Source organism: Hyperoodon ampullatus, assembly GCF_949752795.1.
Source record: "Hyperoodon ampullatus genome assembly, chromosome: 3".
NCBI classification, from domain to species: Eukaryota; Metazoa; Chordata; class Mammalia; order Artiodactyla; family Ziphiidae; genus Hyperoodon; species Hyperoodon ampullatus.
Window position 1 is genome coordinate 148,315,118 of NC_136916.1, and position 288,358 is coordinate 148,603,475.

At 40.9% G+C, this 288,358-nt stretch overlaps 5 protein-coding genes and 2 long non-coding RNA genes across 10 annotated transcripts; 1 reads left to right on the top strand and 6 right to left on the bottom strand.

Moving 5' to 3' along the window:
* Window positions 1-777: 777 nt before the first annotated feature.
* LOC307049371 (synaptojanin-2-binding protein) lies at window positions 778-36,079 on the bottom strand (the record flags this gene model as incomplete). Its single annotated transcript, XM_079698897.1, has 4 exons — window positions 778-918; window positions 3,548-3,643; window positions 12,426-12,562; window positions 36,016-36,079. The coding sequence occupies 4 exons, from the start codon at window positions 36,077-36,079 to the stop codon at window positions 778-780; spliced, it is 438 nt and encodes a 145-aa protein (XP_079555023.1).
* Window positions 36,080-71,534: 35,455 nt separating this feature from the next.
* On the bottom strand, window positions 71,535-79,610 carry LOC307050524. The gene is made up of 3 exons (XR_013810799.1): window positions 79,423-79,610; window positions 72,798-72,956; window positions 71,535-72,044 (listed from the first exon to the last, which is right to left on the bottom strand). It is a non-coding gene; the product is annotated as an uncharacterized lncRNA (long non-coding RNA).
* An 18,977-nt stretch (window positions 79,611-98,587) lies between these two features.
* LOC307049653 (disintegrin and metalloproteinase domain-containing protein 20-like) lies at window positions 98,588-100,981 on the bottom strand (the record flags this gene model as incomplete). The annotated part of the gene is made up of 1 exon (XM_079699181.1): window positions 98,588-100,981. The coding sequence occupies one exon, from the start codon at window positions 100,979-100,981 to the stop codon at window positions 98,588-98,590; it is 2,394 nt and encodes a 797-aa protein (XP_079555307.1).
* Window positions 100,982-116,461: 15,480 nt separating this feature from the next.
* On the bottom strand, window positions 116,462-151,523 carry LOC307050305. Of its 2 annotated transcripts, none has more exons than XR_013810787.1 (3): window positions 151,330-151,523; window positions 151,104-151,217; window positions 116,462-116,782 (listed from the first exon to the last, which is right to left on the bottom strand). It is a non-coding gene; the product is annotated as an uncharacterized lncRNA (long non-coding RNA). The 2 variants fall into 2 exon arrangements; XR_013810788.1 differs by lacking the exon at window positions 116,462-116,782 and adding an exon at window positions 147,206-147,482.
* On the bottom strand, window positions 120,207-122,620 carry LOC307050303 (disintegrin and metalloproteinase domain-containing protein 20-like; the record flags this gene model as incomplete). Its single annotated transcript, XM_079700254.1, has 1 exon — window positions 120,207-122,620. One exon carries the CDS (start codon window positions 122,618-122,620, stop codon window positions 120,413-120,415), a length of 2,208 nt encoding a protein of 735 aa, XP_079556380.1. The 3' UTR covers window positions 120,207-120,412.
* A 6,983-nt stretch (window positions 151,524-158,506) lies between the features above and the next one.
* Window positions 158,507-182,539, bottom strand: MED6 (mediator complex subunit 6; the record flags this gene model as incomplete). 3 transcript variants are annotated; one of them, XM_079699374.1, is made up of 9 exons in its annotated part: window positions 158,507-158,541; window positions 164,183-164,309; window positions 164,917-164,944; window positions 174,646-174,761; window positions 176,188-176,296; window positions 176,603-176,685; window positions 178,305-178,396; window positions 179,474-179,633; window positions 182,518-182,539. In XM_079699374.1, the coding sequence occupies 9 exons, from the start codon at window positions 182,537-182,539 to the stop codon at window positions 158,517-158,519; spliced, it is 762 nt and encodes a 253-aa protein (XP_079555500.1). In that variant the 3' UTR covers window positions 158,507-158,516. The 3 variants fall into 3 exon arrangements, with proteins under 3 accessions (XP_079555500.1, XP_079555501.1, XP_079555502.1); XM_079699375.1 differs by lacking the exon at window positions 158,507-158,541 and having other exon boundaries at window positions 163,971-164,309; window positions 176,188-176,317; XM_079699376.1 differs by lacking the exons at window positions 158,507-158,541; window positions 174,646-174,761 and having other exon boundaries at window positions 164,150-164,309.
* Window positions 182,540-227,112: 44,573 nt separating this feature from the next.
* TTC9 (tetratricopeptide repeat domain 9) lies at window positions 227,113-258,034 on the top strand (the record flags this gene model as incomplete). Its single annotated transcript, XM_079700402.1, has 3 exons — window positions 227,113-227,724; window positions 254,823-255,005; window positions 257,955-258,034. The coding sequence occupies exons 1-3, from the start codon at window positions 227,325-227,327 to the stop codon at window positions 258,032-258,034; spliced, it is 663 nt and encodes a 220-aa protein (XP_079556528.1). The 5' UTR covers window positions 227,113-227,324.
* Between the last annotated feature and the right edge of the window lie 30,324 nt (window positions 258,035-288,358).

Here is a 288,358-nt window from a genome sequence, read left to right on the forward strand (position 1 = left end):
GCATTTTACCTCAACTTCACCGCAGCTATTATGAGAAGAAATATTGTTCTAAGATTTTTAATTAGTTGCATCCTCTCTTAAGGCTCACTCTCTCACTCCCGCTACATATCAAATTCTTCAATTAAGATTATCCCTTAATTCTTACATCAGAAACCCAGAAACCAGAGTTGCTTTCTACCTCTTTAATTCTCCGTAAGGCATCACTATTATACTATCATATATGAATACGTACGTGTGTGTGTATATATATATATATATTTGCTTTTTAAAAAAAGTAGAAATTCTCTCCTCATTCACCTTTGTTTGATACAAAGTAGGTGCCCAAGTAGGTAGTTAGAAATTAAATAAAGGACACAAAAACTTCCCAACGAAGATCATTAAAGAGAAAAATCCTTTCTTCCTCTTATTACAGCTGATCTTTGACACATGCCAGGTAAGAAAAAAGGAATCACGCATGGTGATGGGAAGACTGGACCTCTCCCTCTCTGGGTTGCAGCTGAACTTCTATTGGTGGTTCTAGTAAAATATATAACTCTTCATTTGTTCTAAGCAAGTCCTTCTTTCAGCTTTCCTTCAAACAATGCCTTTACTCTCCCATTAGAGTATGAGGATTTAGAGATTTCGAGCAGCAAGGTTCTGGTTGGGTAGCAGTCTCTTTAAATCGTGTGTTGGCTATGTAGAGAGAGGGAAAGTTATGGGAGAACGGCAGGGGAGGAGGGTGAGAGAAAGAGAGAAATGTATCTTCTTCTCTGGGAGCACTGGAAGAAAGCAAGCTTTTCAAAGTCGTTGCCGGTATCTCACGAAGGCCCAGGCTGCTACCATGATGAGGGCAAACACTGGCACCAGCACCACAGTTATGGGAATACCACTTGGCTCCCCTTCACCATGATGTCCTATAGGCCCATTCTGCACCTGTAACTGGAAGAGGAAGAAAAATGTTAACTCTAGCGACCGATGTGTGTTTACCACAACTGAAATGTCCAAGCTGACACATTACCTGGGTCTACAGTCTCTATACCACCCAAAGCTGTAAACCCCAAGCACTATCGAACAGGAGTCCTCTCTGTCTGTCCTGAGTTGATACAACAATCTCACCAATCCTTTGGAAACAAAATAAATCTGATGGGGAGGCATTTAACCTTGCTGTGCTACTGACCTAAAGGGACCCCTGAGATAACCTCTTTCTATTTCTGTACTGTCTCCACCAAGCTATATGTGTATCATACCAGCAAAATGAAGATATGACGTGAAGCCTGTTGATCCTATAGGGAGCCTGGAAATTACTGGGCAGGGGCAGGGGGTGTCCATCTTTCTAGAAAGATTATCAGTCATCAGAGTGCAGTAAGAGCAGCTCTGAGCAATGTTAACACAGGTGCAATGCCATTATTTAGAAATACTTTCCAATTCCCAAAAGGTACCCCCTACTTCTGAAGGTGGGGTCCTGTCCTTCATCCCCTATTCTGTAATACTAGGCAAAGATAAAGGTGAAACCTACATGGAATGGAAGTAAAAGACTCAAAGGTAAATAAGTAAAAATAAATCATATCCTAACAGTTATATTTTTTCATTGCCTAAGCATTCCCTTTTGAGGCTGGTGGTCTTTCTTTATTTCAATCAATTTTGTAAAAGGTAGCCTTTCTTAACATTACCTTTTTTTTAAACCGTTTTTTAAAACTGAAGTATAGTTAATTTACAACGCTGTATTAGTTTCAGGTGTACAGCAAGACGATTCACTTATATACATATTCTTTTTCAGATTCTTTTCCATTACAGTTATTACACGATATTGAATATAGTTCCCTGTGCTATACAGTAGGTTCTTGTTTATCTATTTTATACATAGTAGTGTGCATCTGCTAATCCCAAAACTCCTAATTTATCTCTCCCCCACCTGCCCCCACTATCCCTTCTGGTAACCATAAGTTTGTTTTCTATGTCTATGAGTCTATTTCTGTTTCATAAATAAGTTCATTTGTATCACTTTTTAAGATTCCACATATAAGTGATATCATACAGTATTTGTCTTTGTCTGACTTACTTCACTTAATATGATAATCTCTAAGTCCATCCATGTTCCTGCAAATGGCAATATTTCATTCGTTTTTACGGCTGAGTAATATTCCATTACACACACACACACACACACCCCACATCTTCTTTATCCATTCATCTGGACACTTAGGTTGCTTCCATGTCCTGGCTATTGTAAACAGTGCTATGAACATTGGGGTACATGTATCTTTTCGAATTAGATTAACATTAACTTTTAATAGGTAAGTGGCAGCAACTGCGATGCCATTTTTAGTTACATTTAATCTCCTCATTACAATCCATGAAACTCTGACCCCCTCAATCTGAAAGACAAGACTGAACAAACTACCTTTTCTATCCTCTATCCCACCTCTACATCTTTCATTCATTTCCTGATGAGATGTCCTGAGAGAACACGCTCAATAGAAAGACATGGTTTTTAGGGCTAGGCCAATTCCTTGACCAGAAGAATCTGTTTTGTTTGGAGTCATTTATGGATGTTTCCTAAAAAATGAACCTTGTAAATCACTTCTCACATGCCTTCAAAAAGAACACTAATCATATCTAAAGCATATGCCTATATTTGCTTGCCTTTACCTATTGCATACATTCTCCCATGCTTTCGAAACAAAGAAGAGCCAAGGCAGAAGCAGCTGAATACCAATATGTCTCCTATAAACCTGTTTTCTAATCCACCACACTGAGATTCTGCTTGCAACCCCAGCTGTTTTCTCAGGTATCTTTTGTGCCTTGCCCTCTCCACTTTTTTTTTTTTACTATCTCCTGTTGAACTCTTCAGCCTTTGAAGCCTCACTCAGGAGTTAATGAAGCAAAGACAGCATCAGTTCAAGAGGGAGTAACTTTAAAGGTGCAATTAAACTGTGTTGTAAATGCATTCCAAAGTCCTTCATGCTATGAGAGGAATTATGTCCACTCAGGCTTCTCTTCTCATCATCCAAATTATAAAACACTAGGAACTAAGGAATGGATGTAGAATGGGTGCTAACTTGACTGAATTCTGAATCCCATTTCCTTTCTCCTGGAGCTCCCCTTTGAGCACTAGAACTTTGGTCAAGAGGATCCCCAAGTTGATAAGAAAAGGGTTCGTTGTGGTGATAGGGAAAAGCACATAGTGGGTATCAAAAAACCCACCATCGTTGCACTTAGAGTTTCATAAATAAGAATGTTCAAGGGCAGCATATGTTTCCTTCCCTAGTATGAAATAAAATTGATTCTAAAATTGATTCTGGTTGTATTTTTCCCCATTTATTTTAATTTGGTTGTCAAGCTTTATCTTTAGGGCACATTACCTTGAAGCTACGACCTGGGTTGCAAACATACTGTTATAAATTTCCTTTAATGATAAGCAAAAGTTTCAGAAGACCCCTGCCTGTGCCAGACAGGTTCTTCAAAAGAATGACAGTGAAAGGAAAAAAGCCAAACACACTACTGAAAATTACACCACATGATTTATTCACAACGTTACAAAAGCCTGGTGGCAGCAAATAACACCTACCCTGTGCTGCACTCTCAGGGACACAGCATAGCCTGCATTACGAAAGAGGTCTACAGCATCCTGGTGCAGCAGGTTCTTTAGGTCTTGGCCATTTACCTGCCAAAAACAGCAAGGAAAAGTAGTAAGAGATGTAGAATGTGAACTCTCATAAGTCAAAGATTTACTTTCCTGTGACCAAAGATTTAAAAAACAAACTCCTACAGAGCAAATTCCAAGGGCTAGAAGAAGGGGTAAAGTTACTTAGAACTCAGAGTAACTTTTTTCATTTTTGAAGCTATGTTTTCCTAGAGCTGAGGTTACATGGGCCATCTGAAGAGCACCTAAGTTTAAAACAACAACAACAACAACAAAAGGAATCTCTCCTTTCTCTGAGCTCCTACTGCCTGCCCTGTTTTGACACTTGGGATTCTGTTACTGTATTTGTATGTCTTCCACGAGCATCAACCTGCTTCCCTACAGCTAACATGGTCTCCCAGGTTACCACTCTATCCTTTATATGTCTAATCCCTGGCATGGCCAGCTTCAGCTCTAGAAACACAACTCGGAGAAGCTCTTCCACAATTTAGTTTGATGTGGTACAAATCTACTAGCTCCTTCTATTGTTCTTGTTTTCTTTTGAACAATTTCCCTTGATTCCATGGATATCCCTATTCTCCTCAAATTTACTAAAAACCGTATTTCTGTGATGATACAAACTTCTAAAATGTTTCGGTGAAGGTGAGTCCTACTACTTAAAGGTGAGAGATGTGAAGGGCTCTGGTATTAACACTTCTCAGTGTCAGGAGTGACACCGGCCACAAGTGGTATCTATTCTATGCTGCACTCAGTGACACAGCATAGCCTACTTTATGCAAAATCTACGTATCTTTTATACATGTCAATGTCAGCAACGGCAGCAAGAACATCTAATATATTTGGTAGGTTCTGTGCTATATGTTTTACATACATTATCTCACTGAGGAATCACAATAATCCTATGAGGTAGACACTATTTTTATCTTGTTTTCACAGAAGAAAAAACTGAAGCTTAGTAAGGCTACGTAATTTACCCAAAGTCATAGTAAGTGTAGAAGCTAGGGCTATAGGGGTTTTATATCCTGGAAGGAAGACTAAAGTGCCCTGGCCTTTCACTGCTCCTTCTGCACTATTTTCCTCCACCTTGACTCACCAGCTATTCTTTGCTCAGCTGAAGATCAAGTCACTGACTTATTCAACCTTCTCATCTTCCTTGTCACAGTTTTCCTTCTCCAAGAGGTTCAAAATTGTCCCTCCACTCTATTTCCTGCCAATATCCTTTTGAATTAATCTATCAATACTTTGGCCTTATAAACTGTCTACCTTTCCAAAGTGAAGAATTCCAGCTCTATTCCATTCTAATCGCCAACGGGCAGAAGCCTTCAACTTCAACATTAGGCATGCTACAGCTCCAATATCTCAAACTCTTAAAAAAAAACAATTTCTACTTTCTTCATACCTCCTATACCTCTGTGAATGCCCTCTTTATCCTCACCAAAGCATTTTACACATCTAGGAGTTCCTAGTATTTCAAAAAAGCACTTGGAAAACTATTAGAATCCCTCATCCCCATGATCTTCTGCCATCTTTCCAGTGCTGGGCAACACACTGCATTTACTTTCCTTGTCATCAGTCCGTTTAATATTCCTAGAGAAAGATACACAGTCACATTCTCTACCACAGACGCATACTAGCCGGCTCCCGCTGCGTCCTTACAGCCCTTCTCATCTGGTGAACTCCCTAATAAATATGCACTGGTAGCTGTTCCAAGGCCTTTCCTACCATCAAACTCCAACTCCAATCACCTCTATCTTCTCAGCAGATTCCTTTGCCTTATCTTTCTTGAGAATACTGAGAACTTCTGAAAACACTTCTCTCCATTTTCTTTCCTTTCCCCTCAGTTCCTTGATATCTCTTAGTGCTGCTTTGCCCTTATTTCTGAATTAGAGTTCCTTTATCTAGGCTAACCCATTTACTAGTGCTCTTGATCGTATTCCTCCTAGCCTCCTTACAGAACGTAAGCAGTCACTTACCCTCTTGATTCCTTAATTATTATTGTTCTCTGCTCCTTCTCAACTGAAGTTACCCTCATCTATTAAAACACACACACACAAGTATTTCTTGGAACCCACCATCACCCTCTTCCCTACTTTATGCAAAATCTATGTATCTTTTATACATGTCAATGTCAGCAACGGCAGCAAGAACTTCTTGCTTCATCACCCTCTTCCCATCTTCTTTCTCTCCTCTTTGCCAATCTTTTTGAAAGAACTGTTTCATGCGCTGTCTCCACTTCCTCACCATCCGCTCCCTCTATTTCCTTGTGTTCTCAATATATGAGGTGGGGGTGAGGTGGGGGTGGGGTGGGGGGGCAGGGAAGAACATGCTGCCCCTGCAGGTCAGCAGTAACTTCCAACCACCAAATCCTACAGCCCTTTTTCAGTGTTCAGACCACCTCCTCCCTTCTGCAGTTCTCTCTTGTCTTAGCTTATGAACACTTGGATCTCTTAGTTCTTGCACTATTCTGTATCCCTTCCTTCCTTCTTAAGGTAAGTAAATATTCCTCAGTATCAGTAGTCCTTTGTCCTCTTCTCTCCCATGGTGAATTTTCACAATTTCAACTATCATCTGCTAGACAACTCCCACATTTTCATCCCTACTTCTACTTCTGGATTTGCCGGTTTCCTGCTGGGTACCTATTCTGCCAGCTGGGGCATATTCTGTTAAGACCCCAACTCAACATATCCAAAGCCTCTTTTTTATTTCCCACAAAACCGAACTATCCTGACTTCTTTCTTATTGACACAACCATTCCCTCAGACTAAAATTTTGGTAATATTTAAAAACTCTCTCTACTCTGTCAATCTTTACATACAATATATTGGCAACTCCTGTAGTCTAACATAATAACATTACTCATACGTTATTTTCTTTCTATTGCCTCTCTCTTTAGGTTATGAATACTTTTAGTTGAACTACTGGGATCGCCTTCTCTCTAATTTACTTTCCTCTGGGTCCTCCCTCATTCTAACCTATTCAAACATTATGTCTCCAGATCAATCTTCCTAAAGTATAATTCTGTTCATGACACTTTATTGCTCAAAAACAAAAACAAAACTGGGAGCAGGGGAGGAAAGAGTGCATGCCTGATTTCTCATTCTGGTATGCAAAGTCCTCCAGGAAATGAAGGACCGGAAACCTACCTTTCCAGTTTAATCTTTCATTACCCTTTCATACATCCTATGCTTTAGCTAAATCACACAACTCACTGATCCTGGGACATAAAACATATATTCTTACCTTCATACCTGTGCTCAAGCTATACCCATCATCTGAACACCTTTCCCTTTGAAAAAATTCTATTTATCTCCCAAGACTGATCTTAAATACGATCAGTCATGCTACCTATAGTGTAGAAATGAATACAGGGTTTTCTAGTTGATAGACTGTGATTTCATGCTACCAAGCCACCTTCTGATTATGTCTTGGTTTTTTGGCAGGTAGATTTGTCAAAGGGAAAGAACTTCAGAATTTCTACAACCATCACAGTGAATTCTCAGACTCAGTTTTCTAGTTAATTCCTGGTAGAGACAGAATAGGTACGAGATTGCTGATGGTAGTGGGAATACTCACGTAACTAAACTTGCCCATAGGGTAACTGCATTTCTCATTGTAAAGGAATAGGTATTTTCTCTCAGAGGCAGACAAATAAGTTAGTGATGCAGTCTTGTCAACAAATGCCAAAGATGTTATAGCTCCATATCAGAGCCAAGTTTCATAATGATATGAATGCAAGTGGGAAAACTGAGTCACTACATGACATTCAATGACAGGAATTGAGCTCAAAATAATCTTTGCTGTAGCAGTCAGTTTTAATAGCCGGGAATCACTGTATATTTATTATCATGTCTGGAGCTGTCTATCCATTTTACATGTACTAACTTATTTAATCTTCACAATAGCCCTATTAAGTTAGGAACCCCATTTTATGAGTAATAAAACTAGAGAGGCTATGCAACCTGTCCATGGGCATACAGAATGGAGGTAGCAAAGCTAGGATTCAAACTCAAGCAGCCCAGCCCCCAAACCTTCACTAACAACACTAAACTTTAGAAATATACATTGTAAGCAAGAATTTTATTTCTGCAGCCTATCGCTATCCATCACATTAATGTTGGAAATTAAATTTTTATTGGTTTTGGAGTTTCTGTTTTATGTGTTATACTATACGTTTTAGAGTTGTATGAAAACAGCGTTTATATGTTAATATTTTTATCCATTTTTATATATTGAAGTGGCATTCACATTAAAAAAGCAATTTAGTTAAGTGCCACTTCATTGACAAGGCCTTTCTAGATAACTGCACTAGATGTGAATGATTTACTTCCTGAATCTCCATACTATGTAACTATCTTAAAGCTCAAACTGATCTTTGTCTTATAACACTTTATATTGGACTGTAAATAACTTAGGCTGGATCTCAACTCATCATTATAACCCTTATAGTACCTGAATACTACTCTGAACATTTGAGTATAATAAATGCCGCACGATTTCCTGAGGTTTGGCTGCAGAGTATACTCTGCAAAAGCCATAACTACACAAAGCCTGGGTGACATTTATTGATATTACACAAAGCTGAAAGGCCTAGACTCTAATAGCAGCTCTAGCTGCCAATGACTCAGTGTGTAATCTTGGTCCTCACGTGAGTTTCCTTTTGCTAGCAGGGAAGAAAGACATTGGGTGACATCAGGCAAAAGACCACAGGCCAATTATACCTTTCAACCCTCCTAGTTAATTCTAAAGGTATCCTAATATGTGAGGTCAGTTACTCTAATTGCTTAAAAAAAAAAAAAAAAAGAGGCCCTTTAGAAATGCAAAGGGAGTTTCTTTTTTAAAGAACCATTTCTCATCCTTTGCCCAAGTATGCTGGAGGTAAACCAGCTCCATAAAACAAATGATGATTCTTTCCCAATTGACAATATATCTCTCTACTCCAAAGCCAAATCTGCTTTCCAATATTTACCTCCTCTAACTGTTTTTACGGATTCCAGCTCATACTGACTAACCTCCAAGTTCTGTAGATTTTTATCCCTAAATATATGTGGAATCCACTTTCTCTTTATCACCATCCTTACTAATATAGACCAGAGGTTCTCAAAGTATGGTCCCAGGACCAGCAGCATTAACTTGGGAACTTGTTAAAAGTGCAAATTATTAGGTCCCATCCTAGCAATCTGGTGAAGTTTGAGTTAGCTTTAACCTAAACTGCCTGAATGTCTTCTCCACACCCAGCCTACTTACCCTACTTAATCCATAGCCTATGCATCCACAGATTCCATCAGTGATTTTCCATTTACTGAGTAGTGATTTTTCAAATATAAGTCTGTTGACCCATTCCAAAAGTGGGTCAAGACCAGTATTTAATTTTAAGTAAGTGAAATTAGAAGAAAACACAAAATATTAGAATGTATCATATATAGAAGAAATAGGTATTATTTTGTTAAACTTTGCTTCAGTTATGTGTGTGTGTGCATGTGAGTATTTCCTATTATGGGTCATAATTCAAAATGTCTGAAAGACACTTGCCTACAACAGTGCTTCTCAAACTTTATTCATGGGCTTACCCAAGGATCTGTTATAATGCAGATTTTTATCTGAGTGGGTCTGGGTCTGAGGAGCTTCCTGAGACTCTGCATTTGTAATCAGCTCCCAGGTGACGGCCAGATTCCTTGGACCTCACTTTTACTACCAAGAGCTATTCAACTGAGAAATTTTAGAATACTGCTCAACTTGCTACTTCAGTTTCCTTAACTCATGATATTGTAAGTTATATTAAACTTGAGATATGACAGATTTGCAACATGCTAGAAAATTTTGCTAACTGAATGTTCAGAGTGTTGGGATTGTGGTACTCTAGTTAACCAATGGGGAGTCATACAATTTTTTGCTTTAACTGTGGTTGTTATCAATCTATGAGTTTCCTATTTCTTGCCTTAGGAAAGGAGTAAACTGAGTTAAAATATGTTTTCTTGGATGATTAATAATTTTGGATTGCCTTAGGATAATCTAACATTATCTTAGGATAATGTAAGAGTTACTGGAGCACTAACTATAGGATAATACAAATACAGATGTATAAAATATAGAGAAAGAATGGGCTCAATTTAATAAGCACTGACCTCAGATTATACTCTGGATATTTTCATTTTCCCCCAAAATCTTGAAGTGAATTACAATTTTGGGGGAAGGGTTCTCTTTTTTCATTAAAGGTGAAGGAAGAAAAAAAATAGATTATCTAGCTCCAATTAATCAAGCCAAACCAAAAAAGTTATAATTCATTCACAGAGTAAATAATTTACTAGATGCTTACTCTGTGCCAGCTACAGGCCTACATGTTGCGGATAGAGATGAGAAGACAAAGACTCGTCCTTAAAGGTACTTTGTCTAAAGGATTCTGTATATTTCAACGTCTCTGTAGCTGACTGGATGAGGATTTCTGGTGGGTCTTCCCCATTGATCTAAGAGCACAGACTGGTCTTTCATTTTCTTTTAATTTTCCATGGCACCTGGCACAGTGCTCTGCAGGCCATCAAATACAATAGTTAATACATGTTGATGACACTCAACTCTTTTATTCACCAAAGTAAGAATTCTGTTTGAAGAGAATATGAAATGCAGCTGACTAATGGCCCAATCCATGCCATTCTGTTATATAATAGGTTTGGTCAAAATGGAACATTAATCTGTATTCTATAATCAGCTACATCACCCTGAAGTTATAAGTTTCATTAAACATGTAGAGTTCACTGAGAATTGACTATTCTTAACTATCTACCTCCCTTCATTTAGGTAGACACACAGGAGAAATGAGAAACCTAGATAGTTTATTTTTTTACAAAAATATAATTTCCCCAGGTTCTCTGAGAACCTATATAAATATTAAAGCATTCTCACCATCACACACACACATACAAATGAACTTTGGGTAAGGACTCTCCAACCCTCATCTCAACTTCAGATCTTTTCTTCTATTGGTAATATCTGTTTTTGTTTCATGGTTGTCAGATACAACAGGGTCTTAAAAATCATTTACATTCATCCACAGTGATTACAAAAAATTAAATTTCAATTTTGATGAGAAAGGAGAAACTGCATGATAAATCATGCAGTTATTTAATTTTAGAACTTGAAATTAAGATAAAACATGGGCATTATTTAGGAAGAAATGGAAAGATTAAATTAATAGTCAATAATAACTCACCTGAAATCTAGACCACTTAATGATACTTCTATTAGTTACCCAAAATGGATATGTACTAAGGAAAGGACACATTATTAGTCTGATTATCTGGCAACAGTTAAAGAGTTGGAGCAAATTTTACAACATGGAAAAATAACCATGTGAGAAAACTAGGGAATCCCATAAAGAATAAATGAGAATATGGGCTAATAAATAATTTAGCATCATTTTACAGAGACTCCAAAGCCAATTATAAATGAGTACTTAAGTACATCAAAGAGATAAAGTGAGCTCAAGAATAGATGGAACCATTTAATGGTTAATACCTAACAAGTTCACTTAAGGATACAGTGGGAATAGGATGGTGAGACGATATTTCTTAAGAAACAGGATCTAGAATTTGAATTTTGGAGCAAATTCTTGGCAGGGAAACTGGAGTCAGGGAATATAGCCCTAGATAAAATAGAGAATATGCTGGCCTTTTCCTCTTGCATAAGCTCCATCTTTTTCTCTTTCTCTGTCGTCTTTTTTTCTCTCCGTTATCTGTCTTACATTTTTGCCTTTTCTTTGCCTGGCATTTCTTCCTCTCTTCTTTCACATACTTTTTCCTTGATTGGCTAGCACATAACCTTGAATCAATGTCGTACATATATTTGTAGTATTTTATATCTTGTAGAGATCTTTGTAGTAATTCTTTTATTTTGATAAAGTCAAGTCCTCTTTGCTAAAAATTTTAAAGACAAATGAGCTCAGTTTTTTAGATATCTACTTTTCTTTTCATTGACATTTATCTCCTACCATACCTTTTTAAAAAACTTGAGTGGGCTTCAAATAATTTCTCTCTGAGGTGATGGCTCACATAAGAAAGGCTCCTTATCTTGGCTTGTGTCTAATAAATTCCCTCACATTGAGGTTTACGTCTTTTTGTTCCCTAATTCTACCCTTAATAGAAAAGACTAATTTCAGTTTTTATACAGAACCATACATAAACTCTATTATTAAATAACCATGCAACTTTCTGTTTAGGATAACGAACCCTAGCTCCTCACTCATCTTTTAGGAGGCAATACAGTATATGGGTTAAGAGTAGAGGTTCCAAATTCACAGACCAAGTCCTCTGCCATACACTAGTTGAATGACCTTGAGCAAGCTGTTTGACCTCACCAAGCCTCAGCTTCCTTAGCTGCAAAATAGGCATAATAATTGTACCACTTCATAGGGTTGCTACAATATTAAATAAGTTTAAAGTTCTCAGCATATTGCTTGGCATACAGTGTTCAAAACTTTCTAACCATTCTCATTTTTCAATAATTTACCTTTAACCAAAGCTTTTTGAGTAATATGGCTCTCTTCTTAACCCCTGTATTTTTCAAGTCCCTCTTCACCATGGAGCCTAGTTCCCAGTGTTCTGGAGAGAATGCAGTTATCTGTCAAAATATTAAAGTGCATAGTTTCTAACTACATACTATACTTTAATCTTAACAACCCATTCTCAAGTTTTCCTTACTGTATTTCCTGATCCAAAAGGGCAGGCAGGAATCTTCCCAAGGAAGGAGCTGGGGGTAGGAACTAGGGTCTAGGGAGCCGGGGACAGTGAAGGAGGCGGAAGCCAGTTCTCACCGAGAGGATCTTATCACCCTCCTGGAGCCGCCCATCCAGGGCTGCAGCCCCGTTCTCTTTGATGCTGCTGACGAAGATGCCACTGTCATTGGAGACATACTGCTGATCTGTGCCACCGACGATGTTGAAGCCCAGCCCTAAGAAAATCATGGAGGAGTTGTAAAGGAGATAGGGGTGAAGAAGAAGGAAAGGGATTAGAGAAGATGAGGAGAAGGAGAAAGGAAAGGCCTTGTGGCAAGGGTGGGAGTTGGGGAGTGGGGGGCGGGTAGGAGGTGGGGAAGTTAAGACTGTGATGTAGCTGGTGGCTAGTCATGGGCAAGGTCAATGATTAGTACGATTATTATCACCAACAGAGGTCAAGAGTGCCGAGAGTTGCCCACTCAGACCAGGCAGGACTAAAAATACAAACACAATGATCAACATGGTTAGGTGAATATAAAAAGAAAGACCTATACTGAGCTTAGTGAAAAAATAATGGTGATTCTTTTAAGATGTGCTTCTGCTCACATTTGATTTTGATTCTGTTGGTGGCATTCAGAGGCCCCAAATCTTGACTTTCCTGCTTAGAAGAAGCTATGCTTTAAACTAATCGGCAAATGAACTGTTCCTTATTTAGTGGGAGAGAGATTCTTAAACAAACCATCCCCTCAATACTTCTCCGAACTTCAGGAGAGTTTGTGGATGGTGGTGCTTTGGAAGAAATGACCTTGGGAGTTCTTTTTTTTTTTTTCTAGGTTGAATTGAGGGGGCAGTACTGTAGGTGTTGGCAGAAAACCTGGGAACTAAAAAGGTAACTTATGCTTCATGACAGGACTAAATCACCAAATTCACTCTTCTTTCCTTTTATACCTCAAGTACAAATAACCACATCCTTGGGTACAGTGATTGCCAAGTTTTATTCACTATAGATAACTGATAACCTATTGATTAGCAACTACCCATTTCCCCCTTTTCCTAGCCCCCGGCAATTACCGTTCTATTCTTCACTTCAATGTGTGATTATTTTAAACAAGGATAAAATTTCAGTTATGCAAGATGGAAGTTATGGAAATCTGATGTACAACGTTGTGCCTTACAGATAACAACAGCCTTATTAGACACGTAAGAATCTGTTGGGAGTAGATCTCATTTAAGTGTTCTTACCACAATAAAATAAAATTGAATTAAAAAAAGAATGAAAATTGACTACCAAGGTAATTTCTCCATGGACCAAACACTAAGTTGTGGGAAGGACTTTATTTTACAAAACCATTTATAAAGGGATTTTATCTATGCAATAAAAAGAAATGAAAGAAAAGGGAACTTCCCTAGGGCTTTCTTTATGTCAGGTACTGTAGAATTCAAAGCCACAGTGCAAAGAGAAAGGAGATAGTTAGGAAACAATTGAAAAACAAATATCTGGCGGCACAACTGGAAAAAATAGCCATAATCAGTAGCCTTCTACTGGTTTCAATAGAAAACAGATACTTAAGGTGAGAGGAAAGCTTATAAGTGAACCTCACAATATTAACATAAGCAGTAGCGAATCAACCTATGATTTAAGGAAACACATGGCCAAAGAAGGAAGCAGCAGGAAATGTCTAATTGAAATATACCTCGTATACAGTGTACCTATAGCTAGAGAATGAAAAGAATACATAATAGAAAGAACTTCCACTGGAAGATGACTATTTCAACTTCTTTAAATGGTAGGGTATGAAAATTTTATGTTACTAAATGGTTTCCCTCAGAAAACTCTTAATTTGAATCATAGTGGGTGGGAGGGATTGGAAAGGGGATGTTAATTTAGATCAGATGGAAAGGTAGGTGGACCTTGATTATAAAAGGCTTTGAAATAACTTTAAGACTGTGACAGGTTTGAGCAAGGTGGTTGAGGCCAACCAGCCTCTCTCACTACTGGAAAAAACTATCTGGAGAAAATCTTCAATGAAATTCAACATCCTCACCAAACACTAGAGCTGCCTCTGGGGATCCTGGGAACAGGAAGTATGTGTTAAGCAGCTGAATGCAACACAGTAATTAGGAAGAAAAGGGACTCTGCTACCGGTTATTTAAAGCTACAGAACAGTGATTAAAAAAGGAGAGTGGATGGTGACCTAAATTGGAAGGAGATCCAAAACAGAGGGGCTATGTGTATATGTATAGCTGATTCATTTTGCTGTACAGTAGAAACTAACATAACATTGTAAAGCAACTATACTCCAATAAAAATTAAAAAGAAAAAAAAGGAGAGTGGAAAAAAATCTTACCAAAATTTTCTATAAACAAACAAGTGTAGTCTACTCTCCCCATCACGTTATATATAGGCATGTTTATAACCATGCTTATTGCTACTTCAATTGTAAATGAACCACACCAATTAATATGAGAACTTCTGGACTGACACGAAGTCCCTTTCTACGGTTACAACATTTACAAACTGAACTTATCTATAATTTGAAGCATCGCTGCAATAAACGGGAGTTGCCGAAGAACTGAGTAGCAATACTACCAGTTTAAACCTGAGCCCCATGGATACCTACGTAATCCTCAGTCCACTTATTCATTAAAAATTATTGATCATTTACTGTGTGTCAGGCACTGCATTATATTCTGAGGAAAACATAAAGCTAAACTGGACAGTCCCTGCTTTAACAACAAATAGAAATTTATCCTTTTTCCTGTCCCTTTTAGATTCTGCAGAAGTCAAGTCAGAAGACCTGGCCACAAATTCAACTCCATAACTTACCTGGTATGCGGACTGAAACAAGTCAGTGTATCTCTGATCCTCAGCTTCTTCTTCTGTAACATAAGGATTATAAATTCTGTCCCCTCTACCTCAAAAGGTAGTTGTTAGCATCCAATAACATAAAATCTGAAAAAATCCTTTATAAACTATGTAGTGGTTGCTATATGGAGTAGCTGCACTAAGAGTAGTTGTCAATAAACTGGTAGTGCCTGTGACAACCCCAAACTAGATAGTCTGATGGAGAAAGGATGAATAAATGTAAAGTACAAATGTGAAAAGTCTTGAAATACAGGAAGACAGAGAGATTAAAAAGTCCACCCATCTATTAATAAGACAAGAATGGATTGGAACTCAAACTCATTGATATTAAGGATGTCTCTTACCTGTGACCCACACATCTCCCTCATGAGTAGTTTCTAGCAATGGTGGTATTTAAAATATGCAGTAACCAGGCCAGCACATGCACCAACCAGATGCCAGCTAGAAACAACCAGAAGGGGAAGGGCTATCCCAGTATATAACTGCTGATTATTGGCTACGTCCTAGGAAAATCTTCTATAAATAGGGTGGATCACATATCTTGGTTTGTCTGGGAGTCTTGATCTACACCTGTTGTCTCTGTAATTAAAATAGTCCCCTTCAAGGTCAAAAGCATCTCAGTTTGGACCAATGTGATCATCCTATCAAGGGTAATGCAAGAATATGTTAATTGCCGCATGTTTTGTGGTATTGAGGAAATGATGGTAATTTAGGTGTTCATCCTTTGGGGCAGGGGTCCCCAACCCCCAGGCCGCGGACTGGTGGTCCATGGTCTGTTAGGAAACGGGCCACACAGCAGGAGGTGAGCAGCGGGCAAGGGAGCAAAGCTTCATCTGCTGCTCCCCATCACTTGCGTTACCACCTGAACCATCCCCCCCACAACATCTGTGGAAAAATTGTCTTCCACGAAACCGGTCCCTGGTGCCAAAAAGGTGGGGGATCGCTGCTTTGGGGAACAGGCAACTGAGAGATAATTAAAATTCAAAAGCACTGAATAATCATACACAAAGTAACAGAGTTTTAAAATGTAATGTTGGTATTAATAGTATAAAATCTTAAAAACACATTCATGCAGAACAGTATTACCTATTTACAAAAATGCATGCATATTTAAGGACATGTAAAGACACATGATCTGTGAGGGAAGGATACAGGGTGAGGTTTAGGGATGAAAGGTAAAAATAAAACCAAAGAGGGACCTTGCACGTACTCATGAGGACAATGTATTATGGAGCTGAAGAGTATAATTAATTCAGTTCTTGGCATCTACTATCCAAAAGGGGTTGAAGGGAGAGGGAGAGAGAAAAAGACGAGGACTCAATAGACTTTTTAAAAAAGTGAGTGAATGAAAACGTACTCCATAGTGAACCCTGGTTATAATGTGCCAATAAATTTTTTAAATGTGGCAAGATTAAAATGGATTGCTTGGCCTCTAATTTGGAAGAGAAGTCTAAACACAAAAAAGTACAGATGGCATAAGAATGACACCATCATAGGACTGGGAGAGAAAGAAAATGTGCCTAGTATAACAGCCCTGTAAAATTAAACAAGACATGCCCTCTTGTGGACTCCTCCTGTCTCCAGGTCTGGATCTTGAGCTTGTTTACAAATAAGAGCAGCAACAGCAGCAGCAACAACTAATACTTATTAAGCGTTTTAATATGTACCAGGTACTATGCTAGGTACTCTATGTACATTATCTCATTTAGTCTTCTCAACAAACACATGAAGTGTTTATCACTCACATTTTACAGGTGAATTTAAAAAGTGAGGCAGGAAGAGATTAAGTAACTTTATAAAAGGTCACACAGTTAACTCTTTGCAAAGCCCAGACACTAAGTTAGGATGTTTGATTGCTAAGTGTAAGTTTTAAACCATTTTGCTATACTGTATCTTTGTAGAAAATATGAACAACTGCTTTAGAAAAAAGTCTGCAAAGTCAACTTGTTTGGGGGCTGGCTTGAATAAGCAATGCTGGGATAATGGTTGTAGAACAATCCTCAGGGATAATATATTCCAGAGGAAGAATTGGTCATTCTGGAGTTCTGTCACCATAGTCAGGGTCCCTATTGCTTACTATCATGATAGAGAAGGAAAAATCCTTCATTTCCTTCAGATTCTTCTCTTTAAAATCTAAAGGTTATAAAGTAAAAGAGCAGTGTTTCACAATCTGTTATTCTGGAAAAAATAATTCATTAAAATGAAACAAAACAGTCCATTAACCCCCAATGATGACAGCCACTGTTGACTTATGAACATTAGATTGACAAACACTCTACTTTCCCCCTATCTACCTTCAGGGTTTTTCTATCCCAAGATAATCTCACTAATTTTCCCTAGACACCAGTCAAGCTCTATTGGTCACACAACCCAATATTCATCTAATCATTTTGTGGTAAAATATATGTAACACAAAATCAAGCACCACTGGACAAACAACGTACTGTTTGTTTAGAGGTAAAATATATGCAACATAATATTTAACACTTTAGCCATTTTAAAGTGTATGATTCAGTGGCATTAAGTACATTCACAATGTTGTGCAACCATCACCACTATCCATATCCAGAACTTTTTCATCATACCAAATAGAAATTCTATATACATTAAACAATAACTCCTCACTCCTCCCTCCCCCAGCCCCTGGTAACCTCTATTATACTTTCTGTCGCTACGAGTTTGCCTATTCTATATACCTCATATAAATGGAATTATAAAATATTTGTTCTTTGTGTCTTATTTCACTTAGCATAATGTCTTCCAGGTTCATCCATGTTGTAACAGGTATCAGAATTTCATTCCTTTTAAAGGCTGAATAATATTCCATTGCATGTACATACTACATTTTGTTTAATAAACTGTCAATGGACATTTGGTTGTTTCAACATTTTTGCTATTGTGAATAATGCTGCTATGAACACTGGTGTACACGTGTCTGTTTGAGTTCCTGTTTTCAATTCTTTTTTGGTATATATCTGGAATTGAATTGCTGGATCACATGGTAATTCTACGTTTAACAATTTGAGGAACTGCCCAACTGTCTTCTACAGCAGCTGTACCACATTTTAAATTCCAAAAAGCATTGTCCAAGGTTCCAATTCCTCCACATCCTCATCAGTGTTTGTCATCTTCATTTTTGGGGGGTTTTGGGATAGTAGTCATTCTGATGAATGTGAAGCGGTATCCCACTGTGGTTTTGATTTGGATTTCCCAAAGGCTAGTGATGTTGAACATCTTTACATGAGCTTATTGCCCATTTATATATTTTTGAAGAAATGTTTCTTCAAGTTCTTTGCTTATTTTTGAATCCGGTTGTTTTGTTGTTGTTGTTGTTGAGTTGTAAGAGTTCTTTATATATTCTGGGTGTTAGTCCATTATCAGATATATGGTTTGCAAATATCTTCTCCCATTCTGTGGGTTATCTTTAACTCTCTTTACAGCATCTTTTGAGTCATAAATTAATTTTGGTAAAACCCAATTAATCTTTTTTCTTTTGTGCCTGTGCATTTGGTGTCATATCGAAAAAATCATCACTGAATCCAATGTCATGAAAAAATTTCCCTATGTTTTCTTCTAAGAGTTTTAATCTTAGCTCTCATATTCAGGTGTTTGATGCATTTTTAGTTAATTTTTGTATATGATGTAGGGCAAGGATCCAAATTCATTCTTTTCCACGTGGATATCCAGTTTTCCCAACATCATTTGTTGAAAAGACTGTCTTTCCCCTCACTGAATGGTCTTGGAACCCTTTCAAAAATCATTTGGCCATATATGAGAGGGCTTATTTCTGGGCTCTCTATTCTGTTCCACAGCTCTATATATCTGTCCTTATGTCAGTACCACACTGTTTTGAATACTGCAGTTTTGTACAAGTTTTGAAATCAGGATGTTGTGAGTCCCTCAACTTTGTTGTTTGTTTTCAAGATTACTCTGGCTATTAGGGAGTCCTTTGAGATTTCATATGAGTTTTAGGATGGGGTTTTCTATTTCTGCAAAAAGGCAGATGAGATTTTAATAAAGATTGCACTGAGTCTGCAGATCGCTTTGGATAGTACTGTCACCTTGACGATATTAACTCTTCTAATCCATGAACATGGAATGTATTTCCACTTATTCATGCCTTTAATTTCTTTCAGCCAAATTTTGTAGTTTTCAATGTACAAGTTTTTGTCTCCTTGGTTACATTTATTTATGAGTATTTTATTATTTTTGATGCTATTGTAAATGGAAATATTTACTTAACATCCTTTTCAGATTGCTCATGTATAGAAACTCAACTAATTTTATGTGTTGATTTTGTATCTTGCAACTTTGCTAAGTTTATTATTAATTCTAAGTTTTTTTGGTGGAACCTTTAGAGTTTTCTACATATAAGATTGTATCATTTGTGAACAGAGACCATTTACTTCTTCCTTTCCAATTTGTATGCCTTTGATTTCTTTTTCTTGCCTAACTGTTCTGGATAGAATTTCCAACACTATGTTGAATAGAAGTGGTGAAAGCAAGCATACTTGTCTTGTTCCTGATCTTAGAAGAAAAGCTTTCAATCTTACATCATTGACTATGACGTACCCATATATGGATTCTTCATATATGACCTTTATCATGTTGAGGAAGTTCCTTCTATTCCTAGTTTACTGAGTGTTTTTAACGTGGAAAGGTGTTGAATTTTCTCAAATCCTTTTTCTGTATATTGAGATGATCATGTGGGCTTTTTTGCCTTCATTCTATTAATATGTTGTATCACATAAACCAGTTTTCTTACATTGAACCATCTTTGCACTCTTGGAATAAACTGCACTTTGTCATGGTATATACTCCTCTTAATAGGCTGCTGAATTAAAGCCATGTAGCTCTATGATCACCATAACCTTCTGTGTGGAGACAAGTTTCTAAATCACCACCACAGGGAGTGAGACCCAAATAGAATCTAGCAGCTTCACTGGTTGGAGGAAATGGGGATCAGAGTTTGGGGAGGGTGAGGTTGCTGGAAGTTGCAGGGCAAAGTTCTGGAAAGGAGGAAGTTAGACAAAAAAAAAAAAAAAAAGAGCTCCAGGTATTTGCATAAGTCTTTCCAAGAGGCCATGTATACATTAAGTGGAACTCCACAAGGCTAGACAAATAAAAACTAGTAAGTTATAGGCTGAACAATTCTCAGAGTTCATGCAAGGCAGGGAGACTTTCAAATTTTGACCAACCAGAATCGAAATCCTCAGCGATTCACTAGGAAATTCAGTGGAGATCCACCTAGAACATTTGGAGGGCTCAACTATCGCTGAAGTGAATGCTACTTTCGACTCACCCTAGAAAAGCTTACAAACAGGTCTAAAGAGGTGAAACTGACCTGCAAGTTACTTAACTGCCTACCAAAACAAATTCAACAATGTAATATTAAAAATGTTAATGTAAGAAAACAAAATGCAGACACTGAACAATGTAACAATCACAACATCCAGAATCTAATTAAAATTTTTTAACATGCTAAGAAGCAAGAAAACATGACCTATAATCAAGAAAAAAATTGGTCAATAGAAACAACCAGAAATAATAGAGGATAAAACTAGCAGACAAGGATGTTTAAAAGGCTATTATAACTATGTGGAAATAATTAAAGGAAGTCAAACATAATGAGAAAATGGAAGTTTTTCCCCCAGTCTTGAAGCTGATTTTGACTTCATTTTGAGCTGATTTTTGTGCATGGTGTAAGACAGTAGGCCAGTTGCATTCTTTTGCATGTGGCTGTCCAGTTTTTCCAACATCATTTATTGAAGATACTATCCTTCCTCCATTGTATACGCTTAGCTCCTTTGTCATAAATTAATTGACCATATATGCATGGGTTTATTTCTGGGCTCTCTATCCTGTTCTACTGATGAAAATGGAAGATTTTTTTAGGAAAATGAAACTTATAGGTTTGAAAACTAGAATATCTGGAAGGAAAAATACACTAGATGTGAGTAACAACAGATTTGATACCACAGAATAAAAGGTAAGTGAGAAGACATAATAGGGAAACCACAGTAACACGTGGGATAACAGGACATGGTTTAATATATATGTAACTAGAGTTCCAGAAGGAGAGGAAAAAAGGGAGATAGAAAAAAATGTCTGAAGAAAACAAATGGCTCAAATTTGATGAAAATATAAATAAACAGATCTAAGAAGCTCAACAAACCCCAGTCAGGATAAATACAAAAGAAAAAAACAGTAAGACATATCATAATCACATTGCTCAAAACCATGTATAAAGAGAAAATCTTAAAAGTAGTTCACAGGGAAAAAGGACACCTTAAGTACAAAGGAGTAAAGATAAGAATGTCAATAGACTTCTACTCAGAAACTATGCAAGCCATAAGTCAATGAAGCATCATCTTTAAAATGCTAAAAGAAAAATACAAGTTAACTTATAATTCTATGTCCAGTGAATACAGCCTTCAAAAAGTAAGGCAAAACAAACACTTTGTCAGTAAAACAAAAGCTGACAGAATATGTCTTAAGTAGATTTACATTATGATAAATATTAAAGGAAATTCTTCAGGCAAAAACAAAATACTGAATGGAAACTTGGATCTCTATGAAGGAATGAATATCACCAGAAATCATAAATACATGGGTAAATGCAACTTAAAATAAAAAGAATGAACACAGATATACTAAGCAGCTGGACTGACCATATTAATAAAAAGTAAACTTTGGAAAAAGGAATATTACAAGGGATAAAAAGGGGCATTTCCTAATAAAAAAGGAGTCAATTCATAAGAAGATGAAACACTAGATATGAATGTACCCAATAACAGAATTTGAGTATCAATGAAACAAAAACTGAAATGAGAAAAAGACAAGTCAAAAAGGACTATTGTAGATTTCAACATTTCTCCCTCAGTAATTGATAGAACAAGTAAACAGAAAAGTCAGTAAAAATACGGAACACTTGAACAACACTAAGAATGAACTTGACCTAATTTACATTTACAGAACAACATACTCAGCAACTATAAAATAAACATTCTTTTGTAGTGCAAAGGGAATGTTCACAAGGATTGATGGTAGGTCAAGAAAGTAAGTCTCAATAAATTTCAAGACAGAAATGAACTAGAAATCAACAAAAATAATTGTATTAGTCTTCTTGGGCTGACGTAACAAAATACCACAGACTGAGTGACTTAACAGAAATTCTGTTCTGGAGGCTAAGGAAGTCCAAGATCAAAGTACCAGCAAGACAGATTTCATTCTAAGGTCTCTCCTCTTAACTTGTAGGTGGCCACCATCTTGCTCTCTGGTCCTATGACTGCTTTGTTACACACAAAGAGAGAGTGAGCTCTCTGGGTCTCTTTCTATAAGGACACTAATTCTATAGGATCGGGGCCCCATCATCATAACTTCATTTAACCTTAATTACTTCAGTAAAGGCCCTGTCTCCAAATACAGTCACATTAGAGATTAGGGCTTCAACATGTCAATTTTGGAGGGACACAAACATTGTCCTCAACAATAAGATATCTAAAAAATCCCTAAATGTTTGGAAAACAAATAACCTATGAGTTAAAGATGAAATTATAAGGGAAAATAGAAAACATTTTAGTTGAATGACAAATCAAAATATATTAAAAACTGTGGGAAACAATAAAAAACTAAATAAATGAAGATACACCATGTCCTGGACTAGACGTCTTAGTACTTTTAAGATACAATTCTCTCTAAATCAAAATGGATTTTTATTTTTTTATTGACGTATAGTTCATTTACAATGTTGTGTTACTTTCTGCTGTACAGTAAAGTGATTCAGTTATACATACATATATATACATATATATATATACATTCTTTCTCATATTCTTTTCCATTATGGTTTATCACAGGATATTGAATATAGTTCCCTGTGCTATACAGTGGGATCTTGTTGTTCATCCATTCTATGCATAACAGTTTGCATCTGCTAATCGCAAACTCACAATCTATCCCTCCCTTCCCCTGGGCAACCACAAGTCTGTTCGCTATGTCTATGAGTCTGTTTCTGTTTCGTAGATAAGTTCATTTGTGTCATATTTTAGTTTCCACATATAAGTGATAGCATATGGTATTTGTCTCTTTCTAACTCACTTCACTTAGTATGATAATCTCTAGATCCATCCATGGTGCTGCAAATGGCATTATTTCATAAAATGGATAATTTTAATGTAATCCCAGTCAAAATCCAACAGAGATGTATTTGTAGAAACTGACAAGCTGGTTCTAAAATTTACATGGAAATTAATATTCTGGGGTGGTTTTTTTGAAACTTATATTATTAAAGTTCTAGAATAGTCAAAACATTTTTGAAAAGAAACAAAATTGGAGGACTCACACTTTATTTCAAGGTTTACTATAAAGCTACATTTGTCAACATACTATGGTATTTGTATAGAGAAAGACAGGCTAATGGAATCAAACTGAGATCAATATTGGGCCCACATATAAATGGTCAACTGATTTTTGATACAGATAATAATGTATTTCAATGGTGAAAGGATAATGTTTTCAATAAGTGTTGGGACAACTGAGTATCTACATGAGATAAGAGATAAAAATGAATTTTAATGATTAACTCAAACACATGCAAAATAAATTAATTTGAAATGTATCTTGGAACTAAATGTAAAAGCTAATCTATAACATTTCTATTAGAAAACATAGAAGATGTTCTTTACCTTGGGGTACTTAAGATTTCTTAGACATTACACAAATAGCACAACCATAAAAGAAAAAAAAAAAACTTGACAAACTGTGCTTCATAAAACTTACTTCTACTCTTCAAAACACAAACCCTACTTCCCAAAAAGGAAAGGCAAGCCAAACCGAAAGAAAATATCTGCAACACATATACATGACAAAGGACTTGTGCCCAGAATATATAAAGAACTCTTACAATCCAATAATAAGAAAACAAACAATCCAATAAAAATGGGTAAATGACTTAAACAAATACTTCAGAATATATATGAATGGCCAATAAACATATAAAAATATGCTCATCATGATTAGTTATCTGGGAAATGCAAACAAAAAAACCACTCCACAAACCCTACGATGGCTAAAATAAAAAGGAATGATAATATCAAATGTTGGCAAATGTTGGATGTGAGATAACTGGAACTGTCATACATGGCTGATAGAATTGTAAAATGACACACATACTTTGAAAAAGTTGGGCAGTTTCTTTTAAAGCTAAACACACACTTACCCATAAAACCCACCAAACCCACTCCCAATTATTAGATATTTAATCAAGGCAAATTAAAACACGTATTTACAAAAAGAGTTGCATATGAATACTCACAGCAGATTTATTTTTAATAATCAAAACCCAGAAACCCAAAAGTCCATTAATAGGTAAATGGATAATCATAATGTGGTATATTGTGGTATATTTACACAATGAAATACTACTCAGTAATAACAAATAAATGCATAGATGAGTGAAAGAAGCCTAAATACACTCTATATGATACCATTTCTATGATGTTCTATATTAGGCAAAACTCATCTACAGTGATAGAAATCAGATCAGTGGTTGCCTAGAGGATGGGGTGAAAGGGCCCACTGCAGGAACACACAGAGAATTTTCTAAAGTGATGAGTCATGATTACACATATGTATATTATTCGCCAAACTTCTTAGAACTTTACACTTAAAATGAATGCACTTTATTACATGTCAATCATACTGCAATAAAATTGATTTAAAAATGAATCTGGTAATTCTTAAGTGCAAAAATGCAAGTATCCTAAGCAACTATCATTGACTTATTATTAATCAATAATAAAAGACAGTCTAAAGTTACTTGAAGCACCAATTATTTGGTGATAATTGGGCAAAAAATGTGATTACAGTACCTACTTCTCACACAGTATCTTTTCAGTGCAAATATGATAAAATGATTTTTTTTTAATTCTAAGCACAGTCTCAAGGTGTTAATGTGAATGAAAGTTGAAAGTTAAAAAGAACTGAAAAATGCTGATATAGAAGATGAAGTTTAAACTCAAAATCCTCATAACCTACCTTTCTAGCCAGCTTTGGACCCTCCCTGCTCTACGCTATACAGTAACAACAAAACTTAATAATTGCCCTCACCAAAGAAGATCTACAGATGTCAAATAAGCACATGAAAAGATGCTCCACATCGTACGTCATCAGGGAAATGCAAATGAAAACAACAATCGGATACCACTACTCACCTATCAGAATAGCCAAAATTCAGGACACTGATAACACCAAATGCTGGTGAGGATGTGGAGTTACAGGAACTTTCACTGACTGCTGATGGGAATGCAAAATGGTACAGCCACTTTTGAAGACAGTTTGGCAGTTTCTTACAAAACTAAACATACTCTTACCATGTGATCCAGCAATTGCGATCCTTGGTATTTACCCAATGGAGTCAAAAACTTATGTCCACACAAAAACCTATGCATGGATATTTACAGCAACTTTATTCATAATTACCCAAACTTAAAGGAACCAAAACTCCTTCAGTAGATGAATGGATAAAGTGTAGTACATCCAGAGAATGGAATATTATTTAGCACTAAAAAGAAATGGACTATCAAGCCATGAAAAGATGTGGGGATACTTAAATGCATATTACTCAGTGAAAAAAGCCAATCTGGAAAGGCTACATACTGTATGATTTCAACTATATGACACTCTGGAAAAGGCAAAGATCAGTGGTTACTAGGGTTAGGAGGGAAGAGAGGGATATATAGGTGAAGCACAGAGGATCTAAGGTAGTGAAAATACTCTGTATGATACCATAATGATGGACATACATTTGTACATTCCCATAGAATGTACAACACCAAGAGTGAACCCTAATATCCTATGGACTTTGGGTATTTACAATGTGTCAACCAATGTAGGTTCATCAATTGTAACAAACATACCACTCTGGTGGGGGATGTCAATAATGGGGGAGGCTATGCATATGTGGGGATGGGGGATATGGGAAATCTCTGTATCTTCTCAATTTTGCTGTGAAACAAAAACTGCTCTAAATAAATAAAGTCTTAATTAAAAAAAATAATAATTACCACCTCCCTGCTTTTCACCCTTCTACACACACAGCTGTTCCATGTCTCCAAGATTTTCGATGTCTTCTTCCTTTTGCCTAGAAACACATTTCACTGAAGTTACTTGTTTAATTAACTCTTTACACTATTGCAGTAATTATCAATAGTTCCAATGATGAATAAAGCTGCTATAAACATCCATGCACAGGGGATTGGCTTTTTTTCATTTTTGTATCTCCTGTGCCCACACAGTACCTAGGATACATGGAAACCTCAGTTGGTGGCAAGCGACTGTTAAAGCCATTGGAAGTAACACCTAAGCCAGGAATTCCTAACATTTCTAATTCTGGGGAAATGCAGCAAGGTTAATAACGTCTCTGTGAGCCTCTAGCAGGCTTTTTCATAACCTGAAAAAGAAGGCACAAAAGGAAAGGAGGGAAATATAGAAGGGGAAGCCCAATGTCCCTAAAATGCCTATGACATAGGTTACCCTGCCTTTCCTGGATGACTCAACTCTTGCTCCTCTGAAATCTATTTTCCACACAGCAGCAGTAATGACAGGCACCATTAAATTAATTAAATGAGTTATCTTTGGTAAACTGCTTAGAAGAGTGCCTGATACAGAATCAACACTATAAAAGTACCTGTAAAACAAAACAAAACAAAACTCCCATTTAATTCTCACAACAAGTTTGAATAGGTGCTATTAATACTCCCATTTTATAGCTAAGGAAATCAAAGTATATAGAAGTGAGGTAACTTGCCCAAGGCACATCACTAGTAACACAAGCATTCTCGCTCTTAATCACTATGCTTTACTGCTCACTGCAATTATATTAAAATTCAGTTCTCTTTGTATCCACAGTGCCTAGCACAGAAACTTGCCCTACAGTCATTGCTCAATAAATGTGTAGATTGAAAGAAAGAAAGAATGAATGATTGAAACAAGTGATTCAAGAGGTTAAATGACTAGGCATCTTTTCACCCAAAACTATTATATTCTCTGGAGACTCTCTGGTCCAAAGATGAAATATGTCAGTTGTTATGAGTAACATGACAAAGAGAGAAAGAGGGAAAATCTTAAACCTCAAAGAAACAGAAAGACAGTACAGCAACAAAAAATGTATTATGCCCATGGTCAGTCCCTGTCCATCCTGGTGCCCCACCTGATGGAGGCGACGAAGAATATGGCCTGTGTGAATGAAAAAAATATTGCCTGCAACACTGTAAACAAAGGTTGTTGCAGCCATCAAGCCATCACATTATAGCTGCCCGCGACAGTGAGCCCTGAGGAAACTCAGGATGGAAACAGCATGCCTGCCATCAAGCAGTCAGCCACCACAGCCACCTCCAGTGATGTACCTTGAGGAGACTCAGGGTGAGAAAGCACAGGATACTGGCCCCAGATAGCTGAGGTGCATATCAAAGGAATGATTTCAATGAGCCCAGACTTTTGCATCTTGCCATACACAGAAAAGCACTAAATTCCTTAACTTGAGATGTCTGGTTTTCTTTACTTAACAGTAACCTTTTGATGTTCTGACTACCTGGTCTTTGTTGCAAAAACTCCTATGTATCCTGGCTCCTCCCTTACCCCTTCAGAGCAGACTCTCAGAGCTATCTGAGAGGCTATGTCGTCCCAGGCTTAAGTCCAGTTTTGTCTACTAAATAAAACATAACTCTCGACTTTTAGGTTGTGCTTTTTTTTTTTTTTTTCAGTCAATACCGACCAAAGATGTTTCAGGCAGTACATGCCAGGATGTACATCAGGGCCTCTTTTTATTGCTCCTAAGCTTCTCTTTCAAATATCTAGGTAGGCATTTGATCTACCTATTCCTGATCCCTCCAGAATTTGGCTTCTCCAGCTGGCTCTCCTGTGGACTTGATGGTTTATTGCAACCAGATTACAACTAGTTATACTAATTATCATTTTAATTTGTTCTCTTCGTTTCCAAATTATTTGTGCTTTTTGTCTCTCTGCTGCACTATGACTTTGTTAATGTTACTAGAGCCATATTACTTATATCCTGTCTATTTTATAAGATTGTTGTCCCTGCATTACCCCAGGCCCCCAACAAAATTAGTGATGTCTTGAGAGTTAAACCTATATAACTCTATACAGAATAATTGTAATAGTGCAATTCTAGGTACGGGAAGAAGCAACAAGGGAAAACATTTCCTGGATCATAATAAACTAATAAGATGGGGGATCCAGAGAATTTTAAATTATCAACAGGGCCTAATCCAGAAATTGGCACCTTGAGTGGCATATCAACAGAATCTTTGCCTGATCTAGGAATGAGCCTTCCTAGCACTGTGGGACAAAAATCAGTCATGAAATGTCTCCCAAACGTTGGTCGAATTTATGACCAAGGGGAGGGACTGTGTTGACCAAGGGCAACACTGAAAAGTGTTGCCTGCCATTTTGGTAAACAAAGGATGTTGCAGCCATCAAGCCATCAAATTACAGCTGCCCCTGACAATGAGCCCTGAGGGAACTCAGGATGGAGACAAAGGGGCTGACCCACTGCCAAGCCCTGAGCCACTGCAGACACGCCCAATGGTGCATCCTGAGGGGACTCAGGATGGGAAAGAACAGGATACTGGCCCTAGATAGCTAAGGTGTGTATCAAAGGAACGATCTCAATGAGCCCAGACTTGCATCTTTCCATACATAGAAAAGCCCTAAATTCCCTAACCTGAGATATCTGGTTTTCTATCATTAACGGTAATCTTTTGATGTTCTGACTACCTGGCCTTTGTCTCAAAACCCCTATATATTCTGGCTCCTCCCTTACCTCTTGGGAGCAGTCCCTCAGAGGTATCTGAGAGGCTGTCTTCTGGGCTTGAAGTCCTCAGAAAGAATGCTGAATAAAACATTTAGCTTGTGCATTTTCTCAACATTTAGATTGTGCATTTTCTTCAGTCGACAGCATCCTTATTCTCTCACTCCAGGATAAGCCCTTTTGCAAGCAATGAATTTGTATGTCCGGTCTCTACTAGATCATGTCTCTACTTGTTCCCTTGCTTTCAAAATGTTTCGATCTCTTAATTTTTGCCTGATATTACAATTTATACCCTATCTGTTGCCCTCTTTTCAATTTTCTCTTATTCTGCTGCTTCTTGCCCAATATATGGTAAGCCGTACATAGCAACAGGCATGAAAACACCATAGTTTTGTACAAGGGGAGAATGACATTATCTAATTCATTTCTAAGACACTTCCTAAAGGCATTGAATATTTCCTTTGGTCTTTTGTCTGAAATGTTCCACTGAGTCTGACTCTACTGGGAACATATCTTATGAAGGTCCATAAGTCTTTGGATATTCTACCTCTTGAGGATAGTTAGCACATGCCTACCATAACTATCCTCCTACTGAACTGCAAAATTCTTAAAAATAGGGATCATTTCTTATCCTTTATCCTAGTATCAATGATTCCTAATCATAGTGTACATAGTAAACACCAAATGAATATTTTTAAAAACAGCTTCCCTTTATTTCTGAGCCTCCTGAAACCAAGTTTGTTCTGATTCAATCAATCAAGTATAGATAGTTTTCCTCAATAAATAATTTTGCATTTACTCAAATACAACCATTGGCTACTTTGTTGCCTAGTCACATGGCTTTACAAAATGTTTCTATAGTTGAGCATCTATCAGCTTGCCTTTCTACTTCTATCTTGAAAAAATTCTTAGTAAGATTGATCCTTGAAGCAGTCTTTAGAGACACATTCTTTGTGTCATATACTTTTCTCACTCTCTGTGTTTTTCCATTTATTCCATCTCCTTGTTTCTAGAATGTTAGTCAGTTTCCTACCATTATATCACATTATGACCAAACTGATTCTTCTCTCTTAAATTGTATTTAGTGGAGAACCTTGTTTATGACTTTTTGAAAGCTGAAACAGACCATGTTCCTGGTTATCTTTATATAACAACATCCTATTATACTTTTCTGATATTCATCAATTTGCCTAGTCATTTCATGAACATTTACTGACCACTTTGTGTCATGTACCAGGCAAGGCATTAGGAAAACAAGAGACGAAATATATATCCTTTTAATCAGAAGAGCTCAGACTGAAGTAGAGGGAAGAGGAGATACAAGTAAGGAAGCAAACATAGAAATAACACTATTTTTTTCTCTCTGTGTTTCCACAGGACTCTCTGATCTTTCTAGGATCTTTCAGAGCCTGGATTTTTTCTCTCTGTGTTCCCACAGGACTCTGTCATCTTTCTAGGATCTTTCAGAGCCTCGATTTTTAAGTCACATAGACCTGGATCCAATTCTTTTTTTTTTTTTTAACATCTTTATTGGCGTATAATTGCTTTACAATGGTGTGTTAGTTTCTGCTTTATAACAAAGTGAATCAGCTATACATATACATATATCCCCATATCCCCTCCCTCTTGCATCTCCCTCCCTCCCACCCTCCCTATCCCACCCCTCTAGGTGGTCACAAATCACGAAGCTGATCTCCCTGTGCTATGCGCCTGCTTCCCACTAGCTATCGGTTTTACGTTTGGTAGTGTATATATATCCATGCCACTCTCTCACTTTGTCCCAGCTTACCCTTCCCCCTCCCCATGTCCTCAAGTCCATTCTCTAGTAGGTCTGCACTGGATCCAATTCTTAACTCTGCCACTTAAAGAGCTGTGTGATGAGAGTCAAGGTTTTCTCCTTTGCAAAATGGGATAATAACCATTTATTCCTTGTTGGGAGTAGATAAGACAAAGTGCTTAGTTTGGCAATACATGACAGACAATAAATGGTGTCTGAGATTCATAATAAGGGGGCATCTAGCCTGGGTAAAGAAAGCCTCCTGGAGGAGGTGACTCTTGAATTGAATCCTAATCAATGAATGAATAGGAATCAATGAATAGGAAGGGGAAGGAATCAAGATGGAATCTTAGAGAAAGGTTAAGTTTCCACACCAGCATTGAGAACTTTTCAGAATCCAGTCTCTACCTATCTTAGCAACCTCTTCTCCCTTAACTTTCCTAAATGAACCCTTCCTTCTATCCAGGCTGGTTTATTCACTGTTCTCAGAATATGCTTACTTATTTTCTTTTCTCTATTTCTTCTTAGGCCATCCCTGGTTGTGGCACTAGCCTAAAGCTTGTCTATAAGAGCAACATAAGTTCCACCTTCTTGTAATTGATCATTCTGGCCCCCACCAATGCCTCCATTCTTTCACCTTTTCTAGCACAGGGTTAGATGAACATACCTCCCTACACACTTCCTTTGTCCTCCTGTTACATCCATGCTCATCATAGTCCTTAACCATCTGCACCTCTGCACTGAGATTTAACTTTTTACATGTGAATGTCGTATCTCCACTGGAACATAAATTCAATGAGGGCCAGACTTCACATAATCAAGAGAAAATAGGGCAAGGATACAGCACTTTATTCTCAGATCTATTTGGCATATGAAGGGTCAGAAAACTGTTAGCAACAGTCTCAGGGTTAAACACAAAGCACATGGCAGGTCTGTAGAGGCTTAAATGCTTGGACTTAATGAGGTTTCCTGTTTTTAGGTTCTCACCTTGATAGGCTGTCAGCTCTGTCAATAGCAAACTATAAAAACTTTCCACTGTGGATTGTGTTAGTCATAAGATGCCTCAAATCATTCTGGAAATAAGGCATGATATAACAAAATAAAGGTCAGGAGAAAGGCTGGGAGCCAACTCCTTAGACATAGCTACTATACTGGGAGGTAGTATATGGAACACTATAATCAACAGATCTGGGTTAAATTCATGGCTTTTGAAACTTACTGGCTTTAGAACTTGGGCAAATCCTTAACCTCTCTGAGAGACAATTTCCTCAATTAATAATGTGGATTAATCACCATTCACAGTGGTTGTGAAGAAAAAAAAATTATATATATATATATATATAAAGTAACTAGCACACTGCCAGAAAGAGAATACTTCCTTAATTATTCATTATTAAAACATTGTACCAACCCATTACCCTCTGCAACTCCTTTAAAGAAAGTAGAAAAATAGAGATTCTGTTCTCTCTTTAAAGGTGGTAATCGGGAGCAACTTGCTGAAACTCACTGATAACTCAGTCCTGAACAAGGAATCCTAATATCCAACATGAAGTAGGGTTGTCTTTATGGCCAATATGTACCTATTACAGTGAAAAAAAGCTAAATTAGATTTTTTTTTTTTTTTTTTTTTTTGCAGTACGCGGGCCTCTCACTGTTGTGGCCTCTCCCGTTGCGGCGCACAGGCTCCGGACGCGCAGGCTCAGCGGCCATGGCTCACGGGCCCAGCCGCTCCGCGGCATGTGGGATCTTCCCGGACCGGGGCACGAACCCGTGTTCCCTGCATCGGCAGGCAGATTCTCAACCACTGCGTCACCAGGGAAGCCCTAAATTAGATTCTTGTCATACTCCTTAGAGTAACTGAGTCTTTCCAACATTAAGAACTCTCAATTTGATAAAAGTGGGAGGCTTCGAGACTATAATCAAGCTGGATGCCCATAGAAAAAAGAGTGTTCCATAGGATAAAAAGTAAACTCTTCAAACCCTTGAGGGCATTTCATTTGAGACTGTGATTGATTCTTCAGACCACCTACTGTTGGTTCAAAATGGCAGGAACCATAAAACCACACATGGATTGGGCCAAAGAATCATGAACTCTTGGAAGTGGAAGAAACTTACAAAGTCGTCCAGCCTAAGCCTCTCCTTACATGGCTGAGGAAGTAGGCATAGGATAGATGCCAAGCTACGTACCAAGCTTCCTTTTGCCTCACCAGATACTCACTTCATTGTCATAATTTCCCCGAGATTTTATTTCCGTTGCAGTAAGCAAGATCAGACAGAATAGGTTCATTTGCCTTGCAAAATGGGCCCAAACACTGGAATTACCCAAGACTCTTGCCCCTGACAGAACACTGACACAAAAAGGCAAAAGTATATACATTTCTGCAGTTACCTGATTAAACTATCAGGTCCCTACAAAGGACGCTGTACTGAAACAAAGAGTGACAATGCTGCCTACAAACAGAAATGCATACTTGGAACTATAGGCTTTTCATATTTCTTCTATAAAAAGAAAGAACGCTATGGGACTACCAAAATTACTGGAAGCTTCTAGTGGTGATAACTGACTACTTCCCTATGTATCTTCATGATGGCACAGTGAGGAAAAGTGGAGTTAGACTGTGAGACTTCTTAGGAATACCACATAGCAGGTCACTAGCTTTGGGAGGTGATAAACAGAAACTTGGAACCGTGTTAAATGAACCCATTAAACTTCAATGACTGTTTTTATCCAAGTTTGTGGCTCTACTCATCTAAACTTTTAAGTTTATCAACTTATATGAGTAAAACATGAAAATGCTTAGAAAAAATTAAAAGTCACTAGGTGAATAAATTCATTCATCTTTGAATAAATGCACATACAAAACAGAAATTAAACAACTCTGAGGTGAGATAGATTAGCATAGACAATTATTCTTCATCAGTCCTTTGACGTTTGTCCTAACTCCAATAATGCAGAAAAATGGTAACACTAGCAACTTCAGGTCTGCAAGATCAATAGGATCGGAAATTTCAGTGAATAGTGAGCTGAACATTAATCAACGCTGTTATGTAAGTACCAAAAAAGGTGAAGTGATAGTACACTAAACTTTAAAACTATTTAGTGGCTGGAATATGCAAGAGAATATCAGAGGTCTGCTCTGCTCCAGTCAGGAGATCCTGACAATACTGTGGATACTGCAGCAAAAGGACCACGTCAAAATACGTTAAACTCGGGGCTTCCCTGGTGGCGCAGTGGTTGAGAGTCCGCCTGCCGATGCAGGGGACACGGGTTCGTGCCCCGGTCCGGGAAGATCCCACATGCCGTGGAGCGGCTGGGCCCGTGAGCCATGGCCGCTGAGCCTGCGCGTCCGGAGCCTGTGCTCCGCAACGGGAGAGGCCACAACAGTGAGAGGCCCGCGTACCGCAAAAAAAAAAAAAAAAAAAAAAAAATACGTTAAACTCTTCAGCATGAGACAAGAATCAAACTTCAAATCACATCACAAGAGAGCTAATGTAACAACTAGGGATATTTAGGCTGTAGAAGGAAGAGACAAAACAGGAGAACAACGAGATGCCTTTAAATACTTGCAAGGCAATCAGAAAATGAACTACCATGGTTTCAGTTGGCTCTAGGAGAAGAACAAGTACCAATGGATGAAAAGTACAGAAAAACAGATTTTGGTTTAACAATAATTTTCCATGTTAGCCTCAAAAGTCAATGACCATTAACAGGGAGAGAAGGAGAAATTTACATAAAATAAGTAAAATGTACCTAAGAGACTTGGGCACACTGAATGAGCCTTTGACAAAAGTTTAGGAGATCGTAGGAAGCATGACATTAAACCATGCAGATTAACGATAAATTACACTCTCATAAGTAAAGCTGATTTCCAATTTTTTTTATAACAAGAAAGAAGACAAAGCATGGATGATTCAGAAAGCCATATTTTATGAAAAATAATCTATGAGTGGTGGTCAAGCTACTGCAAAATTCCAGATGGGAAAAGATGGACTGGTCGAAGTAGTGACGATGGAAACAGAAAGGAGTGAAAGACTTAAAAAATTATTTCCGATAGAGTTCATGGTACTTGATGAGCTGTTGGAGACTCTTGAAATAACAGTATTTAGCAGGATTTACTGTGTTAACCTAACCATTTATCTACTAACAATAAAAACAACAATAGTAGTGAACACACAGTGCTTAGCACACAATGTTCTAAATATTTTACATAGATTAACTGATTTCATTCTCATAACCATAGGAAGCGTACTCTATTATCATGCACATTTTACATATGAGAAATTAAGTCTTACATCAGTAAAGTTAGTTAATAAATATCAAAGAACTAGTAAGAGGTTAGATGCCGTTTTTGGACCTACATAAGCCCAAAGCTAAAGCTCTTAACTGATACACTAGACAGCTGTAAAGGAAAGGCAACAAAAGCCAAAGTGGGCAGCACGTAGTACTATTAAGAGCCTAGTGGAGTGAAGTGCGTCAGGAGATAAGAGCACTGTAGGTGAAAGTGAGGATTTGGTAGTATCGGAATCACGTGATGGGCTTGTTGGAAGGAAGGAAGGGATGAAAAGGACCAAAGAAACACCTGCATTGAATCCAAATTCACAGAGGTGGGTCCTAGGAATTAACCTTTTAAATAAAAAAAGATAAACCAAAAAACCTTGGATAATTTTGAGGCGAAACCAGCTTTGGGAACATCTGTAGTAGATCTCTAAGGTCTCTTTCTGGTTTAACATTCCAGTTGACCGTCTAAATGAATTTCCCAGAAATGAAGGGAGGGAGGGAGGGATACTAGCACCAAGAAAACGGCTATGCATTTACAGTACACACCGTTTATGATCCCATTTTTATTAAACTGTCTCTCATAGAAACAGGGATAGAGCAGGCAAACGGAAGAAAGGGTGCGGTGTTCACTGGTGCTGGCTAAAAAGCAGGCTTTCCCCCAGGATTTTCTAGTACCATTAGCAGAAAGAAACTCTTCCTGACTATAAATACATGTGGTAACCCGACTGCAAAATGAGGTGGACTCCTCACATCCGTCTCAGGCTAACGCTGGATGCCAATATAGCCTTCTATGTGCTCACAAGCGTTGCAGGAAATATCTCGGTTGGGGCCTGCCTTCTCCGAGGCCAAAAGAATCTGGCTCTGCAGAAGAGGTGTCCGCTCTGCAATTACAGCCTCAAGTACCCTACTCCCAGCGATGATCATTTCTACACATACCTGAGGGTCCTCTAGTGAGATTGATCTCCTCCTCAGTAACCAAGTAATCCACTCTTCCGTTCATATTTTACTCTTGTCTGGCTTCCCAACCTGGGTCAGCGAGGGCTAGCGGAGGCGAAGGTGAAAATCACCCCGGCGACAGCCACAGCACTGCACTTTCGGTTTCAGTAGCCCCCGAACCGGAAGAGGAAGCCAGGAGAGCGGCGAGCGCCAGGAATGCTGGGAGTCGTGGTTCTGGCTGCCGCCCTGAAGCGTTCTCAGCTGGTGGTCAAAGCAAACTGTGAGGTGAGTAAGGAGCGCATTTCTATCCTGATTTACTATTCGGGGCTGAGTGGTGGTGGTGGTGGTGGGAGCAGGTAGGGACAGGGAGGGTAAGAGACATAAATGAATTGATATTGTCAAGGAAAAATAAAAACTAAGATCTCCTGCCATCTCAGAAAATCTCACCGAATGTAGAAAAAAATTATATTATTCAGTAAGCCCTGAACCAGACTGGGATGGGTGTCACAGGCGATTGCAAAGAAAGAAATCTCACCCTTTTTTATAGACAAGCCGATACAATCCATTACGTGCATGTTCTCATGTAAGAGTACTACGTAACCACACCGGTTGCTGTACCTTCTTTGGTAGGTCACGCTTGGGGTAGCCATTTGTGTTCGTTGATTGCCATTATCGAAGGGAAAAAGAAAACTTTTCTATTTCTGTGACAAGAAGGTACTTTTAGCTTGGAGCAACGAGCCTAGGCTAACTTCTATGGTGCGAGGATATGGGGCACTATCTTCCTGGATATTTAGATTTCAAAGGGTTGGCTCCCAGGACCTTAAGAAAAACTTTACTGAGTTGTACCTGGTAAGAGGCTTGTTTAGCTTTTAAAAAGACCTATATACATATAAAAGAGACATAGGAAGGATTTATAATTACAAATTTGTTCAAGAAAATTCTCTATGAAAGGGGAGAGGGGTAAAGGTCTCTTCCTTTTGGTAACAGAGAAAACAGGGAAAATTCAATCTTTTTTTCTTTTAAGTCCCTGCAGTAAGACTGGTAAACACAGTAGCTTCTGGTTTGATTATTTAATCTGAATTGGAATGCCTTAATTGGAATTGAACTTTTCACTCTTCCATCAATCCCTGTGGTCTGACTCCAGGTGATTTCTCAAACCAGAAGCTACTGTGTTTATCAAACAGAACAAGAAAGAGGCAGATTCAGCAGGAAGTCCTCTTATTTGCCAATCCTGAGAGAAGTTAATATGGAATAGTGGAAAGAACACAGGAGGTGATGTTAGAAGACCTGATCTCAAGTTTCAGCTCCATCTTCCAGTTGTCTGGCTTTGATCGGGTAACCTAATATCTCCCAACTGTGTTTCCCCATCTTAAAAAGGGCATGATAATAGATCTTTAAAATGTTTTTGAAATGAGTAAATGAGATGAAAATTTTAAAAATGACTTCTCAACTTCAAACTCAGATTCATGCCATCCTCAACTTCCAGCCCTCCTCAACACGTGTTAGTTGAATGAGTGAATAAAGTGATCATAATGAAAAACAAAGTATGATAAGTGAAAAAAAAAGTAAGTAGGTGATATTGGAATGCCAAGAGAGAAGACATCAGATAGAAATGGGAAAAGAAAATCAAGAAACTCATTAATGAAGAAATTTTGAAGAAAAATAAAAGTTTCTTGTAGACTATGTGGGGGTGGGGGAGTCACTAATCTGTACCTGGGAAGATTGCCCTTTTCACCTGAGCCCTCAGTTTCAAAAGAAACACAAAGAGCAGTAAAAGAAAAAAGGTCACCAAATAAGTTTAGGAAGTGCTGGTAATAAGTGGAGTGACAGATAAAGCATGTAAATTGTCTTTATATCTTAATGTAAGTATAGTTTTTAAGAATGAGGAAACTTTAATATGTAGGAAGGCAGATAACAGAGGAACAGAGTTTCCACTAAGAGAAAACAATTGAGAAAAGCTATGGAATCAGGGTAGTCACGGTGTTACTGAATACAAGTGCATGTGCCTGATGACGCACAGTGAGGCCAAACAATACCAAAACGTCGGAGTTTGGAACAGAGAATGGTTTATTGCAGGGCCATGAAAGGAGACGGGTGGATCATGCCTTAAAACCCCCAAACTCCTTGAAAGCTTTCAGCAAAGCCCCTTTATAGGAAAGGTGAGGGAGGGGCGTGGTTAGTTGTCGCAAACTTCTTGGTGTCAGATCCTTTGTTCTTGAGATCAGGTCATGGTCAGGTGATGGTGTTCCTGTAAATCTCTACCAAACGTTATTCTCTGTTCTGACAAGAAAGGGCAAGGTCCCAAGGCATAACTTTCACCTTTCACCCTCCGAGGTCCAGGTCCTGGCTAAGAGGAGGGGGTCCCTGCACGGGCCAGTTACCCTGCCCAGGAGCGTTCGTCCAGCACCCACTCTGGGTCCTCTCGCCAGTACCCAGGCCCACCTAAATAGGCAGATCTCAGCTGGCAGTGCCCTCAGGGCCAGGTCCCCAGTCCCTGCCCAGCCATCATCACTGAGGGAGCCAGGTGCCCAGGACCCAATTGGTCCTCAGGTGCCTCAGGCTGCCTAAATGGGGCGTAGGGAGCCAGGTCCAATGGACCGCAACCCATGCAGACTGCCACTGCCATTAGGACGCAGAGGTGGGGATGGGGGAGAGGTTCATCACCACCTCAAGGCCTGGGACCGGCCAGTGGGTAACCTGGTGAGGCCTATGGAGCCCTGCAGGACGCAGTCCCCTGCCTGTTCCCTGGGCCTCCCAGCTCACCTGCCAGCCTGAGGCCAGGTGAGCTGTAGGGCCCGGGGGAGAAGGCCAGGATCCGCCTCTTACCTCACTCTCTGCCTGGTGACCATCACTCACCCAAGGGTTGGCATAATGGGCCCCCTAACCACCGTGCTAGTGGTCTTGCAGTAATGGTTGCCTGGTGGTAAGTGCCGCCTGCCAATGGCTGCACGCCCCACTCTATTACAATTCCCCCCTTTTCTTTGATATTCCTCAATCTTGAGGAGAACATGTAGGTATGTTTTGGATAGAGTGGTTAATCATGAACTTGGCAGAGGAACTCGGTTTTAGGGGGACTTGGTTTCAACCTCCAATTCTGTTTCATCCTTCCCCAAGTCTTTCAGGGAATGGGGTGATGACCGCTCTAGCTACTTCCTGCTAAAATGGGACACAGTCCTACCTTGATTTGGGGCATGGATACCGAGTTGGAAATAATCCCAAGTTCCAAGTCCTGGATCCAAGTCTTGTATAAGAAAGATCTCATTCCCTGAGGAATTAAGGAGAATAAGCCTGAAAACCAGTATGGACTTGGCATGCTGGGGGAGACTTGTTGCCATGTAGCCAGACTCACAGAAGTATAATTTACCAAATTGCTTTAAGTCATGAGTAACTTGAGGGGAAGGGCTTCCCTATATCTGGAGAACACAGATCAAAATCAGTAATATTCCAGACAAAACGCATAACCATTATAACCATATACACCAGTTTACTCAGTAACCAATCCTTTTGTTATCTTTTTATGAAGCCATCAGGTCTTCCATTAGGATTTTAAATTTCTTACCCAGTTCAGAGGTATAATCTGAAATTTATTAGAGACCTGCACTTATCAAAAAAGTCCTCCCTATGAATCTTCTTGAAGATGAAGCACTTTTGCAAAGCATCAGCTTAACTGTCTATTAAAGACTTAAAAAGGCAAGGTTTGGGCTTCCCTGGTGGCGCAGTGGTTGAGAGTCCGCCTGCCGATGCAGGGGAAACGGGTTCGTGCCCTGGTCCGGGAAGATCCCACATGTTGCGGAGCGGCTGGGCCCGTGAGCCATGGCCGCTGAGCCTGCGCATACGGAGCCTGTGCTCTGCAACAGGAGGGGCCACAACAGTGAGAGGCCCGCGTACAGTAAAAAAAAAAAAAAAAAAAAGGCAAGGTTAAAGATCTGATCACAATGTGTTGACAAAACTTAATCAATTTGCTATGATATAACCAGAGTTATGGCTGATAGATTATACCAGGACATATCTACATTTCAGAAACTTTATATAATTTCTAGAATATCTATAGTAGTAACATTTATCTGTACAGTATAATAAAGGAAGGCTTATCACTCCTTTGACAATGCTTCCCATGTAATTCAATGTAACAAAAAATACTAGTTAAATATTCCTCCTTGAGATGCCTTAGGGGCCCCCTAACAAATCCCAAAGTTAGCTGGAGGTCAAAAGAACTTTAATTAAAATTTGATATTTGGGAAGTTTGCCAAAAAGTTTCAAAACACTTGGTCAAATAAGATCATCAGTCACTGTAAGACAATACTTGTTTCTTATCCAAAGTGAGAAGAGAACTTAAAAGCAAATACAGATCACTTAAAGGAAGTTCATATAACCTGTTATCAAAAGCAGCATTCTAGGTAAACTTGTTGTCTTAGCAGAGATGAACCAAATCTAGTCTTGTACCAGCTTACTTTTAATATTGATAACAAAATCCATTTACCTAAGTTTAATCTAATCTCAGTCTGACCATGCATAAAAGTCCTTTTTTACTCAAAACATATATCCTAATTTCCTACTGTAAACTGAAATGTTTTTAAAAATTATTTTAGTAGCTTTAATTACATATTTAGATTAGAATCCTCAACTCTTAAGTACCTTAATTTTTAGTGAAAACCAAGAGGAAAGTAATTGTGACCTGTTTGTCATACCAGCATTTTCTGATTGGAAACTTACGCTTTGGTTTTCCTCTCCTAAGAAGGCAAAGGTAGGTAAACTTAGATTTGCCCAGCAACCAGTGTTCCAATATTTTATCCTATTTGAAATGACCTAGATGGTCAATGAATTCTTGCCATTTAACTTAGTTCAGTTTCAAGTTACCAGTCTGGAGAGGCTATTTTAGATAGACTTAAGGTTTCATCATATCAAGTTATTTTTCTTGCTGAGAAATTTGCAACAGATATAAGGTCTTATTTGATCTCTAAATAACCTAGGTACAACAGAAGTATTATACTTAACAAACCAACAAGCTTAAGCTAGCTTCAGTGCCAGATATCAATTCAGTACTGAACATTTCCCAGATCATGAGGACCTGAAATTCATTTTGGCCAACTTTCTAAATATTAAGAAGTATTTCATTTGTAAGCACTTACTTTTGAGTCAATTAAATAGAGCTCACTTAGGGGGCTTCCCTGGTGGCGCAGTGGTTGAGAGTCCGCCTGCCGATGCAGGGGACACGGGTTCATGCCCCGGTCTGGGAGGATCCCACATGCCGCAGAGCGGCTAGGCCCGTGAGCCATGGCCGCTGAGCCTGCACGTCCGGAGCCTGTGCTCCGCAACGGGAGAGGCCACGACAGTGAGAGGCCCGTGTACCGCAAAAAAAGAAAAAAATAGAGCTCACTTACAAGTTAACTTGAAAGTGGTCCAGTTCTGGAGAATGCATCTCAAGGGGCTGCATTCAGGAAACAAATTTGAGTTTCCCATAGCCAGCACACTTACACACAAGACAAATGCAAACATACACACAAGGAACAAAATCTAATTCCTGCAGGACAAACACAAAAGGGTGAAGTTCAACAATTTCCTCAACTTTTTCAAGCAAAGTTCCCTCTTTTTAACAACAAACAACATGCAAATGGAAAGATAGGGAATCATTACCGCATGTGTCATGGCAACTGATCTGGCAAACGCAAAACCAAAAAAGAAAAAACCACCAAAAAACAGTTGGAATAAGTTAAATTTACTTAGTTAACTCCAAGCTTTCTCCTAGAAATATTTTTATTTTCTCAGGGTCAGAATTCTGAAAAAAAAAGTATTTCATCAAGCCAGCTTTCTCTAACTACATACGCAAAAAGAACCAATTTTGGAATTTCAAAAGGGTTTCACCTAAACCAAATTTTCTCCAGAGTCTAAAGAACATAGTGGCCACACAGTGGTAAAAAAATCTTCTTTCTTACACCCTAGGGGTATAAGCTCTATAAGATGGAATAGAGCTGATTATCATGGCAGGTGTTATTATATATCAAACAAACAAATGCAATGCAAAATGGTCTCTCAGGATCACAGTTCCCTAGCACCCAAAAGGAGATTCCCACCCATTGCAAAGGGCAAATCCCAACCAATGTTCCAACACAGGTGAAACCCAATACAATAGGGAAGGATACCTGGTGTGGTCACTTGTGAGCTACATTATTCACCAAAGATGTCTCAACTAGCCAATACAAGTACTGATTCACACACATACAACATAACAAATAACAAACATGGTCCCACAAACAAAAGCACAAACCAGAGTGGCTCACCCCAAAATGACACACACAAACAACAAATAAGCTACAGTCACACAGACAGAAAATCAGAGGAGGTGTAGTCTAAAATTCCACTTCCACTCACAGATTGAGGCCTACAAACAGAGTGGCCCAGCTCTCAAAAGTGAATGGACCTAAAGTGGCTCACTTCCTGCAAGGGAAGCAGCCCAAATGGAGTGGAGAGAATTCCCAGCCTGAACAAGGGGGTGCGACTTACCCCAAGTGACACCAAATGTGGATCATAACTCTGGACGTTTCTCTGCTCCAAACAGTCTTGTGCTGTGGGGGGGCTGGTGCCTGTCAGGAAGAGTCCCTCCCAGTTCCCCAGAGCAAAATGAGCTCCGGCAGCTGCTGGGAACTTGGGAAGGGGCTTCCCCTGGCCGGGGTCAACCTGCCATGGGAATAGACCTCCTGGCTGGCTCACGATAATGAGCATTTGGGGAAAAGAAAATAGAACATAATCTATGAGCAAAAAAGCAGAATGGGTTGGTAGGTGATGACACAAAAAATAGGCTAGAAACAGATCATGAAAAAAAAACCACCAGTACAGAGATATACACTTAATTCTATATGCAATAGGCTAAGGAAGTTTATTTCTCTCACGTTAAAGAACTCTGGAAATAGACTGCATAGGACTGATATTGAGGCTCCTCAGTCACCAGGCATCTTAAATTATCATGATGAAAATAGAATTCCTAATCCCCTATACCTCCTTTAGTCTTTCCTCTTCCTGGGTAACTGGATTTGCCCAATTCAAATAAAAATATTCAGAATAATTCTTTTATTTTCCCCAGCTTCTAGTATTTATTTTTAATTGAAGTATAATTGATTTACAATATTATATTTGTTTCAGGTGTACAACATAGTGATTTGATATTTTTATATGTTATAAAATGATCACCACAATTAGTTATCTGTCAACATACAAATTACAATATTATTGACTATATTCCCTATGCTGTACATCCTCATGACTTATTTATTTTATAACTATAAGTTTGTACCTCTTAATCTTCCTCATCTATTTTACTCACCCCAAGGCCTTCCTCTCTGCAATCACCAGTTTGTTCTCTGAGGCTGTTTATGTTATGTTTGTTCATTTGTTTTGTTCTTTTAGATTTCACATATAAATGAAATCATATAGTATCTGTTATCTTTCTGATTTATTTCACTTAGTATAATACCCTCTAGATTCATCCATATTGTTGAAAATGGCAGGATTTCATTCTTTTTTATGGTTACTATTCCATTAAACGCACACATACCCACATATATATCTCACACATCTTTTTATCCTTTCATATATTGATGGTCACTTACGTTGTTTTCATATCTTGGCTATTGTAAATACTGCTGCAATGAACATAGGGGTGCCTCTATCTTTTCAAATTAGTGTTTCTGTTTTCTTTGGAAAAATACCCAGAGGTGGAATTCCTGGATCGTATGGTATTAATTTTTTGAGGGACTTCTATACTGTTTCCCATAGTGGCTGCACCAATTTTGCACCACTGTTGTCCCACCAACAGTGCACAAACCTTCCCTTTTCTCCACGTCCTTGCCAATGCTTGTTATTCCTTGTTGTTTTGTTTGTTTTGTTTTCTACTTTTGTTTTTGTTTTTTGATGATAGCCATTCTGACAGGTGTGAGGTCATATCTCATTGTGGTTTTTGTTTTGTTTTGTTTTTTGCGGTATGCGGGCCTCTCACCACCGCGGCCCCTCCCGTTGCAGAGCACAGGCTCCGGACGCGCAGGCCCAGTGGCCATGGCCCATGGGCCCAGCCACTCCAAGGCATGTGGGATCCTCCCGGACCAGGGCACGAACCCGTGTCCCCTGCATTGGCAGGCGGACTCTCAACCACTGCACCACCAGGGAAGCCCTCATTGTGGTTTTGATTTATATTTTCCTAATGATTAGTGATGTTGCACATCTTTTCATGTGTCTGTTGTCCATGTATATGACTTCTTTGGGAAAATATCTATTCAGGTTCACTGCCATTTTTAATCAATTGTTTTATTTATTTATTTATTTATTTATTTATTTATTTATTTATTTATTTATTTATTTTTGGGGTACACGGGCCTCTCACTGCTGTGGCCTCTCCCACCGCGGAGCACAGGCTCCGGACGCGCAGGCTCAGTGGCCATGGCCCACAGGCCCAGCCGCTCCATGGCATGTGGGATCTTCCCAGACTGGGGCACAAACCCGTGTCCCCTGCATCAGCAGGCGGACTCCCAACCACTGTGCCACCAGGGAAGCCCTGTTTTATTTTTTGATGGTAAGTTGTATGAGTTCTTTGTATATTTTGGGTATTAACCCCTCATTGGATACATCATTTCCACATATCTTCTTCTAATAAGCAGGTGGCCTTTTGTTCTGTTGATAGTTTCCTTTTCTGTGCAAAAGCTTTTTAGTTTGATTAGGTCCTATGTGTTATTTTTTCTTTTGTTTCCCTTATCTGAGGAGACATATCAAAAAATGTTAAGACTGATATCAAAGAGCATGCTGCCTATGTTTTCTTCTACAAGTTTTATGGTTTCAGGTCTCACATAAGTCTTTAATTCATTTTGAGTTTATTTTTGTGTATGGGGTGAGATAGTCCACTTTGATTACATGTGCCTGTCCAGTTTTCCCAACACCATTTATTGAAGAAGCTGTCTTTTCCCCATTTATATTCTTGCCTCTTTTGTTGTAGATTAATTCCCCATTTAACTGTGGATTCATTTCTGAGCTGTCTATTCTGTTCCATTGATCTATGTGTCTGTTTTTGTGCAAGTACCATACTGTTCTGATTACTGTAGCTTTGTAGTATAGTCTGAAGTCAGGGAGTGTGATTCTTCCACCTCTGTTCTTATTTCTGAAGATTGTTTTGGCTATTTGGGGTCTTTTGTGTTTCCATATAAATTTTAGAATTATTTGTTTTAGTTGTGTGAAAAATGCCATTAGTATTTTGATAGGGATTGCATTGAATCTGTGGATTGCCTTGGGTAGCATGATCATGTTAACAATGTTAGTTCTTCCAATCCAAGAGTATGGTATATATTCTAATTTTTGTACGTCTTCAATTTCTTTCATCAGTGTCATATATAATTTTCCTGAGTACAGGTCTTTTAAATTTTTGTTAAATGTATTCCTAGGTATTTTATTTTTATGTGATTATAAATGGGATTGTTTTCTTAATTTCTCTTTCTGATAGTTTGTGTTAGTGTATAGAAATGCAACAGATTTCCGCATATCAATTTTGTATCATGCAACTTTACTGAATTCATTGATGAGTTCTAGTAGTAATTTTAGTAGTTTTAGTAGTAGTTCTAGTAGTAATTTTTTTTTTGGTGGTATCTCTAGGATTTTCTATATATAGTATCATGACATCTGCAAACAGTGAGTTTTGCTTCTTCCTTTTCAATCTGAATCCTTTTATTTCTTTTTCTTGTCTGGTTTCTGTGGTTAGGACTTCCAATACTATGTTAAATAAAAGTTGCAAGAATGGGCATCCTTGTCTTGTTCCTGATCTTAGAGGAAATGCTTTCAGCTTTTGACCATTGAGTATGACATTGACTGTAGGTTTGTCATAAATGGACTTTATATATTGAGATATGTTCCCTCCACACTCAACTTTGTTGAGATTTTTTATCATAAATTGTTGAATTTTGTCAGAAGCTTTTTCTGCATCTTTTGAGATGATCATATGATTTTTATTCTTCAATTTATTAATATGGTGTCTTACATGGAATGATTTGTGGATATTGAACCATCCTTGCATTCCTGGCACAAATCCCCCTGGATCATGGTGTATGATCCTTTTAATGTATTGTTGAATTCACTTTGCTGATATTTTGTTGAGGATTTTTACACCTATATACATCAGTGATATTGGCCTGTAATTTTCTTTTTTGCATGGTGTCTTTGTATGCTTTTGGTATCAGGGTTTTTCTGGCCTCATAGAATTAATTTGGAAGTGCTCCTACCTCTTCAGTTTTTGGAATAGTTTGAGAAGGATAGGTGTTAACTCTTCTTTAAGTATTTGGTAGAATTCCCCTGTGAAGCCAGCTGATCCTGGACTTTTGTTTCTTGGGAGGTTTTTTATTACTTATTCTATTTCATTACTGGTAATTGTTCTGCTCATATTTCATATTTCTTCCTGATTCAGTCTTGGGAGATTGCTTCTAGCAATGTATCCATTTCTTCTGGGTTGTCCATGTTATTGGCATATAATTGTTCATAGTAATCTCATGATCTTTTGTATTTCTGTGATGTCAGTTATAATTTATCACTTTTCATTTCTGACTTTATTTATTTGGATCCTCTATCTTTTTTCCTTGATGAATCTGGCTAAAGGTTTATCAATTTTCTTTATCTTCTCAAACAGTCAATTCTTACTTTTATTGATCTCTTCCATTGTATTTGTTTGTTTTTACATCTCTATGTCATTTATTTCTGTTCTGATTTTTAGAACTTCTACAAACCTTGGGTGTTTGTTCTTCTCTGTCTAGATCCTTTAGGTGTAAGGTTAGGTTGTCTATTTGAGATTTTTCTTGTGTTGCTACAAACTTCCCTCTTAGAACTACTTTTGCTGTGTTTCATAGATTTTGGATCATTGTGTTTCCATTTTGTCTCCAAGTATTTTCTGATTTCCTCTCTGATTTCTTCAGCACTCACTGGTTTGTTTACTAGCATATTGTTAGCCTCCATGCAGTTGTGTTTTTGCTTTTTTTTCTCTTGTAGTTGATTTCTAATCTCTTATAATTGTGGTCAGTAGAGATTATTTCAATCTTAATATACATCAAGACTTCTTTTGTGACCTAGCATGGGATCTATCCTGGGGACTGTTCCATATGCATTTGAAAAGAATGTATATTTAGCTGCTTTCAGATAGAATTTTCTCCCTGTATATATATCTTAGGTTCATCTGGTCTAATGTGTCATTTAAGGCCAGTTTTTAAATTGATTTACTTTCATGATGATCTGTTCATTGATGTAAGTGGGGTATTAAAGTCCCCTACTATTATTGTATTACTGTCAATTTCTCCCTTTATGCCTGTGAATATTTGCTTTTTTGTATTTAGGTGGTCATCTGTTAAGTGCATAAATATTTAAGATTGTTATATCTTCTTCTTGAATTGATTCCTTGATCGCAGGTAAGGTCCTTCTTTGCCTCTTGTAGCAGTTTTTATTTTAAAGTCTGTTTTCAGTGACATAAGTATTGCTACCCCAGCTTTCTTTGATTTCCATTTTCGTGGAATACCTTTTTCCATCCTGTCACTTTTCAGTCTGTATGTGTCTTTAGATCTGAAGTGAATCTCATGTGGGCAGCATATATACGGGTCTTGTTTTCATATCCATTCAACCACTCTATGTCTATTGATTGGAGCAACTAGTCAATTTGGATTTAAAGTAATTATTGATAGGTATGTAATTGTTGCCATATTGTTAATTGTTTTGGTGTTGTTTTTTTAGTTCTTTTTTGTTCCTTCCTTCTTCTTTTGCTCTCTTCCCTTGTGATTTGATTACTTCTTTTATGTTATGTTAGATTCCTTTCTCTTTTTTATATGTTTATCTATTATAGATTTTTCACTTGTGGTTACCATAAGGTTTATATATAATGACTTACATATAAACCTGATTATATTAAGTTGATGATCTCTTAAGTTTGAATGCATTCTAATAACCCTCCCTACATGGAAGGGAAATGCATGGGAAATTTTATTTCCCTACACCCATGTTTACTCTCTTTGACGTCATATTTTACATCTTTTTATTTTCTGTATTTCTTAACTACTTATTGTGGATATAGGGATTTTACTACTTTTATCATTTGTCTTCCTACTAGTGCTATGAACAGCTGTTCTACTACATTTACTGTATGTTTTCTTTACCAATGAGATTTTTCTTTCATAATTTTTTGAAAGTTTCTTTAATTTAATCTTTATTTTATATTCGAGTATAGTTGATTTACAATGTTGTGTTAGTTTCAGGTACAACAAAGTGATTCAGTTATACATATACATATATCCATTCTTTTTCAGATTCTTTTCCCATATAGGTTATTACAAAATACTGAGTAGAGCTCACTGTGCTATCCAGTAGGTCCTTGTTGATTATCCATTTTAAATATAGCAGTATGTATATGTTAATACCAAACTCCTAATTAATCCCTCCCCCCACTTTTCCCCTTTGGTAACCATAAGATTGTTTTCTATGTTTGTGAATCTGTTTCTGTTTTGTAAATAAGTTCATTTGTATCATTTTTTGGATTCCACATATAAGTGATATCATATGATATTTGTCTTTCTCTGTCTGGCTTACTTCACTTGGTATGATACTCTCTAGCTCCAACCATGTTGCTGCAATGGCATTATATTATTCTTTTATATATATATATATATATATATATATATATATATATATATATATATATATATACACATATACATATATATACACACACACATATATATACATACACACACACACACACACACACACACACATTTTTTTATCCATTCCTCTGTCTGTGGACATTTAGGTTACTTCCATGTTATGGCTATTGTAAATAGTGCTGCAACGAACACTGTGGGGGGTGGTGCATGTATCTTTTCGAATTATGATTTTGTCTGGATATATGCCCAGGAGTGGGATTGCTGGATCATATGGTATTTCTATTTTTAGTTTTCTAAGGAATCTCCATACTGTTCTCCATAATGGTTGTACCAATTTATCAATACATTGCCACCAACAGTGTAGGAGGGTTCCCGTTTCTCCACACCCTCTCCAGCATTTATTGTTTGTAGACTTTTTTTGACGATGGCCATTCTGACCAGTGTGAGGTGATACCTCATTGTAGTTTTGGTTTGCATTTCTCTAATAATTCATCATGTTGAGCATCTTTTCATGTGCTTTTTGTCCATCTGGATGTTTTCTTTGGAGAAATGTCTATTTAGGTCTTCTGCCCATTTTTTGATTGGTTGTTTGGGTTTTTTTTATATTAAGCCACATGAGCTGTTTGTATATTTTGGAGATTAATCCCTTGTTGGACTAATCATCTGCAAATATTTTCTCCCATTCTGTGGGTTGTCTTTTCATTTTGTTTACGGTTTCCTTTGCTGTGCAAAAGCTGTGAAGTTTAATTACATCCCATTTGTTTACTTTTGTTTTTATTTTCATTACTGTAGGAGGTGGAGCCAAAAAGATATTGCTAATTTATGTCAGAGTGTTCTGCCTATATTTTCCTCTAAGAGTTTTATAGTATCCAGTCTTGCATTAAGTCTTTAATCCATTTTGAGTTTATTTTTGTGCATGGTGTTAGAGAATGTTCTAGGTTCATTCTTTTACATATAGCTGTACAGTTTTCCCAGCACCATGTATTGAAGAGACTGTCTTTCCTCCATTGTATATTCTTGCCTCCTTTGTCATAGATTACTTAACCATCAGTGCGTGGATTGATTTCTGGGCTTTCTATATTGTTCCGTTGATCTGTTTCAGTTTTTGTGCCAGTACCATACTGTTTTGATTACTGTAGCTTTGTAGTATAGTCTGAAGTCAGGGAGCCTGTTTCCTCTAGATCCATTTTTCTTTTTCAGGATTGCTTTGGCTATTCAGGGTCTTTTCTGTTTCCACACAAATTTTAAAATTTTGTGTTCAAGTTCTGTGAAAAATGCCATTGGAAATTTAATAGGGATTTTATTGAATCTGTAGATTGCCTTGGGTCATATAGTCATTTTGACAATATTGATACTTCCAATCCAAGAATATGGTATATCTTTCCATCTGTTTGTGTCATCTTCAGTTTCTTTTATAATTGTCTTATAGTTTTCAGAGTACAGGTCTTTTGCTCCCTAGGTAGATGTATTCCTAGGTATGTTATTCTTTTTGATGTGATGGTAAATGGGATTGTTTCCTTAATTTCTCTTTCTGATCTTTCATTGTTAGTGTATAGAAATGCAAGAGATTTCTGTGTATTAATTTCATATCCTGCAACCTTACCACATTCATTGATGAGCACTAGTAGTTTTCTGGTAGCATCTTTAGGATTTTCTATGTAAACTATCATGTTATCTGCAAACAGTGACAGTTTTACTTCTTGCTTTCCAATCTGGATTCGTTTTCTTTTTCTTCTCTGACTGCCATGGCTAGGACTTCCAAAATTATGTTGAATAAAAGTGGTGAGACTGGATATCCTTGTCTTATTCCTGATCTTAGGGGAAATGCTTTCAGCTTTTCACTGTTGAGTGTGATGTTAGCTGTTGGTTTTCATATATGGCCTTTATTATGTTGAGGTATGTTCCCTCTATGCCCACCTTCCAGAGAGTTTTTAATCATAAATGGACACTGAATTTTATCAAAAGCTTTTTCTGCATCTATTGAGATGATCACATGGTTTTTATTCTTCAATTCGTTCATGTGGTGTATCACACTGATTGATTTGCAGATATTGAAAAATTCCTTGCATCCCTGGAATAAATCCTGCTTGACCATGGTGTATGATCCTTTTAATATATTGTTGGAGTCAGTTTCCTAATATTTTGTTGAGGATTTTTGCATCTATATTCACCTAATATCACTAATACAGTGATATTAGCCTGTAATTTTGCTTTTTTGTGGTATCTTTGGTTTTGGTATCAGGGTGATGTTGACCTCATGGAATAAGTATGGGAGTGTTCCTTCCTCTTCAATTTTTTGGAAGAGTTGCAGAATGACAGGTGTTAACCCTTCTCTAAATGTTTGATAGAATTCACCTGTGAAGCCATCTGGTCCTGAACTTTTTTTGTTGTTATAACTTTTTAAATCACACTTTCAGTTTCAGTACTTGTGATTGGTCTGTTCATATTTTCTATTTCTTCCTGGTTCAGTCTTGGAAGATTGTCCCTTTCTAAGAATTTGTCCATTTCTCCTAGGTTGTCCATTTTATTGGCTTATAGTTTCTTGTAGTAGTCTCTTATGATCCTTTTTATTTCTGTGGTGTCCATTGTAACTTCTCCTTTTTCATTTCTAATTTTATTGATTTGAGCCCTCTCACTTTTTTTTCTTGATTAGTTCTGGCTAAAGGTTTGTCAATTTTGTTTATCTTTTCAAAGAACCAGCTTTTAGTTTCATTGATCTTTGCTATTGTTTTCTTCATCTCTATTTCATTTATTTTTGCTCTGATCTTTATAATTTCTTTCCTCCTACTAACTTTGGTTTTGGTTTTTATTTTTTCTCTACTTGCTTTAGGTGTAAAGTTAGGATGTTTATTTGAGGATTTTCTTGTTTCCTGGGGTAAGACTGTATTGCTATAAACTTCCCTCTTAGAACTGCTTTTGCTGCATCTGATAAGTTTTGGATCATTGTGTTTTCATTTTTACTTGTCTCTAGGTATTTTTTAATTTCCTCCTTTTTTTCAGTGATCCACTGGTTGTTGAGTAACATATTGTTTAGCCTCCACGTGTTGTGTGTTTTCCAGTTTTTTTTCTTGAAGTTGATTTCTAATCTCATAGTGTTGTTGTTGGAAAAAATGCTTGATATTTCAACTTTCTTAAGTTTACCGAGGACTGCTTTGTGGTCCAGCATGTGATCTATCCTGGAGAACGTTCCATGTGCACTTGAGAAGAATGTGTACTCTGTTGCTTTTGGATGGAATGTTCTAAAAGTATCAATTAAGTCCATTTGGTCTAATGTGTCATTTAAGGCCTATGTTTCCTTATTGATTTTCTGTCGGGATTATCTGTCCATTGTTGTAAGTTGGGTGTTAAATCCCCACTATTATTGTGTACTGTCGATTTTTCCTTTTATGGCTGTTAGCATTTGCTTTATATGTTCAGGAGCTCCTATGTTGGGTGCATATATATTTACCATTTTTATATCTTCTTCTTGGATTGGTCTGTTGATCGCTATATGGTATCCTACTTTGTCTTTTGCAACAGTCTTTATTTTAAATCTATTTTGCCTGATATGAGTATTGCTACTCCAGCTTTCTTTTGATTTCCATTTGCTTGGAATACCTTTTTCCATCCCCTCACTTTCAGTCTGTATGTGTCCCTAGAACTGAAGTGCATGTCTTTGAAACAGCATATATATGGGTCTTGTTTTTGTATACATTCAGCCAGTCTATGTCTTTTGGTTGGAACATTTAATCCATTTACATTTAAGGTTATTATAGATATGTATGTCCTTATTGCCATCTTGTTGTTTTGGATTTGTTTCTGTATATCTTTTTTCTTACCTACCTCATTTGTTCTCTTTTGTTGTGATTTGATGACTAACTTTAGCGTTGTGTTTGGATTGCTTTTGTTGTGTGTGTGTGTGTGTATCTCTTGTAGATTACATGTTTGCAGTTACCATAAAGTTTAAATATAGCCATATATATATATACATATATATATACGTATATATATATGTATATATATACACATATATATATACATATATATGTATATATATATATGTATATATATATACAAGATTGTTTTAAGTTGCTGGTCTCTTAATTTCAAATGCATTTTCAATATCCTTCATTGGTAGTCTCCTCTTCTCACAATTGCTGGTTTTGATATCATATTTTTTACGTGGATGATTTCCTACCTTTACTCTATGTTTATCTTTAGTGGTGAGCTTTCCCATTTGTAATTTTCTTGTTTCTAGTTGTGGCCTTTTCTTTTCCATCTGGAGAAGTTCCTTTAGCATTTGTTGTAAAGCTGGTTTGGTTTTCCTGAATTCTCTTAGCTTTTGCTTGTCTGTAAACCTTTTAATTTTTCTGTCAAATCTGAACGTGAGCCTTGCTGGGTAGAGTATTCTTGGTTGTAGGTTTTTCCCTTCATCACTTTAAATATATTTTGCCACTCCTTTCTGGCCTGCAGAGTTTCTGCTGAAAAATCAATTGATAACCTTTTGGAGATTCCCTTGTATGCTATTTGTTGCTTTTCCCTTGTGGCTTTTAATATTTTCTCTTTGTCTTATTTTTTTTGTCAATTTGATTAATATGTGTCTTGGCATTTTCCTCTCGGGTTTATCCTGTATGGGACTCCCTGCACTTCCTGGACTTGCATGAGTGTTTTCCTTTCCCGTATTAAGGATGTTTTCAGGTATTATCTCTTCAAATATTTTCTCAGGCCCTTTCTCTCTCTCTTCTCCTTTTGGGTACCCTGTAATGCAAATGTGTGTTTAACCTTGTTCCAGATGTCTCTTAGACTGTCCTCATTTCTTTTCATTTTTCCTGCTTTATTCTGTTCCGTAGCAGTGATTTCCACCAATCTGTTTTCCATCCACTTATTTGTTCTTCTGACACACTTATTCTTCTATTGATTCCTTCTAGTTTATTCTTTTTTTTTTCTTTTATGCGGTACGCGGGCCTCTCACTGTTGTGGCCTCTCCTGTTGCGGAGCACAGGCTCTGGACATGCAGGCTCAGCGACCATGGCTCATGGGCCCAGCCACTCCATGGCATGTGGGATCTTCCCAGACCGGGGCATGAACCTGCGTCCCCTGCATCAGCAGGCAGACTCTCAACCACTGCGCCACCAGGGAAGCCCTAGTTTATTCTTCATTTCGGCTATTGTATTGTTCATCAATGTTTCTTTGTTCTTTAAAGCTTCTAGCTCTTTATTCAACATTTCTTGTATCGTCTCAGCCCGTGCCTCCATTTCTTTTCTGAGATCTGGATCATCCTTACTATCATTATTGTGCATTCTTTTTCAGGCAGATTACCTATCTCTACTTCACTTAGTTGTTCTTCTGGGGTTTAATCTTGTTCCTTCGTCTGGAATATATTTCTCTGCCATCTCATATTGTCTCATTTTCTGTGTTTGTGGTCTCCATTCCTCAGGCTGCAGGTTTGTAATTCTTCTTGGTTCTGGTGTCTGCCTCCTGGTGGGTGAGCTTGGTCCAGAGGCTTCTGCAGGCTTCTTGGTGGGAGGGACTGGTGCCTGTCCACTGGTGTGTGGAGCTGGGTTTTTCCCTCTGGTGAGCAGGGCCATGTCAAGGGGTGTGTTTATAGGTGGCTGTTGGATCAGGACCACTTTAGGCAGCCTGTCTGCTGATGGGTGGGGCTGTGTTCCCACCCTGCTGGTTGTTTGCCCTGAGGCATCCCAGCAGTGGATCCTGCAGGCTGTTGGGCGGGGCCACATATCAGTGCCAAAATGGTGAGTTCCGAGAGAGCTCACACCAATGAGTATTCCCTGGGGTGTCTGTCACCAGTGCCTTTGCCCCCACAGTGCGCCACAACCGACCCCTGACTCCCCAGGATACCCTCCATGACCTGCAGGTAGGTCTGGCCCAGGATCTTACAAAGTCACTGCTTTGCCCTGTCTCCCATTGCATGTGAAACCTTGTGAGCACCCTCCAAGAGTGGAGTCTGTTTCCCCCAATCCTGTGGATCTCCTGCACTGAAGCCCCACTGGCCTTCAATGCCAAATGCTCTGGGGGCTTATCCTCCTTATTTCAGACCCCAAGGCTGGAGAGCCTGATGCGGGGCACAGAACTTTTACTTCTGTGGGAGAAACTCTGCAATATAATTATCTTCCAGTTTGTGGGTTGCCCACCAGGCAGCATGAGATTTGATTATATCACGAAAGTGCCCTGCCTATCATCTCATTGTGGCTGCTTCTCTATCTTTGGGTATAGAATATCTTTTTGGTATGTTCGAGTCTTTTTTGTCTATGGTTGTTTAGCAGTTAGTTGAGATTTTGGTGTTTTTGTGAAAGGAAGTGAGCTCATGTCCTTCTACTCTGCCATCTTGTCTCTTGTCTTTTTATAGACTGTTCTCAATGGAGTTCCCTTCTTTGCTGAGCTTCAAAGCTTCCAAGATCTTGGCAGCTAGAAAGTGAAAGGCAGCAGGAGGGAGCACAGGGCAGGAATGGTGCCTAGGTGTGTGCCCACAGGGGGCGCTGCTCAAGGGACCCAGAAGCAGAGGGCAAAATATCTCTCAACTGGACGGAGTGGAGCAGGGACTCTCTTTCATAAATTTCATACTTCTAGAAAAAAATTTTTCCACTTAGAGTAGTCCCTTTAACATTTCTTGTAAAGCCAGTTTAGGGTGCTAAACTCTTTTAGCATTTCCTTGTCTGTAGAACTCTTTGTCTCTCCTTCAAGTCTGAATGATAGCCTTGCTGGGTAGTGTATTCTTGGTTGTAGGTATCTTCCTTCCATTGCTTTAAATATATCATGCCTGCACAGTTTCTGCTGAGAAGTCAGCTGAGAGTCTTATGGCAGTTCCCTTGTACATAACTAGTTGCTTTTCCCTTGCTGCTTTTTTTTAAATAAGTTTATTTATTTTTTATTTATTTTTCGCTGCATTGGATCTTCATTGCTGCATGCACGATGATCCAAAACCTATGGGATGCAGCAAAAGCAGTTCTTAGAGGGAAGTTTATAGCTATACAAGCCTACCTCAAGAAACAAGAAAAATCTCAAGTAAACAATCTAAACTTACACCAAAAGGAACTAGAGAAAGAAGAACAAACAAAACCCAAAGCTAGCAGAAGGAAAGAAATGATAAAGATCAGAGCCGAAATAAATGAAATAGAGACAAAGAAAAACAATAGCAAAGATCAATAAAACTAAAAGCTGGTTCTTTGAGAAGATAAACAAAATAGATAAACCAGTAGCCAGACTCATCATGAAAAAGAGGGAGAGGACTCAAATCAATAAAATTAGAAATGAAAATGGAGAACTTATAACATACACCACAGAAATACAAAGCATCCTAAGAGACTACTACCAGCAACTCTATGCCAATAAAATGGACAACCTGGAAGAAATGGACAAATTCTTAGAAAGGTATAACCTTCCAAGACTGAACCAGGAAGAAACAGAAAATATGAACAGACCAATCACAATAATGAAATTGAAACTGTGATTAAAAATCTTCCAACAGGGGCTTCCCTGGTGGCGCAGTGGTTGAGAGTCCGCCTGCCGATGCAGGGGACACGGGTTCGTGCCCCGGTCTGGGAAGATCCCACATGCCGCAGAGCGGCTAGGCCCGTGAGCCATGGCCACTGAGCCTGTGCTCCGGAGCCTGTGCTCCACAAGGGGAGAGGCCACAACAGTGAGAGGCCCGCCTACCACAAAAAAAAAAAAAAAAAAATCTTCCAACAAACAAAAGTCCAGAACCAAATAGCTTCACAGGTGAATTCTATCAAACATTTAGAGAAGAGCTAACACCCATCCTTCTCAAACTCTTCCAAAAAATTGCAGAGGAAGGAACACTCCCAAACTCATTCTATCAGGCCACCATCACCCTGATACCAAAACCAGACAAAGATACTACAAAAAAAGAAAATTACAGACCAATATCACTGATGAATATAGATGCAAAAATCCTCAACAAAATACTAGCAAACAGAATCCAACAACACATTAAAAGGATCACCATAAACCAAGAACAAGTGGGATTTATCCCAGGGATGCAAGGATTCTTCAATATACGCAAATCAATCAATGTGATACACCATATTAACAAATTGAAGAATAAAAACCATATGATCATCTCAATAGATGCAGAAAAAGCTTTTGACAAAATTCAACACCCATTTATGATAAAAACTCTCCAGAAAGTGGGCATAGAGGGATCCGACCTCAACATAATAAAGGTCATATATGACAAACCAACAGCAAACATCATTCTCAATGGTGAAAAACTGAAAGCATTTCCTCTAAGATCAGGAATGAGACAAGGATGTCCACTCTCACCACTATTATTCAACATAGTTTTGGAAGTCCTAGACATGGCAATCAGAGAAGAAAAAGAAATAAAAGGAATACAAATTGGAAAAGAAGACGTAAAACTGTCACTGTTTGCAGATGACATGACACTATACATAGAGAATCCTAAAGATGCCATCAGAAAACTATTAGAGCTAATCAATGAATTTGGTAAAGTTGCAGGATACAAAATTAATGCACAGAAATCTCTTGCATTCCTATACACTAATGATGAAATATCTGAAAGAGAAATTATGGAAACACTCCCATTTACCATTGCAACAAAAAGAATAAAATACCTAGGCATAAACCTACATAGGGGGACAAAAGACCTGTATGGAGAAAAGTATAAGACACTGATGAAAGAAATTAAAGATCATACCAACAGATGGAGAGACATACCATGTTCTTGGATTGGAAGAATCAACATTGTGAAAATGACTATACTACCCAAAGCAATCTACAGATTCAATGCAATCCCTATCAAATTACCAATGGTATTTTTTATGGAACTAGAACAAATCATCTTAAAATTTGTATGGAGACACAAAAGACCCCGAATAGCCAAAGCAGTCTTGAGGGAAGAAAACAGAGCTGGAGGAATCAGACTCCCTGACTTCAGACTATACTACAAAGCTACGGTAATCAAGACAATATGGCACTGGCACAAAAACAGAATCATAGATCAATGGAACAAGATAGAAAGCCCAGAGATAAACCCACGCACCTATGGTCAACTAATCTATGACAAAGGAGGCAAAGATATACAATGGAGAAAAGACAGTCTATTCAATAAGTGGTGCTAGGAAAACTGGACAGCTACATGTAAAAGAATGAAATTAGAACACTCCCTAACACCATATATAAAAATAAGCTCAAAATGGATTCGAGACCTAAATGTAAGACCGGACACTGTAAAACTCTAAGAGGAAAACATAGGAAGAGCACTGAATGACATAAATCACAGCAAGATCTTTTTTGATCCACCTCCTAGAGTAATGGAAATAAAAACAAAAATAAACAAATGGGACCTAATGAAACTTCAAAGCTTTTGCACAGCAAAGGAAACCATAAACAAGACAAAAAGACAACCCTCAGAATGGGAGAAAATATTTGCAAACAAATCCACAGACAAAGGATTAATCTCCAAAATATATAAACAGTTCATGCAGCTCAATATTAAAGAAACAAACAACCCAATCCAAAAATGGGCAGAAGACCTAAATAGACATTTCTCTAAGGAAGACATACAGATGGCCAAGAAGCACATGAAAAGCTGCTCAACATCACTAATAGAGAAATGGAAATCAAAACTACAATGAGGTATCATCTTACACCAGTTAGAATGGGCATCCTCAGAAAATGTACAAACAACAAATACTGGAGAGGGCGTGGAGAAAAGGGAATGCTCTTGCACTGTTGGTGGGAATGTAAGTTGATACAGTCACTATGGAGAACAGTATAGAGGTTCCTTAAAAAACTAAAAATAGAATTACCATATGACCCAGCAATCCCACTGCTGGGCATATACCCAGAGAAAACCATAATTCAAAAAGAGTCATGTAACACAATGTTCACTGAAGCTCTATTTACAATAGCCAGGACATGGAAGCAACCTAAGTGTCCATCAACAGATGAACGGATGAAGAATATGTGGCACATATATACAATGGAATATTACTCAGCCATAAAAAGAAATGCAATTGAGTTATTTGTAGTGCGGTGGATAGAACCAGAGTCTGTCATACAGAGTGAAGTAAGTCACAAAGAGAAAAACAAAGAATATATGCTAACACATATATATGGAATCTAAAAAAAAAAAAAAAAGGTTGTGAAAAACCTAGGGGCAGGACAGAAATAATGATGCAGACACAGAGAATGGACTTAAGGACACAGTGAGGGGGAAAGTGTAAGCTTGGATGAAGTGAGAGAGTGGGATGGACATATATACACTATCAAATGTAAAATAGATAGCTAGTGGGAAGCAGCCACATAGCACAAGGATATCTCCTTGGTGCTTTGTGACCACTTAGAGGGGTGGGATAGGGAGGATGGGAGGCAGAAGCAAGAGGGAGGAGATATGGGGATACATGTATATGTATAGGGGATTCACTTTGTTATAAAGCAGAATCTAACACACCACTGTAAAGCAATTATACTCCAATAAAGATGTTTTGAAAAAAACCCAATTAAGAAAATGGGAATAGGAACTTACATATCAATAATTACCTTAAATGTGAATGGATTAAATGCTCCAACCAAAAGACACAGACTGGCTGAATGGATACAAAAGAAGACCCATATATGTGCTCTTTACAAAAAAGCCACTTCAAACCTAGGAACACCTACAGACTGAAAGTGAGGGGATAGAAAACATATTCCATGCAAATGGAAATCAAAAGAAAGCTGGAGTAGCAATACTCATATCAGGCAAAATAGACTTCAAAATAAAGACTGTTACAAGATACAAAGTATACTACCTAATAATCAAGGGATCAATCAGAAAAAATGATATGGCAAATTTAAAATATATATGCACCCAGCATAGGAGCACCTCAATATATAAGGCAAATATTAACAGCCATAAAGGGAGAAATTGACAGTAACACAATAATAGTGGGGGACATTAGCACCCCAGTTACATCAATGGACAGATCATAGAGACAGAAAATAAAAAAACACAGGCCTCAAATGACACATTAGACCAGATGGACTTAACTGATATTTATAGATAATTCCATCCAAAAGCAGCAGAATACACATTCTTTTCACATGCACATGGAACATTCTCCAGGATTGACCACATGCTGGGCCACAAAATGAGCCTTGGTAAATTTAAGAAAATTGAAATCATATCAAGCATCTTTTCCGACCACAACGCTATGAGATTAGAAATCAACTACAAGAAAAAAACTGTAAAAATTCACAAACACGTGAAGGCTAAACAATATGCTACTAAACAACCAATGTATCACTGAAGAAATGAAAGAGGAAATCAGAAAATTCCTAGTGACAAATGAAAACAAAAGCACAACGATCCACAACCTATGGGATGCAGCCAAAGCAGTTCTAATAACCAGTGGGGTGGGAACACAGACCTACCCATCAGCACACAAGTGGCTTAAAGCCTCCCTGATCACAGCCCTGCCCAATAGAGGGGCAAGACCCAGCTCCATCCACCACTGGGCGGGAACCAGCCCCACCCATCAGGAAGCCTGCACAAGCCTCCTAGACAGTTTAGAGCAATACAGTCTTATGTCAGGAAACAAGAAAAGTCTCAAACCACCTAACCTTACAGCTAAAGCAACTAGAGAAAGAATAACAAACAAAACCTAAAGTTAGTAGAAGGAAAGAAATAAAGATCAGAGCAGAAATAAATGAAATAGAGACAAAGAAAACAATAGCAGAGATCAATGAAACTAAAAGCTGGTTCTTTGAAAAGATAACAAAATTGATCAACCTTTAGCCAAACTCATCAAGAAAAAAATGGAGAGGACTTCAATCAGCAAAATTAGAAATGAAAAAGGAGAACTTACAACAGACACCAGAGAAATATAAGGATCATAAGAAACTACTACAAGCAACTGTATGCCAATAAAATGGACAACCTGGAAGAAACAAAGACAATTTGTCTAAGACAAATTCTTAGACAGGTACTATCTTCCAAGACTGAACCAGGAAGAAACAGAAAATATGAACAGCAAATATGAAGTACAGTAAGTCCCCTACATACAAGCCTTCAAGTAGTCAACTTTCAAAGATGCAAACGAGTGTTCACATGTCCAGTCACATAAGTTACTTCACGTGTCTGGTGTGCATTGTCATGTGTATGCATCCTCTACAAGTGTGTGTGCTTTTGTGTACCTTACTACGCAGTACTGTACAGAGTACAGTAGTACAGTGTCTTTATTTCAAACCCAGGATGTCTGGAAGCAAGTATAAAAGCAGCAGTGATGTAGCCATTACTGCTAAGAAGCACCAAGCGATAACAATGGAAACCAACGTGAAAAAAATTGAGAGTGAAGCGAGGAGAAAAGATGGTAGACGTCACTCGTTCTTATAACATGAATCGTTCAACCTTCAGCACGCTTCTAAAGAACAAAGACAAGATCATGGAATGTGAGTAGTGTGCTGTGCTGCTGATGTCGACAATAATATCAAAGGAGCATGGAAGAGCAATGGAGGAGATGGAGAGAATCCTCAGTGTGTGGATGCAGGATTAGCATCAGCATTGAGTCCCACTCAGCTTAATACAGATTCAAGAGAAAGCTAAAAGGCTTTATGAAGACTTGAAGAAGAAATACGGCAAAGAGTCAGAGGGAACATCTTTTGATGTCAGCAATGGCTGGTTTCATTGGTTCAAGGCTAGAGCCAACCTTCACAACATAAAAGGAAGTGGTGAGGCAGTGAGTGCAGATATGGTAGCTGCCCTGGAATTTCCTGAAACTCTTTGAGAAATTACTGATGAAGGTGTGTATTTAACAGAGCAGGTTTTTAATGTGGATGAGATGGGACTATACCAGAAGAGGATGCGAGACTGAAGTTACAAGAGTAAGGAGGAAAAGTTAATGCCAGGCTATAAAGCAGCAAAGGGGAGACTAACTCTGTTGATTGGTGGCAGTGCTTCTGGCAAAATGAAGCTGAAGCCTCTCTTAGTTTATCATTCAGAGAACCCGAGAGCCCTTAAAAACAAAGCAAAAGGCTCTCTTCCTGTTGTGTGGAAGAGTAACCCCAAACCCTGGTTTACACAGGCAATTTTCCAGCACTGGTTTTTCCACCACTTTGTCCCGGAGGTAAAGTATTGCTTGGACAAAGACATTCCATTCAACATTCCTTTGCTGTTTGACAATGCTCGGGCCACCCCTCATTCATGGATGACTTTCATCCCAATGCCAAAGTAGTGCACCTGTCACCAAATACTATATTGCTCATCCAACCTATGGACCAGGGATTTATAGTGATTTTCAAGAAATATTATTTACATCACACTTCTGTCAGCCAGTAAAGGCGAGTGACAGGAATCAGGAACAACCTTGCGACAATTTTGGAAGGACTATAAAATCTACAAGTCCATAAAAACATTGACTTTGCATGGCGTGAGCTTACGGCCATCACCATGAATAGGGTTTGGAAGAACCTTTGACTGCAGTTTGTTCACAATTTTCGTGGATTTGAGAAGGTGGATGAGGAGCCCAAAGAGGTCTTCAGCAACTCAGTGACCCTAAGCAAGAAGCTGGAGCTAGATCAGCAACAGGACACCTTCATTGAATTCCTTGCTGTGCAACACAAGGAGGTTACAGTACTAATGAAGACCTGATGGAATTGGAGGCCCAGAGAAAGGACAAAGAGAGACAAGAGGAAGAAGTAACTGAAGAAATGAAGAGATTCATGACAAAGGAAATAGCAAGGGGATTTTCTTTATTTGAGGAGGCACTGTTAGGTTTGGAGGCACGGGACCCAAATAGAATGGTACACAAAGGTTGCAGCAGCCATTCAGAATTCAATCCAGTGCTACCGTGTCATCTATGATGAGAAAAAAAGAGCTACTACCCAGACATCACTGGATCGTTTTTTCAAGAGGGTGGATAGAACTGAATCCAGCAAGGAACCAGAACCTGTGCCATCAACATCAGGCGTGAGTGAAACTGCACCTTGCCCTACGTCTCCTATTACTGACGATCCATCAGCTCTACCATCTCCCACCTCCTCTCCCTCCTCCAGTCAGTAACTCTTCTTGCCTGTTCACTTGATGCCAGCCCCTGTATGTCAGCTATTGTACTGTACTACTGTACTTTTCAAGGTACTGCACTGTAAGATTAAAAATGTCTTATTTTTTCTGTTGTTTGTTTTTTATGTATCATTTGTGTGAAAAGTATTATAAACCTATTACAGTACACTATATAGCTGGCTGTGTTAGTTGGGTACCTAGGCTAACTTTGTTGGACTTATGAACAAATTGGAATTACAGATACACTCTTGGAACAAAACTCGTTCATGTGTAGGGGACTTGCTGTACTGAAATTGAAACTGGATTAAAAAACTCCGAAAAAACAAAAGCCCAGGACCAGATGGCTTCACAGGAGAATTCTATCAAACATTTAGAGAAGAGTTAAAATCTATCCTTCTGAAACTGTTCCAAAAAAATTGCAGAGGAAGGAAAACTCCCAAACTCATTCTGAGTCCACCATCACCGTAATACCACAACCAGACAAAGATACCACACAAAAAAAATTACAGGCCAATATCACTGATGAACACAGACACAAAATCGTCAACAAACTACTAGCAATCTGAATCCAACAATACATAAAGGATCATACACCATGATCAAGTGGGATTTACCACAGGGATGCAAGGATTTTTCAGTATCCACAAATCAATCAGTGTGATACACCACATCAACAAAGTGAAGAATAAAAACCAGATGATCATCTCAATAGATGCAGAAAAAGCTTCTGACAAAATTCAGCACCGATTTATGAAAAAAACTCTCCAGAAAGTGGTCATAGAGGGAACCATACCTCAACATAATGAAGGCCATATACAACAAACTGACAGCTAATATAATATTCAGTGTTCAAAAGCTAAAAGCAGGGACTTCCTTGGTGATCCAGTGGGTAAAACTCCACGCTCCCAATGCAGGGGGCCCGGGTTCAATCCCTGGTCAGGGAACTAGATCCCGCATGCATGCCACAACTAAGAGTCCACATGCCACATCTAAAAAGTCCACATGCCGCAATGAAGAGCCCGCGTGCCGCAACTAAGACACAGCACGGCCAAAATAATAATTAAAAAATAAATAAATATTTCAAAAAAAGCTGAAAGTATTTCCTCTAAGATCAGGAAGAAGACAAGGAAGTCCACTCTCACCACTTTCATTCAACACGGTTTTGGAAGTCCTAGCTGTGGCAATCAGAGAATAAAAAGAAATAAAAGGAATCCAAATTAGAAAAGAAGTAAACTGTCATGTTTGCAGATGACATGATACTGTACATAGAAAATCCTAAAAATGCTACCAGAAAATTAGTATAGCTCATCAATGAATTTGGTAAAGTTGCAAGTTACAAAATTAATACACAAAAATCTGTTGCATTTCTAGACACTAACAACAAAAGGTCAGAAAGAAGAGAAATTAAAGAAACAATCCCATTTACCACCACATCAAAAAGAATAAAATACCTAGGAATAAACGTACCTAAGGAGACAAAAGACCTATACTCTGAAAACTATAAGATGAAAGAAATCGAAGATGACATAATACAGAGAAAGGTATACCATATACTTGGATTGGAAGAATCAATGTTGTCAAAATAAGTATACTAACCAAGGCAATCTAGATTCAATTCAAACCCTATCAAATTACCAATGGCATTTTTCACAGAACTAGAACAAAACATCTTAAAATTTGTATGGAGACACAAAAGACCCTGAATAGCCAAAGCAATCTTGAGAAAGAAAAATGGAACTGGAGGAATTAGGCTCCCTGACTTCAGACTATACTACAAAGCTACAGTCATCAAAACAGTCTGGTACCGGCACAAAAATAGAAATGTAGATCAATGGAACAGGATAGAAAGCCTAGGAATAAACCCACACACCTATGGTCAATTAATCTATGACAAAGGAGGTAAGACTATACAATGGAGGAAAGACAGTCTCTTCAAGAAATGGTGCTGGGAAAACTGGACAGCTACCTGTAAAAAAATGAAATTAGAACACTCTTTAACACCATACACAAGGGTAAACTCAAACTGGATTAAAGACCTAAATGTAAGAGTGGACACTATCAACGTATTAGAGGAAAACATGGGCAGAACACTCTCTGATATAAATCAAGCAATATCCTTTTCAATCCATCTCCCAGAGTAATGGAAATAAAAACAAAAGTAAACAAATAGGAGCTAATTAAACGGAAAAGCTTTTGCACAGCAAAGGAAACCTTAAACAAAACAAAACGACAACCCACAGAATGGGAGAAAATATTTGCAAATGATGCAACAACAAAAAATTAGTCTCCAAAATTTACAAACAGCACATGTGGCTTAATATCATAAACACAAATAACCCAATCAAAAAATGGGCAGAAGACCTAAATAGACATTTCTCCAAAGAAAACATACAAATGGCAAGAAGCACATGAAAAGATGTTCAGCATCACTGATTATTAGAGAAATGCAAATCAAAACTACAGTGAGATATTACCTTACATAAGTCAGAATGGCTATCGTCAAAAAATCCACAAACAACAAATGCTAGATAGGGTGTGGAGAGAAGGGAACCCTCTTACACTGTTGGTTGGAATGTAAATTGGTAGAGCCACAGTGGAGAACAGTATGAAGATTCCTTAAAAAACTAAAAATAGAGCTACCATATGATCCTGAGCATATATCTGGAGAAAAATATGGTCCAAAAGGATACACACACCCCAATGTTCATTGCAGCACTATTTACAATAGCCAAAACATGGAAGCAACCTAAATGTCCATCGACAGATGAGTGGATAAAGAAAATGTGGTACATATACACAATGGAATATTACTCTGCCATTAAAAAGAATGAAATAATGCCATTTGCAACAACAGGGATGGACCTAGAGATCAGCATACTGAGTGAAGTAAGTCAGACAAAGACAAATATTGTATGATACTGCTTATATGCAGAATCTTAAAAAGAAATGATACAAATGAACTTATTTACAAAACAGAAACAGACTCACAGACTTAGAGAATGAATTTATGGTTGGGTGGGTGGGGAAGCTGGGGGGTGGAAGGGATAGTTAGGGAGTTTGAGATTGACATGTACACACTGCTATACTTAAAATGGATAACCAACAAGGACCTACTGTATAGCACAAGGAACTCTGCTCAATATTATGTAACAACCTAAATGGGAAAGAATTTGAAAAAGAACAGCTACATATATATGTATAACTGAATCACTTTGCTGTACACCTGAAACTAACACAATATTGCTAATCAACTACAGTCCAATATAAAATAAAATTTTAAAAAACACATAGTGTGCTGTTCAATTTTATAGGCTACACTGTCCAAAATATTACTTAAAAAGTAGCTACAATTACGGATATTCCTTTATTGTTCCTAGCTTTAATACGAATGCTTTTAATGTTTCTCTATTAAGAATAATTACTATGATTATTGCTTGTTAAAGAGAATTCAACAAGGTAGTTAGATCAACACCCAAAAATCAAAGGGCATGGATCCACATACAAAATCAATATAGTTTCTTTATGCAAGTAAAAACCAATTAGAAAATGTAAGAGAAAGAAGAATACATAGCCAGAGTAGTCTTATCTATTTACAAAATTAAATTCATAGCTGAAAACATTTTGAAAAAGAAAATGAGATGCCCAGATGGTTTCACTGGCAAAATTCTATAAAATATTTAAGGAAGAAGTAACACCAATTCTACATAATCACTTCCAGAAAATAAAAAAGAGGAAACACTTCCCAACTCATGTTATGAAGTCAACATTATCCCAATACCAAAACCAGACTGTTGGGGAGGAACAATTTTCCCTTCTTCCCTTCTAGGGTCGTTGGCTGGTTTAATAATTAAACTGACATAAAACAGATATAACAGGAGAAAAACGTTTAATTATGTATGTATGGGAGCCCCACAAACATATGAGACTCACAGGCAGTCAAGTCAACTTAGACTTACATGCCACCCTGAGCTAAGGGGGTAGGGGTCTGGGGCTTCAAAGAGGAAGCAGATAATCCACAGGAAGATGAGAAGACCATATGTTTAGTAAACAAATGTTTCCATGCCATGCAGATAAGTTCTTCTGATATAAAAAGTTCTCTCTCAAAATAGCTATCTTCCTAGTACAGGCTTCCTATCTAAATCCTTTTGGGAAGTTAAGGAAGAGATAAAAAGCTTTTCCTGAGTCTGTTGGGTCTTAATTATCTTCAGCTTAAAACAATCCACATACCAAAGTGACACATTTTGGGGTGGTGTATTCTCCTCCCCATCAAGACCAAAACAGTAGAAGGAAAAAAAAAATAAAACTGTAGACCACAACAGTCTCTAGTAAAACTTCCAGTGGAAGAGTAAGACTATAGCTCCCAAACTAATGGAACAACAGCAAAATAATAAAATGTTGTTAATCCAAAAGACAACAAGACAAATAATTATAACAATAGCACATAAAAGGAAGACATATTTAAATACAAATATATTTTTAAATATATTTAAAATTATATATTTTAAAATTAAGGATCTCAGCCAAGAATGTTGAAGGGTAAAGGGAAAATTATTTTTTCTCCCCTACAACTGATTCAATCACTCTGAAAAAGTTTGGAAATTATCAAATAAAGGTGATATTCCAGCAATTCCTTTTTTGTACACATGCAGCAAGAAATATATATAAGAATGTTCACAGCAACATTATTTTCAGTAACCAAAACTGCCAAGCAACCCAAATGTCTAAGGGTAAAATGGATAAATAAATTATGGTATAATTAGTGGAATACCATACAGCAATGAAACAATCATGGGGTCAGCAACTATGGCCCATGGACCAAATCTAGTCTAATATCCATTTTTGTCAGTAAAGTTTTATTTGAACACAGCCATGCTCACTTGTTTTTGTCCATGGCTGCTTTTGCGATACAACACCAGATTTCAATAGTTGTGAAACAGTGTAGCTCACAAAGCCTAAAACACTTACTACCTGGCTCCTTACAGGAAAAGCTTGCTGACCCTGACTTGAGCGCTAAAACAGAGATGAATTTCACATACATAATACTGGGGGGAGAAAAAGGCAATCAACACAATGATAAGGCAACCTATTGAATAAAAGAAAATAAGTGCAAATCATATAACTCATAAAAGGTTAGTATCCAAAATATATAAAGAACTCATACAACTCAGCAGCACCCCCCCCAAAAAAATCTGCTTAAAAAATGGGCAGATGATCAGAACATTTTTCCAAAGAAGACAGACAGATGACCAACAGGTACATGAAAAGATGCTCAACATGACTAATCATCAGGAAAATGCAAATCAAAACCACAATGAGATATCACCTCATACTTGTTAGAATGGCTATTATCAAAAGGACAAGAAATGACAACTGATGGAGAGGATGTGGAAAAAGGGAGTCCTTGTGCACTGTTGGTGGGAATATAAAATGGTACAGCTACTGTGGAAAACACTATGGAGATTCCTGCAAAACATGGAAAATAGAGCTACCATATGGCCCAGGAATTTCACCTCTGGGTATTTATCTGAAGAAAATGAAATCACTATCTTGAAGAGGTATCTGCACCCCATGTTCACCACAGCATTATTCACAAGAGCCAAGACATGGAAACAACCTAAGTGTCCATCGATGGGTAATGGATAAAGAAATTGTGATGTGTATATACACAATGGAATATTATTCAGCCATAAAAAATGAAATCTTGCCATTTTTGACAACAGGGATGGACCTCCCCATTTTGACAACAGGATTATGCTAAGTGAAATAAGTCAGGCAAAGAAAGACAAATACTGTTAGATTTCACTTACATGTGAAACCTGAAAAACAAAACAAATGAACAAACATAACAAAACAGAAACCGAGTCATACATACAGAGACAAGTAGCTGCCACAGGGAAGGGGGAAGGGAGGAAGAGAGAAATGGGTAAGAAAATTAAGAGGTACAAACTACCAGTTACAAAATAAATGAGTTATGGGTATGAAACATACAGTGTGGGGAATACAGTCAGTAATGATCTCACTTGTATGTGGAATCTAAAAAAACACACAAACGAAAAAAACCAAGCTCACAGATACAGAGAAAGGACTGGTGGTTGGTACTGTAATTATTCTCATTTTCATTACCTGAATCCTAAAAAACATGGTCATGATATTTACAATGTTAAAAATTAAACAAGCACTATTTCTTTACAAACTACAACAGTCAAGCAAAGGTTTAAAAAAAAAAAAAGACTGTTGGGGCTTCCCTGGTGGCAGAGTGGTTGAGAGTCCACCCTGCTGATGCAGGGGACACGGGTTCGTGCCCCGGTCCGGGAGGATCCCATATGCCACGGAGCAGCTGGGCCCGTGAGCCATGGCCACTGAGCCTGTGCGTCCGGAGCCTGTGCTCCGCAACGGGAGAGGCCACAATAGTGAGAGGCCCACGTACCGCAAAAAAAAAATTAATAAAATAAAATAAAACTAAAAAGACTGTTAATGCTCAGGATTACAATGCACTTAATTGTACACTTAAATCATATTACTTGGAGTGATGCAAAAGCAGATAATCTACTACTGTGGATCCACAGTTGTTAGCATTAGGAGTCAGGAGAAAAAAAGAGCAACAGCCATAATGAAGGCAGATGAGCTATGTCATATCCATTTCACACTAGACATTGAAAGCTATTGCTTTCAGCTTATTTGTTTAAGCCCACCTCATGGGTTCTGTACTTTCCCTTCAACCTACCATACCCACAACTGAAAAGCAGGAATTTTTACATCCTGGGACACTGGATTTTCAGTCCTAAAATCAGGACAGCTCCAGGCAACCTAAAACGGCTGGTCACTCTGAATCAGTACGATCTTTTTCCACCCTCCTCAAAACTTCTCAGCTGTACTTATCCTTGATCTTTCTTAACTCAATTTGTCCTCTCAACCACAGTCCTGACCCCCAGCCCTTGACCTCAGCAATCTTTCCCTCGACTCCTCCTTAATCTCAACCTCTCAACCCTTCTAACAACTGTCAGCCTCAACCAATCGTACCTTCTCAATTCCTCTCAAATTTAATCCACCTTACCCTCTCAACCTTATTTGAACTCAACCTCACCTAAACACTGACTCTTGACCTCACCTGAGTCTGACTTCTCAACATCAACCAACCTGGACATCTCAATCTCAGTAGGTCTTGTTCTCTGATCCTTCTCACCTCAACTTTGTCCTCTCAGCCTCCTTCCATAGACCCTGACCAATCTCATCCTCTTAACTTCAATCAACCTCATTTCTCCCACCTTTGTTCTCTTTACTTCAACACCCCTCGTCTAGACCTCTTCTGTTACTGCAATCTCCCTCACTCTCTCTTGCTACCAAAATTTACCCAGTCCTCAAAAGCAAAGCCCCAAGTCATCTGATATTTATTCAGATTTTAATATTATATGTCACTATCAATTTGCTGCTAAAAATTTTTCTGGAACCCATTCATTTCTATCTTCATTGCAAATGTTTTACTTCAGATTCCATTATTGTTTATCTATACTACTGCCAAAGTGTCTTAACAGGTCTCTCCATCTCCACTTGAAACAATCTCTTCCATCCTATCTTGCTCCCCCAATCTCCCCTCTATGTTAGCCACTCTGTGTTACATAATACTAATCATTTCAATCATTTAGCTAACTCTTACCCATTCTTAACCTTAATTCAAAGGTTGATACCTCTAGCAGACCTTCTCTGATATCCCCTTCCCAAGTCCAAACTGTATGCCTCTCCTTGAAGTTCTAGTAATGTTTTACACAGAGTTCCAATATAGCATTTCACTGGGCATTGTTATATTGTATGTTTGGATACATTTTTATATTAGATGTCTCCCAGCCTTGATGATGCTATAAACTTTATAAGAACCAGTTTCTTGAATCTTTATCTGTAGGATCTAACACATGATAAACACATGACAAATATTCAATTATTTTTCAAATATGTACATGACATCCCTATTCCAAAAGTCAGGTTATTATAACTTTCATCTTAAAGGAAAAGAGAAAAAAATTCCTTAATACAATTCCTTAATACAATACCTTAATACAATAATTGGGATGCTAACAGAAACTTTAAAACTCATTTCATAATTGCTCTATTCCCTCATAGAAACTATATATTCCTTTTAAATTTACTATTTATTCGAATACCTACTGTCTTTAAGACTAGCTAGCATTGGTATTTCTCTTAAACCATAAAATTAACTCAAAAAAGTGAATAGGCCTTTAATACTCTAATTTCCTACCAACATTACTGAAGTCTGCTAATGAAATACAGCTGACCCTTGAACAACACGAGTTTGAACCTCGAGGGTCCACTTATACAAGGATTTTCCTCAATAAATAACAGTTGGGCCGCCATATCTGCGAGTTCTGCATCCATGGATTCAACCAACTGCAGATCGTGTAGTACTGTAGTATTTATTGAAAAAATTGCCAAGATGTGGGAGCAACCTACCTAAGTGTCCATCAACAGATGAATGGATAAAGAAGATGTGGTGTGTGTGTGTGTATATATATATATATATATATATATATATGTGTATATATATATATATACATGTATATATATGTATAATGTAATCTTACTTAGCCATAAAATAAGAATAAAATTTTGCCATTTGCAGCAACATGGATGGACCTGGAGGGCGTTATGCTAAGTGAAATAAATCGGATAGAGAAAGACAAATACTATATGATATCATGTATATGTGGATTCTAAAAAATACAACGAACTAGTGACTACAACAAAAAAAGAAGCAGACTCACAAATATAGAAAACAAACTAGTGGTTACCAGTGGGGAGGGGTAAGGGGCAGTAGGGGTGAGGGCGTGGGAAGTACAAACTGTTGGGTGTAAAACAGGTTCAAGGATATAATGTACAAAATGGGGAATATGGCCAATATTTTGTAATAACTGTAAATGGAAAGTAACCTTTAAAAAGTGTATAAAAAATTTTTAAAAAGAGCCCAAAGATCATATATCAGTCTTTTTTTTAACAGCTGTTTGTATTATTTTTATTTTATTTATTTATTTTATTTTTGGGCCTCGCCATGCAGCATGTGGGATCTTAGTTCCCTGACCAGGGATGGAACCCGTGCCCCCTGCATTGGAAGCACAGAGCCTTAACCACCGGACCACCAGGGAAGTCCCCATATATCAGTCTTAAAAAGCAAGATAAAACTCAAGACAGCTTAGTTTACTGAGTATTCGTGTCTCATAAATCAGAACATACATGTACACGTGTCAAACGCCAACGACAGTTCTTACTTTAATCTTCGCAGCATCATAACGGATTTGTGAAAACTCAAGAAGACCAAAAGAACCTCCAACAATCAGCAACTGAAACAAGACAGGGAAACAATTAAACAAAATAGAAGGGCAGAATTCAGTCTATCTATACATTACTTATCTGAACACCAACAGTGGCAGATTATACAAAATCCTATAGATTATTTTCCCTGGTGAGTTACCATTCATCTTTTCAGAGTAGATATAGTACACACTATCACTGGGAAACATTTTAGCACATGAGCAAATACCAAGATCATTACCCCCTACCTGTACTTGACCTTATGATTTAAATATCACCATCACAAGCATTATATTAGTTGATTCTTACAAAAGACCTATGAGCTAAGGGAAAAAAATACACTTAATACATGAGGAAATAAAAGCACAGCCGGGCCTCCCTGGTGGCGCAGTGGTTGAGAGTCCGCCTGCCGATGCAGGGGATGCGGGTTCGTGCCCCGGTCTGGGAGGATCCCATGTGCCGCGGAGCGGCTGGGCCCGTGGGCCATGGCTGCTGAGCCTGCGCGTCCGGAGCCTGTGCTCCGCAACGGGAGAGGCCACGGCAGTGAGAGGCCCGCGTACCACAAAAAAAAAAAAAAAAAAAGCACAGCCAACTCAATGACTTGCCCATGATTGTAATGGATAAATCCAGGAATAAAATCCTGACCTTGCTTCTTCAAGACTAGAATTCTTTCAATTTTATGATTTTGCAAAATAGGCCAATTAGAGAGCATTTTTCTCCATTTTCTAACCAAGTGATAAAACAATCTCATGAAATGTTACCCTTCTCAGTATGTGGCTCACCTTAAAAGAGCCCATGGGGGCTTCCGTGGTGGTGCAGTGGTTGAGAGTCCGCCTGCCGATGCAGGGGACATGGGTTTGTGCCCCGGTCCGGGAGGATCCCACATGCCGTGGAGCGGCTGGGCCCGTGAGCCATGGCCGCTGAGCCTGTGCGCCCGGAGCCTGTACTCCGCAACGGGAAAGGCCACAACGGTGAGAGGCCCACGTACCACAAAAAAAAAAAAAAAAAAAAAAAAAAGCCCATGAATTGCCATTGCTGCTTTAGCATCTCCTCCAATAATCTAATGGGCTTTACTCTCATCCTAAAGCTGTAAAAGTCTAGCAATTTGGAAAAAAATTAAGTTTGATCCCTACCATCAATATATTAATATTACCAATTAAAGTAATACAAACAGATAAAAACACTAAAATATAAAATTCTATAATTTTGAAGTTGGAATACCGACAAAACCTTGAGGCTATGAATTTAAAAACCCAATGAATCTGACCACATGAAAATTTAGTCTCTTACCTGCAAATAAATGAAATAAAAATGACATCAAATCAAAAGACAACAAACCAGGAAAAATATCTGTTATATATAACCAGCTAATACTTCCAATGTCAATATGTAATCATTCTTTGTATAAGTAAAGTAACTTTTCTGTCTCTTGGTTTCAATGAAAATGAGACACGCTGGGACCTGGGACCTGGGACCCTTTGCTGCAGTGCTTGCACCTGGACAAACTTCTCCTCCAGCAACAAAATGTAAAGGAAGTATAAGGGACTAAAAATTACTGCAAGCATGCACAGTGGGGGCAAATTATGCACAACAAGATACAAAAACACCAAAAACCCAACTGCCACTTCTGAAGAGCTGGGAGCAAAAACACGGTGTCAGGAGTAAAAGCAGGGTACTGCACATGCCCCCTACACTCAACACCACAAAGGGGTAGGCAGACCACCTAAGCCACCCCTTTAGCCCCACCCAAGGACATATCCCTACGCTCTCCCAATAGAAGGAATCAGCTGGCCCCCACCCTAGGGGTTCTGTTTTCGCTCCCCCCTGCTAATAAAGTCTTGCCTGAATTTCTTGTCTGGCCTCTTATCAATATCTATTGATTAAGGAAGGCCAAGAACCCCGGGTGGTAACAAAAAGACACACCTGTGATTTTCCTAACTCCTCTCAGCCTCCCTTTATTCATTCTTCCTCACCTTCCCATCTCAAATTGTTGGAGTATCTCAAAAGGCTCAGTCTTCACACCTTTTGTACCTATTCACAACCAAGAGTCCCTAGGTGATGCCATCCAGTTCCATGGATTTAAATAGCGTCTATAACCTAACAACTTCCAAATGTACATTTTCAGTGGGAAACATCCCACTGAAGTGAAGACCTGCCCTCCTACTTGACATCTCCACTTGAAAGTTTAAAAGGTATATATAAATTAACATGAAAAAATTCTTGATTTTTTACCCCAACATTCTTTCTGCCCCAATCTGCTGCTAATCAATCGTTCACATCCAAATTAAGGTCAAATACTTTCATCCAATTACTCAAGCCAGCTTCTCCGGAGTCATCTTTAGCTCCTCTAATTCCTATCTCACATCTAATCCATCACTGAGTTCTGTCAAAATATTTCTTAAATCTGAAAATTTCTGACTATATCTTCTTCTAATATTCTAGTCCAGGCCACCATCATCTCTTTTTCTGCACCACTGCCATCACAATACCCACATGTTACATAATAAAGAATTTGTCTGGTCTTGGTCCTGGGTTCTTGGGAGGGAGCTACTCACTTGGAATTTCCTGAGTGACAGGAGCATCTTTGTTATTGGGACCACAGCTGAGTTTATACCACTGAGGTGACTCATTGTGGCCCCCTAGATAGTCACAGCATAGAGGCTGGTCATGCTGGGATGATCAACCATGTGACTAGAGGGTGGGGACCTTGAGCCATGTGATAGCAACCTGACCTCCTGACCTCCAAGGAGGAAAAGGGTGGGGCTGGAGACTGAGTTCAGTCACACAGCCAATGATCCAATCAACCATAGATGATTAAAATCCCAATAAAAAACTCTGGATGAGCTTCCTGGTTGGTGAACACATCAGTGTGCTGGGATGGTGGCATACCCTGATTCCACAAGAAGAAAACAAGGAAACTCTGCCTTTGGGACCCTCCCCGGACCTTGCCCTAAGGGTCTCTTCTTTCAGCTGTTCCTAATTCATAACCATTATGCTAAAACAATAATCCTAAGTATAGTGGTTTCCTGAGTTCTGTGAGTCAATCTACTGAATTATTGAACCTGAGGGGCTATCAGGAACCACTGAATTTGTAACCAGTTGATCAGAAGCACAGGTGGCCTAATATCGCACAGCTTTCAGCTGGTGTCTGATAAGGGGAGTTCTATGGAGAACTGTGCACTTAATCTATGAAGTCTCTACTAATGCTACATAGTTACTGTCAAAATTGCACTGTACTACCGACCACTCATTACCATGGTATCTACACTCCTAGCTAAATATCTTCATTTCTGCACTAGATCCCAATCATCTTATATACTGAAGGGCAGTGATTCATCAAAAATCTTGCTCACCACACTGCATGATTCATCATAAAAAATGCTATTGTCTCTCCCATCTTATTAACAAATTTCTCTAGACCTTACTTCCCCATCAGTTATTATCCCATTTCTTTGTTCTTACCTGCAGTAAAATTCCTCAAACAAGTTGTCTACGCTTGCTGCTCTTCCCACTTTCTCTTAGACCCATTCCAACCATCACTGACATCCATGTTACTAAATGCAATGTTTAACTCTCTGTTCTCATCTTATTTCATGAGCAAAATTTGACACTGTTGATCACATTTTCCTTCTCTTCCCTTAAAACTGGTTTTCCTTTTACCTCACTGAGAACCCTTCTTAGTCTCCTGTATTGGTCCCTCCTGTACACCCCAACCCTCTGAACTTGGAGTACCCCTAGGGCACAGCGTTTGGTCTTCTCTACCTACATTAACTTCTACCCACAAGCTTAACGCAAGCATGGTGACTGCTGCTAAAGTAGAAGACCTAAAGAGACTATAAAGTTTCCTAACATACTATACAGAATGTCCAAGATAAAATAAAAATTCACTTGTCATAAGAAGAATCAGGAAACAGCAACTTGAATTAGGAAAGACTATCAAGTGACGTTAACAAAGATTTTAAAGGAACCATCATAAAAGTGCCTCAAAGAGCAATAAACAAATGAAAAATTAGAAGAATCTCACCAAATCCCCCCCAAAAACAAAAAAAAAAGTGACATCAGTGAAATGGCAGAGTAAGAATCTCCAAAACCCTCTCCATTAAAGCAATGAGAACACTGGCAAAAGTTGTCAAATCTACTTTTTCAGAACTTTGGAAATTAAAAAAGGCCTGCAATGATGTTGGGAACATTTACGTAAGAAAAATGACTGAATCTCGGTTAAAGCAGAAAGCTTGGTGCCATATTTAGCCTACCTATTCCCACGTCTCAACCCCAGCTCCTTGGTAAACATGAAAACCAACAGTCTAAAATCATGATATAAAGCAGTAACCGCTGGAAGGTGCATAATGGGGTGGGGCTCCTTAAAGTCTTATTCCCTGAGAATTTTCATTATCTGACCAGTCTGGTGGTTCCCTGGAAGACCCACTCACAAGGCTGTCTATAGTTTTCCTGACTTGGAGCTCAACTAGTGCAAACAGACTTCTCCCTGGAAGTGTTTGCTGAAAAAATTCAGAGGCCATTGTTTAACATCAAACTGCCTGAGGTGGTAGATGACAGGGCAAGGAATAGTCTAAACAAAAAAGTCAAAGTAAAATATGAGGCGTAAGGTGCCCATAGAGGACTCTGAAAAGCTCAAACATATTCCTGGCACTCTGGAAGGACACGCACATGAGCAGAACTGTCCACATGCCCAGAGCAGTGTGTAAGCTCAGGAGAGATCGGAGAAGGCCCTGAACACTCACCTGTGGCTAACCTTGAGGCTCTGAACAAGCAAGAAGTAAAAGCTTAAGGCGGAGTTGTAACCTGCCTGAGTACTGAAGGCATGCCCAATCAAGCACACAGAGCCCCTTGACAAACACTGGGAAACTTACTGGTTCCAGGTGTTTAAGAAAACCTCTGCCCAATAAAAAGAAAAACAGTCCCATTTAAAAATGAGCAAAGGACTTGAATAGACATTTCCCCAAAGAAGATATACAGATAACCAATAATCCACTGTATGAACAAATGTACTGCATCATTAGTCATTAGGGAAATGCAAATCAAAACCACAGTGAGATACCACTTCACACCCACTAGTAAGGGTTTAATTTAAAAAAGTGGACAATGTAGTTTTTGGGAAATAGCTTGGCAGTTCCTCAAAATGTTAAACATGGAGTTACCATGTGACCCAGCATTTCTACTACTAGGTATTTACTCAACAGAAATGAAAACACATCCACACAAAAATCTGTACATGAATGTTCATAGCAGCATTATTCATAATAGCCAAGAAATGAAAACAACCTCCTAAAAGTTCATCAATGAAAATTAATATTCCAACTGATGGAATATTATTTACCCATTAAAAGGAATGAGGTTTTGATACATGTTACATGAATGAACCTTGAAAACATTATGCTAAGTGAACAAAGTCAGTCACAAAAGACCATAAGTTGTATTATTCTATGAAATCTACAGACAAAAGTAGATTAGTGGTTAACTAGGATGGGAGAAGGGTAGGGGACAACAGGAAGTGGCTACTAGTTGAGTATGGTGTTTCTCTTAGGGTGATGAAAATGTTCTAAAATTAGACTGTGGTGATAGTTGCATAACACTGAATAAACTAAAAACAACTGAACAGTAAACATTAAATGGGCTAATTTTTTAGAATGTAGAAACCAGTAGTCACTGGTCAGATTAGAAAGGTAAATTCTGGGGACTAAATGTACAGTGTGGAAACTGAAACAACAAATATACTCTCTTTTTCAAGTGGTTTGCAAGACAACAAATATATTCTCTTTTTCAAGTGGTTTGGGAGAGCAGGGAAGGAGAGTATTATATTGGCTTATACCTGGTACTCTAAGTCCTCTTCTGTATGTTGCTGAATAAAGATTCTTATGAAGCAAGCATTAACATTTATCTAGAGAGGAAATAATTTCAACTTGAAGTATAGTAGTATACTATAGTAATTATGGAAAATTTGACTGATACATGATGAAGACGATGTATCTTTTGAGTTCTTTCTAGTAGTGTTGGGTTTTAGAGTACTGAATTCAACATTTTCCTCTACAAAAGTAGTTATATGTCTAGGACCCATATTTTGAAACAGTACAGACCTAGGTCCAGTATAGTACAGGTCCAATATAGACACAGAGACCAGTATAGAGAAATATACTTGGGAAGAAGTCTACTGTGGTAGTCTCCATTCCATGAAATAAAACAAATGAGGGAAACCTTAGAAGGTACTTTAATACTACTGGTTTTAAGAGCTTAGCTATGATGATTTTGAAAGATAAGAAACAAAATCAAACTGTCTTCCAGCGGGACATGCAGGTGACCTCAAGGTAGTGACTACAATCATAGTACTTTTGAATGGATCTCTATTTTGTGGCAGGGGAATCTATAGGGAGGATAGTTTTTACACATTCCCCATCAGCTACATTGTCTTACAGTTTTCTTTAAACTTTTATAAAGAGAGATAAAAAGGAGTTTCCAAAGATGAGCAAGAAATCCACGTTCATCAAAGATGAGTAAAAAAGACTCATTACTTTTCTAAGGTCACTTCTTTCCTTTAGTCCTGCTTAAATGCAAAAGCTGGTAACTTCACCTGTACCAAATCCATACCAAAGTAATAAACTATTTAAAAGTAAGTGGACTTTGTCCACATGCTTTATATTTAAATTGTTTCATTTACTATGACATCAAGGCTTGCTGAAGCAAAGTAACTTGCCAAGATCAAACTGAAAAGAAAGGGAGTGGTCTCGCTGGATTCCAACTCGGGTTGGTGTTGTGTTAAGCCAACAACAATCTAAATTTCAAGACGAATGCAACCTTCTGGGAACTCCGCGTAGGAATAGATGCAAAGAAATAGACACCAAAACTACTTTCAACGTGCTTTAAAAACATCAACTATAATTCAGCGACCATCTTTTGAGGGCTGCTACAATATGCTTCATTCAATTCACAAGGATTTATTTAACTCATAACAACCCTGGAAGAATTAAGCCAGTTCAGAAACTAATAAGCTGAAACCTGAAGATGCCCGAAATTATACAGTTAAATTAAGTAAGTATAACTAGTTCCAATGATGCAGAGTATCGTCAAGCTGTAGCTGGGGGCGGGCGGGCGCGGAGCGGTGTAGGATGGAAGTTTAGTAATCATCCAGACTTGGGTTAAAATCTGGTTCTGACATCGCTCTCAGAAGTACATCCAGGTAGCTACCAAAGAGGTAAAAGGGGGGCTCGAGATCCCACTACCAGCGCGGGGAGAGACTAGGAGACTAGGACGGCCTAAACGCCAGCCCCTTCCTAGCCCAGACTGCCATTCCGGGTCGCACGCGTTACAGTTTCACAGAACTCTCCTTCCAGCCAGACTTGTGGTCCCACCCCTTCCGGAATCCCTCCTCAACTTTTTTCTCACTGCGCTCACCAACGTGGGAAGTCCGTAGCGAAGGGTCTTATTCTGCCGCATCACCGCGTGGGCGAACATGACTGAACTCTCCGACCCGCTTGGGTGCCCAGCCAAAAGGCCAGCGTGGCCTCCCGAATCTCAGTGGCTCTGGGTCCCTCCCGAGGAGTACGGTCCTTCACGGACCTCCCTTCCTTTGCCTCCCAGTGCAGGGCCCTTCCAGATAGGTCTCCGCCAGGCAAAAGCAATCGATCCGTAATAACATACTTACGCTTCCTCCCGGAAATTCGAGCGTCAGAGGTTTGGTCCGGCAAGCTGGTTTGCAATCGGGACTTAGGGACTTAAGTCGTGTTTGTAGTAATCGTCAAAGGATATAGAAACCTGTACCTCCTGTGTTGTAGGTCTCTTCTTAGAACACTCCCTGGCACATAATCAGCTCAATAAAATCAGGTTTGAAAAAGTTACTTTGAAGCCAGTACTCTAGCCTCTGGTTATTTGTGGGATAGGGATGAGGCAGGAGATAGATGGTCTCCAGGCTAGGCATTTGCAACTGGCCTCCTGTTCACACCTCCTGGAGTGAGAAAAAGATGAGCTCCAGGCTGGACATTCATTACCAGCCCCCTGTTTGCAATTCCTGAGGCAAAAGACAAACGGGCTCCGGACTACATATTTACGACCAGACTCCTGTCTATATTTCGAGATCTGCACTTCAATATAAGAAACAACAACAGGAATAGGGTAGATAACCAGACACTGGACACTTTTATGGCAGGGACAGAGAGGGGCTAAACCCTGTTACAAGATCAAGAGGTCATACATTTCCCATCCTTGGGGCAAGGGAGACATTGCACATGCGCAGAAAGGCTCCTTGGGGGTTAAAAAGGAGGGGGCACTACCCCATAATATGTGATGCTAAGGCCATCCCATAGGCCTCTGGGCTGTAATCCATCTTGGAAAAAAGTTGCCCACTTATGTTGGGGAGGGTCCTAGGGCAGGTCAGGTGTGAAAAAAGAAATCAGATAATTGGCCAAAGGTAAACAAAGACCTGGAAGAACCTCCCTGTATAAATGACTTAAATGCCTCTTTACTGTGCTCCTCCTCATTAGGGAGGCTGCCCACACCCTTTCTCTCCAGGTGTGCATCTCTGCCTTGCTTCTATCTTAACAAACTTTCCCTGTTTGCGCTCCCACTTGTTTTTGTGCTGTCTCTAATAATAAACTTGTACCTGTTTTTACAGTTTTTGTCTCCATGAGAAATGCATTTTTCACTGGGGGCAAGAGCCAGGGGGCGTGGTGGCCAGGATTCCTGGTTTTCATCCAGGCTACCCAGGTTCAGTTCCTGGGCAGGGAATTAAGATCTTGCTTCACACCACCCCTCACTGCTGCCTCTCTGAGATCAGGTAGTTCACCATCTTAATAAAAATAAGGGGAAAAAGTGCTATGAGAGTTTAGGTTGAATGGTAATTGGTGTAATGTCTTGGTATCAGTGAAGCTTTAATGCTAGTGCTTTTACTGCCAGATAGCCTGTAATCTTCAGTCATTTATGAATGTCTAGTTTCCACTCAGTCACCAACCATCCAGCTTGCCTTTCTGTGGGTCATTAGAAACCTCAAGGAACACAGAGGTGAAAAGATGATCCCTGCCATAATGAGGCTGGCAATCAAATGGGCATGCAAATGAACCACGGGTAGCTTGGGAAACAGCCCCCTACGTGTGCCATTTGCCAGACTGAGTCAGAGAAAGCCTCAACTGTCAAGTGTTTGAGATGACATAATAGTATAGAGTGCAGGTGACATGACTCACATTTCCCATGCTATCCCTGAAGTCTTTCCATCTGTCCCTCCCTCTTTATTGCCACTGAAATATTCCTGGTTTAATCCCTTATCATCTTTCTATCTATTAAATTTGCCCCTAAGTGTCTCTAGAAAAGAAATTCCTGATCTCCTTCCTGCCTTTAGGCTGATCTAGTTAACACTCATATCTAGGCCCACCGGGTCTAAAACAACACAAACAAACAAAAACCTTAATTATAGGGACTTCCCCGGCAGACCAGTGGTTAAGACTCTGCACTTCCAATGCAGAGGGTGACCGTTCGATCCCTGATGGGGGGGTGGGGGGAAGTGAGATCCCACATGCCATGGGTGTGGCCAAAAAACTTAAAAAACAAAAACAAAACCTTAATTATGAACTCAAGTCTGTCTCCCACACTGCTGACAGTTATCTAAGAGACATAAATAATGATGAGATTCTCTTTTTTTTTTCTGCCTACAATAGTCACTCCAATTTTCTTAGCAAGTAATTGAAGGGCGTTTGTAATATGACTTTGGCCTGCCCTTTCTGCCACTGTTCTTCATTCACTCCATGCTCCATCCTGGAGGAGATATTAACTCCCTGAGTGTTGCATGAACTTCCACACCTTCTAGATGCAGCTTTAGGGATACCAGGTTCTTGAAGCCTCCCTTAGTCCACAGGTAAGATAAATTATTTCCTCTTCAGAGCCCCACTAATCTTTGACTAAAATAGATCACAGAGCTCTATCACACTGTATTGTCGGTTTTGGTGTACAAAGTCATTGTTGTCCAAACAGTATATAAGAAATATGAAAAAAAAGGAGAGTGGAAAGAATAGTTCAGGGTTTGAATTTGAACTTTAAGGTTTTGTTTTGGGTTCTGAGGCTGAGCAAATGTATCAACCCCCTCCCCCAGAGCATCACCTGAACCAGGAAGATTTTAAAGTGATCAGGGTAAGGTTTATTAAAGTAAGACTGCTAATCCCTTCCCTTACCCCTATTTCTCCAATCTTCCCCAACCCCAATCTCTCCAAAAAAGAGACACCTTGCAAACCTGGGGACTGGAGCAGTAAGAAAGGTGGGAAGACTTAGCCTCAGAGGTTAAGTCACACTACACAGTTGCTGGGAGAAAATTATTTAGATTAATGGGAAAGAGTCTGGAGCAGTTGTAGAATACAGGAGAATTTAGGATTGCAGAGATGGTCTTGTGAACAGGGTTGCTTTGGTTTATGAATAGAGTCTCCTTCAGTGCTGTGATTCTTTTGTATTTTATTTTGAATTGTTTGACTTACACATTTTGTTGTATGTTTGTTTGTTTAATTCATCTCTGTGAAGAGACAGAAACATATAGGGCCATAGGATTTATTAGAGAATATATTGTGCAGTGTGCAAAAATTTGTATATGGCATTGCCTCTCACCTTATTCACTTCTTTTGATACTTCAGAACTCATACAGCATCCACGTTAGTCAAGTGTATTAATTCTCCAACTTTTCCTCATATCTTAAATGCCGAGGGAACTGTTCTAAAAGTCCAGACCTTTCCCTACCTTTTCACTACATAAAATGTCACCTTATGGATCTGACTCCAATAAAGATTGGCACTCAGCTGATAGTTAATAATGGATTAAATCATATACATGTATTCTAGGTAATGCCATAGCTAATAATCTGTTATCCTTTTCAGATAAAGCATATATTCAATTTAAGTGAATATAGGTCTTCAGTCTCCCATTTATTCCATCATCCAAATAAGCACTTATTAAGAACCTTGAAATGATCTTGAAGGAGCAAATAAATAGTAAGAATTACAAGTATGCTGGAAGATTTTCATGAAACAAAATTTGGGGCAGTGAGGAATTTGAGCACCTAACAAATAATATATATTCTCACTTTAAGCATCACTACTGTATACCTTAGTACATCTATCTGTTAAATCAAAGTGATATTTGTCATAATTTTACAATTCTCACAAAAAACACAAAATAGTTCATCAGTATGGCTTCTGCTGCTTTCCCATAAATATGACTCAAATCCCACCTGTGTGTTTCTAGTGTTAATAAACAGAAAAATAGTTGACCCAGCCATCTTAACTGTCACGCTTCCATGTGGCAGTTTATAAAAATTTACATCCAGAAAACAAGGCATCTCCACTGTCCATGCCAGTCCCTCAGCACTAGTATGTTCCTGATATCTAGCCAAGTTACATAATCCTCCAGTATCTGCTCTACCATCACTTAACTCATGCAAGTATATGGGAGTGTTGTTATCAAAATCACCAATCTTGAGAGCTTTAATACTGAAGTTAGGTTTTAGAACTATGGCCAGATTTAATGGCTATGTTACAGAAAGATTACTTCATGAATCATCTGGTTTCATAATTGATATCTAGTATATAATTTAATTCACTAAAAATCTTAAAATTTTGGAAGAGCATGATTCCAGACTCATTTTACAGGTGCATAGATTGAGGCTCAGAAAGGTTAAGAAGCTTGCACAATAGTTCACATTTGTACTATTTGTGAACTAGTACAAATGCCCCAACTTGAACTAAACTTCCTATAACATTTGACAATACTGATTATCTCCTTCTTGGAATTCTCTCCTCCCATGGCTTCCATGAATGTTTGGCTCCCATGGATCCTCTCCAACTTTGAGACTTCTTTTTGTCTTCTTCAGCCTTATAAACCTTCAACTGGGATCTTTAGCTCTCTGCCATATTTTTTTTTTTTTTTTTTTGCCGTATGCGGGCCTCTCACCGCTGTGGCCTCTCCCGTTGCGGAGCACAGGCTCCGGACGCGCAGGTCCAGCGGCCATGGCTCACGGGCCCAGCCGCTCCGCGGCATATGGGATCCTCCCAGACCGGGGCATGAACCCACATCCCCTGCATCGGCAGGTGGACTCTCAACCACTGCACCACCAGGGAAGCCCTCTTCCATTTTTTTTTTATTTGCTCCATTGACTCTCAAACTGTAGTGTGCACAGGATCCCCTGGAGTCTTTATCAAAACACAGATTGCTGTGTCCCATCCCCAAGGTTTCTGATTCAGTAGATCTGGAATGGGACCTGAAAAACTGGATTTTCTAACAAGCTTCCAGATGCTGCTGGTGGTGGTGGTGTTCCAGGGACTACACTATGAGAACTATTGCTGTATCCTCTTTTGCTAGGTAAACTCAACTTTCACTTTGGCTTCAAATTTTATCACAGTGTGGGTGACTTCTGGTACATTTCTAGTAGCCTAAATGGTTTTCTAACACCTCAAAGTCAACATTCCACAAAGATCTCCTTTCGGAAGGGGTAAGGAGTCTTTCCCTCCATTCTATCTAATTTCTATGGCTAGAACTAGAGAGTTGGCTACTCAGTTTCCAATTCAGTCCAATTTCAAACCACTTACAATTAGTCCTTGACATTATTCAATTAGGAAATTCACTGTTTTGCCTTTATGGCACATTTCTCCTATGAGAGTGATCATTAACAATCCAGTTATAGAATTATTCATGTAGTTGTTTTATTACTTTTTTTTTTTTTTTTTTGCGGTAGGCGGGCCTCTCACTGTTGTGGCCTCTCCCCTTGCGGAGCACAGGCTCCGGAGCACAGGCTCAGTGGCCATGGCTCACGGGCCTAGCCGCTCTGCGGCATGTGGGATCTTCCCAGACCGGGGCACGAACCCGTGTCCCCTGCATCGGCAGGCGGACTCTCAACCACTGTGCCACCAGGGAAGCCCTGTTTTATTACTTTTTATAGAGTATAGGCTATGGGATGAATGGGACTGTGTCTAACACATTTCTGTCCTCCACGACTTTTTTCACAGTCCTAAACCATAATTCATACTTTTTGGAAAAACAAATGAAATGGCAACTGGAAAGGTGGCAAGAGTTTCCCATACCATGCTATACAGTGAAGAATCTCCCATTAGTGATTCCTAAGCCAAACAAAACTCTGCTCCATAACACTTTGGAGAAAATCAAAGGTAACTCTTCTATACAAAAGTGCTAGAGATCTCTTCTGTACAGATTAGTGAAAGCAAAAAAAATTCAAAGTTAATTGCATTGTCTTGAAGTACACTTACTACCTTGATTAAAAACAAGTTTTCATGAGGTAGAGAAAATCAAGAAAATTCTAACTTTCCAATCACCATGGGACTATAAAGCCCTTGAAAGCTTTCTGAATACTGTCAATTAAGCTAACCAGGGCTTCCTTTTTGAGCAGGTGAATGTGTGCTTTTATGATATAAGTCAATGGTTAAACAGGATTTTATCTATTGAAATTTAAAAACCTTTGCAGGAAAACATACTTAGAAATGTAAAGACAAATCTTTGAATCCAGGGCAAGTAAAGTGTATTTTAATCTGAAGATAAACTTCTTGGAAAGGAAACCATTAAAAAAAATGGCCTATCTGTATGTGTGTTTTAAGTGCTTGAGTGACATCTGTTGCTCCGGTTAAAAAAAAAAAGTCAAATATCATTGTACTATAAAGTTTCCTATACAGCAAAACACAATGCACATCCAATAAAAATAGAACTTGACACCTCAAAAGTAAATCTGATTACTAAAGTACCACTTCAAAATCATTTAACACTTTTTTTAATTTAATTTTTTTCAGTTTTATTGAGATGAATTGACACGTAACATTATATAAGATTAATGTGAACAACATAACAACTGGATATACATATATATTGTGAAATGATTCCCACAATAAATTTAGTTAACATTCATCACCTCATATAGTTACAATATTTTTTCCTTGTGTTGAGAACTTTTAAGATCTATAACACTATTAGTAATACTACTTTGCATAACCCCCCAAATGAAAAAGGGTATCAAAATAGAAATTATAAGTTATGTGGCAAGTAATAAAAAGGAAAAAATTTCATATGAAATCTATTATTTAAGATGACAGAAAATAAATATCTGACTTACAAAAAAGAAAAAAAAACAAGAGAAAGTATAAAGAGAGAATTAGTCAAAAGAAAAGCTAAGATAAAAGAAATGGAAAACAAACAAAACCAGAAGAATGGATCAATAAAAACAAAAGCTGGTTAGTACAAAGAATCAATTAATAGCTTAAGGGAAAAAAATTAATGTTAGGGATGAGGCAGAAAATAAAAACATGTGTAAAAGAAACTAAAAGTGATTACATGAGAATTTCAAGTTATAGTCTATTATAGTAAATAAATTGAACAGCTAGAGAAATTGATGTTTTAGTGATAAAACATAAATGATCATTTAAAAGTTGAACATAACAATTACTATGGAAATTGGAAATTTACCATTAAGAAGAATTAGGCAGTTGGCTGTGACACAGGAGGAAACATTCACGTTAACTGAGCCAAACCATATCTTGCAAATGTCTAGTTCAGGGGCTTCCCTGGTGGCACAGTTGTTAAGAATCCTCCAGCCAATGCAAGGGACATGAATTTAATCCCTGGTCCGGGAAGATCCCACATGCCGGGGAGCAACTAAGCCCGCGCACCACAACTACTGAGCCTGCACTCTAGAGCCCGTGAGCCACAACTACTAAGCCCACGCACCTAGAGCCTGTGCTCCGCAACGAGAAGCCACAGCAATGACAAGCCTGCCACCATAACGAAAGAATAGCCCATGTCGCTGCAAGTAAAGCAACACACAGCAACGAAGACCCAACACAGCCAAAAATTAATTAATTAATTTTTTAGGAATCTAGTGCAAAATTTTATTCCTCCTCTATTAAGATCTTCTTGGGGACTATTATAGAGGTACTTTTACTGGTTCCTTAAAGGAATTTACCATTTCATGGTTTCAAGAGCCTTTTCCCCAACAGTGTATGATCACCGACCTGATATCAACTTCCTTTGCCAGTTGTTTGAAGGTTTCTGGAAGAATTTGAGTTCTTATGGCTTGTCCTTTATGTCCTCCCTAGGTGCAAAGCTTTACTGTTTACATATGTTTGGTATCCCTCAAACAAAAAAGTATCACTTTTTGTGGAGCCCCGGAGTTGATGCCCAGGGAAAATTTAGAAACCCAAGAGGAAGGATTGGAGTCTAGAGTGATAATGAGAAAATAAGGCAAATTTGAAAAGAAGCGTAAATGAGTAAGTAGTTGGTATTAGAATGGACTGATGGGTGGAGAAGCTAGATGTTAAAGGGCAGCTGGAAACTTCTAGGGGATTTCTAAGCAGGGGAGAGATGGGAATACAAGCCACCCCACCCCCTCGCTGTCCCCCAGAACCAGGTGAACAAGGGGTGTCCCATGGGTGGCAGCTGCAAACACCAGCCCACCAGACATAAGAAACTAAGTCACCAGCAGTATGGTGGAGTAAAACTGCCCTCCAGGAGACACTGGTGCACTGGAGTGTAGCAGAGGGAGAGCTTTAAGATAGTGCCCGCCCTCCAAGGTCTCTGAAAAGGATTAGAGTCAACCTGTAGATGAATGTTTAATCAGAGGCCTGCCCCTCAGGTCGCAGTCATAATGATTAGCTAATAGGCTTCCTTCACAGAAAGACCAAGCATTTGGGTCTGTTGCCTTTTGCTGTGTCCTGGGGGTGGTAGCTGTTTAAGAACTCTTTCTCTCTTGGCTACAATCCTGTGGGACCCAAGAGGTTAAGCCCCACTGTCCTCCAGAGCCAGGCAATGTAGAGGTGTCTCCTGGCAGCAGCCACAAATATCTGGGTGCCAGACAGAGGGGTATGAGCTCCTTTCTAGGTGACATCAATTATTACAGTCCCATGGGACAGGAACGCAAACTCCCCTGGCCTCCAGAGCCATGCAGTTAAGATGCATGCCTTTGGCAGCAGCCGCAAAGATCTGGGCAGCAGACGCATGGCATGTAAAAGCTCCCTTCCAGGAGATACTGGTGCTCTGGAGCATGGCAAAGGGAGAGTGCAAAGATGGCACCTGCCAGTCTCTGTCCCTAGGGAGTATTCCAGCAGGCTCCCAGATGTATGTGTTAAATTAGATGCCTGCCCCTCAGGCTGATGCTTTAATATAAGCAGGTGAGCCTCCTTCACTTTATTTATTTAATTTTTTTAAAGTTTTATCTATACAATTTTTATTTTATATTTTTAATTACAATGTTTTCTTCCAATTTTATTGAGATGTAATTGACATACAGCACTGTATAAGTGTACAGCATAATGATGTAACTTACATCATGAAATGATTACCACAATAAGTTTAGTAAACATCCATCCTGTAAAGATACAATATTAAACAATTAGAAAAAATTATATTTTCCTTGTGATGAGACCTCGGGATTTACTCTCTTAACGACTTTCATATATAACACACAGCAGTGTTAGTTATATTTATCTTGTGGTACACTACAATCCTGGATTTACTTATTGTAAAACTGGAAGTTTGTACTTTTTGACTACCTTCATCCCTCCCCACAACCCTGCCTGCGGTAAGCACAAATCTGATCTCGTTTTCTGTGAGTTTGTTTGTTTGTTTGTTTGTTTTGAGGTATAATTGACCAACAACGCTATATTAGTTCCTGGTATATAGCATAGTGATTCCATATTTCTATACATTTCAAAATGATCACCATGATAAGTCTACTTACCATCTGTCACCATGCAAAGACATTACATGATTATTGACTATATACTCCACAGAGTACGTGTCATACCCATGACTCATTAATTCTGTAACTGGAAGTTTCTACCTCTCAATCTCTCCTCACCTGCCTCCCCTCTGGCAACCATCTGTTCTCTGTATCTATGACTATGTTTCTATTTTGTTATGTTTCTTCATTTGTCTTGATTTTTATTTATTTTTATTTTTTATAAATTTATTTATAAACTTTTAATAAATTTATTTTATTTTTATATTTTATAAAATATTTTATTTTATAAAATATTTTATTTTTATAATTTTACTTTTTAAAATTATTTTATTTTTTATAAATTTATTTTATTTTTGGCTGCATTGGGTCTCCATTGCTGTGCGTGGGCTTTCTCTAGTTGCGGCGGGCAGGGGTTACTCTTGGTTGCAGTGCGTGGGCTTCTCATTGCGATGGGTTCTCTTTGTTGCAGAGCATGGGCTCTAGGCACGCGGGCTTCAATAGCTGTGGTGCGCAGGCTCAGTAGTTGTGGCTTGCAGGCTCTAGAGCTCAGGTTCAGTAGTTGTGGTACCCAGGCTTAGTTGCTCCACGGCACGTGGGATCTTCCCGGACCAGGGATCGAACCCATGTCCCCTGCATTGACAGGCGGATTCTTAACCACTGCACCACTAGGGAAGCACTGTCTTGATTTTTAGATTTCACATACAAGTGAAATCATATAGTATTTGTCTTTCTTTGGCTGACTTGTTTCACTAAGCATAATACACTTTAAGCCCATGCATGTTGCCACAAATGACAAGATTTCATTCTTTTTTATGGCTGAGTAATATTTTACTTTATAGATGTATTGTGTGTATATATATATATAATGCATACCACATATATAAAAATACATATATATATATATCACATCTTCTTTGTCTATTCAACTATGGATGGACTCTTAGGTTGCCCCCCTATCTTGGCTATTGTAAAGCTGCAATGAACATTGGGGTACATTTATCTTTTCAAATTAGTATTTTCATTTTCTCTGGATAAGTAACCAGGAAGGGAGGTGCTGGATTGTACGGTAGTTCTGTCTTTCACTTTTTGAGGAACCTCCACACTCTTTTCCATAGTGGCTGCACCAATTTACATTCCCACCAACAGTGCATGAGGGTTCCTTTTTCTCCACATCTTGCCAACACTTGTTATTTGTTGTCTTTTTGATGATAGCCATTCTGACAAGTGTGGAATATCCCTAATGATTAGTGATGCTGTACACCTGAAACTAATAGAATGTTATATGTCAATTATACATCAATACAAATTATTTAAAATGTTCTGGTGCAAGGGGCAACATCATCTTTAAGGAGTTCAGTTGAGTCTCTCATCTGTAGAACAGTTCGATGATACATTGTCACAGACCAGTGTTTGTTAAGAGCTCTGAGGATAATGAGTTCTCCCAAGTAACAGAGGTCGGGGGCTGCACTTAAGAGCCTGAAACTAGGGGACCAGAATTAGCATCAAAATTGCCAATATTGGAGGGGCAGCTGAAGTGATTTACCTTTTACCTAAGGACTTCTGAGGTGATAACAAACAATGTCATTCTAAGACAAACTGATGAGTAGCCAAAGAGAGTGCTGCTTAACATCTATAATCAGAAGAAGGCAAAGTTGGAGGAGCAGGAGACTGAGAATGGTTGCACCAAAAAAAAAAATAGTGATGCCTGCTCAGTTCATGTGGCAAAGCTAATTTTCAAATACAGAATCTGTTGACTAAAGAGATCGCTGTGCTCCTAGGAGGAAGGACATATCAACATCATGACAAATATATAATGTAGGGATTCTCCCAGTCCTTTCCCCAAGAAACCTACAACCATTTCCTTGGGAGACAATATTATAGGGATAGAGAAACAACTAGAATTGAGAAGAAACAACTAGAATTGTGTTCACCGTGGGAAGGTAGACACAAGCATCACCATTAAAGACTAAAAGAGGCAGTAGTGGTTGTACGTTTCACATCTCCATTGAAATCACCAATACAGCCTTTAAAGGAAACTTATTGATCCAAATGAGTGATTATAAACAACCAACTCTCCCAAATATATATAATGTCTTATTGTGGCTGCTATGTCAGATATACTATCATTGCTAGAGGATATTAAAATGGCCTCAGGTGCATAGCATGCAGCTATTGATTTGGTTAACTAGTTAATTTCTATTTGGATCAGAAAAGAGCATCAAAAGAGGGTAGCATTCATGTGGCATGGATAACCATATTTGTATATTTGCCTCCAGGGCCATGTCCACCTTCCTACCTCTGACATATTATCTGAACAGATTTAGACTCTCAGAACATACAGAGGACATCATACTGATTCATTATATCAACAGCATCATGCTGATGGGATCAGGCGAACATGAGTTGGTTAGTTCATTAGAGGTTTTATAAGGAGATATACATTCCAAGGTTAGGAGATAAACCTTACAAAGATTCAGGGACAATTCACATTATTGGAGTATTTAGGGTTACAGTGGTATAGGTAATATTCAGACATACCCCGAGAGTAAAGGCAAATTGCTTCATGGTGCCTTCCCTACCAGAAGGAAGGTGATGGCTGATATATATACTTCTTTGCATTACTGAAGCAAACATTTCACACCTATGAATACGATGCTGGATGATAATGAAGTGGGAACACAAAGCAAGAAAGGGCCTTGCTGTTTTGCTAGCCTATGTAAGCAGAAGCCATAATTTGGGCCATGAAGTCTGGCACAGCTGATGTCTTTGACCCTGTGGGAAACTGGTGGTAGGAGTAAAGATGTGCTGTGGAATCTGTGGCAGGCCCCAAAGGAGAAGCACAACGTAGGCCATAGGGTTTTGAAACAAGGCCATGCCATCTATGTCATGGAGACTATGGAGAAACAGCTCCCATGCGTTAGGGGAACCTGAGCAAAATGAGCTTTTTGTCCATGTGGCCCCATATGAGCACATGTCCTGAATCACTGACTATCAGCTAGGTTTCTTTGGGCCTGGCAATCCATAAAATCAGATGGATCTGGCAGCAATTCACAGAAAACTCAAAATAGAACATCCAATACCAAGCTCATACAAGAGGAGAAGACATGGGTACGTTGTATGAGCGGGTATTTGAAGTCATCATATCATTCACCATGGTTTCACTAGTCACTTCACTCACCTTCCATATATGCCCACATGGGGGTTTTGTTCAGTCAGCTAAATGAGGAATAAAATGCCTGACTTTGGTGTATGGATGGGTAGGCTTGGTATGTGGGTTCAAACCAAACATGGAAGATGACTGCATAATATTCCTTTTCAGGGATGACTCTAAAAAGAGAGAAATAATAAAAAAAATCACATTCTTGGGCAGTTTTATGGTAGTACCTTGGTCGTCTACCTTACGTGGAAGGTCTCCAATTAGACTACTTCAGGTGGCTAAGAGCCTTGTGAGCTGGTCAGGGCCTGAAATAAAAAGGACTAGAGTGTCAGAGAAAAAGGTGTTCTAGGGTAGAGCTATGTGACTGCTCATATAGCTGCAATCAGGAAGTGTGAAGGTTTTCTTTTTTAAGTATAGTTGATTTACAAATATTGTGTTAGTTTCAGTTGTATAGCAAAATGATTCAGATATATATCTCTATATAGCTCTATATGTATCTATCTATCTATCTATCTATCTCTATATGGTGCAGATTATTTTCCATTATAGGTTCTTAGAAGATATTGAATAGAGTTCCCTGTACTATATAGTAAATCCCTTTTGCTTATCTATTTTGTGTACAGCAGTTTGTATCTCTTAATCCCAAACTCCTAATTTATCCCTCCACTCCCTCCCTTCCCCCTTTGGTAACCATACGTTTGTTTTCTATGTCTGCTAGTCTGTTTCTGTTTGGCATATAGATTCATTCGTATTATTTTTTAGACTCCACATGTAAATGATATCATATAATATTTGTCTTTTTTCTGCCTGACTTCACTTAGTATAATATTATCTAGGTCCATCCATGTTGCAGCAAATGGCAATATTTCATTTTTTATGGCTGAGTACTATTCCAGTGTATACACATACCACAGTTGTTTTTTTAAAAAATCTTTTGGCCACACCACACAGCATGTGGGATCTTAGTTCCCCTAACAGGGGTCGAACCCGTGACCCCTGTGCTGGCAGAGCAGAGTCTTAACCCCTGGACCACCGGGGAAGTCACATGTACCATATCTTCTTAAACCAATCATCTGTAGATGGGTATGTGGGTTGTTTCCATGTCTTAGCTATTGTAAATAGGGCTGCTATGAACATTGGGGTACATGTATATTTTTGAATTAGTGTTTTCATTTTTTCCGGATATATACCCAGGAGTGGAATTGCTAAATCTTATGGTAGTTCTATTTTTAGCTTTTGAAGGAACCTCCATACTGTTTTCCATGGTGACTGCACCAATTTACATGCCCAGCAACAGTGTACAAGAGTTCCCTTTCCCCCACATCCTCTCCAGCATTTATCATTTGTAGACTTTTTAATGATGGCCATTCTGACAGTTGTGAGGCAATACCTCACTGTGGTTTTGATTTGCATTTCTCTAATAATTAGCGATGTTGAGCATCTTTTCATGTGCCTGTTGGCCATCTGTATGTCTTCTTTGGAGAAATGTCCATGTAGGTCTTCTTCCCATTTTTGATTGGATTTTTGTAGCACAGCTTCATGCCTATCAAGAAGCTTCCATCCTGGAAAAGGCCCTGAGCAGCCAGGCAGACAAAATGACTCAGCCAATCAACATTAGACAATCTTCACCATTAACCACCATGGAACTGGCACAATGGGCACATGAACAGAGTGGCCATGGTGGCAGAGGTAGTGGCTACACTGAGCTCAATAGCATGAACTGCCACTTGCCAAGAAAGTTAGTCCATGTACTACCGTCTCTAAATGTCCAACTTGCCAACAACAAAGATCATTGCTGAAGTCCTGGAAGTCACTATTCCTCAAGAAGACCTAGCAGCTAACTGGTGGAAAGTCAACTACCATGGGCCCCTTCCAATCTGGAAGGACCAGTGTTTGGTCCTCACAAGAATAGATAGCAATTCTAGATGTGATAAGTAGCCTTTTGTGCCTGCAGAGCCACAGCCAGCACCAGTATTGGGGGCTTGCTTATGAAATGTGTGATCTTTAACCATGGAATCCCACGTGGCTTAGGATGTGAACAGAGATCTCAGCCTTCAGTGAATGAGGTAAAGGAATGGGCCCATCCCAATGGAATCCATTGTTTGCCTCACATCAAATATTCACTGGCAACCACCCGCACACTGCACTGCAATGACCTACTGAAGGCACAGCCGAAACATCAGCTCAGAAACAATATCCTGGAAGGATAGAGTGCCATCCTTCAGGGTACAGTGTGTATGTTCAATCAAAGACTGCTATACGGTACTGTATATCCATTATGAGGAATATATGGGATCGGGAAGCAAGGAGTAGAAGTTAGGTGGCCCTACTTACCATGACTCTTAATGATCCACTGGTGGCTTTTCTGCTTGCCCTCCCAGCAACTGTGTGTTCTCCAGGGCTGTAGGTGGGTCTTGGTCCACAAAGAATGCACCTTTGCCAGGGACACAGCATGAATGCCATGGAACTGCAAGGTACAGTGGCCATCAAGGCCCCTAAGTCATCATATGTCCAAAGACTAGCTTGTGAGAGCAGGAGTCACCATTATGGATGGAGTCATTGACCTGGCGTAGCAGGGGAGTTAAGGCTGCTATTCCTCAGTAGAGGCTTGGAGGATTACCTGTGGAACCCAGGTGATACTCTTGCCAGACTCCTGGAACTCCCTTGCTTGGGCAATGGTAACTGGAATGGACTTGTGCAACAATTTTGACCTGAGAGGTCTCAGACTCCTCGAGGATAAAGATGCAAAAATTTTAAACAAACAATAAAGAGAGTCCCCTGTTTTCCCCGTATGTTCTACTCTTCCCCATCTTCTTTCTCCTTTCTTATACTCATACCCCTTGAGTATCTAAAACTACCACAAGGATTGCAGAAACAGTTCTCAGCAATGGTGTTCTGTTGGTTATTGGGACTCCTCCAAGGGGCAGGATAACAGGAAAGTGCCTCATGCACTCGTCTTGGTTAAAGGTGAAACTGCTGCTAAAGTTAAAATATAGGACAGTTCCTCCAATTCTTCCTCTTACAGAAGCCCTGAGCCTGCTTCAGCTGTGAAGCCACCTGGTCTGCTGTTGTTCTCTGTTATGCCTCAACTCAGTGAAGGCTTTACCCTCTATTGGAATCACAGAAATCCTTAAAAAAAAATAAGTTGGTGCCATTGCTTGGGAGAAGGTGGAAAAATTTCCAGCACTGCCTGGTGGGGTCAAAAACAGAACTGATCAACTGATCTTTGGTGTGGAGGTAAGTTCTCCTTCTCTTCTCATTATTTTTTGTTTGTTTTTGGTTTGTTTGTTTCTTCATAGTTGGAGTTGCGGGGCCATGAATCTCTTGGTCAACCTTTTGTCAGAATGAGGTCAGTAATTTTCTTCTGCTTTCTGGAGAATTTTGGACAAGCAGAGAATTAGGCATTTTTCCTAAGGCAGGTCATGTCCCTCCTTCTACCTCAGACTTCTTTTACCAGGGAAAACTCCTCTTTTACCCAAACTGCTGGTCAGATTTGCTCTAGAAATATGGTCTGCCAGAAAGATCTTTACTCTATTAATTTCTTCTCAAAGTTGCATGGTTTCATTGAGTACGATCTCAAACTGTAGTGGCCCTTTGGTTTCTTGGGCATGTCAGACTTGTGAGTGTGGCACCTTAGAAGAAAGGGCATTAGAATAGCCATCACGCCATGGGCAGTCTACCTCAGTTTGAGGTAGGAGATAGATGGGCCCCTGGGCTGCACAGCTGGTGTTTGTCAAGTGGAGTAAAAGTGAAGCTTTGTTCTCCCCCCAGACACTCCAAGGACAAAGCTAGTGGCAGAAGCTGAGCTCTGCTGAAGTAAAGAGATAAGATGACCACTCCTGAGGTCAAGGAAAACTTCCCTGTCTGCACACGCACAGGAAGGCTCCTTGGGGGTCAAAAAGGGAGGGGTGCCATGCCCTAATAATCTGTGGAGATAGCCCCACGGGCCTCTGTGGTGGGATCCATCTTAGCAAAAAGTTGCACGTGCATGTTGGGGAGGGTCCTAGGGCAGGTCAAGTGTGAAAAAAGCAACAAGATGTTTGACCAAAGGTATACAAAGATCCGGAAGAACCATCCTATATAAGTGATTTAAATCACCTCTTTACTGTCCTCCTCATCATTAGATTAGAGAGGACACCCATAACCTTTCTCTCCTTTCTCTCTGGTTGTGTATTTCTGCCTTGCTTCAGTATTAAATAAACAAACTGTTTCTCCGGGTACTCTCCCACGTATTAAGCTGTGTCTCTAATAATAAACTTTGTACCAGTTTTTGCCTCCTTGAAACATTCTTGCTTTCAAGTGGGGGCAAGAGCCATGGGGACTTTGCTTCTAGCCTCTAGCCCCTGGTGGTCTAGTGGTTAGGATTCCTGACTTTTCACCCAGGCTACCCAAGTTCAATTCCTGGGCAGGGAACGAAGATCCCTCTTCGGGACAGCTCACTGCTGTCTCTCTGAGATCCAGTTGGTACAAAGAAGCCAAGAAAGGAAAGATTTTGAACAGATTCTAATATTCTGTGACCCCTAGTATACAACTTTCACGTTGCTTCTTCCTGTCCCAGAGACCTTGTCTTTCTTTGTCTACCTATGTTTGTGTGTCTCACAACCCCACTCCTTTCTCACCTTCCTCCTGTCCTTACCCCTGTTTCCCTTTCTGCCCCCTTGATTCTCTTCTTCACCTTCTGGTGCTCCTGCTTACCTTTGTTCTGGAACTTCACCCTTTCTTGATATGCCATAGCCCTAGCAATAGGAAAAAAAAATCTTCTAAGGCTATCCCGGAGTGTGTCTGCCCTTATTTGACTGGGAATAATCCAACCACGTTAACTTGGCTGTAATGATTCAGTCTCACATATCTGGCACCAATTAGAAACTGCTTTTAAGGAATACCCATGTTGGACCTTAACACGAGACAGCCACCTTTTAAAAGTATGGCCTATACCTGAAATATCAAATGTTGTTCAGAAACATAAAATAGACTGGAGATCACACTCACCCCCAGGGTAAAACACTTAGGTCAAGATTTTGGAGATAGCCTGGTAACCAAAGAGAAAACATACACAATTGACTGTATGGTACTACAAATTAAACACCTTGAGGGAAACAAAAGGTCCTTCACCAGTGCAAAAAGACCAATAAGGATATGAGTAGATATCAGAAAAATAGAAATAGAGAAAAAAAGCTACAGGGGCCACAGTATTCACCTTTTGGCAAATGGACTGCTAATTAGAAACAAAATCACCCCGCCCACACACCCTGACCCACAGGAAGAAAGATACTTTGTTTTCATCAGGTGCCTTTGGATCAACGAGAAGTAACTATGTTCGTAAATGGTCATCCAACTTCGATTTTAATAGATATTGGTGCAAAGAGCGAATGCAGTAACATATGTTTGACAAGGGTATAGTAAACTGGGTCTCAGACCTGTCAGGGATGAAGATCCAGATTACTCTACTGGATAAGCTCTGTGGACAAGAAATGCTGCTTAAGAGAACTCTATAAAAGTTGGACAAATTAAAATGTCACAGGGTGGCAATCCCACTGATTCTCTACTGCTGCATCCTTCCTCTTCCCTTAGGTAGCTACCCCCATCTGGACTCCATATTTAGAAAGGGATTTGATCCAAGGCCTGAGACATTTTAATAGCACGAATATAACACATCTCACTTATGAGACCTGCTTCAAATACTCTCTGATGAAGCGATTGCTTCCTGTTTCCTTTTATGTAAGTTTTTGTTCCTGTACATATTATACATCAGGCACGCAGTTCCATCCTGTACTTTATAGACAGGCTATGCTTAGGCAATTCCTAGGATTTTAAATGTGAGATGGTATGACATTAATAACTAGGGCCCATAAGAAGTGATAAATCAGTGATCAATGGCTCCTTGTGTGATGGTTTTACAATAAAAGATATCAAATGCCAAAGTCCTTATACTTGGAATACTTCTGTTTTAGCACTACCCAAGATAATAATGAGAATGAAAGAGTCAGCATTTATTAAGTGCCTAACATATTCCAGGCCCTTCTTAGGGCCTTTCTTTGGACCACCACAAAACCCCAGAAAAGTACATTTCATCTCTCAGTGTAACATGTCAGATATAACCTTGATCCTCTGAAAGCCTATGACTTTGGACAAGATCACATACTTAGCAGGTTGTTGAACTACTGTTGATATTCATGCACTTATGACCCCAAATTTTTGATCTTCCTACTGTATCTGTCAAGGTGTCTTTTATGCTATCTTTTATGTTAGGCTTATTTAACACTAGCAAAAACATGAACCAAAAACACAAATCGAGTATGTAATCAACTAAGGGAAAGTCTAATAAACTATTAAACAAGTACATACTGGTTCAAACAAGGAGCGCTACAAGCATATCTGTGAAACTTTAGTATGCACAACATAAATAAGTATAGGTCCTCTTGCTGGTGAATCTAACAGTTCCCACTATCACCTACAGGAGTAGTAATACTATGACCAGATATAAAATATTAAATGCATTTAACCACACAGACCCTTTTTAAATTGCCAAGTCATTTTATTTCAAGATAACAACTTGGGAAGAGTCATAGAATTATGTAAGTAATCCTGTAAGAGTGATTATCGATCATTTCTTCCCGTAAGTGCCAAAGTAATTTTCTCCATTTTGTGTGTTCCAGTTTGTATTTACTTGGGTTCAAGGGATTATTTTTTCCAACAGTTTAGTTTTCGTTTTCCATAATATCTTTTGCATAGTAAAAGGCACCTATAACTGCTGAAAGCAAAAGAAGGAAAAGACGAAGAAGCAGTAGAGCTATTCCTCTGTTTATATTCGTTAGCAGCCTGGCTCGAATACCTATTTCTCTGTCAGGTGGGGGGCCACTATCTACACTGCCACCTGGTCCTCTCTCGCTACAATTTGGTGGTTTCCAACCTTGCTGACAGTGACAATGTCTTTGGTTGTTGCATACCCCTCTGTAATTGCACATCTTGACATCACAGTCAAAACCCATGTCTTGAAAAAAAGTACAATTTTGGTCCTTACAGTATGATCCTGGGCCACATGATGCACCATCCACTACAAGCCCCATTTCTGGTGAGTCTGTCCCAAAGTGGGCATCGTACCCAAAGCAGCTTTCTGGTTTAACATCTTGTACTACCATATGATGAAAGGTAGTGTGCTCCCCACCACCAGGAAGTTCCTTCACGTTAGCACAGTGCAGCATTCCACACAGAACATCATCTTGTTCACATTTTACAGGGTCTCCTCCTCCTCGAAGTAACCTCACACCACAGTTCCCAAATCGGTCACCTATGATATTCAATGTTTTATAGCATGCTGCTGCAGCATCTTTTACTTTATAGCCAAAGAGGGCTTGACACTGCATATCACGGTCACTACAGTTTCCCTTCATACAAACAGCTAATGGTGAACATGGGGTTCCATCCTGGATATAAGTGTCAGCTGGACAAACATGCGTTGTCCCGTTACAGTATTCTGGTAGATCACAAATACCAAGAGTATCTCTGCAAAGAGTTCCAGGTTGAGCATATTTACACTTAAAGCAGCAACTTCCTTCACTGCAATCACTGCCATTGGTGAGGACACAATGGTTCTGACAACACGGATCCCTAGCACAGTCTTTTAAGGTGCCACAGTCACATTCTTCCCTCTGATTTATGATCTTGTCACCACAGCGAGGAGCTACATAAGGAAAATTACTGTATGGTACGTTTGGTATACTCAAACAAGGATCCCACATAGAAACCCGTTGATGCAGTTTGCTATATGTACAATTGCTCATCATATCTAGAAGACCAGGCTCAGGAGCCATGATGCAGTGATTTCTTCGAAAACAGTGACAACCTGGACCATCGTGTACACAGCCCATAACATGACCTATTGCATGTGCTGCAACAGTTGAAGCTAAAAATATGTGATAATTTGAAACAAATACAAACGATGCTCCCCAATTGGGGTTGCATATTCCTTCATGGCTGCTATAATATGAGGATCCAGCGATTTTATGTCCTGTGAAAAGCATTGAAGTATCATGAGGAATTTGTGAATACCATCCCCACAATTTCCATAAACCAAATTCACTTACTGCAGCTACAGCACTAGGCCAACTATATAAATCCATCTTATCCATGCCATCCCATATGCACATAAGACGAATCGAAACCTGAAGGTGAGCCTGGTAGAAAATGCTATGCAATATGTTGTTTATAATCACTACATTCTCTATTATACGTGTATGATTAGGGTTCTGAACAACTAATGAGTTAGAAACTGTGTAGTGAACTTTTAAGTATTTCCTATGCGGCCACCACAAATACACAGGAGCTGCTCTAGGCATCTCAGCAATCATCGCCTCCTCATCTTCTTGATTTGTATCTTTCCTTTCAATCTTACATTTTGCATCCTCTGCTGGTGTTTTTTGCGACACAAGCTGAGAAATCAAATGCTCGAATTTGGAAGAAGCCTCCAGTGGTTTGATTTCGTAAGTGAAGTCATCCACCTGCAGCATGCCACGCAGACCCCCATAGCAGGTGTCCAGTGTGCCCATGGACCCAGGAACCCCCTCCAGGTAGCTAAAGTAGTAACAGTCTCTGGGGATAAAAGGGTAGTCCTCCTGCATGGCACCTTGGTCATTATCGGTGATAACAGGAAAATGCCTGGGCAGCAAGCTCTTCTTGACTCTCATGTGAAGCACGTGTCTTTGGCCACTGAAGCGAACCTTGTAGGAGAGCTGGCCTTGTGTTGCGGCTCCACGCACTCTGTGGGACACCTTCCTGGGGATCACAATTTCAGAGGAAGTGAAGCGCCAACCTGGGGGGTCATGGGAGCAGCAGGTTGGAAACAGGAGTAGACAGAGCAGAAGCAGCCAGAGATCACCTGCCAGGTGGGCCTGGGCCCAGGCAGGCCCCATGAGTGAGGAAGCCTGTGACCAAAGAAATGCACTCCAGCGGGAGGCAGGCAAGACCATCCCTGGAACAGCAACTCCTAAACAGCAGTCTAGTCCTGAGGAGAGCAGAGAGAGGCTGGAGGCTGGGCATGCCCAGAGAGGTGGAGGAGGGAGGGGGAAGCTCTTACATAACAATGGTGTATTCATGAGGGGGAGGGGCTGTGCTAAGTGATCCTGGGGATCCTGGCACAGGGCTCTTAGAGAGGAGGAAACATGGGAGAAATTAGGAAAAATGGAGTGTATACCTTGGGCTGAGTGGTCCCATGGCCTCTTGGAGAAGTCACAGGGGAAGAATCAGTGGGTTTGGTGCAATTTTAAGACAGTGATTGACTTTTTCTTTCTGAAACCAACATGAGACAAGGCTTCAATTTGTAATTAAGAAATTACAAAATGGAGAGGAGAGTGGAAGCTTCTTTCTGTAAGAATTTTGAGGAGAGAATCAGATTCTCTCATACTTTATAAAAATGGAATGTGTTGGGGGTGATTAATGGAACAAAAGAATAAATAGTGTCATGAGTAGAAAAGGTAGGGTGGATAATAATAGTTTCTAATAAAGTTAAACTTACACTTGCCCTACGTCTCAGTGATTCTAGCCATAGGACGTTCCCCACAGCGATTCGTATGTGGATATTCATAGCAACATTATTCACAAGTTTATTCCACAGACTGGAAACAAACCACCAGTACTGAATAGATGAATGGCAAACAAACTGGCATATTCATTCAGTGGGATAATCCTCAGTAAATCTGCACAAGTTTCTGATATGTGTAAGGACATGGATGTATCTATCTCATAGATATTATGATGATAGAAAGAAATCAGACCAAAGAAACTTCATACAGGACTTCATTTGTATGAAGTTCTGGAATAGTCCAGAAAATAATATAGGGGAACAGAATTTAAATCACTGTTTTCCTGACGAGAGGGAATGGAGGGATGGAGGGAACTTTCTGGAGTGATGGGAAACTTCTGAATCTTGATTGGGGTGTGCTCAAGATGAACGTTTGAAATCCTCACCCCCAAGGTGGTGGTATTAGTGGGTGGGGTCTTCGGGAGGCGATTAGTGCTTTTATAAAAGAGGCCTCAGAGAGATCCTTCACCCCTTTTGCCCTGTGTGGTTACGGTGAGAAGGTGTCATTTATGAGCCAGGAAGTGGTTCTCACCAGACATTAAGTTTGCTGGTGCCTTGATCTTGGACTTACTGGCCTCCAGAACTGAGAAATAAAGTTCTCTTATGTATAAGTCACCCAGCCTATGGTGTTTTGCTGCCTTAATATAATATAACATAAAATTGCTCCCTGGAAGTACTGTTGTAGGTAACTGTTACCTGAAATTGTGTGAATGGCGTGGAACTAGAGATTGGAAGAGTTTTGAGCGGAAGACTAGAAAGCCTACAGCGCTGTGGACAGACTCTTGGTGACAGCCTAGAAATAAAAAAGAAAAGTTGTATAGAAGACCCCCAACCTCCTTAGAAAATACCTAAGTAATCTTGAACAGATTGGTAGGATATGGACTGGAAAGGCCATACTAATGAGGCAGAAATGGGGATTATGTTATTGGACAATGGAGGAAAAGCCATTTGTTATCAAGTAGCAAAGAAATTGGCTGGAGTGGGTTTGGCTGGAGTGGGTTTGTGTCCTAGTGTCTTGTGAAATGTACAACTTTAGAGCATAAGTTGGATATTTAGCTGGGGAAACATCTCAGCAAAGTGTTGAACGAGTGGCTGGCTTATTTCCTTTTGTTATAAGCTTCTAGTAAAATGTAGGAAGAGAAAAGTGATTTAAAGATGGAATTATTCAGGGGACGAGGGGAAGATGGCGGAAGAGTAAAACGCAGAGATCACCTTCCTCCCCACAGATACACCAGAAATACATCAACACGTGGAACAGCTCCTACAGAACACCTACTGAACGCTGGCAGAAGACCTCAGACCTCCCAAAAGGCAAGAAACTCCCCACGTACCTGGGCAGGTCAAAAGAAAAAAGAATAAACAGAGACAAAAGGATAGGGACGGGACCTGCACCAGTGGGAGGGAGCTGTGAAGGAGGAAAGGTTTCCACACACTAGGAGCCCCTTCGCGGGCGGAGACTGCGGGTGGCGGAGGGGCGAATCTTCGGAGTTGCGGAGGAGAGCGCAGCAACAGGGGTGCGGAGGGCAAAGCGGAGAGATTCCCGCACAGAGGATCAGTGCCGACCATCACAAACCAGCCCGAGAGGCTTGTCTGCTCACCCGCCGGGGCGGGCGGTGCTGGGAGCTGAGGCTCGGGCTTCGGTTGGAGCTCAGGGAGAAGACTGGGGCTGGCGGCCTGAACACAGCCTGAAGGGGCTAATGCGCCACAGTTAGCCGGGAGGGAATCCAGGAAAAGTCTGGACCTGCCGAAGAGGCAAGAGACATTTTCTTCCCTCTTTGTTTCCTGGTGCGCGAGGAGAGGGGATTAAGAGCGCTGCTTGAAGGAGCTCCAGAGACGGGCGCAAGCCGCGGCCATCAGCGCGGACCACAGACGGGCGTGGGACGCTAAGGCTGCTGCTGCTGCCGCCACCAAGAAGCCTGTGTGTGAGCACAGGTCACTATCCACACACCCCTTCTGGGGAGCCTGTGCAGCCCGCCACTACCAGGGTCCCGGGGTCCGGGGACAACTTCCCCGGGAGAACGCACGGCGCGCCTCAGGCTGGTGCAATGTCATGCCGGCCTCTGCCGCTGCAGGCTCGCCCCGCACTCCGTACCCCTCCCTCCCCCCGGCCTGAGTGAGCCAGAGCCCCTGAATCAGAGGATCCTTTAACCCCGTCCTGTCTGAGCGAAGAACAGACGCCCTCCGGCGACCTACACGCAGAGGCAGGGCCAAATACAAAGCTGAGCCCCGGGAGCTGTGCGAACAAAGAAGAGAAAGGGAAATCTCTCCCAGCAGCCTCAGAAGCAGCGGATTAAAGCTCCACAATCAACTTGATGTACCCTGCATCTGTGGAATACATGAATAGACAACGAATCATCCCAAATTGAGGAGCAAGATTTATGATTTTTCCCCTTTTCCTCTTTTTTTTGAGTGTGTATGTGTATGCTTCTGTGTGAGATTTTGGCTGTACACCTTTGCTTCCACCATTTGTCGTAGGGTTCTATCCGTCCGTTTTTTTCCTTAATAATTATTTTTTATTTTAATAACTTTATTATATTTTATTTTATTTTACTTTATCTTCTTTCTTTCTTTTTTTCCTTCCTTCCCTCCTTCCTTCCTTCCTCCCTCCCTCCCTCTATCCCTCCCTTCTTTCTTTCTTTCTTTCTTTCTTTCTTTCTTTCTTTCTTCTTCTACTAATTCTTTCTTTCTACTTTTTCTCCCTTTTATTCTGCTGTGTGGATGAAAGGCTCTTGGTGCTGCAGCCAGGAGTCAGTGCTGTGCCTCTGAGGTGGGAGAGCCAACTTCAAGACACTGGTCCACAAGAGACCTCCCAGCTCCACATAATATCAAACGGCGAAAATCTCCCAGAGATCTCCATCTCAACGCCAGCACCCAGGTTCACTCAACGACCAGCAAGCTACAGTGCTGGACACCCTATGCCAAACAACTAGCAAGACAGGAACACAAGCCCACCCATTAGCAGAGAGGCTGCCTAAAATCATAGAAAGTCCACAGACACCCCAAAACACACCACCAGACATGGACCTGCCCACCAGAAAGACAAGATCCAGCCTCATCCACCAGAACACAGGCACTAGTCCCCTCCACCAGGAGGCCTACACAACCCATTGAACTAACCTTAGCCACTGGGGATAGACACCAAAAACAACGGGAACCACGAACCTGCAGCCTGCAAAAAGGAGACCACAAACACAGTAAGATAAGCAAAATGAAAAGACAGAAAAACACACAGCAGATGAAGGAGCAAGATAAAAACCCACCAGACCTAACAAATGAAGAGGAAATAGGCAGTCTACCTGAAAAAGAATTCAGAATAATGATAGTAAAGATGATCCAAAATCTTGGAAATAGAATAGACAAAATGCAAGAAACATTTAAAAGGACCTAGAAGAACTAAAGATGAAACAAGCAATGATGAACAACACAATAAATGAAACTAAAAATACTCTAGATGGGATCAATAGCAGAATAACTGAGGCAGAAGAACAGATAAGTGACCTGGAATATAAAATAGTGGAAATAACTACTGCAGAGCAGAATAAAGAAAAAAGAATGAAAAGAATTGTGAGGGAACTTCCGGGTAAGATGGCGGAAGAGTAAGACGCGGAGATCACCTCCCTCCTCACGGATACACCAGAAATACAGCTACACGTGGAACAACTCCTACAGAACACCTACTGAACGCTGGCAGAAGACCCCAGACCTCCCAAAAGGCAAGAAACTCCCCACATACCTGGGTAGGGCAAAGCGGAGAGATTCCCGCACAGAGGATCGGTGCCGAGCGGCACTCACCAGCCCGAGAGGCTTGTCTGCTCGCCCGCCGGGGCGGGCGGCGCTGGAAGCTGAGGCTCGGGCTTCGGTCAGAGCGCAGGGAGAGGACTGGGGCTGGCGGCGAGAACTCAGCCTGAAGGGGGCTAATGTGCCACAGCTAGCCGGGAGGGAGTCCGGGAAAACTCTGGAGCTGCCGAAGAGGCAAGAGACTTGTTCTTCCCTCTTGGTTTCCTGCTGCGCGAGGAGAGGGGATTAAGAGCGCTGCTTAAAGGGGCTCCACAGACGGGCGCGAGTCGCGACTGAAAGCGCGGAGCCCAGTGACGGGCGTGGGACGCTGGGGCTGCTGCTGCCGCCGCCAAGAAGCCCGTGTGCGAGCGCAGGTCACTGTCCACACCGCCCTTCCGGGAGCCTGAGCAGCCCGCCACTGCCGGGGTCCCGGGATCCAGGGGCGGCTTCCCTGGGAGAACGCACGGCGCGCCTCGGGCTGGTGCAACGTCACGCCGACCTCTGCCGCTGCAGGCTCGCCCCGCACTCCGTGCCCCTCCCTCCCGCCCGGCCTGAGTGAGCCAGAGTTCCCGAAGAGGCTGCTCCTTTAACCCTTTCCTGTCTGAGCGAAGAACAGACGCCCTCCGGCGACCTACACGCAGAGGCGGGGCCAAATCCAAAGCTGAGACCCGGGAGCTGTGAGAACAAAGAAGAGAAAGGGAAACCTCTCCCAGCAGCCTCAGAAGCAGCGGATTAAAGCTCCACAATCAACTTGATGTACCCTGCATCTGTGGAATACATGAATAGACAACAAATCATCCCAAATTGAGGAGCCAGGAGTCAGTACTGTGCCTCTGAGGTGGGAGAGCCAACTTCAGGACACTGGTCCACAAGAGACCTCCCAGCTCCACATAATATCAAACGGCGAAAATCTTCCAGAGATCTCCATCTCAACACCAGCACCCAGCTTCACTCAACGACCAGCAAGCTACAGTGCTGGACACCCTATGCCAAACAACTAGCAAGACAGGAACACAACGCCACCCATTAGCAGAGAGGTGGCCTAAAATCATAAAAAGTCTGCAGACACCCCAAAACACACCACCAGACGTGGACCTGCCCACCAGAAAGACAAGATCCAGCCTCATCCACCAGAACACAGGCACTAGTCCCCTCGACCAGGAAACCTACACAACCCACTAAACCAACCTTAGCCACTGGGGACAGACACCAAAAACAACAGGAACTACGAACCTGCAGCCGGCAAAAAGGAGACCCCAAACACAGTAACATAAGCAAAATGAGAAGACAGAAAAACACACAGCAGGAGAAGGAGCAAGATAAAAACCCACCAGACCTAACAAATGAAGAGGTAATAGGCAGTCTATCTGAAAAAGAATTCAGAATAATGATAGTAAAGATGATCCAAAATCTTGGAAATAGAATAGACAAAATGCAAGAAACAGTTAACAAGGACCTAGTAGAACTAAAGATGAATCAAGCATCGATTAAAAACACAATAAATGAAATGAAAAATACTCTAGATGGGATCAATAGCAGAATAACTGAGGCAGAAGAACGGATAAGTGAGGTGGAAGATAAAATAGTGGAAATAACTAATGCAGAGCAAAATAAAGAGAAAAGAATGAAAAGAACAGAGGACAATATCAGAGACCTCTGGGACAACATTAAACGCACCAACATTCGAATTATAGGGGTTCCAGAAGAAGAAGAGAAAAAGAAAGGGACTGAGAAAATATTTGAAGAGATTATAGTTGAAAACTTCCCTAATATGGGAAAGGAAATAGTTAATCAAGTCCAAGAAGCACAGAGAGTCCCATACAGAATAAATCCAAGGAGAAATACGCCAAGACACATATTAATCAAACTGTCAAAAATTAAACACAAAGAAATCATATTAAAAGCAGCAAGGCAAAAACAACAAATAACACACAAGGGAATCCCCATCAGGATAACAGCTGATCTCTCAGCAGAAACTCTACAAGCCAGAAGGGAGTGGCAGGACATAATTAAAGTGATGAAGGAGAGAAACCTGCAACCAAGATTACTCTACCCAGCAAGGATCTCATTCAGATTTGATGGAGAAATTAAAACGTTTACAGACAAGCAAAAGCTGAGAGAGTTCAGCACCACCAAACCAGCTTTACAACAAATGCTAAAGGAACTTCTCTAGGCAAGAAACACAACAGAAGGAAAAGACCTACAATAACGAACCCAAAACAATTAAGAAAATGGGAATAGGAACATACATATCGATAATTACCTTAAATGTAAATGGACTAAACGCTCCCACCAAAAGACACAGATTGGCTGAATGGATACAAAAACAAGACCCATATATATGCTGTCTACAAGAGACCCACTTCAGACCTAGAGACACATACAGACTGAAAGTAAGGGGATGGAAAAAGATATTCCATGCAAATGGAAACCAAAAGAAAGCTGGAGTAGCAATTCTCATATCAGACAAAATAGACTTTAAAATAAAGACTACTAGAAGAGACAAAGAAGGACACTACATAATGATCAAGGGATCGATCCAAGAAGAAGATATAACAATTGTAAATATTTATGCACCCAACATAGGAGCACCTCAATACATAAGGCAAACACTAACAGCCATAAAAGGAGAAATCGACAGTAACACAATCATAGTAGGGGACTTTAACACCCCACTTTCACCAATGGACAGATCATCCAAAATGAAAATAAATAAGGAAACACAAGCTTTAAATGATACATTAAACAAGATGGACTTAATTGATATTTATAGGATATTCCATCCAAAAACAACAGAATACACATTTTTCTCAAGTGCTCATGGAACATTCTCCAGGATAGATCATATCTTGGGTCACAAATCAAGCCTTGGTAAATTTAAGAAAATTGAAATTGTATCAAGTATCTTTTCCGACCACAATGCTATGAGACTAGATATCAATTACAGGAAAAGAGCTATAAAAAATACAAACACATGGAGGCTAAACAATACATTACTTAATAACGAAGTGATCACTGAAGAAATCAAAGAGGAAATAAAAAAATACCTAGATGATTAAATTTGTGATAAAGCAAAAAATAAAAATAAAAAAAAAAAAAAAAAAAAAAAAAAAAAAAAAAGAATTGTGAGGACAGTCTCAGAGGCCTCTGGGACAACATTAAACACACCAACACCTGAATTATAGGGGTTCCAGAAGAAGAAGAGAAAAAGAAAGGGACTGAGAAAATATTTGAAGAGATTATAGTTGAAAACTTCCCTAATATGGGAAAGGAAATAGTTAATCAAGTCCAGGAAGCACAGAAAGTCCCATACAGGATAAATCCAAGGAAAAATATGCCAAGACACATATTAATCAAACTGTCAAAAATTAAATACAAAGAAAACATATTAAAAGCAGCAAGGGAAAAACAACAAATAACACACAAGGGAATCCCCATAAGGTTAACAGCTGATCTCTCAGCAGAAACTCTGCAAGCCAGAAGGGACTGGCAGGACATATTTAAAGTGATGAAGGAGAAAAACCTGTAACCATGATTACTCTACCCAGCAAGGATCTCATTCAGATTTGATGGAGAAATTAAAACCTTTACAGACAAGCAAAAGCTGAGAGAGTTCAGCACCACCAAACCAGCTTTAAAACAAATGCTAAAGGAACTCCTCTAGGCAAGAAACACAAGAGAAGGAAAAGACCTACAATAGCGAACCCAAAACAATTAAGAAAATGGGAATAGGAACATACATATCGATAATTACCTTGAATGTAAATGGACTAAATGTGCACACCAAAAGACACAGATTGGCTGAATGGATACAAAAACAAGACCCATATATATACTGTCTACAAGAGACCCACTTCAGACCTAGAGACACACACAGATTGAAAGTAAGGGAATGGAAAAAGATATTCCATGCAAATGGAAACCAAAAGAAAGCTGGAGTAGCAATTCTCATATCAGACAAAATAGACTTTAAAATAAAGACTATTAGAAGAGACAAAGAAGGGCACTACATAATGATTAAGGGATTGATCCAAGAAGAAGATACAACAATTGTAAATATTATGCACCCAACATAGGAGCACCTCAAATATATAAGGCAAATACTAACAGCCATAAAAGGGGAAATTGACAGTCACACATTAATAGTAGGGGACTTTAACACCCCACTTTCACCAATGGACAGATCATCCAAAATGAAAATAAATAAGGAAACACAAGCTTTAAATGATACATTAAACAAGATGGACTTAATTGATATTTATAGGATATTCCATCCAAAAACAACAGAATACACATTTTTCTCAAGTGCTCATGGACCATTCTCCAGGATAGATCATATCTTGGGTCACAAATCTAGCCTTGGTAAATTTAAGAAAATTGAAATTGTATCAAGTATCTTTTCTGACCACAATGCTATGAGACTAGATATCAATTACAGGAAAAGATCTGTAAAAAATACAAACACATGGAGGCTAAACAATACATTACTTAATAACGAAGTGATCACTGAAGAAATAAAAGAGGAAATCAAAAAATACCTAGAAACAAATGACAATGGAGACACGACGACCCAAAACCTATGGGATGCAGCAAAAGCAGTTCTAAGAGGAAAGTTTATATCAATACAATCCTACCTTAAGAAACAGGAAACATCTCGAATAAACAACCTAACCTTGCACCTAAAGCAATTAGAGAAAGAAGAACAAAAAAACCCCAAAGTTAGCAGAAGGAAAGAAATCATAAAAATCAGATCAAAAATAAATGAAAAAGAAATGAAGGAAACGAAAGCAAAGATCAATAAAACTAAAAGCTGGTTCTTTGAGAAGATAAACAAAATAGACAAACCATTAGCCAGACTCATCAAGAAAAAAAGGGAGAAGACTCAAATCAATAGAATTAGAAATGAAAAAGGAGAAGTAACAACTGACACTGCAGAAATACAAAAGATCATGAGATATTACTACAAGCAACTCTATGCCAATAAAATGGACAACTTGGAAGAAATGGACAAATTCTTAGAAATGCACAACCTGCCAAGACTGAATCAGGAAGAAATAGAAAACATGAACAGACCAATCACAAGCACTGAAATTGAAACTGTGATAAAAAATCTTGCAACAAACAAAAGCCCAGGACCAGATGGCTTCACAGTCAAATTCTATCAAACATTTAGAGAAGAGCTAACACTCATCCTTCTCAAATTCTTCCAAAATATAGCAGAGGGAGGAACACTCCCAAACTCATTCTACGAGGCCACCATCACCTTGATACCAAAACCAGACAAGGATGTCACAAAGAAAGAAAACTACAGGCCAATATCACTGATGAACATAGATGCAAAAATCCTCAACAAAATACTAGCAAACAGAATCCAACAGCACATTAAAAGGATCATACACCATGATCAAGTGGGGTTTATTCCAGGAATGCAAGGATTCTTCAATATACGCAAATCAATCAACATGATACACCATATTAACAAATTGAAGGAGAAAAACCATATGATCATCTCAATAGATGCAGAGAAAGCTTTCGACAAAATTCAACACCCATTTATGATAAAAACCCTGCAGAGAGTAGGCATAGAGGGAAATTTCCTTAACATAATAAAGGCCATATATGACAAACCCACAGCCAACATCGTCCTCAATGGTGAAAAACTGAAAGCATTTCCACAAAAATCAGGAATAAGACAAGGTTGCCCACTCTCACCACTCTTACTCAACATAGTTTTGGAAGTTTTAGCCACAGCAATCAGAGAAGAAAAGGAAATAAAAGGAATCCAAATTGGAAAAGAAGAAGTAAAGCTGTCACTGTTTGCAGATGACATGATACTATACATAGAGAACCCTAAAGAAGCTACCAGAAAACTACTAGAGCTAATCAATGAGTTTTGTAAAGTAGCAGGATACAAAATTAATGCACAGAAATCTCTGGCATTCCTATACACTAATGATGAAAAATCTGAAAGAGAAATTATGGAAACACTCCCATTTACCATTGCAACAAAAAGAATAAAATATCTAGGAGTAAACCTACATAAGGAGACAAAAGACCTGTATGCAGAAAATTATAAGGCACTGATGAAAGAAATTAAAGATGATACAAATAGATGGAGAGATATGCCATGTTCTTGGATTGGAAGAATCAACATTGTGAAAATGAATCTACTACCCAAAGCAATCTACAGATCCAATGCAATCCCTATCAAAGTACCACTGGCATTTTTCACAGAACTAGAACAACAAATTTCACAATTTGTATGGAAACACAAAAGACCCCGAATAGCCAAAGCAATCTTGAGAATGAAAAACGGAGCTGGAGGAATCAGGCTTCCTGACTTCAGACTATGCTACAAAGCTACAGTAATCAAGACAGTATGGTACTGGCACAAAAACAGAAAAGATAGATCAATGGAACAGGATAGAAAGCCCAGAGATAAACCCACGCACATATGGTCACCTTATCTTTGATAAAGGAGGCAGGAATGTACAGTGGAGAAAGGACAGCCTCTTCAATAAGTGGTGCTGGGAAAACTGGACAGGGACATGTAAAAGTATGAGATTAGATCACTTCCTAACACCATACACAAAAATAAGCCCAAAATGGATTAAAGACCTAAATGTAAGGCCAGAAACTATCAAACTCTTAGAGGAAAACATAGGCAGAACACTCTATGACATAAATCACAGCAAGATCCTTTTTGACCCACTTCCCAGAGAAATGGAAATAAAAACAAAAATAAACAAATCGGACCTAATGAAACTTCAAAGCTTTTGCACAGTAGAGGAAACCATAAACAAAACCAAAAGACAACCCTCAGAATGGGAGAAAATATTTTCAAATGAAGCAACTGACAAAGGATTAATCTCCAAAATTTATAAGCAACTCATGCAGCTCAATAACAAAAATACAAACAACCCAATCCAAAAATGGGCAGAAAACCTAAATAGACATTTCTTCAAAGAAGATAGACAGACTGCCAACAAACACATGAAAGAATGCTCAACATCATTAATCATTAGAGAAATGCAAATCAAAACCACAATGAGATATCATCTCACACCAGTCAGAATGGCCATCACCAAAAAATCTAGAAACAATAAATGCTGGAGTGGGTGTGGAGAAAAGGGAACACTCTTGCCCTGCTGGTGGGAATGTGAATTGGTACAGCCACTATGGAGAACAGTATGGAGGTTCCTTAAAAAACTACAAATAGAACTACCATATGACCCAGCAATCCCACTACTGGGCATATACCCTGAGAAAACCATAATTCAAAAAGAGTCATGTACCAAAATGTTCATTGCAGCTCTATTTACAATAGCCACGAGATGGAAACAACCTAAGTGTCCATCACCGGATGAATGGATAAAGAAGATGTGGCACATATATACAATGGAATATTATTCATCCATAAAAAGAAATGAAATTGAGCTACTTGTAATGGGTGGATGGACCTAGAGTCTGTCATACAGAGTGAAGTAAGTCAGAAAGACAAAGACAAATACCGTATGCTAACACATATATATGGAATTTAAGGGGAAAAATGTCATGAAGAAACTAGGGGTAAGACAGGAATAAAGACACAGACCTACTAGAGAATGGACTTGAGGATATGAGGAAGGGGAAGGGTAAGCTGTGACAAAGTGAGAGAGTGGCATGGACATATATACACTACCAAACGTAAAATAGCTAGTGGGAAGCAGCCGCATAGCACAGGGAGATCAGCTCGGTGATTTGTGACCACCTAGAGGGGTGGGATAGGGACGGTGGGAGGGAGCGAGACACAAGAGGGAAGAGATATGGGAACATATATATATGTATAACTGATTCACTTCGTTATAAAGCAGAAACTAACACACCATTGTAAAGCAATTATACTCCAATAAAGATGTAAAAAAAGAAAAAGAAAAGACTTACTCACCCACACTGAAGGGGTCCAGAGGACATACCTTTCACTAATATTTTGAGAAATAAGTTTATGAGGGGAGCCCAACATCCTTGAAGGGCTCCAGGATGGCTCTTCTCTGGAGGACAGATCTTAGAGTGAGAACCACAGCCACTCAATTGGGAAACCTAAATGCAATAGGAATATATGTATCCTAGGGTGGCAGGGGCCAAGTGGTGGCACTCAACCACCAAAGACAAGGAAGGCAAGATTACCATAATGAACAATAGAGCCAAAGCAGCAATCGGAAAAGTCAGAGTCATGCAAACTTTTGGTCTTGGTGAGTTAATCACGATGCTCCTGGAAGAGAAATAGAAATTCTCTCTTGATCTAAATAAGCAGAAAAGCTCTAAGTCAAGTGAACAAAAGTCACTTAACTCAGGAAAACAGAGAGTCACAGCCATTCAATCAATTCCCAGAGTTAAGCCAGTTTACGGACCCAAAACCCCTTGAATGAATGGGAGGCCAGTTCCCCTTGAGGAAGGACCCTGATACACTAATGAAAATTTATACAGTTAACTTTTCTCCCAGCCTTCCCTAGAGGGACCTGTGGCCCTTTACCAGGGTAACTGTACATTGGGGGAAAGGAAATAATCATACCTTTCAGAGACTACCAGACAGTGGATTTGAACTGACACTGATTCCAGAAGACCCAAAACATCACTGTGGCCCTCCAGTCAGCGTAGGTGCTCATGGAGGTCAGGTGGTCAATGGAGCTTTAGCTCAGGCCCATCTCACAGTAGGTCCAGTGGCTCTCTGAACCCACCCTGTGCTTATTTACCCAGTTGCAGAAAACATAATTGGAAAAGACATATTAGCAGCTGGAAAAATCCTCACATTGGTTCCCTACTTATGCAGTGATGGCTATTATGGTAGAAAAGGCTAAGTGGAAGCTATTCGTAGTCTCTACCTAGGAAAATAATAAACCAAAAGTGATACCATATCCCTTGAAGGATCACAGATACTACTGCCACTATCGAGGACTTGAAGGATGCAGGGGTGGTGATTCACACCACATCCTCATTCATCTCTATTTGGCCTGTGCAAAAGACAGGTGGATCTTGGAGAACGACAGTGGATTACTTTATTGTAAGCTTAACCAGGTGGTGCCTCCAATTGCAGCTGCTGTACCAGATATGGTTTCTTTGCTTGAGCAAATTAACATATCCCGGGGTACCTGGTATGCAGCTATTGATGTGGCAAATGTCTTTTTCTCCATACTTGTCCATAAGGTCCGCCAGCAGCAGTTTGCTTTCAACTGGCAAGGTTAGCAATACACATACACTGTTCTCCCTCAGAGGCATATCAAACCTCCAGCCCTATTCATAATTTAGTTTTCAGGGATCTCAATCACCTTTCTCTTCCAGGGGATATCATACAGGCCCATTATATTGATGATATTATGTTGATTACACCTAGTGAGTGAGTAGTAGTAACTACCCTAGGCTAATTGGTAAGACATTTGCGTGTCAGAGGGTGGGAAATAAATCTGACTAAAATTCACTTCTACTTCAGTGAAATTTATAGGGGTCCTGTGGTATGGAGCATGTCAATATATCACTTCTAAGATAAAGAGAAAGTGGAATCTGGCTCTCCTACAACCAAGAAAGAGGCTCAATACCTAGTGGTCCTCTTTGGATTTGGGAGGCAACATATTCCTCATTTGGTGTGTTACTCCAGTCCATTTACCAAGTGACCTGAAAAACTGTTAGTTTTGAGTGGGGCCCAGAAGAAGAGAAGGCTCTGCCCCAGGTCCAGGCTGCTGTGCAAACTGCTCTGCCACTTGGGCCATATGATCCAGCACATCCAATGGTGCTTGAAGTCTCTCTGGCAGGTAGGGACACTGTTTGGAGCCTTTGTCAGGCTCATATAGGTAAATCACACTGCAGGCCTTTAAGATTTTGGAGCAAGGCTGTGCCATAACCTTTGGATGACTACTCTCCTTTTGAGAAAGAGCTCTTGGCGTATTAGTGGGCCATAGTAGCTACTGAATGCTTGATGATGGGCCACCAAGTTGCCCATCATGAACTGGGTATTATCTGACCCACCACGCCATAAAGTGGGCCTGCACAGTACACTCCATCATCAAATTGAACTGATATATACAAAGTCAGGCCCAAGCAGGGGAGCCTAATGGGGAGTTCCCTGTGAACAGTTGACAGGGGAATAGAAGATCTGGGCCTGGTTTAAAGATGGTTCTGCATGATATGCATGCACCACCTGAATATGGACAGCTGCAACACTACGGCCTTTCTCTGGGACATCCCTAAAGGATAGTGGTGAAGAGAAATTCTCTCAGTGGATAGAACTTTGGGGAATTCACTTAGTTGTGCACATTGCTTACAAGGAGAAAAGGCCAGATCTGTGATTATATACCAATTCATGGGCTGTGACCAAAGGTTTGTCTGCATGGTTAGGGACATGGAAGGAACATGATTTGAAAATTGGTGACAAAGAAATATGGGAAAGAGGTATGTGGATAGACCTCTCTGAATGGTCAAAAAACATGAAGGTATTTGTGTCCCATGTGAATGCTCACCAAAAGCTTACCTCAGCAGAGGATTTTAATAACCAAGTGGACAGGATGACCCATTCTGTTGATATCAGTCAGCCTCTTTCCCCAGCCACCCGTCATCACCCAATGGGCTCATTAACAAAGTGGCCATGGTGGCAGGGCAGGGTTGGCAGTTATACTTGGGCTTTGCAACATGGACATCCACTCACCAAGGATGACCAAGCTACAGCCACCACTAACTTCCCAATCTTCAGTGGCAGAGACCAACACTGAGCCCCAAATATGGCAACATTTCCTGCGGTGATCAGACAGCTACCTGGGGGGTGCATGCCAGAAGAGGGTTCATTACACTGGACTGCTTCCTGTACAGAAGGGGAAGCATTTTATTCTTACTGGAGTAGACACTCTGGATGTAATTTGCCCTCCCTGCACCCAATGCTTCTTCCAAAGATACCAACCATGGACTTACAGAATGCCTTATCCACCACCATGGTATTCCACACAGCATTGCTTCTGATCAAGGAACTCACTTCATAGGGAAAAAAATGTGGCAATTGGTCCATGCTTATAGAATTCACTGGTCTTACCATGTTCCCCACCATCCTGAAGCAGTTGTCTTGACAGAATGGTGGAATGGCCTTTTGAAGACTCAGTTATAGTGCCAGCTAGGTGGCCATACCTTGCAGGGCTGGAGCAAGGGTCTCCAGAATGCTGTATATGCCCTGAATCAATGTCCAATATACGGTGCTGTTTCTCCCAAACCCAGGATTCATGAGTCCAGGAATCAAGGTGGAAATGGAATTGACACCACTCATTATTTTTTATTTTTTATTTCTAAAATTTTATTTATTTATTTTTGGCTGTGTTGGGTCTTCGTTTCTGTGTGAGGGCTTTCTCTAGTTGCGTTGAGCGGGGGCCACGCTTCATCGCGGTGCACGGGTCTCTCACTATCGTGGTCTCTCTTGTTGTGGAGCACAGGCTCCAGACGTGCAGGCTCAGTAGTTGTGGCTCACGGGCCTAGTTGCTCCACGGCATGTGGGATCTTCCCATACCAGGGCTCGAACCCGTGTCCCCTGCATTAGCAGGCAGATTTTCAACCACTGCGCCACCAGGGAAGCCCGACACCACTCATTATTAAGCTTAGTGACCCACCAGCAAAATTTTTGCTTCCTGTTCCCATGACTTTACACTTTGCTGGCCTAGAGGTCTTAGTCCTAGAGGGAGGAATGCTTCCACCAGGAGACACAACAACGATTCTATTAACTGGAAGTTAAGACTGCCACCTGCCATCATCAAAACATCTACAAACAATAAATGCTGGAGAGGGTGTGGAGAAAAAGGAACCCTCTTGCACTGTTGGTGGGAATGTAAATTGATACAGCCACTTTGGAGAACAGTATGAAGATTCCTTAAAAAACTAAAAATAGAACTACCATACGACCCAGCAATCCCACTACTGGGCATATACCCTGAGAAAACCATAATTAAAAAAGAGTCATGTACCACAATGTTCATTGCAGCACTATTTACAATATCCAGGACATGGAAGCAACCTAAGTGCCCATCAACAGATGAATGGATAAAGAAGATGTTGCACATATATACAATGGAATATTACTCAGCCATAAAAAGAAACGAAATTGAATTACTTGTAGTGAGGTGGATGGACCTAGAGCCTGTCATACAGAGTGAAGTAAGTCAGAAAGAGAAAAACACATACCGTATGCTAACACATATATATGGAATCTAAAAAAAAAAAGTCTCTGAGGAACCTAGGGGCAGGATAGGAATAAAGACGCAGACATAGAGAATGGACTTGAGGACATGGGGAGGGGGAAGGGTAAGCTGGAACGCAGTGAGAGAGTGGCATGGACATATATACACTACCAAATGTAAAATAGATAGCTAGTGGGAAGCAGCCACATAGCACAGGGAGATCAGCTCGGTGCTTTGTGTCCACCTAGAGGGGTGGGATAGTGAGGGTGGGAGGGAGACGCAAGAGGGAGGAGATATGGGTATATATGTATACGTATAGCTGATTCACTTTGTTATAAATCAGAAACTAACACACCATTGTAAAGCAATTATACTCCAATAAAGATGTTTTTTAAAAAAGCAAAGCAAAGAAAAAAAGACTGCCACCTGGCCAATTTGGGCTCCTCATGCCTCTGAATCAATAGGCGATGAATGGAACTATGGTGATGGCTGGGGTGATTGATCCTGATTACCCAGGGGAAATTGGACTACTTCTCCACAGTAAAGGTAAGGAAGAGTAGGTCTGGAACACAGGAAATAGCTTAGGGTATCTCAGTATTACCATGCCCTGTTATTAAGGTCAATGGAAAACTATAACAACCCAATCCAGCATTGGCCCAGACCCTTCAGGAATAAAGGTTTGGATCACCCGACCAGATAAAGAACCATGATTAGATGAAGTACTTGCTGAAGGCAAAGGGAACAGAGTGGGTGGTAAAAGAAGATGGTCATAAATACCAGCGACAACCATGTGACCAGTTATAGAAACAAGGACTGTAATATGTTGTGAGTATGTTCTTATTTTGATATGAATATATTTGCATTCATATTTCCTGTTTGTTTTCTTTCCTTTCTTTTTCCTTGTTATTTCCTCTTATTCCCTTAACATGTAGCATAAGGCATATTGAATTTATACCACAGTATCTCATTATTAATTTCACATCATAGTATTTAAGTTACTGGATATCAAGAAGAACAAACATCCCTGAGGACTTTACTTCCTCTTCTGGGGAAAGGATAAATATATAAATCACTATATCCTGTTGGTTCTGTTTCTCTGCTGAACCCTAATACAAGTACCATTCCATGATGGGTTGTACACACTAAACCAGAGGCCTCTACATGGGTGGAAACCAGGGGCTGGAAGTAGAAGTGGCACCACTTACCATCACTACCTATGACTCACTGAGGTGGTTTGTGCCTCCTGTCCCCTGCAACTCTAGGCTCTGCAAGGTCACCAAATGGGTCATACTTTCACAGTGGGACAAAGCTAGAGTCCCACCTGGGCATTTGGGGTTCCCTGTGTCCCTTCAGTAGCAAGAAGAGGTGGCACAGTCTCGACAGGCATACCTGAGCCTAATCATCGAGAGGAGGTAGGGCATATGTGTGGAACCCAGGTGATCTCCTTAGGTGCCTCTTTGTATTTTCTAGCTCTATTGCTACTATAAATGGATAGATTCAGCAATCCGAGCCTGAGAAAGACATGGTGACCAGGCACTCGGGTGCTTTAAAGATAAGGGCCTGGGTAATAACACAGGGTTAACATCCAACCCAAGCCATCAGAACGCTATCTAGAGGTGAGGAAAACTAGAACAGATAGTGGAGAGAGACAGTAAGTATCAACTTTAGCCCCAGAACCAAACACAGTACTAGGGTCTCTGCTTCATCCCACAAACCTCCCTCTTCTATGGTTCCCCACAGGCAGAGATGCCTGCCAGAATCCTGGAGGAGCTGTTTCCAGAACATATAAAGAAAAGTTGATCAGAGCAATGCAAAGATCAGACTGTGGAATTTCCAAATGAGCCACCTTCATCCTCCTCCCAGGAAAGTCTTGCTGACCAGTTGCTGGGATTATGATCAGCATAGAGCATCCAGATGTTAGCTCTTTGGGGTCAGTCTCAGTTGCTGGGAGGTGCATGGCCAAGGTCTTACCCTTCCCAGGGCACTCACATCCAGTGAATAAGCAAGGGGAGGGTATGAAGACCAGGCCATTTTGGACCAATTCAAGACTAGTCTGTGAGGCAATATTCATCCTAGAGCTTGCTGCCAGGTTGGCCAAGGCTGAAATGTGAAATGGCCAAGGCTATTTCTCATCTGCACAACCGACTTCATCATCCTTTCTCTCTAAGCTTTAATTCAGTGTCTGCTACTGGATAACTCAAACTATCATAATGAAGTAACTACTGAAAGCACCTAGACGTCCTAGGGCCAAGGGAACAAAGGAAAGAAGTTGGGTTCATTCAAGTACTGATGATTTAAGGAGGCCCTCTGCAGAGCAGTCACCAAGACCTCTAAGGAGAGCAAGTGACTAGCTGACGTTGGTGCTTCAGCAACTCAGAGGAGGACCACACTGCTAACCCCAGAGCTGCAACTCTGATCTCTGAAAGTATCAGTGGTCATCTGGTGCTGGTACTTCTAATGAAGAATGAGGGTAGTTCTAACAGGGTCAACAAAACTGAAATCCAAAGCCAAATGTGGCTACCAAAATGACAGAGTAACTTTTAGCACACAAGAAAGTAAACTCCCTTCTCCCTTCATCCATCATTCCAGGCTACTTCTATTGCCCCCTTTTGGCACAGCTACCTGGAAAAGAGCTGGCAAAACAGCAATGGGGTATGTAGCGGCACATCCCGGACATTACATTTTAAGAGTACAAAGGTGGGAGGAGGTTTACAACTGATAGACATTAGCTTAAAAATGTGACTTTGCCATGCCTTTGCTCAGGAAACATAAAGAGATGACTTCCAGAAAAAAAAAATGAACTTTTAATATTGCTTAACACACTGAAGAGTAAGTAAGAACATGCTAGGAATCCTTCAGTGAAATATTAATGCTTATGATTCTGACATGAAGGATCCTTAAATTTTTCTTGAAACAGTCAGACATGCCCTAATACTTCTCTACTATTAAAAGAAAAACCAGAGATTTAAAAAAATGAAGCAGGAGCCTTAGTCACCTTCTTCCTCCTCAGTCTCTTTTTCTTCCGTCGTTTCTGCCTCCTCCTTCTTTTTATGTTTCTTAAAAAGCACAAGGATGCAACATAAAAATAAACAAGTCAAAGGAATAAGCCACAATAATGGCTGGTTTCCCTTCTCCTTCAGTTCTTTCTCTTCTGCTTCGGGATTAAAAGGTGGACCACTACTATTACTACCTCCATTGCCTTGGTGTTCACAGTAGGGAGGTGCCCATCCAGGATTGCAGTGGCATTGTTGTTTATTATTGCAGATCCCCTTCATGTGGCAGGTCTCAGGCTGACAGGCTTGTGGCACGCGAACCATACTGACACACTTGTTGCGGATACATATCTTTCCTGGACCACACATTGTGCCGTCTCTCACTTGACCGATATCAGATATGGACATCCCTATATGATAATCAGTGCCCCAACAAGTGGTGTCATTAAAGTGAAGCTGATGCACTGTGGAATGTTCTATCAGATTAGGAATTACTCTCACATTTTCACACTGAACTCTCCCACACAGGATATCAGGGGATGCACATTTTATGTACTGTGTGCCTTTGATACCACAGTGACCAAATCGATTTCCTTGGGTGTTAATTTCTTTGTAGCAACTCTGAGGTGCACTCCTTGCATCTTTGCCAAATATCTCCCTGCACTGTTCATCATGGTTATTACAGCTCTTTTGATAGCAGTAGGCACCATCACTACAGGGAATCCCATCCTGCACATATACATCTTCTGGGCACTGATGGGATGTCCCATTGCACCACTCCGGAAGGTCACATTCACTGATCTGTTTTCTGCACAAAGTCCCTGATGACATGACCTTGCAGTCTTTACAACAAAGCCCAAAAGCACAAGCAGCTCCAGGCTTTAGAGTGCAATTCAACAGACAGCAGGGATCATTTATGCACTGCTCTATGGTTCCACAGTCACACTCCTCTCCTTCTTCAACCACTAGGTTCCCACAATACTTCAGCCTAAAGATATTCCCCGGATGTGGAGGAGAGTAAAGACATAATCCATTATTGATAAGATTGTCCCAATACTCGGCATAACTGCAGTTGCTGAATTTATTTGTCACCTCTCTGGCAGGAAACATTATGCACCACTGAAGTTCACACACACACCATTCAGTATCATGCTGCATACCTAAATTATGACCAAGTTCATGGGTCACAACAATTGCAAAAGCATACAGACTCTCGTCTTCAAAAACATTAACTCCACTATTAAAAGGACGCTGGCATATTCCACCAACATAGGCAAGTCCAAGCTTTATGCCAAATGATTTTTTTATGAAAAGATGGGCCGTATCATGTGACAGTCGGTCATCAAGGCTAAAATACTTCCAAGCAGCAAAATCCTCCAAAAGCTTATCTATGTTATCAATAGGAACTGGGTTTCCTTCAGTCCAGACTTCAAGCCCAGTTAAAATTACATCAAGTTCCAAAGAGTGATACAAGCTACCTATTATATTGACAACATCAAGTATTTCACGCTGCACTACTGACACATTTCTTTCCGAGTGAACGAATCGAAGATTGTCCACAACCACTACCAACTCAAGAAAACGCAAGTGGGTCCACCAGCCTGTGTAAGAACTTTGCATCAGAGTGAAATTATGCAACTCTTGCAACTCCAATTGGCGTGCTATTTCCTCTTCTGTTAACCCACATCTCATAGATGGGAACTGTGTATCATCACTGTCTATCTTATACACCCAGTGTTCAAATGTGGCAGAAAACCTAACTGGTTCAATTTCATAAGCAAGATCATTTATCTGTAGTATTCCTCGAAAACCTCCAGAACAAGTACTGAGGGCAACCAGGGACTTGGGAACCCCCTCCACATAACCATGATAGTAGCAGTCATCAGGAACAAAAGGATGATCCTGGCGGAGGGCATGCTGGTCTGTGTAGGTGAACACTGGGAGGTGTCTGGAAACCAAGAACTTCTTGACCCTCATGTGGGCAATGTGTCTCTGGCCCCCAAACCGCAGGCTGTAGGAGAGCCAGCCTGGAGCCTTGGCATTTCTGCCTCTGCCAGTCACCTTCAAGGGGATCACCAATTCTGGAGAGGAGAAGTGCTGGGAGGCCCTGGCCTGAGAGTGGTCAGAAATGAACAAAGATGCCCCAAATGAGAGCAGCAGAAGAGTGACTCTGATGTGCACCAGGGCCTCACCCACTGCCATTATGGAGCCACCTGTTTAGGGCAGAAGAGGGCAGGGCATCAGGTGCTACTGGTCTGGCTCCTCCCTCTGAGCTGTTCAGGGTGCAGGGCTGACCTTTATGGATCTGTGTCCTGGAAGAGGTGAACCATCAGAGCTTCAGTGCTGAAAGTGAAAATAGAAAGAAGAGCTAGGATGGGGTGGCTGGGGCAGGGAGGGTGGGGGGCTGGAGAGAGAGAAGAAGGTGATTTCAATTGGGACAAGGCTTGAATCAATAAAATTCCTGAGATTGTTTCATATATAAGTAAGGGCAAGGGGTGGGGGAAGAGCAGGTTTCCTGGGAAAGAGATGAAGGAAATGCATCATAGGTTGGTAATTATTGAACCTGATAAAGATTCATTTATATACTGTTCTCTAAACATGTACACTGGCATGACATTTTCCCTATTAAAAAGATTGACATCTGACTCCCAATTTCTCCTCCACCCAAAAACATACTGATGCTCTGCTAGCTTCAGTAAGCATTGAGACAGCCCATCCAAAGCTCACCATTTTTTTTATCCCTTTATTCAGACAGTTTGATCCATCTTTCCTTCTCTTCTACAGACATCTTATCTAGCCCCCATTTCTGTTTGAGGTTAGCAGTCAAACTAAGCCTCACTTAATGGACTCATTAGTTTTGTAAGACCCCCTCCAATCAAGACAAATTTTTATTTTATAATGCATTCTTACCTGCAGAAAACCCCTGGACATTCAAAGGAAGGCATCCATACTGACAGAGTAATAGGGAAAGGGGCTGCTATTTGGGGACAGCCCCATTGCCTCCAATCACAGCATGGAAGCAGCAGCCTTCTCTCCACCCAGCCCAGGTGCATCATGTTCTGAATCATAAGAGACTCACCTTGGCTGTGTAAATATAGATTCCATTCTATATTTTACATGGCTGGTGAGTTAGCTGAATTCTCTAGAGAAAGCTGGATTGAAGAATTTAAAACTAGAATCAGTTCACTAAAATGTTCAAAGACTACAATTTGAATGGACTTTCTTCATACCTGTTAAAAACATAAATTTTACCTCAGGTAAAAGCTAATTTCATTCATTTTCTGATTTTCAGTTAAAAGTATCAATAATTTGTACTTCCCTGGTGATGCAGTGGTTAAGAATCTGCCTGCCAATGGGCCTCGGGCATGGATTTAATCCCTGGTCTGGGAAGATCCCACATGCCATGGAGCAACTAAGCCCGTGTGCCACAACTACTGAGCCTGTGCTCTAGAGCCCATGAGCCACAACTCCTGAGACTGTGAACCACAACTACTGAAGCCCATGTGCCTAGAGCCTGTGCTTTGCAACAAGAGAAGCCACTGCAATGAGAAGCCCGCACACTCGCAACAAAGAGTAGCCCCTGCTCACTGCAACTAGAGAAAGCCCATGAGCAGCAACAAAGACCCAACACAGACAGACAGATAAATAAATAAATAAATAAATAAATAAATAAATAAATAAATAAAATTTTAAAGTATTGATAATTTGCTTAATATTTAAAAACAAAAGTTGAAAAAAAATTAGAGACACATTCGAACACATATTGGTGGCCGAATATTCTAAATAAGGACACAAATGGGTTCAGTAGTAGAGAGTGTAAGAAATATCCTCAGCATTATGATGTCAAAAACACCTGTACACTCATGGATACTTTTCCAGAACTAATGGATGACTACTGGAAGCCAAGAATACTAGATGAAACCTCTTAGGGAAAGCATCTCTGATATAGGTGAAATCCTAGTGACCAGATTTCCTTTCCATGTCTCTCTTCATGATATCCTTGGTATCTGCTACAGATTTGGGGGTATTAAGATGGAAATGTGTGAGTTGGAAGAGGATTATTAAAGCATTATAAAGAGGAAAACAACCTACATTAAGCTTCATCAGAAATATGATGTGGTAATAATAGAAAATTTCATTGCCAAGAATCTTTGAGTCATACCAGTCTTTGTCACTATTGCACTATTTGAAAGACAAGTCCTGAAGGACCATCACATTACCATTAATTACGTGAACTGGTGTCACACCAAAGCCCTTCCTCTCTAGCATTACCTGCACTTCAAGCAGTGTAAGAATCTTCTTCTGTATCAGTAATTAACTCTTCTATTTCCGGCAGCTATTTCAAACTCCTCAAAACCCCTATTTTACCTTGTCTCCACACACTCTTAGTCATAGCTAATTCAGTGTTTCAAAAACTTAGGTCACAAACCATTCAGGGTCATGAAGTCAATTTAGTGAGCCACAACTAAATAAAACAACAGAAAACATCAGAGAGCTTCACACATATCAGTATCACCTGCTATTACCTGTCACCACAGAAACTACAGCAGCATTCTGCTGACACATCTTACAATGATTATCAATTATTTTCTGAACCCCAAAACTAAAATTTATACTTTGTCTATGTAGCTGAAGATGGGAATCTGCACATTATATTACCCCATTTCTAGCTGGCTTCCTGAACAGTTTTGTCAAGAAGGGCATTAGAGGGAGAATGAAAGGCAAAATGAAAGGACATGGGGCTCTACCTGTTTGCCTGCTGTTACTTTCAGTGACCACCACCTGCAAAGGGATCTTGCTCTGGTGGACAGAGTCAGTTACCCCATTCCCAGAACCAGCTCCATCAAGCCCTATCAAAAGTACCCAGGGGACAGTGCCCTCTCCTCAGAAGTCTGAAAACCAGATGTACAGAGCCATCTTCCAGTACCCTGGGCAACCCACACCAGCCAGCCAGTGTCTCTTTCTCAGATGTTCCCTGGCTATACCACAAATATCCTTGATACAAGCCCCATAAAAGAGCACGCCCCCCTCTGATATCTGAGTCAGAGTTTTAGAGGACCTTTTTCCAAGTCCTTAAGGAACCAGCACCAGCTCAGCATTACCTTATAGTAGGTACAGCTATCAAGTCCACAGTACCCCTTTTCTGAGTTCCAAAATTACCAACATCACCTGGGCTCATAATGGCCTATCTTCTACACTCCAGGTCCAGACATATGAGGCCCATTGTGACAGCTTCTAGGTTATGATAACCCCAACCTCTTCCCTTTGTTGCCCCAATTTTAGGGGTGGAACTCCTTCTGGCAACTCATACTTCTGTGTACCTCAGTGTTCCCTTTTTACCTTTTCAGTCCTCTATTACCTTTTCAAGAATTCCCTATAGTAATTGCTCTTGGTGGGTTTCTCTTTTCTGAACTAGATCTTAACAGATACATGACTTGGTACCAAGAGTGCTGCCAAGAGAGACAGACAAAATGGGACTCTGGGATTGGCTTGGGTATGTTCATGGCCTTAAGACAATGCTGAACTTTTGTGTGTGTGTGTGTGTGTGTGTGTGTGTGTGTGTGGTAAGCGGGCCTCTCACTGTTGTGGCCTCTCCCATTGCGGAGCACAGGCTCCGGACGTGCAGGCTCAGTGGCCATGGCTCACGGGCCCAGCCGCTCCGTGGCACGTGGGATCTTCCTGGACCGGGGCACAAACCCATGTCCCCTGCATCGGCAGGCGGACTCTCAACCACTGCGCCACCAGGGAAGCCCTGAACTCCTTTTGAATGGGGAATGGGCACATAGTAACATCACAATTAATTAAATTACTACTCACGTTGATTGTGATGAAGTGCCCTACTGAAGCAAGTATGTGGGGGACAAAGGGAAGGCTGTGATGATGCCTATAAGTATCTCAAGGACTGAGATGTGGAATAGCTATACTAAATTCTAATGGAGATTTTTCAAAATGAGGTTCAAGGCTCTAAATTCTCAACTCAGATATCTGATAATGGTGGACAACACCCCCCCCCCCCCCCACAAATCTCTCTTTTAGCCACATGGCCAGCTTCAAAGAAAATCAAAATTTAACTGTGGAGTTACAGAATCACAGAGTAAGTTGAATACAGAGATTTGCCAAGACTGTAGTGGGAAATCTGATTGAGATGGGAAAAAACCTTGACACTTGAAAAGAGGAATTCCAGGTGGACTGGATTGGTTCTGAGTATCTAGATGCTCTCAAGTACCCCTGACTCTCCTTTACCAGGGATGGAGACTGCACCTTTCCTGTCTGAGAAGTCTAACCACCTCTAGCTGGAGATGCTGTAATTATTTCAGCTGGGAAAATTATCCTGCTAGAGGATGCCTAGTATCCTCAAAACATACTCCTACTGCCCCTTATTGGCTCTAAATGCAAATCAGAATCTAATTCAACATGCTCCAGAGAAAAAGGTTCAACGTCTGAACTAAGAGGAAAGAAAAGGTACTCTAAAATAATAACAATAGTTTACTAATTTATATTGGCAAAAGAAAGGAAACAAACCATATTAGTAGCAGAAAAGATGAAGCAATTACAGAGATAAAGATATATTTAATATGATAAAATTCAAGAGGAATTTGTATCTACTTAAAAAATAGCTTTGAAATACATAAAGCGAACACTGACAAAACAAAAAGGAGAAAGAGAAAAATTCAAAATCTACTTGTAGGTATTAGCATACTGTCAGCAATGGATAGAACAACACCCCTCCCCCCAAAAATGAATAAGGAAGTAGAAGATTTAAGCAAAGATAATCAAGTTAATCAAGTTAACCTAACTGACACATAAAAAACACCCATCAAAAAAAATGAGATGACAAAGAAATATGTTACAGATGAAGGAGCAAGGTAAGAACCTACAAGACCAAATAAATGAAGAGGAAATAGGCAACCTACCTGAAAAAGAATTCGGAGTAATGATAGTAAAGATGATCTAAAATCTCAGAAATAGAATGGAGGCATGGATCGAGAAAATACAAGAAATGTTTAAGAGAGATCTAGAGGAACTAAAGAACAAACAAACAGAGGTAAATAACACAATAACTGACATGAAAAATACACCAGAAGGAATCAATAGCAGAATAACTAAGGTAGAAGAACAAATAGTGAGCTGGAAAATAGAATGGTGGAAATAACTGCTGAGGAGCAGAATAAAGAAAAAAGAATGAAAAGAATTGAAGACTGTCTCAGAGACCTCTGGGACAACACTGAATGCACCAGTATTTGAATTACAGGGGTCCCAGAAGAAGAAGAGAAAAAGAAAGGGTCTTAGAAAATATTCAAAGAGATTATAGTCAAAAACTTCCATAACATGGGAAAGGAAATAGCTACCCAAGTCCAGGAAGTGCAGAGAGTCCCATACAGGACAAACCCTAGGAGAAACACACCAAGACAAATATTAATCAAAATAACAAAAATTAAAATCAAAGAAAAAATATTAAACATAGCAAGGGAAAAGCAAAAAATAACATAAAAGGGAATCCCCATAAGGTTATCAGCTGATTTTTCAGCAGAAACTCTGCAGGCCAGAAGGGAGTGGCAGGATATATTTAAAGTGATGAAAGAGAAAAACCTACAACCAAGATTACTACCCGGCAAGGGTCTCATTCAGATTTGACAGAGAAATCAAAAGCTTTACAGACAAGCAAAAGCTAAGAGAATTGAGCACCACCAAAACAGCTTTACAACAAATGTTAAAGGAACTTCTCTAGGCAGGAAACACAGGAGAAGAAAAAGACCTATAAAAACAAACCCAAAATAATTGAGAAAATAGTAATAGGAATATACATATCGATAATTACCTTAAATGTAAATGGATTCAATGCTCCAAACAAAAGACACAGACTGGCTGAATGGAGACAAAAACAAGACCCGTATAAATGCTGTCTACAAGAGACACATTTCAGACATAGGGACACATACAGACTGAAAATGAGGGGATGGAAAAAGATATTCCATTCAAATGGAAATCAAAAGAAAGCTGGAGTAGCAATACTCATATCAGATAAAATACACTTTAAAATAAAGACTGTTACAAGAGATATGGAAGGACACTACATAATGATCAAGGGATCAATCCAAGAAGATATAACAATTATAAATATTTATGCACCCAACATAGGAGCACCTCAATACAAAAAGCAAATGCTAACAAAATAAAAAGGGAAATCAACAGTAACACAATAATAGTGGGGGACTTAACACCCCACTTACACCAATGGACAGATCATCCAAACAGAAAATTAATAAGGAAACACAAGCTTTAAATGACACAATAGACCAGATAAATTAATTGATATTTACAGGACATTCCACCCAAAAGTTGCAGAATACACTTTCTACTCATGTGCACACAGAACATTCTTCAAGATAGATCCCATCTTGGGTCACAGATCAACTCTCGGAAAATTTAAGAAAACTGAAATCATATCAAGCATCTTTTCCAACCACAACACTATGGGATTAGAAATCAATTACAGAAACAAAAAACTGTAAAAAACACAAACACATGGAGGCTAAACACTGTGCTACTAAATAACTAAGAGATCAATGAAGAAATCAAAGTAAAAAATACATAGAAACAAATGACAGTGAAAACACAATGACCCAAAACATATGGGATGCAGCAAAAGTAGTTCTAAGAGGGAAGTTTATAGCAATTCAATCTCACCTCAAGAAACAAGAAAAACCTCAGATAAATAATCTAACTTTATACCTAAAGGAACTAGAGAAAGAAGAACAAAGAAAACCCAAAGTCAGTAGAAGGAAAGAAATCATGAAGGACAGAGCAGAAATAAATGAAATAGAAATGAAGAAAACAATAGCAAAGATCAATAAAACTAAAAGTTGGTTCTTTGAGACGATAAACAAAATTGATAAACCTTTAGCCACACTCACCAAGAAAAAAAAGGAAGAGGACACAAATCAATAAAATTAGAAATGAAAAAGGAGAAATTACAACTGACACCACAGAAGCACAAAGGATTATAAGAGACTACTACAAGTAACTATAGGCTAATAAAATGGACGACCTCAAAGAAATGGACAAATTCTTGGAAAGGTACAATTTTCCAAGACTGAACTAGGAAGAATTAGAAAATATAAACAGACCTATCACAACTAATGAAATTGAAACTGTAATTAAAAGTTTTCCAACAAACAAAAATCCAGGACCAGATCGCTTCACAGGCGAATTCTATCAAACATTTAGAGAAGAGCTAACACCTATCTTTCTCAAACTCTTCCAAAAAATTGCAGCAGGAGGAACACTCCGAAATTCATTCTACGAGGCCACCATCGCCCTGATACCAAAACCAGAAAATGATATCACAGAAAAGAGAAAATTACAAACCAATATCACTGATGAACATAGATGCAAAAATCCTCAATAAAATGCCAGCAAACAGAATCCAACAACACATTAAAAGGATCATACACCATGACCAAGTGGGATTTATCCCAGGAATGCAAGGATTCTTCAATATATGCAAATCAATCCATGTGATACACCATATTAACAAATTAAGGAATAAAACCATATGATCATCTCAATTGAAGCAGAAAAGGCTTTTGACAAAATTCAAAGCCAATTTATGACAAAAACTCTCCAAAAAATGGGCATAGAGGGAACCTACCTCAACATAATAGGCCATATACAACAAACCAACAGCAAACATTATTCTCAATAGTGAAAAACTGAAAGCATTTCCTCTAAGATCAGGAACAAGACAAGGATGTCCACTCCTGCCACTCTTACTCAACATAGGTTTGGAAATCCTAGCCATGACAATCAGAGAAGAAAAAGAAAAAACAGGAATCAAAATTGGAAAAGAAGTAAAACTGTCACTGTTTGCAGATGACATGATACTTTACATAAAAAATCCTAAAGATGCCACCAGAAGACTACTAGAGCTAATCAGTGAATTTGGTTAGGTTGCAGGATAGAAAATTAATGCACAGAAATCTCTTGCATTCCTATACATGAACAATGAAAGATCAGAAAGAGAAATTAAGGAAACAATCCCATTCACTACAGCAACAAAAGGAATAAAACACCTAGGAATAAATCTACCTAGGGAGGCAAAAAACTTTACTCAGAAAACTATAGGATACTGATGAAAGAAATCAACGATGACACAAACAGATGGAGAGATATACCATGTTCTTGGATTGGAAGAATCAATACTGTGAAAATGACTATACTACCCAAAGCAAACTACAGATTCAATGCAATCCCTATCAAATTACCAAAGGCATTTTATACAGAACTAGAACAAAAAAAGTTTTAATTTGTATGGAAACACAAAAGACCCCAAATAGCCAAAGCAATCTGCAGGAAAAAAAACGGAGCTGGAGGAATCAGACTCCCTGACTTCAGACTATACTACAAAGCTACAGTAATCATGACAATATGGTACTGGCACAAAAACAGAAATATAGATCAATAGAACAGGATAGAAAGCCCAGTGTTAAACCCACACACCTATGGTCAACTAATCTATGACAAAGGAGGCAAGGATATACAATGGAGAAAGAAAGTCTCTTCAATAAGTGGTGCTGGGAAAACTGGACAGCTACATGTAAAAGAATGAAATTAGAACACTCCCTAACACCATACACAAAAATAAACTCAAAATGGATTAAAGACCTAAATGTAAGGCCAGACACTATAAAAACTCTTAGAGGAAAACATAGGAAGAACACTCTTTGACATAAATCACAGTAAGATCTTTTTTGACCCACCTCCTAGAGTAATGGAAATAAAAACAAAATAAACAAATGGGACCTAATGAAACTTAAAAGCTTTGCACAGCAAAGGATACTATAAACAAGACAACCCTCAGAATGGGAGAAAATATTTGCAAATGAATCAACAGACAAAGGATTAACCTCCAAAATATATAAACGGCTCATGCAGCTCAATATTAAAAAAACAAACAACCAAATCCAAAAATGGGCAGAGGACCTAAATAGGCATTTCTCCAAAGAAGACATACAGATGGCCAAGAGGCACATGAAAACCTGCTCAACATCACTAATTATTAGAGAAATGTAAATCAAAACTACAATGAGGTATCACCTCACATGGTTAGAATGGGCATCATCAGAAAATCTAAAAACAACAAATGCTGGAGAGGGTGTAGAGAAAAGGGAACCCTCCTACACTGTTGGTGGGAATGTAATTTGATGCAGCCACTATGGAGAACAGTACGGAGGTTCCTTAAAAAACTAAAAATAGAATTACCATATGACCCAGCAATTCCACTACTGGGCATATACCCAGAGAAAACCGTAATTCAAAAAGACACATGCACCCCATTGTTCATTGCAGCACAATTTACAATAGCCAGGACATGGAAGCAACCTAAATGCCCATAGACAGACAAATGGATAAAGAAGATGTAGTACATATATACAATGGAATATTACTCAGCCATAAAAAGGAACGAAATTGGGTCATTTGTAGGGACGTGAATGGACCTAGACTGTCATACAGAGTGAAGTTAAGTCACAAAGAGAAAAACAAATCTCGTATATTAACACATATATGTGGAATCTAGAAAAACTGTACAGATGAAATAGTTTGCAAGGCAGAAATAGAGACACAGATGTAGAGAACAATTGTATGGACACCAAGGGAGGAAAGCCGGGGGAGGGTGTGACTTGGGAGATTGGGATTGACATATATACACTAATATGTATAAAATAGATAATTAATAAGAACCTGCTGTATAAAAATAAATAAATAAAAATTTTTTAAAAAAGAAAAAAAACCCCCAAAACTTCTGATCTGTAAAGACCTTGTTAAGAAGTGAGAAGAGACACAGACTGGGTGAGAATGTTTGCAAAACACATATCTGATAATGGATATTATGCAAATTACACAAAGAACTGCTAAAATTCAAAAATAAGAAAATAAACAACCCAATTTAACAATAGGCAAAAGACGTGAACAGACGTCTCATCAAAGAAGATATACAAATGACAAGTAAGCATATAAAAAGATGCTCCACATCATATGTCACCACGAAATAATGAATTAAAACAACAAGATACCACTACACACTTAATAGAATGGCCAAGATCCAAAACACTGACAACACAAAATGCTGGCAGGGAAGTAGAGCAAAAGGTACTCTAGTCCACTGCTAGTGGGAATGCAAAATGGTACCGCCACTTTGGAAGACAGTTTGGTAGTTATGTACAATACTGAACATACCCTTACCACACAATCCAGCAATTGTGCTCCTTAGTGTTTGCCCAAATGAGGTGAAAACTTATGTCCATACCAAAACCTTCACACAGATGTTTATAGCAACTTTATTTGTAACTGCCAAAAGTTGAAGGTGACCAAGGTGTCCTTCAGTAGGTGAGTGGATAAATAAACCATGGTACATCGAAACAACAAAACACTATCCAGTGCTTAAATAAAAAAATTATCAAGATATGAAAAGACACAAAGGGAACTTAAATGCATATTACTAAGTGAAGGAGCCAATCTGAAAAGGCTGTATATTGTAAGACTTCAACAATATGACATTCTAGAAAAGGCAAAACTTTGGAGACAGTAAAAAACATCAGTGGCTGCACAGAGTTAGGGAGAGGGAGGGTGAACAGACAGAGCACAGAGGATTATTACAGCAGTGAAAGTATTCTGCATGATAAAATGGTGAATATATGTCATTATACATTTGTCCAAACTCAAAGAATGTGTAACACCAAGAGTGATCCCTAGTGTAAACTACAGACTTTGGATAATAATGACATAGCAATGTAGGTTCATCGATTATAACAAATGTACACTCAAGTGTGGGATGTCGATGGTAGGGAGGCTGCACTTGTGTGGAGCCAAGGGAGTGGGGTATGTGAGAACTCTGTACTTTCCACTCAATTTTGCTTTGAACCTAAAACTGCTGTAAAAAAAAATCTATTGAAAATTTCAATGACTAAACAAAGGAAATTAAATACTATTTTAAATTAAAATAAAACCAAAAATCACAATATACAGACTGCCACTAGAGCAGTACTTAGAAGGAAATTTATAGTATTAAATGCCTATATTAAGAAATAATAGGGAGAAATAGACAGCAATACAATAATAGAAGGGGACTTCAATACCCCATTTTTATCAATGGCGAGATCATCCAGACACAAGATCAATAGGAAAACGTTAGACTTAAACTACACGTTATATCTGATGGACTTAACATACATATACAGAACATTTCTCCAAAAACAGCAGAATACACATTCTTCTTGAGAGTACAGGGAACATTCTCCAGTATAGATCACATGTTGAGCCAAAAACAAGTCTTAATAAATTTAAGAAAATTGAAATCATATCAAGCATCTTTTCCAACCACCATGGTATGAAACTAGAAATCAATTACAAAAAGAAAACTGGAAAATTCACAAATATGTGGAGATTAAACAACATGCTATAACAACCAATGGGTCAAAGCAGAAATCAAAAGAGAAATAAAAAAAATCTTGAGAGAAATGGAAATACAACACACCAAAATTTATGGGATGCAGCAAAAGCAGTTCTAAGAGGAAAGTTCATAGCAATAAATGCCTACATTAAGAAATAAGAAAAATCTCAAATAACAACCACCCTTTACACCTCAAAGAAACAGGAAAAGAAGAACAAACTAAGCCCGAAGTTCATAGAAGGAAGGAAACAACAAAGATCAGAGTAGAAATAAATGAAATAGAGACTAAACAGATAATAGAAAGGATGAATAAAACTAAGAGCTCATTTTTTGAAAAGATAAACAAAATAGAAGAAACCTTTAGCTAGATTCATAAAGAAAAAGAGAAACAGCACCCAAATAAAACTAGAAGTGAAAGAGGAGATGTTACAACTGATACTACAGAAATACAAAGGATTATAAGACAACAGTATGAACAATTATATGTCAAGAAACTGGACAACCTAGAAAAAAAATGGATAACTTCCTAGAAACATACAATCTACCACCTACTAAGACTGAATCATGAAGAAACAGAAAAAGTAAACAGATCAATTACTAGGAAGGAGATTGAATCAGTAATCAGGAACCTCTCAACAGAGGGCGGAGTCAAGATGGAGGACTAGGAGGACATGAAATTCATGTCTCCACACAACTAGGGCACCTACCAGGCACCGGTGAGGGACCACGAACACCTAAGGGGATGGGAGGAATCCCCAGTGACCAGGTAGGACGTGGGGCATGGGGTGAGTGAAAGGGGAGGAGAAGTGGAGATGGGACAGGACTGACGCCCCTGAGGGGTGGCTGAGGGAGGGGGAGGGATCCCACGGCCGAAGGGGAAACTGAGGGACCATTGGGAGGGTTGATCAAAAGGGAGCATGGTCAGGTTTCCCCTGCCCACATGGGCCCCCGGGAGCCCGCTGAGACCCTGGACCTGATCCTCTGCCCACCAAGAACCCCTCCACCTGCGTGGGTCCTGAGGGAGTGGGAGGGAGGGAAGGGGGAGCAAAAGTAAAGGCTAGACCTCTGGGACTGGCATCCCTGAGGGGTGGCTGGGGGAGGGGAGGAGTTCTTACACCCAGAGGTCTCACCCAAGGTTAGGAGTTCAGTGGGGATGGGGGAGACTCTGCGGGAGATGGCGGGGTGGGGCGTGGAGGAACAGAAGGGAATGCAGCCAGCGCTTTCCCCATCCACTTAGGCACCGGGGAGCTTGTTGGGTTGCTGGGCCTAATCCTCTGCCCTTGGAGCCTCCCTCCTGCTGTGCAGAGCCCAAGCCCTGCCCCTACACCCCCACCCAGGGCCCTACCTCTACACTCAGAGACCCCCTCTGACACCCCCGCAATGAGCTGGGTCTAAACCCCACCCATGTACACTGACCCAGGGCTTTATCTCCAAACTCCGAAACTCCACACTCCAGAGGCCCTCCTTTGAAAGCACTGCCTCCCCTTCTGCACAAGTCCTAAGCAGAGGCCCCGCCCCATGCTTGAACATAGCCCTGCCTAGGCCCCACCCCCAAGGCCTTTTCTGACTGCATGGGTCCTGAGCCTTGGTCCCACCCCACCCTAAACCCCACCCCTGCCTAAGTTCCACCCCCACTTAAACTCTGCCCCCATAGTCAAGGCTTTCTTTTTTTTTCCTCTTTTTTCCTCTTTTAGATTGGGGTTCTGTTTTACCTTGTTGATTCATTGTTGTTGATTCATTTATATATTTATTTTTCCTGATAAATATTTTATTTTTCTAATTTTATTTTATTCTTTATACTTTGTTACTGTTCTCTGCTTTTGGCTTGTTCCCCCCACCCACCCCACCCACCCCCCTTTTTCTTTTTCGTTTTTCTGTTGGGTTTTATTTTACCTTGTTGCAGTTGTTTCAATTATATTTTTATTTTTCCTAATATATTTTTTATCTTTCGAATTTTATGTTGTTTTTTATTCTTTGATACTGTACTGCTCCTTTTTTTCTTTCTCTCTCTCTCTTTTTTTTTTATGCACCATGCAGCTTGCGGGATATTGGTTCCCAGGCTGAAGGTCGGGCCCAAGCTCCTGTGAAGGGAGCTCTGAGTCCAAACCACTGGACTAACACAGAACCTCAAAACCCAGGGAATACTAATCGGAGTGAGGCCTCCCTGAGGTCCTAATCTCAGCACCAAGACCCAGCTCTACCCAACTGCCTGAAAACTCATGCTGGACGCCTCAGGCCAAACAACCAGTAAGACAGGAATACAGCCCAGCCCATCAAAAAAAAAAAAAAAAAAAAAAGAAACAACAAAAAAATATATTACAGATGAAGGAGCAAGGTAAAAACCTACAAGACCAAATAAATGAAGGTGAAATAGGCAATCTACCTGAAAAAGAATTCAGAGTAATGATAGTAAAGATGATCCAAAATCTCGGAAACAGAATGGAGAAAATACAAGAAACATTTAACAAGGATCTAGAAGAACTAAAGAGCAAACAAACAGTGATGAAAAACACAATAACTGAAATTTAAAATACTCTAGAAGGAATCAATAGGAGAATAACTGAGGCAGAAGAATGGAGAAGTGAGCTGGTAGGTAAAATGGTGGAAATAACTGCCAGGAAGCAGAATAAAGAAAAAAGAAGGAAAAGAACTGAGGACAGTCTCAGAGACCTCTGGGACAACATTAAACGCATCAACGTTTGAATTATAGGGGTCCCAGAAGAAGAACAGAAAAAGAAATGGTCTTAGAAAATATTCAAAGAGATTATAGTCAAAAACTTCCCTAATAAACTCATCAAGAAAAAGAGGGAGAGGACTCAAATCAATAAAATTAGAAATGAAAAAGAAGAAGTTATAACAGACTCCGCAGAAATACAAAGCATCCTAAGAGACTACTACAAGCAACTCTATGGAAATAAAATGAACAACCTGGAAGAAATGGACAAATTCTTAGAAAGGTATAACCTTCCAAGACTGAATCAGGAAGAAATAGAAAATATGAACAGACCAATCACAAGCACTGAAATTGAAACTGTGATTAAAAATCTTCCAACAAACAAAAGCCCAGGACCAGATGGCTTCACAGGTGAATTCTATGAGGTGGATAGACCTAGAGTCTGTCATACAGAGTGAAGTAAGTCAGAAAGAGAAAGACAAATACCGTATGCTAACACATATATATGGAATTAAAAAAAAATGTCATGAAGAACCTAGGGGTAAAACGGGAATAAAGACACAGACCTACTTGAGAATGGACTTGAGGATACGGGGAGGGGGAAGGGTAAGCTGTGACAAAGCGAAAGAGAGGCATGGACATATATACACTACCAAACGTAAGGTAGATAGATAGTGGGAAGCAGCCGCAGAGCACAGGGAGATCAGCTCGGTGCTTTGTGACCGCCTGGAGCGGTGGGATGGGGAGGGTGGGAGGCAGGGAGATGCATGAGGGAAGGGATGTGGGAACAGATGTATATGTATGACTGATTCACTTTGTTATAAAGCAGAAACTAATAAAAAAAAATAAAATAAAAAAAAATTTAAAAAAAACAGAAAAAAAAAAAACTTAGAGAAGAGTTAACACCTATCCTTTTCAAACTCTTCCAAAATATAGCACAGGGAGGAACACTCCCAAACTCATTTTACAAGGCCATCAACACCCTAATACCAAAACCAGACAAAGATGTCACAAAAAAAGAACACTACAGGCCAATATCACTGACGAACATGATGCAAATATCTTCAACAAAATACTAGCAAACAGAATCCAACAGCACATTAAAAGGATCATACACCATGATCAAGTAGGGTTTATCCCAGGAATGCAAGGATTCTTCAATATACACAAATCAACGTGATAAACCATATTAACAAATTGAAGGAGAAAAACCATATGATCATCTCAACAGATGCAGAAAAAGCTTTCAACAAAATTCAACACAGATTTATGATAAAAACTCTCCAGAAAGTAGGGATAGAGGGAACCTACCTCAACATAATAAAGATCATATATGACAAACCCACAGCCGACATCGTTCTCAGTGTTTACAACCTGAAACCATTTCCTCTAAGATCAGGAAGAACACAAGGTTGCCCACTCTCACCACTATAATTCAACATAGTTTTGGAAGTTTTACCCACAGGAATCAGAGAATAAAAAGAACTAAAAGGAATCCAAATCGGAAAAGAAGAAGTAAAGCTGTCACTGTTTGCAGATGACATGATACTATACACAGAGAATCATAAAGATGCTACCAGAAAACTACTAGAGCTGATCAATGAATTTTGTAGAGTAGCAGGATACAAAATTAATGCAGAGAAATCTCTTGCATTCCTATACATTAATGATGAAAAATCTGAAAGAGAAATTAAGGAAACACTCCCATTTACTGTTGCAAGAAAAAGAATAAAATACCTAGGAATAAACCTGCATAAGGAGACAAAAGACCTGTATGCAGAAAACTATAAGACACTGATGAAAGAAATTAAAGATGATACAAATAGATGGAGAGATATACCATGTTCTTGGATTGGAAGAATCAACATTGTGAAAATGAATCTACTACCCAAAGCAATCTACAGATTCAATGCAATCCCTATCAAAGTACCACTGGCATTTTTCACAGAACTAGAACAAAGCATTTCACAATTTGCATGGAAACACAAAAGACCCCGAATAGCCAAAGCAATCTTGAGAAAGAAAAATGGAGTTGGAGGAATCAGGTTCCCTGACTTCAGACTATACTACAAAGCTACAGTAATCAAGACAGTATGGTACTGGCATAAAAACAGAAATATAGATCAGTGGAACAGGATAGAAAGCCCAAAGATAACCCACACACATATGGTCACTTTATCTTTGATAAAGGAGGAAAGAATATACAATGGAGAAAAGACAGCCTATTCAATAAGTGGTGCTGGGGAAACTGGACAGCTACATGTAAAAGAATGATATTAGAACACTTCCTAACACCATACGCAAAAATAAATTCAGAATTGATTAAAAACCTAAATATAAGGCCAGACACTATAAAACTCTTAGAGGAAAACATAGGCAGAATACTGTATGGCATAAATCACAGCAAGATCCTTTTTGACCCACCTCTTAGAGAAATGAAATAAAAACAAAAATAAATAAATGGGACCTAATGAAATTTAAAAGCTTTTGCACAGCAAAGGAAAACATAAACAAGATGAAAAGACAACCCTCAGGGGCTTTCCTGGTGGCGCAGTGGTTGAGAGTCCACCTGCCAATGCAGGGGACACAGGTTCGTGCCCCAGTCCGGGAAGATCCCACATGCCGCGGAGCGGCTGGGCCTGTGAGCCATAGCTGCTGAGCCTGTGCGTCCGGAGACTGTGCTCCACAGTGGGAGAGGCCACAACAGTGAGAGGTCCACGTACCACAAAAAAAAAATAATAATAAGACAACCCTCAGAATGGGAAAAAATATTTGCAAACGAAACAACTAACAAAGGATTAATCTCCAAAATATACAAGCAGCTCATGCAGCTCAATATCAAAAAACAAGCAATGCAATCCAAAAATGGGCAGAAGACTAAATAGACATTTCTCCAAAGAAGATATACAGATTGCTACCAAACACATGAAAGGATGCTCAACATCACTAATTAGAGAAATGCAAATCAAAACTACAATGAGGTATCACCTCACACTGGTCAGGATGGCCAACATCAAAAAATCTAGAAACAATAAATGCTGGAGAGGGTGTGGAGAAGAGGGAACCCTCTTGCACTGTTGGTAGGAATGTAAATTGACACAGCCACTATGGAGAACAGTATGGAGGTTCCTTAAAAAGCTAAAAGTAGAACTACCATATGACCCAGCTATCCCACTACTGGGCATATACTCTGAGAAAACCATAATTCAAAAAGAGTCGTGTACCACAATGTTCACTGCAGCACTATTTACAATATCCAGGACATGGAAACGACCTAAGTGTCCATTGACAGATGAATGGATAAAGAAGATGTGGCACATACATACAATGGAATATTATTCAGCCATAAAAAGAAATGAAATTGAGTTATTTATAGTGAGGTGGATGGACCTAGAGTCTGTCATACAGAGTGAAATAAGTCAGAAAGAGAAAAATAAATACCATTTGCCAACACATATATAGGGAATCTTAAAAAAAACAATGTTTCTGATGAACCTAGGGGCAGGACAGGAATAAAGACACAGACGTAGAGAATGGATTTGAGGACATGGGGAGGGGGAAGGGTAAGCTGGGACGAAGTGAGAGAGTAGCATTGACATATACACACTACCAAATATAAAATAGATAGCTAGTGGGAAGTAGCTGCATAGCACAGGGAGATCAGCTCACTGCTTTGTGACCACCTAGAAGGGTGGAATAAGGAGAGTGGGAGGGAGATGCAAGAGGGAGGGGATATGGGGACATATGCATGCATATAGCTGATTCAGTATGTTATACAGCAGAAACTAACACAACATTGTAAAACAATTATACGCCAATAAAGATGTTAAAAAAAAGAACCTCTCAACAAAGAAAAGTCAAAGACCAGATATTTTCACCTGTGAATTTTACCAAACATATAAAGAAGAATTAATACCAATTCTTCTCAAAGTCTTCCAAAAATAGAAGAGGAAGGAACACTTCCAAACTCATTTTACAAGGCCCTCATTACCAATACCAAAAACAGACAAGGACACTATAAGAAAAGAAAACTACAAGCCAGTATCTCTAATGAACATAGATGCAAAAATACTCAATAAAATATTAGCAAACCAAATTCAACAGTGTATTAAAAATGTCATACACCATGATCAAGTGGGATTTATTCCAGGATAAGTCAGACAGAGAGAGACAAATATTGCAGGACCTCACTTATATGTGGAATCTAAAACCAAACACACTGATACAGAGAACAGATTGGTATTTGCCAGAGGCAAGGGTGGGGGGTTGGGTAAAATGGGTCAAAAGATACAAACTTCCAATTATAAGATAAAACAGTCCTGGGGATATAACATACAGCATGGATACTATAGTTAACAACACTGTATTGTATATTTGGAAGTTGCTAAGAGAGTAGATCTCAAAAGTTCTCATCACGGGCTCCCCTGGTGGCGCAGTGGTTGAGAGTCTGCCTGCCGATGCAGGGGACGCGGGTTCGTGCCCTGGTCCGGGAAGATCCCACATGCCGCGGAGCGGCTGGGCCCGTGAGCCATGGCCGCTGAGCCTGCATGTCCGGAGCCTGTGCTCCACAACGGGAGAGGCCACAACAGTGAGAGGCCCGTGTACCGCCAAAAAAAAGTTCTCATCACAAGAAAAAAATCTGTAACTATGTGTGGTGAAGGATCTTAACTAAACTTTTTGTGGTAATCATTTCACAATATGTACACATATCACATCATTATGTTGTACACCTAAAATTAATACAATGTTATATGTCAATTACATCTCAACAATAAAAGAAAAGAAATAATAAAAGTCTCAAATCAATTATCTCAACTTTCACCTCAGGAAACCAGAAAGAGAATAGCAAATTAAACCAAAGCAAATAGATTAAAGGAAGTAATAAATATCAGAATGAAAAATAATGAAATAGAAAACAGAAAAAAAACACACAAAAATGAAAGTTGATTTTTTTTAAGAAAGCCAATAATATTCATCCACTTCTAGTCATACTGATCAGGAGAAAGAGAGACAAAAATTACCAATATGAGGAATGGTTGAAGGATGATGCCACAGATTCTATGGTTATTGAAAGGATAATAAAAGATAATATGACGAACTTTCTTTCTACAAATTAGACAACTTAGAGATGAAATGGACACACTTCTTGAAAGACACAAACTATGAAAATTAATGCAAGAGAAAATGGATGGCTTAAATAGCCCTGTATCTTTTCAAGAAATTGAATCTGTAATTTAAAACTTTCCCACAAAGAGAACTCCAGGCCCACGCTGATTTCACTTATGAATACTATCAAAAATATAAGGAAGAAGAGAGAACAATTCTATACAAAAAGTCTCCAAGAAAACTGAAGAGGAGGAATTATGTCCCAACAAGCCCTTTGCAGCCAGCATTACCCTGATATGGAAATCATATTAAAACATACATTAATACAAAAATTCAGATCAATGTTCCTCATGAACATAGATGGCAAAATCCTAAACAAAATGTTAGCAACTGAATTCAACAATATACAGGGCTTCCCTGGTGGCACAGTGGTTGAGAATCCATCTGCCAAGGCAGGGGACATGGGTTCGAGCCCTGGTCCGGGAAGATCCCACATGCCACGGAGCAACTAAGCCCGTGTGCCACAGCTATTGAGCCTGCACTCCAGAGCCCGTGAGCCACAACTACTGAGCCCACGTGCCACTACTACTGAAGCCTGCGTGCCTAGAGCCCGTGCTCTGCAACAAGAGAAGCCACCGCAATGAGAAGCCTGCGCACCGCGACGAAGAGTAGCCCCTGCTCACCGCAACTAGAGAAAGCCCGCACGCAGCAATGAAGACCCAACGCAGCCAAAAATAAATAAATTTATGAAAAAAAAACAATATATAAAAAGGATAATACACCATGATCAAATAAAATTTATCCTATGGATATAGGGTTGGTCTGAAACTCAATCAGTGTATGTTACCATATTAACAAAGTTAAAATGAATAATCACATTGAGAAAGGAAGACAAAGAGTACACAGCCATTTTGGAAAAGGAGCAAGGGAATGGCCTGGAGCAAACAGGCCCAACAAGCCCAGTGAAACAAAGCACCTGAAGGCTTGGGTCTTTGAGACAACAACTAGAGACCCACAGAAGCAAAAGATTATCTCTGTCCCACTGATCTATGTACAGTTTCCAAGGGACAAAAGCGGAACTATAAATCCACCAGACAGCAGAATCACTGAACTCCCAGCTCCCTAAAAGCTAGAGATACAGGCCTGACACACACTCCTAAGCTGTTGTTTCAGGAAGCAGACCCCCACCCGATGAAAACTGCTGACTGCAAGCACATGGACCCCAGACCGACAGAAACCAGAACGCTGATGACGCTCAAAACTTCACTTTGATGCCAACCAAACTGAGAACTGAGCACAAGCTTATCAGGCAGGCACCCTGTAGCCCCCGCCCTCATACTGCCTTTAAAACCCTTTCCCTGAACATCCTTGGGGAGTTGGCACTCTCACCATCTCCTTGTGCACAAGCTATCCTTTCAATAAAAAGTATTGCTTGCCTAAGAATCTTTTGGGAGTGATATTCATTTCTATGCTACTGCTGTCCAAGAATCCGGAGAAAGCTCAGTAACAATCTGATCACATCTATAGATCAGAAAAATCATTTGACAAAATCCAACATCCATTCCTAATAATAACTCCCAGAAAACTGTCAATAGAAGGGAACTTTGCAACATGATAAAGGGCATCTATGGAAGAATCTACAGTTAATGATAGATTCTAATGGTAAAAGGTTGAATACCTTCCCCCTAAAATCAGAAACAAGACAAGAGGTTCTGGCTAGTGCAATCAGGCAATAAAGAGAAATAAAAGTATTCAAGATTAGAAAGGAAGATTTAAAATTGTCTTTATTTATAGATGACATTTATAGATGTCTATGTAGAAATCTGAGGGAATCTATAAAAAAAGGTACTAGAACTAATGAGTTTAACAAGCTCAAAGGACGCAAGATGAATATGCAGCAGTCAATTCTATTTTTATATACTAGCAATGAACAACTGGAAATTAAAATTTTTAAAGAATACTATTACACAGCAAAAAAATTAAGTACTCAGCAATAATTCTGACAAAAGCTGTGAAAAACCTGTAACTTAAAACTATAAACATCACTGAAAGAAATTAACACCAACCTAAATAAGTGGTGAGATCTTATTCACTGATCTGAATAATTAACATCAAGATGTCAATTTTCCCCAGAATAATCAATCAGAAGGTTTTACTTGTAGAATTTGACAAACTGATTCTAAAATTCAAATAGAAATGCAAAAGATCTAGAATAGCCAATCCACTTTGAAAAAGAAGAAAAAGTTGGAGGACTACCATTTTCTGATTTCAAGACATATGAAGTTACAGTCTCAAAACAGTGGGTTATTTGTGTAACAACAGACAGATCAATAGAACAGAATAGAAAGACTAGAAATACACCCATACAAATTTGACAACAGATTTTTGACAAGTGTACAAAGGTAAATCACTGGAGAAAGGATAGTCTTTTTACATACAGTGCTGGAACAACTGAATGGAAAACAGAAGAACTTACTTTCATACCTTGAACCACAAACAAAAATTAGTCCAAAATAGAGCACAGTCCAACATGTAAAACTGAAAACTATAAAACTTCTAGTTTAGTCTAAAAGTAAACAGAGGAGAAATTTTTTTTCTTTTTAGGAGAAATCTTTTAAACCTAGGGCCTAGGGTTAAGCAAAGATTTCTTAGATATGGCAGAGAATGCAAAATCCATAAAAGAACAAATTGATAAGTTGAACTTCATCAAAACTACAAACTTCTCTTTAAAATATTTTATTAAGAGAATGAAGAGACAAGCCACAAATTGGGATAAAATATTTTCAAAACATATATTTGCTAAAGGACTATTCAAAATATATAAAAAACTCAAAACTCAGTAAGAAAAGAAACAACTCCTCAAGAAATAGGCAAAAGATGTGAACATATACTTTACCCACTCCCAAGTTTTTACCCAAGAGAAAAGAAAGATCAGGTTCATACAAAGATTTATACATGAAGGCTCGTAGCAGCTTCATTTGTAATAGCCTCAAACTAGAAACAAACCAAATGTTCATCAGCAGGAAAACAGATAAGCAAATAATGGTGAAGGTTTCAGGGGTGTACACGTATGTCAAAATTTAGCTTGTTACACAATTTAAGTATGTGCAGTTTATTATAGATTAAATAAACTGCAATAAAGCTGTTTTATTAAAATAAAAATTTAAAGGGGTGAAAAATGATACTGTATTAAATATTGGCAGTCCCTAACACACACTCTCTCTCTCTCTCTCTCTCTCTCTCACACACACACACACACTTCACTATCTACTGCAGGAGTTTAGCAAAAATGCAGCAACACCCTCTTAGTCTTCCTCACGGAAGCTCACTTACGTTATATCGCTCTTACAGACAACCAGCTGCTGGCTTTAGGAAACTTTTATCAGCCCACAGTGGAAACAAGTTAATGAAAATTTAGTTTTGCCTTTTGTGTGTGTGTGTGTGTGTGCTGTACGCGGGCCTCTCACCGCCGCGGCCTCTCCCGCTGCGGAGTACAGGCTCCGGACGCGCAGGCTCGGACCGGTGCACGATCCCGCGTCCCCTGCATCGGCAGGCGGACTCCCAACCACTGCGCCACCAGGGAAGCCCCCTAGTTTTGTCTTTTTGTTCAGGACCCACACCAAGAAGTGAACCAGGCTTGGGCTCTCAACTTCCATAGCCTCTGGTTCCAGAGTGCTAAGATTCCCTAAATTTCTCTCTTCTGAATTGAATTCCCATCACTCCAGTGCACCCTTTTGCTGCTGTCTCTCCTCTACTGTACACCCTCTCACTCCTCCCCTCCAAACCGAGTGATTGCCTGCTCAGTTCCCTCTTGTTCTCACTCTGCTTTCTCCCTTAAGTCTCTCTGTGGCCAGCTTCCAGACCCTGGAACCCTGGCGCCAGTTCCTTATAACGGACCAACACTGAGCAACCGCCCTTTTTCTTTGGGGCGGGGCGGCGGCCGCCGAACCCGTGAGGCTGGGCTCCCGCCTTGGAAGAGGATTTGCCTTGGAAGCAGAGTTTCAGACTGAAGTCCCCAACACCCACCTTCCTAGCACAGCTGACAGTTGCACCCAAGCTCTCCGAAAGGCCGCATCGTGGAAAGCGGTGTGGGCCGGGTGCCTGCTGCTGGGCGCCCTCCTGCGGCTCAGGCTCCAGGTACTCCTGGCCCCCAGCGGGCTCCTCGCAAACCCAGTCCAACTGGCACTTGGTCTCCCACGTAGTGCTTCCCTGGAAGGCCTCCAACGCCCCCAGAGCACGTGGAGCCTTTGATGTGTCCCGCGGGCCGGCCAACAGCTGCACCCACGTCATTCAGCCTAAGAAGCTCTTGGTTTCCAGGCACCTACCTACATGGAGCAGGGTGGCTTCTATGAGAATCAGCCCTTCATCCAGAATAACTGCTACTCTCATGGTTATGGGGAAGGGCTCCCAATTCCCTGGTTGTCCAGCATTTGGGGGCCTTTCAAGGGATGCCACCGATAAATGATCTCACTTATGAAACAGAGCCCTTAAGGACTCTACCACATTTGAACACCAGTTGTATAAGATAGTAACAAGGTTCAATTCCCATGAAATGCAGCTTAGAAAAGGAAATAAATATGTCAGAAGCTTGAGTTCAAGGCAGAGAATTCAAAACTGCCACAATGCCACAAAACGGCCACTCCCATGGCTGGTGGACCCACTGGCCCTTTGTGGAGTGTGCTTGTGGTGGTGGACAATTACAGTTTCAATTATTCAAATAACAATGTCTCAAAGGCAACAGAAGATATATTAAATGTGATCAATGTAATAGATTCCATCTACCTATGGCTAGGCCTTCAGGTTTAATTGGGATTGAGATTTGGAACCAGGGGAATCTTATAAATGTTGAACAACACATGAGTCAACTTCTTGACAGCTTCAGTGAATGGAAAAGTATTCATCATTATCCCCGTCTGCCACCTGATTTGGGGGATCTGTTTGTGTACAAGGATTTTCCTAATATATTTAAGTTGGCCTGAATCTCAGGAATGTGCTACTGTCATTTTGGGCTAGCAGTTTATAAATTCCTCAAAGATAAATCGATTTCTTTCATTTTGCAGTGGTCATTACTCACCAACTGGGTCATAATCTTGGTATGTCTCATATAGAGGAATTCTGTTCATGTAGGAAAAAACATTGCATCATGAATGCCTATAATACAAATACCAGTGCTTTTAGCAACTGCAGTTATGGAAGTTATTTTAACCTCATTAACCACAAGGGAGTCTGTCTGATGAATAGACCAGCTTCTCAAAACATTATCCCATTGTAACAATGTGGCAACAAGGTAGTGGAAGGTGAAGAAGATTGTTGTGACTGTGGATCAGAATGTCAGTGCAGAAGGGATCTGAAACCTTGGGCAGACTGTGCTTTTGGACCTTGCTATGTAAAATGTAAGTTTGCTTCTCTTGGAATGCTCTGTAGAGCACATGTCAGTGAATGTGACCTTCCTGAGTGGTACAATGGAAGTTCAAGGTGATGCCCTGACAATTTCTATGTGCAGGATGGGATGCCTTGTGGTGACAGCACCTACTGTTACCACAAAATGTACAACAGCCACAATAAACAATGTCAATATATTTTTGACCAAACAGCAAGGAGTGCCCCCCAAGCTGCTACAAAACAATTAATGTGCAAGGAGATTGTTGTGGCCAATATGGCGTGGAAATTCAACATACAAAAGATGTCTTCCGGGCTTCCCTGGTGGTGCAGTGGTTGAGAGTCCGCCTGCCGATGCAGGGGACACGGGTTCGTGCCCCGGTCCGGGAAGATCCCACATGCCGCGGAGCGGCTGGGCCCGTGAGCCATGGCCGCTGAGCCTGCGCGTCCGGAGCCTGTACTCCGCAACGGGAAAGGCCACAACAGTGAGAGGCCCGCATACCGCAAAAAAAAAAAAAAAAAAAGATGTCTTCCTTCAAATATTTTGTGTGAAGGAGTGTAGTGTGAATATATAGAAACAATTACCAATCTAAAATAATACAACGCCATAATTCAGATAACACTGTTAAAGGTACCAAGTGTTGGGAAACCAGCTACCACTTTGGGAGGGATACAGGTGATATTGGAGAAGTAAAAGATGGCACCCTGCATGCTCTAGGCAAGGTATGTACGAGAAGGAGCTGTGTCAATTATTCAACCCTCAACTCTGCAAATTATAGAAATGTCATGAGAGGAGTATACAACGATGAAAATCATTGCCACTGTACATACGAGTGTGCTCCTCCCTACTGTGACTTTACAGCCTATGGAGAAAGCTCAGACAGTGGTCCCGCTCCAAGGGGCCGTGTCCTTCTCTCACTATTAACAATTCTTTACACAGTAATTCTAGTCCAACTCTTTTTCCTTGCCTCAGTATCGTATGTTTTTATCAGAGTACTACTCTGTTTTTAAGAGTCCCTACTCAAGAAAAGAGTAAAAGAACTTAAAACAGAAAATAGAGTATTGCAAAATATTCACTGATTTAAAGAAAATGTCTTTGGAAAGAGAAGATATTGCATGATCATTGTCCAACGACCCACAGTTCATTAATTTAGAAAGTCTGATTAAAGGCAGATATTCTTGGTTCTCTGCATTTAATCAAAAGATAAGCAGGCGCCTAACTTCCAAAATTAAATGTCTTTTGCTTTTCCTTAGTATTTAGTTCTTTCTCTTTAAGGCAGGGTTGCTCTCAGCAGGAAAGCCTGGAAGTGTGTTCCAGTGCTTTCATTATATTAGCTCTGTGGCTACGCCCTTTAACCAGGTATAAGGGAACAAGTGTGTGGCATAATAACTAAGACAAAGCATTAAAAGGTATAGGCTCCTTTGTAATATCTGAAGTAGAAATGGTAGAGGAAATCAGAGGAAAGAATAAGGCTAATAAACAAAGAGCCAGAAATGAGATGAGAATTACAAAAAGATATTAAAAGGCAAAACTCATGGAGCCAAAGGAAAGCACAGGAAAATGTGCTGTTTTTATGGTTTTCATAAAAGCAGGTAATGGTCTGAAAAGATCTCCAGTGAATTAGTTTCAGAAAGGAATCTGGCAAGGAAGTCTAGTCTAAAATAAAAATAACAAACAGGTGCTAAACCTTATAGTTACCAACCTGGCTACTAGAAAGGAACCCTGGAGACTCTAGCTGCCTTTAGCACCCCATTAGATGTCTCTGGGTTAATTGTGCTGATGAATTACCTAACTTTCAAACATTGTGTGTGTGTGTGTGTAGTGCCAAGTACACTGTACAGAGCTGTGGAGACTCTCCTGCCCTCTAAAGTTGCTCCATGTCTAGCTGGGATAAATAGATGTGAGAATTTACAGAATTACAGTACAGTAGGATAAGTGCTCTAAGATGGTGTACACAGGGTTCTTGGAAGCATAAGTTATTGGAGGGGAGAAGCGGCAATCAGAAAGGTTTCCTAAAAGAGGTGACAGCTAAACTGAGTCACCTCAGAAGGAAAAGTGATAATGAAAGTAGCCAACCTTTACTGAATGCTTATCAAGTATCAGGTTCTAATCTAAAATAATATTAATTAACTTTCAAAAAACAATCCTGACATGTAGGTATTGCTGTTATCCCCATTTTATAGTTGGAGAAACCGGGCACAGAAGGATTGGATAACATACTCAAGGACACAGATGGCAAAAAGTGAAGTAGTATTTGAACCTAGGCTGTATTCTTAATCATTAAACTAATAGTTAAAAATCTGCATAGCACAGAAGACAGTGCACAGACTTTAAAGTTGGAGAATCCGAGTTCTGCCACTTATTAGCCATAGTACTTCCACATTTTAATCTCTGCAAATTTTTACTTCCTTGATTGTAACACCACTATCAGTTGCCTACAGGTTTGATGTGAACATTAAAGACAGCCCATGTAAAACATCTGTCACATAGTAACGATAGTGGTGTTGCCTTCCACACTCTCTGCTGCTCCTCGTAGGCAAAAGTCAAGGGCAAGCATAGCACAGGGAGATCAGCTCGGTGCTTTGTGACCACCTAGAGAGGTGGGATAGGGAGGTTGGGAGGGAAACACAAAAGGGAGGGGATATGGGGACATATGTATGTGTATAGCTGATTCACTTTGTTATACAGCAGAAACTAACACACCATTGTAAAGCAATTATACTCCAATAAAGATGTTAAAAAAAAAAAAAAGTCAAGGGCAAGAACTCAGCATTTTGCTTTGGTGTTACTCAAGTTCCAGAGTATGAATCAGGCCAAGAGTGTTAGGGTGGAGTTTTCTAAGTCATCCTAAAATGTGCTAGTCATAGCATACATGGACCTGGGTGTTTATTCATTCATCCTTTCATTCAGCAAACATTTAATGCTGTTGGGCACGGTGAGAAATGCTGGGGATGTAGCAACAATCAACTCTGATATTGCTTATGGAAGTTAAAGTCTAATACAGGGGGCAGACATTAAACAAATACGTACAATTGTGTTGAGAACTCCCAAAAGAGAAAGTTAGGGCCTATGAAAATGTATAAACTAGTTTGAGTCAGAAAAGGCTTCCCTGAGGAAGAGACACTTGATCTGAGACGTGAAAATGAAGTAAAAATAAGCAAGCTGGGAGGCAAAATGTAAAAATTTCACGAAAAAGGAACATCTTCAAAAACTTATCATTGGCATTTGACAAAGTTAACCACTCCCTCCTCCTTGAATTGCTTTCTTCATTTGGTTTTCAGGGGCTCACCTCACTGGCTGCTGCTACTCATATTCATTGCTATTCTTTCATATCTCCACAACTCTGAATGTTGGAGTGTTTTAGTGCTTAGTCCTTGGATATTTTTCCCCTCTCTCTACACTCATCCTACTGGTGATCTCATTCCACCTCCTGGTATTAAAGACCATATACATGCAGATGACTCCAAAATGGGATCTCCAGCCTGAGACTTCTTTAATATCCAGATACATGCTTCCAACTGCCTACTTGTCATCACCACTTGAATGTCTAATTAACACCTCAAAATAAGTATGTCCAAACTGAATTATTTATCTCCCCCCTCCCACCCTCATCCCTACATCTGCTTGTCTCAGTCTTCTCCATCTCAGTTAATGACAAATCTATCTTTTGAGATGCTCAGAACAAAAATCTTACAGTCATCCTTGATTCTTCTTTTTGTTACTTCATATCTAATCTGTGAGCAAATCCTATTGTTTCAACCTTCAGAATATACATAGAATCTGATTACTTTTCACCACCTCCTCTATTACCACATGGTCAAAGCTACCATCATCTTTCACCTTGATTACTTCCATAGCCTCCTAATTTGTCTTCTGCTTCCATTCTGATCCTCAACACTCAATTCCCACACAGGAGACGGAGCGAATTCTTCTACAAGTAATGATGCATCATATCATCATTCCTTTGCGCAGAATCCTCCAATGATTTCCCATCTCATTCACAATAACGGTCTATAGAATGTTCCTGCCACCACTACCCATCCCTCCCTCCTTATCTCTCTGATTCATCTCCTACCTCTTCTGCACTTTGTTCACTCCTTTTCAGCTGTTCTCCTTGCTGATCCACTAACACACCAAAGCATGACCCCATCTCAGGATCTTTTTAATCCTGTTACTTCCTTGACCTGAGCTGATGGAAGGAAGGAGAAACAGAGACAAAGTAAAGGGAGCACACAAAATCTCACATACTCCTGGATGCAGAACAAAAGCAGTTATTTGAAAGGAGCCTGGGTCAGACCTACCTGCTGATCTTGGAGAGTCTCTGGAGAGGCAGGAGGCAGCTGGAGCTCACCCTGGGGACACAGACACTGGTGGCAGACATTTTAGGGAGGTTGTTCTACCACATGGACACTGGTGCTGGCAAGCATCATTTTGGAATCCTCCCTCTAGCTTAGCAGCCTCAGCACCCAGCCTTGCCCCCGCCCAACAGCCTGTAGTCACCAGTACTGGGATGCCACAGGTCAAGCAACTAACTAGGCAGGGACACAGCCCCACCCACCAGCAGGCAGGTTGCCTTAAGAACCCCTGAGCCCACAGCTGCCCCTGGACACGGCCCTGCCCGACACAGGGCCCAGGACCCAGCCCCACAGTGCGCAGGCACTAGACCTGATACCCCCAAGGTCCTGCAGCCAGAGGAACTGGGGCCAAGCACTTCCCACCAGTGGGCAGGCACCAGCTGCAGGACAACTGCAGTCCTGCAGCCTGCAGACGCAGCCCACCCACAAGCAGGCCAACACAAGCTTTAAGACCTCAGACACTGCAGCCAGCTGTGTCAGGAACTGGCTCCACCCACCAGCAGTCCGACACCAGCTCTGGAACCCCTGGGCACTGCAGCCAGAGTTTAGGACCTGGCTCTACAAACCAGAGGGCTGGCACTAGCCCTGGGGTCCTGCAGCCAGCCGACTCATGACCCAGCCCCACCAAACAGCAGCCAGCAGCCTCTGCACAGGCAGGGCCTGGCAACCAAAGATACTGGAGGCCAACCAAGCCTACCAGACCACCCACAGTAGTCAGCCCACCACAACAGAAGGACTCACTCAGCCCACATAAGGGGCACCCCTAAGAGCATACAGCTCTGACAATGGGAGGGGACTGCTGGGACACATAGGATGTCTCCTACAAAAGGTCACTTCTCTAAGGTTGGGAAACATAACCAATCTACCAGTAACAGAAATAAAAAAGCAAGCTAGGCAAAAATGAGGCAACAGAGAAACATATTCCAAATGAAGGAACAAGACAAAACCCCAGAAGAAGAACTAAGTGAAGTGGAGATAGGCACTCTACCTAAGAAAGAGTTCAGGGTAATGATTGTAAAGATGATCAAAGAACTCGGGAGAAGAATGGATGCAGAGCAAGAAGGTAGACGTCTTTAACAAAGACTAGGAAAATATAAAGAGCAACCAAACAGAGATGAAGAACACAATAACTGAAATGAAAAATACACTAAAAGGAATCAACAGTATAGTAAATGATACAGAGGGACAGATCAGCAAGCCGGAAGACAGAATAGTGGAAATCACTGAAGCTGAACAGAAAAAAGAAAAAAGAATGAAAAGAAATGAGAACAGTTTAAGAGATCTCTGGGACAACATCAAACATACTAACATTCACAATATAGGGATTCCAGAAGGAGAAGAGAGAAAGTGGCAGAGAACATACTTGAAAACATAACAGCTAAAAACTTCCTTAAGATGGGAAAGGAAACAGACATACAAGTAATACAAGTACAGGAAGCACAGAGTCCCAAACAGGATCAACCCCAAGAGAAACACACCAAGACACATTATAAGTAAAATGGCAAAAATTAAAGGTAAAGAGAGAATATTAAAAGCAACAAGGGAAAAGCAACAAGTTACATACAAGGGAATTCCCATAAGGCCATAAAGCTGACTTTACAGCAGAAACTTTGCAGGCAGGGAGAGGCACAATATATTTACAGTGATGAAAAAGGAAAAACCTACAACCAAGAATGCTGTACCCAGCAAGGCTCTAACTCAGATTTGATTGAGAGATCCTAAGTTTTACAGACAAGCAAAAGCTGAAAGAGCTCAGCACCACCAAACCAGCTTTACAAGAAATGTAAAAGGGACTTCTCTAAGCAAAAAAGAAAAGGCCACAACTAGAAACATGAAAATGGCAAAAGGAAAAAGGTCATCGGCAAAGGTAAATATACAGTAAAGGTAACAAAATCAACCACATACAAAGCATGTAGGAAGGTTAAAAGACAAAAGCGGTAAAATCATCTATATCTACAGTAAACAGTTAAGGGATATCAAAACAACTAGATACAAAATATGTCAAAAACAGTAATCATGACGGGAGGAGAGTACAAATGCAGGGTTATTAAAATGTTTGAAATTAAGAGATTAGCAACTTAAAACAGCATAGATAGACAGATAGCTACATATAAAGCTCATGGTAACCTCAAACCAAAAATCTGTAACAGATACACACACAAACAGAGAAAGGAATCCAAACATAACACTAAAAATAGTCACCAGACCACAAAAGAAAAGAACAAGAGAAGAAGAAACAAAAAAGAACTACAAAAACAATAAAAATGGCAACAAGGACATACATATCAATAATTACTTTAAATGTAAATAGTCTAAATGCTCCAATCAAAAGACATAGAGTGGGGCTTTCCTGGTGGCACAGTGGTTGAGAGTCCGCCTGCTGATGCAGGGGACGTGGGTTCGTGCCCCGGTCCGGGAGTATCCCACATGCTGCGGAGCAGCTGGGCCCGTGAGCCATGGCCGCTGGGCCTGCGCATCCGGAGCCTGTGCTCCGCAATGGGAGAGGCCGCAACAGTGAGAGGCCCGCATACCACAAAAAAAAAAAAAAAAAAAAAAGACATAGACTGGCTGAATGGATACAAAAACAAGACTCATATATATGCTGCCTACAAAAGACTCATTTCAAATCTAAAGACACACAAAGCCGGGCACGGTGGCGCGCGCCTGTAATCCCAGCTTCCCGGGAGGCTGAGGTCGGCGGATCGTGGGTGCCCGGGGGTTCAGTACTACCGCTCTGTGTAGAGCGGGCGTCCACACCGGGCCTGGCACCAACATGGGGCTCCCGGGGGAGCCCGGGGGTACCAGGTTGTCTAAGGAGGGGGGGACCCAGCCCAGGCCGGACACGGAGCAGGTCAAACTCCCCGTGCTGGGCGGCGGTGGGACCGCGCCTGCGAGCAGTGCCTGCAGTTCTGCCCGGACATCCGACGAGACCCGGTCTCTAAAAAAAAATAAAAATAAAAAATAAAGACACACATAAACTAAAAGTGAAGGGATGGAAAAAGGTATTTCATACAAATGGAAATCAAAAGAAAGCCAAAGTAGCAATACTTGTATCAGAGAAAATACACTTTAAAACAAAGACTGTTACAAGAGACAAAGAAGCACATTACATAATGATCAAAGGATCAATCCAAGAAAATATAGCAATTGTAAAATACACACACCCAATGTAGGACCACCAAAATACAGAAAGAAAATATTAACAGACTAAAAGGGAGAAATTGAGAGTAACACAATAATAGTAGGGAACTTTAACACTCCACTTACATCAATGGACAGATCATCCAGACTGAAAATCAGTAGGGAAACAAGGGCACACTTAGAGCAGCAGAACACATATTCTTTTGAAATGCACATGGAACATTCTCCAGGACAGATCACATGCTAGGCCACAAAACAAGTCTCGGTAAATTTAAGAAAGTTGAAATAATATCAAGCATCTTTTCTGACCACAACACTATGAGACTAGAAATCAACTACAAGAAAAAAACTGCAAAAGACACAAACTCGTGAAGGCTAAAAATGTTACTAAATAACCAATGAATTGCTGCACTAAAGGGAAGTTTATAGCAATACAACCTTACCTCAGGAAATAAGAAAAAAATCTCAAACAACCCAACTTACACCTAAAGGAACTAGAAAAAGAAGAACAAACAAAACTCAAAGTTAGTTAGAAGGAAAGAAGTCATAAAGATCAGAGCAGAAATACATGAAACAGAGACTAAAAAAAGAAAGAAAAGATCAATGAAACTAAGAGCTGGTTCTTTGTAAAAGAAACAATAATGATAAACTTTTAGCCAGACTCATCAAGAAAAAAAGAGAGGGCCCAAATCAAAAATGGAAAAGAAGTTATAACCACAGAAATACAAAGGATCATAAAAGATTACTATGAACAACTATATGACAATAATGAAGAACCTAGATGAAATGAACAAATTCTTAGAAATGTACAATCTCCCAAGACTAAACCAGGAAGAAACAGAAAATATGAACAGACAAATTACCAGTAATGAAAGTGAATCAGAAATTTCTTATAACTCCCAAAAAACAAAGGTCCAGAACCAGAGAGCTACACAGGTGAATGCTACCAAACATTTAGAGAAGAGTTAACACCTATCCTTCTCAAACTATTCCAAAAAATTGCAGAGGAAGGAACACTTCCAAACTCATTGTTTGAGACCAACATCACCTTGATATCCAAACAAGACAAAAATTATCAGAAAAAAAATAAGAGGCTAATATCACTGATGAACATAGATGTAAAAATCTTTGACAAAACATTAGCAAACCAAACTCAACAGTACATTACAAAGATCATACACCATGATCAAGTGGGATTTATCCCAGGAATGCAAGGATGGCTCAATATCCATAAATCTATAAATGTGATACATATTAACAAATTGAAAAATAAAAATCATATAATCATTTCAATAGATGCAGTAAAAGATTTTGACAAAATTCAACATCCACTTATGATAAAAACTCTCCAGAAAGTGGGTGGTATAGAGGGAACATACCTCAACATCATAAAGGCCATATATGATAAGCCCACGGCTAACATCATACTCAATGGTCAAAAGCTGAAAGCATTTCATCTAAATCAGGAACAAGAAAAGGATGCACACACTTGCCACTTTTTAATTCAACATTGTATTGGAAGTCCTAGCCACAGCAATCAGACAAGACAAAGAAATAAAAGGAATCCAAATTGGAAATGAAGAAGTAAAACTGTCACTGTTTGCAGATGGCATGCTACTATATTTAGAAAATCCAAAAGAAGCTACCAAAAACTACTAGAGATCATCAATGAGTTCAGTAAAGTTGCAGGATACAAAAGTAATATACAGAAAGCTGTTACATTTCTATATACTAACAACAAACTATCAGAAAGAGAAAATAAGGGAACAGCTCCATTTTCAACTGCATCAAAAATAATAAAATACCTAGGAATATATTTACCTAAGGAGGTAAAAGATCTGAACTCGGAACACTGACACTGATGAAAGAAATTGAAGATGACACAGATGGAAAGACATACTGTGTTCATAGGCCAGAAAAATTTATATTGGTAAAATGACCATACTACCCAAGGTTATCTACAGATTCAATGTACCTACTGAAATACCAATGGCATTTTTTCACAGAACTAGAATATATAATTTTAAATTTTGCATGGAAACACAAATGACCCTGAAAAGCCAAAACAATCTTGAGAAAGAACTGAGGTGGAGGTATCACACTCCCTGACTTTAGACCACACCACAAAGATACAGTAACCAAAACAGTATGGTACTAGCACAGAAAGAGACACACAGATCAAGGGAACAGAATACAGAGAAAGTCTAGAAATAAACCGATGCACTTATGGTCAATTAATTTACAACAAAGGAGGCAAGAATATACAATGAAGAAAAGACAGTCTGTTCAATAAGTGGTGCTGGGAAAACTGAACAGCTTACATGTGAAAGACTGAAATTAAAACATTTTCTCACACCATATACAAAAATAAACTTAAAATGTGTTAAAGACCTAAATGTAAGACCAGAAACCATAAAATTCTTAGGAAAAAACATAGGCAGAACACTCTTTGACATAAATCATAGATCTTTGGATCTGTCTTCTAAAGCAAAACAAATAAAAGCAAAAATAAACAAATGGGACCTAATCAAACTTATAAGCTTCTGCACAGCAAAGGAAACCATTGACAAAACAAAAAGACATCCTACTGAATGGGAGAAAATATTTGCAAATGATATGACCAATAAGGGGTTAGTGGGGAGAAAGTGGGGAGGGGCAAGATAGAAGGGTATTAAGAGGTACAAGCTACTATGTATAAAAAAAATAAGCTACAAGGATATATTGTATAGCACAGGAAATATAGCCAATATTTTATAATAACTATAAATGGAGTATAATCTTTAAAAATTGTGAACCACTATGTTGTACACCTGAAACTTACATAATATTGTAAATCAACTATACCTTAATTAAAAAATATTTTTAAATGTGCCAAAGGCTTGAATAGACATTTCTCCAAAGATATACAAATATTCTGCTTTAATTTTATAATTAATTTTATTAAAATATTTTATGTAAAAAAATATACACAAATGACCAATAAGCACATAAAAAGATGGTCAACCTCACTAATTGTTAGGTGTGGTATTGTGATTTATAATAAGAAATATATATTTGGTCTTCTTCTTCCTGGCACAGAACTCCTAAAACTCTTGGAATTTCCTGAGAGGAGAACCATAAAGGTGTCTTTTGTGATGTTACTGAGGTGACTTTTTGAAAGCCCCTATGTCACCTAAAAATGGGAGCTGGTCACCAGAGGAACCAACCTTGTGATTAGAGGTTTTCAATCCCACCCCACCCCCACCTCTGGGGATGGAAAGGGGGCTGAAGTTGGGTTTGATCACCAATAGCCAATAATTTAATCAATCATATCCATGTAATGAAGCCTCCATAAAAACCCTAAAAGGACAAGGTTCTGAAAGCTTTCCGGTCAGTGAACATGTGGAGATTTGGAGACAGTGGTGCACCCAGAAAGGGCACGGAGGCTCTGCACCCCTTCCCACATGCATTGCCAGATATTTGTACATCACTGTTTGTAGCAGTATTATTTTTTTTTTAATATTTATTTATTCATTTGTTTGGCTGTGCTGCGTCTTAGTTGTGGGAGGTGGGATCTTCGTCGCTGCATGTGGGATCTTTAGTTGCAGCACAAGAGTTCTTTAGGTGCGGCATGCAGGCTCCTTTAGCTGTGGCATGCGGGACCTAGTTCCCTGACCAGGGATCTAACCCGGGCCCCCTGCATTGGGAACACAGAGTCTTAACCACTGGACCACCAGGGAAGTCCCTGTAGTAGCATTATTTACAATAGTGAAAAGGTGGAAGCAACTCAAATGTCTATGGACTGACGAATGAATAAACAGAATGTGTGTGTGCATACATATATACATACAACAAAATATTATTTAACCTCAAAAAGGAAATTCTGACACATGCTAGAATATGGATGAACCTTGAAGACCTTATGCTAAGTGAAATAAGCCGGACACAAAAAAACAAATATTGTATGATTCCAGTTATATGAGATACCTACAGCAGTCAAATTCATCAGGACATCAGTAGAATGGTGGTTGCCAGGGGCTGGAGGAAGGGGAAAAAAGGGAGTGTTTAATGAGTAGAGTTTCAGTTTGGAACGATGAAGAAGTTCTGGAGATGGATGGTGATGATAGCTGCACAACAATATGAATGTAGTTAATATCACTGAATTGTATACTTAAAGTGCTTAAAATGGTAAGTTTTATGTTATTTATATTTTACCACAATTTTTTGAAAGGTATACAGATTGAAGATAAAACTCTTTTTATTCCCAGATGACACTGATCATGGATGTAGAAATTCCTAAGCAATGCACAAAAAAGCTACCAGAACTAATTACTGAATTTAGTAAAGTAACAGGATACGAGGTCTATATACTAGAGACAAACAAATGGAAATTTAAAATTTTTAAACATCTTTTACAACAGCATCAAAAAAACACGTTATGCTTAGGGGTAACTTTAACAAAGCATGTACAAGACCTGTACTCTGAAAGCTCATAACTTTACTCTGAGAAATTAAAGAAAATCTAAATAAAAGGAGGAACATAACAAGTCAGTGGTTCTGAATACTCGATATTGCTAAATTGTCAGTTCTCCCCAAATTGATTTATAGATCAATCCCAACCAAATGGACTCTACTCCTGAATGTGAAATGTAAAATAATAAAGCTTGTAGATAATCACAGAGGAGTATATCTTCATAACCTCAATGTAGAGAAAAACCTCAAACAAGACACAAAAAAGCATTAATGATAAAGGAGAAGAGTGACAAACTGAGCTACATTAAAATTAAGAACTTCTGATCATTTTTAGGTCACCATTAAAGGGTAAAAAGGCAAGCCAGAGTGGAGAGAAGATACAATTAAACACAATACATGTAACCAACAAGGGACTCTTATCCAAACATACAAAGGACTCGTCTTACTCTATAAGACAAACACAGACAAAACAGTAGAAAAATGTGCAAAAGACACACTTCACAAAAATGGATATTTAAGTAGCTAACAATCACAGGAAAGAATGCTTAACATCATCAAATCACCAGGAAATACAAATTTCAGCCTCAACAAGATACCACTGTATACCCATCAGAATGACTAAAATTTTCCTTAGTTGCCAGTATCAAGGGTCAACAAAGGTGTGGACAATAGGAACTCTCGCACACTGCTGGTGGGACTATAAACTGGAAAATAAAACAATAGAAATTTATTATCTCAAAGTTCTGAAGGCTAGAAGTCCAAAATCAAGGTATGTGCAGGGCCATGTTCCCCCTGAAACCTACAGGAGAATCCTTCCTTGCCTCTTCCTTGCTTTTGGTAATTTGGTGTCAATCTTTGGTGTTTTTAAGCTTGTAGATGCAACACTCCAATCTTCTATCTTCACGTGGTGTCTCCCTTTGTCTCTTCATGTGGCATTCTTTTTATAAGGTTACCAGTCACATCAGATTAGGGTCTCAGCCTACTCTAGCAAGACCTCATCTTAACTAATAACATCTGAAATGACCCTATTTCCAAATAACATCACATTCTGAGGTACTGGGAGTTAGGACTTCAACATGTTGGGGGTGGAGAGGGGGGGTGAGATGACACAATTCAGCCTATAATATACACCAAAAAGAATATTCATAAAAGCAATTTTTCACAATAGCCAAAAACTACAAACAATCCAAATGTCCATCACCATTAGAATGGATTTTTTAAAGTTGTAATACATGTATGTAAAGGAATACCGTACAGAAATGAAAATAAAAGAACCACAATAACATGAAACAACTATGATAAATGTCACAAACATAGTATTGAACAAAATAAGTCATACATGAAATACACATGCTGAATCTATTCATACTAAAAATAAAAAGTAGGCAATAAAAACTAAAAATTTATTTAGGGATGCAAGGTGATGTGGTAAAAATGTGAAGAAAAAAGTGATTACCATAAAACTGAGGATAAGTGTGACCTCTAATCAGGACAAACATTGTGATTAGGAGGGGACATAAAGGAGCTTCTAGGGTATTGGCAATGTTCAATTTCTTTACCTGCATGGTAAGTTACACAGGTACAATGAACTGTACTATTATTTTGTGTACTTTTCTGTTAAGTGATATTTTAAAATAATGTAAGTGAAAGAAAAAGGAGCTTTGCTGGAAATAAAAAGTTGAAAAAATACTAGAGTTAATATCTTTATGTCAAAGTTCATGCTTAAATAAGTGGAAAGTAAGCAAAGTGCAAAAGTTCATATAATATGCTGCCTTTTGTGTAAGAAGGGGAAATAAGAAAACATCTATTCATTTGTGCAGCAGAAATACAGTAAAGGTAAACTAGAGACTAATTACGTTCATTTCTTCGAGAGGGCCAGGTAGGAATAAGGCGGAAAAGATAGAAGAAATGAAGAAGGGGTATGATACTTAGAATCTCTTTTGGACAGGTCTGACATTAAGAACTATGCTAACAACTCACACATCCCACAGTACAACAACAAAACAAAGTAATCAATAATAATGAGGGGGAAAACGAAAATGGAATTCAAAACAGAACCAAATGAACTGGAACATCTGATAAATGAGTAGTGTAACCACACTGAAAAAAAAAATTAACCCAAGTAATTTTTAAACACAGTATCTGAACTATATATCTACAAACTAAAGACAAAAAGAACTCTAAGTAAATACTGAATTCTAATTAAGAGGTTTCTTTTTTTGCAGAGGTATAGGTTAGCAATTCTAAAACAACTTTCTGTTATTCTAGGATTAAGCAAATAAGTACAAACATTGTGTATAACAAGAAACAGTTCCAATCAATGTGGAAGAAAGTTACAAATGTAAAAGAGAACAGAGTGAACCCTGTGATGAATAAACTGGAATTGGTGTTATCAGTGTGAATTGGTTGCTTTTAATATATATAGAATAGACAGATAGATATGTGTGTGGACATATGTGTATTCACTCATGTCACACACGTATGTACATATCTATTTCTTTTTCTTTTTTTTTGGCCACGCAGCATCCAAGATCTTAGTTCCCCAACCAGGGATAGAACCCATGCCCCCTGCAGTGGAAGCACAGAGTCTTAACCACTGGGCCACCAGAGAAGTCCCAGTATATATCTATTTCTTAACTTTATCAGCTGACAAAGCCCAGAAGCCATGACACCCCAGTAGCAAATGAACACACCTTGCACACAGATCTTGATTTCCAAATATATTCTCCACCAAAAGGAACTAGGGGTCCTTAGAGAAATAGCTGACTCCAGAGTTGGAATGAGCCTGGGATATCTTATTGTGCCAAAACATAAAGAAAATCCTCAATGAATGACAAGGTCATATCAAAAGGACCTAAGAATCAGCTTGAAACGGTTCCCATTGGCCCAATCTGGGACAATCTGAGCATCAATATAAATTAATGAGAGTAAAGAAATATAACTCATTGAATAAATAAGAATCCAAGAGTCTACAATGATATAAATAAATAAGTAGGGGGGAAAGGAAAGCTCTTCTTTATGGCAGAAAGCCAACTAATAAACACAGAAGGAATGAAGGAATTAGAAAATCACCATTTGGCAACCATAATAGCAATAAATGATTTAGACAAGAATTATCAGTGAATGCTACTGGAGGGTAAAAGTTCTGAGCAATAACAGGGTATTTATAGACCTCAAACTACTTCCCCCCCCAAAATACTTATAAATTACAAAAAGAAAAATTCTAACTTTACAGTGGAGTAACCTGACAAACACTACCTTAACCATGTGATCAAAGTTAACATCACCAGAAATGGGACAAACTGACAGCATGTGCCTCCATAAGCATCTTTCCCATGGTATTCCTAACAAAAGTGTATTTTTGCAATTAATATGTTAATTAAGAGTAATAGATTCCAATTGTTGAATCATTCTCGCAATCCTGGAATAAACAATGCTTGGAATGTGAAAAAAAATGTTTTAAAGTACATGAGGTGAATTTAATTATGAAAATATATCAAACAAACCCAAATTAAGAGACATTCAACAAAATAACTGGCCTAAACTCTTTAAATATCAAGTCATGAAAAACATGGAAGATTAAAGAACTGTTCCAGATTAAAGGAGACTAAAGAGATAGGACAACTAAATCTAATGCACAATTCAGGATATTCTTTTGCTGTAAATGACATTCTTGGCACCACTAGCAAGATCTGAATAAGACCTACAGATTAGATAATGGTATCATACCGGTTTAATTCTGATAATTTTACCAAGGCTATGTAAAAGAATGTCCTTGATTTTAGGAAATGCACACTAAAGTTCTTAGGGAAAATGGGCATCACGATTGCAACCGACTCTCAATCCAAAATAAAAGGTGTATATATGTGTGTATTATATGTATATGTATACACACACACACACATACAGAGAGAGAGGGAGAGAGAAACAGCAAATGACAACAGTAGTTAGAGACAGGGAAAGAGAGACAGAGATTAAAGAATAAGACAAATATGGAAAACGTTAATATACGGGGAATTGGGGCAAAAGGTATATATAGAGGAATTCTCTGTACTACTCTGACAACTCTTCTGTAAGCCTGAAATTATGTCAAAATAAAAAAACTAAAAAATCTTACACAATACAGAAAATCAGATACTTCATAAAGGAATCAAAGATGAGAAATTATTCAACCACTTAAAATAATGAAACACCATTTTTTTGCTACGTAATTGGCACTAAAAATGTAGGTGACAGTACTCAGTGTCAGCGAGATTCTAGAGAACTTGGTACTTTCATATTTTGCCGTTAGAGTAATAACAGGTCTAAAAAAAAAAAAGTACAGATTCTAATGATTCTACGGCTGGGACTCTATACTAAGGAGATAAATACTAAATACTGAAAACTCATGATACACTACAGCCTTATTTAAATAATGTAATCACTACAGCCTTAATGCAAATTGTAAATTGGGAAAAAACTTAAGTACAATACAGGGAGAGTTTAAGAAAACAGATATAATCACTCATAGGAATTATTCAGTTAACAAAGTATAAATAGTCCATAAAAACTAAGTAAACATGGAATAGCACATACAACAGACGTAATATGATAAAGCAAAATTGTATGAACAGAATAATTACAAACTATGATTTTAAAAATATCTACACACAGGGACTTCCCTGGTGGTCCAGTGGTTAAGACTCCATGCTTCCACTGCCACCACACTGTTATAGTATCTGTAGGGTGGTGATATTGCTTAATGAGGTTGTTTTCCTTTTCTTTACCTTTCAAATTGTCAGTAACTTTACTATTTTAATACTGAGGAATATGCAACTAATAATAGAAAATAAGCTTAGCTACTATTTTAACATTAATCCTTTGTGTTTACAAAATGCATCTGGAAATATTTCACTGGGAAAATAAGGGGGAAAAAGTCATGACAAACTAATTTATACAAATACCTTTATCTTATCTTTAAACATATATCACAGTAAACATGTGAGGGAGGAAGCTGCTCAAGTCCAGTAGGGAAAAGGTTACAAAAGATACTTTAAAAATATTCAGACCGAAAGCATGAGCATCCTTATATCCTTTCTCAAAGAACAAGCACATTCTATACAAATGATTGTGACACAGAATTTTAAAGTTCAAGAGCCTGTCACAGTAATGAGGTAAAATATGGACAAGAGGAGTCTTGCAAGCGTCTCTCTCGTCCAATACTCACTGAAGTCTCATTCGTTTTTCAGGGGGGCCTTTAGTGCCCACAGTCTGTTGAACGTTCTTTGTGGTCTCCTTCTCCTCAGATTTCACAGTTTCTGGTACAGGTTCTGCCTCTTTCTTTGTCTGATCCACTAGACATCAAAAGCAGATATTTTTTGGAGGGGGAGGAGGGTGGAGGGATAAGACCAATTTAGACAACAGTTAATGTGAATGGTTCAGACTCTCAAATTAATTTAGAACTACTTATCTCAAGTTCTAAATTTAGCTGTTTCATCAGGCAGATGTATAAGAACCAATTTACAAACCAAAAAACCTGATAATACAAGCAAATTATGATACTAGACAAAAACACATGACATTTAAAGAAGACATTATGCATAAAAAAGATACATATTTATTCTATGCCAGGTCAATGGATAGTCCAATACCTATTCTCAATGATGAAACAGAAGGCCTTTTTTCAAACTTTTGACAACCTAGAATCACCTCAGCTTCTCCACACACCCTCAATACCTGTTCATCCCACTCCAATGCATCTTTCAAATACTAATATCACTACCACAAAAGCACCACCTTTTGTCAATCAGCAGGTCAAAGGTTAGGAGTAACAGACTGGCATTAGAGAGTCTAAAAGGACAAAATGATCATAATTCACCTCAAATGTTATGATTGTTACTGAGTTAAACAGGCTGTTTGGTCTTATTTCAAGTTTGATAAGAATTATCAGATGAACCATACCTGGGACAGGCTTTTCTCCAGACTTTTGCTGTAATTAAAAAAAAAAAAGAAGTGGGGAAGAGGGGTGGAGGAAGAGGAAGAAGAAAACAGGGCAGGTTAGCAAAGCTTTTTGCTTCTTGACGTCATAATTTTCATTAAAATTACACCTGCATGCGAATTATATTATAAATGACTTCATGAAGAGGAACTACTATCCATGTACCATAAAAAAGTAAATTTATCATTTTCTACTTCTTATTCCTGTTCCAGAAAAGGCACAAATCTAAAACTAGAACAAAAGAGTCAACCATAAAAAAAACCCTTGAACATTGACAAAGCCCTATGCCTCTGCACCGAGGCTACAATGCTTTATAAAAAGTAGCTAAGGAGAATCCAATGAGAGGGAATAACGGAGCCTTTCAAGACTCCAGAGGCTTATTTGCATAGGGGATATGAGCTATAAGTAAGGAGAATGAAATTTGGATGTCTGACTTTTAAAGTTGGCAGGTATGGGACGTAAAGAAAAAGAGGTATTTTTCTATGAATATAAGGCTTCTGTTGAGTGTACTATTAGAAATCAAACTGCAGGAAAAAATGATGGGGGCACTAGGAGTCAGGAACAAGGTCAGATCCTTCATTCTGCACAGCAGTTCTGTTACTTCAGTGGGCCCTGTCATCTCCCTGTTCTCACTACCCAAGTTAAATGCTTTAAAACACTTTCCTCCTCCTCTCCCTCCTTCTTCCTCCTCAAGGATCACAACCTACCCTTCACCCTCAGCCAATAAGGGTGTCAATGCCCCAAGTTCTCTCCCATCTATCTACCTCCAAACTTATTATACCTTTAGATACAGACATATATACATAAAAAGTACATCTCTATACTTCCCTGTCATCTCAGAATAAAAGTGTTCTCTTTATTTTTATAAAGTTTAATGCCTTCATTTGTTTTCTGAATTTCTTTCTAAATTTACATGCCCTCCTTAAGCTTATCTATTCCTATGACTAGAGACTACACAATTTTCTGATGTCACGTGATCCAGATTCATGCTACAAACTGCCTACTAGCCCATTCCAACTACAAGTTCTGGGAACCATTACACTTAAGACCAAAACTGAGCTTCCCATTATTACCCATTGTACAGAAAAGGTTAACATAGAAGGCCTGAGCTACTATCCTTAGAAGGGCCAGGCTGCAAGGTTGGCCTTTGGCTGGTATCTGGAAATTTGGATTTCAGGAGGGTTCCCACCATTTTGTAACTGATAATGGCAGTTCACTATGCCTAGACTGTATAAAAAATGTTGTTTTTGCTGAATACCTGCCTTCCTTCAAAGAATGTGCAATTTTGGTATGTGCTAGATACAAGGTACCTACGTGAAAAACCTCCCCCAAAAATGTGGGCACCAAGCCTCTAATGGACTTCCTTAGGCAGAAATATCACTTACATGTTGCTGCATTTTCACTGTTGAGGCAAGAGTGTACTCTGTATGACTCTTCATGGGAAGAAGAGAGTGTAAGGAAGCCTGCAGATGGATCCCTCCAGACTCCAGTAATGCATTTTTTCCTTATATCTGGCTGTATAGCCCTACTATGTCACTGTAATAAATCCTGTGAGTCCTTCAAGCAAACCTCCAAACATGGGGGTGGTCATGGGAATCCACAACACAACAACATTATTACCTGTTTTATGAACATATTAGGACTTAAACATGTCTAAAGTAATTTGAGGGAACAAATAATTTTTCTTTACTTTAAAACAGGAGAGGAAATAGATGGTGTAACATTGAGGAATAAGAAATTGAGAGGGGATATTCTTATACTGCTAGCACTGAACCACTTGAACTATACTGGACACTGGACCATATCCAGACATTGAAATAATGTCATTACCTACCTAGTGCACACTGTCTAATCTTTTCTAGTGAACACTGTCACACAAACTAGTAGGATGTGGTCTAAGATGGGAAAATAGAACAGAGGTGGCCTTTCTGACAAAATTTATTAGGTAACTTTGGAGTAAACCTAACTGAAGCAATATCCTATGGTGTTCTAGCAGCTTCTGAAAACAGCACTGAAAAGACATTCATAATAAAAGGCACTGAAGGCCTGAACTCCTATCACATCAGTTTTGGTGTAACTTTCAGTAGTAACAGAAGTTAAAATATGGAAAAAGGAGCTTCAAGGAAAAATGCAGGACTTCTCCAATATTCTCCTAAGCACCCCCATAAAGGGGCAACATCCCTCGGATCCAGAAGTCCTAAGCTACAAATGGTTCTGGGAGACAAAATGGGTAAATAGGAGCTCACAGAAGGCTTCAAGGAGACCAAGAATCTATTTTCTTCTCCAGATCTGAGGAAAAATGCTGTGGGTTGGAGAAACAAAGAGATTATTAAAAGTTCTAGGGGCTTCCCTGGTGGCGCAGTGGTTGAGAGTCCGCCTGCCGATGCAGGGGATGCGGGTTCGTGCCCCGGTCTGGGAGGATCCCACATGCCGCGGAGCGGCTGGGTCCGTGCGCCATGGCCGCTGAGCCTGCGCATCCAGGAGCCTGTGCTCCGCAATGGGAGAGGCCACAGCAGTGAGAGGCCCGCGTAACGCAAAAAAAAAAAAAAAAAAAAAAAAAAAAAAAAAAGTTCTAGAGAAAGCCTTCCTTCTCCTAGTTCTGCTACATAGAGTTGACATACTCTCTCTTTGTGAGTTGGCTTTTGGCCCCTGGATGGTTAAAAGAAGGTGAGGCTCTGGAAAATGACAACTTAAGGGTGACTATGGCTAAACCTTTACAAGAAAAATGTAAAAACTCACTGAAATGATATGTAGTCTGCAACCTGCTTAAAATAATTGGGAGGAAATAGGGGAAGAAGAGAGAAAACAAGATTGGCCATGCCTGATAACTGTTGAAGCAGGATAATATCAATAGGTACATGGGGGTTTCATTTTTTATTATTCCCTCTATTTTTATATGTGTTTCTAAATTTCCATAACTTTCTACAAAGTGAAGTTTTTTTGTTTTAAGATTCAAGAGAGTCTTTGAGCTTTCTACATTGTCCAGACTAGTTCACCAGGATAGAACAGTATATGGAATTCAAGTCAGGACCCCTAGCCAGAGAAAAAGGAACTGTCATTCAGCTGGAGTACCACAGAACCCAAACATAGCAGTAAGCTATTGAATGTTCTGGAGGTTGGCTAATGAAAATAGAACCCCTAACAACTATATTTAACCCCAAGTCTGTTTCTTTTCCTATATTCTGAATTTGGGTTCAACACCAAGTTGATTCTAATCCTAGGCCTGAAACCTCAGAATCATCCATAATGCCAATCTCTCTATATCCAACCACCAAATTTAGGCAATGCTAAATCTGAAATATATCTTGAATCTGTTTCCTCTCTATCTATGGCCACAGAATTAATTCAGGCTTTCCATAATCTAACTTCCTTGACTCCAAACATCACATTTTTTTAAAACATCTTTATTGGAGTATAATTGCTTTACAGTGGTGTGTTAGTTTCTGCTTTATAACAAAGTGAATCAGTTATACATATACATATATCCCCATATCTCTTCCCTCTTGTGCCTCCCTCCCTCCCTCCCACCCTCCCTATCTCACCCCTCTAGGTGGTCACAAAGCACCGAGCTGATCTCCCTGTGCTATGTGGCTGCTTCCCACTAGCTATCTATTTTACATTTGGTAGCGTATATATGTCCATGCCACTCTCTCACTTTGTGCCAGCTTACACCTTCCCCCTCTCCGTATCCTCAAGTCCATTCTCTAGTAGGTCTGCGTCTTTATTCCCGTCTTACCCTTAGGTTCTTCATGACCATTTTTTTGTTTTGTTTTTTAGATTCCATGTATATGTGTTAGCATACGGTATTTGTTTTTCTCTTTCTGACTTACTTCACTCTGTATGACAGACTCTAGGTCCATCCACCTCACTACAAATAACTCAGTTTCGTTTCTTTTTATGGCTGAGTAATATTCCACTGTATATATGTGCCACATATTCTTTATCTGTTCATCTGTCAACGGACACTTAGGTTGCTTCCAAGTCCTGGCTATTGTAAATAGAACTGCAATGAACATTGTGGTACATGACACATTTTCCTATGCATCTTCTATACCATTAATGGTTATCTTCCTAAAACAAACAAATCACTACATTATTTCCTTGCAACTGTTTTTAAACATTGAATGGGTCCCTACTACCATCATCAATAATTCACAGCTAGTCAGTGCTGAGGGTCAAGAAGATGAGGTAGAGGATATCTAAGTTTACTTCAAGAGAGGGTGTATTTGAAAAAGAATGTACAAAAATTGCCACTGCTTTCATTTGTCTTTAATGATGATAGCTATTGTTTTAATATTTCAAATAACATTTAATGTACCTGGAAACGTATGTTTACAAGAGTGGTACCAGGTTATGGGTTTAAAATAGTGAATAAACACTAGACCATAGAACTAACCACAAACTCCTTTGTGGAGCATATACAATTCTTCTCAATATGACCTTAATCGAAATTTTAAGTCTCATATTTCACTATTCCTCCCTTCACAAACACATAAGAGTAAAAAAACTTCAGAGTATTTTCTGGTTCCTTTTTTTTTTTTATAGGTACATTGAGGTATAACTGATACATGAAAAAAACCTGCACATATTTGATATACACAATTTGATGAGTTTGGACATATACATACACCTGTGATACCATCACCACAATCAAGGTAATAAACATATCCATCACCTCCAAAAGATTTCTTCTGCTCCTTTAGTTTGGGGTTTGTGTGTGTGTGTGTGTGTTAAGAACACTCAATATGAGATCCACCCTCTTACCAAGTTTTTAAGTGCACAACACCATATTGTTAACTGTAAGCAGTATGTTGTACAGCAGATCTCTACAACTTATTCATCTTATATAACTGTAACTTTACAGCCTCTTTAGAACTCCCTATTTTCCCCTTCTTCCATCCTCTGGCAACCACTATAATATTTTCTGTATCTGTAAGTCTGACTATTTTAGATTCCTCATGTAAGTGAAATCATATAGTATTCATCCTTCTGTGACTGACTTATCTCAATTAGCACAATATCTTCCAGGTTCATCCACAACACCACAAATGGTACAATTTCCTTCTTTTTTAAGGCTGAATGATATTAAACTATATGTATATCCCACAGTTTCTTTATCCATTCATCTGTTGATGGACATTAGGGCTATTTCCATACCTTGGCTATTGTGGATAATGCTAAATATTCACAAAAATAATAAATGTGGGAATACAGATAGCTCAGGTTTCAAACGATATTACAAAGCTACAGTAATCAAAACAGTATGGTACTGGCATAAAAACAGACATAGATCAATGGAACAAAATAGAGAGTCCAGAAATAAACCCATGCACATATGGTCAATTAATTTACACCACACACAAAAATTAACTGAAAATGGATTTAAGACTGGAATGTAAGATCTAAAACCATAAAACTCCCAGAAGAAAATATAAGCAGTAAGCTCCTTGACATCAGTCTTGGTGATGAGTTTTTGGGTTTGACATGAAAAGCAAATGCATCAAAAGCAAAAATAAACAAGTGAGACTACGTCAAACCAAAAAGCTTCTGCACAGCAAAGTAAATCATCAACAAAACGAAAAGGCAACCTACAAAATGGAAGGAAATATTTGCAAATCGCATATCTGATAAGAAGTTAATATCCAAAATATATAAAGAACTCATACATCTCAACAGTGAAAAAACAAACAATTCAATTAAAAAATGGGCAGAGGACCTGAATAGATATTTTTCCAAAGAAGACATAAAGATGGCCAACAGGTACATGAAAAGGTGCTCAACATCACTAATCATCAGGGAAATGCATATCAAAACCACAATGAGATATCACTTCATAGTTGTTATAATGGTTACCACTGAAAAGACAAAAAGTAACAAGTGTTGGTGAGGATGTAAAAAAAAGGGTACACTTGTGTACTGTTGGTGGCAATACAAATTGGTGCAGCCAATATGGAAAACAGTACAGAGGTTCCCCCGAAAATTAAAAACAGAACTACCATATGGTCCAGCAATCCCACTTTTGGGTATATATTTGAAGGGAATGAATACAGGATCTCAAATGGACACCTGCATTCCCACATTCACTGCGGCATTACCCACAATAGCCAAGGTATGGAAACAACTTACATGTCTGTCAACAGAATGGGTAAAGAAAATGTGAGATATATATATGTGTGTGTGTGAGAGAGAGACATATGTGATACACACACACACACGTGTGCGCACACATATATACAGGAATATTATTTAGCCATGAGAAAGAAGGATATCCTGCCATTTGTTAAAGCATGAACCTGGAGAGCATTATACTAAGTGGAGTCAGACAGGCAAATATGATATATCACATCACTTATATGTGGAATCTAAAATGTTCAAACTCCTACAGAGAGTACAGCGGTGCCTGCCAGTGGCTGAGGGGGTGGGGGAAATGCGGAGATGTTGGTGAAAGGTATAAGATGAAGTTAAGTTCTGGAAATCTAATACACAACATGGTGATTATAGTTAGTAACACTGTATTATATATTTGAAAGTTCCTAAGAGAGTAAAACTTAAATGAACTCACCATAAAAAAGAACAGTAATTATGTGACATGACAGAGATGTTCGCTAATGCTATGGCGGTAATCATTTTGCAGTATATAAGTGTATCAAATCAACAGGTTGTACACCTTAAACTTACACAATGTTACACCAATTATATCCCAATAAAGCTGATAACAAAAAGTTTAACCCTAAGTATGTTTTTGATGCTATCATAAGTGGGATTTTCTTGATATCCTTTACTGATAGTTGTTAGTATACAGAAGTGCAACTGATTTGTGTGTTGATTTTGTATCCTGCAATTTCACTGAATTCATGTATTAGTTATAACATTTTTTAATGGAGTCTTTAGGGTTTGCTATGTATAAGATCATATCATCTGCAAACAGACAATTTTACTTCTTTTCCCATTTGGATCCCTTTTACTGCCTAATTTCTCTGGCTAGGTCTCCCAGCACTATGCTGAATAGAAGTATGGAGGGTGGATATCCTTGTCTTGTTCCTGATCTTAGAGAAAAAGCTTTGTTCTTCACCACTGAATATGATGATAGCTGTGGGTTTGTTATACGTGGCTTTTATGATGTTGAGGTACATTCCTTTTATACCTAGTTTGTTGTTTTTACCATAAAAAGATGTTGAATTTTCCCAAATGCTTTTTCTGCATCTATTGAGATGATCATGTGATTTTTATCCTTCATTCTGATAATGTAGTGTATCATACTGATTGATTTTAGTATGTTGAACCATCTCTGCACCTCAGGGATAAATCCCACTTGATCATGATATATGATCCTCTTAATGGGCTATTGCGTTTGATTTGCTACTATTTCATTGAGAATTTTTGCATCTATTTTTATTGGACTGTAGTTTTCTTGTCTTGTAGTGTCTTTTGGTCTTTGGTATCAGAGTAATGCTGGCCTCATAAAATGAATTTGGAAGCGTTCCCTCCTCTTTAATTTTTTGGAAGAGTTTGAGAAGGATTGGTGTTAATTCTCTTTAAATGTTTGGTAGAATTCACCCATGAAGTCATCTGTTCCTAGACATTTCTTTGGGAGGTTTGTGATTACTGATTCAGTCTCCTTACTCATTATTGGTCTGTTCAGATTTTCTATTTCTTCATGACGCAGTCTTGGTAGGTCATATGTTCTAGGAATTTCTTATAGGTTATCCAATTTCTTGGCATATAAACTGTTTATAGTAGTCTCTTATGATCATTTTACTTCTGTGGCATCAGTAGTAACATTTCTTCCATTCCTAATTTTATTTATTTGAGTCTCCTCTCTTTGTCAGTCTAGCTAAAAGTTGGTCAATTTTGTTTATCTTTTCAAAACACCAACCCTTAGTTTCCTTGCTTTGTTGTTGTTTTCATTGAAGTATAGTTGATTTAAAATGTTGTATTTTTTCTGGTGTATTAGTTTCTGGTGTATCACTGATTCTTTTCTATTGTTTTTCTAGTCTCTATTTCATAATTTTTAATCTTTGTAATTTCCTTCCTTCTGCTAACTTATAAGTGGAAATTAAACAATACGCTCCTGAACAACAAGTAGGTCAAAGAAGGAATCAAAAGGGAAATCAGAAATTATCTGGAGAGAAATTAAAATGAAAATACAACATACCAAAACTTATGGGATGCAGGAAAAGAAGTACTAAGAGGGAAGTTTATAGCAATAAATCCTACACTAAAAAGAAGGAAAGATCGCAAACAATCGAACTTTACACCTCAAGAAACTGAACAAAGAACTAAGGGATTTTCTTGGTTTCTGAGTATGTGTTCATTAATAATCTTTCATGTTTTTGGTTTTGCATTTTCTGTTCCCATTTTCTAGATCAGCACTGCCCAAAATATAATGTGAGCCACAAATACAAGCTATATATGTAATTTAAAATTTTCTAGTAGTCACATTTTCAGAAAGAAACAGATGAATTTTATTATTTTTAACCAAATGTATCTAAAATAGTATCACTGACATATAACCAATATTTTTAACTATTAATGAAATATTTTATAAATTTTTTTGTACTAAGTGCTTAAACCCAGTATGTATTTCACACATAACACAACTCAATTTGGACTAGCTGTGTTTCAAATGCACAATAGTCACATGTGCCTAGGGGCTACTGTACTGTGCAGGTCTAGGTGTTCTGCCATGAATGGCCAACCACACCTAACCTCTTACACTCTGTAGTCACTACTCATCATCTTACACACAGCTATAATTCATTTATTTATTTATTCAACAGACACTGTTTCATCTTCACGCGCAATTCATGAGATTTCTCTAAACTGGCTTTTTGGTCCTGAGTTCCAACTGTGGCCTCTGTTCCCTTCAGTACCATGTCACCATTCCAACAGTACATCTCATCCAGTAGAGTCAGGGAAGGGGGAAGGAAAGGCCTATTCTAAAGTCATCTCAGGGTGTGAAAAATCTCAGTCTAAAACAACCCTTGAAAATCTCTTAAATAGGCCCTCCACAGGAAAAACATGACCTTGTGTGTACACAGTCCTGTAAAGATTAGTAAGAGCTGAGGCAAACCGTAAGAATAACATGTTCACATATTCCATCTCATACTACTTCTCTGCAAAAGCTCATTTAGTACCACGGTACGTGGACCTGCTATTGCTGTTGGAATGCCCAAGACAACATAATGGAATTCATATAACTCCAACACCAGTATATGTTATAAGTCTATTTATTATTACTCCTGCCTCCTCCATTTATCATGCCAAACCCTCCACATCAAATGTACTATTGTTTTTATTATTCTATCATTTAAGGACTTAAATACCCTCTACATCAGGCTGGAAGGCAGCACGTACAGTAAAAACAGCATGAGTTTCAAATTCTAGTTTTGTTACCATCTATGACAATTTCAGCAACCTTCTGAATGAGAATATTATCTATATTCAGTCCTCATAGTTTACAAAGATTCAATGAGGAATTAAACTTAAGAGCACAGAACAGTACTAATTCCATTCCCTTTACCACCTCCTCCATTAAGTCCTTGAAAAACCTTCCTTTGATACAGAGATCAGTTTTTTAACTAACAAGGAAAATCAGTATTTTTAGGTAACATCTGAAACAGTCCTCAATTAAAAATAAATATGCCAGGAAAAAGTGCTGAATCAAAATTAACCATATGCATTCTCATTACCTGCACAAATCTGGGTGGAAATTTTTGTCTAAGGTCTAGGAGTAAAGCATCCACACGCTGTCTCTGGAAAATAGAACTTGGTTCTTCTTTCCTTTTGACTTTAGGTTTGACTTTATCTATTAAAATATAAGGTCCAAATCAAAACATTGTCTAACTATTTTGGTGCCTTATATTTTACAAATCTTTGTCTGCCATGAATATATTCAAATTTCATTATTTTTAATGGCTGCTATTCCAAAGATAATCCCCCCAAATACGTTAAACATAGCATATACAGAGAAGCATTCAAACTCTCCCTCTGAAATGAGGTTAAAATTCTAACATTTAAAAAGCTGATATATCTTTTAAAGACATTTCAGTTTTAGCATGTAAACATGGATAAACATCGTTCTTATGTTTCCATAATTACTTAATTATGGAAAACTTTAAGGCTAAATTTTCCATAATTACCTAAGTCACATTCAGATTATTGGTTTGAAATTATTGTGTGTATATTTTAAGTGTATTAAATGGACTTTTCCCACAAAACCTAATAGGTACAAATGGAAAATGCAACTTTCATAAACTCAAGTAACCATACTCAATTATGAAGACTATAATCCACTGAAAAAAACAGGACAAACCAAACAACAGAAGATCATAAAGACAAGAGAGAAAAGAACTTGCAAGAAAAATTATGAAGCTAATCACGTGTGGGATTTTCCCTGGGAGGGGAGTGTGCTGGTGGACTGTCTATAAAGAAAGGGTTCCAGTTAAGTTTTACTCCAAACATTTCATTAGGGTAGGGACAAAGAGCTCTTGGGAGAAGTTTGTTCAACTGATGCAAACTTTCCTAAGTCAAATGTTGTCGCTGGGACCTACTATTACGAATAAATATAACTGTATCTCAAAGACCATTCATTCCACGGGTTTGAATTTTATTTAAAGGCTACCTTTTCCATAGTAATTCATTCTAAGTTTCTATTGCTCTAGAAAGAAATGCAGAATATAGGTATACTGCTATAGATACATTTCTAGAAGTACTTTTATTAGTAAAATATGGTACAGAACAAGTAGCAGATTAGCAGCTATGGCAACTAGAGGACCTGACATCACGACAGGCGGTAACATGGAAAGATGAGAAAACAGACTGTTCATCCGGAGATAGGGCTTTAAGAGCATCTCCCCTATTTCAAAAACTTGGAAGACTTGGGTTCCAGATTTCAAGATGACTCAACAGTTTGGTAAGCAGGAAATATCATTACTCATTCCTCATCACTGATTTCCCCTACATGTCCTAAATATTTTAAAACCTTGCATCAACTTATCAAAGATTATCATGTACCAAAGAGATTAAAATTTGTACCTGTTCCTATGGGAATGCTATTACTACCACATCTAGTTACATGAATTATAGCTCTGACAATGTCATCATCCTATGAAACCTTCCCATGGAGAAGTAAAACACAGCTAGAAATCATCAATAGCCATTTTCCGAAAGAAAGCAGCTTCATTCTCTGAGTAACAAAACGTGTTTTAGGAGGGTCTCGGTGTCCCACCTACCTTGCTCTTCATGATCTTTGAAGTGCCACCAATACCCTTTGGAGGGATGATATCGACAGTATGACATAGCTTCATCAAAAGCTGACTGAATGCCATGTACCGCAGTAAGCTTATAAAAAGAAAACAAATTCTGAATTTCTCATCAATCATCCAAAATTTACAAAGTGAACACAAAATATTACATATGCAAAGACAGTAATTCTTCTGCTTTTCAGAACCTGAATCACTCTATATCTAGAGGTGGTATATACTTTGAACATGGAGCTGGCCCACAGGAACCAATGCTTAAGGTATTCTAATAGTCAACACTTTATACCAACTTACACAAGGGAGAGGAGTTCCTGTTTAATTCTCGGTAGCAAGGTAGTTCAGTTAGAAGTTTTCTTTAATGTTTAAAGTGTGTAAAGACACTCACCACTCTAGAGTTTATAACTGATCCCAAGTCTGGTGCCTGATAGATCACTCCGGCAATAATATAGTAATCAGCCAGTGGGATAACTAAAGCAGTGGGGGAAAAAAAAGTTTATCAATATAGCTATGCACACAAACTGCTAAATATACTTCCATAAAAAGAACAACTAAAGTTTGACATTTTCCCATACTAAAGCTTAAGGTAGGGTTTGGCAATTCCTGTTTTTGTAAATAAAGTTATATAGGAAAATAACCACACTCATTCATTTGCGTTACTATCTAAGGCTGCTATGGCACTAGTTGAATAGTTGTCTCAGAGACCATGAGGCCCACAAAGCCTAAAATATTTAGTCTCTGGACTTTCACAGAAAAAGTTTGCTAAAAAAAAGTTTGCCCTAGGAGCAGTGCTTCTTAAACTTTAACGTGCATTTGAATCACCTGAGTATCTTGTTAAAATCAGATTCTTACTCAGTAGGGACAATGCACTTCTAACAAGTTCCTAAGTGATCCGATGCTGCTGTCAGTCAACCACACTTTGGGGAATAAGACCTTAGATCAAGAGAGATTTAGGGCCCAGGATGAAGATACCAGACATACTGAACTTACCTCTATGCCCCAGTCCAAGGTCCTAAGGAATAAAACAGCAGCTAGTGAGGCTGGTGCCATCTTCTGTCGCTTCTGAACCTGGAACCCTTTCATCATGGAACTCTTGTCCCCAGCCTTGTCTTTGTTCTAAGTTTCTCTTTTTCTCTGGGCAGGGACTCTAGATCTTTGACTTTTTTTTTTTAATTTATTTATCTTTATTTATTTATTTTTGGCTGTGTTTGGTCTTTGTTGCAGTGCACGGGCTTCTCACTGCGGTGGCTTCTCTTGTTGCGGAGCATGGGCTCTAGGTGCTCGGGCTTCAGTAGTTGTGCCTCACGGGCTCTAGAGTGCAGGCTCAGTAGTTGTGGCACACGGGCTTAGTTGCTCTGCGGCATGTGGGATCTTCCCGGACCAGGGCTCGAACCCATGTCCCCTGCACTGGCAGGCGGATTCTTAACCACTGCGCCACCAGGGAAGTCCTAGATCTTTGACTTTGAAAGTAAATTTGGATTCTTGACTCTGGAACCACCACTTCAGTAGCAAGTCATTCTCTGGAATCAATACTAGGGTGAAGGTTATTCTCAAAGGTCTTGATGAGAGTATCTAATTTAAGAGATGTAGCTGGTCATCTCTGGAATAGGTGACTAGCTCTTTGATTCAAAATCAAGTCCGAATTCTATACTTTTCAGTATGATTTCTAAAGCAAGTTTTTGTCTGGTAATTTTGGTTGAATGTGTCAATGAGGATTTTCCATTGATCTTTTATGAATTTGGTGCAAGTGCATCTACCAAGAATTAAACCTGATTTCCTTCTGAGAGACTAGAATTTGAAAGGCAGAGGATGTCTACATGATCAGCCCTCAATAAAAATTCTGGACTCAGAGTCTCAAACGGTCTTCCCTGAGCTCTGAGCAGACATATTACACACTGCATTTCACTACTAGAGGGAAGGTGCACTTGGTGTGGCCCCTCACAGAAGGGAAAGCATAGGAAGCCTACACATGGATTCCTACAAATCCCTAAAACAGAACCCAATCCACAAAAATAAGAACATATAGCTCAGGAGTAAATAAATCATGGTATTTTAAGAAGAAAATAATGCCTAAAGTTTACATATTTTACCTTGAGTAGGGGACTGCCGCTGTTGCTTTCGAATGATAAAAAGAATGGGCTCTTGAGCATGTAAAAGGATGTATTCCACTCCAACCATCTGACTGAAAACAGGACACAGACATTCAGAGATCTATGAATGCCCTACAAACAATTCTGTAGAACATTCAAATTATCACATAAAAGTATAGCAACATTGTAAACAGGATAAAAGTGCCTATGTTTGATATTAAATATTGGCTGTTCAATAAAACTGGCTATTTTTCCCAGGTAGGTAGGGCACAGATAAAGTAAGATTTCGTTTTTAAACAACAACAAGATTTCTCTACAAAAATTCGATGAACTTGACTGAATCGGAGTATTTTCAGTCATGAAAGTACAATGAACCTACATTTCAAAAAAGGCAACCAAAATACCAGGATGCTTCCTGACCAAGGAGATCTATAAATATATATAAAACAGAAAAATATACATGAACACTATACCTGTCTTAATATAGATCACTACTATATATTGTACCCAACCAGAAAACATCAAAAACCTTATCCTCACCCCCAACATATTTTTTCCTGACATACTATGTTTAAAAGCAACACCAAGGTATCTCAGTAAATGTAAATATTAACCTCAAAACAAAAGCTATTTAAAATACCAGAAATTTAATTTCTTAGAACCCCTGCTCCCCATGTTTAGCTGACAGATGAAAAACTTTATTACACAGTTGTTTCAGAAACTTTTGTAATAGTAATAAATTCTTAATTATTTAGCATCCCAATTCTGAAGAATCTTGCTAAATTTGGCTAAAATTTTATTTGTCAAACAAAGAAAAATCTACTATAAACTCGACTATGGTTTAAGACATCCAATTAGATGTAGAGGAGACAACATATATAGTTACCTGGTTAAGGACAACAGTTGCATTGCTGAAATCAATGAGATTTACATCTAAACCTCATAGTTGCATTTTAACTGGACAGTAATATGTGAAGTTATAAAGAAAAGACTTCCTAGGTTACAAGTGACTACTAATAATTCCTTTGCATGTCAAATTTGCACAAACCCAAACAAAACTCCGGTTCTTCCAAAACTTCTACTCTGTACTTCATGATTCACAGCTTGAAAGAACTATTCATTACAAAATCTGCAGTTAGCAAAGATGCTACCTTCTTATAATAACTTACTTTAAGTGTTCTAATGTTAGCCTCTGCATTTTGACCACTTCATTATTACATGTCCTGTCATAAAAAGGATTACTTCTTTCTGAAAAGTAATCCAGGACACTTCCACTGTTCAAAATAGGGATCCAGGAACTGTCAACCCAAGAGATTCCCAGCAGATTATCTATAGAAAAGAAACAAAATGATAAAGGATGAGAAAAGAGAAAAAAATCCAATCCAGCAAACATTTATTATGCATATAATGTAGGAGGCACTATGAATATAAGGATGACGTGGATCCTAACCTACACACCCTCACAGTCCGGCAGAAGAGATAAGTATGCAAGAAAGCAATGACAACATAAGATCCATAATAAAGGTATGAATAAATGTGTTATGAGAGCACAGTGGAGAGAGCAGAATACCTTACCTGCGGGAACCGGAATGATTTTTCATAGGGTGAGGAGGAGGTGGGTTTTAGCACTATATGTTAAAGAATAAATAGAGGCTCACCATGGAGAAAAGAGAGGCAAAGTAATTCCAAGCAGAGGTAATGCATATACAAAGGTAGGGAAATATAAAAGTATATTAATATGTTTAACTGGGAGATTCTGATTGACATATATACACTAATATGTATAAAACAGTTAACTAATGAGCCTGCTGTATAAAAAATAAATAAAATTCAAAGATTCAATAAATAAATAAAAGTATATTATATGTTTAAAGAATAACTCAATTAGGTGAAGAAGTTATAGGATTTGAAATCTAGAGAGGTCTTTCAAAATATTGGAAATCCTGAGTTTTTATAATGTTGACAACTAATTCAAAAATTTTCAAACAATATGTATGCCAAAGAAAACACATCCATCGCCACTAATGGGAGAACTTCCAATTAAAGAGACAGAAATAAGTTAGGAATCTATTATTATAGATGAGATAATAATGATGTAAAAGGGGCAAATGAAAAGTAGAATGCCCTTAATTACAGCCATACAATTTCATATTTTAAAGAATTAAACCTTAAATTTTTCAAAATGGAAAAAGAAAAAAAAGACTTGATAAGTAGGGCTAGATAGCTTTAATTAATGAGCTTTTATTGGGTACTGGCTGCAATGTTTCATACCACTGACAGTACTAAATCCCACTAGCCGTAAGTCATGAAACATCAAATTGCCTATATAATTACTGGTTGAAGGAGGAAGAATGGAAAACTTCAACCTCCCCATGCCTTAGTTTTCTCATCTATAAAATAGGGCTTATAATAGTATCTCCATGCTAGATTATATATGTAAAATGCTTAGTACATTGTAATAACCCAATAAATGTTCATTATGATGATGGTGGTGGTAGTGCTGGTAGTCAATTTCTTTTAAGATGAATATGAACAAACTTATTTCTGGCTTAACCAAAGGCTGTCCTAGTTTGTGCCTCTTTTTTTTTTTTTCTAGTTTATGCACTTTAAAAAAAATAGAAACGTCTTTCATTCTCAAAAGGGTATAGGTTTACTAGATATTCAAATGGTCACGCTAGATTAAACTCATTTCAAATGTCACTAACCTCTGCAAAGCCTTTCTCTACTTTGCAAAGCAGAAATAATGGTTTCTTTCTCTATGTCCTCATAGCGGTTTCTATATAGTTTTATTATCAATTATTAATAACCCACAAATACAAATGTTTTCCCATTAAATGCTGAGTTTTTTAAGGAACTGGGGCTGTGGGTTACTCATCAGAACTAGCACAGGACTTGTTTGGTAAGAATTAGAAAATGTTTATTAATTCATGATTAAGGGCTAAGGACAAGTTACTCCACTGGTCATAAATTTACACACACTCCAGTATCCAAGGATGTTCAGTTACAAACTAGTTAACTGGGGTTAAGAGGGTGGTGTGTGGCTGTGAAATAGGATATATTAGTTCTCCCATATAGAAGCTACCTGTGACCACAGCCCAATAAAGAGAATACACTACCAAAACAAGCAGACTCCAACTATTTCTTACCATCTCCACTGTTACCACCCTAGTCTGAGCCACCTCCAAATCTCCATGCACTACAAAAGTGCCTTCCTAACTGGTCTCCCTAATTCTACCTTTGCCTTCCTACAGTGTTCTCAGCAGTCAAGGTGATCCTAAAAGAAAGTAAGTCAGGTTACGTTCATCCCCTCTGGTCAAAAGCCTCCAGGGGTTCTCTATTTTACTCAGAGGACAAGCCAAAGGCCTTACCAAGGCCTACAATTCCTGTATGAACAAGCCACCAAACCAATTCTCTCTCTGACCTCATCTACTTCCCGCCTCCTCTCTCACTGTGCTTCAGCCATACTGGCCCCCTTGCTGTTCTTCTGACATGTTCCCACCTTAGAGCCTTTGCAATGGCCCTAACAAATCTAAATAAAAAGTAAAAAGTTATGAAAGCTAAACAGCCTCGTGGACAAAATGTTTCTCTTTTTTATTCAGTAGCAAGGGAGAGCATATTGACATGGCTCTAATACAGCTCTCTAACAATCAGCAAGTAATGAAATTAGGTACTTGATATTCTCACTTATAACGAAAGACAAACATATAGTAAACATTATCCAGAACTGCTGAAGATCACTGGACATTTTGACAATATATAAATGACAATATATTTGTAATATGTGTGCTAGACTCCAATTTGGTTAATATAGAAAAAGGAACCTCAAACGTCAGGAATAAGGTAGGCCCCAGGCCAAGTGCCAAGAATGAACCAAACACTGTCGCCTCATGACCCCACCCCCTTCTCTGTCGTTCCTTCACCTGGACAGAACAGCCCCAATACTGCTGTAGAGATACGTATGTAGGACAACACCACAGGGCTCAAAGCCCAGAGCTTCTTCCAACCTCTTCGTTTTGACTCTTCTAAGAGACTCCTGAAGAACTGCTAAAATCTAGGCAATTTTTCGACAGATTGGCGCTTTGGGTCGTTCACAGAAAACATTCCAAAGAGCTTGGGAGACATCACAAAGGAACCGGAATCTTGCCCCCAAGAACTATAAATCCCTAAACCAGATCCCAAACAATCAGGAAACAAAGGGGACAGCACAGGTTACCTCGGATATCCACCGCCGCCATAGTCCCAAAAGCGTTCTCAGGTTCTTCTTCCGGCGCAGAGTATACGTAACAAGGCTGAGACGAAAGAGCTCTGCTGCAGAGCAGAGGAATGTTAACGAGGAACCAAAAGAGGGGAGGAGACTGCAAGGCCAGGAAGACAGGGCAGGGAAAGGGAAGAAGCGGAGAGAAAAGGAGGCGGAGCGGGGCGGGGCTGAGAGAGGGTGGGGCGGGCTGGGAGGTGCAGGGGAGCGGGGAAGAGGGGAGGGGCGGAGAGAAGGGGTGGGGCGGGGCTAGGAGGTGGAGCGGGACAAGGAGGAGGGGGGAGGGATGGAGCCGGGAAGTAGAGCTGGGTTGGGGGGGAGAGGGGTGGGACGAGGCAGAGAAGGGCGGGGCGGGGCTGGGAGGTGGAGCGCGGTGGGGAGGGAAGGGGTAAGAAGGGGAGGGAGAGGCTAGGAGCTGCTAGCAGGAAGGAGAGAGCAGCGCCAAAGGAAGGTGAGGTAGAGGCAGGGCGTATTACCGGGGTAAAAATTTGGAGACTTTGAGGAAAAACAGAGTGAGCAGAGCCCTGCCCAACGTCCACCACTGAGGGATTGGAAAATTCGACCTTGATCTCCTGTGATCGTTTATAAGAACAAATTCCGATTGTGCAGAGTTGGGGGTGGTAACATCTTTCATTTTAAAAGCTCTTTCAGGTGTATCCAATGAACTGTTCAGTTTAGGAGCTACTGGCCATTCTGTTTTTCACCCTGCCTCAAGTGTGGGGATGGGCAGGACTAAGCTGGAAGAATTTGACAGTCATTAGCTTTTATGTGACTAAGCCCATTAAAAGTCTAAACCTACTGAAGAAAATATTACATGCCTCTGAGACAAAATTTTCACAAGACAAGAAATGCTTCTGAAGCAAAATACTAACAAGATTAAAAGAAAGGGAATACCCCTGGGTCCCTGAGTAAAGACCTAATGTCTGCATTACGGTTAATCTGGGCTAGATAGCAAGATGCCAGAGAGGGAATAATTCTGCGAAATGCAGAAGCCATAGGAAGCCTTAGAAAGATTTTCAAGCTCCATAAAAGCAAAATGATGAGGATATCTGCAAGCAAGACACAGATGCCAAGAAGTGAACCCCCAAATCTGAAGAAGCCCTTTTTATGGTGATGAAGTGTTAGTGCCCGTATCTGTTCCAAAACTTAGGTACTATGAAGGTTCCCCCAGAATTTAACCACAAAACAGAGGTAAGGGGTTGGGGGACCATGAATTTATTGGATTTTTCTACCTCATAGACTGGGAATTCAAAAATTTTAACTCTAAGTGGCATAAAAATATATTGCTTTGTTACACTCCACTTTTTGAACTGGGATTTTATACTTGAGATGGTATGTATACAGTATGTGTCCCAATAAAAGTATGCACGTGCACAGAGCAGAGTTTTCAAAGGAGAAAGGCCTGATGGGGTCCTGGTGGAGAAGGCATTCCAAAACAGGGGTTATCATGTCCAATAAACAGAAGTGTGAAACATCAAGCTTTTTGTTTTGTTTTGTTGGTTCTGTTTTCTTGTGTTTTTATTAGAAGAGGATTAGGAAGAAGTACAACAGAACACAGATCTGTAGGTAATAAAACATATGGTAAGCATGGTAGGCCAGACCTGGGAGCTCAGCCTTTATCTTGTAGGCAGTGGGAGAAATGTAATTGGGCTTCCATTTTAGAAAGATTGTCCAAGGAGCATGAGTTGGAGGCATTTATAAGACTAAAAACAGGGAGTTCGTTTAGGAGACTGTTGCAAACTAAATGATGTCTACACTCATACAAAGGCAGTAGTAGCTGAGGGAAGAAAAAGGATGACAGATATTTAGGAGATAAAATCAAAAGGGAATTATGACTAGTAGATGAGCTTGAGGAAGGAAAGGCAGGAAATAAAAAATTATTCCCAGGATACTGCTTTATAAGACTAAGTGTTAATCAAATTAGGAATAACAAGTAACAAGTAAGTAGGTGAAAAGGGGAGTAATTTTTTTTTTTTTTCCTGCGGTACACTGGCCTCTCACTGTTGTGGCCTCTCCCGTTGTGGAGCACAGGCTCTGGACGCGCAGGCTCAGTGGCCATGGCTCACGGGCCCAGCCGTTCCGCGGCATGTGGGATCCTCCCGAACCGGGGCACGAACCCGCGTCCCCTGCATCAGCAGGCGGCCTCTCAACCACTGCGCCATCAGGGAAGACCCATGATTTATTTTTGAACATGTCCATCTTATACATGAAGTGTCTGCAGGACATTCTGTATACTAGAGTTTCTTAGCCTTTGCATTATTGACATTTGGGTCCAGATAATTCTTGGCTGTAAGTATGGAGAGCTGTCCTGTACATTGTAGAATGTGTAACAGCAACCCTGGCTTCTACCCACCAGATGCCAGTAGCAGCAACTCCCTCCCAGTTATGATGACCAAAAATGTCTCCAGACATTACCATATATCCCTGGAGGGCAAAACTGCCCCCAGTTCATAACCACTGCTTACAAAGGTATCTACAGTAGTATGAAGTCGAAGCAGAAAAGTTTCAGAAAGGGAGGAGTACTCACAGTGTCAAGCAGATACGCGAGATAAGGGCTAAGAAGCAGGCATTAGATTCGGTAAACAGGATGCCCCTAACAAGAATAGTTTTTGTGGAATGATAAGGGTCAGAGGAGAGTATGTTCAGGAGTAAAGGGAAGTGGCATTGGGTATAGTCTGTATTTTCAAGGCTGAGAGGGAAGCCTAGAATGCTACCTGGAAGCTGTATGGACATAATAATACTGAAATGTGAATATGTGGATAGGCTAAGGTAAAAGACCCAGAGAAGATCTTCAATTAATCTTCAGCGAATGCATTCATTCATTCAGTCAGCCACCAATCATTTAATACCTACTCTATGTTTTGCTCAGCTCTAGTTGCAGAGGATAAAGCAGTAAACAAAGCCTCTGACTTCAAGGAGTCAACAAGCCTGATGGAAAAGACAGACGATAAGCAAGTACATAAATAAAGAAGAGCATTACAGATTGTGATAACAAAAATGCGGGGAGATGAGATAGGGATTAACTGGAGGAAGCCACTTTGGATACAATGGTCAGGACACACCTCTCTGAGGAGGTGATATATCTGAGCTGATACCTGGAGGATGAGAATGAATCAGCCACATGAAGATCTGGGGCTCAAGCCTTTCAGGCAGAGAGAAGAGCATATAGACCCTGCAGTGGAAGGTGGCTTGGTCTGGGAACCAGGAAAAGGCCAGTATAAACTGAATCACATAAGTGAAGGAGGAATAGTGGGAAGAGACAAAGAAAGAAGGTAGGAGTCAGATGATAGATGGCCTTGTAAATAATTTATTTTTTTATTCAAAGGAAATGAGAAGCTATTAAAGACTTTAAGGGGTAGAATGCCACAAAGGTATTAGTTCTAACTGGAAATTTACACTGGATGTCAAAAATATTTGCTGTTTATTGAGCCACTTACTATGGATCAGGCACTGTGCTAAGCACTTTGATGAATTATCTAGTTTTCCCCTAACAATTTTATGAGGCAGATGCTATTATTACTCCCATTTTGAATATGAGGAGACTGAATGAGGCAGATGAATTAGCTGCTCACAAACTTATTATCTATGTGAGTACATCATTAATCTACATTTTCCATTCCCCTTAAAACTAGATGTAGCTACATAGGTAGTTCTCATCAATGGAATATGGATGGAAGCGATTAGTGTCATCCCCAGGCCAAGCTGCTTAAAAGCATTGGTGCCTTTTCCACTATCTCTCTCTGCTTCCACTTGGTAGATATCAGAGAGACCTTCAAGTCATGGACTGAACATGGGGAGAGCCAGGATCTCTGAATGGCTGACCATGGTGCTGAACTCCCTGCTGACCTACATCGGACCTTGATAAAAGCAAGAAATTAGGTTTTATTGTGTTAAACCACCCCCCAACACACACACACAATTTGCTTTGTACTCTCTCTTCTATAAAGTCAGTAATGGTGATGTAATCTACTCCCTTTTCTGTAGGATATGCTAAAAATGTGTACCTGCCTCCCCTATATACAATATGGCCCTTTGAGGATTTGTGGTTTGGGGTCTTACATCATTTGATATGCAAGTGTTAGAGCGCAAATGAAAGAGAAAAACAAAAAGCTCTTCAGTAAGAGGGTAGGAGTGATTTTCTGATTGGTTAAGAGAAATTAATAGCACATTAGAAACAATTACCTGCTCGCACCTTCCTCCATATGGCTACAATCCAGATTCCTCACATACGTGCCTTTTAAATACTTGACACACTGCTCCTCTTTACTATGTTTTACTTTCTTTAACATTCTCTCCAATAGTCTAAATTTACACACATCATAGCCTCCCACTTCTTTACCTGTGTGCCCTTCTTTATAGGGATACCTCTATAATTCCAGGGCCTGAATTAAGACTCTTTCCTAAAAAGAAGTTCTCTAGACTGTAAACTCCACAAGGACATGGTCAGGTATGTGTTTGCCTGATATAATTGATCTAGTCCCTGGCATGGTGTCTTCCATGTACTAGGTGCTCGACAAATATTTGTTGAATTAACAAATCATGTATAAATGAATGGATGATACAATGGCCCTCAGATCAATAACAATCTTCTGCATTTCAATAATGGATAAATGTAATGAGATTGTTAAGTGGAAATGGATTTATGGGAAGTTATAAGAAAACTCCTTAAAATCTCTCTTGATCTTAGAACAAGGTAGAACAAACAACAACAACTTCATTTATGCTAATGTTCTGGAAATCCACAGAATAAAAAGAAAAACACAAGGTTGTATTTTGTGTGATATCCTACCAGAAAAATGTTCTAGAAAATATTAAACTTGTGTGAGTTTTTTCTCTCTTATTTAATGAGCAAAAAGCCAGCTACTTCAAAATACAGAACAGGACAGAAAATCACCTCAGAATTACTTAGGAGGTGTCTCTGAAAAGTTACTCTGCAACCTCTGGGAGTGGCCTTGATGGTCCACGGAGAGATATGGTACCAAATATTTTGTATTTTAAGGGTTGTGAGAAAATCTACACTACCCCTGCATGGCAAATACCAAAACCTTACCCTGGGCAGTACCTCTGAAGGCAGCTGTTCACCTTAGGAATTAGCTATAATTGTAGACCAAAAAACCCGATCACTAAGAGTTCAACCCTAGAATCCCAAACATAGAGTACAGATAAGCTTAGTCCAGAAGAAACAGAATCATCTTCCCTCCAAGAACCTCTCCTTGGATTTTGTTCCCATTGCAGGACAGTGGTCAAGTATCCATGAGATTGGGCATTACTAAACCTCCAATAAGACTCCATGTAGCATCACAAAGCAATAGCAAAGGCTGACTGGGACTTCCCTGGTGGTCCAGTGGTTAAGATTCCGAGCTCCCAATGCAGGGGGCCTGGGTTCGATCCCTGGTCAGGGAACTAGATCCCACATGCATGCCGCAACTAAGAGTTCGCATGCACAACTAAGGAGCCCGGGAGCTGCAACTAAGGAGCTTGCCTGCCACAACTAAGACCCAGCACAACCAAATAAAAATAAATAAATAAATACCAAAAAAATTATTAAAAAAACAATTGCAAAAGCTGACTAAATTGATTAGACTTCACTATGGCATTCAAAGATGGCTAACAAGTCTCATCCTGTTGGGCGGAGCATGCCGCTGAGCAGTTTTGCTAATTCTGGAGTGAAGCAAAGAGAGTATCCCAAAGAAGATCGTTAGCTAAACACTGATACAGCAAGTAGGGACCTAGAAAGTGATGCTGAAAGTCTAATTGCTATATCTCAAGTGACTATGCCAGCAAACCTTGGGAAAGGAGTGGCTGAGGCAATAGCTTGCAAATCTGCTGGTAGATTTTGCTTTACTCTTAGGGACTTACAAGTAAAGGATTTGGTAGTTTCCTCAATAAGATTACAGGAAAGAAAGAAGTAATTCCTAGGCCTTGTTAGTGATAAAATTGTTCATAGTATTCTCATATTGTCTTCTTAATCTAAGCTATAGCTGCACATATGTCCTCATTTTTAATCATATCTTTTCTTCTGTTTTGATTAATGTCACTAATGATTTATCCAATTGAATTGTTTTTTTTAATATAATTTTTTTTTTTTTTTACTTATTTACTTTTGGCTGCATTGGGTCTTCGTTGCTGCGCTCAGGCTTTCTCTAGTTATGGCAAGCGGGGCTACTCTTCGTTGGGGTGCGCGGGTTTCTCACTGCTTCTCTTGTTGCAGAACACAGGCTCTAGGCACGCAGGCTTCAGTAGTTGTGGCTCGCAGGCTCTAGAGCGCAGGCTCAGTAGTCATGGCACACGGGCTTAGTTGCTCCGTGACATGTGGGATCTTCCCAGACCAGGGCTCAAACCTGTGTCCCCTGCATTGGCAGGCAGATTCTTAACCACTGCACCACCAGGGAAGCCCTGGATTGTATTTTTTAAAGAACAACATTTAGCTTTATTAACTCACTCTGTGGTATTTCTATTTCACTTATTTCTGCTTTTATTTTTTTTCTTTCCTTCATTCTACTTTCTTTGGCTTTATTCTGTTGTTCATTTCCTAATTTCTTGGGATGAACATTTAGTTCATTAATTTTCAGCCTCTACTTATTTCTTCAATAAGCATGTAAGGCTATAAATTTTCCTTGAAGAAACCTTTTCACTGTATACCTCAAGATTTGAAGTATAGTGTTTTCATTATCATTTGTTCAGTGTTCTTTAAGTTTTAATTCAGTTTATTCTTTGACACATGAGTTACTTATTTTATTTATTTATTTATTTATTTATTTTGCGGTACACGGGCCTCGGAGGTACAGGCTCAGTGGCCATGGCTCACAGGCCCAGCTGCTCTGCGGCATGTGGGACCTTCCCGGACCGGGGCACGAACCTGTGTCCCCTGCATCGGCAGGTGGACTCTCAACCACTGCGCCACCAGGGAAGCCCATATGTATTTTTTTAACTTCCAAACATATGGCATTTTAAATTTTATCTTTTTGTTGCTTGCATCTAACTTAATTGCATTGTTTTCAGAGAACATGTTCTCTGTAATACCTATTCTTTGATATTTGTTTAGGTTTGCTTTATGCCTTATATGATCATGTATGCTTAAGAAGGAAATGCATCCTTTGAGTGTTGGTTACAGAATCTGGAAGCATTAGACACCCCCAACAACTCAAAACTATCTTTTTCTGGTCTCCATAGCATTACCTTCCTAGCATTTCTGCTGCCTCTCAGACCATTCCTTTTCTACTTCTTACATTGGCTTCTCTTCCTCTGTTTTACCCTCAAACTCTCTAATCCTTAGTTCCATGCCTCATTGTTTCTATCTTCCTGCTTTTCACTCTCCTCTCTAAATGATCCAGTTCACACTGTGGCTTCAGTTTCCATCTGTGTTATCATGGTTTACAAAGTAGCCTAATCTAGATCTCTTTCCTAAGTTCTAGGAACATATTTGCAACTGCCTTCTGGACAGCTCCAACTTGCTGTTTTGCATCCCAGACTGAAGGATATTCACTCCTGCCTGTATTCTTGATCTTAGCCGAGAAACCTTGCCTCCCCTCTTCCTGACTTCACCAAATCTCGTCCATTCTCCTCAGGCACCTCTCTTGTATCAGGCTCCTCCTCTGCATCACCATTGCTGCGCTTTTCATCTCAACCCTCATTCTGTCTTGCCTGAGCACTGTTGCTAGGGGAACTTTTCCTTGGAAAGTGTTTTCTTGTTCTAAAATCTCTACTGACTCCCTATTTTATGCCCACAGAATGAAATGTAAGTGGGCCTCAACTTGCTTTTCAGCTTTATCTCCAAACCACAAGCCACCACTCACACTCTGAATTCCTCCTACAATACTGAGCTTGTCGAAGATTCCAGAACTGCAGAGGATGTTTATGTCTTTGAGCCCTTGGAAGTGGTTCTACCTGGAAACTTCGAATGCTATTCTCTCCCTTCCTTCACTCACACTCTCAGCTCAGTATACAGGAGAGCAAATGTGCATGGGTACATGTGCACACACACACGAACACACACATTTACCTGGAAAAATCTACCTATGTGTAAGCAAGATTAGAATGTGTGGAAAGGTTTATATTCTTTTTTTTTAAGTTTATTATTTTGCAGATGCTGTCAATGAGTGATGAATGTGATTTCGTTACAGCGGAGTAGGTACAGGGAAAAGTCAGGAAATGGTTAATAAAGTCTGTGTTGGCAGATAGTTCCCTTCTCTTTATCTTCTCTCTGCTGACTTAGGAAATTTTCTTTAGATTCCACGAAATGATAACACGTCCATCCACTCCTTCTCAGACACCTAATTGCCCAGGCATTTAGATGACTCCATCTCCTAATCCACTTTCACGTTACTTTCTCTTGGGATTGGTTGCCTGGTAACTCTGACACCAAGCTTGCTTTCCTAGTAATTATGCTCTTCGTATTCTCCAATAATTATCTCCTGCTGAGTTTTCTTACAGTTTATGTTTTATTTATATCTAAATTTCATATATGTGGACCTAAGAACATAATTTTATTTTCTTAGGGTCATGTATAAAGTGTATTTATAAAGAACATTTACCAAAGGTTTATTGGTAGAAGGAAAATTTCTGGGTTCATGTTCCATTTCCTGCCAGATAAAGTGACCCTTTGCTTCACAGATTGTCTGTCCTGGTGAGTATGGCTTTATGTGAACCTGACATATAATGTGAGCTAATTCTTTACTTTCCTGTGAGTGCTCAAGTGTAACAGTCAATGTCATTTCACAGATATGGATTAAAACAAGATAAAAAATTCACTAACAGCCAAATAAAACTTAAAAACAGAAAAAAGGTATGAGATGGTAGACTTTGTAATAGTGTCTTTTCTTGTGTCTCCAGTCCATGCCAGAAGTTATTCCCAAGTTATATGCAAGAAAAGTATCAATGCATATACTCTTTGGATATACCATATACCCATGTAAAATGTGAAATCAAATTATACATGTGCTAGCATTCAAGGCTTTGTTTTTTTAACATGCTATATACAAACATGGAAATATCTGTCTGATGTGTGGACAAATCACTCAGAGAAACAATCTGTCTTCTCAGTGATCATTCATCTAATCATTTTTATTTATCTATTCAGCTGTCGGTTGTGGGTGATTACAAAATGGCCCTGTGACTCCATATTGTAATACACATTGAAAAGTGATGTAATAGATGTTACTATTACAGGCTTACAGAAGACAAATCAACTGTAACGTTCATGGGGAGCTGTGGAATAATGGGGAAATCCTTTTATGCTTAAGACATTTAAGTCTGTGTTTTTTAAAAATATTTATTTATTTATTTATTTGGCTGCGCCAGGCCTTAGTCAACACATGCGGGATCTTTAGTTGTGGCATGCGAGCTCTTAGTTGCGACATGTGGGATCTAGTTCCCTGACCAGGGATCAAACCCGGGGCCCCTGCATTGGGAGCGTGGTTTCTTAGCCGCTGGACCACCAGGGAAGTCCCCTAAGTTTGTATTTTTAGGTGATAAGACATAGTTGTACACAGGTATACACTCAAAGATGAGATAAGTAATTCATAATTAATTTGTGCTGCAAATTTTATTACCCTTCTTACCAGAAACTTACATTTACATAAAAGAGTTTGTCAGATCTCAAAAGCTAGATTAGGGCTTCCCTGGTGGCGCAGCGGTTGAGAGTCCGCCTGCCGATGCAGGGGACGCGGGTTCGTGCCTCGGTCCGGGAAGATCCCACGTGCCGCGGAGCAGCTGGGCCCGTGAGCCATGGCCACTGGGCCTGTGCGTCTGGAGCCTGTGCTCCGCAACGGGAGAGGCCATAGCGGTGAGAGGCCTGCGTACCGCAAAAAAAAAAAAAAAAAAAGATAAGACCCTTGTGCCCCATTTGTTTCAGATCTTATTTGCTTAAGAGTTTTGACTTGATCCTAAAGGCATCGGCTAGTCAATGGAGATTGTTATTTGATCATGGAAACTCAGATGTCAGTGTGGAGGCTGAATTGGATGAATACTAAGTAATAGCTCCTAACAATCCGGACAAGAACTGATTATGGACCAATCTAAGGCAGGAACTACCAAAGTAATGGAGATATAGACCTTGGAGGGGTAACAGAAATTTGCTCTCCTCCTCCCAGATGCAAGCACTTCAATCAGCTGTTGAGTATGTGTAAAAATGGGAATGGTCAGCAAAAAAGTGTAGTCCTGAGTTTTTCACACATCAATAATATTTCCTGCTGTGGGTTCTTCTTTACCAATCCAGATGGGGAATTATCACTTGTAGACTTCAGAGGAAAAGGTAATTATAAAATTCATTAGGCTTCCTGAATGAAGAAGTATAATTAAACCACCATGGGCAAAGAGCCTCGTCTGTATAATTTAAAGCTATGCAGTGGGTCATTGTTTATGTCTCAAATCTCATCTACATGTAGCTAATTCATAATCATGCTCCATCTGGCCAAAATTAGTTACATTATTCTGTAGGCCAAGCAAGAATATTTGTTTTTTTTAAAGAGGTTTCAATATCCTATCCAGTGTAGTCCCCCGTGCATCTGAATTATCCATTCTCCTTTTCTCGAAATATTTGAACCTTGCTAGAGTGAAAAGAAAAAAATAGAATATATGGAATGTATAAGAAAAAATTCTTGTTTCAAGAGCCCAGCACCCTTAACAGAACGGGGTTAGGATAGGATATTTTTATACCTATTTAAAGGACAGAGAAACCAGGCAGATCTGTGCCAAGCTGCCAGATGTTGAGGTGTTCAATTAGGATAACAAGCCAAAATGAAAGTAACAATCAAACCTCTTTATTCATTTACTGCGACAGTGCAAGCAAGAGGCAAAAGAGAAAGGCATTGGCTCCCTAGTGTTGCATTTTCCCCCATGGAACGGCCCCAGGCAAAGATCAATGGAAGCACAGATGGGAGATATCATCTCACTGGCAAGGAGCCCTGAACAAAAAGCTCCTGCTCTTTTACAGACCTGTGTGTCTACAGGAAGGAAGAGGGGAAAGGGCTAGGTGTGAAAAGTACTAAGTCAAAGTGAGAAAAACGGCCTCAGCCAAGGGTCCCTGATAATGAGGTCTTGGTGGAGGGGCTTGGAAAATGTCTCAGCCAAAGCTCCGGGTAAAGAGACTTCCAAATGGAGGTGCCCGGGCTGGGAATGGAGATATGCCTATGAGCATGGCTTGCCCAAGAAGACCTGAGTCATTGACTGCAACTCCCTCCAGAAAACTACAATGCACAAGTATGATGTGGGGAGGGCAGCTTCCCCCATGAGGCCTGCCAGGCAATTACCAAAGTCCTGTAATTCCCTGTGTTCAAACCTGACCACACATAGGATTTTGTCCTGGAGCCACACTACTCAATGTGAATCCAGGAGAATCCAGATCTGATAATAAGTTGAAATGGATTCATGTGTCCAGCATGCCAATCTGCCAAAAGCCATAAATTGTGAATAGAGAGAATAAAGGAAAAATTTGGGTCTAATGTTATGCAACTGCTAAGGGTAGTTGGCAGTCTTGATTTTCTATGTTATATCTGAGAAGCCCAAGCACAAAGTTTAGGCCCAGGGCTTGGGTAGGGAAAGGAGAAACTGGGATTTTCCCTCTTGTTTCCCAACTTTGCTGATTTCTCAGCAATTTGTACATTAGAGTTTGAGAAGAGAAGGGAAGAGAGAAGGAGTGGTGCTCTGAAAATACTTGACCTTCTCAGTCCAGTGAACGCTCATTGTGTCAGCCTTCACCATTTGGGAAGTAGACATCAGCACATGCTGTGTAATTTCAGAGCAGTGGCAGGAGGCTCCTCATCTGACCTGGATGCAACTCATTTCTCCAACGTCTCTTAAATTTTTTCCCTAATTTCCATTCTCACTGCCTCTCACTTAGGTTATTATAACAGACTTTGGATTACTGTCTCCGCCTCTGGTTTATTTTTCCCACTGGACTATCTGATAAGCCTTAGAAGACATAGAACCAGAGCTTCTTTGGAAGTCAGTTATGTAGAGTTGGTAACTGAAGCCTACGGGAATGAATAAGCTCTCCTAGACAGTGATGTAATATTAAAAACAAATAACCAAACTCTTCTACTAACGAACTAGGGAAAGAGCACACACCCATTTTTCACGTATTCAATAAATAATTATTATGAATATTTATTATTATACCATTACTATGTTCTAAGGATTAAGAAATTCTACCCAGGAAATAAGGGGAGCAATGGGGTGGAGTTTTCAGCAAAGGCTTTATATGACATTTGAGCTGACATGAAAGATGAAGGGTTTTTTCCAGATGGGGTAGGGAGGGGAGGAAAGAGAGGAGTAGGGAGGAAAAAAGAAGTGAAACAGAAATAGTTAGACATGAAGCATCCTGGAATATTCAAAGTATTGCAAACATTTCCCTATGTCTGGATAAGGTGGATAATGAGTGAGATGAGTGAGTATAAGAAACAGTAAGAGGCAAAGTGAAGCCCAGTAATTGGAGGGCTTGTAGTCCATGATAAGTAATTTGGGCTTCATTCTGTAGGCAATTGGGGAACCACTGGAGAATTTTTTTTACTTAGAGTAATAATAAAGTAAGATTTTCATTTTAGAAAGCACAATCTGGCAATTGTATGAAAGACAGTTTGAAGGGTATAAGTGACTGGAGAGACTATTACCTATGGTGTAAGTGAAAAAGAATATGGGCATGAGTAGGGAAAATAGCAATGGAGTGAAGAGGAAGGAATGGATGTGATGGGCATCAAGAAAGTAGAATTTGGGCTTCCCTGGTGGCGCAGTGGTTGGGGGTCCGCCTGCCGGTGCAGGGGATGCGGGTTCGTGCCCCGGTCTGGGGGGGTCCCACGTGCCACGGAGCGGCTGGGCCCGTGGCCCGTGGGCCGTGGTCGCTGGGCCTGCGCGTCCGGAGCCTGTGCTCCGTGGCAGGAGACGCGGCGGCGGTGAGAGGCCCGCGTACGGCAAAAAATAAAATAAAATAAAATAAAGTAGAATTTAAAGAACTTAGTAACTGAATAGATGTGGGAGTGAGAAAAGTCCAGGGTGATTCCGAGTTATTTGGCTTGGGTGAATGGTTTGATATCATTCACTGAGACAGGGAATAAAAGAGGAGAAGGGGAGTTTTGAACATATTAAGCTTGAGATGACTATAGAACATATAAAACAGTGCGATCCAGAAGGCAATTGGAATAAGAGCCAGAGGTCAAGGGAAAGCTGTGGACTAGAGTCTTATGCGCCTGGGCAATGTTTGAAGCAAAGAGAATTCATCTTTCCTCTCTGTAGCCCTGCCAATGACTTTGTTCATGACCTCATCATCTCTCTTTTGGACCACTAAAATATTCTCCTTATTGATCTTCAATCTCTACCCTTGGCAGTTCATTCTTTGTATTCCCATCAGAGTGATATTTCTAAAATACAATTATATATATTCCACCATTTAAAACTTCTCATGGCTCCCTACAAGTCTGCAGAAGAAAAATCTATACTTCTTGCTTTGGCTTTCTTGGCAGTTAGAGAATAGAGCAGCCTTACTAAAGACACTTGTTTTTACATCATACATTGAAAGGCTCTAACACTTTACAGTTATCCCTCAGGATCTCTTGCAAAAGTGGTTCCCAAACATATGTATATTGATTACCCTCTGAAAAGACAAGGTCAGATGGCCAAGATCCTGAGCCCCCATATTCTTCACAAGTTGTCTTCAACTTTAACCATAAGATCTCACACACACCACGAAAATAATTGCTTTTCATTACCAACCTATGACTTTGGCTCCAAACCCCAATGCATTATCCTGGAGAACTTGAATGGACCACATAAGAGCCACGTAGAACAGGCAATTCTCAAAACTGCAGGTGAAACACAGGTGGAGGACATTCCTTGGCCCCTTGCCCCTAGACCTATTCCCTGATCATTACCCTCAAATATTTGTCATCCTAGTAACAATAAAAAGCAACTAAATAAATGACCCAAGGGAACAGAAGGTCCTCCCTGCTCTCTAAATCACTAAAATGTGAGTCAGAGATTTTACACTGGCAGCTGCTACAGCAAATGCTACTTACAAGCATCTTTTGTTAGCCAACACAGTGAGGCCCCACACAATATATTTTTTTAAATCTTTATCCTTTCCTTGTCATCAGAGCATGAAAAATGAACTTGCAGAAAGGGTGGCGGTGCTCTTTACATTTTGACATTCAACAATCAACTGGAGCTAAAACAGTATTCCTCTTTAGATGGAGTATTTATCTTCCAGTTCATCACCTCTGACCCAGTTCTCTCATGGGGGTTAGGCCAGTGCTTTTCAATCATTAATGCGCCTGCGAATCACCTGGGGAAACTTGTTAAAATTCAGTTTCTGACTTAGTAGGTCTGGGGTGAGGTCTGAGGTTTGCTTCCAGATAATGCTGCTGCTGCAGGCCCAGGAACCACACTTTGGGTGACAAGGAATTAAATAGGTAGCATAGTAGTTAAGTGCTTCTCTGTGGAGCCAACAGTCTGGTTTGGGATTCTAGTTCAGCCACTTATTAGTTGAACCACCCTGGGAAAAGTTCCTACATTAACTGTGCCTCAGCTTCCTCATTTACAAAATGGTGCTAATAACAGTTCTTAATTCAAAGGATTCTAGAAAAGATTAAGTGAGTCCTACGTGACAATCCTCAAAAGAGTGCCTGGCACACTGTAAGAAACCAATGAGTGTTAACTATTATTATTCATTATTGAAGTTATAGTAGGTCCCTCCCTAGCTTAAAATTATGGACTGGTTTTCCATTGTCCTCAGGATGAAGTCCAAACTCCTTGACATGGATTACAATGCCCTTTGTGACCTGACCTCTATTCTCCTCTCCAACCTCATCTCTCTCCTTTTGCCCCTAGCCATGTACTCTAATCTCTCTCATCTTGATCCTTCTACTCATGGAGTTCTCTCTACCTAGAATAATCTTCCCTTTCTTTACCCAGCCAACTCCTAGAAGTCCTTCAAAACTTAGTTGAGGCAACTCAAGTTAGTTGTGTTGGAATTCTTCCCAGACCCTCCCCATCACCACTGTGAGTTAGGTAGCTCTCTTAAATGTTCCCATAGCATCCATAGCACTTCTCTGTCACAATACTTATCACATTTATATTGTAATAGTCAAATTGTCTCTGTCTTCTTTGGGGCAACTCCTGTGGTCATAAGCTTTCAGTGTGTCCAGTGTGGCATTAATAAATGAATAAATGACCAAATATGTTTCTTGGTGCTACTGTAGATCTCTATTGGCCCAAATCCTTTGATTAGATCTCTTCTTTTATGGGTTGTGGATCTCTGACCTTTAAGGATCCAGACAAGCTATAGCCCCATCTCCCCATCCCAGGGATGCCCACATATTCACCACTGCCATGACCCCGCCAAGTAACTGGTATCATAGCAGCCCTGTGGGTTAACAATGCACATACACTGCAGAAGTTCTTGCATTTCCAGATTTAAGAATATGGCTCATTGCGGTATGGATGTGGGGCTCAATCATCAGCTAAATTACTACACAGCAAAGTAATTTTAAACCTAGAGTTACTGGCTTCAGTTCAAATTCATGCTAGGTTCTTTCCATAAGCCATATTCATTTAACCTTTTTATCTCATTTTCATGGTCTGTGAAACTGCTTATGATCTAGCTCCAGTTCACCTCTCCAACCAAGTTTCACTACCCTTGCTATGCTCCCACCACATTGGCCTGATTTTGGTTCCTGGAATACCCAGCTGACCTCCGCAGGATCTTCCCACCAGCTAGTTCCTTGGCCTGAGATATAACTCCATCCCACCCACCACTCCCACACACTCACAGACTGTAGACCACCTCTGCCCCCTTTTCACTTCCAGAATGCAATCTCCTTGAGGCCAGGACTTTGGGTTTTTTCCACTGCTCTATTTCTAACACCAAGAGTAGTGCCTGGCCCATAGGAAGAGCTCAATAGTTATTTGTTGAGTGTTGAGTGAATTAAAACTTCCTATCAGGTCTCTGCTTGACTGTATCCTCCATGCTTGCCCCATGTAAGGGCAGCCTCCCTCTCCCTTTAATTCATATGAGCTCTAACTGGGTTTGTCTGTTTTATTTTATGGCATCTATCACTGCTTGTAAATATTTTCATTTGTTTGTTCACTCCCCCCACCCCTGTGTTCTCTCCAACAGATTCTAAGTCCCAGGAGGGAAGAAATGATATTAGTTTTGACAATGTCCAGCACCTAGTATTTAGTTGATAAATATTTTTTTCTTGAATTGTTCAGTGAAAATTAACTGGCCAAAGGAGAATAATGGCACTATTATTCCATTTTATTTATCTGATATAAAAAATCCTACAAAAGTTTCAAGGGCTATTTGTAGCTTTAAAACAGAAGAAATTAGTATTAACCATAGAATGTTGGAATGAGAAAAAGTCTTAGATGTCATGAGGTCCATTTTCCTCACTTTGCAAATAAGTAAGTTAGGGCACAGGAAGGAGAAGTGACTTGCACAGTTAGTTAGTAGCAGGATTGGAAGTAAAACCCAGGGTTTCTAATACATGGTTCATCCACCAATAAGTAAAAAAATATATTAAGTACCTACCCTGTTGAGTGATTTTGACTTATATGCTCACCCTAGTGACATCTCCAGGTATCCATTCAAAGGCAGATGCAGGTAAAAGATGGAGTACAGATTGCTACTTCCTAGGATCAGGTTCTTCCATTTATTAAGGCATATTTGGGTTGAGTCAGAAAAAGTGTACCCACTTCTATTTAAGCTCATGAAGAGTTCACTTGTAGCCAAGTTCTGAAGGTGGTGGTAGTAATTAAAACCAAATACACAAAGAGTTCATTTTGATAATCATGTATTATCAACAAATGACTCACAGTTTTGATATCTGCAACTTGTTAGGAAAAGTCTGTGTAGAAACTAAGTGCCACATAGGGTCATGTGTTCTCAATGGGGCAATGAAAACTGGTTCTTGAGGGTGTGTAAAAAAATTTCACTCTCTTTATGTATAAAGCACAGATATATATGCAGTACATAAATAAGTGTATAGTGTATCTGTCCTATGACCACATATTATACAATTCCTTTCATATGAAATATTCAGAAAGGCAGATCTATGGAAATAGAAAGTGGATTAGTGACTGTCTGGGGCTTGGGGGGAATGAAGGTAGGGGCCTGGGGTGATAATTAATGGGTACAGGGTTTATTTGGGGATTGATTAAAATGTTCTTAAATTATTGTGGTGATGATTGTAGAGTTCTGTGAATATACTATAAGTCATTGATTTGTACACTTTAAATCGTGAATTTTATGGTATGTGAACTATATCTCAATAAAACTGTTTTAAAAAAAAACACCTTCCCTCCTTAAAAAGTCATGGGGGAGGATGGCAATTAGAGAAAAGCCTCTAAAAAGGCTCCTTAAGGGCTCAATCATGAAAAAAAAAATTGAGAAACGCTGCCTTGAATTTCACTTTAAATCTCTGTATTCCCAGTTCAAACATCCGTGATGACAGTTCATCCTCACTCAGCCTGAACAGTTCCTGGGTTAATCCTACCCAAGCCAGGCAATGTCTTCTGGGTCTCATCTCTACCAATAGGTGGAGTCTGGAATTAGGTTTGCTGCCCAGAACCTGGTCTCTGAGAGAGAGCAGTGGGGCTGAGAAAAGGGTTTGGGGGAGGCACACCTTATAGGGACCAGAAACCATCTCCTAAAAACTAGGTTGCTTGAGACAGCTAGAGGGTCCTTGAGCACTTAACTGTCTAACTCAGTGTCACAGAGTAAGCCCTCAGGGAGACAGACTCTGAGGTGTTTAGCAAGCATGGCTTGGGAATCCCTTCCGTGGAAAAGAAGGGAGGGAAACAGGAGTCAGCCGAGGGAAAGGTTGAGCTCTGATGCAAGCCTGACAATGGGTTTAGCCAGCCTCAAGAGAAGCTCTAGCCCTGGGATAGCACTTCAGATTTGTCCCAACAGCTGAGCATAAGCTCTTCACTCCTGAAGGGGTGTCTGGGTGGTGCATGATAGCATTCATCCCACTCAGCATTTCACAAGGGTCAGACTTGGTGTATTAAAGAGCATCAACAGAAGGTCATTGAGATTTCTTGGTTGCTGTAACTAAAGTTGACTGCAGAAAGTGACCTCCCAGATGAATTCATCCTTTCAGTGACAGAACCATAGGGGATGAATTTGTATAGTGTCGTAATGAATATGCAACTAACATTAGCTAATATCACAAATTTATATGGATATTACAACAAAATAGATGAACCAGCCATTATCAAAGAAGCCATATCCATCAACATAAGAATATTTAGTAAATGTTGCCAATAATGTACATTTTAATACCATGCATCTATGTGTTGTGTTATCTGGCATGCAATGTATCAGGTATGATATGCTATTTCTTTAAGACATATTGCCACATGATAATATAAAAACTGTACAAATATGTTCAGTTTTTTCATATTTACTTAAGAATGTTGCAGCAACATGGATGGACTTGGAGGGCATTATGCTAAGTGAAATAAGCCAGACAGAGAAAGACAAATACTGTATGACATCGCTTACATGTGGAATCCAAAAAATACAACCAACCAGTGAATCTAACAAAAAAGTAGCAGACTCACAGATACAGAGAACAAACTAGTGGTTCCAAGTGGGGAGGGGGAAGGGGGAAGGGGCAATATAAGGGTAGGAGAGTAAGAGGTACAAATTATTAGGTATAAAATAAGATATAAGGATATATTGTACAACATGGGGAATATAGCCAATATTTTATAATAACTATAAATGGAGTATAACCTTTAAAAATTGTGAATCACTATATCATATACCTGTAACATATAATATTGTACAGCAACTATACTTCAGTTTAAAAAAAAAGAATGGGGACTTCCATGGTGGCACAGTGGTTAAGAATCCACCTGCCAATGCAGGGGACACGGGTTCATGCCCTGGTCCAGGAAGATCCCACATGCCACGGAGCAACTAAGCCCATGCACCACAACTACTGAGCCTGCGCTCTAGAGCCCGCAAGCCACAACTACTGAGCCCATGTGCTGCAACTACTGAAGCCCATGTGCCTAGATCCCGTGCTCTGCAACAAGAGAAGCCACCACAATGAGAAGCTGGTGCACCACAGCAAAGAGTAGCCCCCGCTCGCCACAACTGGAGAAAGCCCTCATGCAGCAACGAAGACCCAACACAGCAAAAAAAAAAAAAAAAAAAAATTATACACACACACACACACACGTCTAGCGAAGGCTTTCCCACAGATGTTACACTATGATTAGTAATGAGGGGTTTAGCAGGTTTGGTTTGTCAGAGGATTAAGTAAGCCACAAGAATGAAAGCTTCTCAAAGGATTTTTGTCTGATGTTTAGAATAGGATCCAGCACATAGTAGATGCTGAAAGAATATTTGTTGGTTGTTCAGTGCAAACATAGTGTGTCATACGTCATTTCTAAATATTTCAATAAGAAGCCAATGATTTACAGGTTCTTGAATCCGTAAGGGATGGAAACTTTTGACATCTCAAGCTATTACCATAGTCAGCATTTCAGCACTCCTGCATCAAGCAATTGGCTCACTCTTTCTTTCTATAGGCTACCTGCACTGGACTGAGCATGTGATGGGATGGCAAGTCCCAGTGATGGACTTGTAGGAAATGCAGATCAAGAGAGAACTTCAGGATCTTTCAATTTCTGATTACATGTTGATATCTCTAAGTATGGCTGATTTTACCTTAAGAGAGCAGCAATATTAAAAAAAAGAATATCTTTGTGCTATTATTCAAAATTCATTCAAAAAATAGTTAGAATGTAAACTCCTGTGCCAGCCACTGTGCTAGATGACAGAGAAATAACAGTGAATAAGATAGACATGGTCTCAATATTTCAGTCTAGTGAGAGATATGGACAAAAAAAATCTGAGAATTAAACTACATTATAATTGAAACTATGATGGAGGAAGCAGAGCAGTCTGAGAGCATAAAAAGAGGGTACAAAACACAGGAGGGAGATAGGGAAGACTTCCTGGAAGAAGGCATGTCTAAACAGACACATGAAAGAAGAATAGGAGTTTACCAACTGAACAGGAGAGGTAAGAAAATGCAAGGCAGGGAATTCCCTGGCAGTCCAGTGGTTAGGACTCTGCACTTTCACTGCTGAGGGCCTGGGGATCAATCTCTGGTCAGGGAACTAAGATCCCACAAGCCACGCAGTGCGGCCAGAAAAAGAAAAAGAAAGAAAGAAAGAAAAATTACAAGACAGAAGGAAGAGCATGAAGCAAAGCCAAGAGGCAAGAGAGAACAAGAAAGTGAATGTTCAGAATGACTGGAGCATAGAATATATGAAGATTGGGAGAGACAAACCTAGAGCAGAACTCAGGGGCACGATCATTGTAAACTACATCGAGGAATTGAGAGCAGCAGGATACTAAAGAAAGATTTTAAGGAACCGAGTGACAAGGTCAGGCTTGAATTTAGAAATTTGTTACTATAATCTAAGCCTGAAAAGAAGATGACCTCCACTGAAGAAGTAACAGTAAGAAATGAACTAAAATGATAGATGTTTAAGAGGTGGAATTGATGAAGAACCCAGGGTGAGGCGGGGGAAAATTCAAGATAGCGAACTTGGCAATTGGGTGAATGATTTACTGAAATAGGAAACAGAGGGAAGAGCAGTTTGGAGAAAGGAGTAGAATAGGTGGGTTTTGTTTTAGTTGAATTTCACGTGCCACTGAATTATCCAAGTGAATATGTCTACTGGGCAGATAAAACCAAGTAAAATCCATAAACCCCATATGTAAACGTAGGAGCTCTGGCAGCCATTGAGTATATAGTGGAATGCTGGGGCTGTGTCAAAAATATTAAAGGAAACAGGTATGATGGATACTTTTATTGTCCCATCATGAGCATGAGTTGATTTAATATTCTATTCTGGCTTCCTGCCCTTACTTGCTGAATAAAGACCTCTCAAAACCTGGTGTTTGGGACTTCCCTGGTGATCCAGTGGTTAAGACTCTGTGTTTCCACTGCAGGGGGCACAGGATTGATCCCTGGTCAGGGAACTAAGATCCAGCATGAAAAACAAAAAACAAAAAAAACCCTGGTATTTGTTATGAAACAGATCCTATCTGTTAAACTATTCTAGATCATTTTCATTCCAGGCAGTTACCTGGGCTATATTTGAGAGAGGTGACTCAAAGAGGGTGGTAATGAAGTCACATGGTTTTCTAGAAACAACACAAACAATAACTAATTTTTTAAGTGTTTGGAGCAGGGTAATGCCTAAACACCCTTTATAGCTGCCAGTCTCATAACTCCCTCTTCGAATCCAAATTCATCATTGCAAAAACTTAGGTGTTCTCCTAGGGAAGAGCCCAGCCTAAACTAGAATGATGATATCCCTTGCCTGAGTGTAAGTTAGGTTGGCCTCTATTGTTTAAAAAACATATTAGACCTTTGAATTCAAACTTTAGTGAGCTTGTTTCAACTCCAAACTCCTCTATATCCCCCCATTTTTAGAAAGCACTGAGATGGTTTTCTAGTTTGGCACCAAACTTCTCTATATTTCAGTCCATACCTCAGTTGCTCAGATATTGAGCTAATTACAGACAACATTTTTTTTCATGTAAACCCCACAATGATCATAGAGAGAATACTGGGGTTTAGAGAGGTTAAATAGCTTTCCCAAGGTCATGGAGCCCACATTCTTTAGCTATGCTGGCTCCCATTTTCTATCTATTATCTTAGTCTTGATGGTGACAATAACTACCACAAAAATAACTAACATGTATCAAGCATTTATTATGCCCTAGAAACACTTGACATGAATTTTGGCATTTAATCCTCTCAGCAGTTTTATGAAGTACTATTGTCTCCAATCTTAAGATGGGGACTCTGAAGCCTAGAGAAGTTGTCACTTGCTGAATGCACACAAGTGATAAATGACAAAGCCAGGATTTGAACACAAAAGCTGGCTTCAGAGTCCTCACTGTAATCACTACACTTTGGTCAGGGTAGCCTCTGAGGTCCCTCTCCCACTACCTAACCCCTGCTGCCACCTATTCAATGATTCAGTGATTTGTTCCTGTACCATGGAGGCTTATCACATTTTATTTCACATAAGTTACATCATTAAAATTATGGGTTTTGAATGGTTGTGTTGAGTTTATCTTGTTTAACAAGTTTTTGTCTAGCTTAAACACTATAAGTAGCTAAGCAAGAAGAAGCAGGTAGAGCCTGTCACAGGTTGGCCCAAGACCAAGCTGAGGCCAAGAGGTTTAATTTTCAGTCCTGAAGGTACAGGGAAAGGGCTGAGTCTTAGCTTCCCACTCCACAGCTTGGGAGAGCCTAGTGCCTCCCCAGACAGCAGAAGTCACCTTTGCCGGCTGGAGTCTCTGCTTCACAAAGCAAATATTCTACTTGGCTCTTCTTTTGGCTCCAGAAACATGAGGCTGGCTGGATTACCTTCTCAGGGCTCAGGAGGAACTCCAGAGCCCAGATTTACCAGGGCAACAAAATAAAACAACGCTTCATCTTTCTCTGGCTTTTTCTTTTAACTGAAAGAGGATTGGTACAATAAGCATCTATACTTTTTTAAAGAATTCTTTCAAAAAAATCCTGAGCATTGTGCTACCCAAAGTCTTCAAGCTAATGCGCAAGACTTGGAAATGAACCCTTGGCTTGCTATTTTGAACTTGCCCCCTAGCCGTCTGATAGTCCTCAACTCATATCATGATAGCCCTCATAATACCTCTGTACTGCTCTTCCAGCCCCACATTCGGGTCTATCCATTCTGATTCTTAATTCTTCACTAGACCTCGCCTCTTCTCCCACATAGCCAACTCAAAACAATAGGACCTTACCTTTTCAGCACAAAAAAGTACTTGGTGAATATAGAATAAATCTATCAGCTACAGTACAACTTGGTTGCTGGAAAATAGAAGTAAAGAAAAACTGGAAGGAGAGAAAAAGGAAAGAGGTAAAGAAAAAAGGGGAATTGTTAATAAACTTTCTCTATGTGGTGTAATATATGCTTTCACGTTTCTCGCTTTTTTTTTTTTTTTTTGCGGTACGCGGGCCTCTCACTGTCGTGGCCTCTCCCGTTGCGGAGTACAGGATCCAGACGCGCAGGCTCAGCGGCCATGGCTCACGGGCGCAGCCGCTCCGCGGCACGTGGGATCTTCCCAGACCGGGGCACGAACCCGTGTCCCCTGCATCGGCAGGCGGACTCTCAACCACTGCGCCACCAGGAAAGCCCTGTTTCTCTCTTAATATTAGCCATAAGCAGCCTCCTTAAATCCCACCAAAGAGCTTGAACTTTGATTTATCGAGAAAGTTCAGAGACCCCTGGATTTCTGGTCTTAATAGGTCACATATTTTACAACCCCAGTATAAGATTACCTGGTACACATAAGAAACAGAAGTATAAATGAAGCTTCATGTTCATCTTAATTCTTTTTCTCTGCCCTACCAACCTTTACAACCAAATACCTCCCTCCCAGGCCTACACCTCAGCTCTGAATTTACTGACAAAGCCTTTGCAGTCTGTGAGTGGGAGGGCTGAGGCACAGTGTAAGGAAAGGAAATAAATAATGGATGATAAGCTTGGCTGGTGACAGATTGTTGCCACAGCAGCAGAATCTGCAGGATTTTAGATGCAATTCTGCAGATCTGAAGAGATCTTGAGTATAAGAGAAAGGAAAGAAAATTTGGTCGTCTTCAGCAGCTCCTTACGAGCCCACACTTCACATGTGCTGGTCACAGGGCAACAGACAGTCCCATAAAATTCAAACATTTGTGAGGGTCAATAGTGTGATTTGAGTTGCATAAGAACAGTTACCTGCTCAGGAAAAGCTCTCTTCCTTGGCTTGAAATGTTCCATTCTTTCATCAAACCTTGATGGTTTCCCAGTTCCAACATCACAATACCAGGGCAACAATATTGTACCAGTCAGGTACTCAAATTTGAGTGATTTAAGTAGAAAAAAGATTGATTAAAAGGCTATGGGGGGAGAGAGTGATGTTAGCATGATGGTGGACTAAGAAGCTTCAGGCCCTCCTTCCCCACAGAGACACCAAGTTAACAATACATGGACTAGAGTACCTCTGTGAGAACTTTAGAGACCAGTCAAGAAGGCACAGCAGCCAGGTCATTGTAAAACCAAGAAGAGCTTCCAACAACAGGGGTAGGTAAATTTGCAGCATTTGGCAAACCCATGCCTGCCCTTCCTCTGTGCAGCATAGTGCTGAGCAACTGGGAGGAAATCTCTCAGACCAGAGCTCCCTCTTAATATGGAAACAAAAGAGTGGACCATGTGTCCAGCATTCTAGCTTGTCTGGGGGGTTGCCTGAGGGAAAGATTTCTATCTTGCCCCACTTGTTGCAGAGTTTGGAAACTCTGAAAATGGAGGCAAGCAGCATGTTAGAGCTGCAGACCACAGGTAGACACCAGGGGGAGCAATAGATCAGAAAAAGGTTGAGATGTCCTAGAACTTGCAGTTGAGCTGATTGGTGAGCCCACAAAGACTGGGAGAGGTGATTATTTTTTTTCAAATCCCAAATCCTAGCTAAATATTATAAGGCACACAAAGAACATTGGAAACATGGGCCAATTAAGGGACCAAAATAAAACTCCAGAAACTGACTCTAAAGAAACACAGAACTATGAGCTGTGTGGTGAGGAATTTAACTGTCATAAAGATGCTCAATGAGATAAAAGAGAACACAAATAGAAAACTAAATGAAATCAGGAAAATGGTGCATAAATAATATGAGAATATCAACAAAGAGATAGAAACTATAAAAAAGAACCAAACAGAAATTCTGGAGTTCAAAAATACAAACATATGGAAAAATTCATCAGAGGAGTTCAACATTAGACTTGATAAGGAAAAAGAAAGAATCAGGAAGCTTGAAGATCAGTCATTTGAAATCACTGAGTCAGAGGTGCAAAAAGAAAAAAAAAAAAGAATGAAGAAAAGCAAAGAGAGGGCTTCCCTGGTGGTGCAGTGGTTGAGAATCTGCCTGCCAATGCAGGGGACACAGGTTTGAGCCCTGGTCTGGGAAGATCCCACATGCCGTGGAGCAACTAGGCCCGAGAGCCACAATTACTGAGCCTGCGCGTCTGGAGCCTGTGCTCCGCAACAAGAGAGGCCGCAATAGTGAGAGGCCCATGCACCGCGATGAAGAGTGGCCCCCACTTGCAGCAACTAGAGAAAGCCCTCACACAGAAACGAAGACCCAACACAGCCATAAATAAATAAATAAATAAAATTTAAAAAAAAAAGAAAGAAAGAAAAGCAAAGAGAATGTAAGGTACTTATTGGACACTGTCTAGAGGACTAATATACATATTAGGGATTCACAGAATAAGAGAGAAAAGGGCTGAAATCTTACTTGAAGAAATAATGGCAAAACTTCCCAAATCTGAGGAAATAAATGGACATACAGATTCAAGAAGCTGAAAGAATTCAGCTAGGATAAATCCAAAGAAGCCACACTGAGATACATTACAAGCAAATTGAAGTCAAAGATAAAGAGAGAATCTTGAAAGCAGCAACAAAAGATGATTTATAACATACAGAGCGCTTCCTTAAGATTACTAGTGGATTTCACAGCAGACACTTTGCAGGCCAGAACAGAGTGGCATCATATACTCAACGTGCTGAAAGAAAAAAAAATCTGGCAACCAAGAATATCATACTCATTAAAACTGCCCCTCAAAAATTAAGGAGAGGGGCTTCCCTGGTGGCACAGTGGTTGAGAGTCTGCCTGCCGATGCAGGGGACATGGGTTCGTGCCCCGGTCTGGGAAGATCCCACATGCCGCAGAGCAGCTGGGCCTGTGAGCCATGGCCGCTGAGCCTGCACGTCCAGAGCCTGTGCTCCACAACGGGAGAGGCTACAACAGTGAGAGGCCCACGTACCGCAAAAAAAAAAAAAAAAAAAAAAAAATTAAGGAGAAATTAAGACTCTCCCAGATAAACTAAAGCTGAGGAAGTTTAACCACTAGACCTGCTCTACAAGAATTATTAAAGAGTCCTTCAGTTATTTAAACTGATAACTGTCATTATCAGTTTAAAATAGAATGCTGTCACCCTAAGATGTTTTATGTAATTGCAATGGTAACCATAGGAAAATATTATGTGAGGTACCTAGTCAAATTCATAAAAACTGAAAATGGAATGGTGGTTACCAGGGGCTGGGAGAAGGGGGAGGTGAATTGTTTAATGAGTATAAAATTTCAGATTTACAAGATGAACAAGTTCTGGAGATCTGTTTCAGAGCCATGTGAATATAATTAACGCATCTGACCAATACACTTAAAGAATGATTAAGATGGTAAATTTTATGCTTTTTCCCACAAGAGAAAAAAGACTATGAGGGTGAAGGGAAAGTTCGTGTTTAATGGGTATAGAGTTTCAGTTTTGCAAGATGAAAACAATTTGGGAGATGGATGGCAGTGGTGGTTGCATAACAATATGCATGTACCTAATGCCATTATGTTATATGTATTTTACTCCAGTTTTTTTAAAAAAGCACTGAATCCAAAATAACCAGTAAATGACCATATCAATGAATTCACTTCTTTCTAAATTGTGTTTTATTCTCTATAGCATAGTGCCTTCACATCCATTACATAAATATTCCCCAAAATTTGCCAATAGAAACAAGCAAAATACTGCAAAAAAAAAAAAAAAAAAAAAAAAAGCTATGGGGTAGCTCACAGAATTACCAGGGCAAGACTTGGGGCTATGTAGGCAAGAACAGTGTCTCAAAATCATGCCACTAAATAAATCTGCAGTGTGTGCAGCATGCTACCAGAACCAGGCCCTGGATGCTGTAGCCTGCACCACTATCATCAGATTCTGTCACTGGCAACACTTGTCAAAGCAATCCATGACTCCTCCACGTAGAAGATTAAGACCCAATGGACCATATGGTAGCTATTGACAGAATAATCTTATGGAAAACAATCTCCTATCAGCAAAGTAGTTTCAAAGCCATGTTCCCGGAACCAATGATATTTTAACATCTGAAAAGTGCATTGATAATACTTTCCAGTTTTAAAATTAGGAGGTTAAATTTACAGGAAAACAAAAATCCGAAAGAGCTTTAAGTTCTAAATTCCTTTCAACATCCTGAATTTCATCTGGCTTTTGTAATAAAAATGCATGCTTTTAGAGATGGGATCAAGATGGTAGAGAAGAAGGACGTGCTAATTCCCTCTTGCGAGAGCACCAAAATCACAACTAACTGCTGAACAATCATCGACAGGAAGACACTGGAACTCACCAAAAAAGATACCCTACATCTAAAGACAAAGGAGAAGCCACAATGAGATGGTTGGAGGGGCGCAATCACAATAAAATCAAATCCCATGACTGTTGGGTGGGTGACTCACAAACTGGAGAACACTTATACCACAGAAGTCCACCCACTGGAGTGAAGGTTCTGAGCCCCACATCAGGCTTCCCAACCTGGGGGTCCAGCAAGGGGAGGAGGAATTCCTAGAGAATCAGACTTTGAAGGCTAGCAGGATTTGATTGCAGGACTTCGACAGGACTGGAGGAAACAGAGGCTCCACTCTTGGAGGGCACACACAAAGTAGTCTGTGCATCAGGACCCAGGGGAAGGAGCAGTGACCCAGGAGACTGAACCAGACCTACCTGCTAGTGTTGGAGGGTCTCCTGCAGAGGCGGGTGGGGGTGGCTGTGTCCCACAGTGAGAACAAGGACACTGGCAGCAGAAGTTCTGGGAAGTGCTCCTTGGCATGAGTCCTCCCAGAGTCTGCCTTTAGCCGCACCAAAGAGCCAGGTAGGCTTCAGTGTTGGGTCGCTTCAGGCCAAACAACCAACAGGGAGGGAACCCAGCCCCACCCATCAGCAGAAAAGCAGATTAAAGTTTTACTGAGCTCTGCCCACCAGAGCAACAGCCAGCTCTACCCACCACCAGTCCCTCCCATCAGGAAACTTGCACAAGCCTCTTAGATAGCGTCATCCACCAGAGGGCAGACAGCAGAAGCAAGAAGAACTACAATCCTGCAGGCTGTGGAACAAAAACCACATTCACAGAAAGATAGACAAGATGAAACGGCAGAGGGCTATGTACCACTTGAAGCAACAAGAAAAAAACCCAGAAAAACAACTAAATGAAGTGGAGATAGGCAAACTTCCAGAGAAAGAATTCAGAAGAGTGATAGTGAAGATGATCCAGGATCTCGGAAAAAGAATGGAGGCAGAGATCGAGAAGATGCAAGAAATGTTTAACAAAGACCTAGAAGAATTAAAGAACAAACAAACAGAGATGAACAATACAATAACTGAAATGAAAACTACACTAGAAGGAATCAATAGCAGAATAACTGAGGCAGAAGAATGGATAAGTGACCTGGAAGACAGAATGGTGGAATTCACGGCTGTGGAACAGAATAAAGAAAAAAGAATGAAAAGAAATGAAGAGAACCTAAGAGACCTCTCGGACAACATTAATCACAACAACATTCACATTATAGGGGTCCCAGAAGGAGAAGAGAGAGAGAAAGGACCCAAGAAAATATTTGAAGAGATTATAATGGAAAAATTCCCTAACATTGGAATGGAAATAGTCACCCAAGTCCAGGAAGCGCAGAGAGTCACATAAAGGATAAACCTAAGGAGAAACACACCAAGACACATAGTAATCAAATTGGCAAAAATTAAAGACAAAGAAAAATTATTAAAAGCATAAAGGGAAAAATGACAAATAACATCCAAGGGAACTCCCATAAGGTTAACAGCTGTTTTCTCAGCAGAAACTCTACAAGCCAGAAGGGAGTGGCATGACATATTTAAAGTGATGAAAGGGAAGAACCTACAACCAAGATTACTCTACCCGGCAAGGATCTCATTCAGATTTGATGGAGAAATCAAAAGCTTTACAGATAAGCAAAAGCTAAGAGAATTCAGCACCACAAAATCAGCTCTACAACAAATGCTAAAGGAATTTCTCTAAGTGGGAAACATAAGAGAAGAAAAGGACCTACAAAAACTAACCCAAAACACTTAAGAAAATGGTCAGAGGAACATACATATCGATAATTACTTAAACGTGAATGGATTAAATGCTCCAACCAAAAGACACAGGCTCGTTGAATGGATACAAAAACAAGACCCATATATATACTGTCTACAAGAGACCCACTTCAGCCTTAGGGACACAACAGACTGAAAGTGAGGGGATGGAAAAAGATATTCCATGCAAATGGAAATCAAAAGAAAGCTGGAGTGGCAATACTCATATCAGATAAAATAGACTTTAAAATAAAGAATGTGACAAGAGACAAGGAAGGACACTACATATGATCAAGGGATCAATCCAAGAAGAATATATAACAATTATAAATATATATGCACCCAACATAGGAGCACCTCAATATATAAGGCAACTGCTAACAGCTATAAAAGATGAAATTGACAGGAACACAATAATAGTGAGGGATGTTAACACATCACTTACACGAATGGACAGATCATCCAAACAGAAAATTAATAAGGAAACACAAGCTTTAAATGACACAATACACCAGATAGATTTAATTGATATTTATAGGACACTCCATCCAAAAACAGCAGATAACACTTTCTTCTCAAGTGCGCATAGAACTTTCTCCAGGGTAGATCACATCTTGGGTCACAAATCAAGCCTCAGTAAATTTAAGAAAATTGAAATCATATCAAGCATCTTTTCTGACCACAACACTATGAGATTAGAAATGAATTACAGGGGAAAAAAAGTAAAAAACACAAACACATGGAAGTTAAACAATACATTACTAAATAACCAAGAGATCACTGAAGAAATCAAAGAGGAAATAAAAAAATACCTAGAGACAAATGACAAAGAAAACACGATGATCCAAAACCTATGGAAGCAGCAAAAGCAGTTCTAAGAGGGAAGTTTATAGCAATTCAAGCCTACCTCAAGAAACAAGAAAAATCTCAAATAAACAATCTAACCTTACACCTAAAGGAACTAGAGAAAGAAGAACAAACAAAACACAAAGCTAGCAGAAGGAAAGAGATCATAAAAATCAGAGCAGAAAAAAATGAAATAGAAACAAAGAAAACAATGGCAAAGATCAATAAAACTAAAAGCTGTTTCTTTGAGGAGATAAACAAAATTGATAAGCCATTAGGCAGACTCATCAAGAAAAAGAGGGAGAGGATTCATATCAATAAAATTAGAAATGAGAAGTTAAAACAGACACCACAGAAATACAAAGCATCCTAAGAGAATAGTACAAGCAACTCTATGCCAATAAAATGGACAACCTGGGGCTTCCCTGGTGGCACAGTGGTTGAGTGTCCATCTGCCGATGCAGGGGACACAGGTTCGTGCCCTGGTCCGGGAGGATCCCACATGCCGCAGAGCGGCTGGGCCTGTGAGCCATGGCCAGTGAGCCTGTGTGTCCGGAGCCTGTGCTCTGCAACGGGAGAGGCCACAACAGTGAGAGGCCCGTGTACCGCAAAAAAAAAAAAAAAAAAAAAAAAAAGGACAACCTGGAAGAAATGGACAAATTCTTAGAAAGGTATAAACTTCCAAGACTGAACCAGGAAGAAATAGAAAATATGAACAGACCAATCACAAGTAATGAAATTAACTGTGATTAAAATTCTTTCAACAAACAGAAGTCCAGGAGCAGATGGCTTCACAGGTGAATTCTATCAAACATTTAGAGAAGAGCTAACACCTATCTTTCTCAAACTCTTCCAAAACATTGCAGAGGAAGGAACACTCCCAAATTCATTCTATGAAGCCACCATCACCCTGATACCAAAACCAGATAAAGATATTACAAAAAAAGAAAATTAGAGACCAATATCACTGATGAACATAGATGCAAAAATCCTCAACAAACTACTAGCTATCAGAATCCAACAACACATCCAATCGTACACCATGATCAAGTGGGATTTATCCCGGGGATGCAAGGATTCTTCAATATATGCAAATCAATCAATGTGATACACCATATTATCAAATTGAAGAATAAAAACCATATGATCACCTCAATAGATGCAGAAAAACCTTTTGACAAAATCCAGCACCCATTCATGATATAAACTCTCCAGAAAGTGGTCATAGAGGGAACCTACCTCAACATAATAAAGACCATATACGACAAACCCACAGCAAACATCATTCCCAGCGGTGAAAAAATGAGAGCATTTCCTCTAAGATCAAGAACAAGACAAGGATGTCCACTCTCACCACCATTATTCAACATAGTTTTGGAACTCCTAGCCAGGGCAATCAGAGAAGAAAAAGAAATAAAAGGAATACAAATTGGAAAAGAAGAAGTAAAACTGTCACTGTTTGCAGATGACATCATACCATACACAGAGAATCCTAAAGATGCCACAAGAAAACTACTAGAGCTAATCAATGAATCTGGTAAAGTTGCAAGATACAAAATTAATGCACGGAAATCTCTTGCATTCCTATACACTAATGATGAAAAATCTGAAAGAGACATTAAGGAAACATTCCCATTTACCATTGCAACAAAAAGAATAAAATACCTAGGAATAAACCTACCTAGGGAGACAAAAGACCTGTATGCAGAAAACTGTAAGACACTGATGAAAGAAATCAAAGATGACATAAACAGATGGTGAAATATACCATGTTCTTGGATTGGAAGAATCAATATTGTGAAAATGACTATACTACCCAAAGCAACCTACAGATTCAATGCAATCCCTATCAAATGACCAATGGCACTTTTTACGGAACTAGAACAAATAATCTTAAAATCTGTATGGAGACCCAAAAACCCCAAATAGCCAAAGCAGCCTTGAGGGATAAAAATAGAACTGGAGGAATCACACTCCCTGACTTCAGACTATACTACATAGCTACAGTAATCAAGACAATATGGTACTGGCACAAAAACAGAAATATAGATCAGTGCAACAGGATAGAAAACCCAGAGATAAACCCACGCACCTATGGTCAACTAATCTATGACAAAGGAGGCAAGGATATACAATGGAGAAAAGACAGTCTCTTCAATAAGTAGTGCTGGGAAAACTGGACAGCTACATGTAAAAGAATGAAATTAGAACACTCCCTAACACTGTACACAAAAATAAACTCAAAATGGATTAGAGACCTAAATGTAACACTGGACACTAGAAAACTCTTAGAGGAAAACATAGGAAGAACACTCTTTGACATAAATCACAGCAAGATCTTTTCTGATCCACCTTCTAGAGTAATGGAAATAAAAACAAAATAAACAAATGGGACCTAATGAAACTTAAAATCTTTTGCAAAGCAAAGGAAACTACAAACAAGAGGTAAAGACAACCCTCAGAATGGGAGAAAATATTTGCAAACCAATCAACAGACAAAGGATTAATCTCCAAAATATAAAAACAGCTCATGCAGCTCAATATTAAAGAAACAAACAACCCAATCCAAAAATGGGCAGAGAACCTAAATAGACATTTCTCCCAGGAAGACATACAGATGGCCAAGGAGCACATGGAAAGCTGCTCAACATCACTAATTATTAGAGAAATGTAAATCTAAACTATAATGAAGTATCACCTCACACCAGTTAGAATGGGCATCATCAGAAAATCTACAAACAACAAATGCTGGAGAGGGTGTGGAGAAAAGGGGACCCTCTTGCACTGTTGGTGGGAATGTTAATTGATACAGCCACTATGGAGAACAGTATGAAGGTTCCTTAAAAATCTGAAAATAGAATTACCATATGACCCAGCAATCTCACTACTGGGCATATACCCAGAGAAAACCATAATTCAAAAAGACACATGCACCCCAATGTTCATTGCAGCACTATTTACAATAGCCAGGTCAAGGAAGCAACCTAAATGCCCATTGACAGACGAATGGATAAAGATGTGGTACATATATACAATGGAATATTGCTCAGCCATAAAAAGGAAAGAAATTGGGTCATTTGTAGAGATGTGGATGAATCTAGAGACTGTCATACAGAGTGAAATAAGTCAGAAAGAGAAAAACAAATATCATATATTAACGCATATATGTGGAACCTAGAAAAATGGTACAGATGAACCGGTTTGCAGGGCAGAAATTGAGACACAGATGTAGAGAACAAATGTATGGACTTCAAGGGGGGGAAAGCGGCCAGGGGGGGAGGGGGCGGTGGTGGTGTGATGAATTGGGAGATTGGGATTGACATATATACAGTAATATGTATAAAATGTATAACTAATAAGAACCTGCTGTATAATAAATAAATAAATAAACAAACAAACATAATGGTGCTGACATGGAAAAAATGCATGCTTTTATACATATTATAAGCAATGGTCAGCTTATCTCATTTTATTTTTCTTTTGATAGTACACAAATGCTCCCTTTAGCTCTAGCAAGTGGGTAGGTACAATAAAAAAACAAATACCTATTTCTCTCTTGAAGTAGCCAGCCTCCAAAAATGTTCTCCCTATATACCCTACCCCCTAGTATTTACAACCTATGCAGTCCCCTACCGCTTTGTACCTGGATTAGTCTGTGTGACCAATAGAATATGGCACAAAGTACGATAAGTCACTTCTGAGATTAGGTTTTAAAAGACAATGGATCTCTTACAACTCTCGCCTAGGCAGAAGCCAGGTAGCACGTCATGAGGACATTCAAGAAGCCTATGAATAGACCTACCTAGAGAAGAACTAAGATATCCAACCAACAGGCAGCAATGAACGTGCACCTCCCAACAATGATGTGAATGAGTTTGGGACTGGAATCTCCTCCAATAGAGCCTTCAGATAACTTCAGTGCTGGCCATCAGCTTGAATGGAACTTTCTGAAAGACCTTGAGCCAGAATCACCTAACTAAGATGCTCCCACAGAAACTGTGGGACTGTTTAAGAACAGTAAATTATATTTTAAGCTGCTAAATTTTGAGATAATTTGTTACTCAGCTTTGGATAACTAATACATCTCTCCAGCAATTCTGTAGGGGAAAAAAGTTATGGGTGTGTGTTTCAGAAAAGGCTGTTAAAACGTTAAATGACTCCCGATGCACACATAGAATTATGAGGCACAGAACAAAGAGAAAAAATCCACATACGCACAACCTCACATACTAACAGCAGAGCAGGTCTCAGCATTTGGCTGAATAGGCTGCTGCCAAGCAGATAGAATTTGAGAGTAAAAAGGTTGTGATTAGCTCCAAATAGCTTGCCCTATTAATGTGAAATTTACCAGTAAAGACAAATTTCGTTGGGTCTTTAAAAAAATGTTTTTTTCTATTTCTTTCTTTATTTTGGCTGTGTTGGGTCTTCATTGCTCCATGCGGATTCTTAACCTCTGCGCCACCAGGGAAGTCCTCGTTGGGTCTTATAGTATCAGGACTACAAGTCTGAGACCCTTAAAGACTGCATCAGGTCTTTAAGGGTCTCCTGAAAGGCATAACATCTTAAAACAACATTTATAATAGGGTCATGACAGAAAACAAAATCTAACTCTAATGGTTCATCTGAGAAGACTTTTAATACTGAGACTACTTACAAAAGTGTGGGCACAGTTACTGGAACCAAGAAAGAATGTTGAAGCATCCAGAGACCATCAGGAGAGGGAAGATATTTGGGCAAAAGGCAGAAATTGTGTTATCAGAGTCCACTGACAGGTGGACCCAAGGAGGAGGGGGCACTCCATCATAACTACCACAATGTCAGGACACGGCCACCCCCAAAACCATGGTTCCCCAGGGAGAGAGAAAGTGGGAAAGAAATTTATTCATCTCTCTCTTCCCCCATCCTCCAGTCTCATGTTGGGGCTTTCCTTTGGGCAAAGCTGACTGGCAGCAAGAGGGTAAAGGAGCCCAGCTGGTGCAGGGGTCAGTCTCCCAGGGCAAAGCCAGACAGAAAAGGACAGAGAATGGATGGTGAGGCATGGCACAGTATTAGAGAATTTCTAGATTCTTAAAGAATCTTTAAGGTCATCTAAGACAGTCCACCAAGCAGTCTGTGTAAATCCTCTTTACTTCACCTCCAGCAGATGTACCAAAACCTCCAATGGTGGCAAAAAGCATGGCCTCTGGAGTCAGGCAGGCCTGCTCCCCACTGCCAAGTTGTGTGACCTTGGGCAAATTACCTAACCTCTGAAAACTCAGGTTTCTTCTTTGTAATGCAAACATCATAATAACAACCTCACTGGGTGTGGTGAAATTAAATAATAAACACAAAGGTGAGGAGACTGGGCTCTTCCCTGACAGGGAGCTGTTGACCTAGTTAAGCATGAAAAATTTGATTACCAGATTCACAGTGCTACCTGACTTCCAAACCAGTTGAGTGGTTCATCAAACCATCTTCGTTTCTACTTAAACACCCATCAACTGATGCCTGGTAAAAAAACATTCTGATACATCCATATAAACAAATACTGTATAGGTATATTTTAAAATGTGGTAGTTCTATATATACTGAAATACAATGGTTTTCAAGATAGTACTCATAATTTAAGATAGATATGGAGATAGATAGATAGATAGGTAGGTAGGTAGATAGATGGATAGGTAACCTCTGGAGTGATTCACAAGAAACAAGGAACAGTGATGCCATTAGGAAGGCTTTGGGAAGACTGAGTCCAGTGGTAGAAGGAAATTTTAATTTTTATTATATAATCTTGATACCAAAAGTCTTTGAGTTATATTCTTCAGTTTATTCCATTTTTTCCACAACCATTACAAAACTACAAAAAAAAAAAAGACACTATCCCTACTTTCAAGTAGCTCTAGTGTAGTTGACAAAAAAGCAAGTAGATAACCATTATGCAGTGTAATAAGTGTGGCCTATCTGATTTTCCTTATTTAAAACTTGAAGACACAGACACACACACACCACACACACACACACACACACAAATTGCCCCTTAAGCTCCCTTTTTTTTCATTGTACTCATCACGTTCTAACATCTTATATAATTTATTTATTTATGATATTTACTGTCAGTCTCCCTCCATTCTATGAATGTGAAAATTTTTGCCTGTCTTGTTCATTGATAGATCTCCAATGCCTGAAATGGTAAATTTTTTCAGTGGGTGTTTGTTGAACTAATGTTGAATGAATAAATGTTATGTAATATAAAAGTATGAAAAAGGAACTCTCAGAACACAGCAGAAGGAACACAAAATATGTACATGGAGGTCAGGAAGGCTTCACAGTAGAAGTGACATTTGTGCTGTCTTGAAGCAAATCTGAGTGACTTTGCCTGAAAGGCCTAATGCTCTAAGAGCAAGTAAATGAGAAATACAGAAAGATGAAACACACAGGGAACTGGAAATCCAAAGGTATAAAGACATGAGAGAATGACATGTATGAAAAACTGAACATATGGCAACAAGTATGGGTTGCTGTTAATTGTTTATGATGGTGGAATAATGGGTTCTTGAAGATTTGTTACATTGTTATTTCTTCTATGTATGTTCAAATTTTTTCCATAACACAAAGTTACGAATAAATGAATAAGGGGCTTCCCTGGTGGTCCAGTGGTAAAGACTCCACTCTCCCACTGGAGGAGGAACAGGTTCAATCCCTGGTCGGGGAACTAAGATCCTCCAAAGATCCCGCATGTCTCAGGTTGTGGCTAAAATAAATAAATAAATAAATAAAGTTTAAAAAGAATAAACCTTTGTAAAAAAAAAAAAAAAGAGAATAAATGAATAAGTAAACCACTTTTGAAGAGTGTAAAAGAACTTTAAAAAATGTTTTCTAGGCAGGGGAACATGGCTGTGGTTACCAGCCACAAGTAACAGCAGTCAAACTAGGGTGGCAGTAGGTAGTAGGTGAAAAGGGTAAATACCAGAGAAGGAACATGTCAGTCCATAGTTTTTCAGTTGTAAATGACAACTCAAATAAGCTCGAGTGTAAAGGGGAATCACGATTGGTTCACATGCTAGGAAGTCCAAGGAAGTATCTGGGCATTAAAAACTGCAGGATCGGGCTTCCCTGGTGGCGCGGTGGTTGAGGGTCTGCCTGCCGATGCAGGGGACATGGGTTCGTGCCCTGGTCTGGGAAGATCCCACATGCCGTGGAGCGGCTGGGCCTGTGAGCCATGGCCGCTGAGCCTGCGCGTCCGGAGCCTGTGCTCCACAGCGGGAGAGGCCACAACAGTGAGAGGCCCGCATACCGCAAAAAAACAAAAAACAAACAAAAAAAAAACTGCAGGATCTAAGAACTTAATGGATACCACTAGAGCTTCGTCTCTCCCTCATATCCTTTTTATCTCTGTTCAACTTCGGTTTTCAGATAGGCCTTCCCTAGGTGGTAAGCAAGATGGCCATCAATAGCCCCCACCTCAAATCCTCCCAACTTAAAAAACCACTCTCTCCCAATGTCCATATATATCTCTCAGGGAAAATTCTGATTCTCTACTTGGGTCATGTGCTCCTCCCTGACCAAACACTACAGGGTAGAGAGATGGTATGATATGATTGGCCGAGCCGAGAATAGGTACAAGCAGGAGAAGATGGAGGCTCAGACACTCTTTTTGGTGTTCTGAGCACCCAATTCTAGTGCAGGGGAGGCGGAGTTCCACCCGACACCAACAAGCAATACTTCAGACACCAGCTGGGTGTCCTACAATTAACCTCAATTCTGACACTGTCTACCCAAAGATAGCATTAGACTCCACAGGTCCTACAAGACTGCCACATCCCCTCCTACTTCAGATGCCAGTCACAAGTCCAGGTTGTTACCTGTACTTCTGACCAACCAGCTGTAAATCAGAGGTTTCCACGATCCCCCCCACCCCGCCCCTCATGTTTGATAAATTTGCTAGAGAGACTCACAGAACTCAGGAAATCCATTTACTCACTAGATTACCAATTTAGTATAAAAGGATACAACTCAGGAACATCCAAATAGTAGAGATGCATAGGGCAGGATATGTGGGAAGTGGCACGGAGCTTCCATGCTCTCTCCAGGCATCCCGTTCTCCCCAAACCTCCGTGTGTTCAGCAACCCGGAAGCTCTCTGAACTGTGTCCTTTTGGTTTTCTTATGGAGGCCTCAATACATAGGCATGATTGATTAAATAACTGATCATCGGTGATTGGACTCCAGTTGCAACTCCTCCCCCCTTCCCCAGAAGTTGGATGTCCAAGGACTGAAAATTCCAGTCCTCTAATCACATGGTTGACTCCACTAGCAACCAGCCTCCAGCCTTAGGTGAGTTCCAAAATCATCTCATCAACATAAAGAAAAGACACCTTCGCTGCTCTCAGTATTCAGGAAATTCCAAGGGCTTTAGGAGCTCTGTGCCAGAAACAGAGATAAAGATCAATTATATATTTCTTATTATAAATCATAATATCTAGACTTCCCTGGTGGTGCAGTGGTTGAGAATCCACTTGCCAATGCAGGCGACATATGTTCGATCACTGATCCGGGAAGATCCCACATGCCATGGAGCAACTAAGCCCATGCACCACAACTACTGAGCCTGTGTGCCACACTACTGAAGCCCACACCCTAGAGCCCGTATGCTGCAACTACTGAGCCCACGCACCGCAACTACTAAAGCTCGCACACTCTAGGGCCCGCGTGCCACAACTACTGAGCCTGTGTGCTGCAACTACCGAAGCCCACGCACCTAGAGCCCGTGCTCTGCAACAAGAGAAGCCACTGCAATGAGAAGCCTGCGCACCACAATGAAAAGTAGCCCCTTCTCACCGCACCTAGAGAAAGCCCGCGCACAGCAACGAAGACCCAACGCAGCCAAAAATAATAAAAAATAAAACAATAAAAAATGAATCATAATATAGACACCATGATTGACAGCTCTACCAGGACCACATGGAATAGGGGAAGGAAGAATCCCTTAAGGAAGACAGGGTAGCAGATCCCAATAACTGACACCATAGCCCCCATGGAGGGCTACAATTGATATTGGAGATGGGAAGACTGGGGGGTGCAGAATGGACTGAGTAGCAGGGGAGTGTAAGGATAGATAGAGAGGGCTTATTTTTCTAAATAAGACCAGACTGAACCAGGCTCTGGAATTATAGAGCAATTTCTTGTTGGGGTGGGGGTGGGGGGATGAAGATATGAAACTCACATTAGCCTCATATGGTTAATGGTACATCTGGGCATGAGATAGTTAAAAATCTCCCACTTGTCCATAGAGGGATTTTTGAAGGTTGAATATGGATTAAAAACTGGTGATGGAAATGTTGTAATTTTCTCAGGTAAATTGTGAAATTGAGTGCGATTAGAAAAACATCCCGAAAATAGCATTGGTTTTGTTGGCATGGGACCAAACCCTGAACAGCTTAGATTAGTATAAAAGAGATTCAAATATATGTCTTTCACATATGCTTAAGAAACTGAGCTGAAGGAAGAGAAAAAAGCAGCACATGCCATCTGTTTAGGAGGTAAGAAATCTCCAGAGAGAGTTTGGAAAGAAAGGGAGGCTTCAGTCTTCTAAGACCGGTAGGCAGTGAGAAAGGCAGAGACGCAAAGAAACAGAAACAAGGTCAGGACCAAGGGCAGATACAGAGCCTGAGGCCCATAAAGTCAGCAGGAGCGCTGTGCCTTCTGCTGTGTACCACACCAAATTCTTCCCATCAAAATAATCCACATACATCTCTAAGAAATCCTGCAACACGTCTCAGCGGCAATGACCTATTACCATTAGCGGTATGATCATCCATAGGACTCACTGGCCTATGCCCAGTGTTTGCCTGTTAGGAAAGAAGGAAGAGGTTTTGATGACATTGGGCCAAAGAATCAATGAAACCAACCGTGTCGTAGAAACCTACTATGGCTCAACCATCATTCTCCCTTGTGAGGTTCATGAGCAAGCAATACATTCAAGAACCATCTATAGATGAGAAGCCAAAATATTACTTTATTTTCACCTGAATAGGTGCCCAATTTCTTAGTGCAGAGTTCTCCTGTAAAAACAAGATTGGAGAAAAGTAAAGGCCAATAGTAAAGGCCTACATGAATGCTTCCCTCCCCATTACACACCAAAATCTCACCCTCTGTCCTGCCATACTGGGCCAGAAATAGAAGCAATAAAAAGTATGGTTGGCTATGCATTTGAGGAAGAGAAAACAAGATGGCGAGATTCCAAGAGGAGGCTCTAGCTCAGCTTACCTATTCCTGCTGCACGAAATAGAAGAGGAAACTGCATGGAGGTTCAGAACCCTGCCCTTGTGAAATGTGGACCAATTAATTTCCTGGAATCTGCCCAATCTAATGAACAAGTCTTCTCTGGGAGAAAGCAAAGACCAGGAGAGAAGGGGAGAGATGGAATGTCCCTTTCCTTTAAATACTTTCTCCCCAAAATGTGGGCCATGGACCCGCAGTATCATCATCTCCTGGTAGTTTGTTAAAAATACACATTCTTGGGCCCCACCCTAAATTAGTAGAATCAGGGAATTGCTTTTTAATAAGATCCCCTGTGGAGTCACATGCATGTTAAAGTTTGAGAAGCACTGAGTTTGTGAATCCTAAATCCATGCCTAAATTGTCTGTCATTTGGATATTCACTCAGTTGCTAAAACAGTGCTCTGCATATAGTCAATAGTTAATGAAAAGATGTTTGAGAGATTCTCTTTGGCACCTAGTTAATTCCATTTGAAGGGAGGAGGCCATTTCTGAGAAACCAGCACACACTTACCAATGAGTGGCTTAGACAGAGACAGAAGCATACTAAAAACAAGCAAACAAAACTGTTCTAGACATACACACACGGCTCTGCAGAGTGGGACAGATGGGCATAGTCAGTTTCCTCTCACACCATCCCCCCGCCCATAATATTCCCTCCATTCCTCACTCATGCTCTCCTTCATCCAAGCTAGTCTGAAGCTCTTATGTTGAGCTCTGTTTCCTACACAGGATAGTACCACGTGTGTTACATGTCTCTTGCAGCTCTGTCCTCAAACCCAACATTGAAGAATGAGACACTGTACCATTAAGCCAGGACACAGAAGGAAAACAAAAAGCAGTTGGGCACATCAATACTTCTCCCATTTAAATACTGTGACCATTACGACCCAATTCACATCTTATTTCTGACAGTAGCCAAATCCCAAGCCTGGATCTTCATCTAATATTTGCTTTCACTGGCTCTTCCTACCTAAGTAGGAAGGTAACAATAAAAATTCAGGGCTTCCCTGGTGGCGCAGTGGTTGAGAGTCCGCCTGCCGATGCAGGGGACATGGGTTCGTGCCCTGGTCCGGGAAGATCCCACATGCCGCGGAGCGGCTGGGCCCGTGAGCCATGGCCGCCGAGCCTGCGCGTCCGGAGCCTGTGCTCCGTGGCCAGAGGGACCACAACAGTGAGAGGCCCGCGTACCGCAAAAAAAAAAAAAAAAAAAAAATTCAGAGCACCCAACTCCCAGTTTCTTCTCTTTGCTCTACCTGACACAATACCTTAAAGTGAAAAGGGCCAGGGGTTGGCAAATATGGACTGAGTCTGCCGTAACATTATTATGTAATCCAATAATGATGAGATTTAATGAGTCATAATTAAAGTCATAATGTGTGTTGAGCACTTACAATGTACTTCACAACAACTCTATGAAGGAAGTAGTAACCCCATTTAATGAGTGAGGAAATTTGAAGTTGTCAGAAGTTGAATAACTTGCCCAGGAAGCAGCAAAGTTAGAATTCCAACCCACACCTGTCTAAGTCCAAAGCCTCTTAACCACTGAACTAGTGTGATCTCTCACTGATCAGAAACTACTATAAACTCACTGCGTGAGTAGAAAATCATTTTCCGGTTCTGCAGAACCTAGGGGCAGGACAGGAATAAAGATGCAGACATAGAGAATGGACTTGAGGACATGGGGAGGGGGCAGGGTAAGCTGGGATGAAGTGAGAGAGTGGCATGGACATATATACACTACCAAATGTAAAATAGATAGCTAGTGGGAAGCAGCCGCATAGCACAGGGAGATCAGCTCCGTGCTTTGTGGCCACCTAGAGGGGTGGGATAGGGAGGGTGGGAGGGAGACGCAAGAGGGAGGAGATATGGGGATATATGTATATGTATAGCTGACTCACTTTGTTATAAAGCAGAAACTAACATACCATTGTAAAGCAATTATACTCCAATAAAGATGTTTAAAAAAATGATTTTCCTTCTCTGGGGCTATGCGGATGATTAGATGAGATTAAAGATGTTCAAGCACTTAGAAAAGTAAGGTGCTGTAACATATAAGGTATAATTTAGTACATTAAGGCTGTGTCCAAATAAAAACCCTCAGTACCATACAAATGGTAAGTACACGTGTGAAAAATGTTCACCCTTGAAATCAGAGATATCCCAGTTTGTTCGATACACAGTTCTTATTTATCAAATTAGAAAATATTTTTAAAAATTTAATCCTCCGTGGTGTCAAGGATGTTGGGAAACTAGTACGTTGCTGGTGGGAGGTCAAGTTAATACCTTTCTAAAAAGCAGATTGAAAGTATGTTCCAAGACATTTTTAGACATTAGCATAATTTCTTGCAAGGAAAAACAAATTAGGACAAAAATTTAAGTATAAATATAGTTAGTTAAGAGCATAGATACTAAGACCAGATTGCCTGGATTTAAATCCCAGCTCTACTTCTTATTAGCAGTGTGACCTTGGGCAAGTCTCTGTGACCTGGTGTCCAAAATAGGGATAATAATAGGACTTATTTCACTGGATTGTTATGATATAAGTGGTATCTATTATTTGTATTATCTCAGTGTTTTTTACAATACCAAACAATTGGAATCAATCTATCTGACCACAGAAAAATGATTAAGTACGCTATGCTACAGACACAAACGGAATATTATGAAGTCATTAAAAATAAGGCTTTAAAAGACTATTTAATCATATATAATGTAAAATAAAAAGAGCAGGAAACTGTATATATCGTCCCATACCACTCATGTTCATTAAAAGAGCACTTTGTACAGATAAAGATGTATAGAAAACAACCAGTAGGAATTACATCAAAATATTAACAAAGAATATATCTGGGTGACAGTGTAGGGTTGGGAGTTTCTTTATATGTTTCTGTACTTTGCAAATCCTCCAGAGCAGTGTTTTTCACACTCTTCACAGGCATATGAAGCACCTGGTAATCTTGTTAAAATGCAGATGCTGGGTCAGTAGGTCTGGGATTTTGCAGATTCTCCATCTTTAACAGGTTCCCGGGTAATGCTGGTGCTACTGGCCCAAGGTCTCCACTTTGAGTAGCATGGGTCCTCAAACGTGAGTGTGCATCTGAACCAAGGTGGGGGGGTGGATCCCATGCCTAGAGTTTCTGATTTTAGTAGGTCTGGAGTGGGACCCTAGAAACTGCATTTCTGTTTTGCAGGTGACCCTGATGCTGCAGGTCTGGAAACCATGCTTCAAAAACCACCGCTGTAGAATATATATACATATACTTTTTTCTCAGCATCATAAAGGAGGGGGGAGCACTAAAAAACAGGCCAGCCTTCTCCACTGTTTACAAAATCAAATGCAAACCCTTCATCCAAATGCCTCCATCATCTAACCCAATCATTTCCAGTTACTTTTGTTTAGGCCATAAAAATCACACCACTAATGCCCTAAACACACCCAAGATTCCGAACATCATGCCCTCTGCTGTTTCCTCACTCTGGTTGAGATGTCATTTCCTTCTATCTCCTCATGCCCAGATCTTACCCATCTGTCAAGGCCTTCGAAGGCCATTTCCAGTACCAAGCTTCCCTTCCTTGGGGCTCCACAGGACTTTCTGTTCCTCCCTGATGACACTTACCAATCTCTGCCTGCCAGAGTGACTCTGCCGGTGGGTGGTGGATCTCCCCCAATAGACTGGGAGTTAGTTAACGGTGAGCAGGGCAGTCCCTTCCTTGCCTATCTTTGTCTGCCCCCTGACCTCAGCAAATCCCCAGTAGACAGCCGCCACTCAGGGCAGACTGAAAGAATGAAGGAACGAAGGGATGGAGCCTCCAAAGCAGGGCAGAGCTGTCCTGTAAATGGAAATTCGAATGCACGCCCAGCCTTGATGACCAACAGTAACAGGTGTTTTCCATCTCTGATGTCTGTGATTCATTCTGCACAACTGCCTGCACACCCAGGCGTCAGCACACGGGGGCTCCTGGAATCCAGCGCCCTACACGCTGAAGTGCCCACTGTGTTCTGGGCGTCTGGGCAGCCACACACGGAGACACACCTCAGCGACAACCTGCATCCACAAAAAAAGAGGCCCTGCCACCTTAAAAATATTAACGCCTCACTGCAAAGAACACACACACGAGCGCGCGCGCGCGCGCGCGCACACACACACACACACACACACACACACACAGAGACCCCCTCCCCCGTGTGTCTCTTTCAGACTAGGCGCGTCTCCGAGGGCTGGATTGAATGGGCCCGTCTTTGTCATTAATCCTCCTCTCCTTCAGGCGAGCCAAGCTTCTTCCGGGTCAGCGACAATCACCGCCAACCCCAGCAGGCCCTCGGTCCCCCACACCGCTAGCCCCGGAGCGCGCGAGGGCCAGGTCGCCACCGCCCGCAGGTTGAGGGAGGGGAGGAGGGCGAGGAGGAGGGCGGGCGGCGCGGGAGTCGGGGAGGGAGGGAGGGAGGGAGGAGGGAAGGAGGGGAAGGCAATCCGAGGAGGAGGAGGAGAGAGCAGCCTCCCGCAGCTGGCGAGGAGAATGGGAGTGCGGGACGGCAGACCGCCGCGGGGTGTCACGGCCGCGGCCAAGCTTGCCAGGCGTGGGGCCGGCGCCCGGCGCTTTTAAACCCGGGAGGGCGCGGCGGCGGCGGCGGCGGCGGGCGGATCGCGGCGCGCGCTGGGCGCCGGGTGGCGGCCGAATGGAGAGGAAGGGCTCGGCGGCCAAGGGGAACCCGAGCCCGCCGGCAGCCGGCGAGGCTCAACGGCCGCAGCCGCCTGTGTGCGTCCCGGGCGGCGGCGGAGGGACCCCGGCGCGGGGCCAGGGTGGCGCGGCTGCGGAGCCAGCCGAGTTCATCCGGCGAGCGCACGAGTTCAAGAGCCAAGGGGCGCAGTGCTACAAGGATAAGAAATTCCGCGAAGCCATCGGCAAATACCACAGGGCGTTGCTGGAGCTGAAGGGGCTGCTGCCGGCCTCCGGGGAACGGGAGCGGGACTCGCGCGCGGCCTCCCTGGCCGGGGCCCCCAACCCCGGGAGCCTCTCGGAGGAGCAGAGCAAGACGGTGGAAGCCATCGAGATCGACTGTTACAACAGCCTGGCAGGTGAGCCGCGCCGCGCCCCCGACCCCTCCTCCCCATGCCCTCCCGATCTCCCTCCAGGCGCCGGTCCCTATTCCCCAGCCCCGGGCCTCCGGGTCACAGCCGACCGCCGCGGCGCGGCGCAACGCACACGCCCCCGCTGGGACCGTGCCGCTCTGGGAAGGAGAACCTGGGAGGGGGGAAGCTTTGGAAAAAGTGTGCCTTTTAGGATTATACCTTCCAAAACTCGTTGTCATCTCGCATTCCTCCCCCGCATCCTCGTAAATCTCGCCTATAAATAACTGGACAGAGAAATGGGGACCCAGCCGGCCTGGCGGCGACTGCTGCTACTACTACTGCTCACCAGTGGCCCTGGGTCCAAATGCGGGCAGCAGCACCCAGCGTGGGCCACCCGCACCCACCGCATGCCCAGTGGCTGCTTGCCTCAGGGATCGTTGGCACCAGAGCTCGCTCTCACCTTCCCCGCAGGTGACCGCATCCCTCTGAGTCAAGTCCTTCCCCAAGTTCCTTTGGCCCCAGTAGCAAAGGGCAGTTTGCTACGATGCCTTCAGCATCTCAAGCAAAATGGATTCCAAAATGCACTTTCTTCTCTCTGAGCTCTGCTGGGGCCCGGGTTGCCAGGTGAAGAGAGCAATCTCAACGGAAAGCTAGTCCGAGGTTGGGCTTGAGCTGTGCTGCATTCTAGCTCTCCTCCCTGCCTCGCTCCGTGTAGCACTGGTTCTCACACCAGCTAGCTGCTAGGCTTGAGGAAAACGGAGCCCTTTTATTGGGATAAGAAGGTGAGGTATACATTCCCGAGTACACTTTGGGGATTAAGGTCAAAGTCGGGCGCAGAAAATTTTAAAGTCTCTAAAACCGGAGGAGTCGGAGTCACTCCAGGGTCTTCATGTGAGAAAGTGGAAGATGTTGGCAGAGGCAATGGCCTTATATTTGAAAAACACTCTCTCTCCTCTTCTCCCACCCCAGCTGGTGGGATCTGGGCAGGATCCAGCTCCTCTGGCCAGATAAAGGCCGTCACTCCTAATCCTTAACCCTTGAAGTTGCCTAAACTAGCTCTGGACAGTTGTAGCAGAGTCAAGTTGGGAGAATGGGTGTGGCTGGGGACGGTGGATTTGTCTGGGGCCCAGTTTGGGGATTAAAAAAAAAAATGTATGGATAATTCCGCTCTGTTCCTAAGCGCCAGTCAACTCTGTTCCCTTTGAGATCTCTGGCGCCAGCCTACCTCTGCCTTCCCATAGCGCCATGTCCAGTGTCATCTTTAATCAGGCAAAGCCCGGGCACTTTGTAGATTGTTAAGTAGTTTACAGACTTAAAGGATTAATGATAATAGTAGTAGTAGCGATTGTGGAAATGGTGGTGCTGTTAGCAGTACTAGTAATAACAGCAGCAGGTAAAGTAGTAGGAATACAGCATAGATGGACGATTTCAATCCATCACAAGGTACACCATGATTCCCTTTATTTCCCGTAAGTCTCTGGCATATTCATTACTGCCTGGCCGTGGGTGGAGGAGGGGGCACTCTGGATCACTAATGCAGTGATTTCAGAGTGGTAATACAGGCTTATAAGTAGTGTTTTCCATGGGCATTCTAGGGTTGCCCCTCACCCCATGCTTTGGCTGCCGGCCGATGGCTAGCACTGCCTACTTTCTACCCCAGAAGTGGTTACATTTCCAAGGTGAAACCAAAGCTGTGTCCTTGGTCAGGCCAGCCACTCAGGGCAGGGCTAAGATCTGGACGGCTCCTCCACTTCCATACCCACCCCTCCACACACTTTGGAAAACTTTAGTGGTGAGAGAATGGAAAGTAGCAATGGCAGATTTCCCCCTCTGCTGCCTTCTCCGGTGCTCACCACTTATTAATATTAATAACTTGTGGATTACAAAAGTAATGCTTACCTATAAAATGTCTTTTCATTTAGAAAATACAAAATTACATTTACTCCCACCAACCTAAAGAAATCCATTGTGATATATTTCCTTCCTGTATTTTTTTCTATACCTAAACATAAACTACTTACAAAGCTAACGACCTCCTGTATCCTGTTTTTATTCCCACTTGCCATTGTGTCAGAGCATTTTTACATGTCACTAAAATATTTTAGTGAAGATTATTTTAAACGGCAACCTAAAATTTTTAAATGTGTGTTTACAATGAGCATTTGGTGGGAAGAGAAAGAAAGATGATCACTGTTATTGCTGTTAGAACCAGAACAGTGCAGCGTGGCCCATAAGATAATCTACCCCGCCCCCACCGCCCGCCCCGTGCCTGATTAAAGGGAGGAGACAGCAACTGCAAGTTTGTTCCAGCAAAAAGGCAACTGGCCCTCCCACTGGGGCTGCAGTGCTGGCTGAGCAACCCAGTGGGCTTCAGGAGAGAGCAGTCTGAAGATGTTGGTTCTCTCAAGGATCTGTCCTTCCACACAGCTGTGCATAGAGGGAGAGGTTTGGGGTTTAGAAGCAACATGAACTAGCCCAGAAACACCTGGAGGATTAGGCTGTGTTGCTAAGGGCATCTCAGCACCAAACAAAAGACTATTATGAGGCTTCGGGGGGAAACCTAGGTTCAGTGGACCCTTGCACTCTGAATGGAAGACTCCAAGAGAACGGTAAGGGGGCAGTTAGAATCTGCTAAGAGATGTTAACCTGAAAATCCATTTGGATGACTTGAGGTGACCACTTGAAGGGTGTGCAGGCAACATGCAAGGTGCCTGTGGCTGTGGTCTGTTCTGGCTTGGAGTTCCTTCTGATCAGTAGGGATCTGGCCAGGGGTGCAAGACCCCCAGATTTGATTTTGCATGTCTTATTCTCTAAGAAATTCAAGGAAGGAAATGAGAAGCATCTTCTTCCTTCAGAATTTCTAATGACTTTGATACAATGATTAGAAAAGATATTCTGCCTGGGAAGATGTAGACATGTGATTCTTAGCAAGGCTGCAAAAGAAGCATGTACTGGCCTGTCGATCAACTCCCACTGACCTTGAACAAGACACAGGACTCCCGTGGGGCTTTGGAATGTTCTGTGCAAAACCTCTTGAAGGACAGAACCTTTTGCTTTACAGCTGTTCCTGTGAGGCTGTAGTAGCCCCAGCTGGGTTTGATCAAAATGTTGCAATGCATGACTCTGTTGGTATTTTCAAATGGTGTTCAGGACTCAAATGCTCACAGTGGAGATGGGCGCTGACAGGCCATGGCATTGGATCTGAAGGCTAGAGGAGAGTCAGCTTATGTCCCTATTCCTGGCATACCCTGTGACTTTGTATAAGTCCCTACCACATCATTTTACCTCCATTTTCCCATCCATTTAGAGCTATGTTTGGGTGGGGTTTGTTTTGTTTTGTTTTGTTTTTTACCAAAGGAGCAGATAATATCCATTGATGCCAACTGAAAGTCCCAGGACAGGGGAGTGACAAGGCCTAAAGAAGTCACGCAAGAAAAAGGCCTGGATGGGAGCCAGCTTTATCAGTGCTTGTGGACGTGTCTTGAAGCCATGGGACCGGGGCCAGCTACATAATTTGTGAGGCCCAGTGCACAATGAAAATGTGGGGCTCCTTGTTCAAAAAAGCAGGAGAAAGTTGTCATTAAAAGTTTTAAAAGATAAAGTTTTTCCCCTTTCTTTCATGGTTTCTCTCTCGACTGGAAATGGAGTTTTTATCTTCTATTTAATGTCATTTCAAGAAAATTACAATTTTAAATTATTGGCATGAATTTACTATTCGTCTTTATAGTGTGCAATGCCAGTTTTAAGTGGAAATATAAGAACGCTTAACTGGTATATGAAATCATGTAAGTTACACAATTCACGTTTCGTAGCTTGTACATGCATATGTAGTTTATTCTTAACTGGAACCATGGAAATGCTGACAAAACGAACTCAACTGCTTTTATTTCACTTTTTATATGCATACGTTATAGGTGCCCTTTCTACCAGTCTTGGCTTTCTGATGAATAAGGAAAGGAAAAGGAGCTATTCCATACTCCTACCCTAGTCTTTCCTCCTCTGTCATCATTTTCAGCATAAGTGGTTGGCTAGTACAGGACACTTAAGCAAGGAAGGATGTGATGGGGTTTTAGGTTGTTTTTGTTTCTTAGAACACTATTGCTCTCTTTCTGTGTTTGAAGCAATTTCTGGGTTGAATGGAAAGCCTGGCCTCTTTGGGCTGTCAACGTGTGTGCTTACTTAGTTATTGACCTAACCGTCTTACTTATGCTTGTTGTTGAACTCCCCTGCATTGTGGATCCACTGGAATTCTGTGCTCATGGGGCATCGTGAATGCTATATACTACATGGGCCTGCAAAGAATAGTTGTACCTGTCTTCTGCTCAACTTCATGCTCCATTATCCAATCGGGCTTCACTTACAAAACACAGTTTCAAAGATAGAATAATTAGAATGTCAAGAAGTCAACAGCAGAGCATTAAACCAAATACAAGGCCCTTCTGAGCATGGGTTTTATGTGACTGCACCCTTAAAGCTGCCCCTGCAATGGGACAGACTGATGACTGTCCAGAAGATGACTGAGCGTATACATCTAAGGTGGACAGAATTAGATATAGACCCTGAGGCAGATTCTAAGACAAAAGGTACCCCACAGAGATTGGTGTGGGAACCAAAGAACCAAGCAGGAAGATGGATAAATTACAAACGCAAGAACTCAGTGAGAAAAAAAAAAGAGGTCAAGAGCTAGAGACAACCTGGTAGCCAGAAGATGAATTGTTGGGATAAGAACTGGCAAAGGAGGGGAAAGAAGAGGGGCTTCATGCTAAGATGCTCAGCCAAGATACTGCCATCTGGATGGGAGAGTTTGACTGGCCAAGTCATTGTTAACCTGAGGCTGTTCCTCAGGCAGCCCCTTGGCCAATAAATCTTAAGCTTGTAAATGTGGCTTCAAACATCATCTTCCAAGAAAGGATGTGAGAATTGAAACTTGTAGAATGCTTTCAAGGAGAGAATATTCTGAATGTAGACTTTGGGCTGAGTTTCTAAAGTGGATTCTGAAGTTCCTTAGTTTTACCCGCAAAAGTAATGAGTTGGGTGGCTCGTAGCCAGAAACTGTCTAAGATACTTTGAAGTAAGAGTCCCTACAGCCAAAAGGCATGGGAGTGCCCCAACCAAGGCAAGGGGACTTGGCTTCAGGATGGACAGGAAGGCCAAGATGTGGAGCAGCCAAAAGCTTCACAGAGCTTCACAGGTTGGGAGTGACCTTCAGATGGGACATTCTCTCCTGCCTGCTCTTCTCTTTCGTCACCAGGTTGTGCCTCCTCCAAAGAGCTAGGATGAAAACCAAATGTTTCAACCAACCAGCCAACCAGCAATTTCCTAATTCCCAGATATTTGGCTTTGGGAAATCAGATGTCCATGGTGGGACCAGAGTTTCCCATTATCACCAACGAGATTAGTGTGGTCCATTCCTAATTACATAGCAGCAAGCACAGCTCTAGCACGGACAGTGGTACCAGACATTTAAAAAGCCAAAGATAGGGGAATTCCCTGGCAGTCCAGTGGTTAGGACTGGACTCGGTGCTGTCACTGCCAGGGCCCTGGGTTCAATCCCTGGTCAGGGGACTAAGATTCCGCAAGCCACGAGGTGCAGCAAAAACAAACAACCAAACTTCTAAAAAAAGCCAAAGATAATATGACAGAAGATTAAAAGAGTTTAGTCTTCCTCATGGTGTTCATATGGCCTTGAAATGATCATAAGCGTATAAAGCTCATTATCTTCCTTTTAAACATACATACACATTTTCATATCAGCAATGAAATGATGCCATGTCTGGTAAGACTCAAAACCAACAGTTCCCAAATATTTTTTAAAAAGAAGCAGGATGTAGGAGCTATACTCAATATTTTGTAATAACCTATAAGGGAAAAGAATCTGAAAAAGTATGATATATATATAATATATATATTATATATATATATATAACTGAATCACTGTTGTACACCTGAAACTAACACAACATTTGTAAATCAACCATACTTCAATTAAAGAAAAAGAAAAAAAAAGGAAGGGGAATGTGTAGTGCCAAGGAGAGCTGACTTGAACTAGAAGAATCCTGGGTTGAAATATATCCAAGTGGACCTTCTCTTCTCTTTCAGCCAAAAGGAGTTTAATACAGCACTGAAATTACAGACAGCGTTTACGGAGAGGAAGCTTGTGGAGCACAGGTTTCCCTTCCACAGTGTGTCTGTGGGAAAAGAACAAAAGTGCTAAGGAAGTGCTAACTAGCTAGCTCGAGAGTTATGGAAAACCAGAATTACGATTTCAGATTTGGTTATGACTCTATACCTTACAGAGGTGTGTGAATTTCCTTGTCAACATTACCACCTTGTTATCAGCATGAGCTTAGGTACTTCCAAAAATAGGGATACTCACCACTACCTATAGTGACTTATTTAATAACCACCACCACAAAACAACTATAATAATAATAGCTGTCACAATAATGGTAGTTAAGACTACCATGATGAGCCCAGCTTCTGGCGCCCAGTAGATGTTCCATAAATGTGTTTGAAAGGAGTGAAAATGCTTATCCCAGCATTTGTCTCATATTAAGGATCCAAGAAATTCAATCATTTCATTAATATTCATTGAGCAACTAATAGGTGCTAGACGCTGGGCCTTGAGGGCTGGGAACACAGGAGTAAACATAAAGAACAAGGTCACTGCCTTTCATGAACTTACATATATACCTATATAACTTTGTGAGAAAGAAAACTCAAGCTGGAACATTTAAGTCCCTTGCCCATGGTCACACAGTAGTATGTGACAAACTGGGATTTCTCATCTGCCAGGTCTGTAATTACAAAGCCTGTAGTCCTAACCATTCACCCCACAACCTCCATCTTTAGAAGTTTCTTCCTTAGGTACTAAAATTTGCCTCCTTGAAATTTCTATCGATCCATCCATATTCTATCTATCTTTTGAAGCCACAAAAAATACATCTCATCACTGTAACAAGGAAAAGCCTTGACACTTTTAGGGCAACTCGCTTGCCCATCCTCCAGTCTTGTCTTCTGTAAGTTATTCCTTTTACCGTGATTGTGCCTTGTGTGATTAGGATTCCCATTCCATGACCATCCTGGGTGGTTAAGGGGAAACCGTCCTGCTCTCTGTAACCAGGTTCTATGTCACTAGGAAGGTGACCTGAGAGGAATGAGAATCTGATGAGTCATAATTTTTAATGAGCCTAGAGGCTTACAGAAGCCCCACCCATACCTCCCCCTAGTTTTTATCCCCTTTGCTCCAAGAGTGTGTGAATTCCAGTTAAGAGGTCTTGAGAAATTTAAGTGGATGTGTTAAGAGTAGGAATTCATTTCAGCCATTACTTTTCAGTAGCCAGTTTGTGGATACAATGACGGGAAATGACCCATTAGAAGAATAACATCTGGACTTGTCCAGATGCGTTACTCCAGACCTGGTCAGTTTTAATGTCATGAGAGTGATGATACCATCATTTAAAAATATGTTCTGGTTTAAGTGCTAAACGAGATTGGACACAGTATTATTCTGTGTGGCATGGAACATTTTCTCTCCTAACATCCTGTAAAGTAGTATTTATTTTTTAGTTTGTGTTTTTATGACTGGCTGATAAGTTCTAACTTTGTGAGCCGAAACCTCATCTCTCAAGAAACAAAAACAACCCCTCCCCCAAACCCAGCAGTAAATAGACCAGTTGGCCCTGTGTCTAGTGGGACGGGAACTGAGGGAGACTCGTGTGACAGCTGGTGACACATTCGCTACATATGTGAACTTAATCTGGTCTTGAGTTTCCTCACATATTAAATGGGTATAATCATGCCAGCCTGACTCGCAAGATAAGGGTGAAAAGCAAGAAGATAACGTATGAATGTACTTTATAAACTACGAAGTATTAGAAGTGTAAATTATCCTTTTAAGTGGGCAGGGATATTTAGGAGAACAAAAAAAAGAATAGAAATAAGAAGTGGGAACTGGGGCTTCCCTGGTGGCGCAGTGGTTAAGAATCCGCCTGCCAGTGCAGGGGACACGGGTTCGAGCCTTTGTCCGGGAAGATCCCACATGCCGCGGTGCAGCTAAGCCCGTGCGCCACAACTACTGAGCCTGCGCTCTAGAGCCCGCATGCCACAACTACTGAGCCCGCGTGCCACAACTACTGAAGCCTGCGTGCCTAGAGCCCATGCTCTGCAATAAGAGAAGCCACCGCAATGAGGAGCCTGCGCACCGCAACGAAGAGTAGTCCCCCTCGCCGCAACTAGAGAGAAAGCCCGCACACAGCAATGAAGACCCAACGCAGCCAAAAATAAATAAATTTAAAAAAAAGTGGGAACTCCCCAATGAAGGAAATTTCCACCTTTAATTCTAACAGTTTTAAGACAAAAGGGATACTTGAGTAGTACCTACTAGGAAAACTCTCTTGATGCGTGGTTTCTGCATTAAATATCTATTGACGCTGACTCTCCCATGTTGTTTCAAATGCACACAAAAAAACTGCTCCCCAAATGCACGTACTCCACCGAAAAAAGCACTTGCTAATACAGTAAAACAAAAGTGTTTCTGATGAGCAGAATGCGAGGGATGTTCTTTGAAAGTCCTCAGACGTCCCCATTAAAGACACAGCGGAAGCGTGACTTGGTAAAGAGTGACGTGGACAGCAAGTTCTGTCTCTAACTCACCAGCTGCCTTGGGTCAAGGAATTTTACCTCTTGGGCCGTAGTTTTCTGATGTCTAAAAACCGAGGGTTGGAGTCCAGGATCTCAAAGGTCCTTTCCAGCTCTGGAAAGAATAATTCTCCATTCTGTCTGAACTGGGTGGCCATTACCCAGAATGGGAGAGTTCCGTGTGGTCTGATAGAGACCAGTCTCCCAAATCTGTTATTATGTGAAAAGGCAGAATGCAAAACAGTGTTTATTTGCTTTGTGTTTAAAAAAAGAAAAAAGACCTATACTCTAGTACAGTACTTGCTTTCAAGAAGATTATCTGAAATTATGCAAGTGAAGCTGTTCACTTCACTTGAATAGGGACTGGGCAGAGAAATTGGGGAGAGACTTTCACTTTTTTTTTTTTTTTTTTAAAGATTAAGACTTCATTGTTTTTAGAGCACTTTAAGGTTTACAGCAAAATTGAGGGGGAAGGGACAGAGATTTCTCATATACTCCCTGCACGCATACATGCCTAGCCTCCCCCGTTATCAGCACTCCCCACCAGAGTGGTACATTTGTTACAGTTGGTGAGTCTCCATTGACACGTCATGATCACCAAAAGTCCACAGTTTTACTTCGGGGTTCACTCTTGTGTTGTACATTCTATGGGTTTAGACAAATGTATAATGACATGTGCCTGTCACTGTGGTACCACACCGAGTGCTTTCACTGCCCTAAAAATCCTCCTGCTCTGCCTCTTTACCTCTTACGCCCCACCCTTGGCAACCACTGATCTTTTTACTGTCTCCATAGTTTGCCTTTTCCGGAATGTCCTATAGTTGGAATTATACAGTGTGTAGCCTTTTCAGACTGGCTTCTTTCACTTAGTCATATGCATTTAAGGTTCCTCCATGTCCTTTTTTAACTTTTTATTCTAAATCTTTCTATAGTGCATGACTTTTCTAAGTATATGCATTATTACTTTTATTTTTTAAGAAAAACGATGGCAGGATTATCTGTGTAGAAAGATTATGGGTAGTTCTGCTTTCTTCTTTTATATTCCCGAAGAAAACCTACCTTATACACATAATTTTTAATGCCGTTCTGGATATTATCTGTGCCTTGTCTAATCCTGTCAGACTGTAACACCAAAGATGTCAAGCAAACTTATCCCAAGCCTCAAACTTTCTCTTAGTATCCCATAATATGACTTATCCTTTCTGCAGTGCCCACCACCCCAATGCACACATAGGGCTGGATCCTGGCAGCATGGTACCCCACAGTAGGGGGACGCCCCTTTGGACTCAGTAGCACGTGAGTGACGGTTTGAATCTGCTGGTGAGGCAGGGAAGAAAGTTGGGTCAGAGCTTGTGATACAAACTGGTCCTGAGCATTAGTGATGTGCTGCCGGTGTGGAGGAAAGGACCGTATGGGTGGTCCATGTCCAAGATTCTTGTTGGCCCCTGAGTCTAGGAAATCCTGCCCATCGGTAGCTCAGACACAGCACCCAGAAGGAAGCTCACTCACTCATCAGATCTTTATTGGATACTTGCCATGTCTCTTCACAGCCCAAATCTCAAATCCACTGTGTTCTCCTCAAAACATGGCATGCGGTTGTGGGAACAGGGTTCTAATCTAGAGTCTGCTGCTAACTTGCTCCGTGACTTTGGAAAAGTCCCATCACTCTGAGCCTCAGTTTCCTCATATGCAAACCATCGGTGTCGGGTCAGATGCCCTCCGAGTCCTCTTTCAGAAGCGTTGAACTGTCTAGGAGTTTGGAGACCCTCTACCTCCCCTCTCCCCCACCTTCTAGCCTCTCTCTCTGGAAGCAACCAGATTTAGGAAGGAAACAGGAAACAAGCTCTCTGTTGTTCCAGTTTACTGATATGTGCTGACAAATAAGCATAAAGATCTCAACTAAGATTTCCAAGGTAACCTTGCAAATCTGAGGGTAAACCAAAGTAAATGGCAGTCTCCCAGGACGATAGAGTCAGACAGAGGGTCTCAGAGAGAAACCAGAGTAGGGGTTGGAAGCCTCTATAAAACATTGCCTGGGCCCTGGAATCTAAACTGATGGCACCAGAGATTACCTACTGCTGCTAGACCTTCTCAGATTATTCCAAAATTCAGACTTTGATTCTAAGCAGGCAGTCATTCACCATAAGTAATCTGGCAAGACTAGCTGTATTAGGCCAGGAAGTTCTGATGGAGGGGGAAAAAAAAAAAAAGAAAGCTTTTAAGAAATGAACTGGCAGTGGCAGGGCCAAGAGTTTCAAGGAACAGTTGCTGGCTAAGCTATAGCATCTCAGAGAGTTGCCACCATTGACTCAAGACTGGAGAACCCTGAGGAGTCTGGGCCAGATCTGAGGATTGGGGGGATGTGATTCTAGGCCTACTGCTCATGCTGAGTCAGAACTGAGCTCCTTTCTTAAATGGACCTGAACCTCAGGCTGTAGGTGCCACTGGGTCATTGGAACTTGTGTGGAATTCTCCCTGATACCTAGAGAGAGAGAGAGAAGGGCTGTGTTCCTGTGTGTGCCAGTGAAGATGGGAGGGAAGAAAGGGAGCACAGAGGAACAGAAATCCTGTAGTGCAAGGTGGCCTGATGGAAAAGATCTTTACATAGTGTAAGAGGATCTGGGTTTGACTCCTGACTTCCCATCGACTCCTCCGTTAACCTTGGGATGGTCCTAATCTTGACAAGCTTCTGTTTCCATTATAGCATGGGAGTAGTAGTATGCACCAAAAAGGATTGTGATGGTGATTGAAATTAAAGGATACATGCATGCATGCCTAGCACAGTGCCTGGTACGTAACAGATGCTTAATAGATGATGGCTATGGGGACTTCCCTGGTGGCGCACTGGTTGGGAATTCGCCTGCCAATACAGGGGACACGGATTCGATCCCTGGTCCAGGAAGATCCCACGTGCCGGAGCAACTAAGCTCGTGGGCCACAGCTACTGAGCCTACATGCCACAACTACTGAAGCCCATGCACCTAGAACCCATGCTCCGCAACGAGAGGCCACCACAATGAGAAGCCTGCGCACTGCAATGAAGAGTAGCCCCCGCTCGACGCAACTAGAGAAAGCCCATGCACAGCAATGAAGACCCAACACAGCCAAAAATAAATTTCAAAAATATAAAAATAAATAAAATAAAATATTTTTTTAAAAAGATGATGGCTATGTGTAAATCTAACTCCTACTCCGGTAGGTACTATGGCAGGAAAGTGTGCAAGAGGGGAGGAGAAAGGACTCAGCAAAGGAGGCTATGAGGGAATATGGGAAGCAAGTGAGCAAAAGAGGGGTCACACCTTGCTCGCCGCCTCTGCACTGTAGCCACTTAAGAGCAAGTTTCAGCTCTTAAGTACAGGGGAGGCAAGCAAGGTGTGAACCAACAGCCTTTGGTATGGATGTTTCCTACCTGGGCCCACGGGGCTGGATGAACAAGTAACTCATCAGGCTTCCTCTGAAGGGCAACTGACCTCCAGCAGAACCAAGGGCCTTTGGGCCCTGAGGTCTGTGCCTGCTTCCAGCTTCTCAGGGTATAAGGAGGTCCAGAAAACACTTAGAAACTGCTGGGTTGGAACTTCCTTGGTGGTGCAGTGGTTAAGAAACCACCTGTCAATGTAGGGGACATGGGTTCGAGCACTGGTCCAGGAAGATCCCACATGCCGTGGAGCAACTAAGCCCATGCGCCACAACTACTGAGCCCACGTGCCACAACTACTGAAGCCCACACGCCTAGAGCCTGAGCTCCGCAACAAGAGAAGCCACCGCCATGAGAAGCCCGCGCACTGCAATGAGGTGTAGCCCCCGCTCACCGCAAGTAGAGAAAGCCCACGTGCCGCAAGCAACGAAGACCCAACACAGCAAACAATCAATCAATCAATCAATCAATCAATCAATAAATGAGAAACTGCTGGGTTCTAGGCAGACATGTCTCTGGCCTGAGGTTGTGCAAGCGAATAAGCCTCAGTTAGACGGTGTCTGTTCTCTGCCACTTTCCATCCTCTGCCCCAGGATTCTCTGACCCATTCTTTGAACTGAACTAGTAGGGAAAGAACTTCAGATTCTCTCACAAGTTAGACCAGTTCAGAGTCTGAGAGCAGAGAACAAGGATGTTCCAGGAAGAGAAGATACATGCTGTGATCAGCTGGGTTCCCTGGGGAGCTTCACAAGCAAGAAAGTTGACTGGTGCTCTGGGGAAAGGAGGCTATGGAGGAAGGCAAGGCCCCTGCAAGAGGGAGAAGCTGCTAAGCTGGCAGCCTCATGCCTGCTCTGCCTGTTCTCTTGTGTCTTATGCTGGCGCCAGTTTACTGAGCTGCCTTCCTCATGTCGGATGAGGAAAGCCCCTGGCTTGATCAGGTGTCCTGGGAATAAAAGCCCTAGCAGCCATGTCCCCTGGAGCCTCCTTTTAATCCCGCCTTACAGGCACTCCTCTGCCATAATGCCTAGAGTCCTCTCATGACCCTGGGTCTCTCCAAATTGGTGCTCTGTGAACAGCCAGTGCTTTCTGCTCAGTAAACCCTTCAGAAGCCTTTACTGCATCTCTCCTCCCAGGTTCCCCCACTGCTCTCTTTGAAGACATAATGGGCAGAGGTGATTTTTTTTTTTAATAAAATCACAGTTGATGAGGGTATTCTAAAAAAAAGATAATTTCTTCCCTAAGAGGAACTCTGATGCCTGTTATTACACATTCTTCACCCTGATACACACACACACACACACACACACATTTACTTTTCACAAGATTCAGGTTGTACTGCACAAACGTTCACAACTTCTTCCGCCAATATTTTACACTAAAAACATTTTTCAGTGTCATTACTTTTCTACAGCATGATTTAATGTCCGTGTCATGTTCCATTATACCAATGCCCTGTTATTTATTTAACCAGTCTCCTACTGATGGATCTTTAAGTTATTTCCAATACTTTGCTAATACACACAGTGCTGCCACAGAGAGGCCACAAAGGTGCCCTTTCTGCTACACGTGTGCCTGTTAACTAACTTATCCCCAAACGTATCTGGTTACGTGGTATTTGCCCTGTTGTCATGGAAAGATGGCAGGAGAGGCAATAGGAACAGGAGACATGTTGCTGGGGTCACAGAAGGCTGGAGGGAGAGGTGATCAGAACAGGAGAGGTATTTTTGAAAGTCTAAAAAGAGAACAAGATGGCATTTGGCTTCTGAGATTTTCCCCCATCCTGGCTCAGAATTCTTGCCAATGGGCATGACATGTGTCCTTGGCCAGAGCCAACAAGGTAAAGATACTATCAGGCAATGAGTTTCTTCTGAACGTTTCTGGGTATATACTCATTGTCATATTCCAGATGGCCCAACTGGCCCTTCCAAAGTCCCACTTCTAACCCAAGAAAGGGTGTTAATGAAGACAAACAGTAATCCTGTCCTACCTTCTTCCTACTACCCCACTTCTCTCTGTGTATATACCACAATGAAGTCGATAAGAGTTGGGGGCCGTGGATGGGATAACTTGTAAGTATGCTGCTGTAGCACCCAAGTCTGCTCCTTCCCTCATGAACAGGAGCATGTGACAGGCACCAAAAGGCTGAGCTGACCTCAGGCTTTGGCATTACAACTCTCTTGAGCAGATTTCGATATCCCTTAAAGGACTGTCAACATAAGCCTTTAGCTTATAAGAGTTTTAGACTGGTTTTTCACTTGAGCTCTTTCAACTGCCACTTTCACAGCCAAGTAGTGGCCAACAGAGGGTGAATAAGAAGAATATAAACTCCTTGAAGATATCAATATCTTTTGAATGCTCTCCATTTCCTTCCAAAGCCCCGGCACAGGCCGTGATGAATGAATCCTCATCGAATAAGTTTACGAAGAGCCTGTACCCAGGATTGTGTGGTGATGGTGACAGGGATGCAGCAGCCCTTGAATGCTGGGAACATCCATGTGAAGCATTCGAAGGGCGGGAAACAAAGGGCAGCTTGGGAATGGTGTAAAGAGACCTCCGAGAATAATGTTGCTAAAACAAAACAAAACAAAAGAAACACTTGGCAGTGTTTATTTGAATCCAGTGTAAGCATGTGCTAGATTGGAAAAACAGAAGGTCAGAAATTAATGTGAATGGAATCAGAGGAGATTTAGCCCATGAGATAAAGCCAGACGATTCCTGGTCATGGGAACACCATCAGCAGTGATGGGGGAACTCTATCTAGGTGCCAGGCAGGGCAAGAATGATGTGAATGAAGATACTGCCACTTGAAGGGTGCTGGCTTCCTGAGTCAGCAGGAAGTTGTCATAGCTTCTCAGTGCCTTAGACTTGGAAAAGACTTTCAGGGATCAGTGAGTCCAGGTCTCTTTACCCACCAGCTCTGCTGGAGTGGAACCAACGTGGGCTTGGGCTTAGACAGTCCTGACTCTTTCCCTAAAACTCAAATGGCCTTAGCAAATCACTTAATTTCTTTAAGCCTCAGCTCTTGGAAGCAGGACTAATAAGACCTATTTTCCCAGAGTCACTGTCAAGGTCAAGTGAGTCATGAAACACTATATAAATGTTTGGTATTGCTACTTACTGAGCATACAATATGTGTAAACCAGTATGATGTAGTTTTGCTGTGTGAGGGTTTACAGGTGCCCTACAGATGCTTGTCTGGAAAGCAAAGAAGGTATGTGTCATAAATAGCTGCCATGATGGGCATGAGCTGATCTGTGGCTGTGAAAAATGATCTTATTCATTGGAAAACAGAAGGGCCCACTTGATAACTGTACCTGTAGATCTAGCCTCATTAGAAAAAGACCACCCTACATGTTCTGTGAAAGTGTTACCATTAGGGAGGGTTGTACTATAATTCACAGGTATTAGAAAGATGGTAACTTCTCAGCAAGTTAGAAATAGAGGGAAATTACCTGATCTTGATAAAGAGCATCTACCGAAAAAACTAAACCTAACATCATACTAAATGGTGAGAGACTGAATGCTGTCCACAGCTCTTCATAGCAGCATCATTCATAATAACCAAACACTGGAAATGGCCCAGATGTCCTTCAACAGATGAATGGTCAAATAAACTCAGGTATGCCCATACCATGGAATACTACTCAGCAATGAAAAGGAATGAACTATTGATACTTGTAACAGCTTGGATGCATCTCAAGGGGATTATCTCAAGATTATCCTAAGTGAAAAAAAAGCTAATTCTCAACAACTTCATACTATATGATTCCATTTATGTAAAACTTTGAAATGACAAAATTTTAGTAATGGAGAACAGATTAGTAGTTGTCAGGGAAAAAGGAGGTGGGGATACAGGAGAGACATGGATGTAGTTATAAAAGGGCAACAGCATCCCTCCTGTGATGGAACTGTTCTGTAACTTAACTTTGAGGGTAGACAGCGGAAACCATGTATGTGACAAATGGTATAGAATTAACACACACACACACACACAAATGAGTACAAGTAAAGCTGGAAAACCTGAATAAGATCTGTAGATTGGATCAGTGTCAATATATTATACTATAGTTTTATAAGATGTTATCATTGGGGGAACTGGATAAAGGGTGCAAGGGATCTCTGTATTATTTCTTACAACTGTATGTGAATCTAATATTATCTCAATAAAAATTTCAATTAAAAAATAATACTGTTGGTGTTAGTCTGGCCAGCAGCAGCTAAGATGGATGTTGTTTCAGGAAGAAACCAGAGATGTGTCATGTCAGCCCCATTAGGATCACAGCCGACTCTCAATGGAATTGGAGATGCAGGTGGATTTAGGACTTAAAAAAGAGACGCCTTGGTGGAAACTTTGCACTTGGTTTTGTTTGTTTGTTTTTGTCTTTGAATGCAGAGACATAAGAGGGGTAGAGGGTCCCAGAGAGTTATATAGGAAGCTTCCAAATGAGACGTATACAGATAAAGTATACAAATAAAATGAGCACAGTTTGGTACCAACAGGGTCCCACAGTTGCACCCGGCAAGAAGCAGAACTCAAGCCTCAAAGCTGTCTAATGAAGGAACTGAATTAAAATTCATTATAGGCAGTTGAACATTCTAAGAGAGCGCTGTGGGTAATGCTTAAGAGCACGGTCTCAGGTGACAGATGGCTTAGAATCAAATCCCGGCCCTGATGCATATTAGCTTTGTGACCTATGGCAAGTGACTGAACTTCCTTGGGCCTTAGTTTCCCCATCTGGAAAATGGGCAAAATACTAGAACCTACCTCATAGGCTGTTGTCCAAATTAAATGAGTTAATGCTTAGAACACTCCCTGGCCAATTCATGCTTGATCAAGGTTACCTGCTCTTACTCTTACTACCCTTCTGGGAGAATAGATGAATACTGCCTATGGTGCAAGGCTAGATTCTCCTGAGCTCCTCATGAAGCATCTCAGCATTCTATCCTGTTTCTTCATTTCCTTGGCCTGGGCTCCTATTCACCAGTCAGAAGTCTCTAATCACTAAGAAGGAAAGAACCCAAAATGTCACATGTTGACTGTCGGAGAACAGTTGTTTGCCTACATGTGCAGATTTCCTGGCTCTAGGGCATGGCTTTCTGGGACCTGTTTGCCCTTGTGGGTAATCCTGGGGCCTCCCATGGTTATCCTGGGCTCTCATGGTTTAACCAATAGATGTTCCTGAAGAAACATACATCGAAAATGGTAGAATGTAAAGTACTAGCTCAGGTGAGACAGCCCACCTGCAGGTGCTCACTGGGGACGTTTTAAAAATGTGGATTACAGGGACTTCCCTGGCGGTCCGGTGGATGAGACTCCATGCTTCCAATGCAGGGGGCGCAGGTTCGATCCCTGGTCGGGGAACTAAGATCCCACATGCTGTGCGGTTCAGCCAAAAAAAAAAAAAAAAAAAAAACAGACTTAAGAAAAAAATGTGGATTACAGAGTTCCAGAATCTCCATGTTAACTAATGATGATCAGTTAGCATGGATGATTTAATGAGAAACACTGTGGGGTTCTCATCAGATGTCAGGGAAACCCTGACTTTTCTCAGCCTGCTCACAAGCCTTCAAGGTAGGGAGCAGCCATCATTACCTTCATTTTTACCCACTTCAAAACTGAAACTCTGAGAGGCGAGCTGTTTTAACCCAAGGATGCCAGGTGAATGCTGTTGCTGGGGACATTGTCTTATATCAACTAACTCAGAGGCACTGAAACTGGCCAGCAACTTCTCCATAAAAATATTTTCGTCTTCTCTCGAAGGCTCTTTCATGCCCTACAGAGTCAGGAGCCAGGCCTATTCATTCTCCTGCCACAGCTGGCTTTTAGAGCTCCTAGCTTTCCCAAATTATTAGGACTCCAGAGGAGCCCAGCAACTTTGGGTCTGTCTGCCACCCCATCCAAAAAGCTGTCAGTGAAATATCGTCGGTGGTACCCAATCATCCACTTGTGATGAGAGAAGGGCTGAGAGCAGGCAGGAGGCAGCATTCATGTCTGCAGTTTAGGGATGTAGATGGGTGGGAGGAGGGTACAACCAACTGTTGACTCAGAGGCTGTCTAATCTATAAGTGAAAAGAAAATAGTCCCAGAACCCTACCGTATTCTTTCCCTAAGCCCCCTTTTCTGGCTGCAAAGCTGCTTTTATCATGTTCTCTGCATATACCCACCCACCCCCGATAGGAAAATACACCTTCGAGCACACTTTTGAAAGGAAAACTGGTAAGTAAAACCAGGCATCAAACCTAGGTGTGGGAAACATTTGTGGCACGTGTGAGTTTATGTACATCCGAGACCATGAAAGGAAAAATGAGAAATCGGGGATGGGCTCTGCCCTTGCTACACAGGTTTGGGGGCGGAGCATTTTTGCTGATCTCTGAATCAGCTCATGTCCACGGAGCATTTGCTGTGGGCCCAGCACTGCATCCAGCGTGTGGTGCACTTTCTCACTTCATCCTCATAACAGACCGGTGAGTTCGATAGAGTTGCTGTCTTTATTTCAGAGACGAGGAAACTAGTCTTAGAGAAGGGCCAGTCACTTTCTAAGGCCGCATAACTGGCCAGGGGTAGTCAGGATTAGAACCCAGGTCTGCCTTACCCCTAAATTCTTCATCTCCCTTAGAAAGTAGACATCTCTTTGTGCAAACTGGGGTTTTCCCGTCTCCTTCCAGCTGTCTTCTTTGCCCTCCCCACAACCCAGTGAAATAAAAGCAAGCCAAACATAGATTATTTCTGAAATGAAGATTCCTAGGCATTTGGGAGGGCCCAAGGCTCTAAGTAAACAGCCACCGTCAAGGGGAAAGATCTGTGTGTTACGTGGCAAAGGCTACGCAGACAGTCACACACCCTGACCTAGTAATTGTAACCCTGGGATTATAGGTTATATTTAACATAAACAAAACCTCCATGAGTATATTTATCATAAAGTTACTTCAGTATCTAAAATGTAGAGGCAACATAAATGTCCAGAAAGAAAAAAAAAGAGAGAAATCAAGAGAAGAAAGTTGTTTTCAGAACTCTGAGTGTAAGCATTTGTGTACAAAGAGAGGAAAATCAGTACTTTTATGGAAAGTAAAATTGGGTGGGTCATAGCAGTCCTGGATATGAAGCCTAATAAGTAAAAATACCCATCATTTCACTGCACACACTACATTCCCATTGCTCTGCCACAGAAAGACCCTCTATCATTTTGCAATATATACAAACATCAAATCACCATGTTGTACACCCGAAACGAACATCATGTTATGTCAACTTTGCCTCAATTTTTAAAACCTTTTTTCAATTTTTTTTTGTTGTTATTTTTTATTTTCTTTGGCCACACCGCATAGCATGCGGGATCTTAGTTCCCCGACCAGGGACTGAACCTGCACCCCCTGCAGTGGAAGTGCAGATTCTTAACCACTGGACCGCTAGGGAAGTCCCTACCTAAATTTTTTAAAAAAGAATCAAAATGCTAAAAAAAGAAAGAAAGACCCTCTAAATTACCCTCCAAAATATATCTGACCTATTCTTGAAAATTGGCTTTAAATTAAGCTGTAGTTTCCTGCACTGTGTATAGGATTCAAAATGGAAATTTCCTCCGATTAACATAACACGCTGCTGGGGAAACCACATTTGACCAGTGATTTCCTAAAGAACTAGCATTTATGAAAATCAGTTTTTGTGCCCAGCGCTGTGTGGAGCATATAACATACATTAATTACTTCATTTTGTCATCACAAGAGTCCCTACAACATAGGTATTATTATCTTCATTTAACACATGAGAAGAAGGAGACCGAGGGAGACGAAGTAACCTGACCAAGGGCCTGGGCTAGTGCGTGGCAGAGCTTGGATTCCAGCCTGGGGCCGTATCTCCAGATCCAGCACTGATGTGCAGCCAGAACACCCCAGAACTATCACAATCCCATGTGCCTATTCAGTGTGGTTAGGACCTATACCAGTTGTTAAATATCCTGAATGCCACCTCTATCCTGATCCAAGCTCTTTCCACTTGACTACTATGCCAACGCCCCTTGAAATCAATTTGAAAATGGGTCAAATAATTTGGTTTGGGAAAATTTCCCCCAGGAACGTAATAGCCAATTCCTGGGCCCACTTCCCAAAGAAATGACCAGCAAGGTGTATTAGTTTCCTAAGGCCACCATCATAAAGCGCACAAACTGCATGGCTTAAAATAACAGAGAAACACTGTCTCACAGTTCTGGAGGTTAGGAGTCCAAGATGAAGGTGTTGGTACGGTTGGTTCCTTCCAAGAGCTGTGAGGGAGAATCTGTTCCAGGCCTCTCTCCTAGCTTCTGGTAGCCTCTGGCATTCCTTGGCTTGTAGGTGGCCATCTTCTCCCTGTGTCTCTTCACATCGTCTTTTCTGTGTGTGTCTGACTCTGTGTCCAAATTTCTCCTTTTTATATGGACACCAGTCATACTGAATTAGGGTCCATCCTACTGACCTCATTTTGACTTGATCACCTCTATAAAGACCCTCTCTCCATATGGGATCACATTCTGAGGTGTTGAAGATTAGGACTCCAACATACCTTTTTGGGAGGACACACAATTCACCTTTGAACAGGGAGCAGCCTCATGAAGCGGGTTCCCCCTCCTCACTCCTGGCCCCAGATGGGTCTTTCTTTCCCTCCCATCCAGCCCATGCTTCCCTCCCATCCAGCAGGTAAGGGCAAATGGTAGTGAATCGGCTGTCAGAAGAAAACCAATGGCTACATGAACTTGGTCTTCCTCCTCCCATCCAGTTTCCTTTCATCTCATGCCAACAAGTGGCGTTTTGCCTGGACTGTCACCATGCCCTGCATGCACCAGGAAAAACAGAAACAAAACAGGTGCCAGAGCCAGGAGAGCCTGACGTGTTTTAGCCTGACATCTCAGTGTGGTTGCCTTGGGGAACATCAAACTTATGATTTCCTCTGTCTCTGTGTGTGAGTGCTTGGGGCTGTTTAAGTTGCTGATTCTCTTTCTCCTACTGAAGAGTCCTCTGTGGAGCTAAGAAAGCCTGCCAAGCTCTTTTCATAAAATCATACCCTAACCACCCAAGGTTGCCAATGGAAGAGGAATCTCCACATGGGAGGAGTGATTGAGGATATAATGCCCCAATTTTGTCCTCCAAATTTACCTTTCTCTTGTAAGTTGCACTGGCCACTACTGCTGCCACCATGTTAGGCTCAGGGAAGGCAGTTTCCCTTCTAGCACTCCTTTCCAAGTGTGAATGGGAGCTTGTCCTAATTCTCCACAGCTTGGTTGATTCCAGGATGCAGCATTTATTCAAACTTGTCAGAAGACCCAGAGACCAGAAAGTTCATAATATTTCTCTGAAAAGAGCTTCTAGATATGGTGGTCTGGGAGCCCGGGCCCATCTCCACATGTCCACTTTGGACATGTCTCCCCACCGGGCATCTGCTGCTTAATAACTGCATCTTTGAAGCCAAATATACACTCAGAGCCGAGGCCATGGACAAGAACAAGCTCCTTTTCCATCCAGCCTGAGGCCTGCCTTCCCAAGTCCACTGTCGCCTAAGCTGGAACTGGCCAACAGTGGCGGTGCTCACACCCTGCAGGGAAGATCCTGCCCCAGAGCCTTGGCTTAGGAAGACCACATCCGAACATAATCCAGTCTCTGTGCCAAAACAAATCTCCACATAGCAGAACTGTTTTAGACAAGCCCTTCAGTCGCTGCCCCACCAGTGCTGATTGTCATCTCCAGCAGAAGATGCCTTGCCAAAAGTAATAGAACAGAAGTCCTTTTGAAGAGGAACCAGTGAAACAAGTTCATCCTTCTATTAAGTGGCGAACATTTATATTCACAGGCTGTTAGGTGGAAACGGATGGTAAAGATTACTCAATGAAGTGTGGGCCCCTCGTTTTTACTGAGGCCCCGAAAGGGAAAGTGATTTTCCTAATGTTGGCTAGTGGCAAAGGCGGGACAAGGATCCAGCTCTTCTGATTCCCAGCCCAGTACTCTTTAGAATATTGATCTGTGCTGTATAGTAGAGCACAGAGACTCGTATTTTAAACCTTATTTCAAACGGAGACCAGGTTGTTACCATGTGGAAGAAAACTCGTGGATCATCAGTGAATCCAGAATGGCAATCTAGGATCTCCTGCGATGACGGGATCTAAGCACATGAGTGTAACAGCAGAGGGGACATATTTCAGGGGTTCCCTAATGCTAGTCAGTTCTGACTCCTGGGTGCCGCTTGAATAAATCCCTTTCTCCTGCCTTTCTGCCTCAGCTTGAGTCAACTGAGTCACCATCATTTTATCATCCAAATCCACTCTTGCCCTAAGAATAAAGTCCCAGATCCTCAACATGAACCAGAAGGGTCTGTGTGTCCTGGTTTCATCTTGCTTCTCTAGCTTTATTCCCTTTTACCCTTCCCTTCAGTCTCTGCTCCAGCTGGGCTTGGCTACTCAAACCTCCTCAAATAAGCCATAATCTCTCTCTTTTTTTTTTTTTTTTGCACTACGCGGGCCTCTCACTGCTGTGGCCTCTCCCGTTCCGGACGCGCAGGCTCCGGACATGCAGGCTCAGCGGCCATGGCTCACGGGCCCAGCTGCTCCACGGCATGTGGGATCCTCCCGGACCGGGGCACAAACCCGTGTCCCCTGCATCGGCAGGCGGACTCTCAACCACTGCGCCACCAGGGAAGCCCCATAATCTCTCTTTCTTTCTTTCCTTCTTCCTTCCTTCCTCCATCCTCCCCTCCCCCCACCCCACATAGAAAGCTTTTTCTCCTTTCCACCTACATCAACTGTTCTCACACAAGCGTGATTCCCCCCACCCCCCACCCCCCACCAGGGGACATTTGGCGATATCTGGAGATATTTTTTTGCTTGTCACAATTGGCATCTAGTGGGTAGAACACAAGGATGTTGCTAAACATCCTACAATGCACAGGACATCCTCCCCTAACAAAAAATTACCCAGCTTAAAATATTTGTGGTGCTGAGGTTGAGAAACACTCAACTTTTGGAACCCGGCTTAAACACTGCTTCTTCCAAGAAGCCTCCCATGATACTTGATCTTGGTTTAGGGCCCTCCCCCCTCAGGAGGCTCCCACTCATCACTTCTCCTTCACAGCTCTTGGCACACGGGGCTATTTGAGGTAATGCACCATCTGCCCTCCCCAGGAGTCCATCAGCTCCAGGACGGGGCCGGGCGTTTGGCTCACAACCTCATCCCAGTGCCCTGTACAGTGCTCTGTGCAGTTAGTTTTTGTTTTGTTGACCCTGGGACACAGAGGAAGGCTGTTTACACAGGTGCCCTGTCTTTTACAAGGGGTGATGTGGTTTCTAAGGGCTTCGCATGTAGACCCACAGGTACCCATGGGCAAGAGCACAGTCTTGGGAGCCAGGCAGAAGTGGGAGGATATCGTAATTCTGCCACCTCCTAGTTGAGTGACCTCCAGCAGGTTACTTACTTTCTCTGGAACTGGGTTTTGTCATCAGTAAAAGAAGCAAAACAGAGAACCTGTTTCATAGAGTTGCTGTGAAGATGAAAAGACATAGTATATGTAAGGTACTGAGGTAAGGTAAGGTATCCTCTGACACAAGGTAAGGGATTAACGACAGAGAGGAAGAAAGGGCAATGGGACAAAATGACCTAGTCTCAGGGTCTCCTGCAGCCCCCAGGCCCTGGGTAGCAGGCAGAGAAACGTGGAAGAGACATCAAGAGACTGCTGGTCAACCTCTCCTTCTTAACTTCTTCAACTCTAAAATGTGCCTACAAACATCCCATTTCACTTATCCCATGGGCTTGTTATATGTACCCCAGATAACTCCCCACCCAAATAAGAGAGGTACCTAAAAATCACCTGCAGGTAGGGCTGAGTGCAGCCCAGACTGTCTCTTACCTCCTCCACCCTGCGCCTTCTTAAGAGCTCTGGCCTGCCACCCCTTGTTTCTTATCTGGATTCCCCCTCTCGGTGCAGACTTTTGGGAAGGCAGCCCATCTGGACCCGAGCTAACTCCAGATTTCTCCATCTCCCTGGGCTCTGCCTCTGGTGCCAGTAGGGCCTCCACACCCTGTAATCTGCCAGGCCCCACCTCCCCTGCGGTCTGAACCCGGGTCCACAACCAGGTCTCACAGTTCACACCAGATCTGCGGGGGAATTCCAGACATTTTCACTGAATGAGTCCTGGAAGTCGACTGCTATCCTTCTTTTGCCCAAGGTGGGGGATGGTGTGTGAGGGGGAGGACTTTCCCGTTTCCAGGCCTTTTTGCTTCCCCCCACACCCCAGTTTTAGACATTCAAAAACTGTTTTTTAAAAGAAACAAAGATCCATTTCCTAGACTGCTCAGGTCAGCAAACAGAAGTGTCAGGATGGAGGGCTGGACAGGAAGAGGGCTCTCAGCTGAGAACAGAGGACACGGGGTGGCGTGTGGAAGCTTGGACAGGAAACCCTTCAGTTCTGGGAGCAACTGTTGGAGCCAAGTCTCACACAGGTAGCAGCCAGTGAGGCTCCCAGGCGGGAACCTCATGACAGAAGCCCTCCCTGTCGGCAGAGCTGTGAAAGCACCAAGGCAAACTCCAGTAGCATCGGGGGGTGGGGCGCAGGGAGGGACAGGGGGCCTCCACCCCACAGCTGAGGGAAGAGAGGGCAGGGAGCTGGTGGCATCAGCTCGGCAGGGGGGACCTCTAGTGTGCCAGCAGGCCTGCGTGTCTCTGAGACCACAGCCACCCGCGCCCGTGCCCACGGGGTTAGCAGCCTGCTGCTTCTGTCCACTTGTTTGGCTTCCTGCCCTGTAGCAAGTGGAATGTGATGGGTCAATTTCCAGATCTGGGCTTATTCTCTGCCACTTCCTGGTTGTCATAGCTCCAACTCAGCCTGCAAAAGGATGTTTTTTGTTTGGGTTTTTTTTTGTTTTTTGGTCTAAAATGCCCGAGGAAAGATCTGGTCTCTTACTCAGCAGTTCACATCCGTGGGAAGTTATTTAAGGAATCAAAACAGCTGGAGTTAGACCCCTGAAGATTAACATCAGTGACTTGCCTCTATCCCGAGGATGGTTCTTCCAATGTGGGAGAAACCTGAGTGCAAAGGAGCAGCGCATCAGCATCCTCCCATGTCGCATCGGCCAGGTCTTGGCAGGAAGCAGCAGTTTGACCTCCTAAGTCTGTTTTCATTCACTTTGAAGAAGCAGACAGGTGCCCTTCCCCCACCCCACCCCACCCCCTTTTTAAAAATTCCTCCAATGTGTTTGACACCCCTCTTTGCCTTTAGTCAACACCTACTGAATGCTTGAGGGATGGAATGGAGGCCAAGGTAGCTCAGCAGGGCTGGGATTAGGGTGAGGCAAGTGAGGCCCCTAGGGCACAATACGTAAGGAGGTGCTCACTCTCAAGGGTACAAGCTTCCTCACCCTCGCCCTAGCCCTGGCCCCTGTGACTGATCACTGGTGAGAGACAGCTTCAAGGGGGAGACAGTTTACTCAGAGATAACTGACTCTGGAATAGGAAGGAGCCCCATATAGGCACCTGCCAGCCTCAGCTTCCTCTTGCCTGGGACCCCCAGGTCTCTCAGGTCCAGAAGTGTGCTCTGTATAAGGCTGGTCACTAGCCCATCAGAGGCCCCTGCTCCCAGGGACTGCAGAGACAAACGTGTGGAAGAGAACTTGAGGAAAGTCAGAGGCAGTTGTCACCACAGGATTGCAGGGGTTGCAAAGAATTATAATTACATGAAGTAACAGTGTGGGTGCTTAGTACGTGCCAAGCCCTGTGTCAAATACTGTGTCATTATTTTATATAATCCCTTCAACAGCTCAGTAAGGAACTTGGGCTCTGGAGCTGGACAGTTTTGATTTAAATCTCAGCCTTGCCTCTTTCATGTTGTGTGTCCTTGGGAAGTTACTTAAACCTCTCTGGGCTTCAGCTTCCTCATCTGTAAAATGGGAATAATAGTTGGACCTTCGTTATAGTATCCCAAAGATTCTATCAGGTGAGACAAGTAAAGCAATGAAGCAAGCATCCGGCACAAGGGAAGCATTTGACAAATGTTGGCCAAGGTTAGTATTGTCATTGCCTCTTGTGGCTTGTCCCTACAGTAGCCACAACAAAAGTGTCAAAGACTGATGGCTTAAACAATAGATATGTTCTGTCTTATGGTTCTGGAGGCTAGGAGTCAAGGTGTTGGTAGGGTTGGTTCCTTCCGAGAGCTGTGCTTCTCTCCTAGCTACAGGTAGCCCCAGGCATTCCTTGGCTTGTAGGTGGCTATCTTCTCCCTGTGTCTCTTCACATCATCTTTCCTGTGTGTCTGTCTTGGTGTCCAAACTTCTCATTTGTCTTAGTCTCTTTGGGCTGCTGTAACAAAAGTATTGCACACTGGGTGGCTCAAACAACAACCACTTATTTCTCATAGTTCTAGGGGCTGGGAAGTCCAAGATCAAGACACCGCAGATTCAGTGTCTGGTGAGGGCCCACTTCCTGGTTCATAGATGGCTGTTGTCTCACTGTGTCCTCACATAGCAGAAGGGGTGAGGGAGCCCTCTGGGGTCTCTTTTATAAAAGCACTAATCCCAGTCTTAAGGGCCCCACCCTCAATACCTAGTCACCTCCCAAAGACCTCACCTCCAAATACCGTCACTCTGGGAATTAGTTTTCAACATGTGAATGTTCAGGGGGACGCAAACATTCGGTCTATTGTACCCTTTTTATAAGGACACTGGTAAGATTGGATTAGAACCCACTCTAATGACCTCTTTTTAACTTGATTACCTTTGTAAAGACCCTATTTCCAAAGAAGGTCACATTCTAAAGCACTGGGGGTTAGGACTCCAACATATCTTTTGAAGGGGGCAGGGGGCACAATTCAATCCATAATACAAGGTCAAGTAACTTGCTCAAGGTCACACAGCTTGTTGAAGATGAAACTGGATCCTAGACCCCAGGATTATTTGATGACAAACTCCATGGCATAAACCCCACCTTAAAGCCCCAGCACTCGTAAACCTTCTCTGGTCAGAGAGGAAAAACCAAAGAGAGACATTCAGAGCCTGCTGCTGTTGTGTTGATGGCACTTTCCCTTCTTTCTCCCTTCCTCTGTAGCCTGCCTGCTCCAGGCTGAGCTGGTGAACTATGAGCGAGTCAAAGAGTACTGCCTCAAAGTCCTGAAGAAAGAAGGGGAGAATTTCAAGGCCCTTTACCGCTCCGGTGTGGCCTTCTACCACCTTGGAGACTATGACAAAGCACTCTACTACCTTAAAGAAGCAAGGACCCGACAGCCAACGGGTAAGGCAGCAATTGCTGTTTCCTTACCACCAGCCCCCTGGGGCAGCTCCCAGGCCGTCTCATTGCCGTGGTCAGATTTCCTGGCTGGCAGGGCCAGGCAGGGAGGGAAACGGCAAATGAAGGGTCAGGTGTGTGCTAGGTCCTGGAACAAGGAGAACACATAGTCCATGCTTTTGCCTGGGGTCTGGGTTCCAGGGAGCTTGGGCATCTCTTCTTTTCAAATAAAATATGGAATTCTTCATTTTTCCAATGGAGAATCCAGCCCTCTTTACTTATTCAACGAGTACGTATTGTATTCTTACTATGTGCCAAGATTTGTGCTGGGTGCCAAGGATGTAGATAAGAAGACGTGGTCCCCACTTGTGAGGAGCTCACATTGTGGTTGATGAGACAGAATACAAATGGATAAGCAGGGCGCTAAGCCCAACATCCTCCAGGAAGCATGCTCCAGCTCCTTCAGTCAGATCCCAGTCCTTAGAGCAGGTGTTATCTGTACCATTCGCTTAAACCACATCCACTAGCCCTGCCATTCATTCATGCCACAGATATATATTGAGCAGGTACAATGGGCCAGGAACTCTTCTAGGTGCTGGGTAAATAGCAGGGAACAAAAAAAAGTTGCTACCTTCAAGGACTTTATGTTATAATGGAAGGAGATGGACAGTAAACAAACAGACAAATTGATAATGTAATATTTAGTAGTAGTAAGTGCTATGAAGGAAATAAAGCAGAGTCAAAGGATCAAGATTAAAGGGGGTGCTATTTCAGACCAGGTGGTCAGGAACACCCTCTCTAAGGAGGTATCATTTTTTTTAAAATAAATTTATTTATTTATTTTTGGCTGAGTTGGGTCTTTGTTGCTGCGCAGGGGCTTTCTCTAGTTGCAGTGAGCGGGGGCTACTCTTCGTTGCGGTGCACGGGCTTCTCATTGCGGTGGCTTCTCCTGTTGTGGAGCATGGGCTCTAGGCGCGCAGGCTTCAGTAGTTGCTGCTCGCAAGCTCCGTAGTTGTGGCTCGCGGGCTCTAGAGTGCAGGCTCAGTAGTTGTGGCGCACAGGCTTAGTTGCTCCGCGGCATGTGGGATCTTCCCGGACCAGGGATCAAACCTGTGTTCCCTGCATTGGCAGACGGATTCTCAACCACTGTGGCACCAGGGAACACTTGAGGAGGTATCATTTAAACCATGACTTTGACTTGCTGTTGCCATGGTTGTTCATATGGCTGATTTTTTTTAATGCAATTCTCCTTCCAAGGAGTCTTGTTAGGATGAATTTGCAAATACCCAATATACTTTTTTCTTTATTTTTTTAATGAACACTAATATCTTTATTTTTATGTGTTGTTGATTTGTTTTCTGTATATAAATCGTGTTCCCCCAACTCTACTATAAGCCACTTGAGGACCAAGAATGGGACTCATTCAACAGAATTTTCTTGAGTACCTGCTATATGCCAGTACTGTTCTGGATGCCCTGCCAGGCATTTTGGAATATTATACAGCATTCATTTCTACTTCTGGAAGTAAACATCTCAGGCAGCCTAATTCATATTTTGGTGTGTGCAGGGCTAAACAGTTGTTCTATGTCCTTCTGCACTCATTAATTTAAGGGCTGGAACTGGGGGGAAATTCCCGTTTGTGGTGAGGTGGTTGCCTAACCTTACGTGTAAGAACGAGATAAGACAATGAAGCAAATTTCTTCTAAACTCTCCAACTAAAAAACATTACAGGGGCTTCCCTGGTGACGCAGTGGTTAAGAATCCACCTGCCAATTCAGGGGACACAGGTTCGAGCCCTGGTCCGGGAAGATCCCACATGCCGTGGAGCCACTAAGCCCGTGCGCCACAACTACTGACCCTGCACTCTAGAGCCCACAAGCCACAACTACTGAGCCCACGTGCCACAACTACTGAAGCCCGCGCGCCTACAGCCCATGCTCCCAGCAAGAGAAGCCACCACAATGAGAAGCCCGTGCACCGCAACGAAGAGTAGTCCCCGCTCGCCGCACCTGCAGAAAGCCTGCGTGCAGCAACCAAGACCCAACACAGCCAAAAGTAAATAAAATTATTTTTTAAAAAAACAACATTACAATCAACTAATATTTATTGATCATTTGGATTAAGCCCTTTTAGACATATCTATTTTGGTCCTCACAGCAATTTTATGAGGAAGATATTATGATCCCCGGGAGAGGCAGCCATTGGATTCAGATGCAGCAACTGTGTGTGTCTCCTTGGGCATCTGACTTAATCTCTCCGGGGCCCAGTTTTAATTTTGGTCACAGTGAGGATGATGAAACATACCTTACAGGATTATAATGAGGGTTCAGTGAGACAATGAAGGTTAAAAACATGGCATAGGGCTTCCCTGGTGGCACAGTGGTTGAGAGTCCGCCTGCCGATGCAGGGGAAACGGGTTCGTGCCCCGGTCTGGGAAGATCCCACATGCCGCGGAGCGGCTGGGCCCGTGAGCCATGGCCGCTGGGCCTGTGCGTCCAGAGCCTGTGCTCCGCAACGGGAGAGGCCACAACAGTGAGAGGCCCACATACCGCAAAAAAAAAAAAAAAACATGGCATAAAGTAGGCACTCAAAAACGGAGGTTGTTTCTTGCAGACGAGGCAGGAGGCTCAGAGAAACTTCTAAGTTGCCTGAGGTTAAACTCCAACTAACTGTGCTGACTCAGGACCACTGGGGTTTGCTGCTCCATAGAAATAAGGGGAGAAATTCCCCTGCCTCTCCTCTCCTTGCCATCTGCCCTCTGGGTCACAGGGACCTGTCCACGTGGAGCAGTGAAGGAGAGGAACCACATCCTGGTTGCCCTCTCAGCCACGCTGGACCTCGGCTGAGTGAGTCTGGCTTGTCCATGGTCTGCAGATACAGCTCTGGTCTGATTCCCCATAGACCCAAGAGTTCCCCTCACCAGCTGTTCCCTAAGGTGTGTTTCTCTCCTCACAGACACCAACGTGATTCGATATATCCAGCTGACGGAGATGAAGCTCAGCAGATGCTCCCAGAGAGAGAAGGAAGCCATGTAACTAGAACACCTTTCTAGAGCTGAGCCTAACCCGGGACATCCAGGCACCCCCTGGTGGAGAGCCCTTCCCAGGGTTCTGTTCCTTTCTCCCCACTTCCTCCTCCTCTTGTCCCTCAACTCTTTGTCTACTCCCAGTGTGAAAAGATGTGCAGATTTGGAATCTGGTGGGTTGCCCTGACAAGGGACATCCTCTTTCCAGTAGGGCAGCTGCTGAGAGAGACCTAACTTCAGCGGGAACAGCTGGAGAGGACTGTCACAGGTTGGGAATGCCATTGCAGCTTTGACTTGGGCCAGTGCTTCTGGCAGAGGCAGAGCCTGGCAGGTGCACCATCCCACAGGCGTCTGGCACGGAGCCCACGGGCTGGACCCCTCCACAGCTTCCTGACAGACTGCAGCATCTCAAGGCAACTGTGACAAATCCAGGGATGAGACAGACACCAGAAGCGTTGGTTAAGCCAACAGAGTCTGAGAATCTGTACACTGGATTTCTGTACACACACCCGCTCCCCACCCCCAAAACCTCAGGCCCTGCCTCCCTCCCTCACTGGTTGTCTTGGTTTGTGCTTCCTCCTCTCCCACTTGGGGATCTGAGACTCTGCCAGGATTCACATGCCATCGAAGCCCACTCTCAGTGCCCTCTGGTGACCACACATACCATTCTCCCAGACTCCCAGCCAGCAGGCAGCTGTGACAGCAGAAGGGCAGGGTAGAGTGGGCCAGGGGCTGACCACATAGGGATGGGGGGAGGGAGAGATGATATCTAGGGGAAAGAGCATTGTATAGACTGGGAGACTGAACTGCGGACGAATTAAGTGTAAATAAAAATAAATTAACAGGCAGCAGTTCCTGTCATTTCTGTTGAAAGCGGCCCACTCCCTCACTTTTACTCCCTCCCGCAGCCCCCAATCAGAGCTGCTTGCAGCCAGGTAGGATGGGGCTTCCCCCAAAGCAATGGGCCATTTGTGCAGTGGTGTGCAATGCTGGCTGCGCCTTTGTGCTTTTAGAGTAGGCTGGCATTGTGGAGACTGCCCAGGGATTTGGCTATGTGGGAACTTGTAGCCTCTTTTTGGATGAAATTACCTGGACTCAATATCTAGCACATAGAATGTGTTCAACAAATATTTGTTGAATGACTAAATGATGACTGCAGACCGGCTCTCCTGCCTTAAACCAATTTTATCCCAGCCTAGTCTCCTGATACCTATGCCCTTTTTGTGATGTCATGTTGCTTCAGTCAAATAAGAGACATTTACTGAGGGCTTCTTGTTTGCCTGTCATTGTGCAGTTTGCCCTGGGACATAGGATGTAGTCCCAGTCTTCAAGGAGTTGGAAGAGTTGAGAAATAGTCATAGGAGATTATTACCAATGATACCTTTAATTTATATGATGCTTTAAAATTTTCAAAGCACTTTCATGTATTTTTTGTGTGATCCGTGAGACAATATTGTACAAATTAAAATATATACAGATGCAATAATATTAATAGTGAGCATTTATTAAATGCACTATCCTCAGATCTTTACATGTATAATCTCATTTCTTTTGTGCAATTACCCTACTATTCCCATTTGATGGATAAGAAAACTGAAGAAAGAGAAAACTAGCCCAATGTTGCATGGCCTTGAGTGGCATAGCTAGGATTTGAACCGAGTCTGTCTGACTCCAGAGCTACAGCTATTAACTACTCTGTAGTTAGTTGCTGCCCTAAAAAGTATAATATGGCGTAGTTACAACCATTCAAAAGCAGGACAGTATGTGTGACAAACCTTGACTACGTCAATGATGGTACGTGGGCTGCCTTTCATATTTAGCCCAAGGTGAAAAATTGTCCCTAACACTTGACTCTCTAGTGGCGGACAAGGCAGCTGAGACTCAGCAGTTATTTCTGTGTATTGTTTATTCTCCTTGCTGATGGGCCAGCATGTATCCAAACAATCCACCTAGCATTCCTCACCCCATCCCCAGCTTTGGGGAAGAGTCACAATTATAGGTAGAGATTGAAAGGAAACACAGAGTTAATTTTGGCTTATTTATTTAATCAAAGGCTCCAACACTGCAGGATCCAATCACTTCTGAGGGGCCCAGAAGCCAGCAGCACAGGTTATATTCACATAGCTCCTCAAAGGCTTCCAACGGGGGCTGCAAGAAGGTGCTAGAAATATCCAGGGGCCCCCAGTTGGTTGCCTATAGCTCACCCTCTGGAGAAGGGAAAAAAGCTGTTACTGCTGCCACATCCTCCCCCACCCCTACCATGTCCTCTCTGCCCTCTTCCTGCAAAATGGTTTCACATGACCCCAACTCAAATCCACCCTGCAGCACACATAGTACACGCAAACGTGCAAAACTCCCCTCTTCCTGAGGCTCCAGCCCAGAAGGTATGTGAGTTGGCAGACTGCCTGTTAGGATCTGAAGGATGAAGATGAGGTCAGAGGTGGCGTGCAGAACCAGTTCAAACCGGCAGGGTCTTCCTTTGGTCTTCGTGCCATGAAGAAGGACTCAGAGTAACTATTCACAACGTGGAACAGGAGAGGGGTCTTGCCTCACCGAGTGAGTTGGGGCAGAGCTGGACAGCTGGGGATGATAAGATCGCTGCCATCCATCCAAAGAAAAAGGTTGAAAACCAGAACTAGGTGAGGACAACCTCATGGGACCTCCTAGAACAAGCGACCAGGCCTTCTGCTTGTCTGGTAACGTAGGTACGCGTGCTGGGAACTCCATTCACTGTGACCCAAAGTTAAATGATCCCAAAGAAAAAAGCTGCCTGGGACTTGTTTGAGATGGTGGGACTGAACTTCCTGTGCGTTTGTCCAGAGACTTCAGACAGCTGGTAGGCAACATTAGCTCTGTTCCCCTTAGCAAACCATCAGTTTCCTTCTCCTCATCCCTCCCCCAAACAGGGACTGTTATTTAATTACACGTTTTGTTTGCAGATGTCACTGCTGAGCTATACTTGGAGCGCTCATCCTGGATCTGACCTGCTTTGCCATCTCCTGCTTGGACTTTTGTGATAGACTCTTTGGGGAAAAAAAATTATACTTTTATTGTAATTATTATGAAAGCCTCACATGTGTAATGTAGAAATATTAGAGGAAAAAAAGATAAATTCCGCCCCATAATCCTACTACCGGAGACAGATATTGTTATCCTTTTGGATGTATCTTTTGGTTGTTTTTGGTATAAATGTACACATGCACATGCATTTTTTAAAACAAAGATTGGATCATACTGTACATACTCTTTAATAACTTACTTTTCAAAATGTGTATTTATATTGTAGAATATGTAATGCATACACAGGTACAAAATTCAAGAAGTACAAAAAGATCTGGAGTCAGAAGTAAATCTCTTTCCTGCCCTGTCTGCCAGCCTCTAGTTTCTCTCCAGCTACTTGTATATCCTTTCAGAGACAGTTACGCATTTTCAAATGTATGTATCTATTTTGTCACAAATGGTAGCACATGGGACACACTTTTTGCACCTTGTGCTACTTCACCCACTATATCACGGACGTAACATTTTTTGCTCGTCTCCCAAACTGTTTCAACAGCATCCTCATTATGTGGGTGGACCCTCATTTGGTGACCAATCTTCCAATAGTGATTATCTCATTCATTCCCAATCTTTATTGTAAATAATACTGCAACAGACATTCTTGTAGCTAAATTTTGCACATATCTAGGACTATTTCCTTAGGATAAAATCTGAGAAGGATATCGTTTGGCTATCTTTAAGAATTTTGATATATTTTACCAACTGCCCTCCAGAGAGTTTGTACCAAAGCACTCTTCTATTTGCAGACTTGAGAGTGCCCTGTTCCCTGCACCCTCACAACGGGTGGGTATTATCACTTACCAAATCTTTACCAATTTGATAGGAAAATAATAGTATATCAATGTTATATGAACTCATAATTCTTTATTAGTGAATAGTATCTTCATATGCTTATTGACCATTTGTACCTCCTTCTTTGTGATTTTTCTATTTATTTGATATTGGTATGTTTATTATCAATATGTAATTTTATTGAGAGTATTATTTTTGGCAAGAACCATTGCCAAATATGCTTTCCAAGTGCTTTGCTTTCAAATTTTGTTTATGGTGCTTTTTGACATACATAAATTCTTAATTCTGCAATTAATTTGTTCCTCTGTTGCCAGCTTCTTCTGCCTACGGTTCATTTTCTCATTTCTATCAGAGTGGCCCTTCTAAAACACAATCTGATTATGTCACTCCACAGCTTAGAAATCTTTAGTGGCTCCTCATCACTTTTAGAATAAAGGCCAAACTCAGCATGACACACAAGGTCTTTCATGTGATTTCTCCCACTGACACCTCCTGGTCCTCTTCCCAAGGTTCCCTACATTCTACTGCTGCATAGCTTCTTGTGATTCCCCGAACCCATTGTTCTTGGGTCTCTGGGCCTTTCCATGCTGTTCCCTCTGCCTAGTTGGCTATGCCTCACCCCTCCAATCCACTCTGTGCCATGCTAACTCCTACAGGACTTGTTCAAGTCATCACTGCTTGAAAGCCTTCCTTGACCCCTTAGTCTGCATTCCAAACAACATGAGTCTACCTCTGCCTAGCATTTGCTACAAATAGGAATTGGAACTTCCTATTTCTATTTGTCTGGTCCACTCTCTGGATGTTCCTCAAGGCAGACACTGTGGTTTATTCATCTTTGCAGCTAGAATGCCTAGTACAATGCCTGGCACATACTAAATGGCCAATAAACATTGAGCATTGAACCTGGAATAAATGATGGATCCAGTGGCAAATGTTACCTGAAGTAAGTTCAGAGTTCACTGGATCTGGGCTTCTGAGGACTGAAGAAATCCTAGGAGACTTGGGTTAGAAGAGAAGCTATGTGCTCCAGTGCTGTGCTTTCCAAAACATCAGAATCACTTGAAGCAGCTTTTTAAAAATACATAATCTCAGGCTGTGCCTTAGATCCATTGAATCATGGGGATGATGCTCAAGCTACTATAGTTTTTTAACGTCCTGAAAAGTTTCCGTTGACCAGCTAGGTTAAGGAGCCACTGCTGAGGTAGACCAGCAGACAATCAGAACACCCAGCTCCACTATTTCAAATCCTGTGATCTTTCGACATGGATAGATGGAGCTTTGTTTGAATACCAGCTTTGATGTCTATTAGCTGTGTGACCTTGGGACAGTTGCTCGACTTTTCTGATCCTCATTTTCCTCACCTATACATGGCATAATGTCATATTTCTTAAAAGGCTGTTGGGAGGATTAAGAAGTACCTGTCTCCTAGCCCAGTACTTGGCACAGAGTAAGCATGGCATAAACATTCATTTCTTCCTCCCACCCTGCTCAGCCTCAGTTTCCTCATTTATAGTGTGGCTACTAATACCTGTATGTTTATCTTCTGTATTTCCCTACACGGCACTCTAGAAGAAAGTGAACTTCCAGCAGGCCCCTGGGTTACTCTCTGATCAAATAGAACAAGTATAGATACTTGGGGGTTAGGGGAGCAGAGGGAGCCCCATACTCCATCGCATGCCTTCTCCAAGCGTATCAGGCTCCACAGCAATTGGCTGGAATAATTCTGATGGTTTTCAGAACCGGGTGTTTCCTAGTCACACCCAAAGATCAACACAGTTTTCTTGCTGCAGTTGCTCCCACAGGCTAGCAGCTTCTGCGCTGCAAGGAGAAGGCAATTGTCAGGGAAGAGGATAGCCATCGCCCACTCTCCTTCCAATGCCATGGTATCCACATCCTGTGCCTCAGAGCAGGAAAGACAAAACTGGCTGCAAGGCCAAAATAGCTGATCTGCAGCTGCTTAGATTAAGGTGCCCCTGCTTCCCACTCCCAATGCCTGCACTTTCTCTTCCTGCCAGCCCAGAGCGGGTAGCCCAGGCAGGGAAAATGCATTCAGTCCATCAGGCATGACAGAGTTCAAATTACCAAGTCAGCATGAAAAGTCCCCCTCTAAATGGACTGAAATTGGATGCTGTAAAAAACCACACTCAGTGAGGCCCTTGGCTATTCATATTTGCTAAGACATGGAGAAAGGGGGAGAGGCAGAGGCCCCTGCAAAATGTTGGGCATCTCAGCTGTTCTGTTGAATTGTTTGTCTGGAAGGAAGCCAACAACTGAAAGCCAGATTTGCCCTGTCTTCAACATCTCACAGAATATTAGGGCTGGAAAGAATCTTAAAGCTCAAGAGTTCAACCTCTCAACTTACAGATGAGGGATCAAGTCCAGAGAAGATAAGTGACTTCTTCAAGTTCACACAGCTAGTAAGTAACAAAGCCAGAACTAGAACTCACATTAGTTCTCACATCAGTTTTCTAATAACAAAATTAACTTCTACCCAGTGAACCCAAATACACTTACAAAGCACCTTTCTTTTTTTAATGTAATGCTGTGACATTACTCTCTTTTAAAGAAAGAAGGAACATAATACTCATGCAGTCATTCCCTCACTCAATATTTATCATTCCCATCATTTCATTGTAGGTGGTTAACGAGGTATTGTCTCTGCTTGAGAAACTCACAGTCTATAGGGAAGAAGGAAAAGTAAAAAGGCAACTTCAAATCTGTGTAATAAATATTACAGAAAACACCAAGGGCACACCAAGAAGGGGCATCTGTAGCAATCCTGAAGGATCAAGGAAGATTTTCCCAAGGGAGTGCCAATTAGAGGAGCAATAGTGGTGAGAGAGGGGTCAACTTCAGACCAGGGTCAATGGCAAAGCTCTGTTACTCCCTTTCCTGGATACCATATGAAAGGATTTGAGGCCGTCAGCATGAGTTGTCTTTTCTTACCCTTTCCCTGTTTTCTCATGCCTGGGCTCAGGCAATGGCAATGTCACTTTACTACCCTTATAGGCCCAAGGGCTGAGAAGCCACAGAAAACTCTGCAGACTCTATCTGATTAAATCCCCTCTGTGCAGAGTAGGGACAAGTACACCTGTTATCTCTGAGTGCAATCGGAAGCTCTTCAAGACTTGTGATTTCCATAATAGGTGAAAATTCTACACTAGGTTTCACAAATGTAGCTCCAGAGCCATCATGGCATGCATACTTTTGATATATTCCATTGTTTTATGTTCCTTTTTTCCTCTAATCTCAGCCTCTTTATTCTAGAACAGCACTGTCCATAAGAAATATAATGTGATCCACCTGTATAATTTTAAATTTTCTAGTAGCCAACCTTAAAAAAGTAAAAATAAACAGAGAAAATTACTTTTAGTAATATTTTCTAAACAAAAATAAAATTAAGAAAACAATCAAAAAATTAAATCATCAGGAATAAATTTAGCAAAAGCGCGAAACTTATATTCTGAAGACTACAAAACATTGTTGAATAAAATTAAAGAAGACCTGAATAAATGGAAAGACTTTCCATATTCATGAATTGAAAGTCTTAAGATTGTTAAGACAGTAATATTTTCCGGGACTTACCTGATGGTCCAGTGGTTAAGACTCCACACTTCTACTGCAGGGGACAGGGGTTCAAACACTGGTTGGGGAAGATCATGCATGCCTCATGGTGTGGCCAAAAAAAAAAAAAAAAAAAAAGATAGTAATACTTTCCAAGTTGATCTATGGATTCAACACAATCTCTATTAATATCCCAAATGATTTCTTTGCAGAAATTGACAAAATGATCCTAGACTTCATATGGAAATTCAAGAGACCCAGAATATCCAAAATAATCTTTAAAAGGAAGAGCAAAGTTGGATGACCCACACTTCTTGATTTCAAAATTTACTACAAAGCTACAGTAATTAAGACAGTGTGATACTGGTATATAGATCAATGGAATAGAAATAATAGTCCAGAAATAAACCCTCTCACTTGTGGTAAATTCATGTTCGACAAGAGTGCTAAGACAATTCAATGGGGGAAGAAGAGTCTTTTCAACAAACAGTGCTGGGACACCTGGATAACCATATGCCAAAGAATGAAGTTGGACTGCTACTTCACATCATATACAAAATATTTACTCAAAATGGATTGAAAATCTAAATCTAAGAGCTAAAACTATAGAACGCTTAAGAAAAGAACTTTGGTGTAAATCTTTAGGATCTTGGATTAGGTGATGATTTCCTGGGTATGACACCAAAAGCACCAGCAACCGAAGTACAAATAGATAAACTGGACTTTTTACCTATTAAAATTAAAAACTTCTGTGCTTCAGATGACACCATCAGGAAAGCAAAACGACAATCCATAGAATGGGAGAAATTTTTGCAATCATCTATCTGATAAGGTAATTGTATCTAGAATATATAAAGAACTATTAAACCCTATAATAAAAAGACAATGGGCAAAAGCATCTGAATAGACATTTCTCCAAAGAAGGTATACAAATGGCCACTAAACACATTAACAAATGCTTAACACATCATTAGCCACTAGAGAAATGCAAATCAAAAGTACAGTGAGGGGCTTCCCTGGTGGCGCAGTGGTTGAGAGTCTGCCTGCCGATGCAGGGGACACGGGTTCGTGCCCCAGTCCGGGAAGATCCCACATGCCACGGAGCGGCTGGGCCCGTGAGCCATGGCCGCTGAGCCTGCACGTCTGGAGCCTGTGCTCCGTAGCGGGAGAGGCCACAACAGTGAGAGGCCCGCGTACCAAAAAAAAAAAAGTACAGTGAGACACCCCTTCATACCCACTAGGATGACTATCATCAAAAGACACATAACAAGCGTCCTGATGCAGGGAATTGGAATCCTTATATACTGCTTGTAGTAATATAATGTGGTACAGCTGCTGTGGAAAACATTTTGGCAGTTCCTCAAATGGTTAAACATAAAGTTACTGTATAACCCAGCAATTCTGCTCCTAGGTATATACCTAAGAGAACTGAATACATATGTCCACACAAAAACGTACACACTAATATTTGTAGCAGTATTATTCATAAAAGCTAAAAAGTGGGAAAAATCCAGATGTTCATCAACTGATGAATGGATAAATAATATGTGACATATCCATAAAATGGAATGAAATTAAGTAGTGATACATTGTATAACATGGGTGAAACTTGAAAACATTAGTGAAAGCAGCTAGTCACTAAATATCACATATGTATGATTCAATTTTTATGAAATTTCCAGAATAGGCAAATACTAGAGGCAGAGAGTAGATTAGTGGTTGCCCAGAGCTGGAGATTTGGGCGTGGTGGTGGGAGGATTTGGGGGGGGGTGATGCCTAAGTGGTGCAGGGTTTCTTGCTGAAATGTAATGAAAATGTTCTAAGATTGATCATGGTGATGGATGCACAATTCTGTGAATATACCGAAAGCCACTGTCAAGTACATTTTTTTTTTTTTTTTTGGCTGCGCTGCCCATTTGTGGGATCTTAGTTCCCCCACCTGGATTCAACCTGGAACCTCAGCAGTGAAAGCGCCAAGTCTGAACCACTGGACCCCCAGGGAATTCCCTCAAGTACATTTTAAATGAGTGAATTTTATCCCAATAAAACTGTTTAAGTAATGTATTTTATTTAGCCCAATATATCTAAAATATTACCATTACAGCATATAATCAATATAGAAATTATTAATGATGTCTTTACATTCTTTCCTTATAATCCAGTGTGTAATTTACACTGACAGCACATCTCCATTTGAACTAGTCACATGTTAATTGCTCAATAGTCATGCGTGGCTAGTGGTTACTGTATTGGACAGCAAAGTTCTAGAGCTTCAAGGACCGTCCTATGAGTACTAAACAGTCATCAGGGGCCTTCCTGGTTAATCTTGCTCTTTCATGGAGTTTCCATGTCCCCCAACTCCAGACCCTTCCGTAGCTGCTGCCACTGAACCAAGGCAGAGGGGCAAGGATTGCAACATCGTAGGAGAGAGGGCAGCAGGGAAGAAGAGAACTCCATCTTATCTGCTCCCTGGGCCTCTACTTCTGACCCCACTCTGCCTCACACACCTTTTGTAATGTGAGCCAATCAGAGTTCAACTTCAGACTTTAACACTTATTTGTTGTGTGTCTCATTTCTGAAACTAAGGATAATAACAGTACCATTCTCAAAGATTTACTGTGAAGATTAAATGCAATAATGGGGGTAAACTGCTTTGGATGGCGTCTGGTACAAAGTAAGCATTCTTTAGCATTAGCTAATTATTTAACGATAAAAATAATAATAGTAATAAGATGAGAAGGAGGAAGAAGGAGGAGCAGAGGAATATTTTTAACAGAATATAATATATTATATATATTATATATGCATATTATATGTAAATATATGATATAATGTAGTATAGTCCTTATCCGTTCATCCTTATCTGCATCTTTGTCATCCGTTCCTCCGCTGATGGACACTTAGGTTGTTTGCATATGTTGGCTATTGTAAATAATGCTGCAATGAACGAGCAGAGGAATATTATCATTCCTAATGTCTCTAGGTTTTAGCAGAGTGCCTGGCATATAATAGATACTCAGGAAACCATAGCTCTCCACCCTGGAAGCTTATGACATCCCCAACAGTGGGTTCTCTAGTCTCTGTGTGAATGCTTCCAGGGAGTTTCATATCAACTAGAGCCCATTCCATTTTTAGGTAGTTCTACTTGTTGAAATCCACCATCTTATATTGGACTGGAACTTATAAAATGCACAGATCTCAAGTCTTACCAAGTATGCAAACTGATAAGTCCTAATAATGAATACTCCCCTGCAACCAACACAACAATCATAATATAGAACATTGCTGTCACCCTAGAAAGTTCTCTCATGCCCCTTTCCAGTTAATCTCCTCCCAGAAACCCTAGAAGTAACCACTATTCCAATTTCTAGCCCCATAGATTGGTCTTGCAAAAATAAAAATTGTTTTTAAAGTTCATGTAAATGGAATAATACAGTATTGTCGCATTGTATTTTTATCTCAATGCACAATTTTATTCCTATTACATTTAATCATATTGATTTCAGTCTTCCCTTACAGCTTGTTGTGAGCACTTTCATCTTGATCCCATCACCCATATCTGCTAATTTCTCCAACTTGGTGCCATCTACAGATTTGATAATAATTCTTTCTTGTCCTTCACCCAACAGGAAACAAAAACAAAGATGGAGTCCAGCAGTACATGACTAGAAATCTCCCCTAATTTGAAAACTTAGGAGATGAGAAGCATTGTGGAAGTGCTACCAAAAAGGGGGCATGGGGAGAAGCTCCATGTTGATGGAGAAGACTGAGTTCTGCCTGGATTCATGGAAGGAGGGCAGTGGTGACATGGCATCCTGCTGGGGAGAGGGCAGGGCTGCAGAGGAAGGGCTGAGACTCACATGCATAGAAATGAGTGCTGAGCTGGAGGGAGGAAAAGAGCTTGGGGCGGGGTGTATGGAGAACCGAGGACCCCTCACTCATCCATAGTTAGAGGGCCACGAAAGTTTCCAAGATCATCTCGGAAGTCCTGAGCTAGGGTTATTGTTTGGTCTGGTTTTATGTTTGGTTTTATTTGTATTGATAAGTCCCAAATGGAGTCTGGCAGCTTATAAGAAAAATTATTTTCCTGGATTTAGAATCTACTGAAATTGTTAAAACCATGGAGCGCTCTTAGTCTCTCCCCAGCTTCAAATCAGTGAGGCTTTGGGTACCTGCTGAGTGCAGGCTGGAAGGTGGAGCTGCGGGAAAGGATGTTTGAGACTTGTTGGTTCTTTTCATCTTTCAGCCAGGGGACAATTCTGGTAAAGTAAAGCCCACCTTATCAAGATGTTCTTTAAACTTTTACTTTTTGATTACTTTTGCTTCAGCATCATAGGGGTTTCTGTTTCTTTGACACACATGTGAACTTAGAAATGTAGATAAGTGCATGACCTATGACAAAGGAAACCTGAACCTCCATCTGCCATCATTGGCTTTGGTACCTTGAACGTGTGGCAGGCCTCATTTACCTTATCCTCAACTGTAAGTGGGTGAAGGTGAGTCAGAATCCTGTCTGGGTATCAGAAGCACCCAGGCAGCATTTAGAAAATACAGATGTGGGGTCCTGGAAACCATTTTTTTAGAAGCTAAAATTCTGATAGTGGTTCACAGAGTCACATTTGGGAATCACTGGACTATTGAGGTCTCTGACGGTTCTAATAGTCTATAAATATGTGGTAGGAGATCCTAGCTGACACCAAACAGACTTGGTCTTTTCTGGTCCATGTATTTATTTCGTTTATTTGCATGCATCAATATACATATTGGTCAAAGTTGAGAAAACGCTTTTTTTTTTTTCCAGAGATTTAGAGAAGATGGAGAGATAGACATAAAGACAGCAGGGATGGAGTGTTTGACCATCAGGTATGGTTATAAGTTCATGGTAGACTGACATTTGATGGAAACTTCTATGATGAGGAAATGAGGAGATTAAAAAGGTATGCCAGGGGCTTCCCTGGTGGCGCAGTGGTTGAGAGTCCGCCTGCCGATGCAGGGGACATGGGTTCGTGCCCCGCTCCAGGAAGATCCCACATGCCGCGGAGCGGCTGGGCCCGTGAGCCATGGCCGCTGGGCCTGCGCATCCGGAGCCTGTGCTCCGCAATGGGAGAGGCCGCAACAGTGAGAGGCCCGCGTACCGCAAAAAAAAAAAAAAGGTATACCAGGGGAGTGCCCTACTGGCCTAGAGGTTAGGATTCCAGGCTTTCACTGCTGTGGGCCAGGTTCAGTCTCTGGTCGGAGGAACATAATTCAGCATAAGCAAGGTACTGACACCTCATCCCCAGTGGACTGAACTGTGAAACCTTTGAGCATGAGGTTACTTAGGCCTCTTAGGTACCATCAGAGCCGTCATTGAACTTGTAGTAGAATTAAATTCTTTCACTTCCTCCATTCTCCTTCTGCTCCTTGTAACTACAGCTACCTTTTAAGCCACTAAGTCCCACTTTCCTAGCCTGGATCTAATCTTACACCTGCCCGGGTTTGCACCAGTATCTAGTTAAAAGAACCCAAGGTCTTAGCTGAAGCATGTTCTGAGATCCAGAAAAAGGAACGGTAAAACAGAAGAGGAAAGGGAGCTGAGAGAAGCTAAAACTCTCTTTGTCAATCATGTTGCTCACCTTGCAGTTGAGAAACTGAGGCACAAAGCACTCATGCACAGCAAGAGCACTGCTAGCCTGGTCTTCAGTCTTTCTGGGATTCACTGCACAGAGACCTCAAAGTCTCTCTTTAGGACTGCTGGAGGTTGATTAAGTTGATTTCCTGCATCCCCTGGCAGGTGGCAATAGGTGAATTTTGAATAAGACTATTAATAGAAGGTATGCATTAGGGAATGTCTAGTGAATCCACTAATAGAAGAATTATGTCTGGTGATTAAAAAAAAAACTCATACTGAATATTGCTGATGTTAAACTCTGAATATAGGCCAAGGCCAAGAATGTTTGATATGGCAAAGGCATATTGGTGATGTGGTTCCCTCTTGCTACTGGTCTATATACAAAGACTTTATTCAAAGATGAGCTCACTAAAGTATAAAGTTAATTTCATTATAGAATGTAATCCAGTTCTTAGCATACCTGCTGGCATTATATCCTGGCTTAGAGTTTAAAAATCGTAGCAGTTCACACATCCCCTATGGAGAACCTGGGACCTAGATGGGTGAATAGCAGTCCTTCTCAAACTTTGATGTGCCCAAGAATCACCTTGGAGATCTAGTTAAAATGCAGATTACTGAATGGGAGAAAATATCTGCAAATGATATGACTGATAAGGGGTTAATATCCAAAATTTATAAACTGCTCATACAACTCAATATTGGAAAAAGAAAACAACAAAGAACACAATTTTTTAAATGGGCAGAAGACCTGAATAGACATTTTTCCAAAGAAGATATCCAGGTAGCCAACAGGCATATGAAAAGATGCTCAGCATCGCTAATCATCAGAGAAATGCAAAGCAAAACCACAATGAGATATCAACTCACACTTGTCAAAATGGCTATTATCAAGAAGTCTACAAATAACAAATGCTGGTGAGGATGTAGAGAAAAGGAAACTCTAGTACACTGTTGGTGGGATTGTAAGTTGGTGCAGCTGCTGTGGAAAACAGTATGGAGGTTCCTCAAAAAATTAAAAATAGAAGTACCATATGATCCAGCAATCCTACTCCTGGGTATACATCCAAAGAAAATGAAAACACTAATTTGAAAAGATACATGCATATGTTCATAGCAGCATTATTTACAATAGCCAAGATATGGAAGCAACCTAAGTGTCCATCGACAGATGAATGGATAAAGAAGATGTGGTATATATACACAACGGAATATTACTCAGCCACAAAAGAATGAAATTCTGCCATTTGGAACGACATGGATGGGCCTAAAGAGTATTATGCTTAGTGAAATAATTCAGACAAATACTCTACATTATCACTTATATGTGGAATCTAAAAAATAAAACAAATGAATGTATATAACAAAACAGAAACAGACTCACAGATATAAAAAGACAAACTAGTGATTACCAGTGGGGAGAAGGTCAGGGGAGGAGCAAGATAGGGGTAGGGGATTAAGAGACACAAACTGCTGTGTATAAAATAAATAAGCAACAAGGATATATTGTACAGGACAGGGAAATATAGCCATTATTTTGTAATAACTTTAAATGAAGTATTATCTATAAAAATATTGAATCACTATGTTGTACAGCTGAAATTAATGTAAAATGGTAAATCAACTATACCTCAATTAAAAAAAATGCAGATTAGGATTCAGTAGGTCTGGAAGGAGGCCCAAGATTCTGCCTTTCTTTGCAAGACCCGGGAGATGCTCCGCAGCTGGTGTGTGGGCCACGCTCTGAGGAGAGAGAGGAGAGAGTAGCCTGACTCCTGAGCAGAGACAGCCAGCCTGCAGAGTCAGCTATTCCTAACCCTGCATCCAGATACTCTTCTGACCATATCTTTATCTAGCTATGTATTGTTTATAAATAAACTACTGTATGCTTAAGTCTCACTGAGACTTTTGGGTATTCCAGCACTCCAAACATCTTGGGAATCAGGATCTGAACCCCACAGGCCACCTCTACTTCCAACCCCTTCTGCTAACCTCTAAGTCCTTCTTTGCACAGTCACCCTAATCCATACCCTATAATCCATACTCGCCAATTTCCTTTATTTCCCTATTTTCCTCCCTCTGAAATAATTTGCTTCTATAATAGGAAACGTCAGTTGACTTCTATGTGCCAGAACTGTGTTTTACGGTCCTGTCAGGTTTGTAAACATCATTTTATGAGACAGTTATTATTAGAACAATCATTTTACTGACAAGAAACTTGAGAACCAGAAGGGTTAAATAAACTGCCCAAGGTCGGGCAATTAATAAGTGGAAATACCGAGATGGGATCCCAGACCATCTGACTCCAAAGCCCACATTCTTGGCCACTGTAATGTGGGAAGTTGTCCTGGGAGCGTAAGCAATCCATTCTCCCTGGGATGTCAAGGACTCTTTTTTTTTTTTTTTTTTTTTTTTTGCAGTATGCGGGCCTCTCACTGTTGTGGCCTCTCCCGTTGCGGAGCACAGGCTCCGGACGCGCAGGCTCAGCGGCCATGGCTCACGGGCCTAGCCGCTCCGCGGCATGTGGGATCTTCCCAAACCGGGGCACGAACCCGCATCCCCTGCATCGGCAGGCGGACTCTCAACCACTGCGCCACCAGGGAAGCCCCAAGGACTCTTACTGCCTCTTCTCAGCCTAATTGTATCTGGTCCTAACCCAGTCTGGCTGCTTTCATCTCTCGTTAGCCTGGAACAAAATTACATTAGGTCCTGAATGTCCGGGATCAAAGTCTGGGTTAACCTTTGAGCCTCTTCAACACTAGAGAAGTTGGCCAGATTGATGTCTGAGACCCCCAGCCTCCTCTTCCTGACCCTCCCTGCTGGCCTCCATGAGACCACCTTTCAGCCCCCTCGTCCCTCTCACTTCAGGAGCCTCTGCCTTCCTTTGTTCTCTACTCTCCTTTCTTTCTACATCAAAGGTGGCTTTTAGAGAAAGATCTGAAAAGATTTCTCAGTGTCTCCACATGCATGAGTTTTTTGAGGCAGTTTGCCTTTTAAGCCTTATCACTTAATCAAGTGAGAAAAGTTCTGGGGCGCTTAGGTCAGAAGGATATATGGCTGTTGATTAGGCCCACGCTGGAAAGGGAAGTGGGAGAAGAAAGGGCATTCCAGGCAGGAGGACATATGCTTGCATATCGTAGTTACTCAATAAATGTTGACAAAACACTGAAGAGGAAATGGATACGTTTAGGTCCACTGGGACCAGAGAAGTATCTCCCTGCAAAAAATCTGGCCTCCCCTCCTGAGCCTTTATCCAACTCTAAGAGAGTTGGACAAAATATGCTTAATAGATAGTGTTTTCCCCCTTCTCTTGGCCACATAGTTGATTTTTCCTTTAATTTAGTATTCTAAAAGTAAAAATAATAATTCCACCAGGTACCACTTAAACAAGAGGAAATCTCTGACATTCAACCAAAGGTACTTGTTATGATGGAACAGGTTAGAATTGCCTACTTTACCTTCCCACTAGCTCATTTGGTTATTCAGGCCTCCACAGTTTCTCGTTCTAGAAGAGTGACATAATCATTAGGAGTCTGGCCTCTGACCTTTGGAGCCTTGTCAGGACTAGGGACCAGAACCTAGAACTTTGCCAGGGAGGCTACCTATCAACCCAGTGCATGATCTGGTAGCTCCACCCATTCTTTCATTTCTCTGGCCCTCACTCTCCAACCCCTTGGCTTGTCTGTTATGAGGACCTGTGACCACTCCCCTAAGAGAGCAGCAAGCAAGAAGACAGCAGCGAAAGCAGCTTTAGGGTAAATTTCAGGCAGCAGGAGGGCTCTACCATTAGTTGATGCCTGTGTACCAATGAATAGAAGTGTATTAGACTAGACTAGAATGGAAGATAGAAGTGTGAGGAATGGGGACCTGGGGACGCACTGGGATCATATGTACAGGCCAAGGAACAAGGGTCCAGACAAACCGTCAATTTCTTATCATCTGCTGAAACATCTCCCCATTGTCTCTTGGGTTGAGAACCAGGGACACTTGGCTGGTAAGGGTCTACTTATAAGAACAAAGAGCAAGATGAATGTGTTAGCACAGACATTTAGAAGGAAAATTCTGAGCTTTTATATTGTCAAGTGTGGGATAAGAGATGTTAACCAGTAGAACATCTTGCTAGAAAAACAAAAGAAAGGTTCTCATCCACAGAATGTTTGGGCAGCGACCTGGAAAAGAAATAGCTTATTCTAGGAACAGCCAGGTTAAATTTTTTTAAAGTTATCTCTGGTTATTCAGTGAAGTTGATCATCTAATTATCAGTCTTCATGTTTCTGTCCCTCATTTAGACACAAGTTCTTCAAGGGCAGAGACCATGCATCATGCTTGCTTTTGCATCCTTGATGATAGCCATACAATAGTGTGGGTAATCCACCGACCTTTAATAGCCAGGGAAAAGAGTTCACAATAAATATCAAGGGCAAGAAAAAGAAGTTGAATAGCTAGAACTACTTCTGCATCACCTACTTCTGCACAAAGCTAAAGGCAAGGGAAGACCCAGGCCTTAAATTTGCTCTAATAGAAATGCAGCCTTCCCTCAGCCTCTACTGCTCTCATGTTGAATTTCACCCACGTCACTGTTTTGTTTTGTTTTTTTGTTTGTTTGTTTTGTTTTTATTAGTTTTGGCTGCACTGGGTCTTTGTTGCTGCACGCAGACTTTCTCTAGTTGCGGTGAGCGGGGTCTACTCTTCGTTGCGGTGCACAGGCTTCTCATTGTGGTGGCTCCTCTTGTTGCAGAGCACGGGCTCTAGGCATGCGGGCTTCAGTAGTTGTAGCACGCAGGCTCTAGGCTCACAGGCTTCAGTAGTTGTAGCATGCGGGCTCGGTAGTTGTGGCTCGCATGCTCTAGAGTGCAGGCTCAGTAGTTGTGGCGCACGGGCTTAGTTGCTCCGCGGCATGTGGGATCTTCCTGGACCAGGGCTCAAACCCGTGTCCCCTGAATTGGCAGGTAGATTCTTAACCACTACGCCATCAGGGAAGCCCTCACCCATGTCACTGCTGCCTAAGCATTACAGCTTTTCCCCCTCAAAGCAAAAACTTTTAATTCTGACCACTTTGGTCACTGAGTCTCAGTCGGGAAAAACCAACTATATGGCATGTGACTCCTCCTCCGATAACCCCATAAAGAGTCACCAGCAAACCAGTGTCACTCGTTCAAGCATCATTTAGGAAACATAGTCTTAAGGGTGATGGTGACCAGTTCAGAAAGATCAGAGGGAGAATTTGGGCTTTCCCATCATAGGCTTGAAGGAAGAGCTCCCAGCCTGGCTCCAAGACAGCTGGCAGGCTCTGTGTTGCCACAAAACAAAGATTCCCCCCTGTCCAAAGCTAGGAGAGCTCAAATTCTTTCTCTACAGCCCCTCCTACCAGGCTGATGACCCCAAACAGAACCAGTTAGAGAAGGGTGACCTGGTGACACCCAAGAAACGATGGGCCGCTTCTTCACATCTTCATGCCTTGTCATGCCTATAGCCCTGGAGCTGACAGAAAAATTTTATTTGCTTTCTGAAAGACAACTCACAAGAAATGAGAATAAAGACACCTGGCAACAAGAAAACTAAACCCTGCTGGCATCACCTTCTCTCATCCCTCCTTTCTCCTGACTTATTCCTTCTTGCCTCAAAGATGAGCATCTTCCACTCAGGCTGCCAAGCGAGGCCCATTGACAGGAGGACGCTGAGCTCTCCAAGACTTAGCCTGGTAATCTAGCTTGAAGGCATCCTCTCTGTCATCAGGCCATTATGGAAAACTGTAATTCACCTAGCTATCCTGATTTGTAGGAGGCTAACCGTAAAAGAATGAGGACTCTGAAGAAGTCATGGCCAGAGAAGTAAATATCTCAGTTAACAAAATGTTTTTATTGCATAAACTTCACAGGCCTTTAGAACTTAAAAGGAGCTAATCTAATTGAACCCTTTATAAACAGACAGAGGCCCATGGTGACAGGGCTGGGGCTCAAATCCATTTCTTTTGGAGCCCGAGCTCCGTACTTCTTAGTGGCCCTGGACATTCCATGTACTTCTAGATTGGCAACTTGTTTCCTGGGTTGGGAACCCCCTCCTGGAACCCCTCAATGTGTACCTTAACACTAAGAAGGGAAGGAAGAAGTGACTTTTGGGCTTCACCGTCAGGTCCCTGAACTGAAAGAGAGCTGCCACCATAATAAAAATCCTTCATGCCTCCTCCTGGGGGTCTTGGCTTCAGAGTTTCCCAAGCACAGGAGCCATGGCTGTGACCTTAGAGATCTTAGCAGTTCTCTACACCTTGGGTCGCTGTGGAAAGGGGGTGACCCCTGAGCATGTTTGACAGAGACATGCATGGGAAGGATTGGCTGGCAGGAAGAACCATGTGCCAAGTTATACGTGAGGGCCTGGAATTGGAATTTACGTCACTGCTAGCAAAACACAGTAGTAGTTAAGCTGAGCAAATCCCATCACTTCTACTTTCAAAATATATCTAGAATCTGACCACCTCTTTCCACTCCTACTAGTACCGCTCTGGTCTGAGACATGATCTCTAGCCCCCTTAACAACACCAGCTGGACCCAGTACTCCTGTGCTTGACTCCCCCAGTCTATTACATAGTGATTCTGTTAAAACTTGATTCCAGTCACGTAACTCCTCTGCGCAGAACCTTCCATGGCTTCCCTCTCACTCAGAGTAAAAAGCTGAACTACGAACCACTTACTATGAACGATAGGATCCAACAGGATCTGGATCTACAGTCTCTGACTTCATCACCTACTGCTCTCCATGTTCTCCAGCAACACTGGTTTCCCTGTGACTCCTTCTTGGAGCCCACCTCAGGGCCTTTACACTGGCTGTTTCCCCTATCCAGAATTCTCTACCCACCCCCATATGCCACTCTCACCCCAATAACATGACTAGCTCTATCACTTCTTTCAAGGTCTTTAATCAAAAGACACCTTCTTAGGGGCTTCCCTGGTGGCGCAGTGGTTGGGAGTCTGCCTGCTGATGCGGGGGACGCGGGTTCGTGCCCCAGTCCGGGAGGATCCCACATGCCACGGAGTGGCTGGGCCTGTGAGCCATGGCTGCTGAGCCTGCGTGTCCGGAGGCTGTGCTCCGCAACGGGAGAGGCCACAGTAGTGAGAGGCCCACGTACCACAAAAAAAAAAAAAAAAAAAAAAAAAAGACACCTTCTTAGTGAGGCTCTCCCTGACCAGCCCCATTTAAAATGTTAACACTCATCCCAGCCAGCTGACATTTTGTGTATCTCCATCCCATTTTATTTCTTCTCCTTCACACCCACCAGTGACACATTACATATTTTACTTATTTATCTTATTTGTTGTCTTCCTCTCCCACTAGAATACAAACACCATGAGGGTTCACTGCTGCATCTCCAGCAACCAGAATGATATCCAGCACACAGTAGGTATTCAATTAACATCAGTTAATTGTTGAAAGGCCAGTGGATTATCCCCACTATTGTATGCTTATCATCAAGGATGCAAAAGTGAGCCCAACACATGATCTCTGCCCTTGAAGAACTTGTGTCTAATGGGGGACAGAAACATGGAGACCGATAACTAGATGATCAACTTCACTGAATAGCTAGAGATGACTTAAAAAAATTCAACCTGTCTGTTCCTAGAATAAACTAGTTCTTTTCCAGGTCACTGCCCAAACATTCTGTGGCTGAATGAAGGAAAGTGTGGTTTGGGTGCCCATAACATGGTAGCACTGACCTGCCCCCCAGCTGAGAATGAGGAGTCAGGCCCCCTGAAATAGCAACATTTGAGCATCCCCATCGCCAACTGTTTACAACTCTGTCTCCCCCTGTAGGCGATGAATAAAGACACGTTCCCCAGGGACTTCCCTGATGGCGCAGTGGTTAAGAATCCGCCTGCCAATGCAGGGGACACGTGTTTGAACCCTGCTCCGGGAAGATCCCACATACCGCGGAGCAACTAAGCCCGTGCGCCACAACTACTGAGCCTGTGCTCTAGATCCTGCGAGCCACAGCTACTGAAGCCCGCGCGCCTAGAGCCCGTGCTCTGCAACAAGAGAAGCCACCGCAACGAGAAGCCTGCGCACCGCAGCAAAGAGTAGCTCCCGCTTGCCGCAACTAGAGAAAGCCTGCGCGTAGCAACGAAGACCCAATGCAGCCAAAAATAAATAAATAAATTTATTTTTAAAAAAAGAAAAAAAGACACGTTCCCCATATTCCCATATCCCATCCCTTCTGCTTGACACTCCTTTCCTACCCAGACCCATCCAGCCTCAGAGATCCTCCTGCCAAGTCCAGTGAACCTCAACTTGAATAAGAGCAGTTGTTCAAGGGGCAGCACTTACTATGTCAGCCACAATGGTAAGCGCTTTACGAACAGTATTTCATTTCATCCTCATGAGGTAGGTAATATCATTCCCATTCTTATATGAGAAAACCAAAGCTTAAAGACTGCATTGAACACCCAACTGAATGATTTTCCACTTCTTTCTCTTCTTTGAGGACCTGCCATCTACCCACAAAGGTGGGTCATTGCTGGCATGCTGGTACCAAGCATGTCCCACACTCCTCAGGCCACAGTGGAAACTTGACGCCAGAGCAGCAGGTTCAATTTTTTTTCCCAGAAATGTAGATGTGGATATAGAGACATTACTGTAAGGCCCTTCATGAAGGGGGGACTGGAACATCAGCCTGTGGTCACGTGTACCATGAAGGCTAAGCGAGAAAGAATCAGATGCACTGAAAATCAGGTGCACAGAAAACTTTGCACTCCAGGGAAGAAAGAGGAGGAAGAAAGAGGCCACGCCATGGTCCACGGTGACTCTTCCACTGGCTCCCAGATTTTCTGAGACTCTTTCAATTAGGTACTCCATTCTGATTAAGATAAACCAAGTGGCTTTCAGTTATTTGTAACCAAAGGGGCGTGACTCAGAGAAGTTAAGTAACGTACCCAATTCCACACAGCCCCAGAAGGATGAAGCTGGACCTTCAAAGCGCATGCATTTCCATAACTGCCAAACCCCTTGGGCTGTGTCTTCTCCCAGAGGCTGGCAGGGCAGCTGTAGGGCATTCTCTACCAGGTCACACTCTCCTTGTCCCTCCTTTCACACCCAATACATTGTCCCAAGGAAAACTGAGGTCACAATAACCTCCAGGGCAGCCTCAAATGAGAAGAGAAGTTAGTTCATGATAAGAATGTGTAGCAAGTAGAAAAGAGCAGCACCGTATTGTGGGTAGGGAGGAGACATCATGGGGTAATTCATGTTTTTACCAAGTCTCAGGTCTTTGGGGGGAGCAGGTGAACTGTTTCCTTCCCTCCATCAGACCCAACGAGGCAGATGGCTAGGGTGACGAGGGGAGAGCCCAGGAAGGAGTATGGGGACAGTCTCTGGAGAGGGGACTTTCTCCATGAGGCCTCCAAGCCCAAATCCCCCATGAAGAGAACTGCATTCAGACTTGTCCCCAAATACGCAATCAAGCCAGGTGAAGCCCAAAGAAAAGTGAGCCAAAGGCTTCTCCGGGCAGATCCATTAGAGGTAGCCGCTCCCTCGGAGCCACTTGAAGTCTGCAGCTCCTGGAGCTCTGTTTATTGACTCTCTTTATTTCTCTAATTTGTCAAGTACTGTCTGCAAGCATGTGCTTGCCTCCTAAGTGCTCAGCTTCTATCCTGCCTCCCAGGCTTCTCCAATTTGATTAGTGTACTCTGCACTCCATCTTTTGAGTCATTAATGAAAACACTGATGAATATCAGACATAAGTCAGATCCCTGGGAGGCCTCTCCTTGGCTGCCATGTCTTCTTGACTTGCTAACAACCCGGCAGGGATGACCCCTCTTTTCAGACAGCCTTTGCCTGTTGTTCAAGAGTTTTTGCCCCCTATTTTCATTTATCCATTTATTCCATCACTCATTCGTTAATTGTGCTAGGGCTAGAGACTTCCCACAATTTCTGGAAAATGCAAATTCATGGAAAATGCTTAACAAATACTAGTTATTACTACTATGAAGTGCTGTGGGGACACAAAGATGCACAGGACAGACCCCAGCCCTCAGTAATGAGAATGAGGATAAGAATAACAGCTGCCACCCGCCAGTGCTAGGCTAAGTATTACACAGATATTATCGAGCCTGTGCTGGACATCATCCACACTAGCGGGGCAGTTGTTGGTAAGGATTAAGAGTAAGGATTCTAATCTTTTTTTTTTTTTGCGGTACGCGGGCCTCTCACTGCTGTGGCCTCTCCCGTTGTGGAGCACAGGCTCCGGACGCGCAGGCTCAGCGGCCATGGCTCATGGGCCCAGCCGCTCCACGGCATGTGGGAATCTTCCCGGACCGGGGCACGAACCTGCGTCCCCTGCATCGGCAGGCAGACTCTCAACCACTGCGCCAGCAGGGAAGCCCAAGGATTCTAATCTTATAATAGCCTATAATGGAAAAGAATCTGAAAAAGAATGTGTATATATATATATATAACACACACACATATATATTTATATATCTTTGAATCACTTTGCTATATATTTGAAACTAACACAATGTTGTAAATCAACTCTACTTCAGTAAAAAATAAAAGTAATAAAGAAAAGAGTAGGGATTCTAAAGTCAAACTTTTTATTCTGGCTCTTCCAGTTACTGGCTTAAACCTTCTTTATCTTAGATTCTTCTTCTGTAAACTTACTAAATCGGGTTGTTATAAAGGATTTAAATTATTAAGTAAGATAATACAGAAAAGGTGCTTAGAGAACAGCCGAGCACATAATAAGCATTCAGTAAATGCTAGCTATTATTACTATTTCATGCCGTACAACAACCTGGTATGAGCTACTATTATCTGGGTTTTACCAACAAGAAAACTGAAGGTTAGAGAGAGTAAATTGCCCAAAGTCCTACAGCCAATAACAGAACTAGGATCCAAGTTTGATGCCAAATCCCATTTGCTTAATTATTATAACCTAGAAAGGACAAAGACATGCATAAATAACTATTCAACAAGATAGAAAAGGAGATGAGACTGTAAGGCTCAGAATACTGTCATGACACAAATAGATTCTCAACAAATACTACCAAGTCATGATGATGATGATACAATAATAAGTGCCATACTAAAGTTTTAAAAGAAAGTGTTTTAGGGTGTCAGAGGAAAGAGAGATCATTTCTGAACAAGGAAATAGTTGGGGACCTTGAGGGAGGAGGTGCCATTTGAGCAGGACTTAGCATATGGATAGGAGTTGGACACAATGAGAAAAGAGAAAATGATCCCCCACGTAGAGGACACTGCATGAGCAGAGGCAAGAAGTGGGGAACATGTCGGGTGTGTTTGAAAAAAAAAATAGCAAGAAGTTCTCTTTAGATAGTATGTGGTGTATGCAAGCAAATAGTTGGGAATGAGCTAGAAAGGAAAACACACACACACACACACACACACACACACACACACTACCACACCAGTGGCCTCATTAAATAAATGAGGCCTTGAACAAAAAATTAGCCAAAGCAGAGATTCGCACATTCCAAGAGTCTCCTGGAACTCATACTGGGGAAGGAACCATAGTAGGGATTTGGGAAGGAGGAATGGGATTTCCTTGATATTCGGGCAAGAGTAATTTCCAGAACTCCTGTACAACAGGGCTTAAGTTTGAGGTGGAGGCTGGGCAGGGCTGACATGCAGCCAACACACGTGCCTAAATATGGGTCCTTAAAACATCAATGTGCTTTGAACCTCGAGGACATCATGCCAAGTGAAATCAGCCAGTCACAAGAGGACAAATACTGTATGATTCCGCACTTATGGAGTATCTAAAGTCATCCAAATCATAGACGTAGAAACTAGAAAGGTGTTACCAGGGGCTGGAGAGAGGCAGGAGGGGGGAATTCGTGTTTAGTGGGTATAGAGTTTCAGGTTCACAAGATGAAACTATTCCAGAGGTCTGTTGCACAACAATGTAAATATACTTAACACTACTGGACTGTACTTTAAAAATGGCTAAGATGGTACATTTAATATTAGGTGTTTTTGACAATAAAGAAAAAAAACGTGAATACCACCTCCCTCAAAATAGTGTTTCCCTTTCAGATGGTAAATGGCACCACCTTGAGCCTCCTTCCCCTGGATCCCTGGACCTCCCTGACATCCTGCTATAAAAGGATTCATGTCTGGCACTATTTTGAAAATCACCCCTGGGGCTAGGGGACTTGGCTCAAAGATGCTTTTGCACTGTATTTTTCTTAAGATGGAAAAACACAACCATTATATTGATGAATGGGGGAGGTGGGCAGGGCTGCTGCTGAAGAGTGTGGAAAAAGCAAACAGACTCAACCACTATACTCTGGCCCCGGATTTTCCTGAGGCGGGATCCCTGCAAAAGCGAGTAAGCACTGCCTGGAACTCTCTTCCTGCTGAGTCACCAGGGCGGTAACCACACCCAGCCATGCCACTGTGTTCTTTAGGAGTCTGAAGGTACGTTCCTTCCTGAGCCCAGGATGGTCACAAGGACCGTATCAGGACATGAGGCATCGCCACCCCGCTGGGCGCACACCCTGACTGTTCAGCTTGAGGTCACCTGGTTTTCCTGATGCTCCCAGCATCAGATACCCCTGACCCCTCCATTAGCTTGGAAATGCTGTGGAAGGTGTCACAAAGAAACAGTGCGAAAGAGTTTGTTCTTGGCAGCTCTGCTGCCGTCATTTCTCTTCCTAATGAACCAGTGGAAAGCTGGATCTGTCGGCACATCACAGCTCCTTGCCCGTTTCCCGGATCATCCTCTGCCAGGCAGGACAGGAGGGGAGGGGAGGTGAAAGCTTAAGGCCCTGCTCTCACCTCTGCTCTAACTTCCTCCTCCTGTCCCGAGCAACGGCCTCTCTCAGTCCTGCATTTCAATCTGATTCCTCCGACTTCCCACAGGCACCTCCCGCCAACCCCCAGTCCTTCACAAAAAGAGAACCAAGAACAGGGAGGAAGGGATCCTGAGACAGAGTCCCTGACTGGCCAGGGTCCGAGGGGTGATGCCGGAGGTCAGATGTGAGCGGTGCTCCAGGATGGACGGTGCCCCCAAGCCCTGCCTTCCGGGGGCCATGCGTGCCACATGCTGCTCGTCACTTGGGAAGCAGTAGGAAGAAGCCTAGACCTCCAACATCTGCCCTCCTGCTGGGTGACGATATTCTTTCTTTAATAAAAGTCAAGGCCTTCCAGTCCTCCCATAGAGAAAACTTAGAAGACACATAGAAGACCTTATCATTCACCCTCAGCTATGGCTGCTCTCAGGGCTTTTCCAAGGGGTCTCCCCTGGGAGGGGAAAGGAGAGCCCATGAATGGCATTGAGGACCCGAACAAGGGAGAAAGGGCGCAGGAAATGGAGGGGAGGCAGTTGTGACAATTAAAATGGTCTTTATTACAGTATGGAGGCTCCTCAAAAACCTAAAAATAGAACTACCAGATGACCCGGCAATTTCACTCCTGGGTATAACTTAAAAAACAAAACAAAACATGAGAAACACTAATTTGAAAAGATACATGCACTGCAATTTCATAGCAGCATTATCTACACTTGCCAAGATATAGAAGCAACTTAAGTGTCCAACAACAGATGAATGAATAAACAGATGTGGTGCACATACACAATGGAATATTACTCAGCCATAGAAAAGAATGAAATTTTGCCATTTGCAGCAACATGGATGGACTTAGAGAACATGATGCTAAGTGAGATAATGTAAACAGAGAAAGACAAATACTGTATGATATTACTTATATGTGGAATCTAAAAGATACAACAAACTAGTGAATATAACAAAAAAGAAGCAGGCTCACAAGTATAGAGAACAAACTAGTGGTTGGCGGGGGACTGCAATATAGGGGTGGGGCTATGGGAGGAGGTACAAACTATTAGGTGTAGGATAGGCTCAAGGATGTATTGTGCAGCACAGGGAATATAGCCAATATTTTGTAATAACTGTAAATGGAACGTAACCTTTAAAAATTGTATAGAAATTAAAAAAAAATTTTTTTAAGAAATAACAGGAAAAAAAGGTCTTTTTTGGCACATGAGTCCTCCTTACGCAGTGCCTCCTGCCTGCCTGCCTCCAGAAGCTTCCTAGGGAAGCATACGTGTTTTCCATTTTGGCCAGCCCTCCCCCTGCAGTGGCACACACTCTCTGTTCCCCAGCCCACTGCTGGCCTGACACTCCAGTGAGTACTGGAATGACGTCATCCCTGCCCGTGCAGAACCCACTTTTCATTCCCTTCCTCAGCTCCGCTTCTCTACGGCAGTCCCCACGTCTCAAGCCGACGGTGCTGATTTGGGGATTTGGCTCAGCCTTTCCTGGGCATCACCAGTGTTGGCTTGGCCACTCTGATGGCAGCAGACACTGATCTGCCCCCCCCATAGCCTGGTCACCCCATTGTGGCTCGTGATTCAGCTTGTCATGGCTGGAAGGCGGCCTTTCCTACACACAGAAGAACTCTTGTTGAGCTATGGTACTTCGATTCATATTTATACAGATAACAACACCTAATTTTTCTAGAACTTCTCAAGTGCCAGGCACTATCTAAAGTGTTTACATGTATTATTCATTTAATCCTTACAACTCCGCAAGTTCTACACTATTGTAAGCCCCGATTTATGGACTAAGGAAACTGGTGCATAAATGTTTGCTAATATACCCAGAGCTGCATGTAAGGAATAGAGCCTGGATTCCAACCCAAGCTATTAAACTCCAGAGTGCAGGCATTTTCCAAAACATCATGCCATGAGGCCACCGAAGGTACGGAGGACTGGTACCCAATTCTTTCCTCCAAACAGGTGGCGATGCGGTGGATGGAGAAGCGTATGAGGAGGCAGATACCTGAAAGAGGGAGGGGAAACAGCGCAGAAAGGGGATTGGAGCCAAAGGCCAAAGATTTGGGATTTGCTTTCCTGTTCCCCAAGACCTGGCTCCCATGGCAGATGGTAAGCTGTGGGGTGGGAGTGAGGAGAAGAGGAAATTAAGGACCTGGAAAGACAGTAAATGAGCAGAGGGGGCCTAGAGGCGAGGAACGCAGGCAGGCTTACCTGAGAGAAGCGGTGATATGGATACAGCACATCCGGGAAGCATGATGGGAAGAGGGGCTGGGGAACCAGTGCTGACCCCTCTGTCGAGGTCGCTGATCCCGGGCAGAGCCAGGCAGTCGCTGACTTTAGCTGTAAACCATGAAAGCAATCAGTTTATCACTAGAGCCCTCTTATTGACCAAATGTTTCCAAAGGCATGAGACACCAGTGACCTCAAAATGGGTCTCGGGGAAAGGAGGGCCAGGGATGCAGAGATGGAGACCAAACACTAACACTTCTGCCAGCAGGGCTCAGGGCCTGCCTGGCAATCCTGGTTCCCTGGCCCTGAAGCAGGCTGCAGGCTGCCAGGCCAGGCTGGGGCCTAGGAAAGGGAGGAGGCCACTCCCCAATGCCCTTGGGATACCTTGTCAACGGGCTAGCGTCCTTTGGAAAACACTCCAGAAAAAACAGCAAAAGTGAGACAGAGGATTTCCTTCCTCCTCTGACCTGTCAGAAATTCCCTTAGGGCTATTCCGGGAGCCACGGGTCTGTCTTTATAACAATCCTAGACACTGGTCAAACTTTTCAATCCACCCTGCAAACAGGAAATGGAGAAGGAAGCGAGATGGAAAAGACACGTCAGAGTCTGTCACTGTTGCTGGTTCTTGTCACGGGGGATAAAGATGAGGAAACACAGATTTTTCCGAGTTGTACTTGATGGGGGTGGAAGCTGAGACCCACAGCCTAGAACTGGGGGTCAGGGGGAAACAGAGCAGACCTTTACAGAAAGGGGATAGTAAGAAAGAATGAGAGTACCAGAGGCGGATGGGGGAGGGGCTGCAGGGAAAAGAGGGAAAAGGGAGGGATGGGAAAGGAAAGATGGGAAGAGGAGGAGGAAGGGGAGGGAGGGGGGAGGGGACGGGGTGGGGCGTGGAGAGGAGAGGACAGATGGAATCCTCGTGGACTAGCCTGTCTTTACTTCTCGCTGCCTCTCCCATCTGCTATATGCTCTCAGTCAGCAAGTTCTCGCCACCGACACTTAAATTCTCTTCACTTTATCGGCCCCACTGCCCAACCCTCCAGGTCCTTCCTGCACCTCACCTGGACCTTGTCAGTGGTTTCCATTAGTCTCTTAGTCTCAGTTTCTCCCATCTCCAGCTCATCTTTCCACCCCTCTAGGCTTACCTTCCTAAACTAATTTTTTCATGACTTTCTTACCCTACCATATCATTTTTTTCATAACCCCCTCTTCAACTTTCACCTCCCAATTTGGTATAATGGAAAGAACATGGGATGTTTGTAGAACAGACCTCAGGGGTTGTCAGTCTCAGCGCTATGGACGTTTGGGACCCCATCATTCTTTATTGTGGGGGGCTGCCTTGTGCACTGTTGAACATTTAGTGCATTCCTAGTACCCATAGCACACCCCTATCTCCCCACCTCCAACTTGCTACAACCAAAAATGTCTCCAGGGGCTTCCCTGGTGGCGCAGTGGTTGAGAGTCCGCCTGCCGATGCAGGGGACGCGGGTTCGTGCCCTGGTCCGGGAGGATCCCACATGCCGCGGAACGGCTGGGCCCGTGAGCCATGGCCGCTGAGCCTGCGCGTCCGGGGCCTGTGCTCTGCAACGGGAGAGGCCACAACAGTGAGAGGCCAGCGAACCCAAAAAAAAAAAAAAAAATTTCTCCAGGCATTGCCAAGCATCTTCTGGGGGACAGAACTGCCCCCAGTTAAGAAACACTGACCTAGATCCAAATCCTGACTCTGTTACCCACTAACGAGATTCCCTTGGTGATGTGATGGATGGAGAAGCATATGAAGAGACGTAACTTATTTGAACCTTTAGTTTCCCTGACATTAGCACAGGGCTGATAATAGCTACCTTACTGAGCCATCGTGAGAATTAAATATTTATAACACATAACACATACGTAAACCTAACACAATGCCTAGTACACAATAAGCACTCAGCAAATATTTGTTTCTTTCCCTAATCTCCATTCTCTCATCCAAAAGACTTCAGCAGTTATCATTGTATACAGTCCAAACCAGAGGTTCCACCAACATTTAGCCCCATCCTGCATGTATCAGTTAGCCATTTGTCTGTTATTATAAGGTACAAACAACAGTATATTAAACAACATAGGAGCTTCTCTCTCCAACTACAGTCTAAGCGAGATCAGTCCAGGCCGGATACAGTAGCCACGTGTTGTCTGCATCCAGGCTCTGTCTATCTCGTTCCTGCCCTCTTCAACATCTCATGGTTTAAGACAGCTGTTCCAGTGCCCACCAGCACATGTCCACTTCCAACCAGGGA